Source organism: Hyla sarda, chromosome 2 (assembly GCF_029499605.1).
Source record: "Hyla sarda isolate aHylSar1 chromosome 2, aHylSar1.hap1, whole genome shotgun sequence".
Lineage (NCBI taxonomy): Eukaryota > Metazoa > Chordata > Amphibia > Anura > Hylidae > Hyla > Hyla sarda.
The window spans coordinates 41,267,624-41,555,981 of NC_079190.1; the positions used below are offsets into that span (position 1 = coordinate 41,267,624).

At 43.7% G+C, this 288,358-nt stretch overlaps 4 protein-coding genes across 10 annotated transcripts; 1 reads left to right on the forward strand and 3 right to left on the reverse strand.

Moving 5' to 3' along the window:
• Window positions 1–34,619: 34,619 nt before the first annotated feature.
• MSANTD4 (Myb/SANT DNA binding domain containing 4 with coiled-coils) lies at window positions 34,620–67,665 on the reverse strand. Of its 3 annotated transcripts, none has more exons than XM_056561607.1 (4): window positions 67,421–67,647; window positions 58,570–59,166; window positions 50,639–50,740; window positions 34,621–41,653 (listed from the first exon to the last, which is right to left on the reverse strand). In XM_056561607.1, the coding sequence occupies exons 2-4, from the start codon at window positions 59,047–59,049 to the stop codon at window positions 41,081–41,083; spliced, it is 1,155 nt and encodes a 384-aa protein (XP_056417582.1). In that variant the 5' UTR covers window positions 59,050–59,166; window positions 67,421–67,647; the 3' UTR covers window positions 34,621–41,080. The 3 variants fall into 3 exon arrangements, with proteins under 3 accessions (XP_056417584.1, XP_056417582.1, XP_056417583.1); XM_056561608.1 differs by lacking the exon at window positions 67,421–67,647 and adding an exon at window positions 59,321–59,383; XM_056561609.1 differs by lacking the exon at window positions 50,639–50,740 and having other exon boundaries at window positions 34,620–41,653; window positions 67,421–67,665.
• A 31,158-nt stretch (window positions 67,666–98,823) lies between these two features.
• Window positions 98,824–132,409, reverse strand: KBTBD3 (kelch repeat and BTB domain containing 3). Of its 3 annotated transcripts, none has more exons than XM_056561612.1 (3): window positions 132,294–132,409; window positions 110,219–110,458; window positions 98,824–102,159 (listed from the first exon to the last, which is right to left on the reverse strand). In XM_056561612.1, the coding sequence occupies exons 2-3, from the start codon at window positions 110,428–110,430 to the stop codon at window positions 100,557–100,559; spliced, it is 1,815 nt and encodes a 604-aa protein (XP_056417587.1). In that variant the 5' UTR covers window positions 110,431–110,458; window positions 132,294–132,409; the 3' UTR covers window positions 98,824–100,556. The 3 variants fall into 3 exon arrangements, with proteins under 3 accessions (XP_056417587.1, XP_056417586.1, XP_056417585.1); XM_056561611.1 differs by lacking the exon at window positions 132,294–132,409 and adding an exon at window positions 123,922–124,160; XM_056561610.1 differs by lacking the exon at window positions 132,294–132,409 and adding an exon at window positions 123,883–124,160.
• Window positions 113,118–119,380, reverse strand: LOC130358406 (uncharacterized). The gene is made up of 2 exons (XM_056561613.1): window positions 118,478–119,380; window positions 113,118–114,015 (listed from the first exon to the last, which is right to left on the reverse strand). Exons 1-2 carry the CDS (start codon window positions 119,280–119,282, stop codon window positions 113,339–113,341), a joined length of 1,482 nt encoding a protein of 493 aa, XP_056417588.1. The 5' UTR covers window positions 119,283–119,380; the 3' UTR covers window positions 113,118–113,338.
• Window positions 132,410–132,503: 94 nt separating the features above from the next.
• AASDHPPT (aminoadipate-semialdehyde dehydrogenase-phosphopantetheinyl transferase) lies at window positions 132,504–223,881 on the forward strand. 3 transcript variants are annotated; one of them, XR_008889513.1, is made up of 7 exons: window positions 132,504–132,968; window positions 135,964–136,189; window positions 174,261–174,382; window positions 176,399–176,557; window positions 178,673–178,750; window positions 180,273–183,179; window positions 183,903–184,312. XR_008889513.1 is itself a non-coding variant. In XM_056561614.1 (6 exons), exons 1-6 carry the CDS (start codon window positions 132,792–132,794, stop codon window positions 180,426–180,428), a joined length of 918 nt encoding a protein of 305 aa, XP_056417589.1. In that variant the 5' UTR covers window positions 132,504–132,791; the 3' UTR covers window positions 180,429–184,312. The 3 variants fall into 3 exon arrangements, 2 of the variants coding, with proteins under 2 accessions (XP_056417589.1, XP_056417591.1); XM_056561614.1 differs by having other exon boundaries at window positions 180,273–184,312; XM_056561616.1 differs by lacking the exons at window positions 180,273–183,179; window positions 183,903–184,312 and adding an exon at window positions 223,538–223,881 and having other exon boundaries at window positions 132,776–132,968.
• Window positions 223,882–288,358: the final 64,477 nt, after the last annotated feature.

Genomic DNA, 288,358 nt, shown 5'->3' on the forward strand with positions numbered 1-288,358 from the left:
GGAATATAAGAGATCACGAAAAATTTCATTAACAAAGTCTTGGAAGACGGCAGGGGCGTTGCACAGGCCAAAGGGCATGACCAGATACTCAAAGTGTCCATCTCTAGTGTTAAATGCCGTTTTCCATTCGTCCCCCTCCCTGATGCGGATGAGATTATAAGCACCTCTTAAGTCCAGTTTGGTAAAGATGTGGGCACCTTGGAGGCGATCAAAGAGTTCAGAGATAAGAGGTAGAGGGTAGCGGTTCTTTACCGTGATTTTATTAAGTCCGCGGTAGTCAATGCAAGGACGTAGGGAGCCATCTTTTTTGGACACAAAGAAAAATCCAGCTCCGGCAGGAGAGGAGGATTTGCGGATAAACCCCTTTTTTAAATTTTCCTGGATGTACTCAGACATAGCAAGAGTCTCTGGGGCGGACAGAGGATAAATTCTGCCCCGGGGTGGAGTAGTGCCCGGGAGGAGGTCAATAGGACAGTCATAAGGCCTGTGAGGAGGTAGAGTCTCAGCTTGTTTCTTGCAAAATACGTCAGCATAGTCCATATAGACCTTAGGGAGACCGGTTACAGGGGGAACCACAGGGTCACGGCAGGGAGTACTGGGAACCGGTTTAAGGCAGTCCTTGAAACAAGAGGTACCCCAGCTCTTGATCTCCCCTGTGGACCAATCCAGGGTTGGGGAATGGCGTTGAAGCCACGGTAGTCCAAGGAGAATTTCGGAAGTGCAATTGGGGAGGACCAAAAACTCAATTTTTTCATGATGAGGTCCGATGCACATTAGGAGGGGCTCCGTGCGGTAACGTATGGTACAGTCCAATCTTTCATTGTTAACACAATTGATGTAGAGGGGTCTGGCGTGACTGGTTACCGGGATGTTGAACCTGTTGATGAGAGAGGCCAAAATAAAGTTTCCTGCAGATCCGGAATCCAAGAAGGCCATAGTAGAGAAGGAGAAGGTAGATGCAGATATCCGCACAGGCACAGTAAGACGTGGAGAAGCAGAGTTGACATCAAGGACTGTCTCACCTTTGTGCGGAGTCAGCGTGCGTCTTTCCAGGCGGGGAGGACGGATAGGACAATCCTTCAGGAAGTGTTCGGTACCGGCACAGTACAGGCAGAGATTCTCCATGCGGCGTCGTGTCCTCTCTTGAGGTGTCAGGCGAGACCGGTCAACTTGCATAGCCTCCACGGCGGGAGGCACAGGAACGGATTGCAGAGGACCAGAGGAGAGAGGAGCCGGGGAGAAAAAACGCCTCGTGCGAACAAAGTCCATATCCTGGCGGAGCTCCTGACGCCTTTCGGAAAAACGCATGTCAATGCGAGTGGCAAGATGAATGAGTTCATGTAGATTAGCAGGAATTTCTCGTGCGGCCAGAACATCTTTAATGTTGCTGGATAGGCCTTTTTTAAAGGTCGCGCAGAGGGCCTCATTATTCCAGGATAGTTCAGAAGCAAGAGTACGGAATTGTATGGCGTACTCGCCAACGGAAGAATTACCCTGGACCAGGTTCAGCAGGGCAGTCTCAGCAGAAGAGGCTCGGGCAGGTTCCTCAAAGACTCTACGAATTTCCGAGAAGAAGGAGTGTACAGAGGCAGTGACGGGGTCATTGCAGTCCCAGAGCGGTGTGGCCCATGACAGAGCTTTTCCAGACAGAAGGCTGACTACGAAAGCCACCTTAGACCTTTCAGTAGGAAACTGGTCCGACATCATCTCCAAGTGCAGGGAACATTGTGAAAGAAAGCCACGGCAAAACTTAGAGTCCCCATCAAATTTATCCGGCAAGGATAGTCGTAGGCCTGAAGCGGCCACTCGCTGCGGAGGAGGTGCAGGAGCTGGCGGAGGAGATGATTGCTGAAGCTGTGGTAGTAGCTGCTGTAGCATCACGGTCAGTTGAGACAGCTGGTGGCCTTGTTGCGCTATCTGTTGTGACTGCTGGGCGACCACCGTGGTGAGGTCGGCGACAACTGGCAGAGGTACTTCAGCGGGATCCATGGCCGGATCTACTGTCACGATGCCGGCAGGCAGGAGGTGGATCCTCTGTGCCAGAGAGGGATTGGCGTGGACCGTGCTAGTGGACCGGTTCTAAGTTACTACTGGTGTTCACCAGAGCCCGCCGCAAAGCGGGATGGTCTTGCTGCGGCGGTAGTAACCAGGTCGTATCCACTAGCAACGGCTCAACCTCTCTGACTGCTGAAGATAGGCGCGGTACAAGGGAGTAGACAAAAGCAAGGTCGGACGTAGCAGAAGGTCGGGGCAGGCAGCAAGGGTCGTAGTCAGGGGCAACGGCAGGAGGTCTGGAACACAGGCTAGGAACACACAAGGGAACGCTTTCACTAGGCACAAGGGCAACAAGATCCGGCGAGGGAGTGCAGGGGAAGTGAGGTATACATAGGGAGTGCACAGGTGAAGACACTAATTAAAAAAACCACTGCGCCAATCAGTGGCGCAGTGGCCCTTTAAATCGCAGAGACCCGGCGCGCGCGCGCCCTAGGGAGCGGGGCCGCGCGCGCCGGGACAGGACCGAGGGAGAGCGAGTCAGGTACGGAAGCCGGGGTGCGCATCGCGAGCGGGCGCCACCCGCATCGCGAATCGCATCCCGGCTGGAGGCGGTATCGCAGCGCACCCGGTCAGTGGATCTGACCGGGGCGCTGCTGTAGCGAGGATGTTGCGAGCGCTCCGGGGAGGAGCGGGGACCCGGAGCGCTCGGCGTAACAATGTTATGGATTAAATGCATCAAAAATGTACGTATCAAGAAATCACATGGACATACAATGAAAAACACCTAAATGAACCCAATAAATATGGGTAACCCTAAAAAAATGAAGGGGGCCCAAAAAGTCTGCCCCCCCCAAATGGACACCCACCTAATGGAAAGAATGATAAACTGCCTCCACTGGTTCGAATGTATATATAAGATTATAGTGTCTCCGATGCACGTAAACAAGTAGTATTTTACAATAATAAACAGCGGGTAGTCCCCCACAGAGAGACTATCAATACAAAGAAGCAAATCCTGTCAAGGGTAAAACTGGAAAAAAAAGGTAAGGATAAACAAAGTATTATGAATTATAACAAAGATGAAAAAATAAACAGAGATACTACAGGATAAGCGAAGCACAGTTGGAGAGACAGAAAATGGCAGTCAGAAACTCATCACGGGTGGGTGCCCACTCTGAAGCCCCATGCTTGGGCATGTACAGTTTTTGACCAATTTCTTAGGATGTTGACAAACTTTAGGAGAAAAAATAGTCCGTTTAAGAAGTCCACAAAAAGGACAAGGAGGACAGGAGACATGATGACATGACAGGGTAAGATGAACTGTATTATACCAGTAAAATACCCGGCCGCTCGCTCACTCATTATGACGTCCAACCACAATTTATAACATTGACAAGTCCAATTTAGTGGATTGAATTATCTAGGAGAGCTAGAATCTGCTGAGCTCACACATCAATTCTCAGCTCTGTGGTGGAGAGGGAGGGACGGGGGCAATAAATGTTAGAATAACACTACAATATGGATCCATGAAATATATCCTGTAACTATCTTTAGCCAACGGGTCTCGTATATCAGTCTCTAAATGTCACTCTTTCAAAGCAAGTATAGGAAAGCAACCAAACAGAGGTCATTGGTGTGCCACCGGATACAATGTTACATATTGTGCTCTAATTTATAATTTAAGGAGACATTTAAAGGGGTACTCCGCCCCTAGACATCTTATCCCCTATCCAAAGGATAGGGAATAAGATGTCAGATCGCCGTAGTCCCGCTGCTGGCGACCCCCGGGATCCCCGCTGCGGCACTGCGCTATCATTACTGCATAGAGCGAGTTCGCTCTGTGCGTAATGACGGGCGATACAGGGGATGGAGCAGCGTGATTTAATGGCTCCGCCCCTCGTGACATCACGACCCGTCCCCTTAATGCAAGTCTATGGCAGGGGGCGTGACGACCGCCACGCCCCCTCCCATAGACTTGTATTGAAAGGGGCGGGCCGTGACATCAAGAGGGGCGGAGCCATGATGTAACGATGCTCCGGCCCCTGTACTGCCCGTCATTACGTGCACAGCGAACTCGCTCTGTGCAGTAATGATAACGCGGTGCCGCAGCGGCGATCCCGGGGGTCGCCAGCAGCGGGACCGCGGCGATCTAACATCTTATCCCCTATCCTTTGGATAGGGGATAAGATGTCTAGGGGCGGAGTACCCCTTTAAGAATAATTTTTACCATATCATTCACAGTCACCATCACTACGCATCCATGTGTTTCTTTACTGTACCTGGGTCATGTGAACACCAGTCTGACTCAAAGAAAATCCCAGAGTTTAATGTGTGGGAGGAAGTGGTCAGTCCTGGGTCAGCTGACTTCCTGTGAACTACAGAATGACATCATCACCTATCAGATCCTTTCTTCTAGATCACAGACCCCTCCCCTCCACATTCCACTCCATTCACTTGGATGACAATGACATCTGTTCTCATGACCAGAGGGGGTCCCAGCAGTCAGGCAATATGCACAATCTGTTCCAATGTATTAAGTGGCATATAAATTATCTCTATAGAAACATTGACAGACACCAGAACAGGTGCATAAAGGTAACATGCCACTTTTAAAATATTTTCTCCTCCTTTACCGTGTTGATTTCCTTTATGACCCTTAAAGGGGTTCTCCGCCCCTAGACATCTTATCCCCTATCCAAAGGAAAAGATGTCTTAATGTGGGGCTCCTACTGCTGCCCCCCCCCCCCCCTGATCTGGAACTTTCCTCCATGCCGAATGACTGGTGATGTGGCTAGGAGGCTCATTATGTCCTGGCCATGTCCCCTCAATGCAAGTCTATGGGAGGGGGTGTGATGGCCGTCAAACCCCTCCAATAGCTTTGCATTGAGGGGGCGTGGCCATGATGTCACAAGCCTCCTGTGCTGCACCCAATGCTCTAAACAAACACCAGGTGCAGCAGGGAGATCGCGTGGGCCCCCAGCGGGGGGACCCCCACGATCAGACATCTTATCCCCTTTCCTTTGGATTAAAGTGCCAATATTTAAGAAATAAAAATAGATCCAAATGATGTAAAACCACGTCCAGTCTTTTGTTTAAGCTGCCAGGATATCGGGGTGATAATTTCATAACCAAAATATAGTTTGGTTCAACACTTTCTGCCTGTGATCCCCTCCCCCTGCTCCGCCCACTATCCAGAGAGCAGAAAAATCACTGGTATGTTTGTCCACATAATGTTTATATGGAGGATGTCCAATATATGCTCACGTAGATGGATCTTCAGAGGAGAACTGGTACATCCAAAATATTGTAACTTTTATTCAGCACAGAAGATAAGATTACAGTTCACATATTGTTTAATTGTAAATGTTTCTTCTGTAAAGAATGAAATAAAATTATTAGATATTTGCCTCATCCTTGAACAAGTGCATTTTCTATGGCCACACTTGAATGAACCAGGACCAGTTACCAAAGTAGGTACTCGAGACTGAGTAGAAGAAAACAAGCTGGGAGATTAGTTGGCCTATAATAGGTGATTTTTGGGGACACATCAGTATCCACATTGTAAAGCCTGAGCAGACTGCGTGTAATTTACCCACTTAACCATAACTAGGACTAGGTACCTGCTGAACAAACCACACTACTTTTGTAACTTTAAAGTGGATGTAGAGGTCGGCCACAGCTTTATTTGAAAGTAGCTTTAACATTTCTGTAACATCACAACTTAGCCAACCTCCTTTAGGTTGATGACCAGGGGGAAGGACAATGGCAGCCGCCGGCCTTGACTCAGCCTTCATCCTCGATTCTTCTGTGAAATTCACTCCTGTGACCTAATAAAGGGGAAAAAACTACCAGATACATAATAACCATACACATATCCAAGAACCACTACCACTGACACATCAACAGATGCCCATCCTCTCCTTTTATTGGTGCAAAAACACACACATATATATATATATATATATATATATATATATATTCAAAAACAATGCATCACTACTTCACCATTAGATGCCCGGTGCCAGCGCCCTGACTCGATCAAAGTCCATGTAATAGAAAACAATGGCGCAGCACTCCAAAATTGCAAAAAAGTGTAAAAATTTATTCCTTCATGTCAAAATTCAAAGCGACGTTTCAGCTCCCCACTGGAGCTTTTTTCAAGCATGCTTGAAAAAAGCTCCAGTGGGGAGCTGAAACGTCGCTTTGAATTTTGACATGAAGGAATAAATTTTTACACTTTTTTGCAATTTTGGAGTACTGCGCCATTGTTTTCTATATATATATATATATATATATATATATATATATTTTTTTTTTTTTTATAAAGTTTTTTTTTTCCAAAAGAAAAGACACAGAAAAGATAAGAACAACAGAAGTAAAAGAGGGCGGGAGGGTGGGAAGCTCCTTTACTGGCAGGCTCCACCACAAGGCTCCACCCTTACTAAGGCCACCTCTATTACATCCCCTCTTTCTGACCAATGGCGGGAAACCTGACGCTGGGGACCTAATGTTAACCCCTTCGCTACCCTATTAGCCACTGCTCCTCCTACACCCAGTCCATGAACCCTAATCGGCCCGATGTCACTCAGACTGTGTGTGCCAGAATCTATAGGGTTAAAAGGTTCTGACAGGTTCTTTGTTGTTTTTTGTTGCTGGGTTACGCCCAACTGTCTGACTGGCCAACTGACCTTGATTGGAGCACCTGTTCTGGCTCCATATAAGCTGGCAGTCTTCTCACAATCTATGCTTGCTATAAAGCTCAGTTTGTACTGTAGCTAGCTGTCGTCTGTTTTTGTTATGTCTGGCTTTTTGAACCTTTGGCTCCTCTCTCTGACTATTCCCTCTGGTATTAACGATTTTGTACTGTGACATCTCCTGGCTTCAGACGCGAATAGTTGACATTGGAGTGAGTGTTGGAGTGAGTGTTTAGTCTTTCTTTGTTAGTCTGTCTATTATCCTACTGTCCCCGGACCTAAGTCTGTGTCATTGTAGTTTATGTAGTTTATTATTTTGACAAATACAACCCTCACGTATATAGAAAGGGACTGTCTTCATGGTTGTGGACCTGTTATTTAGGACGACCGGTACCCAAGTAGGCAGGGACAGGGGGAGTGGGGGCGAGAATAGTGTGCACTCTTTCCCTGTCCATTCCTGACATTATAGCAAGCCCATTTACCTGCAATTGCTCTGTTCCTGCATTACGGAAGCATGTCTGCTTTGGTGGAGCAAATGCAGGGCTTGACTCAGTTGGTCCAGGATTTAGCTGAGAAGGTACAGCAGCAAGAGTCGTCTCAATCTCAGTCTAAAATAAAGCAGGACTTGACTGAGAGACTTGAACATCAGGAGCAGCTGAATCAGAGGATATTTTCCAGAATCTTGGAGCTTGAGTCTTCTCAGACTCACTCAGTATTAGTTCAGACCTTGACTCAGAAACTGCAAGATCAGGAGCACTTTGCTCAGAGCTTGCTAGCCAGAATTCGGGAGCTGGAGTCTGCCTGAGCTCAGTTGTCATCTGTTTCTGCTTCCGCTCCTGTGGAGCCACAAGTTAGTCCCCCTGACCGATTTTCTGGTAACCCCAAATGTTTGAAAGCTTTTGTGAGAGCTGCAAATTGTACTTCCGGTTAAGGTCTTACACATCTGGTACTGAGGCCCAAAGAGTGGGTATCATTATGTCTCTTTTGCCAGGGGGTCCCCAGGAATGGGCATTTTCCCTTGGTCCCGATGCTCTGGAGTTGTCCTCAGTGGATGCCTTATTTGCAGGATTGGGTCTTTTGTACGCTGAACCGGACCATGCTGCATACGCTGAGAGTCAATTGCGTACATTAAAGCAAGATTTTAGAAAGTGGTGTGTGGCCTCCAACTGGAATGCTCCATTCTTGATTTGTCAGTTCAGACTAGGGTTATCTGACACCTTAAAGGACATGCATGTTACATATCCCTCTCCTGACACCCTTGACCAAGCCAGGACTCTAGCTGTACATTTGGATACACATTTGTGAGAAAGCAAACGGGAGTGTTCTTCATCCTCTATTTCTTCTGTCCTGCTTGATTCCTTTCCTGTTTCCAAATCTATCCCTGAGGATGAACCTATGCAGATAGGGTCCATTCATACCCCGGAAGAATGCAAGAGGTTTCGTCACATCTATGGCCTGTGTTTCTATTGTGTAGAGGACACTCATTTCATCCCCTCCTGTGTCAAGCGTCAGCATCCAAGTGGCAATCGTGGTGGCCACTTGGGCGAACAGGTATGTCATGCCTCCCAGAGAGCTACGCCTGGCAGAGTTCTTCTGGGGGGCATTGTTCCTACTAATGTATAATCTGATTTTACTTCTAAGAGTATTATGAAGCCTGTTTTGCATCAGCCTCTGGTTAAATCGGCATCTTGTGACATAATTGGCAATAAGAGTCTGAAGAGCACTCCAGTTGATTGTCAGGGGATAGTAATGAGGATCTGGAGGATTACTGTGAGGACCCCAATGAGGGGTGTGATTTGGAGGATGAGGTTACTGATGAGGACATTGATGGTCCATCTGTATCCAAGTCAAGACCTTTTTACTCTCAGGTTGTGAAGGGTCCGGTGTCCCCTCCTAAAAGGGGGGGGGGTACTGGCAGAACCTATAGGGTTAAAAGGTTCTGGTAGGTTCTTTGTCATTTTTTGTTGCTGGGTTAGGCCCGGCTGTCTGACTTGTCAGCTGACCTTGATTGGAGCACCTGTTCTGGCTCCACATAAGTTGTCAGTCTTCTCCCAGTCAATGCTTGCTAGAGAGCTCAGTTTGTACTCTAGCTAGCTGTCATCTGTATTTGTTATAACTGGCTTTTTGAACCTTTGGATCCTTTCTCTGACTATTCTCTTTGGTTGAAATGAACAGAGTCTCTGTGTAGACTGTGTAAAACGCCCAACTGTGGATATTCACCGTCTCCACGTTAAATTCATGTATTAACAAACATGGGCTGTACACTTATTCAAATGAATTCCAGCACTCACGGTTAGATGATTCATATTTTCATATTTATTCGGATCTTTTCTGTAGTTTAAATCAGCTTCACAGATGGGATGTTGACACACATTCAGTCTAGCAGAGGTCTTAACGCTCTAGCTGGGAACAATCAGGGACATGACGTGATGTTTCGGGGGACCTCCCCCTATTCTCTTTGGTAGTAGTGATTTTGTACTGTGACATCTCCTGGCTTCAGACGCGAATAGTTGACATTGGACTTATTGTGTGAGTGTTTAGTCTTTCTTTGTTAGTCTGTCTGTTATCCTACTGTTCCCGGACCTAAGTCTGTGTCATTGTAGTTTATTATTTTGACAAATACACCCCTCACGTATATAGGAAGGGACTGTCTTTGTGGTTGTGGACCTGTTATTTAGGACAGGTACGCAAGTAGGCAGGGCAGGGGGAGTGAGGGAGAATAGTGTGCACTCCTTCCCTGTCCATTCCTGACAGTGTGTAATTTACCCATTTAACCATAACTAGGACTAGGTCCCTGCTGAACAAACCACACTACAACCTTGTAACTTTTAAGTGGACATAGGGGTCGACAACAGCTTTACTTAAAGGCAACTTTAACATTTCTGTAACACCACAACTTAGCCAACCTCCTTTAGGTTAAAGACCAGGGGGAACAAAGGTACGCACTATACAACCGAAATTGACTTCCTTGTAGACCTTGTGCCTAAGGGCAACCAGGTATAGTCTATCCAATTGTAGGTTAGAAGCATGCTGAGGGGAAAACGAAGGAACATAAAGAATGAAAAAACCATATAAAAACCCACAACGCAACTCACCGACCTCCTGTCTATCAGGGTAAAGCTATGCCAAGGCAACATCGCGGCTACGTTTACCGGAGTCTGTTCCTTCATTGGGCGCCCACCTCCTTGGTAGCCGGTTTAGTTGTTCGAGTGCATCGGACCATTGCATGAGAGCCTTCACAGGGGGAACACTCATGCTTTCACTTGCATAATCCCAAAAACTTACACTGACCCCTGGTTACCCAATGAGGAGGCAGTGGCCACAATGGGAAAGGGGTTTGACTTCTGAGCCATCATTAGCCTAAGCCATACATCAGTGGCTTTGGACCCCCAACCCACTTCAAGTTGCAGTGCCAACTGCCTACAGAATTCCTCGTCATATGTCCACAATGCACTTCCCCCATGAGATCTGAACGCATTATAAACAGAATCCATTTATACATAAAGCTACAAACATCACTTGGGGTGCTGCTGGCCCATGATGCAACCCAAAATGGAGAAATGCAGCCAATTACCCACCATTTTTGCCACCCTTGGCTTGCAATCATTAGGTTTTTCCATGTAAGGACAGCGCTCTTTATCAATAGTACTCTGATCGACTGACACCAGGGACCAGATATCAATGTATTGATTCGCCCAAATCTTCGTAGATATGAGCCCCTAGGGGACTGGTGCAGCAGAAAAAGCTGCAGCCTCCTTATGCACCTCGGCCCTAGGCGGAGACGGGACCGTTTGGCAGGGGGAGAAGAAGGAGCATCCACCCCCTTGCAATCCAGGCTCAAGCTGCGCCAGCTAGGCCTTCAATGCCGGTAACAAAATCTTTTGCCTCTCCCACAAACCCCAAGCCCCAGCAAAGTTAAACTCACCACAGATGAAGATGCAGGAGTCACTATGGTAGAAGAAGACAGCACAACAGGAACTAGAGATGGATGCTCAGCAGCTGATGGAGAAGAAGCTATGCTTGGACTAGCAACGTGCCGAACCGACCATGCAGCTGAACGTATCATTTACCACCAAACTCTGGATCAACACTCCTAGCTCTGCTGCCTCGAGTTGCTACTGGAGGAAGACGGTAACCTCCATCTGGATGATCTGGAATGCCGTGAGCGGCTTCGGCATTGAAAGGAACCATGGTGACCCCATCTCCTGCTCACGTTGTAAACGCCCACCTTGCTGCGGCAGTACCGGCCAGAACTCCCAGAGGAAGAATTGGATCTGGAACGCCCACCAAGCCTGGGAGGGCATCAACCACATCAAACAAATCAGCCCCAAGGCCATCATCAACAGCCCGGGGGGGGGGGGCAGTGGAGGGGGGTTGGAGGGACAACACCTCCTCAGAGAGTAGCAGCTGAATTATTGCCAATTACTTGTGTGTGAGCTGGAGAGGAAAGATGCCAGAGGGAAAACTGTAGGCAGCATCTGATGAGGGGAAGCCACGCTGCTCTGAGGCGCGATGAGGATGTGGGAGGGGCAACAGTGTTCCCACTTGCACTGGCAGGTCTACACTAATCGGACCGTTGTCTCTCATAACTGGTGTCAGCAGTTATCATATACCAGTGGATTATGTTACAAATCTGTATGCAGTTGACACTAAAAGGTGTAGAAAAAAATGACAAGGCGATTTTCCTGAGAAGAATTAACTTTTACCTGAGATTTTATCAGGTTATTTCTCCTTTTGTTAGATGCTATAGATTTTGCTCTTTCATTCGACCACTTTAGGTTCCCACTCAGCATGAGTCTATGCTCCACAGACTCTGCTTCTGCTTCAAAGTCAGGAAGTGAGGAGTGCTTTCATATAGGTGGTGCCTGGCAGAGATTGAAGGGGCAGGAGTCAGGGACGTGCACGGATCCTTAACGAAGCAGCCTGTGAATGAATGTGGCCCCATGTAGTCAGCTCTGTCACGGCTTCAGGCAGTCATGTTGCTTCTCTCATATACTCAGGCCATCACATTTTTCGGATTTCCCAATATTATTACTTTTACATTTCCTATAAATTCATGTTGTCACATTTTAAGTAGTCACAATGTCAAAATTGTCACATTTTGCATGATTTTAGGCGTTTTCAGGAGGTCACAATATTTTTACTGTTATACTTCTTGTATACAATACAGGAATTTAGGAGCACTACTGTGGTAGATGTATAAAATGACATTAGCTATCCCTCAACACTGATGTAAAAATTTAGACATTAGAAAGTATATCCTTGTATGAAGGACATACCTGAGCCCGCACACCAACGCCAAGGTTTCTTAAGTGGCACGGGACCTAACACTAACCTACCTTTGCGTGATAACCAAAACCAGAGGCCAGTGGGCAATTATAGCAGCATTAGGCCGACTCGCAGCCTGCTCCCAGTTACCTCCAGTGTGACTGGGCACACATAAAATGGCAGGAGGGAGACAGACTACAAGCCCCACCTAAATTGGCTGATATGTGTGCCGGCCTCACCCAACCTATTCTAACACTAACCTACTGGGGATAGCCCTTAGCAACGGACTACAAGGGCAGGATCTGCTCCCCCAGTATAAATGCACAACTGCATTTGGGGTTGAGCATCTCCTGCCATTTGAGACCATGTCTTTGTTGTTTAAATCTTAAACTTGGAGGTGTATAAACTCCACATTTAATGCGCCTTGATCACTATTAAGGCAGCATTAAGGTTGCACCTGTGAGGCCGGCACACATATCAGCCAACTTAGGTGGGGCTTGTAGCCTGTCTCCCTCCACCCATTGTATGTGTGCCCAGTCACACTGGAGGTAACTGGGAGCAGGCTGCGAGTCGGCCTAATGCTGCTGTAATTGCCCACTGGCCCCTAGTTTTGCTTATCACGCACAGGTAGGTTAGTGTTAGGTCCCGTGCCACTTGAGAAACCTTGGAGTTGGTGTGCAAGCTCAGGTATGTCCTTCATCTAAGGATATACTGGCGAGTGTCTCAATTTTAACATCAGTGTTGAGGGATAGCCAATGTTATTGTATACATCTACCACAGTAGTGCACCTAAATTCCTGTATTGTATTCTAATTGTTACACATCCAGACCGTTTATCTGGTGTAGGATTCTATTGTGGCACTTGTAGTCCGCTGCAGGTATCCTCCATTGTATGCATTTTTATGCTGGGGATCACCCTTAGCAGCGGACTACAAGGGCAGGATCTGCTCCCCCAGCATATATGCACAACTGCATTTGGGGTTGAGCACCTCCTGCCATTTGAGACCACGTCTTTGTTGTTGTTTAAAACTTCTTGTATACTCAGCCTTTCAAGTTTTCAGGAAGTCTCGATATCATCACTGTTACATTTCTTTTTTACTCAGCCCCATCACGTTTTTAGGATGTCACACTATCATTACTATTACATTTCTTATAGTCTAGGCCCATCACGTTTTTAGGGTGTCACTACATCATTAACATTTATTTTCCTATGTGTACAGAACCCGCAAATTCTCTGGTAGTCACTATACCATTACTATTACATTTCTCACATTGAGGCCAGTAGCATCGTCAGGTTGTTACAATATTATTACAGTTACGTTCCTATGTACATGGAACTCCAAGGCGAAATCACCATTATAAGAGGGTCAGTACAACAGACCAGAGCACTTGAGTTGCAACACAAATACCAAAGTCATCAATAGTTGCAGGTAAGATGTCCGTCTAGTAGTGTGAGTATTTTGAATATTACATTCGTTCAAGGGACCCTATGAGATAACGAAAGGTGGAGCATTATATATGGAGTACACCCTTACAGTTAGTGGAGCAACATGTGTGTTATATCATTTCGGTGTCAGGGTTATCATAGGGGTATAATACTGTAGTTCATGTAAGGCCATTATGTGGGATGTTCATTGTAGGTCTCAGTGCATATGTGTATGTTATCTTCACAGTCAAATGAAAATCAAGTGTATTTGATTTTCACATATACATGGTATCTCTCGATGAATTCAGTCCCATCTGGCACGTCTGTTGGGGTACCCAGGGGGCTATCAGATCACACCTGTCATGTTATAGGTGGTTTTTGGCTGTGTTTCACAGTACATGTTGTAGACAGGTTGATTACTTGGGACTTTTGTTTTATGCCTGGCACGCTGAGTCCAGGCCAGTCTTGCAGTCATTGTATCTCACACATAGGTATTTCTAGTACACGTTGTGTTCTTATGCTACATGTTGTGTTTTCAGGTGGGTACCACAATACACATTGTTATTTACTATATTTATTGTGATTCGGGGTTAGACATCTTTGCATTCCTAGTATAGATGTTATGTTTCAGGTTACACATCGCAGCATATCTAGTATAACTGTCATGTCTCCAGGTCAGTTGTCATTGTCAGACTCTTCATACCTTGCATGTCTTTAGGTTGCTCACATTGTTGCATATTTGTGTTACCTGTCGTGTCTTCATATTGGTTAGGTTATTAATATCTACTACTCCTGTCACGTCTTCAGGTTGGGTACATTGGGTGTGTTGCTTGTTTTCTGTTGTAATACCTGTCACGTCTACAGGTTCTAACACCATTTTGAATCTGTCACGTCTTTAGATTGGTGACAACACTATTGTTCACACATATACTTGTTGGATCTGATGGTAATACTTAATGTCTATTTTGCTTATTTTGTGTTTTAAGGCCAGTCACATCTACAGGATCAATTGCAGCTTTAAATATCACATCTGCAGGTTCTGACATCTTGCCAAGTCTTATTATATCTGCAGGCCAAGTCTGAGCTAATCTGTTATGTTAAGGTTTGCATTGCTGATTGAATTATCTTCTGGCACAGTTTTTATATTGAGCCATCACGCTTTCAGGTTAAGTAGCACGACCAAACTATTAAGTTTTCAGGGTCAGTCACATGGAATAAACATGCTATAGCTTCAGGTTTAGGCATTATACCTGGAGTAATCAGGGAAGTTCATATGCTGTCACCATACCAAACAGAAGCAATAACAACGAGTGGATCTCCAAATAAGAACTCTTACCACTGCAATTTTATAGATCCCCTTATATACAATAAAGAATGTTGGAATATTCAAGGGCACCTTTAGCCATTTAACATATCCATATTCCGCCAAACAGACTGAAAAACATCCACACCTAACAATACACCTGTGTCGTAGTGGTAGTGCTTTAAAATTATTAGGGATCTGTATTCGTTATAAATTTCAGGAAACATTTGTTTCGTACCGAATGTGAATATCGCCATGATTCGATCGTGTGAATCACTTTATTAAACTCCATTTAGTGCGGTCCAGGTTCCAGGGGCCGGACATCTAAAATGGCAGATCCACATGTGAAGACATGGGGCAAGGAATCCTGGAAAGGGGGGAACAAGGGTCAGCCAGATGACCCTGAATCACATGCAGCATGCAGCCAATCAGCAGCCAGCCACCCCTGTGAAGTCACAGCCCTATATAATCGGCAGCCATCTTGTGGCCACTCACATCAGCGTTCTATTGCAGAGAGGGACAGAGAACAGTGTGTTGCACAGATAAGCTTTTTTACAGAAGCAATTCACCTCAAGCCCAAATCCAGCCTAGAAGCACATATAGTTAAGGGAGTGAGATTGAGAAAGAAAATGCAATTTTGGCTGTAGTACACAGCGACTGTGCGCTGCAGCACTGGTGTGAAAAGCTAATTGTAGCCAGCCAGTTAGGGTGAGTAGAACACTAAAAGCCTATTGTCCTCTATTAAGTGTAACCTGTGCATACATCTAAGTGTAAGCACACTGTACTCCCCTCATAAGTGCATACCACATACGTACTTCTAAGTGGTGTACCATTTTGTTCCTGTTAAAGTCTTAAGGGCCTAGATACTGTCAAAGGCCAGCCAAAAGTACACATCTGCTGGTGTTGTAGACAAATACTGTGTTAAGCGTAGTGGAGCGTATTGTATTCCCCTCATAAGTGCATACTACATACATACATCTAAGTGGTGTACCATTTTGTTCCTATTAAAGTCTTAAGGGCCTAGATACTGTGAAAGGCCAACCAAAAGTACACACCTGCTGGTGTTGTAGACATATACTGTTTTAAGCGTAGTGGAGTGCATTGTACTCCCCTCATAAGTGCATAAGACATACGTACATCTAAGTGGTGTACCATTTTGTTCCTGTTAAAGTCTTAAAGGGGTACTCTGGTGGAAAACATTTTTGTTTTTTAATCAACTGGTGCGGTGGAATATCTCTCTGCAATGACAGAAAACAGGCTTTCTCATTTCTACGAAACTTGGAAGGAATGGGATGATTATATAGAAGACGATAACCAACACTGAATGGAGGAGAGTCGGAAGAGGTCGCATAGGCATGGACTTATTCTATAGTTCACATCTTGGTCAAACAGGTACTTTATTTTTATTATTTTTATCTTTTATTTATTTTTTCTTTCTTTTCCCTCTTCTTTTCATTTTCTTTATTCCGTTTCTGGAATCTAACCAAAATAATATAGATTGCTATGTTCCTACCCAATACACACTCACGGATTTGAATGTATTGTAGATAATCTATAAATCTACAACTCAATTCCTATAGAAACATGGCAATTGCTTCAAGCTACCTAGTTGTAGGGTTCTTGTTACAATATTGCATATACGCTTTGACAATGAACTCTATTCTTGCTGCTGCAAGATTTTTCTTTCTTTGTTATTTTTATTTTTCTATTTTACTGAATTGAAAATTGTATTGATAAAATGATAAATAAATAGTTAAATAAAAAATAAAAAAAACTGATTTGTAAATCACTTCTATTAAAAAATCTTAATCCTTCCAAATTCTTAATTGGCGGTTGTATACTACAGAGGAAATTATTTTCTTTTTGGAACACAGTGCTCTTTGCTGACACCATGACCACAGTGCTCTCTGCTGACATCTCTGTCCATTTTAAGAACTGTCCAGAGTAGCATATATTTTCTATTGGGATTTTCTCCTACTCCTACTCAGTTCTTAAAAGGACAGAGGTGTCAGCAGAGAGCTCTGTGTTCCAAAAAGAAACGAAATTCCTCTGTAGTATTCAGCAGCTAATAAGTACTGGAAGGATTAAGATTTTTTTTTATAGAAGTAATTTACAAATCTGTTTAACTTTCTGGTACCAGTTGATTAAAAAAAGTTTTCCACCAGAGTACCCCTTTAAGGGCCTACTGTGAAAGGCCAGCCAAAAGTACACACCTGCTGGTGTTGTAGACATATACTGTTATAAGCGTACTGGAGCGCATTGTACTACCCTTATAAGTGCATACCATATACGTACATCTAAGTGGTGTATCATTTTTTCCTATTAAAGTCTTTAGGGCCTAGATACAGTGGCCTGATAAAGGCCAGCCAAAAGTACACACCTGCTGCTGTTCTAGACAAATACTGTTTTAAGCATATTGTGCTCCCCTCATATACACACTAAGTATGTCAGGCAGAGAAGTGCCAGGACATGCACAGAGGAGTGGCAGGGGCATAAATTCATCAGGCACAGGCCGAGGTCACAGCAGACTAGGGGTGAGTGGCAGCAGGTGTCGCAGCGAGAGGCCCGAACTCCTGGTATCAGCTAGCGGTCGTGTCTCGACCAGCAACCCATCTGCTTTCATTGACTGGTTAACTTGGTCATCCACTTCATCACAAGTGACATCTGATACCCCCAGTGAGCAGCCGGTGGGTTCCTCAGACACAACCATCAGTTGGCATGGCCCGGGAGCAGTCCCTGTCCTCCAATTGCCTCTGTTCTATTCTGTTCTCTCCCCCACAGAAGTATCCTATGCTGTGGGTTCAGCTCCACTTTTTAGTCAGGACGATCTACTAGAGGACAGTCAGCAGCTACTGCCCAGCCAAGAAGTGGAGGAGACAAGTAGTGATGAGTGGCAAGGTAGGTGGTGTTGGGAGCGTTCAGGCTCCTGAAGCACACACTGTTGCGAAACCTGATGAGGACATCAGTGACGTGCTGACACAACTCAATGATGATGAAGCCGATCACACTTGGCAGCCAGGTGCAGAAGGGGCTTCATCATCATCAGGAGAAGAGGGTGGCAGGTTGCCCGTGAGGTAGCAGTTTAGCCAGCAAGGTGGTAGCATGCTTGGGAGTCGGCATGGTGGCAGCAGTGGGAAGTCTGGAGCCAAATGTGCCCAGTAGATCACCTGCTTCGCGGAAGCCTACCTGCCTCGGAGGTAGTGGAAAGGGGTCCCTGGAGTTGGCGGCAGTAGCAGTCAGTCAGTGCAGACTGTTGGGGGAAAATCAGCCACTCTGCAGTGTGGCAGTTTTTCATCAAGTATACAGAGGATGTTAACATGGACACATGCAATTTAAAAAAAATATCTTTAATCTTTTCAATTGTGAGGCCCTTTGGTCTGGTTAGGCTGCCGCCACCTCCAAGCTCTGTCATTCTGTCACCATATGGTCTCCTCCTACTGCTGCCACCTCCGGGCATGGTCATTATGCCACATTTTGGTCTCCTCATGCTGGTGCCACCTCCAGGCTGTGTCATTGTGCCGCCATGTGGTCTCCTCTTGCTGCTGGGACATTACCTAAAAAATTTTATGGTAATCTATTTAAAATCTTTAATTTAAATTTGAAAATATGTCTTTAATCTTTTCAATACAAGGCCCTATGGTCCCCTCATGCTGCTGGGAAATTACCTAACATTTTTTATGGCAATCTATTTAAAATATTAAATTGAAATTTGAAAACATATATTTAATCTTTTCAATTGTGAGGCTCTATGGTCTCCTCATGGGATAGTACCTAAAAAATGTTATGGTAATCTATTTAAAATATTCCATTTAAATTTGAAAATATATCTTTAATCCTTTCAATTGTGAGGCAGTTACCACCTCCAGGCTGGGTTGTTCTGCCACTATATGGTCTCCTCTAAAAAAAAATGTTTTATGGTAATCTATTTAAAATATTCAATTCAAATTTGAAAATATTTAATCCTTTCAATCGTCAGGCTGTTGCCACCTCCAGGCTGGGTTTTTCTGCCACTATATGGTCTCCTCTTGCTGCCGCCAATTCCCGACTGTGTCATTCTGCCAGAATATGGTCTCCTCATGCTACTGCCACCTCCAGGTTGTGTCATTGTGCCACCATATGGTCTCCTTATGCTGTTGGCACCTTAAATTAAACTTACATTTTTTTTTATCTATCTAAAATCATCAATTAAAATTTTCAAAAATATCTTTAATCTTTTCTATTGTGAGGCCCTATGGTCTCGATAGGCTGCTGACACCTCTAGGCTCTGTCATTGTGCTGCCATGTGACTCCTTGTTATATTGGCTTTTCTGGTCATACAGTATTAGTTCAAAGTAAACGCTTCGAGCACCCGAGACATTAAACTTGTGGATCTAATCAAAATCTTAAATTTCAATAAAAAAAAAAAATCAATGTAATCTTTTTAAGACTGAGGCCCTATGGTCGTCGACATCATATATTACCTGTGGAATTACCACAAGAATCCAATCAAACAGGTTGGAGCGATACCAATGAGAGGCAGGTGCTGGAACAGGTGGTAGCTCACCTCGCAGGGGACCGCCAGCTTGACGCTCACCAGAATGGGTACTCAAAAATTTTTTATAAATTCAAATTAATAAAAAATTACATTTAAAAAAATCTCTTTAACCTGTTCAGGACGCCGGACGTATGCATACGCCCTGCATCCCGAGTACTTAAGGACGTGGGGCGTATGTATACGCCCTTGGGAATTCCGGTCCCCGCCACTAGACGGTTGGGGACCGGACCAGGATACCTGCTGAAATCATTCAGCAGGCACCCCGACACATCGCCCAGGGGGGTCCTGAGACCCCCCCATGTCAGCGATCACAGAAAATCGCATGTCAATTCAGACATGCAATTTTCTGCTATTCCGGGCTGATCGGGTCTCTGGTGACCCGATCACCCGGAAAATAGGGATGATCAGTGCTGCGATCTCCTCCTATCCCCTGCCATTGGTCAGAACTGATTCTGACCAATGGCAGAGCAGGACAGTGGGACATGGCAACCCCCCATTCTGCCCACCCCTGGATGTCGAGGGGAACATGGACAGTAGATGGAAGCCGCAACCTGCAAAGGAGATGGCTGGGGACCCCCCGATCTTCGCTGGAGACTACTGGATCCTGGCTCAGGTAGGGAAGCAATGTTGGGGGGGGGGGGGGATTGAAAGTGAAAGTAAAGTGATCTTTACTGTGGCAACCACTAGGAAGGCCAAACTGCAACTCCCAGTGTGCCCAGACAGCCTTTGGCTGGGAGTTGTAGTTTTGCAACATCTGGAGGGTCACAGTTTGGAGACCACTGTTACAGTGGTGCCCAAACGGTAGCCCTCCAGATGTTGCCAAACTACAACTCTCAGCATGCCTGGACTGCCAAGCATGCTGGGAGTTGTAGTTCTGTAACATCTGTTCCTTCAGATTTAGCAATTTTCATGACATTTTTGAAAATTGCTGCTCTACTTTGAAGCCCTCTAATTTTTTCAAAAAAGCTAAAATATGTCAATTTTTATGATGCCAACATAAAGTGGACATATTGTATTTGTGAATAAAAATAAAATTTATTGGGAATATCCATTTTCCTTACAAGTACAGAGCTTCAAAGTTAGAAAAATGCTAAATTTTCTAAATTTTCATGAAATTTGGGGATTTTTCACCAAAAAAGGATGCAAGTAACGCCGAAAATTTACCGCCAAAATAAAATATGTCACTAAAAAACAATCTCAGAATCAAAATATTCGGTAAAAGCGTTTTCGTGTTATAAATTCATAAAGCGACAGTGGTCAGAATTCCGAAAAAGGGCTCAGTCCTTAAGGTGAAAAAGGGCTGCGTCCTTCAGGGGTTAATCTCTTCAATTTTGACGCCATATGGTCTCCCTGGTGCCACATTCCGACGCTCTGCGGCAGTGATTCTAATAGCGATGCCTGTAATCTGCATGTGATACTGAATAACAGTATTATTTCACTAACACAGAAAGCTCCCTATGTGTGTTACAACAAGGCAAAGTGTTCTACACTCCTATTGAGGCTCTCTGTAGCCCAGAAATAGCCGTTTTTAATAGCAATTCCCCACGAATAAATTTGGACTACAACAAATTTTATTGGAAAATTCGGCAAATCGGCCAAATCAAATTTTTATAAATTTCGATCATCTCTAACAGTTATATACAAGTAACCCGATGTGTTTGCCCTGATTGATCCAGTGTTTCTCATGGGATACAATGCCAGTCCCTCATGGTAGGGAAAGTGATCATCCATCTGTGCAGAAGAGAACCAAGTAAAAACCCCTGTATTACTGAAGTGTATGCACTGACTTGCTGTCTGGTAGCGCCTCCCTACAGTGCAGGGAGGTAATACATGTTCTGTACTACTTTACCTATGCAAGGGTTAGCTGCTCCTTTGGAAACCAGGTGGGGACGGCTCCATTTTACTTTTTTTGGACACTGGGGCCCTCATTTACTAAAGGATAACCGACGCTTTTTCTCGGTTATTGCGCCTAAAATTTGGTCGCATGCTGCTTGCGACCAAATCTGCGACTTAAATTTAGGCGCACAACCTACATTTTCTTAAATACTCAAGAGATTTTTTTAACCTACAAAATGGGCGTGTTTTACTCGAAAAGGGGCGTGAACCCGAGAAAAACACTCCGAGTGTGAAGAAAACTCACAGGAAAACCTATGAGTTTTGCTTCACAGAAAGCCGACAGCTCAGAGCTGTCGGTAAATTCCTCAAAACGGAGTGAATCCTGCTACACCCAGCATGGAACAGGGTCTGTTCCATGTTGGGGGTAGTAGTAGAGAGGCTGAGGGATTGATCGCACCGGGTCTCAGAAGTGAGACCCGGTGCGATCAATCCCTCAGCCCCTCTACTACTACCCCCAACATGGAACAGACCCTGTTCCATGATGGGGGTAGTAGTACAAGCACTAATGTAGTCAGAATTTGCAGAGACTTTTTTCTGATCCGATCAGATGTTATTAAGCAGGGGAGCGGGCGGCATGTTCCGATCCCCTGCAATGTACAGTAAACTTTCATTTTTAAATTTCCCACCAGAAGCCCTGAATGGCCGGGACTGAGGAGCCAATCAGGGCTCCTGGCAGGGTTTTAATATAGAAGCGCTGTGGTGGGCAAAGATGTATAGAATCGCTGGGGGTATATATCTGTCCCCTCCAGCGTTTCTATATATCTTTCCCCCTGCTGCGCTATATCAAACTTAGTGCCCGCTGTGCTTGAATAAATGTACTGCCCTCCCAGCGCTATTATATATCTATACTGACCCCCGCTGCGCATATACTGACCCCCGCTGCGCATATTTATATATACACTGACCCCCCCAGCTGCGCATATTAATATTCATATTTTCTCCCTCCCCTGGCTGCCAATGAATGAAAACTCTATTAGCAAGGGAGCGGAAGGCTGCTGCCCGCTCACGCTGCTAAGAGTTTGTCATTCATAGTGGGCAGCAGCTGCATATCATGCTGTGGCGGTCACACATATGGATATATGTCTGACCCTCACATCATACATATACAAATGCCGGCTCACCGCTATGAACGACAAGTAAGCTATTAGGAGCAGCAGCGCGATCCTCCCTGCACTGCTTTACTTGTCATTCATAGCAGTGAGCCGGCATTTGTATATGTATGATGTGAGGGTCAGACACATATCCATATGTCTGACCCCCACAGCATGATATGCAGCTGCTGCCCGCTATGAATGTCAAACTCTTAGCAGCGAGAGCGGGCAGCAGCCCTCCGCTCCCCCGCTAATAGAGTTTTCATTCATTGGCAGCCAGGGGAGGGAGAAAATATGAATATTAATATGTGCAGCTGGGGGGGGGGTCAGTTTATATATAAATATGCGCAGCGGGGGTCAGTATAGATATATAATAGCGCTGGGGGGGCAGTACATTTATTGAAGCACAGCGGGCACTAAGTTTGATATAGCGCAGCAGGGGGAAAGATATATAGAAACGCTGGAGGGGACAGATATATACCCCCCCCCCCAGCGATTCTATACATCTTTGCCCACCACAGCGCTTCTATATTAAAACCCTGCCAGGAGCCCTGATTGGCTCCTCTGTCCCGGCCATTCAGGGCTTCTGGTGGGAAATTTAAAAATGAAAGTTTACTGTACATTGCAGGGGATCGGAACATGCCGCCCGCTCCCCTGCTTAATAACATCTGATCGGATCGGTGCGATCAATCCCTCAGCCCCTCCACTACTACCCCCAACATGGAACAGACCCTGTTCCATGCTGGGGGTAGCAGGATTCACTCTGTTTTGAGGAATTTACCGACAGCTCTGAGCTGTCGGCTTTCTGTGAAGCAAAACTCATAGGTTTTCCTGTGAGTTTTCTTCACACTCGGAGTGTTTTTTCTGTTTTTGTCGGGTTCACGCCCCTTTTTGAGTAAAACACGCCCATTTTGTTGGTAAAAAAAAAAATCTTTGAGTGTTTAAGAAAATGTAGGTTGTGCGCCTAAATTTAAGTCGCAGATTTGGTCGCAAGCGGGATGCGACCAAATTTTAGGCGCAATAACCGAGAAAAAGCGTCGGTTATCCTTTAGTAAATGAGGGCCCCAGTGTCCAAAAAAAGTAAAATGGAGCCGTCCCCACCTGGTTTCCAAAGGAGCAGCTAACCCTTGTACAGGTAAAGTAGTACAGAACATGTATTACCTCCCTGCACTGTAGGGAGGCGCTACCAGACAGCGGGTCAGTGCATACACTTCAGTAATACAGGGGTTTGTACTTGGTTCTCTTCTACACAGATGGATGATCACTTTCCCTACCATGAGGGACTGGCATTGTATCCCATGAGAAACACTGGATCAATCAGGTGGGGGTAGTAGTACAAGCACTAATGTAGTCAGAATTTGCAGAGACTTTTTTCTGTCGCACAGAATACATTTTGTGCGACAGAAAATAAACCTGCGACAGAAAGAAAGGGAAATTGGGCAACAGATTAGCACCGTATTTTTCGTCCTATAGGACGCACCGGCGTATAAGACGCACCCAATTTATAGGTGCAAAATCTATAAAATAAAGATTTTGAACCCAATAGTGATCTTCAACCTGCGGACCTCCAGATGTTGCAAAACTACAACTCCCAGCATGCCCGGACAGCCATTGGCTGTCCGGGCATGCTGGGAGTTGTAGTTTTGCAACATCTGGAGGTCCGCAGGTTGAAGACCACTGCATAGGAGGTAATACTCACATGTCCCCGCCGCTCCGGAGCCGTTACCGCTGCCCTGGATGTTGTTCCATCGCTGTCGCCGTGTCCCCGTCGCTCCGGAACGTCTCTGCTGCTGGCCGGGTATCCCTGCTCTCCGTCGCCGCCATCACGTCTTTACGCACGCCGACGCACGTACGCGACGACGTGATGACGAGGAAGGAGAGCGCCGGCCATACAGGGGATCCCTGAACAGAGAAGACACCGAGGAGGCAGGTAAGGTCCCTCCCGGTGTCCTGTAAGCACTAACCCGGCTGTTCAGTCGGGCTGTTCGGGACCGCCGCGGTGAAATCGCGGCGGTCCCGAACAGCCCAACTGAACAGCCGGGTTAGTGTCACTTTCCGCCGCGTCTGAAGGGTTAATACAGAGCATCACCGCGATCGGTGATGTCCTGTATTAGCCGCGGGTCCCGGCCGTTGATGGCCGCAGGGACCGCCGCGATAGGGGTGTATTCACTGTATAAGACGCACCGAGTACACTGAAAAAAAAAACCTAACTGACACTCCAGTCTTTGTAAATGAGGGCCTGTGTGTACTGACCTTAACCCACTAATGAGTCTAATGAGTTCACCTGGGTGAGCTCCAGCACCAGCAGCCTGATTAGGGCTCGTCCACATATGTCCAGTGTCCGTCATCTTTTGCCTCCATTGCTTGCTAAAAAGAGATGGAGGGAAACTGAGGCTAGAACTGAACCCATTACTTAGAATGGGACAGTTCACATTTATCCAGCAACTCAAGTTGGATGCCAGATGGTATCACACGCTGGACAGTATAGATAAACATGCCGTCCAGCATTCAGAAATGATGGATGCCGGATGCTAAACAAATGAAGACAACAGATACACGTTGTCATCCGTTGTAGCATCAGTTGCAGTAAATCTGAGGCTGGGTCCATGCCGAACATATGTGAACCCAGCCTTAGATGACCAGGTGCAATTATAAAACTCCACACCCTCTGTCTACAAAGCCAGTTCATTTATGGGAAATTTAGGCAGCATTAGGAACTAATTTCAAAGATGGAACTGCAGCCAGTAAAATAGGTAGGCACAAAGCAAACATAGCACTATATAAGCAAAAAAAACGAATTCCTGCAGTGCTTCTTTAACCTAACTAAAGGAAAGGTAAAGGTAGACACATCTGTACACTTATAATCCAAAGTAAGAAGGAATATGAATGTCCGGCACCGCTAGTTGGGGAGACCGCAATAGATAAGTGTTGATACGGCAGTCAAAGAATGTACCGAAAATATGGCATGCTGTGAATATCCGAATGGTGATGCAGCAATCCAATAAGTGATAGCGAATGAATACTGTGCGAGCCAGAGGAAGCGCCTACGTGCACAAAACTAGTTGCCACCCCCTGCACGCCCCCTGCCTGTGTCCATCTACAGCTCCCTGTGCACGTTTGTACCCGATGATTTTAGGAACTACACGCTGCAATAAAGAATTGATTCATCCTATCAAGAAAGTGGTGAGTGCGTTTCCCATCCTACTTCCTCGTACAACATCTGTACACTGCATTCTGCTCTGTCTTGTTCTAAGTGGAATCCATCAGGAATGCTGCTTAACCCCTTAAGGACGCAGGGCGTACCTGTACGCCCCTGCTCCCGAGTCCTTAAGGACTGAGGGCGTACCTGTATGCCCTGATCCCACTAACGGGGTTTAAACCGTTCTCACGAGCAGAGAATGGGTTAAACCCTGTGGGTCCTGGTTACTACAGGAAGCCAGGACCCACGGCTAATGCCGGGCACTGCCGATCGGCCGGTACCCAGCATTAACCCTTTAGACGCCGCAATCAAAGTTGATCGCAGCATCTAAACTGAAAGTGAAACTATCCCGGCAGCTCAGCGGGGCTGATTGGGACTATCGCGACAGAATCAGCTTACTGGACAAAGGGAGGGTCCTAACCTGCCTCATCGGCGATCTACTGCTCCATGCCTGCGCAGCAGACTAGAGCAGAAGATCGCTGGTAACACTGATCAATGCTATGCTGTTACATAGCAATAAACAGTGTATGCAATCAAAAGATTGCATGGTATAGCCTCTAACGGGGCTAAAAAATAAGTAAAAAGGGGTAAAATAATAAGAGAATAAATGTGAATAAGCCCCCCCTTAATAAAAAATTTTATCACCCCCCTTGTCCTATTTTTTTAACCTCTTCAGGACACAGGGCGTATGGATACGCCCTGCATTCCGAGTCCTTAAGGACCAAGGGCGTATCCATACGCCCGTGGGAAATCCGGTCCCCACCGCTAGCCGGTTGGGGACCGGAGCCGGATGCCTGCTGAAATCATTCAGCAGGCACCCTGGCACATCGCCCTTTGGGGTCCTGAGACTCCCCCATGTCGGCGATCGGAGAAAATCGCATGTCAATTCAGACATGCGATTTTCTCCAATTCCGGGCTGATCGGGTCTCTGGTGACCCGATCGCAGAAAATAGGGCTGATCGGAGTTGTCAGCAACACCCCCGATCAGAGCTGCGATCTACTCCTATCCCCTGCCATTACTCAGAACGGAGTTCTGGCCAATGGCAGCGCAGGACAGGGGGTTGCCATGGCAACCCCCCGTTCTGCCGCCCCTGGATGTCGAGGGGCTCTGGGAAGAAGATGGAGGCCGTACCTGCAGGAGAAGATGCCTGGGGACCTGGGATCTTTGCTGGAGCCTGCAGGATCCTGATCAGGTAGGGAATCGACAGTGGGACAGTGGGGGGGGATTGAAAGTGAAAGTAAATCGATCTTTACTGTGGCAACCACTAGGGGGGCCAAACTGCAACTCCCAGCATGCCCAGAGAGCCAAAGGCTGTCTGGGCATGCTGGGAGTTGTAGTTTTGCAACATCTGGAGGGTCACAGTTTGGAGACCACTGTTACAGTGGTGCCCAAACAGTAGCCCTCCAGATGTTGCCAAACTACAACTCTCAGCATGCCTCGACTGCCCAGGCATGCTGGGAGTTGTAGTTCTGTAACATCTGTCCCTTCAGATTTAGCAATTTTCATGAAATTTTTGAAAATTGCTGCTCTACTTTGAAGCCCTCTAATTTTTTCAAAAAGCAAAAGTATGTCCATTTTATGATTCCAACATAAAGTGGACATATTGTGTTTGTGAAGAAAAATAACATTTATTTGGAATATCCATTTTCCTTACAATTAGAGAGCTTTAAAGTTAGAAAAATGCTACATTTTCAAAATTTTCATGAAATTTTGGGATTTTGACCAAAAAAGGATGCAATTAACGCCGAAAATTTACCACAAAAATAAAGTAGAATATGTCACGAAAAAATATTCTCAGAATCAGAATATTCGGTAAAAGCGTTTTTGCGTTATTAATTTGTAAAGTGACGGTGGTCGTAATTGCGAAAATGGGCTCAGTCCTTAAGGTGAAAAAGGGCTGCGTCCTTAAGGGGTTAAATAAAATAATGTAATAAAAAAAATTATCATATGTGGTACCGCCGTGTGCATAAATGTCCAAACTATTAAAATATAAGGTTAGCTAAACCGCACGGTTGATGGTGTACACGTAAAAAAAATACCAAAGTCCAAAATTGTGAATTTTTGGTCACTTCATATGCCATAAAAATATTAATAAAAAGCAATCAAAAAGTCCCATCATAATAAAAATTATACCGATAAAAACTACAGACCACGGCGTAAAAAATAAGCCCTCATATAGCCCCATATGTGGAAAAATAAAAAAGTTATAGGGGTCAGAAGATGACAATTTTAAACATACTAATTTTGGTGCATGTAGTTATAATTTTCTTAAAGTAGTAAAATAAATAAAACCTACATAAATTTGGTATCCCTGTAACCGTATGGACCTACAGAATAAAGATAAGGTGTCATGTATACCGAAAAGTGCATTGTGTGGAAACGGAAGCCCTAAAAATATGCAAAATGGCGTTATTTCACTCCACATATACTTTTTTTTTTTCGCCGCAGATTATGTTATAAAATAAGTGATGTCATTACAAAGTACAATTGGTGATGCAAAAAACAAACCCTTACATGGGTCTGTAGGTGCAAATATTGTTTTGAGTCCTTAAGGTGAAAAGAGTCTTCTAGGGGTTAATGTCTCAGTCAATAAAAAAAATTGCACTTAAAGGTGACGATAGCCTTTAATCCCTTAAAGGGGTACTCCACTGGGGAAAAAAAAAAAAAAAATATATATATATATATATATATATATATATATATATATATATTTATTTATTTTTTCTTCAAATCCACTGGTGCCAGAAAGTTAAACAGATTTGTAAATTACTTCTATTAAAAAATATTAATCCTTGCAGTACTTATCAGCTGCTGTATGATCCACAGGAAGTTCTTTTCTTTTTGAATTTTCTTTCTGCCTGACCACAGTGCTCTCTGTTGACACCTCTGTCCATTTTAGGAACTGTCCAGAGTAGGACCAAATCCCCATAGAAAACCTATCCTGCTCTGGACAGTTCCTAAAATGGACAGAGGTGTCAGCAGAAAGCACTGTGATCAGGCAGAAAGGAAATTCAAAAGGAAAAGAAATTCCTGTGGATCATAACAGCAGCTGATAAGTACTGGAAGTATTAAGTACTGGAAGCATTTAAAAATTTTTTTTCCAGTGGCGTACCCTTTAATGTCACAGAACATACAAGTATACCCCTCAGTAGCTGAGCTTGTTTCATATGTGGTGCTATCAGCAGCTGGGGTTCACTGCTAATGCTGGACATCAGCGATCATGCTGATAGCCTGCATTAACCCTTTGGGAACCAATATCAAGCTAAAAATACAGTAACTGGTTAGCTCAAGAGGCTGATTGCGACCTCCTCAGTGCTATCATGGGAACTCGTTCACCTAAGATGGCAGCTGGAGGTCTCACCCTTCTGTGAAGCTCAAAGCCTCTCTGCATTATAGGAATAGAAAAATAGAGGTAGTTTCTTCCAATACCAGCACCACACCTGTCCTCAGGTTGGGATTCATTCACTGAGCTGCAATACCACACACGACCTGAGGACAAGGGACGGTGCTGTTTATTTAAAAGAAATTAGCTCTGTTTTTCTAATCATGAATAACTTGTTTTGGGTCAGAATGGTTTGGTTCTTAATGGGTTACATTTTGGGGGGAAATAGGTTAAACACAGCTGTTTGGATCAAACCATTTAGTAAATTGTATCAATCAATTCCCCAACACACACAAACGAGAACACAACGGGGTCTATGCACAGCGTGCTGACAGCTCCCTCATACATTGCATTTAAATAGCAGAAAATTATTAACATTTTCAGTTTAGTAAAGCAAATAACATGAGATTGTTGTTGTTCAGTAAACAGATTAATGATTTCTATGCTAATCCCTGTAGTAATCGGCCTTTAACAGTCAAAACATTGTTTGGCAAAAAACAAATATATTATTTTCTTGTGTTCCGTCGCCACAATTAATACACAGTAGATGATTAATGAATTGATCGCCGCCATGTATCAGGATGATTAGAATATTGTTATTTTGCCCACTAGCGTATTCGTAGATGTTGTGTATGGCCACATGTAACCCTACATGCCATATGCACTACCTGCAAATCTGGTTGACCGCAAATTCACCTGGTTTACCACATCTTGCTGCAGTTTCACAACCAGTACCTGAAGTGTGGGTTTCCACACATGGTAACCATGGCTCTTCTGTAACATGTACAGGCACAGTTTGGTGTTTAAAGTTGTGAAAGAAAAGTCTATTAACACTACTTGAGATCTGTGATTCTGTGTGAGAGTTAGGTTCATTTCACACAGCATCTGTCGAAAATAAAGCAGAAAAAGTTGCCAATAGAAACACCCAACATATATATCTATAAGGAATGGCACTCAGTGGCATCCAAAAGAGGGAAAGCAACCACAGGACAAGAAGAAGGATATTCTATAAAGAATATAGACCGATAGAAAGAGAGATGAAACCGATACCGGGAAGATGAATAATAACAAAAAAAAAAGTTCTTTAATATAATATGGACAAAGCATTTTGAAGGGGTTAACACCTCTTCATCAGGTCCTAAGGGGGTATTGACCTGATGAAGAAGGGTTAAGCCACTTAGAAACTCGTCATCCATATATCTTTTATTATTTTCGTTTGACTGGTATTGGTTTCACCCCTGTTGCTGTCTGTCAGTGCCATAGACTATCTTTCTTGTGTATCCTGAGGGTGCTCTCCAGTTTATTACAATCTCCCTCGATGCACCACGGTTGGATAAAGACTGTGGCCAAGTTATATGTGATATGGCAGTCTTAGAGTTGTGCCCACAGCACAACCACTTAAGGTGAGTGCATTGTTTACTGGTTTACCCACCTTTATGTAATTAATATTTTTTATAAAACATGGCTGGACCATTGAATATACAAGCAGTTATCAACTTTTGTCTCAACCCCATCCCTCTCGCGAGCAGGGCCCTCATCCCTCTTGAATTACGGTCATATCTAATTTTGTCCTTATTGTAACCTGTCACGTATGCGCAGGGAAGGAGTGCCCGCTAAGCTCACCCACGCCCCTGTCCCTGCCTACTTGTCCGCCTATCCTAAATGATAGGCCGGAAACTGGTCGACAATCCCTTCCTAAATAAGTGAGGGGAGTCAAATGTCAACACAATAAAATACAATCCTGTCAGTTGTCAGGAGCAACAGGGAAATAAGCAACTAACAAAGACAAACTAAACATACACACATAAAGTCAATGTCAGTCAAACCGAGTCTAGCCAGGAGTGTGAAGAGGTGCCGAATCGCTATAACAAAAAACAAGTCAGATAGGAAGCCAGAAGTCAAGTTGCCGGGTATAAAAAGGAATAAGGAAATGCTAGCTACTCAGGTAATGACCAGTTTCACAGGCATCTTCCCAGTGTCTGATGCCTGGTAATATAGGGAGATGCACATGTGGTCATGTGGTCAATCAGTAGCTAGCCACTCAGACAGCAGGGCGTAACCTGGCAACCTTGCAACAACACCTTGTCAGGACCTGTTAACCCTGCTGGTGCTGACAGTACCCCCTCTTTTAAGAGGGGCCACAGGACCCTTAAAACTGGGTCTAGGTTTGTCTGGGTGAGAATCGTGGAATTTCTTAATTAAAGTGGCCGCATGGACAAAAGAGGCCGGAACCCACGATCTCTCCTCCGGACCATAACCTTTCCAATGAACTAAGTACTGGACAGAATTCTGTACCCTTCTGCTATCCAGTATTCTAGCAACCTCATACTCAAGCTCTCCATCAACCTCAACCGGAGGAGGCAGACTCGGGACTGGAGACTGAGTAGGAACAGAACGTTTTAACAAGGAGCAATAGAACACATTATGAATCTTAAAAGAAGATGGTAATTTTAATCTGTAAATCACAGGATTAATAACTTCAATTACCTCATAAGGTCCAATGAACCTAGATGCCAGTTTCTTAGACGGAACCTTGAGACGAAGATTTTTCGTCACCAACTTTAAATGTTATGCCGCAAGTACGTCTCTTGTCGGACAATTTCTTTTGTAGTACTTTGGGCATTTTCCAGGTTCTTCTGAACCTGAGCCCAAACTGTGCACAGTTTACTCATAGTGGTGTTGACCTCAGGGTTATCCCTATCAGTATAGGTACAGGGTCTCTTAGGAATAGATAATGGACAAAGCTCCCCTGCAGGACGAATCCGAGGAGTCTTAGCTCGGGCACACATCACAAGAAGCAACAAAAGCTTTCACATCCCTGTTCAGGGTTGACCACCAAAATCTCTTTTGAAGAAATCTCCTTGTACCATGGATACCAGGATGACCTGCTAACGACGAACAATGAGATTCCTCAATTATACGGAGGGGAAACTGATTAGGTACAAAGATTTTGCCTCTAGGAATCTCTGGAGGAACCAAACCTTGATTACTCAAAATTTCCGATGTTAACTCGGCAGATACTGCAGAGATAACCACACCTTCTGGAAGAATAGTCTCAGGATTAGAGTCTATAGGCTGAGAAGCGCTGAAACTTTGAGACAAGGCATCAGGTAAAAGGTCAATAGCACAGACATAATCTCGGTGTGGGGGAAAGCAGAGGAGGCCTCCTCAGAAAAAATGTCACAAAAATCTGAAATAAATTCGGGTTGAATACTTTTACCCACAACGAGAGTAGCAAGAGTGTCGGTATTGCATTTGTTAGAACACTCAGATCCCCACTTGATAAATTCCCCTGAGGTCCAAACAAAAACAGGGTTATGATTTCTTAACCAGGCTAAACCGAGAATCACATCTACAGACAAATTTTTAAGAACAAAAAAGGTGATTTTTTTCAAAATGCATAGAACCTACCAATAATCCCACTTCGGGAGTAGAAAAACTGACACAACACCCTGACAAGGGTGTATAATCCACTCCAGAAATGGGAATTGGGTCCTCCAACCGTCTCAAAGGTAAATTTAAAGACTTAATAAATTTTAGATCCACAAAATTAGCAGAAGAACCAGAATCAACAAAAGCTTTACCAAATATTTTTCTCTTTTGAAAACATATTTGCACTGGTAACAACATTTTTGAAGATAAATTCAGAGGTACCTGTGCACCTAAATGGCCTCCCTGATTGTCATTTAGGCGCTGGCGTTTGACGCAATTCTGGAACCGATGTCCTTCGTCTCCACAAAAGAAACATGTGCTTTTCTTCCGAATGGATTTTCTCTGCTGAGGGGAAAATTTCCCTATCTGCATAGGTTCCTCGGCAGAGACATGAGGGACAGGAAAAGATGGAAACACGGAGGAAGAGTGAGGAACAGAATTAAATGTCCGCTCTCGATTTCTTTCTTTCATACGTCTGTCAAGTCGTATAGCTAATGTCATGACTTGTTCTAATGAGTCAGGTGATGGATAACTTACAAAAGCATCCTTAATAGCGTCAGACAATCCTAGTCTGAACTGATACCTAAGGGCTGGATCATTCCAACCTGAAGCCGTGCACCACAGTTCTCCTCTGTGCTGTTCTCTTTCCCTGCTTAAGATTGACTAGCTGCGATTCTGCAAAGGCTGCACGGTCTGGCTCATCATAAAGAAGGCCCAAAGCAGAAAAGAAAGCATCCACTGAACTTAATTCAGGAGCTGAGGAAGGTAAGAAGAAAGTCCACTCTTGAGGGTCTCCTTGCAACAAAGACAATAGAAGTCCTACTCTCTGGTCCTCTGTGCTAGTAGACTGTGGTCTCATGCGAAAATATAGCTTACAACTCTCTCTGAAGACAACAAATTTATTTCGGTCACCTGAAAAATGGTCAGGAAGATTAATTTTAGGGTCACTTGAAACAGCTGGAGGACAGACCACTGACTGACCATTAGCTGTCTCCTGAGCCTGAACCCTCTCAGCAAGAGAATGCACTAACTGGGTTAATCCCTGCATTTGCTCTACTAAAGCAGTCATTGCTTCCATCATAGCAGATGCAGGTACTAGTTTGGGCCTGTGAAAATGTCACGTATGGGCAGGGAAGGAGTGCTCGCTAAGCTCACTCGTGCCCCTGTCTACTTGTCCGCCTATCCTAAATGATAGGCCGGCAACTGGTCGACAATCCCTTCCTAAATAAGTGAGTTGTCAAATGTCAACACAATAAAATACAATAATGTCAGTTGTCAGGAGCAACAGGGAAACAAGCAACTAACAAAGACAAACTAAACATACACACATAAAGTCAATGTCAGTCAAACGGAGTCGAGCCAGGAGTGGGAAGAGGTGCAGAATCGCTATAACAAAAGAGAAGTCAGATAGGAAGCCAGAAGTCAAGTTGCCGGGTATACAAGGGAATAAGGAAATGCTAGCTACTCAGGTAATGACCAGTTTCACAGGCATCTTCCCAGTGTCTGATGCCTGGTAATATAGGGAGATGCACATGTGGTCAATCAGTAGCTAGCCACTCAGACAGCAGTACTTAACCCAGCAACCTTGCAATAACACCTTGTCAGCACCTGTTAACCCTGCTGGTGCTGACATAACCCTCATAATTGTAAAGTGTAGCATAATTTGCTGATGTAATATAAAAAATATTATTAGTATTAATATTATTATTATTCACTTCACACCCTGATGATCAGCAGGTGTGTCAGGGATGAGTTGATCAAATGTTCAGTAGTGGTCCTGGTGGGGAAGAGTTGATCAAATGATCAGTAGTGGTCCTGGTGGGGAAGAGTTAATCAATTGATCAGTAGCGATCCTGGAGGGGGTGAGTTGATTAAATGATCAGTAGTGGTCCTGATGAGGAAGAGTTGATCAAATGATCAGTAGTGGTCCTGGTGGGGATGAGTTGATCAAATGATCAGTGGTGGTCCTGTTGGGGATGAGTTGATCAAATGATCAGTAGTGGTCCTGGTGGGGATGAGTTGATCAAATGATCAGCAGTGGTCCTGGTGGGGATAAGTTGATCAAATGATCAGTGGTAGTCCAGGAGGGGAAGAGTTAATCAAATGATCAGCAGTGGTCCTGGTGGGGATAAGTTGATCAAATGATCAGCGTAGTCATGGAGGGGAAGAGTTAATCAAATGATCAGTAGTGGTCCTGATGGGGATCAGTTGATGAAATGATCAGTAGTGGTTGACTCTCGGGGTTAAATTGCTCAAATTATTGGCAGGGGTATTGGTGATGAGATGATCAAGTATTTTACCCTAAGGATGGTCATCAATGTTTTATTTCAGAAAAGCACTTAAACCATAAAGAAATTAAATATACTCCAAGGGTGACACCTTCACAGGAGGTCCACCAGCAGCATGTAAAAATAGATACACACCATGAAGACATAAGAGGATGATACTTTTATTGGTCTTCATTGAAATTCACAGACAGTACTGTTCAGGCATGTGTGATTTTATCCATTATTCCTAAACAGGAAAGTTGCACACTGATACAGGACGTTCCATGTTAGTAAGCTTGTATATGCTTCTCTGCAAGTGATTCTACAGATAAGGATACATTCACAGCTTGGAAAGGTAGAATACCTACAAAATCACAATTTGAAAGGTTCAGTGTTTCTCGTTTACAAATATATATATATTTATACCGTATATATATATATATATATATATATATATATATATATATATATCATTTACCACATGGAATACCGCACCCTAAACAGCTTATTATTACTGAATGCAAAACACAGAACATGACTTTATGTTTTGGCTAAAATGCTGATCTATTGAGCAACATACAATGCATACGGTTTAATATTGTTTTAGCCAGGTAAGTTAGTCACTAATGCAAAAGCTACTCTATCTAGCTTTCAGATTAGTCTCATGTTAATAACAAAAATACTCTAATATAAACTAAAGTTAAATTAAAAGTCAGGCCATCAGTTCGGTGAAGTCGCACACCAATAATATATGTACAGGTACCTGTAAGTTAATATTTCTATAAGAAACCATAATACTAGAACGTGTCTTCACACAAAGGACTTACAAAGGGTTCACTGGCTTAAATGTTTCCAACATGTCCTTTAGACATCTAAGAAAATAATGGTAATAGGAGTCTAGTGCTGGTAATCTCACTAAGGAATTACTCAAAATGTTAGTTTTGCAACATTTGGAAGTCCACAGTTTGGAGACCACTGTCCTAGACAGTACAAGAGAAGGTGCTATAATAACCCCCTTCTGTGACATCACTTTCAGACCTACAGCTATTGGCTGAAGGTGATTGGCTTCACTTATAGCAGTTTCCTTTCCTGGGTCCTAACAAAGGCTCCAAGTACTCAATCATATAAGCAAATGTCAATGTCAAAAGTAAAGAAAATGATAGGCAACTCACTATTAGAAGACAGGAAATGGAGAGGATAGTCTGACCGATGAGTCAAATGGATGAATAGGTGAAAGCCAAAAATAGAACAGAAGACAACAAAGAAAACACTGGAAGGTTCTCAGTATCTTTCCCTATTTTTTCCTCTATCATCCCTAATCTAAACTTATTTAAAAAAAAACTAAGCTTGCTGCCCCTGTAAGATCCCTGCACTAGCCCTAGACTAAACTATGCAAAAGAACCAAGCAGAAGGCACTAAGATAGACCAAAGACCAAATTCAGAATAACATGAACAATAAACTCAAGACAAAGTAATATTACAGGTCATAGGCACTAGGTTCTGGAGGTCAGAAGTTGATAGATGTATTTATTTCGATTGCCAGATTTGGAGTTAGGAAGAAATTTTATCCCTAAAATGAGAAAAATCGGCTTCTATCTCATAAAATTTTCTTGCTTTCCTTTGGATCAGCACTATAGGGCAATATGTATTTTTTCTGCCATACAAACTATGTAACTAAATGGAACCCAATCATCCGGAACTGAGCAAACCATAATTATTCATCTGGAATCAGACTACTGCCTAGTGTTTAAACAAAGGAGAAGGAGAAATAGCTGGAGGATTTCTGCTATACATAACAGTAGTGAAGCTTTAGACAGAAGTAAGAAAAAGGAAACAGTAACTGACTATTGGATGACAGGAACCGGAGATGATAGTCTAAATGATGATAAAAATGGATCAATAGGCAACAGCCTAAAATAGAACAGAAGACAACCAAGAAAACACTGAAAATAGCAGCTGTATGTAACAGCAGTGAAGCCTCAGCCAAAAACCGTAAAGCAGTAATGTCAGAGATGGAGGTGTGTTTATTGCAACTTCTGCTGTACAGATGAGTAATGTGCAGCAGTAGATGTCACTGTCTGTCAGGTTAGGAACCTATAGCTTAGAAGAGACCCTGTGGCCAACCCCCAAAAAAGAATTATTGTCATTAAATGGGCACTCTCATAAAAAGTTGCTATTGCAATCCTTATGGTTAATAAAAAAATCTTTCTAACATACTTAGATTTAAAAAAATGAAGTTTTCTCTGTTTTATTTGTGTTTAAAAAAGCTGCCACTAGGTGTCTCCCTACTTTTGCCAGGCCAGCAGCAGGCCAAAGTCCAAACACAGGAAATGCAGCCTTGAGTGCTGAGGGGTGTGTGTCCAGCCTTATCCAATCATAGCTCCTCTCACACTTAAAGGGGCACTCCGGTGCTTAGACATCTTATCCCCTATCCAAAGGATAGGGGATAAGATGCCTGATCGCGGGAGTCCTGCCGCTGGGGACCCCCGTGATCTTGCACACGACACCCCGTTTATAATCAGTTCCCGGAGCGTGTTCGCTCCGGGTCTGATTACCGGCGACCACAGGGCCGACGGCATGTGACGTCACGCCTCCGCCCCCGTGTGACATCACGCTCCGCCCCTGAATGCAAGCCTGTGGGAGGGGGCGTGACAGCTAGGGGATAAGATGTCTAAGCACCGGAGTACCCCTTTAACTCCCCTGTATGGCTTCAGATCATGTCACGCCTGCTGGGGAACACCCCTTCCCAGTCTGTGAACCTGAACCTGAGGCTGAGCAGAAAATACAGAGCTATATCAAGGCAGAAAACTAAAAAATAACAAAAATAAAGGCAGGGGGTGGTTTATCATGATTGGGGCAGTGAACTGGGAGGATTATAACATTTATCAAGTTAATGAGAGGTGCTCTTTAAATAGCTTAGGGTGCCCTTATCACTTAACTTTTTACAGTTTCTTGATACGCTCTTCCAATCCTGAGATAGGGTTTATAGTTTGTCTGAAAATTCCGGGAATCAGTCAGATGGATGTGAACCTAATTTTAATAATGGGAGTGATGTGGTGATGGGCGGGATTATAAAGTCAGAAGGTCTGAATGTTTTACATTAAGGGGCATGTATGCCTAAAACACACCCTGTACCACTACAGCCCCACCCTCACCTGACTCCTCCCCTTCACTCCTATTATTAAATTCACGCCCATCTGACTCCCTGAATTGTCAGACAAACCAACATATCTCCGGAACAGGAAGGTGTATCAAGAAACTGTAATAAGGTATGTGATCAGGGTGCCCAAAGCTATTTAATAATAATGCAATCTCATTTATTGAGGTTGGCCACAGGTCCTTTTTGAAGAACACATTGAAAACCAGCATTTGAGGAACCCATGTGAATGACTTTAGTTATGTCCATTTATACCATTATACCCCACAATGATGGAACCTTCTCAAGTGTCAAAATGACATGTCATGAAATGTTAAAACCGGAGAACCCCTTTAATGATTGTAATGGGCACAACGTGTGTCACAACAATAAATTAGTCATCAGCTATGGTATAGAATCCAGCACATTTTACATAATATTATAGACAGTAAGTGCTTTAAAATGCTTCTTATCCCATCCAAAATACACGTATCAAAGAAACAGAATTTTAGACAACAGAGCTTATAGTAAGAGCATTTGACAAGATGTCCATTGAGACATCCCTTCTTGAACTGATGGACTCGTGTCTTTTCTCAACCATAGTAACCAATGTATCTTTCCCTTTTACGCTAACCAAGGGTTCAACTATAACAGCTCTGGCTCTAGAACCTAAAGACAACATTATTGATACTGGTACAGGTCTTCTAAGATCATTGGAGGAGGTTGATCCATATGGGCCATTGTGTTTGAAATCCGCGGATCCACAGTGTTTTATTGAATTCACTTTATACAGTTTAAAAATGCTTATGGTAGATCGATTTCCATGTGGAAATTTTCTGCAACCTTGGAAACAGAATAGTAGAACCTCATTCACTTAGATCTGTGGTCTCAAACTGTGGCCCTCTACATGTTAGCAAAACTTCAATTCCCAGCATGCTCAGACAGCCAAGGGCTGTCTGGGCATGCTGGGAGTTGAAGTTTTGCAACATCTAAAGGGCCACAATTTGAGGCCACTGACTTAAATGATACTGTCAGCAGCATTTACGCTACATGTGAAATTAATCTAAAAAGTACAGAGCACAACATAATGCCAAAATAGTGCTGTTGGACCCATCATGGCCCCTGCTGTGGTAGACCCTGGACTTATTTCAGGTCATAGAGTCACCTTTCACCATGTTCTCCAATGGAACTATGTATTTGGCTTTTTGCTTACTTTTTTCTTATTCATAGACTTCGTTCACATGTAGTATTTGGTCAGTATGTTAAATGGGTACTCCGGAGCACAGAGCAATTTCCGCTCCATGCATGAATTACTGACGACCATGGAAAAAACCTGAGGCCAACACTCCCTTCCATGTATCTCTCTGGGAGAGACGATGATACACAAATGCTGTATCTCCATCTCTCTCTCGTAGAGATACATGGAGGGGCATGTCGGCCACAGCTTTGTGCCGTGGTCAACAGTAATCTGTGCACAGAGTGGAGGTCACTCCATGCATGTAGAGAGCTGGGGTGCTGGGCAGGAGATTGTGGGGAGTCCAATCAGACACTTGTCCCCTATCCTTGGCACTGGAGTACCCCTTTAAGCCAAAACCAGGAGTGGAACTGACACAGATAAGACTAAAATGGAAAGATCCCCACTTTTTTCTGTGCCGTGGTTAAAAAAGCTGACCAAAATACTGACCAAATCCTGACCAACATACTTTGTGTGAACCCAGCCTTACATTGTGAAACTGAATCAAAAATAGTATGAGGTTTGAAGATGATTTCCCTTTATAATGTAAAAATTGCCCTAAACTAGTATATCGGGTGTTACAGTACTATCTGCATATGACGATTGTTGATTTGTTCCTAAATGAAACAACTTCCTGAATAGTCTTTATTAAAAAAATTATCATGTAGCTGCTACTCAAAGAAAGAGAAGATAAATCCCTCAGACAGACTTTCTGCTCTAGACTGAACTAAATTATATTTTGGCCTTATGTACATTTGGCTAAATTTACATTTGGTTAAAATTTTGAAGAGTTTATCTGTGTAGGTAACATCTGCTATGCCTCCAATACAAGGCAAGAAGGCGAGATTTTACAAATCTCTTCCACATGCTGTGGACTTTCCCTGTATGAAATATAAATAAGTAGTGGGTTTGTCACAGATTTTAATAGCAGATTTTGCCAATGTCAATGTAGCAGCAAAATCACGGCAAACGTGGCATGGAACACGTGGATTTTGCTGGTTATTTGCCATGGGTTTGAGGTGAAAGTTGCATTAAAAAAATTCTACTGCATTTGGATCTGGTCTTATTCTGATGTTTTTCTTTAAAGTGTACCTGCCATTTGGAAAAAAACCTTTGAAATTTCCTACAGACATGTCAAAAGTGTTGATCAGCAGGAGTCTCAGTGTTCAGACCCCCATTGATCAGGAGAACGAACCGGGAGAAGTCTGTGCTGCCATGCACTCCTCTTTGTCATGTGATCGAGACACTCTCATACACTTACATCGAGAGTTTGTCTCGATCACGTGACACTGAGCTGGAAGAGAGCTTGCTGAGTGCAAACTTCTCTTGGCTTGTTATCTTGATCGTGGATGTCCGAACACTCAGACTCCTGCCGATCAAAACTTTTGACATGTGGCTAGGACATGTAAACAGTTTTTCCAAATGACAGTGCCCATTTGACTAAAAAGCTTAAAATGACACAAGTTTGGAAGCCCAGGAATTATAAAGGACTTAACGCCCTCAATAACACCACCTTATTACACATTTTGGAGGACATAGAACTTTAGTTTGTTTTTTTACGAGGAAAGAGATGGTATGGTTTTTCTGGAAAATTTTGGCTGTTCTCAAAAAGCACCAAAGAACAAAACATTCCTTTTTGTGCAGCCATAAAAATGTGTAATACCAATTAAAAAGTACTGTCCAGAAGAAGACCAGTGTTGTTCATTAATGCCATTTGATGACCCAGTATAGAGCCCAGTCTACACAGTGAATTGTTACTTTCCCCATTGGTGATATCCATAAAAGCTTCTAAGGTGTACCTGTGACAGTTAGATTTCATCCATGGTATGGTAGACAGGGAAGCTATAATGTTCAAGTAAAAAAAAAAAGGATAAGATTAGAAGCAAAACTCTGGTGAGCGTAACAAATACTTGGCTCCTCAAAACTATCTAGCAATTACTGTTCTAGGTCTTGGGTTTTAAAAGCACTAAAAATACTATCATGGGCTTTACTTGTGCACAAAATCTCACATACTTCCATTTATGCAGGCACATCAAATTGTAGAGGTTCACTATTTGGATGCACGCTGACCTATCTGCCGAGAACAGCAGAGGAACATACCTGCATAAGGCCCTGTTGGTGGACAGAACAGAGATCAAAGTCTACAGACAAAGCAACAAAGACAATGCTGGACCAAAGTCACTGGAAAACTAATGTGGGAGTGGTACTATTGCGGTGACATGTTTATTGTAAGTGCCCTTCCCTTTGAATTCGTAGACGTTCTTTCTCAACTTGAAGACGTTCCTTCTCTATGTGAAGCTTCTCAGACTCGAACTTTAAGAGCTGTAGCCTCTCCTTTTCTAGCTGAAGATGTTCCCTTTCCAGTTTTAATTTTTCAGCTTCTATGTCCAAGGGCTGCAAAACAGTCTTTTCCGCCGGCACAAAATCATTCTCCAGATTGGTCTTCTCTGCGTGCATGACTTGTAGCCTGAGCTTCTCTCTTTCAATCTGCAAGCGCTCTTTCTCAAGCTGCAGTCTCTCGTGCTCCATGTCTAGATGTCGCAATCGCTCTCTTTCAATTTGCAGTCTTTCCTTTTCTACTTGTAGTCTCTCGGCTTCGATGCTCAAACGTTGTCTTTCCATCTCCAGCTTCTGCTTCTCTAGGTTAATAAGTAGGTGGGAATCTTTATAGGGAATTCTGGCTATAGAACTTAAGGTGCCAAACTCCTCGATTCTGGGAAACTCCTCAGGAAGGTCGTTTTCTTCTCTAGAGTCAGGCAAAACAGTCGACAACATTTCATCTTCTTCCATTTCAAACTAAGGGAAGAAAGAATAAGAAATACTTATTGATTGATTTTAAGATATTTCATTTTCCAAAGTCTTCTTAAGAGCATCTTGAAGATGACCTGATTTGTGCAGCATATGAAAAAAGTGCTACCCTAATTTGTGTAACTTTTTCCACATTGTGTATGGGACATCATACTCAAAATATGCAAACAATGGAGTACATAGATAGAGCTTTACCATTACTGCTTATAGATTACTATATGTTGCCCTACAGCACTAAAAGTAGGGTTGTTTGATTGTATCTTCTTTCGTAACATAGAGATATTCAGGATGGCACCACCAACTTTCCCAATCAGGTTCACATTGATGCATGGACTGTTGCTTCATAAACTTAAGGTACCGTCACATATAACCAGTCTTACGGAGGTACGAGGAAGTATAAATGAGGATAGGCTTCATTAACTCACAAAAATACTAGATAAAAAGCATCCTGCACTCACCGCTAGGTAATACAGTTGATGCTCCTACATGGAGGACACCGGAGGACCAGATATTAGAACATCCGTGGGCACTCAGGCCTCTGAGCGCCCACGGATGTTCTAATACCTGGTCCTCCAGGTAGGAGCGTCAAGTCTATTACCCAGCGGTGAGTGCAAGATGCTTTATGTTTAGTATTTTTGAGAGTGATTATATCTTCTTTATATTGATGCAGAAGAAAAATCCACATTCAAGATGAAGTGGCTCTATCAAAAATGAAAATAAATCCGTCTTGGGGCTTGAACAGAAATGACTGAAAGGAGGACAAGATGGCAGTGTGACACTCAGTCCAGTTCCCCTTTACTTTGTATTAGAAACATTGAGGTGTCTATTAGAAGAAGCAAAGTGCAGGTTCTCTATCCATTAGAAAAGGGCATGATGCTAAATTGAGCTTGGGGCTTACTTCTTATCATCAGCATAAAGGTGTACTCCGCCCCTAGACATCTTATTCCCTATCCAAAGAATAGGGGATAAGATGTCTGATGGTGGGGCGTCCCGCCGCTGGGGACACCAGCGATCTCCCTGCTGCACCCGGCATTCATTTAGAGCGTTAGGTGCAGCACTGGAGACTCATGACGTCACAACGGCGCCCTGCTTAATGCAAGTCCATGGGAGGGGGCATGACAGCCATCACACCCCCTCCCATAGACTTGCATTGAGGGGGCATCCTCGTGACGTCACGAGCCTCCGCCCTGCATCGCCAGTCATCCTACATGGAGCGAAGTTTCCTTTGTGCACTGGATGTCTGGGGTGCCGCAGCCACCTCTATGACAATTCAATTCTATAATCGACATGGAGAACTCATAAACTTTAGAGCAGATGAAAAGATGTGCACACAGAGCATGTAAGGAACCTCTATATCACTCAATGGGAAAACCATATGGTGCTGTGTGTGTTGGCGCTGTTTGGTGTTTTAAAGGGTTACAGGATACAAGATGACTTGCTCATAGGTGGGGATCTGACCACTAGAACCCCAAACAATCATGAGAATGAGGATTAATTCTCCCACAAATTAATTGAGTGGCAGCACGCATGTGCATCCCCGATCCATTCACCCTCTATGGGACTTGTTGAGTTCGACACTCTGCAATGTTTGGAAGTCCCATAGAGAATAAATGAAGTAGTGGATGTGGCTTAATTCACTCAGGGGACTATTGACCTCCATTCTAATATTGGTGGGTATACCGGCTTTTGGACTACACCAACAAGCTAGCTCAGAGGATAGGGGATAACTTTTAATTTTGGGATAAAACCTTTATAAGGGAATATGTCAACTGTATGTACTGCAGACACAATAAAGGCAAACCTCACCTTTCTTGGAGCTGATGGTGGTTTCCAAACTTATAAAATATCCTTTTTATTTTATTTTTTATTTAGCCAAGTAGACGTGGCGAGCTGCTCAAGTGCCACAGCCTGGCATGACTTCTCGCTCACCCCCACCTCCTAGCACATGATTGACTGACACTCTGGGATCGATTACAATCAAGTAGAGGCTGGAAGGTAAGGGCGAGCGAGGAGGTATGCCAGGCACTTGAGCCGCTTGGCCCCAGCTCTATGTGTTGCACAATGAGGGACGTATATGCCTAATACACACCCTCTGACTGTATCACCTCGCCCATCACCTGATTAATTATTAAAATTGTGTTTACACCCTTTTAACCAATTTCCTGAATAGTCAGATAAACTATAAGGCTTCATATTTTGTGAACAGGAGGGTGTATCAAAAAATGGTTAAAAGGTGTGTGATCAGGGCGCCCTAAGCTAACTTTTTCATGTTGGTCACAGATCCTCTTTAAAGGGGTATTCCAGGATCTTTTTTTATTTGCCTATGCTACAGGGGCTGTAAAGTTAGTGTAGTTGATAATATAGTGTCTGTACCTGTGTGTGACGGTTTTCTCACAATTCTTCTGTGATTATCGCCCCAATATTTATTTTTAACAGCATACAAAATTTCTCATGTCTCCCGTTGCAGTGCGTCAAGACCTGACATCACTATTCAGGTGATGAGAGGGAGCCTGTCCTGCTTCAATATTGCAACAGCTGTAGGCCCCCTGGTTAGAAAACACTGTGTTTCAATGGGCGGGGTGGCTGATGTGTGGGAGGAAGGAAAGTGATCTCAAACTTTCATGCATGGAACTGTGGGATGTGTAGTTTAGAGAACAAAATCCAACAGGAAATACACAGTTCTGGCAGGTGAGTACTAAAATCACCTTATGGTGGATAACCCCTGAAATTTTGCAAAAGCATTAAATTTGGAAATCCAAGCAATCGAATCGCGACCAATCCACATGTGATGATGCATCCTAGCAATTTGCCAGCACTTTTTATTGTAGGACAAGTTCTTTAACAATACCACATTGCATATTCCATTTCTGTACCTTTTATACATTTTTATGCATTTACTTCCATAGAATAATCCTTGCTTGTTATCTTGGAAAACACTCAAAATGGAAAAATGACAAATGAAGGATCACTGCTGTTTCTTACTGACTTTATGGAGAATATTTCATTTGCTTTTCTACTACACACAAAAATCTCCTGCTGGTGCCTTTCAATAGCCTTCTTGTGAGAAATACCGCCTGCCAAGCAGATCAGGAGCAAGAGAGGATACTGATGTTTTTAGAACCGCTCTGTATTTTCATTGTGTTTTACTTGGTGACTATGACGTTATTAAGACACTAACCCTTTATATTTTTTTTTCCTTTTTATTTGTCTCTTATAAAAAAATATGGATGTATAATTTACTAACATAATGTTATGATCTAATTATAATATTATTATTCCCGTTTATGATCACGTCCTATTGTAGGACTAGTCCCAAGTAATCTATGCTCCAGATTAAAGGAGTATTCCACTCACAGACATCTTATCCCCTATCCAAAGGATAGGGGATAAGATGTCTGATGGTGGGGGTCCCGCCGCCGTGACCCCCCACGATCTCTGTGCAGCGCCCGTGACGCACCCATCATTTTAAACAATATGTTTAGAAAGCTGGGTTTGGGTGGCCGGAGACGTGATGTCACACCATGCCCCCCTGTGATGTCACACTATGCCCCCTCCATTCATGTCTATGGTGTGGTGATGTCTCCGGCCGCCCAAACCAAGAATGCCGCCCAAACCAAGCATTCTAAACATATTGTTTAGAATGCCGGGTGCAGCACGAGCACGAGTGCTGCACAGAGATCGCAGGGGATCCCAGCAGCGGGACCCCCGCGATCAGACATCTTATTCCCTAACTGTGGGCGGAGTACCTCTTTAATGTTGACCATGGATCCCATTTGCAGGCTACTCTACATGAATTATCTTTTGTTGCTGTTGTTATACATTCTCTATATATATATTCCAAATTATAAGACCAGGAAGAATATTTGCATTAAAGGGCTAAAGATCTTTAGCCCCAAACCCATGTTAGCAAGGAGGTTAGTAAACACCGGATTCCTTGATGGCACTTATTGTTGGAGTCAGTAGTTAGAAGCATAATAGTTAAACTGTGCAATATTATTTTCCCTTGTTCCAAATTATTATGCAAATTATATTTTCCTCATTTACCTAAATAATTGATGTAAATAACAGTCAGCATAATTCTCATGTTATCAACTATTAAGAATACAATTCAAATTTTATTGAACAAACCTCCTAATAATAACAGTATTTTTTTTAAACATAAAAAACGTACAATGCGCTGTTCCAAATTATTACGCACAGTAAGTTTCAAAACACTTTATAGGTTGTAAAGAACTGAAAATTGTTATTTGTTGTGTTTGCAGCATATTTACTGAAATCAAAAGCTATTTCAAATAAACTTTTAACATTTTAACTTTTTAAACATTTTAACAGGTCACGTTACATTTTAACATAGAACCCCTTTTGATAGTAGCTTCACAAGTCTTGCATCCATTGAACTTGTGAGTTTTTGGACAGTTTTTGCTTGAATTTGTTTGATGTCAGAACAGCCTCCCAGAGCTGCTGTTTGGATGTAAACTTCCTCCCACCCTCATAGATCTTTTGCTTGAGGATGCTCCAAAGGTTCTCAATAGGATTGAGGTCAGGGGAGGTTGGAGGCCTCACCATCACTTTCTCTCCTTTTAACCCCATGGCAGCCAATGATGCAGAGGTATTCTTTGCAGCATGAGATGGTGCATTGTCATGCATAAAGATGACTTTATTATCAAAAGCATAGTTCTTCCTTCTGTACCAGGGAAGAAAGTGGTCAGTCAGAAACCCCACATACTTTGCAGAGGTCACCTTTACACCTTCAGGGACCCTAAAGGGTCCGACCAGCTCTCTCCCCATGACTCTGGCCCAAAACATAACTCCACCACCGCCTTGCTGACGTCGCAGCCTTGTTGGAACAGGGTGAATGTCCACCAACCATCCACTTCTCCATCCATCTGGACCATCCAGGGTTGGACTTCACTCATCAGTGAACAGGACTGTTTGAAAATTAGTCTTCATGTATTTTTCTGTCAAATGCAGCCATTTCTGCTTGTGAGCATTGGTTAGTGGTGGACAAATAGAAGGTTTATGCACAGTTGCAAGACTCTGGAGGACTCTACACCTTGATGTCCGCAGGACTGCAGAGGCACCAGAGGCTTCAAATATATGTTTGCTGCTATGTAATTGTATTTTATCAGCTGCTCTCTTGATCCGATGCATGGATCTGGCAGAAATCTTCCTCAATGTGCCTTTATCTGCACGAACCCACCTGTGCTCTGAATCAGCCACAAATCTCTTAATAGTGCGATGATCATGCTTAAGCTTTCATGAAATATCTAATGTTTTCATACCTCGTCCAAGGCATTGAACTATTTCACTCTTTTTGTCAGCAGAGAGATCCATTTTCTTCCCCATATTGCTTGAGAATGGTGCTCTGCTTAATAATGTGGAACTTCCACCTTTAGTAGTTTTTCCTTAAATTGGGCTCACCTGGCAATCTAATTATCACAGGTGTCCGAGATTGTTTTCAGTGATCAAAAGAGCCCTGAGACACAATGTCATCCATGAGTTAAACTGAAAAACAAAATATTTAATCTTTGTGACACTTTAATAGAATTTGCATAATAATTTGGAACAGGGTGTAAAGTTCTAGGAAAACTATCTGAACCCCTTGGAATCACACAATCTATTTCAAAGTGTACCTATCTATTTAAAAAAAAAATTAACACGTCCTAGAGACAAAAGTTTTGTTTGGTTGTTTGATGGCTAGAATGAGCAGAGAATGAAACTCATGGCTATGGGCTACTCTCCCTATTATCTGTGATGGCAACCAAGCCTGTGCCATAGACTTACATTGTAAGCTAGTATCAGTCATGTGGCATAGAGCCAGGAGAGAATTCTCTCAGTGTTCTTTTTTCTCGGCTTGGTCTGAACACATATCAAAAGTTTTTAAAGGGACAATGGTTTTGTACTGTTCATGTCTTGGATTGAGCAAACTGAGTAAACATCCACAGTGCAGCAAGAAAGGGTCAGTAAATATCTTTGTTAATGGCTTCTCTAAAAGATAATTCAGAAGATCTTAGAAGATATATTATAGAGCCACATGAAGATTTGCCAAAGCCTCTATGTCATGTTTTAGACAAATTATTTACAGAAAATGTAGGATTATTATTTTCCTTTGGAGTCCTCAGGTTGTGTGTGGTAGTACAGATTGGATCTATTCACTTTAATGGCATTGAGCTGCAATACCGCACATAACCTGAGGACAGGTGGGGCTCTATTTTTGGAAGAAATCAGATCTGGTATATATAATCCTGGATAACCCCTTTAACATGATTCCCTCTGTTGGGGAAAATAGTAACAGACCTAGGTTTTCTTCATCTACAGGAGAATGTAAGGTCCATGAGGGAGATTTATCAAGACTAGTCCAGAGAAAAAGTTGCTGAGTTGCCCATAGCAACCAATCAGATTGCTTCTTTCATTTTTGAAAAGGCCTCTGAAAAATGAAAGATCTGATTGGTTGCTATGGGCAACTCAGCAACTTTTCCTCTGGACAGGTTTTGATAAATCTCCCACCATGACCCGATGTTGAATAGACTGTGGGTGCAACAAGATAATGATTAAAATTACACAAGTACATCAATTAAAGAATGGTTGAAAAAGTCCTGAACTTAAACGGGTTATTCAGGATTAGAAGAACATAGCTGCTTTCTTCCAAAAAAAACAGCTCCACACATGTCCTCAGGTTGTGTGTGGTATTACATCTTGGGTCCATTCACTTCAACAGACTTGATCTGCAATACCACATACTGTGCAAACTGTGAGTAGCAAGAGTTTTCGTAAGAAAGGGACTATGTTTTTCTAATCCTGGATAACCCCTTTTAGGTGTTGCATGATCTGTAGAGGGCTGTGTATGCAAGGCATTCCCCGTCCAGAAATATTGTGAAACTAAAGCACATTTACAAGGAAGAATGGTCTGAAATTCCTCTTCAATGTTGTGCATATCTTATCTGAAACTACAGGAAATGTTTGGCAGAGGAGGATCTACAGGTTATCAACTGACAGGTAGGATTGTGTTATTTTTACTCCCTGCACTGTGGAGGTTTACTTAATGTGCTCAGTAAAAGAACAGTAGAACCGTTGGTGTGTTATGTGCTTATATTGATAGTGTTGATCTAGAATAGTGAATTTAAAGGGGTCCTCTGCTGGAAAACAAATGTTTTCAGATCAAATGGTGCCAGAAAGTTATACAGATTTATAAATAACTTATTTAAAAAAAATTATTATTCCTTCCAGCACTGCTGTATGCTCCAGAGGAAGCTGTGAAGTTCTTTCCAGTCTGACCACATTGCTCTCTGCTGCCACCTCTGTCCATGTCAGGAACTGTCCAGAGTAGAAGAAAATCCATTACAATATATTATATACAGGATACAAAAAATATATGTATATTATATATTGTAATACCTTCTAATGTAATAATGTAAATTATATATTGTAATTTAATATATTGTAATACCTTCAACTTGCATAACGTTTTCTCTCTTTCTGCTAGATTCTCTAGCCAATCTGTGTTTTTATCTATGGCTGAATGTTCTCTTTGCATATATATATATCTACACATCTACATATACTACTGCAATTTTCAAGTGTTGCATTTCACCATACAAAAATATCTTTTTTCTTTTTTTGTAATATATATATATGCTCCACAACTATAATGCGTTTGGTCCATTCAGCCATTACACATATCGGTACCTATTTTTCTGTGTATGTTTTTCTTCCTTTTTCCTTTCTTTTTGCATTGTGGATTATATATAACTATTTTTTCTGGTTACTATTGACAACACAGCAATATAAAGGCTTTTACTTGTAAAGAGTTAAAGGGGTAGTCCAGTGGTGAAAAACTTATCCCCTATCCTAAGGATAGGGGATAAGTTTGAGATCGCGGGGGGTCCGACCGCTGGGGCCCCCTGCGATCTCTCTGTACGGGGGCCAGGCTCTCCGGCCAGATAGCGGGTGTCGACCTCCGCACGAAGCGGCGGCCGACACGCCCCCTCAATACATCTCTATGGCAGAGCCGGAGATTGCCGAAGGCAGCGCTTCGGCTCCGCCATAGAGTTGTATTGAGGGGGCGTGTCGGCCGCTGCTTCGTGCAGAGGTCGACACGCCCCCTTCCTGCGGGCTGTCGGGGCCCCATACAGGAGATCGCAGGGGGCCCCAGCGGTCGGACCCCCCGCGATAAGTTGTTCACCACTGGGTCACCACTGGACTACTCCTTTAAGACGTCGGATCGAACTTCATCCGGATCACCTGGATGCGGGCTGACCCCACGCCTCCCTACAGATATATATATATGTGTGATAAACTCACTTTTAATATGTACGACTAAGGGTGCACTATGACACCTGAAATGCGTCACATTGTCCATGTGTGTTCCTGTATGCTGGCTTTTTATTCAATAAAGAAAAACCCTCTCTTTTTGGCACAATATCCTTCCGCTGGACATTTCTTTTTATTGCTGTTCTACTTTGTGTGCCTGTTATAGCACAGTCCGGGCGAAGAAACGATAGCACGGTGAGCTGGATTTCGTGTCTACTATATTTGTAATTTAAAAATCTGTATAACTTTCTGGCACCAGTTGATTTGAAAACATTTTTTTCCGCTTTAACAACAAATCAGATCACATTTTATTAGAAATCAATGCAGAAATCCAGTTAGTTCCAAAGCTTTCACTTACTGTTTCTTTTGGGCACTAGGGTAGTAGTGCCTGAGGGCACGTCTCCTGAGATCAGTTGGTTCTGTATTATGTTCTCCTCAAATAGAGCTTAGTGCCACAATTGATGAGTTGTGGCAAGGTACCCCTGGGCTGGTAAGGGTCTGCCCCTACCCACATACATTAGACTGTTTGGCAGAACCTATTGTTGATTATTACCATCAGATTTAATCATTTACATCATTTTTTTCTTAGAATAATAGGTTCAAGGTTAATGTTTCTTGTTACGGTAGATCGCATTGATCTTTCTAACATTAAGGGTCACATACCTTCTCTTCACTAGGCGTCTGATTATACACAATTCTATTTTGACGGGAGTTGAACTGGATTCCAAAGCAAGGATGTGAAATTCTCTTTTTCCAGCTAGGACCCTGTAATGTCAGAAGAGGTCAATATAATTTTCCTTTCTCTCAGTAGATCTACATATGTAAGTGTCACAGACTTATTTGAATGTATCTTTGATATGTTCTCTGCCCAGTGAGTCCGGACTGTTGTTAACCTTATCCTAAAAAAAACTCACAATCTTGGAGGGGACATCATTCTATTAGTTTAGATAGGGTTATTAAAATATGGATAGTAACAAAGTCCCAGTCCTCAAATAATTCAACCAAAAATTGGATGTACAATGGATATTAGGTGAAAAAAGTATTTAATATTTAACCTGTTGGGGACAGATGGCGTACAGGTACGCCCTCACGTCCTGGTACTTAAGAACAGAGGGCGTACCTGTAGGCCCTACGTATTTCCGATCACCACCGCTCGCTGGTTAGTGATCGGACCATGATGACTGCTGATATCTATCAGCAGGCATCCCGTGGCAATGCCCAGGGGGGTCCTGAGACTCCCCCATGTTGGCAATCACCACAAATCGTCGGTCAATTCAGACTGGCGATTTACGGTAATTCACGGCCAATCGGGTCACTGGTGGCCCGATCGCCCGGAAAATAAGAATGATCGCAACTATCAGAGAAAGCTCCGATCATCCTAAAGGATAGTAGTGAGGTGGCAGGGGTGCCACCTCCTCCTATCCCCTGCCATTGGTCGATCAGGACTGACCGACTAATGGCAGTTGGGGGCGGGGGGTGTTAAAGTTAATTTCCCCTGCTCTGCCCACCGATTGAAGTCCAGGCATTGCGGGGGGAACAAGTGCAGCGAGGGGGGAGCATGGTCAGCTTACCAGGCAGCATCAGAGCGGCGGCAGCCGCAGGGACATCGGGTGATGGCAGGAGGAGGAAGGCCGGAAAGTGCGGCGGTAGAGGAGGCTGCAGTGAAGATCGCTGGTACGTGATCTTCACTGTGGCCTACTAAAAGTTGCAAAACTACAACTCCCAGCATGCCCAAACAGCTAAAGGCTGTCTGGGCATGCTGGGAGTTGTAGTTTTGCAATATCTGGAGGGCCACAGTTTGGAGACCACTGTGTAATGGTCTCCAAACTGTGGTCCTACAGATGTTGCAAAACTACAGCTTTCAGCATGCTCTGACTGTCTGGGTATGCTGGGAGTTGTAGTTTTTCAACATCTGAAGTGGCACAGTTTGGTGACCACTATACGGTGGTCTCCAAACTGTAGCCCTCCAGATGTTACAAAACTACAATTTCCAGCATGCTCAGACAATCAGGGATGCTGGGCTGTGTAGTTCTGGGACAGTCTGTGCATGCTTGGAGTTGTAGTTTTGCAACATGTGAAGGGCTACAGTTTGGAGACCACTACTTAGCGGTCTCCAAACTGTTCTTCCCCAGTTGTTGCATAACTACAACTACTAGCATGCCTTTCGGCTGTCAGTGCATGCTGGGAGTTGTAATTTTGCAGCAGCTGTAGACACACTGGTTGGGAAACACTGAGCTAGAGTCTGTTTCCTAACTCAGTTATTCCAAACCGTGTGCCTCCAGCTGTTGCAAAACTATAACTCCCAGAATGCACTGACAGACCTTACATGCTGGGAGTTATAGTTTTGCAACAGCTGGAGGCACATGGGTTGGAATCACTGAGCTAGAGTCTGTTTCTTAAATCAGTGGTTCCCCACCAGTGTGCCTACAGCTGTTGCAAAACTACAACTCCCAGCATGTACGGTCTGTCAGTGCATTCTGGGAGTTTTGCAACAGCTGAAGGTTTGGGGTGCCCCCCAATGTGAATGTACAAGGTACATTAACACGAGCGGGTTTACAGTGGGTTTCCTCCTACATGTTTGAGCTGCAGGCAAATTTTCCGCCGCAGTTTAAACTCCCAGTGGAAAACTCACTGTGAACTATGCCTGTGTGAATGTACCCTAAAAACACTACGCTAACACAAAATGAAAAGTGAGACACTACATACACACCCTTACACGTCCCCCCCCCCCTATAGAATTGAAAAACATCTCATGCAGCAGTGTTTCCTAAACAGAGCCTCCAGCTGTTGCAAAACAACAATTCGTAGTATTGCCGGACAACCATTGACTGTCCATGCGTGCTGGGAGTTTTGAAACTCTGAAGGCGCCCTGTTGGGGAAACACTGCCGTAGGGTTTTGGTGGAGACAAGCCCCATCCTTGTATCCGGGTCCGCCCCTATTGCAAATTTCTAATTTAGGCCTCAAATGCACATGGCGCTCTCACTTCGGAGCCCTGTCGTATTTCAAGGTAACAGTTTAGGGCCACATATGGGGTATTTCCGTAATCAGGAGAAATTATGTTGCAAATTATGGGGGAATTTTTCTCCTATTACCTCTTATGAAAAGGAAAAGTTAGGGGCTCCACCAGCATGTTAGTAGTGTAAAAAAGTAAAAAAATGTACTCTAACATGCTGATGTTGCCCCATACTTTTCATTTTCACAAGAAATAAAAGGAGAAAAAGAAAAAGACCCCCAAAATTTTTAATGCAATTTCTTCCGAGTACACAAATACCCCATATGTGGGCGTAAAATGCTCTGCGGACGCACAACAAGGCTCAGGAGTGAGAGCGCCATGTACATTTGAGGCCTAAATTGGTGATTTGCACAGAGGTGGCAAATGTGACCCCATTTTGGAAACTACACCCCTCAAGGAACGTAACAAGGGGTATAGTGAGCCTTAACACCCCAAAGGTCTTTGACAAATTTTTGTTAAAGTTGGACTTGGAAAACAAAAATTAGTTTTTTTTCCTGAAATGCTGGTGTTACCCCAAATTTTTCATTTTCACAATGGGTAATAGGAAAAAAGGCTCCCAAAATTTGGATAGGGGATAAAATGTTTTTGCCCGGAATACCCCTTTAACGTTATCTAGGACTGTCTATACAATTTAACCTATTACTCTCCAGCTTACCTTTGCATTACAGTATCCATCTTTTATACCAATAGGATTTATTCATGTTTATTCTTGTTTGGGTCATTTTATCCTTAATGTACATGACTTTTTTTTCATTGATTGTACCACTTGTTATTCAAATGTTTTATAGGTGATTCTTTTATATGTGTTATTAAATATTAAATACTATTTTCACCTAATATCCATTGTACATCCATTTTTGGTTGGAGTATTTGAGGACTGGGACTCTGTTACTATTAATTTCTCACATGTTTACCCAGTTTACCTCGCACTATTTTTGCTGTTGATCTTTTCCATCCTTTTGTTATTTATTATAACATGGGCCTTGTCTTAGATCACTTGGTCTTTGCAGGTTGTATATCATTTAAATTCCTATAGGTGGCACCAGAGTGCAAGATGTCTTCCTCCAGGAGGATAGCTAATTGGCATATTTTTTCCCAGCGGAGCATTGCATGGCCTTCAAGATTCCCAACCCCAATTTGGACAATTACAAATCGTGGACAAATTCCTTCTATTTTACTTTTTTCTCTCTAAGTAGTAACAAAGCCATTTGTCTCTTGTCTGCTTTTCTTACTGAAGCCAGAAGAGATATAGCAGTGGACGTTTGATGTAATGGTTGACGCATAAGGCTTAGTTCTAAGGCCGGGTTCACACTGCGGAATTTCCGAGCGTAATTCTGCCTGGAAATTACAGCCGGAAATTCTGATGCAGCAAAATCCCATTGTTGCAAATGGATATTCTGCACACCTCAGAATATGAGCATCCTAAAATCTGCTGCTGAAAGAGTGATCTCAGTCATTGTTTTTGCAGAATGTGTGTGAAATGCATTGCATCTATAGGAACGGCAAAGTCCACATGATCCAGCCAACTGATTAAGCCGGTCATGAATGATGCCGCCCTCGGAATCTCCGGCTAGAGATTCCGTAGACTGAACCCAGCCGTGCTCCACAAGTAAATTGGAATGGATGGATGATGTCATGGTAAACAGTTTGACAAAAAATATTTTGACATACATTAAAATATATATATATATATATAAAAGGGTTATCTATCTCTCATATAAGGTAGTGATGGCATATTACTAGGAGATCATCTGGAATCCCCACATGACAATAAAGGGGACACTGATATCCTGCTGCAGTTTCTTTCCTACAAAGTGGTGCTACTGCTACTGGCTTCATTCACTTGAATGTCACTGCCATCACCGTATGAAAGAATTAAATTAACACTTGCTAAATGTTTATCAGGGTAACAGTAGAGCAGGTCTATAAACCAGACAACACATCCGCAAATTCAAAGGGCTCAACAAATACAATTTTTCCAAAACCAGCACCACCCCTTCCCTCAGGCTGTGTGTGGTATTACAACTTGGCTTTATTTATTTCAATTATTTTGAGCTGTATAAACCACACACAACCTCCCAACTATGCACTTCAAAGTTTTCTTGTTTGTTTTTAAAGCTGATCACATTCCTCCATTCATCTTCAGATAAGTCAAGTCAAAGGGAAAAGTAAGGAAGGACACATCTGTACTTGCTCATGAATGTTTCTGCTGTTAGCAACCGGCCTTATAGAGCCAAGTGGTGCAAAAAGTTAAAGTGTACTTGTCATCAATAAAAACTTTTGATATAATGTAGATAATACCATTAAATGACTATTTGTAATATACATTGGTTAAAAAAAAATGTATATTTTTGTCCCTGCAGCTATTGCCTGTGTGTCTCTATGAGGAGTGCAAAAACAGGAAGTGAGGGTGGACAAGCAGGGCTCTGTACACTGAGGACAAGCCGGGCTCGGTACACTGAGGACAAGCAGGGCTCTGTACACTGAGGACAAGCAGGGCTCTGTACACTGAGGACAAGCAGGGCTCTGTGCAGTGAGGACAAGCATGGCTCTGTACACTGAGGACAAGCAGGGCTCTGTACACTGAGGACAAGCAGGGCTCTGTGTAGTGAGGACAAGCAGGGCTTTGTACACTGAGGACAAGCAGGTATCTGTACACTGAGGACAAGCAGGGCTCTGTACACTGAGGACAAGCAGGGCTCTGTACACTGAGGACAAGCAGGGCTCTGTACACTGAGGACAAGCAGGGCTCTGTACACTGAGGACAAGCAGGTATCTGTACACTGAGGACAAGCAGGTATCTGTACACTGAGGACAAGTAGGGCTCTGTGCAGTGAGGACAAGCAGGGCTCTGTACACTGAGGACAAGCAGGTATCTGTACACTGAGAACAAGCAGGGCTCTGTGCAGTGAGGACAAGCAGGGCTCTGTACACTGAGGACAAGCAGGGCTCTGTACAGTGAGGACAAGCAGGGCACTGTACACTGAGGACAAGCAGGGCTCTGTACACTGAGGACAAGCAGGGCTTTGTACACTGAGGACAAGCAGGGCTCTGTACACTGAGGACAAGCAGGGCTCTGTACACTGAGGACAAGCAGGGCTCTGTACACTGAGGACAAGCAAGGCTCTGTGCAGTGAGGACAAGCAGGGCTCTGTACACTGAGGACAAGCAGGGCACTGTACACTGAGGACAAGCAGGGCTCTGTGTAGTGAGGACAAGCAGGACTTTGTACACTGAGGACAAGCAGGGCTCTGTACACTGAGGACAAGCAGGGCTCTGTACACTGAGGACAAGCAGGGCTCTGTGTAGTGAGGACAAGCAGGACTTTGTACACTGAGGACAAGCAGGGCTCTGTACACTGAGGACAAACAGGGCTCTGTACACTGAGGACAAGCAGGGCTCTGCACACTGAGGACAAGCAGGGCTCTGTACACTGAGGACAAGCAGGGCTCTGTGCACTGAGGACAAGCAGGGCTCTGTGCACTGAGGACAAGCAGGGATCTGAGCAGTGAGGACAAGCAGGGATCTGAGCAGTGAGGACAAGCAGGGGTGTGAACAAGCATGGCTCTGCCAGTGAGGACAAGCAGGGCTCTGTACACTGAGGACAAGCAGGGCTCTGTACACTGAGGACAAGCAGGGCACTGTACACTGAGGACAAGCAGGGCTCTGTACACTGAGGACAAGCAGGCTCTGTACACTGAGGACAAGCAGGGCTCTGTGTGGTGAGGACAAGCAGGGATCTGTACACTGAGGACAAGCAGGGATCTGTACACTGAGGACAAGCAGGGCTCTGTGCACTGAGGACAAGCAGGGCTCTGTGCACTGAGGACAAGCAGGGCTCTGTACACTGAGGACAAGCAGGGCTCTGTACACTGAGGACAAGCATGGGCTCTGTACAGTGAGGACAAGCAGGGCTCTGTACACCGAGGACAAGCAGGGCTCTGTACACTGAGGATAAGCAGGGCTCTGTGCAGTGAGGACAAGCAGGGATCTGTACACTGAGGACAAGCCGGGCTCTGTACAGTGAGGACAAGCAGGGCTCTGTACACTGAGGACAATCATGGGCTCTGTAAAGTGAGGATAAGCAGGGCTCTGTACACTGAGGACAAGCAGGGCTCTGTACACTGAGGACAAGCAGGGCTCTGTACACTGAGGACAAGCAGGGCTCTGTGCAGTGATGCTCTGTGATATGCTCCCGGCTAACACATGAGGATGATTGACAAGCCAGGAGACTGCACAAAGCCCTGCTTGTCCTGTCCTCACTTCCTGTATTTGGACTCCTCACAGACAATAGCTGCAGGGACAGCACTTTTTCACTCATAAATATGCCATTTTTTTTAACCAATGTATATTACAAATATACATATAATGGTATATTATCTACATTATATAAAAAGTTTTTGTTGACGACAGGTACACTTTAATCTAATCCCTTATTCTATTTTTCTTATACTCCAGTAAATAAGTTATGGTTTACCAGATGCTTATTTGCTTACCTCTATATTCTCTAGACCACAGATCAGACCATAATAACCAGATAGCTAAAGATAATCCCCTTTAAAGAAGCAGTCCAGGAATTTTCTAGAATCGAGCCTCTATTATAAGAAAATAAGGCAGAGGTCCTTGTGTATGCCTTCTGCTTGCCTGTTATAGCTAATGTGGCAGACGTGAGATTTCTGTATTTCTGATTACAAAATGTCTCTGAAATGACTTGATAATGCAGCCTACATGTCCTATAAATTCTCTGATTGTGCAGAGAGAGGGTAGGGTGTTTGATCACTGTACCTGTTATCTAGTGCTGTAGGTCACCCAGGTGAACTCATTAGAGTCATAAGTGGGTTGGTGTCATGCTACATGCAGTTTGGATGCATTATCTTATTCAAAGTGTTTTTAGAGAAATATTGCTATAAGGAGAAAGTAATTTGACCTATAATCACAATCAAGATATCTAAAAAAAAAAAATTTAAAATTATTTAGGCTATGCTGATTTTTAATAGCCTTTTTTGCACAATTTTTGTGCATTTTTTAATTTACCTAAATTGAAACAAAAATCACAATTTTTTACAGTGATTTGTCCAATTGCTATAAAACAGCATTTTGGGGTAAATCATGGCAAAAACTGAAAAAGATGCAGCAAGAGACCCAATGTGTGAGAACAGCCGAAAGAGAGGTGTATAATTACTATATATTCTGATCCCATAGAGATAGGAGCTGGGAGGGATGGGGAGGAATCTGAGAGTTAGTAGGAGGGATTTGGTAGGTGATGATGCCATCTTGTAGTTTACATGAAATCAGAACCCAGAACTGACATCCTTTTCTGACACATTAAGCACTGGAAGGTTTGGAGGGTCATACTGGTGATCACATGACCAAGGTACTGTAATGAGACCTATGGATGTAGCTGCACTGGAAGAAAACAGATGGATCTGTAGGACTAGTTATAGTAAGTGTGCATGAAGTGGGCAAAAAAAAAACCTGGAGTGCTTCTTTAAGTTTCCAGGATACAATTCAAGAAGACTAAGTCTTACACAATGACTGCTTACTCTTCAATCTTATGGAATAAATTCAAAGTATTCTTACTTCAAAATTTTGAGGTTCTTCTTCGTCTTCCACTTTGATTTCGGTCATAGACTCGTTGGCTTCACGGACATCCGGCACATTTTTCCACTCCAAGCTCAAGTCATTGGTTAACCCACTTGGCTTGTCGTCCGAGTCATCAATGATAGAGTCTAGGTCCGACAGGGGTAGGTGCATTCCAGAATTTCCTACTTTAAGATCTGAATTTAGGCTTTTCCTTTTTATGAGGGATCTCCAATCCAGATATCTTCGCTTGACCTCGGTCCCCGTCCTCTGTTCCCCTTCCCCTAGCGCATTCACACATTCTGCTATTTCTTCCCAGGCTTTGCGCTTCATTTCGTTTATTGTAGTGTTGAGCTGCTTGGAAAAAATGACATCTCTTCTCTTTTTTATCTCGGTTAGTAAAGTTTGCGTTTCTTGGACACTGAAATTACTTTTCCGCTTTCTCTTCAGCTGCTTTATCATAGAAGGCTGCAAGGTCATTTTCTTCACATCAGCAGTAACACCGAGATGAGTCCGAGATGGAAAGATCTGCGGCAGCTGCTTCTTTCTGCTGAATTTGGCCAGTTTTAATGATTAGGTAGTTGCCTATAGAGAATTCTGAAAACAAAAATACATTGTTAAGAAATGGACTTATGGGGGTAGTTCTGCAATTAAAAAAAAATTGTTGATAAAAGCCCAATACAAAGTAATCTAACTTTATATTAAGCTTTTATTTCTGAATCAGTATGATTTCATCACTTCTTATACCTACCTATATTGATGGTTGTCCCTGAAATTCAGTGCTTAGTTGCCATTATGTTTCAATGAATCACTGTTTTTAATCCTCATTCTGGTCAGGAGTAGTGTTGAGCGGCATAGGCCATATTCGAATTCGCGAATATTCGCGAATATATGGACGAATATTCGTCATATATTCGCGAATATTCGCATATTCGTTATATTCTCGTTTTATTTTCGCATACGCGAAATTCGCGTATGCGAAAATTAACATATGTGAAAATTAGCATATGCGAAATTAGCATACGCGAAAATTCGCATATGCGAAAATTAGCATATGCGAATTTTCGCGCGCCAGTCTCACACAGTAGTATTAGAACCTTCTTTACACCACACAAGCTGGAAGCAGAGAGGGATGATCACTGTGATGTGTATTGTGAAGAAAAAAAAAAAAAAAAAACGAATATTCGTAATTACGAATATATAGCGCTATATTCGCGAAATTCGCGAATTCGCGAATATGCGATATTCGCGAATAATATTCGAATTGCGAATATTCGCGAGCAACACTAGTCAGGAGGAGGGAAGTCCACCGGGCAGTGACCAAGCATAAGGTGATCAGGGGTGGATATTAGGGAGGTCCACGGGGAGTGACCATGTATGAGGTGATTAGACGTGGGTATTAGGGAGGAGGGAGGTCCACTAGGCAGTGGCTGAAGGTGATTAGGGGTAGGTTTTAGGGAAGAGGGAGGTCCACAGGGGAGTGACCAATTATAAGGTGATTTGGGGTAGGTATTAGAAAGAAGGGCAGTCCACAGGGGAATGACCAAGTATGAGGTGATTAGGGGTGGGTATTAGGAAGTAGGGTAGTCCACAGGAGAGGGACCAAGTATGAGATGATAAGGGTTAGGTATTAGGGAGGAGGACGGTCGACCTGGGAGTGACCAAGTATGCGGTGATTAGGGGTAGGTATTAGGAAGGAGGACGGTCAACAGGAGAGTGATCAAGTATGAGGTGATTAGAATTAGTTATTAGACAGGAGGACGGTACACAAGGGAGTGACCAAGTATGAGGTGATTAGGGGTAGGTATTAGGAAGGAGGGTGGTCAACAGGAGAGTGACCAAGAATGAGGTGATTAGAGGTAGGTATTAGGAAGGAGGGCAGTCCACAGAAAAGTGACCAAGTATGAGGTGATTAGGATTAGGTATTAGGAAGGAGGATGGTCCACAGGGGAGTGACCAAGTAGGAGGTGATTAGGGGTAGGTATTAGGAAGGAGGGTGGTCAACAGGAGAGTGACCAAGTATGAGGTAATTAGGGGTAGGTATTAGGAAGTAGGGCAGTCCACAGGAGAGTGACCAAGTATGAGGTGATAAGGGTTAGGTATTAGGAAGGAGGACGGTCCACCTGGGAGTGACCAAGTATGCGGTGATTAGGGGTGGATATTAGGGAGCAGAGAGGTCCACTGGGCAGTGACCAAGCATGCAAAGTATGGCACTGCCTGATGTGGAAGTATGGTGCCTTCATACAGCGTGACAGAGGGCCTACAGAGCCCCTGCAGGATCTTGAGTTTTAATGCACCATCAGATAACCTCTCTAAGGATAATGATATTGCTAAAATATGTCATCCAATTCTTGGGAATCTGAGTTATGTGACCCTGTTGATTGCTAGAATAAAGTGTCACCAGCTCTAGGAAAGCGCCATATGACTATGTCTTCTGTCAGCTCCACTTAACAGTTTCTAAAAGACTACTTGATCTGCCCATTGTCATCAAGGAACAATTATTGCCAAGTGATGTCAACAGGAAAAAAGAAGCACCAAAATGTTTAGAGCAGATACAGCTTTGTTGTAGCAATAGGGGCTTTGTCTACTGTCAGCTCCACTGTACATTCTTCATAGGCCACATAGGCAGCAAAATGTTGGGTTTCACCTTGTTCTAACAATGGGGGGGGGGGGGGGTCAAAACAGTGTGACCCACAAATCAGACAATGAGGGCAGCATACTGTATAAGTGGGAGGTCCGGTAGTACTGATAAAAGGTTATTAGAATAAACTTCTAAAGTGTTCAAGACTTTGTATCATGAACATGGTAAAAATTTCAGTTTCTTAATGTGGGAGTACGGGGCAATGTTTGCATACCATCTCCGGAGGTGATATCTATCTTATAATTATAATGTGTCTATAACTTTAGGTAACTATTAAGAATATGCTGTTGTATGTATGTACATGAGTAGTACCCCTATTTCTGTCCATTTATTTTTAGTTCTTCCCGAGCTAGTGGGTGGGGCCGAAACTCTATGATATCTCCCATACACTTCACATACATAGAACAGGGGACTCTTCTTTATAGCATGCCCTAAGGAGCAGAAGCTTGGATGACAGTATAGAGCAGTACTGAACAGTGTAATTTTTGAATCCAGCCCTGGGATGAGATCTCATATTCACTATAAGCGTCTTTAGTCTCTTTGCAGTCTTTCTGTCTACTCTATTCTCTGTCTCTCCCGCCACCCCTCTCCTTCTTACACTGCCCCCCCCCCCTTCTTACACTCCCTTTTTTTCCCTCCCCTCTCCATAGACTTCTATGAGCACCATGTAACCTGATCCTTTGGTGAGCTGATACAAGAGATAGGGGAAGGGTTTGGGTAAAAAAGGGGCCTGATGGAGAAAGAGTAATTTTTCTCTGATTTGATATTGTTCTGTTTCTTATATTCACTTGTACTATTGATTTATACAAAGTCTGGTATACTTTTAAATAAATGGGCCACTGATTTAATGAACGGACATTCTGGGTGCATAAGGGGAATCTGTCAGCTCTGTATCATGCTTAAAGCTCAGATGTCAACTAGGTGATGGTGAGCTGCAGCATTCCTGCCTCCTCCCTCCTCCACCCTTGTATGATTGTTCTACAGGGCTCCGTAATGAAAGCCAAGCAGAGAGGAGTGGGAGGAAGTGTGCATGCTGCAGCTCAGCAACACTTCCTTGACACTTGAGCGTAAAAAAAAAAACAGGAAATAAAAAGAGAGAGAGGCGCTATATATTCTTGCATTCCTCAGTACATTATCATACACTTCCACCATCTATTATTAGCCAAATGACTGATACATTCACACTCCATATCCCTCTCACCCAGTGCTGCTTAAAGGACTAGACCACTGTTTCCCAACCAGAGTGCCTCCAGCTGTTGCAAATCTACAACTCCCAGCATGCCCGGACAGCCAAAACCATGCTGGGAGTTGTAGTTTTGCGACAGCTGGAGGCAACCTGGTTGGGAAACACTGGACTAGACTGTCAAGGGTAATAATTATAAAAATGTGGTCAATGTGAAAGTGTAGCTGCAAAATCCTAAAATCATGTTCTGTAGATCCTTAGCAAATGTCAAGAAATTATCCTATTAGGGGCCAAATGTTAATGCAATCTCAGTTTACTTTCATTGCCAGGAAACTTGCACATACAGTACCTTATCCTGGCTCTAAGCTGAGAAGTGGATGTGATTGTATCCAGTCTAGACAATGCTCTGTAAGCTAAATACATCAATGGCGGCTGCACAAATCACTCTACTAGTTTGCTACAATATACCCAGGCTGTTAAGCTCAGAGAGGGTTGTTTAGACTGGATATAGTTGTCTCCACTTCTGTGCTGAGAGTAGGACCAGCTACATTCAATGTATCAGTATAAAGTCTAGGTTGTTTAGCTCACAGGGCATTGTCTAGACTGCATTTTCATCTGCTGCCACACTTTTAGAGAGATGACTACTAACCTCAATGAGAAACAGCCAAACTCAATGGGGGAGACTTATCTTAAAGGAGTACTCCAGGATGGGAAAATTGCCCGTCATACTGCCTGCAGTAAAAAAATAAAGAGGTACATACCTACCATCGCTCCCCCGATGCCTCCGGTAACCTGCTCCGATCTCCACCGCAATCCTCTTCCTGGTTGCCGGTGGTCGGCGAGTCATACTGCACTCAGCCAATCAACGGCCGCAGCGAAGTCCCGCCTCGGCCAGCCATAGGCTGAGCGGCAGTGTGACGTTTTCAGCCCCGACACCTGCTGCCACCGGTAACCCGCACTGCCGCTCAGCCTATTGCCGTCCGAGGCGGGACTTCGCTATGACTCGCCGACCACCGGACACCAGGAAGAGTATCGCGGCGGAGACCGGAGCGGGTTACCGGAGGAGCGACGGAAGGTATGTACTTCTTTGTTTTTTTTACTGCCGGCAGTATGACGGGCAATTTTCCCATCCCGGAGTACTCCTTTAACTTGTGCAGAGGAAGTATTGACCAGTTGCCCATAACAACCAATCAGATCGCTACTTTCATTTTTTTTAAAAGACCTCTGAAAAATGAAAGAAGCGATCTGATTGGTTGCTATGGGCAACTGGTAAACTTTTCCTCTGAGTTTTGATAATATTTTTGCCTCTGACTTTTGATAAATCTCCCCCAATGTGTTCTGCTTTTCCCATAAATCCTATTGAAGCGATCTACTCTGTTTTTGTAAGCCCTATGAAGTTCTGTGGAAGCTACAGCTGTGTTTGGAGAGAAAAGAGTATAAAAGAGGTGTCCCCACTAGGCGCTATCTCCAGACGAATGAATAAAAGATGAGGAAAATCCACTTTTTTCAATAAAAACTTGTTTATTGAATAAAACAAAATAAAATAACAGACTACATCAAAGCAAGACGCGTTTCCGGTGTTGTACCACCCTTCCTCATACGCAACTGAGGAAGGGTGGTACAACACCCGAAACGCGTCTTGCTTTAATGTAGTCTGTTATTTTATTTTATTCAATAAACAAGTTTTTATTGAAGAAAGAGGATTTTCATAATCTTTTATTCCTTCGTCTGGAGATACCCATACCGGTCCCACGTAGTTGGCACCGGTCGAATCCTAGACAGCTTGCAAGTCTCCTAGAGTACCCCAACTACAGGGGAGATATGCATAACCTCAAGGTTACATCCAGGTGAGAGTCCCATCACAGACCCTCACAGACAGACACTTGGACCCACAGAATGATATGAGGCGCTGTCCTCAAATTTTTTTTGTCTCTTTCTCCACAAGGTGTATTTGAAGGCAGCGTGCTACTCTGTTTCCTTCACGCACTATGATATGGGGGTAACGCACCAAGGAAAGTACATAAAGAAGTAGGGACTCCTGTCTATTGTTGGATTCCATGCTCCCATAGCTATAAAACTGACTCACAACACATCCGATGGGCCAATTGGGAGAGCGACTGGCGCTGTAAATGTAGTAAGTGGTGATGCACATAGCACAGTGTACGTATCACCACTGACACATAATTATCTGTATTGCAACCACCCAGCGGCAGCATGACGCTGCAGTCGAGATAGCGGAAAACACTAGAACTTACTGTAGTGAAATTAGCTATTTCTATACTCCAGTGGGACTCACCACATACCTATAAGGGCAGTTTCACACTAGCATAATACAGAAGCATTTTTACATCCGTATTATGGCTCCAAATCCTGGCCTGACGATGGGTCATCAGACCTTTGGCCCAATTGGGACAAAAAATGCATCCGTATTATGGTAATGTAAAACCAGCTTGATAGCACTGTGTCTTAGGGCTCTTTCACATGCACTAGAAGCTATATTCAGGGCTTCATATTAAATCTTATTTCAGAAAAAAATAGCAAAATACATATCATACTGTACTATTTATTCTGGTAAAATGATGTACACCCTTTTGCAAACCTGATGGACCCCATTAAAGTGGTGTGAACCAAGCCTAACACTGTTGCCCGATGCTTTAGAACCACGGGTTAATTTCAACCCATGTGACATCAACACAGGGTTTGCATTTCCCGTAGAAGTGAGCTACTCTGTTTCTGTAACTAACATTCAATCCTATGGAAATTACAAATGAAGCAGCCACCAAACACATCAGTAGTGCGCTGCTCTGTGTTCTTTCAACCCAAAATGCCAAGGGGTGATCAACTAATATCTCTAAAGGACCACTTGGCCCAAAGGGCCACAAACACCCCTTTCTAAAAGTACTCCCTTGGTAAAACTTAAAGGGGTACTCCGCCCCTAGACATCTTATCCCCTATCCAAAAGATATGCATAAGATATCTGATTGCGGGGGCCCGCCGCTGGGTACCCTTGCGATCTTGGCTGTGGCACCCCAGTCATCCGTTCCATGGAGCGAACTTCACTCAGTGCCGAATGACTGGTGATGCGGGCCGGAGGCTCGTGATGTCACGGCCATGCCCCCTCAATGCAAATCTATGGGAGGGGGTGTGACTACCATCACGCCCCCTCCCATAGACTTGCATTGAGGGGGCGTGGCCGTGACATCATGTTGGGCGTGCCAGTGATGTCACAAGTCTCTGGTGCTGCACCCGATGCTCTAAACAAATGGTGGGTGCAGCAGGGAGATCGTGGGGGGCCCAAGCGGTGGGACCATCTGCGATCAGACATCTAATCCTCTATCCTTGGCATAGGGGATAAGATGTCTAGGGGTGGAGTACCCCTTAAAATTTTAATGATACTATCCTTAATATGGATGCAGAGTTGTATACACTCCTAATAAAACACATAACGGCCTAAAAACATAAAAACATTGTACCACACACCAGCTTTAGAACAACCCTTGAATAAGTGCACTAATTTACACACACTCTATTAGTAATTCTAAACAGCAGAATCCAGTATTCTCAGTTTATGGGGAATTAAACCCTATTATGTAAAGCTTTCTCTGATTTTCTATAGATAGAGGGAGCTGCAGACTACCTATTTATCATTGGTGTGTGTCAGCTTATTAAAACATAAAAAACATGTGCCCCACCATGTTTCACTCCACCAGGAGCATCATCAGGGCTTATGGAGAATATGTCCAAGCCCTGATGACACTCCTGGTGGAGTGAAGCATGGGGAAAAGGGTGTTTGTGGCCCTTTGAGCCATGTGGTGCTAAAGCTCTGTTTCTTTAACATTGGTGTAACACGCCAAGGAAAGTACATACAGGAGCAGGGACTCCTGTCTATTGTCGAACTCCCTGCTCCTGTAGCTACAGAACTGTGTACATCACTGCCTACTGTACATTAAGTTCAAGTTCTGGTTGTGACACAGCTGGAAGGAGAATATTGAGAGTGCATCCTTTTGTACAGCACCATAAATCAAGTTAGTGCTATATACAGTAAGTAAAGAATAATAAAACTAAGTAGGTAGAAAAAAGAAGATATTAGATAAACAGGGAAGAACATGAATGGTCTCTAAGCCAAGACAAGCTCGGGACCCTCTATACTCACAATTTCCTAGTGTGTACGTAATGTGAACACAGCCTTACTACAATCGTATCGACAACTGGACAACTATTACTATCGGAGAACATCCCGACGAGAATCATTCTGTCTGTGTTCCCAAAGTGATGGTAGATAAAGATGTAATTCCCAACCTAACTTATAGGTTCTGTATAAGGGAGGGTCGTTGCATGAAATACTGTCTACTAACTAGTAATACATAATATTATAGCAGCGGTATGTGTTACTGGCTCATCATTCATCCTTGCAGACACAAGATGAATAGGAATTCAATGAGCGAAGGCAGAGTACACAGGAGGATCAATGCCCAGCATGAGCTGTGTGTAATATGCGCAACCACCGCAGTCGGATGTGATCGACTAAGAGAAGCACAACAACCCTTTGTAAACGTAATAGTAAATGCAATGTAAATGCGGAGTCACTGTCCATATACTATAGGGGAAGTAGCATTTTAGTTACTATAGGGTGGTGTAGTCTGTACAGGTGAGTGCAGACAGAAGTAGTGAATATGCCATTGTCTCTATGTCCGATTCCCCTACCCCCACACCTGCCATATATGTAGCAGAGCTGAGCTTGTCATTTACTACAGATACCTCCTTCTCTGTTAGTTAGGGCTACAAGCAAACCTATCCCACCATCTCAGCTCAGTGTTAGAGTCAAATGACAAATTCAGCCATGCTACATCTGCACATAGATCACCGCTGTGATCCACTTTACACAGCAGAGCTCTTCATAGCAGACAAGATGGCGATGTGGAGCACAGGGAAAGAGCAAGAAGAGGCCAAGCTGTGAGCAGAGCACTGCAGATCCCCACAGGGAGAGGAAGAGCTCTGCAGGTTGCAGACATGCAAGTTGCTCTTACCTGCAGACGCAGTGCGCTGAGTAGTATGAATCCCCCCGGGCACAGACACAGCAAGGGATGCCCAGCCCCAGATAATAATAGCAGAGGGGGGTTACTGCCAGGCACAGGAGCTGGCGGACACAGGGAGAGAGGAGGGGGGATCCTCAGCCACTGGGAAGAGGGGAGGGAGACAGACTGCAGAGGAGGAGAAGGAGGAGGAAGGGCAAAGCTACTACAAGGAGGATGAGAGAAGGGTGAGGGGATCAGGGAGGCTGAGGATACACCACACACAAAGAGGAAACTACAACAATAATTCTATGGCATCACACCGGCTGCTACCGTATCATTACAGGCTACATACAGGATACTATGTGTCTGTATCATCTGCAGCTGTTGTCCTCTGTGTAAGTCCTGAGAAACAGCTGGCACTGCACTAAACTGCCGAACCGTCTAGACTATAGACATCACATGGGGTCTCTCTCTCCCTCAAAAAAATAAAGGGAACACTAAGATAACACATCCTAGATCTGAATGAATGAACTAATCGTATGAAATACTTTCATCTTAAGGCCCCTTTCATACTATAAAGTTGTTCCGTTAAAAGATCCGTTATAAGCATCCGATAGAAAAGCCTTAAAAGCGGATGCTAAACATCAGTTACAAAATCCCATTCAAGTCTATGTGATTTTTTGATTATCCGTTATGACCCATTATAGCCCGTCATGAATAACAGACATTATTTGTGACGGAAGAAAAAACGGCACATGCACTCATTTTTCTTCCGTCACAAGAAACGGGTAAATTAACGCCTGTTATTTTTAACATTGAAGTCTATGGCAAACGGATGAGCCTTTATGTAATCCGTTTGCACCTGGTTTATAATATCCGTCATTACTTCCGAGCATGCTCAGAAGAGTTGACATCAGCAGACTCCTGCAGTGCTGAGGAACTACTACTACTCCCATCATGGAACAGACTTGTTTCCATGATGGGAGTAGTAGTTCCCTGGCTGCGGGAGTCTGCCGGTGGCTGGGGAGGCTACATTAGTGTTTGTACTACTACCTCCATCATGGAACAGACTCTGTTACATGATGGGGGTTGTAGTAGAGGGGCTGAGGGATTGATTGCACTGGGTCTCACTTCTGAGACCCAATGCGATCAGAAGTTATTAAGCAGGGGAGCCGGCAGTATGGTCCGCAACCCTGCGATGTATCGTGTGTTTTTACTTTCATTTTTAAATCCCCCGCCAGGAGCCCTGAATAGCCTGTACTGAGGAGCCATTCAGGGCTCCCAGCGGGGTTTTTAAAATGAACATTGCGAGTGGCAGCGGGGGCCATTTGTATATTAAAAGCGCTGTGGGGGACAAGATAAATAGCGCTGTAGGGGGGGCAGACATATAGCCTATATATCTAGCCCCCAGCGCATCAGCAGCGCATCAGGCCAGCAGCCAGCCAGCCCGATGATGCTGATGCAATATTTTTCATACATAGCGCTGCAGGGGTATATGTATATAGAAGCGCTGGGGGGGGGCAGACATTTAGCATTACCTGCCCCCCTACAGCACCTCTATATACATATGCCACTGCAGCGCTATTAATGAAAAGTATCATTGGCTGCTGATAGATATATTTTTCACATATAGCGCTGCAGTGGCATAATATGAGAAAAGCGCTGCGGGGGGGGGGGACATTATAAGTGCACTGGTGGGGGGTATATATATATATATATATATATATATATATATAAATGCGCCGGCGGGGGGTCATATCTTTATTAATTACTGCAGGGGGCACATTATAAATGCAACGGTGGGAAGTATATATTTATAAATGCACTGAGGGGGGCATATTATAAATGCGCTGGGGGGCTAGATATGTAGGCTATATGTCTGCCCCCCTTGCAGCGCTACTGTATATATCTTGCCAGCCCAAAGTGCTTTTAATATACATATGGCCCCTGCTGACACTCACAATGTTCATTTTAAAAACCCTGCGAAGAGCCCAGAATGGCTCCTCAGTAGCGGCCATTCAGGGCTCCCGGCGGGGGATGAATATGCCCGTTATTTTGATGGACATTATTCAGCCGTTAGCACCGTTATTTCATCCGTTATTATACATCCGTTTTTACACAGAAAACAAATGTTTAATAACGGATGAATACTCATAGTGTGAAAGGAGCCTTACATAGTTGAATGTGCTGACAACAAAATCACACAAAAATGATCAATGGAAATGAAATTTATCAACCCATGGGGGTCTGGATATGTCCAGTCCATAGCATCAATGCCTTCTTCTTGCAGGAACTGCTGACACACTCCAGCCACATGAGGTCTAGCATTGTCTTGCATTAGGAGGAACCCAGGGCCAACCACACCAGCATTTGGTCTCACAAGGGGTCTGAGGATCTCATCTCGGCACCTAATGGCAGTCAGGCTACCTCTGGCAAGCACATGGAGGGCTGTGCAGCCCCCCAAAGAAATGTCACTCAACACCACTACTGACCCACCGCTAAACCGCTCATGCTGGAGGATGTTGCAGGCAGCAGAACGTTCTCCATGGCGTCTCCAGATTCTGTCACATCTGTCACATGTGCTCAGTGGGACCCTGCTTTCATCTGTGAAGAGCACAGGGCGCCAGTGGCTAATTTGCCAATCTTGGTGTTCTCTGGCAAATGCCAAACATCCTGCACGGTGTTGGGCTGTAAGCACAACCCCCATCTGTGGATGTCGGGCCCTCATACCACCCTCATGGAGTCTGTTTCAGACCATTTGAGTGGACACATGCACATTTGTGGCCTGCTGGAGTTCATTTTGCAGGGCTCTGGCAGTGCTCCTCCTTGCATAAAGGCAGAGGTAGCGGTCCTGCTGCTGGGTTGTTGCCCTCCTACGGCCTCCTCCATGTCTCCTGATGTACTGGCCTGTCTCCTGGTAGCGCCTACAAGCTCTGGACACTACGCTGACAGACACAGAATATCTTCTTGCCTCAGCTCGCATTGATCTGCCATCCTGGATGAGCTGCACTACCTGAGCCACTTGTGTGGGTTGTAGACTCCGTCTCATGCTACCACTAGAGTGAAAGCACCACCAGCATTCAAAAGTGACCAAAACATCAGCCAGGAAGCATAGAGACTGAGAAGTGGTCTGTGGTCAGCACCTGCAGAACCACGCCTTTATTGGGTGTGTGAACCCATACCGAATATCCTGTCCTTAGATCCCGACCTTATATCTCGTCCTCACATTAATATCTCATATCCCCTCCTTATATGTTTTCCTCATATCAGGTTCTCATATTCCGACCTCATATCCTGTCCTAATATCTCATCCACATATTCCAACCTCATATCTCGTCCTTAATATCCCTTCCTCATATCCCGTCCTCATATGCTGACCTGATATATCATCCTTGTATCTCGTCCCTAATATCCCTTCCTTATATCCCGTCCTCATATCTCATCTTCATATTCCAACCTTATATCCCGTCCTCATATCTCATCCTCATATCTTGTCCTCATATTCCAACTTTATATATATATATATATATATCTCGGCCTCATATCCCGATCTCATATCTCATCCTCATTCCAACCTTACTTCTCATCCTCATATCCCGTCCTCATATTCCAACCTTATATCTCGTTCTTATATCCCGACCTCATATCTTGTCCTCATATCCAGTCCTCATATCTCATCCTTATTTAAACCTTACATCTCATCCTCACATCCCGTCCTCATATTCCAACCTTATATCTCGTCCTCATATTCCAACTTTATATCTGGTCCTCCTATACCGACCTTATATCCCATCCTCATATCTCATCCTCATATTCTAACTTTATATCTTGTCCTTATATCCTGTCCTCATATCTCGTCCTCATATCCTGTCCTCATATGTCGTCCTCTTATCCCTTGTAATCTGCAATGGATAAAGGGTAGGAAAATACCCGAAACACGTCTTACCTATGGATGTACATGTAGACTGTCTTTTTCAACAAAGAACGTTTTGCTAACCAAGATACACATCACTGATTTCTCCGGGATAGCGGCATTCTTTGGAGTTTTTTTTTTTCCTATTCTCTTTATTTTCTCCATACTGCATCCGGTGCAACAGTTCCTTTGTAAACTCCTATGGCCTGCAATCCTTTAAATACAGCCGTCACGCCCCCTCCCATAGACTTGCATTGAGGGGGCGGGGCGTGATGTCACACTGGGGCGGAGTCGGGACGTCACGATCTTCCATCCCCCTGGTCGGGAGCCAGACCCTCCAGCGCTTCCGGAGCAGTAACAGGTGGGTGCTGCGTGCTATATTGTGGGGGTCCCTAGCGGCGGGACCCCCGCGATCAGACATCTTATCCCCTATCCTTTGGATAGGGGAAAAGATGTCTAGGGGTGGAGTACCCCTTTAAATCCTGTCCTCTTATCTCATTCTCATATTCCTACTTTATGTCCCTTCCTTATTTCCCCAACTCAACTATTCCCCAAATATTCTGACCTCATATTCTGTCCTCAAATCCCCTCCCCCGCACTAACTTTTCTCTGCACCTGCCTGCCAGGCAGTCTGCAGGATGTTTAAAAGTCCCTGTAATCTTTGCAGTTCGAGAGTAACACGATCAAGAGATGTATGGGAATCCCATAGACTTGCACGGAACTTCACTCACATAAGGGAGTAGATTAGGGTTAAAGGGGTACTCCACTGGCCAGCGTTCGGAACAATTAGGTCCGAACGCTGTGTGCACACTGTGGGTGTCGGCCACTCCCCCTCTGGACGTCACGCCCCCTTAATGCCAATCTATGGGTGGAGGCGAGGCGACCGTCACTGTATATATATATATATATATATATATATATACAGAGTCTCAAATAAGTGAGTCCACCCCTCACACACATATATACAGTATCTCCCATAAGTGAGCCCACCCCTCACATTATATATACAGTATCTCCTATAAGTGAGCCCACCCCTCACATTATATATACAGTATCTCCCATAAGTGAGCCCACCCCTCACATTATATATACAGTATCTCCTATAAGTGAGCCCACCCCTCACATTATATATACAGTATCTCCTATAAGTGAGTCCACCCCTCACATTATATATACAGTATCTCCTATAAGTGAGTCCACCCCTCACATTATATATACATTATCTTCCATAAGTGAGTCCACCCCTCACATTATATACAGTATATCCCATAAGTGAGTCCACCCCTCATATTATATACAGTATCTCCCATAAGTGAGTCCACCCCTCACACACATATATACAGTATCTCCCATAAGTGAGCCCACCCCTCACATTATATATACAGTATCTCCTATAAGTGAGCCCACCCCTCACATTATATATACAGTATCTCCTATAAGTGAGTCCACCCCTCACATTATATATACAGTATCTCCTATAAGTGAGTCCACCCCTCACATTATATATACATTATCTTCCATAAGTGAGTCCACCCCTCACATTATATATACAGTATATCCCATAAGTGAGTCCACCCCTCATATTATATACAGTATCTCCCATAAGTGAGTCCACCCCTCACATTATATATACAGTATCTCCCATAAGTGAGCCCACCCCTCACATTATATATACAGTATCTCCTATAAGTGAGCCCACCCCTCACATTATATATACAGTATCTCCCATAAGTGAGCCCACCCCTCACATTATATATACAGTATCTCCTATAAGTGAGCCCACCCCTCACATTATATATACAGTATCTCCTATAAGTGAGTCCACCCCTCACATTATATATACAGTATCTCCTATAAGTGAGTCCACCCCTCACATTATATATACATTATCTTCCATAAGTGAGTCCACCCCTCACATTATATACAGTATATCCCATAAGTGAGTCCACCCCTCATATTATATACAGTATCTCCCATAAGTGAGTCCACCCCTCACACACATATATACAGTATCTCCCATAAGTGAGCCCACCCCTCACATTATATATACAGTATCTCCTATAAGTGAGCCCACCCCTCACATTATATATACAGTATCTCCTATAAGTGAGTCCACCCCTCACATTATATATACAGTATCTCCTATAAGTGAGTCCACCCCTCACATTATATATACATTATCTTCCATAAGTGAGTCCACCCCTCACATTATATATACAGTATATCCCATAAGTGAGTCCACCCCTCATATTATATACAGTATCTCCCATAAGTGAGTCCACCCCTCACATTATATATACAGTATCTCCCATAAGTGAGCCCACCCCCTCACATTATATACACAGTATATCCCATAAGTGAGTCCACCCCTCACATTATATACAGTATATCCCATAAGTGAGTCCACCCCTCACATTATATACACAGTATCTCCCATAAGTGAGTCCACCCCTCACATTATATATACAGTATCTCCCATAAGTGAGTCCACCCCTCACATTATATATACAGTATCTCCCATAAGTGAATCCACCCCTCACATTATATATACAGTATCTCCCATAAGTGAGTCCACCCCTCACATTATATATAGTATCTCCCATAAGAGAGTCCACCCCTCACATTATATATACAGTATCTCCCATAAGTCAGTCCACCCCTCACATTATATATAGTATCTCCCATAAGTGAATCCACCCCTCACATTATATATACAGTTTCTTCCATAAGTCAGTCCACCCCTCACATTATATATACAGTATCTCCCATAAGTGAGTCCACCCCTCACATTATATATACAGTATATCCCATAAGTGAGTCCACCCCTCACATTATATATATAGTATATCCCATAAGTGAATCCACCCCTCACATTATATATACAGTATCTCCCATAAGCGAGTCCACCCCTCACATTATATACAGTATCACCCATAAGTGAGTCCACCCCTCACATTATATATACAGTATCTCCCATAATTGAGTCCACCCTTCACATTATATACAGTATCTCCCATAAGTGAGTCCACCCCTCACATTATATATAGTATCTCCCATAAGTGAGTCCACCCCTCACATTATATACAGTATCTCCCGTAAGTGAGTCCACCCCTCACATTATAAACACAGTATCTCCCATAAGTGAGTCCACCCCTCACATTATATACAGTATCTCCCATAAGTGAGTCCACCCCTCACATTTGTTACGCCGAGCGCTCCGGGTCCCCGCTCCTCCCCGGAGCGCTCGCGGCGTTCACCTTCTCGCAGCGCCCCGGTCAGACCCGCTGCATTAATGTCACTGTCATTAATGTCACCGGCGCTGCGGGAGCGCTGCATTAATGTCACCGGCGGGGATGCGTAGCGGGACGCACCCGCTCGCGGCTCGCGTCCCAGTCACCTCACCTGTCATGTCCCCCGTCGGCTCAGTCCCGGCAAGCGTGGCCCCGCTCCCTAGGGCGCGCGCGCGCCGGCTCTCTGTGATTTAAAGGGCCAGTGCGCCACTGATTGGCGCCTGGCTCAATCAGTGCTCACACCTGTGCCCTCATTATAAAACCTCACTTCCCCTTTCCAGCATTGCCGGATCTTGTTGCCCTTGTGCCAGTGAAAGCGTTCCTGTGTATATCCCAAGCCAGTGTTCCAGACCCTCTGCCGTTACCCCTGACTACGATCCTTGCTGCCTGCCCTGACCTTCTGCTACGTCCAATCTTGCTCTTGCCTAATCCCTTGTACCGCGCCTATCTCAGCTGTCAGTTGGGGTTGAGTCGCTATCGGGTGGAACGACCTGGGGGTTACCTGCCGCTGCAAGTCCATCCCGCTTTGCGGCGGGCTCTGGTTAAAACCAGTAACCCCTTAGACTCCGTTCCCCTGGTACGGCCCACGTCATCACACCACTGACACAGAGGATCCACCACCAGTATCCTCACAGTATCCGGATCCTGACAACATTATATATACAGTATATCCCATGAGTGAGTCCACCCCTCACATTATATACAGTATCACCCATAAGTGAGTCCACCCCTCACATTATATATACAGTATTTCCCATAGGTGAGTCCACCCCTCACATTATATATACAGTATCTCCCATAAGTGAGTCCACCCCTCACATTATATATACAGTATATCCCATAAGTGAGCCCACCCCTCACATTATATATACAGTATCTCCCATAAGTGAGTCCATCCCTCACATTTTTGTAAATCTTTTATTCTATCTTTTCATAAGACAACACTGAAGAAATGTACTACAATCTGCTACAATGTAAAGTAGTGTGTGCACAACCTGTATAACAGTGTTTAACCTGTTAAGGACGTAGAGCGTACTTGTACGCCCTACGCCCGGTCCCGGTGTTTAAAATGGGGTCACACCGTGACCCCGCATCACACCGGGTCAGTCCCGGCTGCTATTCATAGCCAGGACCCTGGGCTAACAGCCCGTGGCACCGATCGTTGTGCCGCACGCTATTAACCCTTCAGTTGCAGCAATCAAAGTTGACTGCCGCGTCTGAAAGAGAAAGTAAACGCTTCCTGGCAGCTCAGTCGGGCTGATCAGGACATCGCGATAAAATCGCGATGTCCCGATCAGCTAGGACGCAAGCGGAGGTCTCCTTACCTGTCTCCGCGGCGTCCAAATGGCGATTGATTGCTGCAAGCCTGAGCTACAGTCTAGAGCAATCAAGCCCCTAACTCGCTGATCCATGCAAAGCTATGGCTTTTCAGGGATCAGCATAAGAGATCAGTGTTTGCAATGCGATAGCTCCCTATGGGAGCTATAGCACTGCAGAAAAAAAAAAGTAAAAAAAAAAAAAGTTAACAAAGGTCATTTAACCCCTTCCTTAATAAAAGTTTGAATCACCCCCCTTTTCCCATTAAAAAACTGTGTAAATAAAAATAAACATATGTGGTATCGCCGCGTGCGGAAATGTCCGAACTATAAAAATATATTGTTAATTAAATCACAAGGTCAATGGCGTACGCGCAAAAAAATTCCAAACTCCAAAATAGCGTATTTTTGATGACTTTTTATATCATGAAAAAATTAATAAAAAGCGATCAAAAAGTTCGATCAATACAAAAATTGTACACATAAAAACTTCAGAACATGGCGCAAAAAATTTGTCCTCATACTGGCCCGTACGTAGAAAAATAAAAAGTGACAGGGGTTAGAAAATGAGAATTTTTAACATATAAATTTTCCTACATGTAGTTATGATTTTTTTCCGAAGTATGACAATATCCAACCTATATAAGTAGGGGATCATTTTAACCGTATGGACCTACAGAATAAAGATCAGGTGTTATTTTTACCGAAAAAAGTTACATAATTAAATTTTTTCTTCAATTTTGTCGCACAATTAATTTTTTTTCCGTTTTGCCGTGGATTTTTGGGTAAAATGACGGTCAGTGCAAAGTAGAATTGGTGACGCAAAAAATAAGCCATCATATGGAATTCTATGTGCAAAATTGAAAGCGTTATGATTTTTAGAGGGTGATGAGAAAAAAAATGAAAATGCAAAAGCGGAAAAACCCTGCGTCCTTAAGGGGTTAATGTTCTGCCCCCATAAAATAACCAAATTGAGCCCACATTGTTAATATATTGTGTGGCCATCATTATTTTCCAGCACTGCCTTAAGCCTTCTGGACATGGGGTTCACCAGAGCTTTACAGGTGGTCACCGTAGTCCTCTTCCACGACAACATCACGGAGCTGGTGGATTTTAAAGACCTTGAGCTCCCCACCTTCTGATTGAGGGGTCCCCACAGATGCTCAATAGAGTTTAGGTCTGAAGACATATTTAGCAAGTCCATCACTTTTACCCTCAGCTTCGTTAGCAAGGTAGTGATGGTCCTGGAGGTGTTTGAAGTTGTTATCATGTTGGAATACTTTCCTGTGGCCCAGTCTATGATGGGAGGGGATCATGCTCGGCTTTAGTATGTCACAGTACATGTTGGCATTTATGATTCCCCCAATGGTAGCTAGATCGTACTGCAGGACATGGTTCCAGTAATTCACGTCCTTAGTCTACTTGTCTTGAGCAAACTGTTTGTAGTATTTCTTGTGCATCACATTTAGAAGATGCTTCCTTCTGGGATGACAGCCATTCAAACCAATTTGATGCAGTGTATGGCGTATGGTCTGAGCACTGACAGGATAACACCCACCCATTTAACCTTTGCAGGAATACTGGCAGCACTCATACATATATTTCCCAAAGACAACGTCTGCATAAGATGCTGAGCATGTGCACTCAACTGACCTGTGAAACTGCTGTATGGTAATTTCCACTGTGTTCCAGATCAGTTTCAGGGTGTTGGCAATCTTCTTATAGCCTAGGCCATCTTTTTTTTTTTAGCACCAATTCTTTTTTTCAGATCCTCAGAGAGTTCTTTACCATAAGGTGTCATGCTAAACTTTTAGTGACCAGTATTAGAGAGTGTGAGAGCAATAACACCAAATTTAACACACCTGCTCCCCATTCACACCTGAGACCTTGTAATACTAACAAGTCACATGACACTGGGAAAGGAAAATGGCTGATTGGGTCTAATTTGTACATTTTCACTTAGGGGTGTACTTACTTTTCTTGCCCAGGTTTAGACATTAAAGGGGAACTCCGGTGGAGAACTTTTTTTTTTTTTTTTTAAATCAACTGGTAGGAAGAAAGTTAAATATATTTGTAAATTACTTCTATTAAAAAATCTTCCAGTACTTATTAGTTGCTGAATACTACTGAGGAAATTCTTTTCTTTTTGGAACACAGAGCTGAATCACGAGCACAGTGCTCTCTGCTGACATCTCTGTCCATTTTAAGAACTGTCCAGAGTAGGAGAAAATCCCCATAGCAAACATATGCTGCTCTGGACAGTTCCCAAAATGGACAGAGATGTCAGCAGAGAGCACTGTGTTCATGATGTCAGCAGAGAGCACTGTGTTCCAAAAAGAAAATAATTACCTCTGCAGTATTCAGCAGCTAATAAGTACTTGAAGTATTAAGATTTTTTAATAGAAGTAATTTACAAATCTGTTTAACTTTCTGCACCAGTTGATTAAAAAAAGTTTTCCACCGGAGTACCTCTTTAATTCCTGTGTGTTAAATTTTTTTGAGGGGACACAACATTAAAGAGGACACAACATTAAAGTGCTTAACGCACCAGGACGTACATTTACATCCTATGCATAACCGCATGCATCAGAGCGATGCTCGTGTCATGTGCGGCAGGTCCCGGCTGCTGATAGCAGCCAGGGACCCGCCCGTAATGGCGGACATCCACGATCACGCGGATGTCCGCCATTAAACCCTCAGATGCCGTGATCAATACAGATCACGGCATCTGCAGCATCGCGGTACTTTGAATGGATGATCGGATCGCCCGCAGCGCTGCCGCAGCGATCCGATCATCCGGCATGGCGGACGAAGGTCCCCTTACCTTGCTCCGGCCGTCTCCCGGGTTCTTCTGCTCTGGTCTGCGATCAAGCAGACCAGAGCAGAAGATGACCGATGATACTGATCAGTGCTGTGTCCTATGCATAGCACTGAACAGTACTAGCAATCAAATGATTGCTATAAATAGTCCCCTATGGGGACTATTAAAGTGTAAAAATAAAAGTAAAAAAAGCTAAAAATAAAAGTGAAAAAAATTTGAAAAACCCCCTCCCCCAATAAAACGTAAATTGTCCCATTTTCCCTATTTCACCCCCAAAAAGTGTAAAAAAAAAAATGTTATATACATATTTGGTATCGCCATGTGTGTAAATATCCCAACTATTAAAATAAAATGTTAATGATACCGTACGGTGAACGGCGTGAACGTAAAAAAAAAAAAAAAAGTCCAAAATAGCTGCTTTTTTATAACATTTTATTCCCAAATAAAAAAATAAAAAAAAGGATTAAAAGTTTTATATGGTATCAATAAAAAGTGCAGATCATGGCGCAAAAAATTTGCCCTCATGCCGCTGCTTATACGTAAAAATGAAAAAGTTATAGGTCTTCAAATTAGGGGAATTTTAAACGTACTAATTTGGCTAAACAGTTTGCGATTTTTTTTAAGCGCAACAGTAATAGAAAATTATATAATCATGGGTATCATTTTAATCATATTGACCCAAAGAATAAAGAACACGTCATTTTTACCGTAAATTTTACGGCGTGAAAAAGAAACCTGCCAAAATTTGCAAAATTGCGGTTTTCTTTTTAATTTTATGGTTGTGCCATACATTTTATGGTAAAGTGAGTGATGGCATTACAATGGATAGCATAACTGATCATGCAAAAAACAAGCCCTCATACTAGTCTGTGGATGAAAATATAAAAGAGTTATGATTTTTTCAAGGCGAGGAGGAAAAAACGAAAACGTAAACATCCTGAGTCCTTAAAGGGGTACTCCGGTGAAAACCTTTTTTCTTTTAAATCAACTGGTGCCAGAAAGTTAAACATATTTGTAAATTACTTCTATTAAAAAATCGTAATCCTTCCTGTACTTATTAGCTGCTGAATACTACAGAGGAAATTCTTTTCTTTTTGGAATGCTCTCTGATGACATCACACACACAGTGCTCTTTGCTGACGTTATAATAATAATAATAATAATAAGTCTTTATTTATTTATTGTTGTCCTTAGTGGGATTTGAACCCAAGGCCCCAGTGCTAACCACTAAGCCACCATGCTACCCTTAGCATACATATGCTATGCACGGTTGCTAAAATGGACAGAGATGTCAGTAGAGAGCACTGTGCTCGTGATGTCATCAGTGTTCCAAAAAGAAAGGAATTTCCTCTGTAGCATTCAGCAGCTAATAAGTACTGGAAGGATTAAGATTTTTTAATAGAAGTAATTTACAAATATGTTTAACTTTCTGCCACCAGTTGATTTAAAAGAAAAAAGGTTTTCACCGGAGTACCCCTTTAACCCTTTAAGGACCAAGGGTGTACAGGTACGCCTTTGCTCCCTGGTACTTAAGGACCAAGGGCGTACCTGAATTTCGGGTCCGGGCCGGGGTGACTTCTGATATCTATCAGCAGGCACCCCGCGCAAATGCCCTGGGGGGTCATTAGTCCCCCCCATGTCAGCGATCGGCGCAAATCGCAAGTGAATTCACACTTGCGATTTGCGCCGGTTCCGGGTCATTATGGGTCTATGGTGACCCGGAATAGAAAGGGGATCGCGGATGCCCTAGACACCCACGATCCCCCTGTAGCGATAGGAGTGAGGTGGCAGAGGTGCCACCCCTCCTATCTCTGCTATTGGTGGTCTAGACACGACCACCAATAGCAGATCGGGGGCGGAGGGGTTTACTTTCGGTTTCCCCGTTCTGCCCACCCACAATAGGCGGGGCAGGACGGGGAAACCGACAGGGACCGGCGCCGAAGATCCACTTACCCATCTACGACGGCAGTGGCGGCAGTGGGCGACGATCGGCGGAAGAAGGGGACGGCGACGCAGCTTCCTGGATCCGACGGAAGCCGGTGAGTTACTTAGCAACATCTGGAGGGCTACAGTCTGAGACCACTATAGTGGTCTCTAAACTGTTACCCTCCAGATGTTGCAAAGCTACAACTCCCAGCATGCCCAGAGAGCTGTTTAGGCTTGCTGGGAGTTGCAGTTTTGCAACAGCTGGAGGTCTACAGTTTGAGACCACTGCAAAGGGATCTCTATACTGTGCACCTCCAGATCTTGCAAAACTACAACTCCCAGCATGCCCAGACAGCAGTTTGCTGTCTGGGCATGCTGGGAGTTGTAGTTTTGCAACATCTGGAGGTCCACAGTTTGGAGACCATTATGCAGTGGTCTCTAAACTATAGCTCTCCAGATGTTGCAAAACTGCAACTCCCAGCACGCCTAAACAGCAAACAGCTGTCTCTGCATGCTGGAAGTTGTAGTTGCGATCCCTTCAGCTGTTGCATAACTACATCTCCCAGCATGCCTTTCGTCGATCAGTACATGCTGGGAGTTGAAGTTTTGCAACAGCTGGAGACACACTGCTTGGAAAATACTGAGTTAGGTAACAGAACCTAACTGAAGGTTTTCCAACCAGTGTGCCTCCAGCTGTTGCAACATTACAACTCCCAGCATGCACGGTCTGTCAGTACATGCTGGGAGTTGTAGTTTTGAAACAGCTGGAGGTTTCCCCCCCCCATGTGAGCGTACAGGGTACATTCACACTGGCGGGTTTACAGTAAGTTTTCTGCTTCAAGTATGAGCTGCAGCAAATTTTTCGCCGCAGCGCAAACTCCTAGCGGTAAATTCACTGTAAACCTCCGTCAGTGTGAACGTACCCTAAAAAAACTACACTACACTTACACATAATAAAGGGTAAAACACTACATTTACACCCCCTTACACTGTCCCCCCAATAAAAATAAAAAAAGTATTGTACGGCAGCGTTTACAAAACAGAGCCTCCAGCTGTTGCAAAACAACAACTCACAGCATTTCCGGACAGCCACTGACTGTCCAGGCATGCTGGGAGTTTAGCAACAGCTGGAGGCACCCTGTTTGGGAATCACTGGCGTAGAATACCCCTATCTCCACCCCTGTGCAATCCCTAATTTAGTCCTCAAATGCGCATGGCGCTCTCTCACTTCAGAGCCCTGTCATATTTCAAGGAAACAGTTTAGTGCCACATATGGGGTATCTCCGCACTCGGGAGAAATTGCACTACTAATTTTGGGGGCTTTTTTTCCTTTTAACCCTTATGAAAAAGAAAAGTTGAGGTCTACACCAGCCTGTTAGTGTAAAAAAAATTTTTTTTTTACACTATCATGCTGGTGTTGTCCTTTACTTTTTATTTTCACGGGAGGTAAAAGGAAAAAAAGACCCCCAAAATGTGTAACACAATTTCTCCTGAGTATGGAAATACCCCATATGTGTCCGTAAAAAGCTCTGCGGATGCACAACAAAGCTCAGGATTGAGAGCGCACCATGTACATTTGAGGCCTAAATGGGTGATTTGCACAGGGGTGGCTGATTTTACAGCGGTTCTGACATAAACCCCAAAAAATAAATACCCACATGTGACCCCATTTTGGAAACGACACCCCTCACGGAACGTAACAAGGGTTATAGTGAGCCTGAACACCCCACAGGTGTTTGGCAAATTTTCAATAAAGTTGGATGGGAAAATGAAAAAAAAAAATTGTTTCACTAAAATGCTGGTATCACCCTAAATTTTTCATTTTCACAAGGGAAAATAAAAAAAAGCCCCCCAAAATTTGTAACCCAATTTCTTCTGAGTAAGAACATACCCCATATGTGGATGTAAAGTGCTCTATGGGTGCACTACAATGCTCAGAAGAGAAGGAGCGCCATTGGGATTTTGAAGAGAAAATTTGTCCGGAATTGAAGGCCACTTGTGTTTACAAAGCCCCCATGGTACCAGAACAATGGACCCCCCCCCCATATGTGACCCAATTTGGAAACTACACCCCTCATGTAATGTAATAAGGGGTACAGTGAGCATTTATGCCCCACAGGTGTCTGACAGATTTAATTTTCCATTTGCACAGCCCACTGTTCCAAAGATCTGTCAAACGCCAGTGGGGTGTAAATGCTCACTGCACCACTTATTAAATTCTGTGAGGGGTGTAGTTTCCAAAATAGGGTCACATGCTTTGTAAATGCACATGGCCCCTTACTACCATTCCAAACAAATTCTCTTTCCAAAAGCTCAATGGTGCTCCTCCTCTTCAGAGCATCGTAGTTCGTCTGTAGTGCACTTCAGGTCAACTTATGGGGTACCTCCATACTCAGAAGAGATGGGGTTACAATTTTTGGAGGGTATTTTCTGCTATTAACCCTTGCAAAAATGTGAAATTTGGGGGGAAACACACATTTTAGTGAATTTTTTTTTCTTTTTTTTCATATGCAAAAGTTGTGAAACCCCTGTGGGGTATTAAGGCTCACTTTATTCCCTGTTACGTTCCTCAAGGGGTCTAGTTTCCAAAATGGTATGCCATGTGTTTTTTTTTTGCTGTTCTGGCACTATAGGGGCTTCCTAAATGCAACATGCCCCCCGAGCAAAATTTGCTCTCAAAAAGCCAAATATCACTCCTCTTCTGAGCATTGTAGTTCACCCGTAGTGCACTTCAGGCCAACTTATGGGGTACCTTTATACTCAGAAGAGATGGGGTTACAATTTTTGGGGGGTATTTTCTGCTAGTAACCCTTGCAAAAATGGGAAATTTGGGGGGAAACACACATTTTAGTGAAAAAATTTTTTTTTTTACATATGCAAAAGTCGTGAAACACCTGTGGGGTATTAAGGCTCACTTTATTCCTTGTTACGTTCCCCAAGGGGTCTAGTTTCCAAAATGGTATGCCATGTGTTTTTTTTTTTTGCTGTTCTGGCACCATAGGGGCTTCCTAAATGCAACATGCCCCCCAAAAACCATTTCTGAAAAACGTACTCTCCAAAATCCCCTTGTCGCTCCTTCGCTTCTGAGCCCTCTACTGCGCCCGCCGAACAATTTACATAGACATATGGGGTATGTCCTTACTCGAGAGAAATTGGGCTACAAATATAAGTATACATTTTCTCCTTTTACCCCTTGGAAAAATTCAAAAATTGGGTTTACAAGAACATGCGAGTGTAAAAAATGAAGATTGTGAATTTTCTCCTGCACTTTGCTGCTATTCCTGTGAAACACCTAAAGGGTTAAAACACTTACTGATTATCATTTTGAATACTTTGGGGGGTGTAGTTTTTATAATGGGGTCATTTGTGGGGTATTTCTAATATGAAGACCCTTCAAATCCACTTCAAACCTGAACTGGTCCCTGAAAAAAAGCGAGGTTCAAAATTTTGTGAAAAATTGGAAAATTGCTGCTGAACTTTGAAGCCCTCTGGTGTCTTCCAAAAGTAAAAACACATCAATTTTATAATGCAAACATAAAGTAGACATATTGGAAATGTGAATAAAAAAAAAAAATTTTTTTTGAATATCCATTTTCCTTACAAGCAGAAAGCTTCAAAGTTAGAAAAACGCTAAATTTTCAAATTTTTCATCAAATTTTGGGATTTTTCACCAAGAAAGGATGCAAGTTACCACAAAATTTTACCACTATGTTAAAGTAGAATATGTCACAAAAAAAAACAATCTCGGAATCAGAATGATAACTAAAAGCATTCCAGAGTTATTAATGTTTAAAGTAATAGTGGTCAGATGTGCAAAAAAACGCTCTGGTCCTATGGTGTAAAATGGCCTGGTCCTTAAGGGGTTAAGGCTCAAATGGGCTAAGTCCTTAAGGGGTTAAATATACATTTATTTAAAAAAAAATTAAGAAAATGAAAATAGCCACCTCTAGGGGTCATCTATCTTTATGCAGACAGATAACTCTGTATTTTGTTGCATACTGAATACCGTCTACAAAGTGTGTTGGTATCCAGTATATAAGATCACTGCTGCACCACTACAGCCTTTTGCTGTTCCTAAATTACAACTCCCATAATGGGAGTTGTAGTTTCACAACAGCTGGGGATTTTTTTTTTGTAAAACTCTGTGTTAGGGCTGTGTTTTCTCCAGCTGTGTGCCCCAAGCTCTTTAAAAACTACAGACAAAGGATGTGTGGGCATGCTGGGAGTTGTAGTTTTGAAACAGCTAAAGGCAACTCTGCTCTAACACAGTGCTTTATAAACACTGCAGCTCCAGCTGTTGTAAAACTACAACTCCCAGCATACTTGAACAGCCAAAGCTTTCTCTGACTCCTGAATGACAAAGAAGCTGATCAGACATTCAGGAGTCTGTGAAAGCTGAATGACACACATAGTGACAGCTATGTTGATTAGCATCCAGCTTTACTAGGAACAGATAGAAAATGTATGCATAAAGACTACTGTGCTTTTATCACTAAAATCCTTGCACTAATTTAGAAAGATCTAGTTTTATATTTACACATTTTATATTGTTATAAACTCACCATAATGTCTTAGGAATACTGCAGGCAAACTCCAATAATCTTCCTCTCTTTGTGACAAGTACAACATAAAACCAGAGAGGAAAGGGTTATAGAGTGTAGTGTTTTACAGACTGCCAGGCTGCTCCCAGACTCAGAGCAGATGAGTCATCACAGTGAGGGAGAGAGATGGACACACCCTCCACAAGGCAAGAAGACAAAGCAAGTGAGCAACATATAAATGCTATTTGTTAGGGATATATAGGTCGTTGACACAAACAATATATGTACATGATAAGGATTAGGTAGTAAGTAACATGTCACTTTTTTTTTTTTTTTGCAATATGACGGGTATGCTTTAAACACTGTTATACAAGCTGTGCACCCACTACTCTACATTGTGGCTGAGGGTAATTTCTTCAGTATAGTCACATAAAAAAGTATAACATTTACATATTTACAGCATATCTGCAAGGTTTATCCCATTAATCATTTTCATACCACAAACCCTATAATGCTGTTATTGGTTGTTTTAATACAATCTGCTATGTTTCTAGAATAAAAAGAATACCTTTTTCGGGTAGGGTCACATGTAGCACATCTGCTGCATATTTGACACTGCAATAGCGCTACTGCCTGTCCCTAGAGTGTGTCTCCAGCAGTTTTTCCCTGTGTCCTGCTCGCAGCAGCAATCCGCCACTATGAGTAGATGTAGCTCCCTGAGCTATGCTGAGAGTGGCTGCAATGCCTGGAGTACACTGTGCATGCGCACGTGCGACTCACAGCTCCCTGTGTGTCTGCTCAAAGCGGTGGATTGCTGCTGCAACCAGGACACAGGGGGAAAACCGCTGAAGGCACACTCTTGGGATGAGCAGTAGCACATCCGTAGTGTCAAATATGCAGTGGATGCTTTACGTGTGACCATTATCTGTTTCCATTTATCAGTCTTCCCCATGTGGCAGCTGACAATATAGTCCAGTGTTTCCCAACCAGTGTGCCTCTAGCCTTTGGCTGTCCAGGCATGTTGGGAGTTGAAGTTTGGTGATAGCTGGAGGCACCCTGGTTGGGAAACACTAATATAGTCTCTTCACAATATAGTAAGCTACACAGAGGTTCTGCTCCTTCCCTGACAAGCAGGACTGTACGCTATTTCTATTGGCTGCTCTACAATGAAGAGAAGATCACTATGCCGAGACCTGAGTGTGAGGTGAGTGACTGAGCATGTGCGTCCACCAGCGCACATTCATCACTGAACCTTGGGCACCCATGATCCTCTCACTGGTTGTCCTTACTTGCAACTTTTTTAGTAGTTACTAACTACTAGAGGCAAACCCAGAAATGTTATTTATGAGGATGGGTCATTGGTCACAAAAACATGATGTGTGCTTTGTAGTGTATCAGGCTGGTATAGCTTTTACTTTCACACTTAACCATCTTGCAATGTATCTGAGTTGGCTTAGCACATAAAAATACTTGCCGACTTATGAGAAGGAACATAGTGGAGACACTTAGGATAGACTTAGAATGCGGCAGTTTTGCCTAGGGACATATTAAAGGGGTACTCACTGCTCATCGTTTGGAACAAACTGTTCCGAACACTGAAGCCGGTGCTGGGAGGTTCGTAACATCATAGTCCGCTCCCTCATGCCACCACACCATGCCCCGCCCCCTCAATGGAAGTCTATGGGACTTGCATTGAGGGTGAGGGGCGTGACTTCACAAGGGGGTTGGGCTATGAGGTCACGAGCTCCCGACACCGGCTCCAGCGTTTGCTCCAAAAGCTGAGCAGCGGAGTACCCCTTTAAATGTGTCTGGGGTACATGATCATTAACCTATTAGGGCCCATCAACTTCCAAAGCCCTCTATGTGCTATTTACTTCAGGGACATCTTGAATGTCAGGGACTCAAGCCTCAGAGAAGAGGATTACCGCGCAGTTACATCAAGTGACTCACATGTGATGTCTTCTTAGACTGGAGTTGTTCACTTTCCCTTTTCTTCCCCATTCTGACCTCTGACCACCATGATGACTTCTCCCACCCATGACTCATCTCATGAAGAATCTGGTTGCTCAGTTTATCTATCTATTTTGCCTCAAACAGTAATATATGCCCCCGTCAGTGCTCCACACATTAATAGTGCCCCTTTATTTCCCAAACATAGTAAAAGTGCAAACATTAAGTGTCCCTATACACAAAAATTATATCACCCTTTGTGTCCCATATAATTCTAGTTTTCTTTTGTGCATCAAATAGTAGTAGATGGTAGATAGAACCCCCATATTAGCTAGGTAGACCCCTTCATTTGGTAGATACTTAGAACTCTCATATTAATTAGGTGGGCTTTCACTTGGTAGGTAAGCAGAACTCCCATATTAGATACTGTAGAAAAAAACATATCACATATATAGGTAGATAGGTAGGTAGATTCTGTCTATAGTAGATAGGTAAGCCGTGCATTGTTAGGTAGGTAGGCAACAGCCCAGAGGGAGGGAAGTTGGAACCAAGGGAGATCGGTGGGATTGTTGAGGCTTGTAGTCCTCACGTTAGTCATGGTCTGAGTCACAATGGGCAGAGAGCTTCCACAGGAACTCCTCAGTCTTCTTGAGCTGGCACAGTGAAATAAAAGTTGCACTGAAGAAGATGGTACTTGTAGTTCCATAGGCTGATGGTATCTGAGGTACTCTTGGTGGTTTGTGTGCAAGTAGGAAAGCCAAACAAAGGTGTCACTTGTAATTTGTGGAACATTTTACTGATGGTCAGAAGAAGTCACCTAACATGGAGGCACATTACTTGTTCAGAAACATAGGCAGGCTTAAAGTGGTACTCCGCTGCCCCATCGTTCGGAACATTTTAAGTTTAGAATGCTGGGTGTAGGCGGCGTGGGTCGTGATGTCACAACCACGCCCCTCGTGATGTCACACCACACCCCCTCAATGCAAGTCTATGGGAGGGGGCGTGGCACCGCCACGCCCCCTCCCATAGACTTGCATTGAGGGTGGCGTAGCTGTGACGTCACGACCCCCACCGTCGACACCCAGCATTCTAAACGAACGCTGGGTGCTGCACAGAGATTGCGGGGGGTCCCAGCTGCGGGACGCCCACGATCAGACATCTTATCCCCTATCCTTTGGACAGAGGATAAGATGTCTAGGGGCAGAGTACCCCTTTAAATGTAGGTGGAGCAGGATTACACAAGGGTTTACCCAAGGTGTGTGTGTGTCCTGTCCTTAGGTCCCTGGAGCTAGTCCTTCTTTTCTACAAGATCAGAATACTGAGAAAAAGATTAGTTGAAGGAAAGGGTAAATATTAGTAAAATAATTGGAATGTCTCTTACTTATTGGAAATAATAAAATAAAAAAAATCTAACTCATATTCCCATTTTTGTGCGTGACGTAAAGGGGTATTACAGGCCAAAACTTTTTTTTATATATCAACTGGCTTCAAACAGATTTTTAAATTACTTCTATTAAAAAATCTCTAATGACTCACGTCCCGGGAGCTGTGCAGTTCCTATGGGGATATTCTCCCATCATGCACAGCTCCCGGGACGTGACATCATCATTGAGCAGTTAGACAGAAAACTTCAGAAGCTAATAACTATTGGAAGGATTAAGATTTTTTAATAGAAGTAATTTACAAATCTGTTTAACTTTCCAGAGCCAGTTGATTATATATATATATATATATATATATATATATATATATATATATATATATATATATAAAAGGTTTTGCTGGAATACACCTTTAATGTTATAAGGGTGGGGTTTATGTCTCTCCATTCAAACGTAAACCACAAGTCTTATCCACAATTGGCACAAATTGTGTAGGTTCTAGTTGTAAAACAGGGACATAGACCCAGTTCTCTTCTAATATTAACACACAAATTGCTTTATCAAATTGCTGTCATCCCATATATCTCTCCACTTTTTGAGCTGGGGTGTAACCCCATCCCACACAGAGCAGAAAGTTTACCTGACAGATTTATCTTATCTTTTTCTAAGTAACAACTAAATGGTAGAAAATTTATAATAAAGAATATATAAAAAGAAGAGTTCAATGGTGTCCATAGCCTTTTAGCAAATTTACAGAAAAATTCCCCAAATTTAATCTTATCAACCTTCTATGTGGAGATAAGATATACCTAGGTTAACAGCATCCAAAACTTTACTAGGACCCTCTTTAGAACTCACCTCAGAGATGCTGATACTAGGTCATGTGTTTGTCATTGTCGAAATACTAAAATAGGAGTCTCAAAATGATAAGATGCCAAGAGAATCTGACTAGGGGATGAGGGGCTCACATACAGACACAAACGTGTAGGCTCTATGGTGGGTCATAGGCAGGAGTATTCTGAAGTACAAATAGTTGAACCTTAAATGGGCACTGTCAGAATCAAAAACTTTTTACATGTTGCATATCTTGGCCAAAAATTTTCCTTTCTAATATACTTCATAAGAAAATTGTTCTCTTTTTTTTTTTTTTTTAATAGAAATCATGGCTTATAAAAAAGACCACTAGGGGGTCCCCATATCATCCAGAACATAATTCTGTCTGGCTGCAGCATCATCTTTGTCCCAGCTGAAGCACAGGCTGGGACAAAGTCCAATAAAGTGAGGGTGGACTAGCACTCCTCTGAACTCACTCCTGTCCTATCAGACTGCAGGATGACAACAGAGATGAGGGGGTTACAGAGCAGCCTGCAGTGATTGGATAAGGAAACCCAGCACAGCAGACTCAGGGAGGAAGTAAATGCACGGCGAGTGAGGGTGGGCTCAGTGCTTGCTTCGGACACGCCACTTCCTGAGCAGTCGATGTCAGAATTAGTGAGCAGCAGAACTGAGGGATTTGAGAACAAAATACAGAAGCTAGACACATAAAAAAAGACATGTAAAGCATCTGCATAACCTAGTTACATATGGAAGAATTTTTTTTTTCTGTGATATCACAGGAACGCTAATACAGGCAACTACTATACAAAATATAAGGTGGTGGTCAACTTAAAGGGGTACTACACACCCCTAAACATCTTAAAGGGGTACTCTGCTCCAATACAAGTCTATGGGAGGGGACGGGCCGTGATGTCACGATACTCCGGCCCCTGTATCGCCCGTCATCAGGCAAGGAGCGAAGTTCGCTCTGTGCAGCAGATGACAGGGGATAAGATGTCTAGGGGCAGAGTAACCCTTTAAAGCTTCCATTTTAGCCTCAAGTGCTTGTCAACTATTTTTTAAACAGGAAGATATATTTTTGGCTTGATAGAAAGCCATAGACGACACAATGTTATATTCAAGGGCGTACATACTATAGATCAGTATTTCCCAACCATTGTGCTTCCAGCTGTTGCAAAATTTAATTGGGTATGAAACAGTAACGATGATCATGAGTCTTAAAGCACATACAGTGAAACCTCTTAAAGACAACCACGCAAAAGTGCTCAAAAAAGATGATCTCATGGGTAGGTCGTCTCAAATAATGCGCAACACAGAAAATCTGGTCTGGGTAAGGAGATTGGGGGAGATTTATCAAAACCTGTCCAGAGGAAAAGTTGCTGTGTTGCCCATAGCAACCAATCAGATCGCTTCTTTCATTTTTCAGAGGCCTAGTTAAAAATGAAAGAAGCAATCTGATTGGTTGCTGTGGGCAACACAGCAACTTTTCCTTTGGACAGCTATTGATGAATCTCACCCATTGTCTTTTGGAGAGGCTTTACTGTAGTCTATTTCTTCTATCCATGCAGCATTTGCGTAAATGGGAACATTTCTTAGCTGTACCCTTTGCATCTTTAATGCCCTTTATGAGATATCAGTGGAGATAGCAGCAAATATACTAAAAATCAAATACAACCACTACAGAACTATTACCTCTAGATGACTTTATATGGGCATTTTCTGTCTTTGTATAATATCATCCATTGACTTTATTTAGTTATTTTTTAAAAGCAAAATGTAAAGCATATAGTACTTTGAAAGGTGTACTCCACTGGCCAGCGTTCAGACGTAAATGTTCCAAATGCTGTTTTCGCGCTGCGGGGGTCGGCCAGGCCCCTCGTGACATCACGGCCACGCCCCTCAATGCAAGTCTATGGGAGGGGGCGGGACAGCCGTCATTTACTTCCAAACGCTGGCCAGTGGAGTACACCTTTAAAGCATACTGATTAAAAAAGCACACATCATATCAATACATTCCCTAAATGTACACATTCGCTTGACTGAATATAATTCTTCTTGGCTTGTAAACAGTTGATAACCCATGAAAATACCTTGTCATGTACACTATAAGGACAAATGTACTGGGACACCTATACATTATATCTACAGGAGCTTTTATTGCATCCTATTTTAAATCCATAGGTATTAATAAGGTGCAAAAAAGTCCAAAGAGAATGTACATTGGCACTGCCTTTTTTCCTCTACGACACGATCCTATGGATGAGCTCTGACCGGCCAATGCTGAGTAACAATTGATCCTCCCGATGCTCATTGGAATCAGCGTGAGCTGCGAAATAGACATCTCCTCTCCCCCTCCTGACGTTCCTATGTACCTCAAGCGGGAATAAAACATTTTAATTGCATCCAAGTCGAGTGCCATGGTTTTCTTCTAATCAAGGTATTAATAAGGTGTTGGTTCCCATCTGCTATGGAAGACTCTCTACAATATTTTGAAGGTGACTGTGGCAATTTTTTGCCCATTTGATCAGAAGACAATTTGTGAGGTCAAACATGGATGTTGGGTAAGAGGGCCAACATCTCCATTCTAGTTCATCCCAATGATATTGGATGGGGTTGAGGCCAGGGCTCTGTGCGGCCCTCCACACCAGACACCCCCACCTCCCCCCCACCATGAAATTCTATGAGGTCTTTAGAACAACCTGTTCCTTTACCAATGTTTGTAAAGACGGAATGCATGAGTATGTGCTGGATTTGGGACGGAGGGAAATAACTGAATTCAAGGGTTAAATGGTGGGGCCCAATACTTTTGTCCTAATATTCTCATGCACATGAGCCCTGAAAAAGGGTTAAAGGCCATACCTGCTTTGTAAATATATACATATATAAAAGTAAAGGTGAAACAACTAGCAGAAAGCCTTACAAATGTCCAGCTATGTGTTTACAGTTCTCTGTAGTCCTATGTGTCTACATGATTACAGACTACAAACAAACCCTGTGTAGTCTGATCCTGTAGTCATTTATTATTTTGTTTTCATCTGACCCCCCTCCTGTCTGTCACTTCATTCTGCTGTTTTAGGGTGTGTTCACACATTTGCATGCAAACTCGCAGTGTGTTTCCCACTGCGAGTTTAAATGGGGGTGGGCTGTCCATGGCAAATTTTCGGCGGCGGCATTTCCACTGCAGAAAACCCGCCACAGATCCCATTGAAGTCAATAGGGTCTGCGGCAGATTTTCCCAGCGGAAATTCCACTGCTAAAAATTCATTCAAACTCGCAGAGGGAAACACACCCCCAGGAGGTTAGCAAGGAAAGGGGACAGGAGGAGTAACACAAGACTGCAGAACCAGACTGTATTGGCTCTTTTAAAATGTTCTGAACCCTCCTTAAAGGGGTACTCTGGTGGAAAACAATATATTTTTTTAAATCAACTGGTGCCAGAAAGTAAAACAGATATGTAAATTACTACTATTTCAAAATCTTAATCCTTCCAGTACTTATCAGCTGCTGTATACTACAGAGGATCCCCGCTGCGGCACTGCGCTATCATTACAGCGCAGAGCGAGTTCGCTCTGTGCGTAATGACGGGCGATACAGGGGACGGAGCCGCGTGGCTCCGCCCCTCGTGACATCACGGCCCATCCCCTTAATGCAAGTCTATGGCAGGGGGCATGACGACTGCCGCTCCCCCTCCCATAGACATGTATTGAAAGGGGCGGGTCGTGACATCACGAGGGGCGGAGCCGTGACGTAACGATGCTCCGGCCCCTGTATTGCACGTCATTACGTGCAGAGCGAACTCGCTCTGTGCTGTAATGATAGCGCAGTGCTGCAGCAGGGATCCCGAGGCTCCCCAGCAGCGGCACCGCGGCGATCAGACATCTTATCCCTTATCCTTTGGATAGGGGATAAGATGTCTAGGGGCGGAGTACCCCTTTAACAGCTGAACACAAAGAGGGGAGAAGAAGGAAGGGGATCACATTTCTCTGCCCCAGCCTATTTGGGACCCTCATGCTGTGAGAGGGGAGAGGGAGAAGCAAGGAGAGAAAGCTGAATGGATCTGACAACAGCCACCAGGATCTAAGAAGCTCCTGGTAAAAATTGGTAAAACAAAGAATCTACACCCAAAAATTGGAACTGCCAATTCATGGTATTTGAGGGACGAGATTCCCGTATTGAACCCCCAGAATGTCCCCCCCACTCTGGGTGTTAGTGGGAAAATCGTTTGGGGCCTTTTACACCCATTTCTAGATAAAGGTTATCACCTTTACGCAGATAACTTTTACACTAGTATGCCTCTCTTCACATCACTCACTGCCAGATCCACAGTCGCTTGTAGGACAGTCTGGAAGAATCAAAGAGGACTTCCAACCCATCCCCTACACGCTCCTATCCCCCGGCGTGAGTCCGGTGCCTTTTCCCAAGAAAACCTGTTGCTGGTCAAGTATAAGGATAAGAGGGATGTCCTTATCCTGTTCACAATTCATGGGAACAGCAGCACCTTTGTCAATGTGTGAGGTACCGCGGGACCAGTCCTCATGCCCGATTGTATTCTGGACTGCAATCAGTATATGGGGGGAGTTGATCTCTCTGATCAAGTCCTCAAGCAATATAATACCATGCGGAAAACACAGACATGGTACAAAAAAGTTACGGTCTACTTGGTACAGGTTGCCATGTACAACTCTTTTGTACTGTCCCCTAATCTTTGGTGACCGCCAAGGAGCAGGTCAGAGCACCTCTGGAACTGTGGGCCCCCGGATCGTCCCCGGCCAACACTTTCCAGGTGAGGTCCCCCACACTGTAAAGAAGGGACAATCCCAGAAAAAATGCAGTGTGTCACAGAAGGGGATTCGGAAGGACACCACCACTTACACCTACCCCGATGATCTGGGCCTCTGCATTAGAGATTGATTCACACTTCCATGGAACACTAAATGTTTAATTATTTTCCCTAATTTAAATTCCCCTGAAATTCTACTCCAATGTACCAGTCCAGAGTACATTGTCTTCCAAATTTCAAAACCAACCCCCCCCCCCCCCCCTCCAAAAAAAAAAAAAAAAAAAATTCCCAATACCCCTGATAATATCTTTCTTCACCCCCCCCCCCCCCCAAAATAGTTAATGGGACACAGAGCCAACGGCATTGGGGATTTGCAAGTTGCCTCGAATGCGCAGCACTCTCTCTCCCCACTTGAGCGGGGTGCGCAATAGAGACGGCAACACACATCACATTCCCAGAATGATGATTCAGAGCATAGGGTTTGGTGCGGGCATAATTTTTACTTTTGGCTATACTCTGGGTAATCATATCAGGAAAATAATTGGCATATCAGTATTAAAATAGCAATTTTCATTTTCCCCAAACTACACTTCATCCATTCCTGGAAAATAATCACATGTGGGTGTTCCTTTCTTGTATTTTCCTCTGGATGTATGTAACTGTTAGGTCCGTAACGAACATTGGCCTCAAATGCGAAGAGTTCTCGCTCATGAGCTCTGTCGTATTTCCAGGCGACAATTCCGAGTCACATGTTAGTTGTTCACAGAAAGATGAAGCAGAGCATAGGTTGAAAATTGCCATTTTGAAAAGCTACCCTTCATCCATTCCTGGAAAATAAATTTAGGAAACACCTGTGCGTTCAAATGTCCTCTTTAGCCCTATACCCATTCCTCAGGGTGGGAACTTTCTGAAATGGTGTCACATGCGGGTGTTTCATTTTTGTATTTTCCTCTGAATGTATGTAACCATCAGCTACTGATATGCCATAGGCCTCAAATGCAAACAGACCTCTATGACTTCTGAGCCTTGTGCGCCTGCCCAGCACATACCCCCACATGTGGATGTATTTCCATAGTCAGGAGAAAAGCCCTCCAAAATTTGTAACCCAATTTCTCCCATTACCCCTTGTGAAAATGTTAAAAATTGGGTAACCTCAGCATTTTTGTGAAAAAATAAATACATTTTTTCAATTTACGGCCCACTGTTCAAAAAACCTGTGAGGTGTAGTTTCAAAATTGTGGTCACTTGCCGGGTTTTAGTTTAGATTTTATGTCAGATTCTCGGCCTTTGCAGTTCAAATCACCACTTTAGGCCTCAAATCTCATCGGTACTGTCTCTCTCCTAAGCCCTGTTTTGCACCCGCATAGTGCTTCACTGCCATATATGGGGTATATCCTTACTCTGGAGAAATTAGGCTACAAATTTTGTGGAGCTTTTTTCCTCTTACTACTTGTGAAACTAAAAAAATGTTGGTTAATACAAGCAATTCAGTATTAAAAATTAAAATTTTCACTTTTACGGCCCACTGTTCAATAAACATTTGAGGTATAAGTACTCACTATAACCCTTGTTACGTTCCATGAGAGGTTTAGTTACCAAAATGGTGTCACATGTGTGGGGTTTCTGCTGTTCTTGCACAATGGGCGCTTTGTGAACACACATGGCCCCTGACTTCAATTCCAACAAACTTTTCACTCCAAAAGCCCAATGGTGCTCCTTCTATTCTGAGCATTGCAGTGCGTCCGCAGATCACTTTACATACACATATGGGGTATTTTCTTTCTCAGGTGAAATTGTACTACAAATTATGGGGGCCTTTTCCCCTATTACCCTATGTGAAAATGAAACATTTGGGGTAACACTATCAATATAGTGTGAAAAATCACATTTTTCATTTTAACGGCCCACTGTTCAAAAAACCTGTGAGATGTAAGTTTTCACTGTAACCCTTGCTATGTTCCTTGAGGGGTGTAGTTTCCAAAATAGTGTCACATGTGGGGGGTTTCTGCTGTTCTGGCACCATGGGAGGTTTATAATTGCACATGGCCCCCGACTTCAATTCCAGCAAAATTCTCTCTCTAATAGTCCAATGTCACTCCTTCTGTTCTGAGACCTGTAGTGCGCCAGCAGAGCACTTTACGTCCACATATGGGGCGTTTTTTTAATCACGAGAAATTAGACTTCAAATTTTGCGGTCCATTTTTTCCTATTACACCATGTGAAAATGAAAAGTTTGGAGTAACACCATAAGTTTAGTGTTAAAAATCTAAGTTTTCACTTTTACGGTCCACTGTTAAAAATCTTTTCTTTCATTTTCTCATCCAAGTTTAACGCAAACCCGTCAAAAACACCTGTGAAGTGTACCCCTTGTTACGTTCCTTGAGGGGTGTAGTTTCCCAAATAGTGTGCCATGTGTTTTTTTTTACAGTTCTGGCACCCTGGGGACTTGCTAAATGCAACATGCCCCCAAAAAAACATTTCATCAAAAAAGCCAAATTTTGCTCCTTCTCTTCTGAGCATTGTAGTGCGCCAGAAGAACTTTTTTACATCCACATATGGGGTATTTTCATACTCAGAATTAAGGGGGTTTTAAATTTTGCAGTGTATTTTCTCCTATTATCCCTTGTGAAAAAGAAACATTTGGGGTAACACCAGCATTTTAGTGTTAAAAATTTAATTTTCCATTTTCACGTCCAACTTTAACGCAAAGTTGTCAACCCCTGTGAGGTGTTAAGGCTCACTATTCCCCTTGTTATGTTCCTTGAGGGGTATAGTTTCCCAAATAGTGTGCCATGTGTTTTTTTTTTGTTTTGTTTTTTTGCTGTTTTGGCACCATGGGGGCTTCCTAAATGCAACATGGCCCCCAAAAACCATGACAGCAAAATCCGCTCTCCAAAATTCCAAAGCTACTCTTTCCATCTTGAGCCAAATTGTGAGCCCACAGAGCACTTTATGTCAACATATGAGGTATTTCCATACTCGAGAGAAATTGAGCTACAAATTTTGGGGGGCTTTTTCTCCTTATACCACTTTGAAAAATGAAAAAAATTTGTCTACAAGAACATAATGTAAAAAATGCAGATTTTGATTTTTCTCCTCCACTTTGCTGCTATTCCTGTGTAACACCTAACAAACTTTCTGAATGTCATTTTGAATACTTTGAGGGGTGTAGTTTCTATAATGGGGTATTTCTCACACAAAGGCTCCTCAAATCCACTTCAAACTTAACTGGTCCCTGAAGAATTCAGATTTAGAATTTTCGTTGAAATTTTGAAAATTGCTGCTATAATTTGAAGCCATCTAATGTCCTCAAAAAGTTAAAACATGTCAACTTTATGATGCCAACATAAAGTAGACATATTGTATACGTGAATCAATATATAATTTGTTTGGAATATCCATTTTCAAAGCAGAGAGTTTCAAAGTTAGAAAAATGCTAAATTTTCAACATTTTCATGAAATTTTGGGATTTTTCACCAAGAAATGATGCAAGTAACGACAAAAATGTACCACTATGTTAAAGTAGAATATGCCACGAAAAACAATCTCTGAATCAGAATGAAAGGTAAGAGCATCCCAGAATTATTAATGCTTAAAGTGACAGTGGTCAGATTTGCAAAAAAGGGCTGAGTCCATAAGGTGAAAATGTCTTTAAGGGGTTAAACTGTGTCACTGACTCCATTTGTCCATCTCTACTCAGCTAAACTCATACACTATATACACATTAACCATCATTCAGTCTTCTAGTATATGCCTAATGAAGAAACATATGGGTGAATATGTGCAGAGAAAAAAAGATATGGCTTTGTCAACCAACAAAATGTAAGCTTCCATTTTCTAACAACAAAAAAGAACAGTGAAAACAATAATAATAATATATCATTATTGGTCAACATTAGTCTTGTTAAATGCACTGATTTTTGCATATTGTATTGCACATTTTACTCTTGCAGCAGCAGTTTGGGCAAAGTTATAGCCGAGGTTTGTGCCCCATAACTATATTTCTCGTTATGAGCTAAACCAGAAAAAGTATTTTATCATTATTCTTGGGCTGCCGCAACTAGCATAATAAACATTAAACTTACCTCCCGCCACTCCCTCGCTGCCACTAATATCTCTCCCATTCTCTGGCCTCGGTCTTCTTCCTGATTTATGTGCCCGACACGTCACACAGCGCTCAGCTAATGGCCAGCTGCAGCGATGTCCCACCTTGCCCAACAGAAGGGATGGCGACACCTCTGAACGAAGGTCTTCCGACCGAAACACATCTTACTTATATGCAAGCTACAAACATAGGATAGTTAATTTAACCCTAACCTACCTCCATTTGCAAGGGTCTGGATTTTTGTTTAAAGTCCAATGCAAATCTATAGGATATGTATGTTCCAGCATAACTTCCCTACAGCTGGAGATATTTCAAATATACTTGGTACATATATTACTTATATGTCAAATAAAAATATATAATAGTTAAATTATCCCTAACCTACCCCTTTATGTATAGAATGGGATTTTGTTTCAAGTCCCTTGCAAGCATATGGGCAATCTGGTTCCTTACTCCACAAGCTCCGCTCTGCATCTCCTGGTGAATGCATCAGTCTGACTTGCAAGTTACACCCCGCCCCCACATGCCACCCCCATCGGGCAAAGACACGCCCACCCTTTAAGCCACAGCCCTTTTATTTTCTACCCTTTTTGTGTATCAGTCTGGCTTGCAAATCATGCCCACTCCCACAAGGCCACGCCCCCTTCTATGTCGGATTACAATATCTTCATCACAACTCAGCCCCACCTGAGGACAGGATAAGTGGACAGGATATGAAGACGGGATAGAAGGACGGGATATGAGGACGGGATAGGAGGTTGGGATATGAGGACAGGTCATGAAGATTAGATATGAGGTAAGAATATAAGGTTGGGATATGAGGTCAGGATATTAGGACAGGATTAGGGGTCAGGATATGAGGACGTGATATGAGGACAAAAGCTTCCTCCTTTGTTGCCTTTCCTCTACCACAAGGATTAGGTAGGAAAAACTGGGCAATGCCGGGTACTCAGCTAGTTTAACTTATATTAGGCTTTGAACTGCCATCTTTTTCCACTTTGCTTTCTATGTCTTTTACACAATTATGACATCTATTGAAAATCTCGTCCTGAATTTACCACCTTTTTTTACCGATTTTATCCTTTTAAAAAATATTTTTAAACATTGTTGTAATAATATTTATGCTTTTTTCACTGAGTTTCTGTGAGAAGCTCCAGTCTTTATGGGTGATACATGTCGGTGATAGGTTGAACAGCAGTGAGATGTATTGCGCCCGGGTCCGGCTTTCTTCCTGGTGCCCGGGCCCATTACATTACACTTACGATCATCCTATCACTGGCTGAGGTGGGTCATCATGACAGCAGCCCGAATGATGGAGTTATTTAAAGCATCCAGTAAGCTAACTTGTATATACATATACACAGATTATTTCCTGGTCTCTCTTTCTTATTCCAACTCTGTCAAGTTTGTGTGCACAAATCTTGTATGGCAGAAAACAGAGTATCTATACTATATTACACTATACTATACAATGTGCCACCACATGGTACCTCCATATGGAATTAGCGATAATGTTTTCAAGATATCATGCTTATATGGGAGAATAGCTCTGTAATATAGTATCAGATGGACCATGAGATTTTTGGAGGGCGATGGGTGCCATATTGCGGCTCCACGTTACTAAGCTTGTATGGAATGATAGTACAATCATGTACATAAGGGCTTACTGCTATGGTAAGCAGAAATAATTCAGCTGGCACTCCCTGAAGTAGCATGCTGCACATGTCCTGGCCTGCAAAATTCTCCTGATCTTAGTGTTTCTATTCATGTAGCAGTGTACCATGAGGCACACCTTTACAATAAAGTAACAGGAAAGAACCATCTAGTCTCATTGGACTCTTGGTAACCACATACATTTAGCTTTTCTGGTTTGCCGAAAGGCATATGTATTATTACTTTGATGGTATTCATCTTTTCATAAACACCCAATATCTAAGAGACCACAGGGCAACTTATAAAATGCATTTTCGTAGTAGATCTGTGATGTCATTGGTCTCCAATTGGATGGTAGCTTAAATTGTGTTTGGTAGACAAAAATATGCCATAAGGACATGACCTTAAGATTTATAGACATTGACAGTTTAGCAACTCTACATAGTATTAGAATCCAAATAATGTATGCAGAGACAATCCATAGCATATTATTTTAACTTCGAGCCCATTCTTGGTTTGCAGACATCATTCACTGTATGCATTCATCCCTACCATTCGGCTTCATTGCATATCAAATTCAGTTAAGCACCCCATGTGCATCGGATATAGTCGTAATGTCTGTGAAGAAAAGGACTCATAAATGGCTTACACCCCAAGGATCCCTGCACTTATTGAACTGAATGACTTCACAATAAAATTCTGTCAAAGCCCGGGGCATCGGGGAGACTTCCTCCCACTCTGATCGATTACTGTGGTATACTTGTACCTCATCGGTGATTTCATCTGGGGCATAATCTCCACCCAAGATATAAATTTTATCCTCAATACCCACTGCCCCTGCATTAAAACCAGCACACTCAAAAGACCCTTCGCCCTTCCACACGCAGGTCTCAGGGCAGAAGCTGTAAACTTTATATGTAGAAAGGTCGCAGATGTACAAGGTGCTGTTGACTGGCACTGCTTTGATTAAAGTGGCGTGAAAGAATTGGCCAAATTCTGCCACAAGTTGACACCATTGATTTGTGTCTGCATTGTACTTAAAAAAACAGTCAAGGGAAGGGTTAAAAGCATCAGTAATCTCTACTTCAGATCCCAGTACATAAATAAAGGACTTGCACGCACTCGCCTCAGGGTAGTATATCCCTCTTGGCAAGGGACTTACAGATTTCCATTCCTTAGTTAAAGGATTATAAGCTTCAACATCGAGAAGACTCCGTATGTCTTGTGCTCCTTTGGTTTTCCCACCAATCACAAACAAATGGTTAAGGGCCATAACAGATGTATGCATGGTTCTTGGTTTTTTCATGGCTGGTACTGGAAAAGTGTTATTGCTTAAAGGACAGTAGCACCAGGTTTGGTCAGTGGCTTCATGGTGAGATTCGGCAATATGGAGCCTCACTGCACGACAACAACTACCTGTACATCCTCCCGTGAGAAAGATCTTTTCTCCGAAACTGGACAAGCTAGAACCTGGGAGATCAACTATATGTATATGCGGAAGCTCCAACCATTTATCGGTTTTGGTATTATAACAAAACGTGTACCGAGTTTCTCCATCTTCTGCTGTTTTATGGACAAAGATATATTTTTCTGTAGTAGAAATGCGGGCATCTGGGTACAACCCTCCAGAATGTTCAATGCATTGTATGGCATTACTGACCTTCGATAAACAGTCTGTGCTTCTTAACAATTGCTCCTCAGCATAGAGTACATTCTGAAGAGCACATTGTGATAACTGATGTAGTCGGACTTTTCCTATCAGCTGAGGAAAAAACCTCTCTCTCTTTTCTGCACTATGCTTAGTCCAAGCTAGGACGGCCATGAGCACAAACTCTTCATCTGGAACATTCAAGTCATCAGCCTCCAGACATTTTTCCAGCACTCCAACATTCAACTCCGAGAAGTCCAGAGATTGTGTAAGCAACGGGAAATGGCTTAGAGCAAATTGTAAGGCACATTCGAACAGCCGGGTGGAGCCGTAGCTATCAGACAATGACAACAGCTGTAAACAATTGTTTACATCAATGGTCTTAACTAAAAAATCACTACATGCTTTTGCAAGTTGAGGCACCTGGAGAAAGGAGGACATCTGAAACAGCATGTCCACATTTTCTTCTGTAATCTGTGTTTTGCCTGTGTAGGCATAATCCAGGAATCCTTTTACAGCTTTTGGAGACAGATTGCTGATCCTGACACTTCCACCATCTCTTTCTTTCATGTTCACTTCAAACATAGCCCTGAAAAAGCAAAAGGAAATCTGGTCATGCCACTTATCAGGCAAATTATTCCAGATGTATTGTTTTTAGGGCATGTGTACACGGGCAAAAACCTTGATGATGTCCAGCACTGAGCCTCGGCTTACTACGAGCCACAATGCGGGACAGTCCAATACTGAAGTTCACATTGATCTCAATGGGAACTTCAGATAGGGACCACACAACAAGAAGTCACATGTCACTTTTTCTACATTGTTCACTGTCTCCTATTAAACTCAATTGGAGCAGAGCTTTTTTTTTTTTTTTTTTTTTTTCTTTAGTGATACCATGTGGTCTTTGATATGGAAGTCTGAGCCGTTTTTAACATGCAGTTAATGCCCACGTAACATACCCTTTATAGCACCCAACAAAATTTACAGAGCTTACTGAATAAACTCCAATATGTTAAAATGGCAATTTTCCCCTATTAAACGCTCAATCTTGGGCATCAAAATCTGTGGCCAACACCCAGAGCTGCATCCCCTTTAGTTTGGACCCAGGAACAGAGCTGGGCATTTGGTTGTAGCAGTGCCTCTTACTATAGCTTAGTTCCATTTCCTTAAAGTTCCATTTACAATTGGTAGGTGCACCTGGGCTAAAGCTAGGGGTGGGCTTTCAAAACAAACAAAGAATGGATTTTTTTATGTATATCGCCTCATTAAAAAAAAAAAAAAAAAAAAAAAAAAAAAAAAATGATCAGAGGTCACATGTACTCCAGAATGGTACCAATGAAAGCGTCAACTTGTCTCCCAAAATTTTTTTGCACCCCAAGGCCTCTGCGACTTTATATGATGCCAACAAAATATCCTAAACTAAAAGAACGCCCAAAATCCACACAGCACACCTTCATGCCTGAGGTCTGTGTGAGAGACACGTAGCGCACAAAGGCCACATATGGGATATTTCTAAATACATCAGAATTCAGGGAATAAATCTTGAGTTGTATTTCTTTGTTGTGTTACAGAAAATAAATGGATTAAAATGAAAAATCTGCAAAAAAATTAAATTTTAAAATTCAGCCTCCACTTTGCTTTCATTTCTGTGAAATGCCTAAAGGGTAAATACAATTCTTTAATGTCATACTGGCTACTTTAAGGAGTGCAGTTTATAAAATGGGGTGATATATGGGGGTAACATACAGGCCCCTCAATTCCACTTCAGAACTAAACTGGTCCCTGAAAAATCAGATTTTGAAATTTTCTTGAAAATCTGGAAAATCGTTGCTAAATTTATAAATCTTCTAACATTCTAAAGAGTAAAAGAATGTTTATGGGTACATTAAGGTGATGGGTACGTAAAGTAGACATATTGTAGATGTGAATTAATCATTAATTTGGTATAATATGACTATTTATTGTACGAGCAGAAAATGTAGAAACATTTTTTAGAAAAAGTCTAGAAAAATGCTAATTTTAGATATTTTTCGCTGAATTTTTGATTTTTTTTTTACAAAAAACGCTGAATATATCAATCAAAATTTACCACTAATGTAAAGTACAATATGTCACAAAAAACAATCCCAGAATCACTTTCATAAATAAAAGCGTTCCAAAAGTTATTACCAAATAAGTGGAGACATGTCAGATTTTGAAAATTTGTCTTGGTCATTAAGGTCAAAACAGGCTGTTGAGTAAAAGGTTTAATTAATAGTTATAATTAAAGGTGTACTCCATTGCTTTAAAAGTTATCCATTATCTGCAAGACCCTTTGGGATCTCCAAAACAGGGCCCCATCTCTACTTGCGCAGGGAGCAGTATGTCAGCACACGTTCCATGCATTTTACATGGGACCGCTGGAGATACTTGAGCACTGTACTCCTATTCTGCATAAAGGGGTTTATTTTAAAATAATGGAGTACCCTTTTTATTACATAGTCCTGGGGAAAAAAAACATTACAAGGGCACTTTGAGAACAATTGCTACTTAAAGATACTTAGTGCCAGAATCAACTAGTGCCAGAAAATTAAACAGATTTGTAAATTACTTCTATTTAAAAATCTTAATCCTTCTAGTACTTATCAGTACTTTTCTTTTAGAATTTCCTTTCTGTCTGACCACAGTGCTCCCTGCTGTTCAATTTAGGAACTGTCCAGAGCAGGAGCAAATTCCCATAGCAAACCTTTCCTGCTCCAGACAGTTCCTAAAATGGACAGAGGTGTCAGCAGAGAGCACTGTGGTCAGACAGAAAAGAAAATTAAAAAGAAAAAGAACTTCCTGTGGAGCAAATAGAAACTGATAAGTACTAGAAGGATTAAGATTTTTATAAAGAAGTAATTTACAAATCTGTTTAACTTTCTGGCACCAGTTGATTAAAAAAAAAAAAAAAAGTTTTCCATGGGAGTACCCTTTTAATGTTTGACAACATTGATAAATGTCTTGGTTGTCAAATCTTAACTAAAAGGGAGTCTGTCGCATTGAAAATACAGTCCACTCTGCAGACAACATGTGATAGTACAGAAGAAGCTGAGCAGATTGATATATACTGTGTTAAATGGACTCCGTAAATATATATTTCTGTGGAAAAAGTTTCAGGATAACTTGTAATTGGAGATTTTCCTACCCTAGGTGACAGAAAATATGGATTTCATAAAAGACAGGAGGCGAGCATTATGCAGTTCTTTCTTTACTGCAGAAAGTTAGCAGTTAATATTAAAATGTTTTTAACAATAATAAAAAAAATTTAGATACAATAGTGCAATCAAACATGCTATGTTCTGATAACAGCCAATGAGAGCGTCTCCTATATTATAAAAGGAACTGTACCTGAGGTAACTTCATCTTTCTTTACTGCTAAGGATACAGATACGTTTCTTGTTGCTATTGTACTTATTTTCACCTCCATTTCTGTTCATATTCCCTATGAAAATGAATCTAATCAAATTCATTTACTCTACTATATATATATATATATATATATATATATATATATCTTCTCTCCTTTTCTGCTATACATCAACATACTTCTCACCATTTATTTATTTTTTCTTTTCAGCCAGAATCTTTAATCTGTTTATTCACCCCAGCTTACCTATATTTTCTATTCTTCATGCTCACTTGTGGCTCCATTCCTCTTTTCCCTCATATCACGTGGCCCACGGCTCTATTGCGGAGACGCAGCTGAAATCCAGTTCTCGCGAGACGTTGGCAGTTGGTCATCAACTAGCCGTCCGTTTTCCCACCTCTCTCTCAGTCAGCGCTACCCTTCTGACAGAGCGGCGTCACTGTGAACTCTGTCCCTTCTCTCCTGTCACCGACTAAAGAATCTCCATCAACTTACCTCCCAGTGTCCTTTTCAGGACATTTCAACAGTGTATAGTTGATTCATACTCATTATTGCTTTAAAGGGGTACTCCAGACCTGAGACATCTTATTCCCTATCCAAAGGATAGGGGATAAGATGTCTCACTGCGGGGGTCTCGCCGCTGGGGCCCCCCGCAATCTTGTATTCGCCACCCACCTGTTTGAGCTGCACGCCGCGGTGCCAGCTCACAAACAGCCGTGTGGCGACCACAGGGCCGGAGTATCGTGACATCACAACTCCGCCCCGTGTGATGTCACCCCCTGCCCCCACTGTGCATGTCTATGGGAGGGGGCGTGACAGCTGTCACGCCCCCTCCCATATACTTGCATAGGTGGCGAATACAAGATTGCGGGGGTCCCCAGCGGCGGGACCCCCGCGGTGAGGCATCTTATCCCCTATCCTTTGAATAGGGGATAAGATGTCTCAGGGCAAGAGTACCCCTTTAAAGTGTGAAACAGTTACCCTAATACTCTAGTACATTGTGTGTACATACATTAATTATTTATTTCAAGATTATTATACTACTTAATGTTTAGTCTAATATAATATCTACTATAATTCATATGACCATTAATTATTAATACATAAATGTATTCATAAATACTAATACTATTTACATATTAAAGAGACAGTTGAAACATGCCTTCTGAACAACTAAAATCCTCAGACTCTGTATATGTATTGGATGACTTGGTAGACCAGCCAGTATCTAGGTCTGTCACCACCGCTGTTAATAATGCTATGGCCACTATGCATGACTCAGTAACAAAGTCAGTCTCTTTGGAATTATCGCAATTAGAGATGAGCGAACTTTTCAAAAATTCGATTCGGCCGATTCGCCGAATTTTCCAAAAAAGATTGTTTCGATCCGAATTTTTTCGCGGCAAATCTATATTAAAAAAGGCTATTTCTAGCCTACATACAGCCTCTATAGGGGTATAGAACACTTTGCTGTGTCCTAAAACGCATATGGAGTGTGCTGGGGTAGTGAAATAATACTGTTATTCAGAATAGCATGCAGATTACCGGCATCGCTCTTAGAATCACTGCCGCGCAGCAGCACAATGACAGAGCCTGGTGGTGGCATCAGTGTCAGGAGACCATATAGTGGCTGAATGACATAGCGTGGAGATGTTGGCAGCATGAGGAGACCATATAGTGGCTGAATGACACAGCCCAGAGTTGCCAGCAGCATGAGTAGGCACTAGGCCTTCACAATCCCTAAGATTAAAAGATGAATTAAGACATTTAAACCTAAGATTTTGGATAGCGGTGCTACCTATGAAAAAATTTGAAATTCCCAGACCCAGGCCCAGCGGCGCCATCATTTTTTTATTTGAAAATTAAAACAAACTTCGAGTGTCCTGGACCCCATCGTGTGGGTACGAAGGACTAAATCCAACAAGCCCCCACAGCAACATCAGTAAAGCATATATTGCGGGTCATAAGCTCGGGTTCATTAAGTCCCTGCCCTTTGTACACACCGCATGTCTCTACTACCGATTGTATGGTTTAGTGAGGTCCTCGGATTGGCCCCGGCGGGGTAGGAGAAGGCCCTGGCAGAGCGCCGAGAATTTAAAGATCATTGTTGAAATTTGAGGATGAGTCAGGAGCAGGCATTCGCAGTACCCAAGAGGGTTTCATAACCCCATACATTTAAAGATCAATGTTGAAATTTGCATTAAGCATGTATTTAGCTACTGCTAAACATCCAAAAATTAAAGGCCCAAGGCCAGAAGCATCAGTGAGGCAAGTAGTTCCTGAAAGACACAGGATGAGCCAGGAGCAGGCAATCACAGTACCAAAGAGGGTTTCATAACCCTAATTGATAACCAAAAGAGGGTTTCATAACCAACCATAATTGGGAAATGTTGGTGTAGCAGCATGGTCAATCTACTCTGAGGCATCTGGCATTGGTGGCTGGAAATCCTGGCTTATCCATCCCTGATTCATCTTGACAAACGTCAGTCTCTCCACATTTTTAGTGGACAGAAGAGTTCGCCTTGGGTGACTATGGCCCCGGCCGCACTAAACACCCGTTCTGATGGTACAATACTAGCCGGGCAGGACAGCTTTTCAAGGCCAAAGTCTGCTAGTTGCGGCCATAAATCAAGTTTGGCTGCCCAGAAGTCCAGCGGATCTTCAATGGTTGTTGGCATGGCCATGTCAAGGTATGCCACCACCTGCTGGTTCAGGTCCTGCTCCATGTCTACCTGCTGCTGATGAGTTGCTTCACTATGTGGGTGAAGAAAGCTACTCATCAGCAACTGTAGACTCAGGCTGCTGCTGATTGAGCTGGTACTGCTCCTGCCCCCCCCCCCCCCCCGAGTCAGACCTGCGAGTGGATGGACCATCAGCCAACTGACTACGTAGAATCTCTCAGTAGTAGGTCAGTTTGTCCTCCCTCTCAGTGGGTGTAAAAAAGGCCCCCATTTTTGGCCGGTAGCGAGGGTCTAATAAGGTGGAGATCCAGAAGTCATCCCGCTGATGAATTTTGACAATTCGGGGGTCACTACGCAAGCAACTGAGCATGCATCGTGCCATTTGCGCCAGTGACTCAGAGGGACTACCTGCCTCCATCTCTACTGCATACTGCCACGGTGTGTCTGGGTTCTCTGTCTCACCTTCCTCATAACCCTCCAGCTCCTCTGGCTGCTCCTGCTCCTCCTCTCCTGTCCAATGACTTGAAACATTTTTAACGAAAAATGTACTGTTTAGATTTGGAAGCCCCCAAAATTACAAAATGGTGTTTTTTTCTTCAATTTTGTCGCACAATTATTTTTTTTTTCGTTTCGCCGTAGATTTTTGGGTAAAATGAGTAATGTCATTACAAAGTAGAATTGGTGGTGCAAAGAGTAAGCCATCATATGGATTTTTAGGTGCAAAATTGAAAGAATTATGATTTTTTAAAGGTAAGGAGGACAAAACGAAAGTGCAAAAACGGAAAACCCTGAGTCCTTAAAGGGGTACTCCGGTAATATTAATAATAATAGCACTTTATTTATTGTTGTCTTTAGTGGGATTTGAACCCAAGTCCCCCAGCACTCCAAGGCAGCAGTGCTAACCACTGAGCCACCATGCTGCCCTTAGCATACATCTGCTAAAATGGACAGAGATGTCAGCAGAGAGCACTGTGCTCGTGATGTCATCAGTGTTCCAAAAAGAAAGGAATTTCCTCTGTAGCATTCAGCAGCTAATAAGTACTGGAAGGATTAAGATTTTTTAATAGAAGTAATTTACAAATATGTTTAACTTTCTGCCACCAGTTGATTTAAAAGAAAAAAAAAATTCACCGGAGTACCCCTTTAAATATTAACTACTAACTTTCTGCAAAGAAAGAACTGCATGATGTTCGCTTCCTGTCTTTTATATATTTTCCATCATCTAGGGTAGGAAAATCTCCACTTACAAGTTATCCTGAAAAATTATCCACAGAAATATATATTTACGGTGTCCATTTCAGTCATAACTCCATCCCGCGTCAGACGAAACCGCATCCCGCCTACTCCCTCGGACCAATCTCCGTCAGCCGCAACTCCCTCCTCCCTCCGCAACTCCCTAAACTCCCTCATCCAAAACTCTGTCATCCCTCAGACGAAAAACCTTCCTGCTGTGTAGCAGAGCCGAGTCAGTGTCGGTTCTCTGCTCTATGGGTTCTGTTGTAGACGTGATTCAGTGTCAGCTCTGCTATACAGACTCTGTAGAACATGTAGCGTCTGTAGTACACTCGCAAGTTTTACAGTTTCGACTCTGCTATACATGCTGGGCAGAGTCAGCTCTGCTTTGCGGCAGGAAGTTGCGTCTGAGGGAGAATCATGATGGCGTTTTGGACGAGGGAGTTTAGGATGAGGGAGTTGTGGCTGAATGATGACGGCGATTGGTGTGAGGGAGGAGGCGGGACGCTATTTCGCCTGACAGGGGACGGAGTTATGGCTGATTACTGGCGATGTCCTAAAATGGATGCCGTATACATTTATCTGCTCACCCCTCTTGTTCTAGAACATGATCTTGGCAGATTGGACTGTATTTTCAACATAACTGGTTCCCTTCAGGCTGTGTTCACAGGGTCAAGTTTTTAATTGCAGTTATTGTACAAAAATCCAGAAATAGACCTCAAAAAAGGGAGAAGTCTCACGGGGTAATTTGTCATAAGTGGTAGTGCACTTTTGTTGTTTATATTAGATGCAAATTGCGTAAAAAATGTGCGCCTCTTTACATGGTGTACAGTAGCTGTAAGTACTTTTGTTAAAAGTGCTATAGTAGAACTTTTTTTTCAGACGTGGTTTGCAGTGGAAATGTACTTAACTGGACCTTTTTGCGCAAGGCATGACATTTTTACGTAAGTTTACGCCAGCATTTTTTATTCAATAATTGCAACATTAAACCTTAACATGTGAAAACAGCCTTAAAGTGCTACTGTGTACTAAAGTGGTACTCTGCTCCTAGACATCTTATCCCCTATCCAAAGGATAGGGGATAGGATGCCTGATCTTGAGACCCCCCCGCGATCTACGTGCAGCACCCGGCATTCTAAACAGTATGTTTAGAATGCTGGGTTCCCGAGGCAGGAGATGTGACTTCATGCCATGCCCCCTCCATTCATGTCTATGGGAGGGGGCGTGACGGCTGTGGCATGAAGTCAATAGCAGGTAGTCAGTATGAATGGAGGGGGAGTGGCGTGAGGGCACGAGCAGGTAGTCAGTCAGATGCCATGTGTACAAATCTACTAAGAGGGCCCCACCTGAAGAAATCACTGCTGGCTGCCAGGACACAGCGGTGGCATGAGATGGATTCATCTTTCACGATGATGTTAAAGTCAAAGAAAATGTTCTGTTCTCTGAAGCTCTGCAGTACAGTTAATATCTTCTGTCCATGACTTTCCGCCACCAGGGAGACAGATTTTTTTTCGGCAGATAAGAATCCGTTGCACGCCGCTCTCCCAAACGATTCCATATTCGTGGAGCTAGGAAATGTGGCCAAACTGTGGGGAACACATAAGTCAGGTCATTATTTATGGATCATTAGTTGAATGGTCATAAACTAGATTAAATGTAGCGTTAAAAGGAAATCTTTAAAGAACAACTGTGGCCAAGCCCTCTAAAAAAAAAAAAAAAAAAAAAAAAAAAAAAAAAAAAAAATGGTTTATAGTTCATCTGCCAATTTAGGAAATCAGTCAGATGGGCGTGAACTTAATTTTAATAATGGGAGTGATCAGGTGAGGGGCAGGATTATACAGTCAGGGGGTGTGGATGTCGTATGTTGAGGGGAGTGTATGCCTAACACACCCCCTCTGACTGTATAATTACGCCCATCATTTCCATTATTAAAAGTTCACACCCACCTGACTGATTCCCTGAGTTGTCAGAAACTATAAACCATTATATGTCAGGAACGGGAGGGTGTATCGCGGGACTGTAAAAAGATTTGTGATCAGGGCGTCTTAAGATATTTAATAAGAATGCAATTTAATTTGGGGGTTGGCCATAGGTCCTCTTTTACGATAAGGCATTGTTCGGGCCAGGAAGACGCAGTATAATATCCTATTATAAGCCAAAAGAGCAGAAAACTAATAAATGGACATCTTACATCTATACAGTATGTCCCTGGGGCCATGTATTGATTACACAATGTGCTTTTCACTTTTTTTTGGGGGGGGGGGGCAGGGAACCCCCAATAAAACAGCATTTTTACTGCTCAGAAATAATTTTCTTGTTGTGTAATTTTGGCAAAATCGCAGGCTAACACACATCTTTGACACAGAAAAAACTGCATTGTTTGATCAGAGTGCGCACACATACATTTTACAGCCATAATTCTTGGTCTGTGTTCACTTTACAGAATTTCAAAGGAACGTAATTCCGGTGCAGCAACCTCCCATTATCGTAAATGGGATTCTGCTGCCCTGTGCACACAACTGAATTACAAATTTCAGACCAAGAAATTCAAATTTCGGACTCTGACTGAAAGGTTTATCAAGTTAATAATTTTGGTGGAATCTGCTTACATATGCATTGTCAACTACAGCGTGCATACCCGTGCTGACCTAGAGCAAAAAAAGTTTATTTTTGGTCCCCCCCCCCCCCCCCCCCGATGCTTATCAAACTGCTGAAAATAGCAGCTGTAAACGTATACATGGCCTAAGGGATTGTTTTTTGTTGGTGAACTTGCAACCATTGCAGAATGTGTGACACATTTGGACCGTTTCTTGCATCAGTTAAGTTATCCATGACTATTACAGTAATCCTATGATTACAACGTATTCTGAGGTTTATGGCGCGCATATTTAAAACATGGCACCATGTGACAGTTATAGCGGGTGCAGAGGTAGAAGCTGTACTCTGTTGTGAGGAGGCCCAAGCCCCTCTGCTATGTAAGACACCGCCAGTATTATGTACCAGGACTATGGCAGGTGAGGTGAGCACATTTTGTATAAACATGGGTTGTCACGTTGTGGACAAAATGTGAAACATACTAAGGGTGCATTCACACCATGTTTTGAGCCTCTGGTAGTAGGATCTTGCAGGAGAATTTCAAAATCTTCTGTCATCGTACAGACCAGTACCATACTCCATTTAGTTCAATGAGCTAGCTCACTGAATTGAATGGGGTACTGTAGGGGTCAGGCAGCCCTGTTCACAAAGTGCAGTTTTTTTTGTTTCTAAAAAAAAAAAAAAAAAAAAAATTGTAGTAAGTAATTGTTCATTTAAACAAAGCATGCACATGATACAAGCTAGCAGATTTAAGGAGTTGCAGTTTCACTATAGTTCGGGAGCCAAAGGCTGGAGACAATGGGGGGGGGGGGTGAGGAGGGGCTGAGTGAGTTTCCATAGACCAACATTTTACATTTTATGACAGTCTATGGGTACATTCATATGTCACGATGAGAGTTTAATTACCATTCAATTCAGTGGTCTGCATGGTAATGAAAGCCACGATTTTGACAAAAAAAAAATTTAATAGTCAGTGGCTCAACATGCTGCAATTACCAACGATCTGAAAAATGCCCAAAAAAATTAAAAAATTTAATAAAATTTTATAAAAAATAAAAAAAAATAACACCAAAGTGAAAAACGCCAAGTGGAATAAGAATTTTGTGATTTCTCATTGATTTACAGCTAACATCTGGCCGCAGCGTTTTTTGGCAAAAAAAAAAAAAAAACGCCATGCGGCAGAATTGGCCTTTTTCTTGGTGTTTTCACACAAAAAAAAACAAAAAAAAAACACAAGTAGAAACTTAGCCCAAGGCTAGAAACATGGAGAGATTTACATAAACCTGTGTAGATGAAAAGTGGTGCAGTTGTCCATAGCGACCAGTCAGATCACTTTAATTTTGGAGGCTTTTCTAAAAATGAAAGCAGCAATCTGATAGGTTGCTATGGGCAAATGCACAAAAAAAAAATACAACTCATTGCATTTTTTTGGGGGGGGAAATACACGTTGTTGCCAGATGTTAGTTGTGAGTCAATAGGGAAATATAAACCACCACACTTACATAGGTGGAACAAAAGTGAAAAACAAAAACCACTATGGTTATCCCTTTCCCCCTCCCCCTAGGTCTTGACCAATACATTCCCCACATTTTGTAACAGACCAAAATCTTATACTGGACAAAGGACCATGCACTCCCATAAAGGCACAAATCGTGTAATATTTATTAAGCAAACTCTTGTAAATCTACAAGGTCAAAAAAATAAATAGAAAAAATAAATGTATAATTGATCTTATACAATTAAAAAAAAATTGTAAACTAATCCTTATGTAAAGAACTTGCACGACTAGGATAACAAATTTGCACTACTTAAAGTAAATGTTAATGGTCTGGTCCAAGCATGAACCCTGGCTGAGATAGGCACGTCCTGGCTCAAGAGGATATCCTTAAGGAGTGATGCACTTCCCCCGCTCGGTGACTTGCACCATTTCTCCCTCTTATAGAAGTGAAGACCGTGTGACTAGGGATCAGTCGTCTCGGATAGTCCTGGAGCAGAACGTGCTCTGCTTGTTGCTGGTTTGCCAGCTGCTCAACACTTTCAGCAAGCCGGCCAAGTCGGATGTTCATCTGATCCAGTATGTTGTTCCTCTCGCTTTCCACTCTTAGCAGGTTCTCAACTATAGAATTACTTTCATCAATGCACTTGTTGAAGTGTCTGAGATCTGAGTGAAGGACGTCCAGACTATGCATCATGCCATTTCGAAACCTCTTCTGGGAGGCAGAGAGAACCTTAAGAAGATGGGCACCATGATTGGGAGACCCGTTTGGAACACTGTGAGGTGAAGGTTGTTCTATGGTGTATCGAGAGGGACAGAGTTTGATTCTTTTTGTGTCAACCCGTCCAGGTGGCAGGTCTGTGTGGTCCGTGAAGAAGTCCATAGATCTCACATTACTCGTGTCCACAGGGAAGAGTTCTGGGAGCATCGGCCATTGGTCTGGATATATTGGGCTTTCTAGCTCTTCAGGTTCGGTCGTATTAGGCAACTCTGGTGAAATCTTTTTTCTCACCAGGAAGTTGTGACCATTCTGTGGTGTACACCATGAGCGTCCTGTAATAAAAGACAGAGGCAAAAAAGTGACTGGAAATTGTATGCAGAATTGGGTTGCAGAGCAGAATAGATTACTAGTTTACTACTAAAGAATAGGCTCGGCAGTTGATGACTTTTCCTGCATAAATTAGTTCAGCTTTCAGGTGCTTCCGTGGGCTGGAAAAGGTGGATACAGTCCTAGGAGACTCTTTCCTAGGAATGTATCCACCTTTTCCAGCCCACCGGAGCACCTGAAAGCTGAACTAATTGATGCAGGAAAAGTCAGCAATTGCCGAGCCGAGAAGTTCGTGACGAATTGAATTTACTTTAAGTTCGCTCATCTCTACCAAAGAAGAAAGTTTAAGGGAGTGTTGAAAACCTAGCGCATACGCTGCGCAAAATTTGTGGCAGCAGCAGGAAAAACGCCGCATATTCTTCGCTCACTATACACACAGGACTTTCCGGCTGCAGCCCTATGCGTGTAGTGCGTTTTGGAGGCGGGGCCATGTGTCGGCGTGACTGATGCGCAGCTCTGCCTCCAAAACTCACTACACACATAGGGCTGCCGCCGGAAAGTCCTGTGTGTATAGTGAGCGAGGAATACGCAGCGTAGCTGCCACAAATTTTGCGCAGCATGAAATACGCTGCTTTTACGCCAAGTGGGAACGCACCCTTAAAAGTTCTATGAAAAGTATTTAATAGAAAGTTAAACAGATTTGTAAATTATGTTAAAAAAAAGGGGAAATGTGTGCAGCTCACAAATCAAAAATCAGAGGATACGGTTGGTTATATGCCGAAACCCCAACGGCCGGGAATAAAATATAATATATAAAGAATATATACCCAATCCTTCTAAGATTTTACCCCAAAGGGTACACAATGAATTCCAAATTAATAGAGATGCTTCAATTGATATAAATTTATTATATAAAATTACTCTTATTTGTCTCATATCAATTGAAGCATCTCTATATTAATTTGGAATTCATTGTGTTCCCTTTGGGGTAAAATCCTAGAAGGATTGGTTATATATTCTTTATAGATTTGTAAATTACTTCTATTAAAAAATCTTAATCATTCCTGTACTTATAAGCTGCTGAATACTACAGTGGAAATTCTTTTCTGTTTGAAGCACAGTGCTCTCTGCTGACCTCTCTGTCCAATTTAGGAACTGTCCAGGGTAAAAGGAATTCTCCAGAGCAAACATATGCTGTTCTGGACAGTTCCTAAAATGGACAGAGATGTCAGCAGAGAGCACTGTGATCATGATGTCAGCAGACAGCTCTGTGTTTCAAAGAGAAAAGAATTTCCACTGTAGTATTCAGCAGCTTATAAGTACAGGAAGGATTAAGATTTTTTAATAGAAGTAATTTACAAATCTGTTTAACTTTCTGGCACCAGTTGATTTAAAAAAAAAAAAAAATACAAATAAAAAAGTTTTTCTTCACCAGAGTACCCCTTTAAAGACTTTTCATAGAACTCAATTCCAAGAATGTGGCGTCAGACAGTTTAATACCATAGAATGGGCATGAGGAGATTATCACTTCCTGCATTTTTCTTATAAGTCATGTGATCAATCATTGTGACTCATGGGAGAAAAAGGAGTTTCCTTTGGGGGGGGGGGGAACTCCATACTATGAGCATGTGATTTTGAATGTGCAAGTATACTGCGCATGCGTGCGGACCCCCTAGGATAGGTGGTAGATTTTCCTAAGCCGAATCTACCCTAAACCAGTTTGTACATGTTAAGCAGATGAGTCTGGCTATGAATGACATGTGTAGAGATAAGCGAACTTACAGTAAATTCGATTCGTCACAAACTTCTCGGCTCGGCAGTTGATGACTTTTCCTGCATAAATTAGTTCAGCTTTCAGGTGCTCCCGTGGGCTGGAAAAGGTGGATACAGTCCTAGAAGACTCTTTCCTAGGACTGTATCCACCTTTTCCAGCCCACCGGAGCATCTGAAGGCTGAACTAATTTACGCAGGATAAGTCATCAACTGCCGAGCCGAGAAGTTCGTGACGAATCGAATTTACTGTAAGTTCGCTCATCTCTAGACATGTGCAAAGGCACTTTCTCAGTATGCACATTACATACGTGATGCATGTTTACGAACAGTCTAGTGTGGCAGCATGGAGCACGTACGAGTCTGCAGGGGTTATCCTCCTCTGTATACATGGCTTCTGACCTAATCAGAATCTTTTTGGAGGTCAGAGATTCTGTGAGTAAATTCTTTAGTGTTACCAGACTTCTTGTTTGCAATGTAATGGGTAGAGATGAGCGAACTTACAGTAAATTCGATTAGTCACGAACTTCTCAGCTCGGCGGTTGCTGACTTTTGCTGCATAAATTAGTTCAGCTTTCCGGTGCTCCGGTGGGCTGGAAAAGGTGGATACAGTCCTAGGAAAGAGTCTCCTAGGACTGTATCCACCTTTTCCAGCCCATGGGAGCACCTGAAAGCTGAACTAATTTATGCAGGAAAAGTCATCAACTGCCGAGCCGAGAAGTTCGTGACGAATCAAATTTACTGTAAGTTCGCTTATCGCTAGTAATGGGCATAAATCGTGTTGGGTTTTCCACAATAATTAGGTTGGGCATTAGGTTATGGAATAGACAAGGGTTTATTCACACAAGGCAATTAAAGGGGTACTCCACCCCTAGACATCTTATCCCCTATCCAAAGGATAGGGGATAAGATGTCTGATCGTGGGGGTCCCGCTGCTGGGGACCCCCGCAATATAGCACGCAGCACCCACCTGTTACTGCTCCGGAAGCGCTGGAGGGTCTGGCTCCCGACCACGGAAGATCGCGACGTCAATGCTCCGCCCCCATGTGCCGTCACGCCTCACCCCCTCAATGCAAGTCTATGGGAGGGGCCGTGACGGCAGTCACGCCCCCTCCCATAGACTTGCATTGAGGGGGCAGGGAGTGATGTCACACGGGGGCGGATTCGTGATGTCACAATCTTCCATCCCCCGGGAGCCAGACCCGCCAGCGCAGTAACAGGTGGGTGCTGCGTGCTATATTGCAGGGGGTCCCCCCGCGATCAGACATCTTATCCCCTATCCTTTGGATATGGGATAAGATGTCTAGGGGTGGAGTACTCCTTTGTTTTGTTTTAGGCAACGATTTTCACAAGACCACAGTATGTGAACAAGCCTTGAAACAGCTTGAGGTGGTTTGTAGACAATTTGAGCCTTTTTTGGATGTTGCTTGAAAATACATACAGGCCAAAATATATCAGAGATTTGTAATTCAGTAGAGTGCGTGGTGCAGCAGAATCACACTTCGGGTACGTTCACAGCGCGGATTTTTTTTAGCGGGTTTTCCGCTGCGTATTTGAAAGTGGACAGGCTCTTCTCAACTGTCCGCAGCAGATTTTCCGCGGCGGAATTTACGTTGAGGAAAATCCGCTACAGTCCCTACTGACTTCAACGGGGCTCGTGGAAAATCTGCGGACAGCCGAGAAGAGCCCGCCCACTTTCAAATACGCAGCGGAAAACCCGCGCGTGTGAATGTACCCTAAAAAAAATAAAAAAAATAAACCAATAGGAGACTGCTGCACTAGGATTTCTGAGCAGAATTTTTCCACTCGGAAATTCAGTAACGGGAGGGGGTCGGCTGCTCCCGTTAACACTATACAATGAATATAATTTACAGGGGCAGAAAGTGTTCATACCCTCAGTCATGAACAAAAAAAAATAATAATAATAATTTGATTTTGCCGCACTGTTCTGGTTCATGGTTAAATGAGATCTTGTGACTAGAGATGAGTGAATTAACAGTAAATTCGATTCGTCACGAACTTCTCGGCTCGGCAGTTGATGACTTTTCCTGCATAAATTAGTTGAGCTTTCAGGTGCTCCCGTGGGCTGGAAAAGGTGGATACAGTGATTGGAGACTCTTTCCTAGGAATGTATCCACCTTTTCCAGCCCACCGGAGCACCTGCAGGCTGAACTCATTTACGCAGGATAAGTCATCAACTGCCGAGCCGAGAAGTTCGTGACGAATCGAATTTACTGTATGTTCGCTCATCTCTACTTGTGACACTCCACTACAGGCGTAACACGGCGGCAAGTCCCGGCTCTGACCGTAGGTCTAATGACCCAAATTGCGTTGGAGTTTGTTTAGGTTATCCTATCTGTGGTTAGGTCGAGACTTGCTGCCATAATACGCCCATGTAAAGCCAACCTTACTGTAGGTCTAGTCCAGCGGTCTTCAACCTGCGCGACCGCCAGATGTTGCAAAACTACAACTCCCAGCATGCCCGGACAGCCAACGGCTGTCCGGGCATGCTGGGAGTTGTAGTTTTGCAACATCTGGCGGTCGCGCAGGTTGAAGACCACTGGTCTAGTCACACAACTGTTGAGGCGCAGTACAAAAACTGCACGTGGTAATTTATTGAAAGGGTGAATTCACACGTGGCCGATTTGTTGCAGACATTTCCATTACAACGATACGAGAATATAAATTCACACTTACTGGCGTCTTCCCCGGAGCACGGCTCTTGAGGATGATCCGAATCGAAGAATTCTATTCCGTCAATTACTTCAGCAGGTAGAACTTTCTTGAGCTCCTCCTCATACGGGGTGTAGTAGACCTTGTAGGCCGAGGGTCCAACCTGGTCCATCAAAAGACTCTTCTCATGGTTGAGTTTATGCCTCAGCTTCCGCTTCACGTCACTGAATCTCTTCTTACAATGGTGGACAAATCGCTGCTTGTTTCCCACGGAGTTGACGGCATCGCAGATCTCCTGCCACATCTGACACTTCTTCAGAAAGGGGGTCCTGGACTTGGATTTGCCCAGGAGCTGCTCGTACACCGGCACCAGTCTGGAGACAAGGGTCATGTTCTCCACATTGGAGAACCGGATGTTCCTTGGGCGGCTTTTCAGCTTTGAAGGAAGCAGGTTTATTGGAGGGCCGGTGTTGGGTTTGAGACCTTTTCGGATTTTCCAGGTTCTTTGTCTTTTTAACCCCTTCACCTCATCGGTCTCTTGCTTCCTAAAATGCCAATTCATACAGGTCTCCTCCCTTGTTTCCTCTGGATTAAGAAGCTGTCCTGCATTATCAAGAGCTGCACATGTATTTTCTGGTTTGGGAGCATTTTTGGCATTCGAGGCTCTCCCACAGTTTGCACCCCCTCTTCTCCTTCGTCTTTTCATCTTTCTTTTGGCATAGAACTGGAGCAGAAGAGGCTTCTGACATATAAAACCAGTCTCCCTCCTTGAGAACAGGTGTGTCAATGAAACTATATGAGGCACATGTGCAGAATAAATCCCTGTCATCAAGCCGTCTACCAGAATGAGAGGAACACACAGTGGCCCCCATTTATCATTGTAGGTGAAGCATTTTTTACTCCTTTTTTTGTGTGCTGGTAATGTGTAGGAGTAGTGTTGGGCGCGAATATTGGAATTTTGAATTTTTATTGCAAATTTGCGAATATATTCGCTATATATTCAAAATTGCGAATATTAGTTTTTTCCCGCATATTTGCATGTGCGAATATTCGCATATTCCTTCTTTTCAATTGTGGGCCAATTAGAATGAGGCAAATCCACATGTCAGAGTAGAGATGAGCGAACTTACAGTAAATTCGATTCGTCACGAACTTCTCGGCTCGGCAGTTGATGACTTATCCTGCGTAAATTAGTTCAGCCTTCAGGCGCTCCGGTGGGCTGGAAAAGGTGGATACATTCCTAGGAAAGAGTCTCCTAGGACTGTATCCACCTTTTCCAGCCCACCGAAGCACCTGAAAGCTGAACTAATTTATGCAGGATAAGTCATCAACTGCCGAGCCGAGAAGTTCGTGACGAATCGAATTTACTGTAAGTTCGCTCATCTCTAGTCAGAGGTTATCAACAACATCTCTAGCAACCAATAGAAAAGTTGCCCACCCCCCTCACTGTTTTCTTCCGCACATATGCGAATATAACAAATACGCGAAATTCGTCTAAATATTCGTGAAATATCGCAAATTCGAATATGGGCAATGCTGCTCATGACTATGTAGGAGAACCAAATGTATTAAATGGTCACAGAGCATTTGATAAATTTTTGTGCAGGTCACATTTTCTGAAGTTTCTCTCTTCACATGCACCAAAAAGCTAAGTCTGGGCTGGTGTAGTTTTAGAGACTTGTCACTGGCTTTGCGCCTTTTTTGCTCCTTTTCACAAAAAGGCGCAGTTGATAAAAACCCTTCCATATCATGTGTATTGCCAAAATCAGTGGATTGCAACTCAAAATCACCAGAAATTTGTAAACCAAAAGGCGCAAATAAACCCTGCTTGCTCCTTTTTTGCGCCTTTTCTAGACACAAAAAACAGTCTAAAGACAATGATAAATGTGGGCCAGTATGTAAGGCTAAGTTCACACTGTGTTTTCATTTTCCACCACAGGTAGGGTGGGTTCACACTGTGGGTTTGTTTCCCTTGACACATTAAAGGAGTACTTATCCCCTCTCCACAGCATAAGGGATAAGTAGCTGATCGCGGGGAGTCTGACTGTTGGGGGGGCCCCCGCCATCTCCAGGACAGGGCCCCCCCCCCCCGCCATCTCCAGGACAGGACCCAGGCACTCTCAGTAAGGAGCGTGTATCGTCTACCGGTAGAAAGCACGGGCTCAATTCATTTCTATGGGAGCGTTAATGATGCCGGAGAGCTGTACTCAGGTCTTTTTGTCACGCTCCCATAGAAATGAATGTAGCGCGTGGCGGCTGGTCCCATCCCGGTGATCGCGGGGGGCCCCAGCGGTCAGATGGTGGCTGTCCAGGCATGCTGAAAGTTGTAGTTTCTCAACAGCTGGAGGATCACAGTTTGGAGACCACTGCTTTTAACTAACATGCTGCCCATAAAGTATATTCCCATGTAACCCCTGGGGATTACTGTTGTGTTATTATTCTGCAATTGCATGAAGTGTCCAGTAGATGGCAGATGGCACAAGTGAATAAACTTAAAGGGGTACTCTGCTCCTAAATCCAAAGGATAGGGGATAAGATGTCTGATCGTGGGGGTCACACCACTGGGGACCCCCGCGATCTCAGCTTCAGCAGCCCAGACATCTGGTGCACAGAGCGAAATTCACTCTGTGCTGGATGACTGGTGATGCGGGGCAGAGGCTCGTGATGTCACTGTTATGCCCCCTTAGTGTACGTCGGTGGAGTCTCCAGAGGCGGGACCCCTGCGATCAGACATCTTATCCCCTATTATTTGGATAGGGAATAAGATGTCTAGGGGCAGAGTACCCCTTTAATAGTAACTGGAGCTGGTGAAGGAGGAGCCTGGACATGTGCTTGTGGCATCTTGGATTATTGCAGGTCAGCAGAAAGAGGGAGGACACAGAGGAAACAGCCTGTCGGGATCTGCTCCCAAGAGAGAGAGGAATCTATTGACAAGTTGACAAGATCCAGAGCTGGTTGCAGAAAAGCCCTCTGTAAGTAGTGAATTGTATAGCTGGAGTGACCGGAGTTACTGCCTGTGAAAGGGTAAGCCTGACACTCTTCATTCCCAGCTCCACAACAAGGCATCCTCAGCTTACATACAGATAAAAGACTTAAATCTCCATTTTACTGACATTTTGAGAGTTTCAGCCTATTTCAAGTAACACTATGGAGAAGAACTCTGTATGTGCCCCCTCTTTTTATTGTGCACCAAGTGAAGGTACCCAACGGCCACTAGGTGTAAGATTATGGTGGGCCGCAGGTTTTATTGTGAGTGGATAAGACCTATATACACATATGGCATTTGGCTGATTTTTGTTCTGCACCGTGCCTTACTGTTTTCTTATGTTGTGTATGGTGGTTCAGGTTAGCTTTGTGTTAGTCTTAATAATTATTCAGAGATATTCCCAACAGGACTCCACATCCATACATTAGGCCTCTCTGAACTGGGTGCTGCGACACACTAGTGTGTTGGTGGCAATCCCCAGGTGTGTTGCTGCTCAAGTGGCCGCAGTGCCAGCTAACTGTTCAAGATCTGCAGCATGGGTCGCAGCCACTTTAAATCAGTGGGCGGTGGCTGCCGGCACTGACAAGTGACATCCCTGACATGAGGGGAGTCACTAGTCAGTGCAGAACAGAGGATGTCTGTCCCACCGAACCCATGCACCTGAGCTTGCCAGAGTGCATCAGGGGACACAGGACAGATAAGAAATGCACAGTAGGGGGTCAGAGGGAGGATCAGAGGAGGAAATGATGTGGCACAGGGGGTGATAAAGGGGGGTTGAAATGGCACAGGGGGTGGTAACGAGGGGGGATGAAATGGCACAGGGGAGGATCAAGACGTTAATAATGTGGCACGGGTTGACAAAGTGGGGTTAATTATGTGGAACGGGGTGGTCAAGAGGGGCGGGGTAGAAATGGCACAGGGGAGGATCAAGGGGGAATTAAATTGCATATGGGGTGATATAGAGGGGTGATGAAGTGGCAAAGGGTGGGTTCAAGGGGGGGAGGAATGAAGTGGCATTGTAGGGATCAAAATGGGGATATAAAGTGGCATGGGGGGAGTAAATTGCACAGGGGGATGATGGAGGGGATGAAGTGGCAAAGGGGGTGATGAAATGGCATTGGGGAGGGGGGTTTGGGGGTAGCTGTACGGTACGGTGAGGGGTGTGTCACCAAACTATGTATGTCTAAAATGGGTCACCAACATGAAAAGTTTGGAAAGCTCTGCTTTGTGCACAATAAAAGTAGGTTCAAGTTAGCGTTGTTTCAGTTTTCTTAATCACATAGAGATGTTCCCAACGGGACGCAACAACCCTGGATGCTCCATTGGGTGGAGGCATTACCACAGATATGTAACAAAACTCCCAGATAACGGAGGCTCAGGATTGGCCTGCCGAGCGCAGAGAGCTAACAAGGGTAAAGGACAACAGGTGGACATCCTCAAAACCTGTTACACATGTATCTTATACAGCAAAATCTCCGTTAGGGGACACCTCCCAATAGCGGACAGTTTTTAAAGGGGTACTCCCGTGGAAAACTTTTTTTTTTTTTAATCAACTGGTGCCAGAAAGTTAAAAAGATTTGTAAATCACTTCTATTAAAAAATCTTAATCCTTCCATTACTTTTTAGGGGCTGTATACTAAAGAGAAATCCAAAAAAGAAATGCATTTCCTCTGATGTCATGACCACAGTGCTCTCTGCTGACCTGCTGTGCATTTTAGGAACTGTCCAGAGCAGCATATATTTGCTATGGGGATTTTCTCCAGCTTTGGACAGTTCCTAAAATGGACAGCAGAGGTCAGCAGAGAGCACTGTGGTCATGGGGTGGGGGGGGGGGGGGGTATAATTCGGCACAATGCACTGGGAAATAAGTTGGTGCAAGGTATAAAAAGGGGGATAAAATGATACTGGGGGGGGGGGGAATAAAGGGAGATTAAACTGCACTGGGAGATTGTACTGTAACATTGCTTTTCTCACGTTTTATAGGTAATTACACTCTGGAGTGAGGACAGTACAGTATTTGGTTATTTTTTAGCTTTTTTTTTCCAATAGGGGACATCTCTCAATAGTAGACACTAGAGATGAGCGAACTTACAGTAAATTCGATTCGTCACAAACTTCTCGGCTCGGCGGTTGCTGACTTTTCCTGCGTAAATTAGTTCAACCTTCATGTGCTCCGGTGGGCTGCAAAAGGTGGATACATTCCTAGGAAAGAGTCTCCTAGGACTGTATCCACCTTTTCCAGCCCACCGGAGCACTGGAAAGCTGAACTAATTTATGCAGGATAAGTCATCAACTGCCGAGCCGAGAAGTTTGTGACGAATCAAATTTACTGTAAGTTCGCTCATCTCTAGTAGACGCTTTTTTATTCCCTGTGAGTGTCCACTATTGGGAGATTCTACTGTATACTGTTCAAAAGTACATAAATAAACACATATATACGCACTTGATATGTACACTGCAGTGGGGGTGATCCTGGCTGTACCTGTGTGGATGCTGGGTGGGCAGGCAGGCAGGCAGGCAGTCTCAGGGCAGGCAGCGCTCCAGCACACAGCTGCATCTGTCACATTTACATGGCCACACGAATACCTGACAATGTAACATTGTATCAACAGCATCATCACAGGAGGAGCAGCCAGTAAGGGGGTCCGGCACAACGTCTGCCATTGTTATCCGGCCCCTGACTGGTGGTCACTCCGGCTCCTACTATTGGAGGATCATTCATAGGACAGCATTGGATGGAGGGAGCAGCGTACAGCCTCCAGCCCTGCCTGCTGTTCAGTGTACAGGGATAATGGGGGGGGGGGGGGGCTGAATAATTAACCATCGCCTGGCACCGTGCTGGAGGACAAACGTCTCTGACAGCCAATGTGACAATAGACGTGTGTGGATATGACGTGAAATATTCACGCCTCCGTAAAACTGAGACAGTCACGGTTTGTTGGATGGATATGGTGCAATTTGTGGGCAACCTGTTACTGACGCAGTTGAGCTGAGTTAGCCAGAGCAGTAGCAGCACAACGGGTCCTATGTAAAATAGCAGTCCTATGTAAAATCATGCATAATGGCAATCAAAATAGGCCTGTTGGGTTATTCTTAGGACTTATAGGGGTGCATCCATATGTCCAGGAGGAAGCCCCCCCCCCCCATACACGTCATTTGGTCGGCTGACATTAATGTAATGTATATGCGTGCGTCAATTCCATTGACCTTAATGGGAGCTACGCTTTTTATGTAACGCCAATTAAAAAGTGAAAAACGAAAAAAAATTCGTAGAGAAAAAAACTAAAACAAAAAATTGTCGTAGAGAATGCTGAATGTTAAGAACCTGACCCAATGTTTTCCGTACAGGGTGTCTCTTGCTGTTGCAAAACTACAACTCCTAGCATGCCCGGACAGCCGAAGGCTGTCCGAGCATGCTAGGAGTTGTAGTTTGCAACAGCTGGAGACACACCATTTGGAAACCACTGCCCTGACCGATCAAAGATGTGTGCGATTCGAGCGTTCTCTCCCGGCTCTGTATGAAGGGACCAAGACGACTCATATTGTAAGTCTATGGGGCCATCCTGGGTTCATAGACACAGAGAAGGGAAAGAAGCACACAGCAGTGGGCTTCCCTCCCTGCTCGTTCTCATTATCACTCAAGGTCCGAACACCTAAGGGGAGATTTTTCAAAACCTGTGCAGAGGAAAAGTTGCCCAGTTGCCCATAGCAACCAATCAGATCGCTTCTTTCATTTTTAACAAGGCCTCTGCTAAAGGAAAGAAGCGATCTGATTGGTTGCTATGGGCAACTGGGCAACTTTTCCTCTGCACAGGTTTTGATAAATCTCCCCCCTAGACCCCACCCGGAATAAACTTTTGACATGTAGTTAGGACACGTTTTTTTTTTTTTTTTTTTTTTAAATCTCTTATTGACAGGTACAGTTTAAACACTATGAGCCATTTGGCAGGTCCCAGACCTATCAGACATATATGGCGTACACCCTGTGGATATGCCATAGGTGGGAATACCAGTCGGGATTTTCTGTCCCAAGTAGGAGAAAATCCCCATATCAAACATGTACTGCCGTGGACCGTAACTAAAATGAACAGAGATGTCAGCAGAGAGCACTGTGCTCGTGATTCAGCAGAGAGCTCTGTGTTCCAAAAAGTAAAAAATTTCCTCTGTATTATTCAGCAGCTAATAAGTACTGGAGGGATTGAGATTTTTTAATAGAAGTAATTTGCAAATCTGTTTACAGTAACTTTCTGGCACCAGTTGATTTTAAAAAAAAGTTTTCCACCAGATTACCCCTTTAAATTGAATACCAGTCTACCATATATACTCGAGTATAAGCCGAGTTTTTCAGCACGATTTTTCGTGCTGAAAACACCCCCCTCGGCTTATACTCGAGTGAACTCTCCACCCGCAGTGGTCTTCAACCTGCGGACCTCCAGAGGTTTCAAAACTACAACTCCCAGCAAGCCCGGGCAGCCATCGGCTGTCCGGGCTTGCTGGGAGTTGTAGTTTTGAAACCTCCGAAGGTCCGCAGGTTGAAGACCACTGCGGCCTTCGACATCATCCAGCCCCCCTCTCACCCCCCTTTAGTTCTGTACAGTACTCACCTCCGCTCGGCGCTGGTCCGGTGCTGCAGGACTGTCCGGAGAGGAGGTGGTCCGGTGGGATAGTGGTTCCGGGCTGCTATCTTCACCGGGGAGGCCTCTTCTAAGCGCTTCGGGCCCGGCCCCAGAATAGTCACGTTGCCTTGACAACGACGCAGAGGTACGTTCATTGCCAACGTACTTCTGCGTCATTGTCAAGGCAACGCCTCTATTCCGGGCCCGCAGCGCGGAGAAGAGGCGCCCCCAGTGAAGATAGCAGCCCGGAACCGCTATCCCACCGGACGACCTCCTCTCCGGACAGCCCTGCAGCACCGGACCAGCGCCGAGCGGAGGTGAGTACTGTACAGAACTAAAGGGGGGTGAGAGGGGGCTGGATGATGTCGAAGGCCGCAGTGGTCTTCAACCTGCGGACCTCCGGAGGTTTCAAAACTACAACTCCCAGCAAGCCCGGACAGCCGATGGCTGCCCGGGCTTGCTGGGAGTTTTAGTTTTGAAACCTCTGGAGGTCCGCAGGTTGAAGACCACTGAGGGCGGATGATGACAAGAGGATGATGAAGGGGGGGTGTGGGATGATGACAAGAGGATGATGAAGGGGGGTGTGGGATGATGACAAGGGGATGATGAAGGGGGGGGGGGGTGTGGGATGATTACAAGGGGATGATGAAGGGGGTGGGGATGATGACAAGGGGATGATGAAGGGGGGGATGTGCGGGATGATGACAAGGGGATGATGACAGGTGATGATGATGAGGGTCTGGATGATGACAGGCGGTGATGATGATGATGAGGATGTTAATGATGGGTCTGGATGATGACAGGGGGGGATGATGTATTTCCCACCCTAGGCTTATACTCGAGTCAATAACTTTTCCTGGGATTTTGGGTTGAAATTAGGGGTCTCGGCCTATACTCGGGTCGGCTTATACTCAAGTATATACGGTATGTTAAAGGTATTATTCAGGAATAGAAAAACAGAGCTAATTTCTTTCAAATACAGCTCCATGTCTGTCCCCAGGTTGTGTGTGGTATTACAACTTGGCTCCATTCACTTTAATGTAACTGTGCTGCAGAACCCAACATGTAGATAGACAGGGAGCATTTAAAAAAAAAAAGAAATTAGCTATTTTTTTCTATTCCTGGACAACCCCTTTAACTTACATTATGGTTTGCAGGGGATTGTAACGTTTAAAGTGTACCTGTCATAGCTAAAAAAAAAAAAAAAAAAAAAAGTGAAATGATACTCGGTACCTAATCCTGATCATGCACATGTAGTTTTTATGTGTCTAGGACCTATATATCCCAAACAAATAGCATTTATATCTTGCTCACTTGCTTTGTCTTCTTGCCTTCTGGAGGGGGCGTGTCCGTCTCTCTCCCTCACTGTGGATGACTCGTCTGCTCTGAGTCTGGGAGCAGCCTGGCAGTCTGCAAATCACTGCACAGTAGTGTTTATGCATACATTTTTATCTGTTCCTAGTAAAGTTGGATGCTGATCAACATAGCTCTCACTATGTGTGTCATTCGGCTTTCACAGACTCTGATCAGCTTCTTTGTCATTCAGGAGTCAGAGAAAACTTTGGCTGTTCAAACATGCTGGGAGTTGTAGTTTTGCAACAGCTGGAGCTGCTTTGTTTGTAAAGCACTGTGTTAGATCAGTGTTGACTATAGCTGTTGCAAAACTACAACTCCCAGCATGCCCACACATCCTTTGTCTGTAGTTTTGCAGGAGCTGGGGTAGGGTCCCACACAGCGGATACGCAGTGAATTTGACGTTGCGAGAAATCTGCCGGGCAGCCGGAAATACGCTGCGTATGTGCTAGAAGCAGACACACAGGGCTTTCCCCGCTGCAGCCCTGTGTGTGCAGTGAGGTTCGGAGGCGGCCAATGAAGACTCCAGAATGTAGGAATCAGTAGGTGCTGTTGATGTTCTGGGTCTTCAGTCACGTTTTCATCCATGAGCTCTTTAGTGTTATGATCTTGTGCCAGGACAACCTGAAGAAGACACAAAGCACGGACCAGACGTAGTGATCAATGATGGGACTGCATCCGAATCAATCACGTAGTGATCAGTGATGGGACTGCATCCGAATCAAAATGATGACTCGGAAATGAAAGTGTATTTCTTCATCTCCAGCAGCTTATTGACCTTGTATGTGACATTGTAGATCCCTTAGTATTATAAATGGATAGATATGTATTACTTATCTTTCCATAGTCTCCCTGGAGATCATCTAGGTAAATGGATAGCTTTGTGTTAGATCAATCGATCTCTGAACTTACAATTACAGATTAGCGAATTTACAGTAAATTCGATTCGTCACGAACTTCTCGGCTCGGCAGTTGATGACTTTTCCTGCATAAATTAGTTCAGCTTTCATGTGCTCCCGTGGGCTGGAAAAGGTGGACACAGTCCTAGGAGACTCTTTCCTAGGACTGTATCCACCTTTTCCAGCCCACCGGAGCACCTAAAAGCTGAACTAATTTACGCAGGAAAAGACATCAACTGCCGAGCCGAGAAGTTTGTGACGAATCGAATTTACTGTAAATTCGCTCAGCTCTACTTACAACCTGTCTGTCTAGCCTGTAAATTATACTTGCCCACTCTTTTTGTTCCTGTAGTCCTCTTTGCTCTGTGGCTCCACCATCAGGACATCGCCTGTAGCAGCACCAAGTATTTAAAGGGAACCTGTAATCGCTTTCATGCTACCCAAACTATCCGTCATCAGAAAGGTCCCCAGCGGTATAGGGGGGAATCCATTGATTAATTCTGGCGGGGTAGACAGAAGCCACCAGGACTGTCTTGATTACTCATGGTTTAGGCTGCGTGAAATTGATATCCCCATAAGGCCCCTTTAGCACAGCGGAATATTTGAGGAATGTCCGGCCGGGAAAAAAATTCGAGACAGACATTCTGTCCGCCACAGGCACCAACATATCAGTTGCTGCTAGCACCGCTCAGAAATGCTCTGTCTCTATAGTCAGCAATGCATTTCCGGGAGGATTCCGTAGAAAGAATTGACCTGTCAATTCTTTCTGTGGAGGACAGAATTTGAATTTTGGCGGCAGACGTTTCCTCCACGGAAATTATCCTGTGTGAAAACAATGGGAGTCTGCTGCAACAGAATTTCCAAGCAGAATTTTTTTTGGCCAGATTTTGCTCAGAAATTCTGCTGTGTAAATAGGGCCTAGAAGAACTGCAAGCTTCAGGAACATGGAGAGGTTAATATGTGCAGAATCTGCTAGGGGGCTGTATAGGTAAAAGGTCTAGTCTTTACTATTCAATACTTTTCATCTGGGTATCTCCCCCTGATGTAATTTCTCAAAATTTGACAATTCTTATGGGTAATTAGATCTATACATGTGTGATGTGATCATAATACTGCAGCTATCTGAAGCCATGTCTAGCTGCAGTGCCACTTATTCTATTGCTGCCAAGATAAAGTAGGAAAATGTGTGTATGGAGTGAAGGGCTCTGATTTAATATCTGTATCACCTGTGGTCAGGGGGCCGCTTTTCAGCCACAATCTGATTGGTGGGGTGCGGGTTCAAATGGAAAGCTGGTAACTTTGTATATAAGATTGTACAGTTAAGAGTACAGAGGTTAGATCATTTGAAAACATGTACCGTATTTTTCGCCCTATAGGACGCACCGGCATATAAGACGCACCCAATTTTAAAGGTGCAAAATCTAGAAAAAAAAGATTCTGCACCCAACAGTGATCTTCAACCTGCGGACCTCCAGATGTTGCAAAACTCCAACTCACAGCATGCCCGGACAGCCGTTGGCTGTCCGGGCATGCTGGGAGTTGTAGTTTTGCAACATCTGGAGGTCCGCAGGTTGAAGACCGCTGGATAGGAGGTAATACTCACGTGTCCCCGCCGCTCCGGACTCGTCACCGCTGCCCTGGATGTCGCTCCATCGCTGTCGCCGCGTCCCCGACGCTCCGGACGTCTTCATCCCTGGGATCCACGCTCTCCGTCGCCGTCATCACGTCGCTCCGCACGCCGCTCCTATTGGATGACGGGACGGCTGTGCGCGATGACGTCGAAGGAGAGCGCCGCCATGAAGGGGATCCCGGCACGGAGCAGACACCGAGGAGGCAGGTAAGGTCCCTCCCGGTGTCCTGTAAGCTGTTCGGGACACCGCAATTTCACCGCGGCGGTCCCGAACAGCCCGACTGAGCAGCCGGGTTAGTGTCACTTTCGCTTCAGACGCGGCGGTCAGCTTTGATAGCCACGTCTGAAGGGTTAATACAGGGCATCACCGCAATCGGTGATGTCCTTCATTAGCCGCGGGTCCCGGCCGTTGATGGCCACAGGGACTGACCCGATAGGCGTGTATTCGCCGTATAAGACACACCAACTTCCCCCCCCCCCCCAGTTTTGGGGAAGAAAAAGTGCGTCTTATACGGCGAAAAATACGGTACTCGCTTTTCATACTTGAATTGCACTACGAATAGATACCAATGGAATTGCAATAAAAAGTATGAGTGGTTTGACACTAAAGTGCTGGACTACTGGAAAACATTTTTTTCATATCAACTGGCTTCAGAAAGTTATATAGATTCGTAAATTACTTCTATATAAAAATATTAAGCTTACCAGTACTTATCAGCTGCTGTATGCTTCACACAAAGTTGTGTAGTTATTTACAGTCTAACGAGAGTGCTCTCTGCTGCCACCTCTGCGCATGTCAGGAACTGTCCAGAGTAGGAGCAAATCCCCATAGCAAACCTCTCCTGCTCTGGACAGTTCCTGATATGGACAGAGGTGTCAGCAAAGAGTAATTCAAAATGAAAAGAACTTACTCTGTAGTATACAGCAGCTGATAAGTACTGGATTAAGATTTTTCAATAGAAGTAATTTACAAATCTGTATAACTTTCTGGAGCCAGTTGATATGAAAAAAAATAGGATCCCTACCTGCCTCCTGCGTGTCCAATCGCCGAATGACTGCTCTGTGCCTAAGATCCAGACAGGAGCAGTCGAGCGGTGATAACACTGAACAAAGCCCTGTTAATGCATGGCAGTGATCAGTGTAGTAAATCAGGGTGTGCAGTGTTATAGCCTCTTATGGGTGCTATAACATTGCAAAAAAAAAAAAAAGGGACAATAAAGTGTTAATAAATGTGATTTAACCCCTTCCCTAATAAGTCAGAATCGCCCCCCCCCCTTTTCCCATTTAATAAAAAAATATGCAAATAAAAATATAAACATATATGTGATCTCGCCATGTCTGAACAATAAAAATATATTGTTAATTAAACCGCACGGTCAATGGCGTACACGTAAAAAAATTCCAAAGTTAAAAATAGCGTATTTTTGGTAACTTTTTATACCATAAAAAAATGAATAAAAAGCGATCAAAAAGTCAGATCATAACAAAAATGGTACCGATAAAAACTTCAGACCACGGCGCAAAAAATGAGCCCTCATACATCCCCATATTCGGAAGTAGGTAGTTATGATTTTTCCAGAAGTACGACAAAATCAAACCTATACAAGTAGGGTATCATTTTAACCATATGGACCTACAGAATAATGATAAAGTGTCATTTTTACCGAGGTAGGGATCATATGAATTAGCGTCCCCCCGCACTATCCGTCAGTACCTGTGGTTAGTGCGGGAGTGAACATGTCAGTTTTCCTTTAAGGAGATCAGTTTTTCTCAACCGAGTTGCCTTTAGCTGTTGCAAGTCTACAAATCCTAGTATGCTAGGCCAGCCAAAGGCTGTCTGGGCATGCTGGGAGTTGTAGATTTGCAACAGATACAGGCACCCTGGTTGGGTTACACTGGACTAGATTGTGAGCTGAAGCATGTTGTACAACACAGTAAGGCTTTGTTCACACATGGGAATCTACACGAGGAATTCCGCACAACGATTCCACAGCAGCAGAGTCCCATTCATTTTAATGGAGTTCTGCTGTGCTGTTTACATAGAATAATACCTGCCAAAGGTGCACATTTCTTGGTAAATGATAATTTCCCCTTATGTGTTGGTAATATGTGTTCATGGTCTGGCGGTATTATTTGGCTATTATAGTTTTACAATGAATGCTGGACTAGTTGGCATAATGGGTTTTGTTTGATAACAGCACAATGGTAATCTATAGGGTGATATTTAAATGTACGCCCTGCACCAGCTTCGCTCTATGAAGAGCGCTCAGGAGCTAAGCACGCTTTATACCGGATGGTCACCCGGGACCAATGGCTAATTGCCAATCTAAAAGTCTCGAAATTAGCTTGCCAATACCTGTCCGGGAATGCTGGGAATTGTGGATTTACAATAACTGGAAGCACCCTGGTTGGGAAACACTACTGTAGTCACAAGTAGATGTAGCAGTGCTGAGATTGTCACTCAACTCTTTGGGGTTGTATAGTTTGAACAGCAAGATAACTTTATTGCTCGGGCATGCTGGGAGTTGTAGTTTTGCAAAAGCTTGAGGCACCACTGTCATAGATAATGCTCTCTAAAAGCAGGCCTCTATGAGTGTTTATTCTAATACTTGTTCATTGCATCTGGTTTATAAAGTTTGTTGACAAAAAAAACACAAATTCTCTTGCTGCCATACAGCGTCTCCTGCAGAAGCCATTTTATCGGAGACCAAAAACGGCTTCCTAACGATCTTCGACAACATGGCCGCCAACTGTGCGCATTCAGGCTGGAGACACGTTTCTTTCACTTTCGTTTCAGCATAGCTGCCCCCGTGTCCTGTCCTGTGAGTGGGCGGACCACCCGGTGCTCAGTGTTATGTACGCTCAGCCGGTGCGGACGTGCCTGCTCATGGACAGTGTGCGGTGGGCCTTCCCCTGTGCCCGCTGGAGTCCCGGCCGGGATGACTGGTTACGATGTGCCCGCTGTGTGCAGCCCGAGGAGAAGCAGCGCATAGGACAGTTCATGTTCACCCGCGATGCCAAGGCTGCCATGGTATATATGTTATATAGTACAGATGACCTGTATGAGGCTATAGAGAGAAACAGCGCCCACCACGTGATCGAAGAAGGGGAGGAGCTGCTAAGGCTCTGCCCAAAGTGGGTGGAGAGAATGTATGAGCGCGTTCCTGGGCGGAGCTTAATCAATCTGTGCTTGTTCCTGGGCGGAGCTTAATCAATCTGTGCTTGTTCCTGGGCGGAGCTTAATCAATCTGTGCTTGTTCCTGGGCGGAGCTTACTTAACCCCTTAAGGACCGGGGTTTTTTCCTTTTTTGCATTTTCGTTTTTTGCTCCTTGCCTTTAAAAAATCATAACTTTCAATTTTGCACCTAAAAATCCATATTATGGCTTATTTTTTGCGCCACCAATTCTACTTTGTAATGACGTCAGTCATTTTGCCCAAAAATCTACGGTGAAATGGAAAAAAAAATCATTGTGCGACAAAATTGAAAAAAAAACACTGTTTTGTAACTTTTGGGGGCTTCCGTTTCTACGTAGTACATTTTTCGGTAAAAATTACACTTAATCATTATTCTGTAGGTCCTTACGATTAAAATGATACCCAACTTATATAGGTTTGATATTGTCGTACTTCTGGAAAAAATCCTAACTACATGCAGGAAAATGTATACGTTTAAAAATGTCATCTTCTGACCCCTATAACTTTTTTATTTTTCCGTGTACAGGGCGGTATGAGAGCTCATTTTTTGCACCGTGATCTGAATTTTTTAACGGTACCATTTTTGCATTGATAGGACTTAATGCACTATTTTGGACTTTGGAATTTTTTTGCGCGCACGCCATTGACCAAGCGGTTTAATTAATTATATATTTTTATTTATAATTTCCGCACGCGGTGATACCATATATTTTTATTTTTATTTACACTGTGTTTTTTTTTTATTGGAAAAGGGGGGTGATTCAAATTTTTAATAGGGGAGGATGATCTTTATTCACTTTTTTTTTTCACTTTTTTTTTGCAGTGTTATAGGTCCCATAGGGACCTATAACACTGCACACACTGATCATTGTTATCCCATAGGGACCTATAACACTGCACACACTGATCTTCATCATTGATCACTGGTTTCTCATAAGAAACCAGTGATCGATGATTCTGCCGCTTGACTGATCATGCCTGGATCTCAGGCACTGAGCAGTCAATCGGCGATCGGACAGCGAGGAGGCAGGTAGGGACCCTCCCGCTGTCCTGTCAGCTGTTCGGGATGCCGCGATTAGCCGCGGCTATCTCGAACAGCCTGACTGAGCTAGCCGGCAACTTTCACTTTTAGCCGCGCGGCTCAGCTCTGAGCGCGCAGCTAAAGGGTTAATAGCGCGCGGCGCCGTGCGCTATTAGAGGCGGGTCCCGGCTTCACTATGACGCCGGGCCCGCCATGATATGACGCGGGGTTACTGTGTAACCCCGCGTTATATCAGGAGAGCAGGACCAAGGAGAGCAGGACCAAGGACGTACCGGTACGTCCTTGGTCCTTAAGGGGTTAATCTGTGCTTGTTCCTGGGCAGAGCTTAGTAATCATTTGACTGCAATGTGTGCTCTTCCCCAACCTGTGGCTTCTCGGCTGTTACAGAACTACAACTCCCAGTATGACCTGGCAGGAGTTGTAGTTTTGTAATAGCTGGAGAGCCAAGGGGGCGGGGGACGCTGCAATAGATAATATCCAGGATGAGTGAGGGTCTAAAGATTGTGTCCCATTCTTAATTCCACCAGGAGATAAGCGTCACCTCAGGTGTCTGACAGCCACTTATCTCCTCCTTTTTTGCATAAGACAGTGTTTCCCAACCAGGGTGCCTCCAGCTGTTATGCTGGGAGTTGTAGTACTACAACAGCTGGAGGCAGTTCTACAACAGCTGGAGGCATTCTCGTTAAGAACACTGTTTTTTGGTACTGTTACAAACTAGAATTCAAATAGACTTAAAAGGGGTACTCTAACGTTCGGAAATTTATCCCCAAAAGGGGATAGGTGTCTGATCAGGGAGGGATGGCAGACACTCAGAGCAAATCCCCCTAGCAAATATCTCCTGCTCTGGACAGTTCTTGACATGGACAGAGGTGTCAGCAGAGAGCACTGTGGTCAGACTGGAAAAAAACTATATCACTTCCTCTGGAGCATACAGCAGCTAAGTACTTGAAGCATTAAAGGAAATCTGTCATCAGTGTCACCTGTACTAACCTGTCAATACCGGTGCAGGTGACACTGATGACAACGGTGCTCACCTTGCCCCGGTCTGTGGTAATCTCCTCCGTTAGCTCCGCTCCGGGCACCCGGCTTGGGGCACGGGCAGAGATTACTGATGTCACCGCTGCTGTTCTCTCACAGCAGGACCCAGCAGGCAGCAGCAGCGGTGACGTCACTTAGCTCCGCCCATGCCCCAAGCCGCTGCTGCCCTCTGCAGGGTCTCGCAGTAGTGGTGACGTCAGTAAGCTCCGCCCATGCCCCAAGACGGCTGAAGATCCCAGCCACGGAACGGGACAAGGTAAGTACCGACAGGTTAGTGCAGGTGACACTGGTGACATTTCCTTTAAGATTTTTATATAGAAGTAATTAACAAATCTGTATATTTTTCTGGCACCAGTTGCTTTGAAAACAATTTGTTTTCCCTGGAGTACCCCTTTAACTACTTTGAGGTCATGTGACTTTTGTGGTACCCTACAATTCTCGTCTTATGACCATATGTCCCCATGAAGCCATAGCTTATTGCTGGTCCATGTGCTTGTAGTTTTATATTATTCTATCTTGGATCCTCCATCCTGAGAGTTGATATCTTGTATTATCACCCTCTATGTGAGGCTCCACGCACGCTCTCTCCACGCACGCTCTCTCCACGCACGCTCTCTCCACGCACGCTCTCTCCACGCACGCTCTCTCCACGCACGCACGCTCTCCACGCACGCTCTCTCCACGCACGCTCTCTCCACGCACGCTCTCTCCACACACGCTCTTCATACACGCTCTTCTTTTATTCTTCAGGCCGGTCGCCTCCTGATTAGAAAGTTGATAGCAGAGAAGCTTCAGATACCCTGGGATAAGATACAGCTGGACAGGACAGCCAAGGGGAAGCCATTCTTGGTCAGCGGAGCTCCTCCTCAGTTCCCAAACTTCAACTTCAATGTCTCCCATCAGGGGGATTTTGCCGTCCTGGCTGCGGAGCCTGAGCTCCAGGTCGGAGTTGACATAATGAAAACTGACCGGCCCGGTAAGTTATTGTCTTTACTGTTTATACCACAGCACAAATTAAAGGAGATTTGCAGTGTTTAACACTTATCCCCCCGCAGGATCGTGGGGGTCTGAACGCTGGGACCCCCCGTGCTCTCCTGTATAGGGTCGAGGCATTGCCGCGGCTAATGCACGTGTCGTCGACCTAAGTCGCCCACCCATACATCTCTATGGGAGAGGCAGGGATGCACAAACGCTGTATCTCCACCTCTCCCATAGTGATACAGAGCCGCGGCCCCGTACATGAGATTGCGGGGGGGGGGGGGTCCCAGCGTTCGGATAGGGGATAAGTGTTATACAGATCTCCTTTAAAGGCACTTCAATATTCTAGTGCCCCCCACCAATCAGTGAAGGGTTTGTGGTGCTCCAGGCTTAGCTCTGTACATTTTGTGGGGGATTTGCCTGGTACTGCAGCTCTCTGCAATACCAGGCATGGCCACTACCAAATCTATGGAGCTGTGCCTGATAAAGATAACTTTTTTAGGTAGGGTGCCTAAGTACATAGGGTTTGTGCCCTGTAAGGGTCTTGGTACTCTGACAGGGTTTATGTTGGTAACTATTTCCCTGGGACCACTCAGGGATATTTTGTGTATATAAGCAGCATGACAATGCTCTGTATCAGAAACAAATGTGTGAAATTCCATGCCTACCTCCTCAGCTAAAACAAGTAAGCACAAGGCATACACAAGAACCTCTACACTGTTATCTAATTATAGCCTATGCTGTACTATATAACCAAAATAAAATAATTCCTGGAGCGCTTCTTTAATGTTATACTATATAGATCTTTACTGCCTTTAGCAGTTATACTTTAATATCTTTAACATTGTTTCTGTGTGTTCATTATAGTTGCATTGTCTATGACCGCTCTAAACCTCCTATAATGCAGCGTTTAATGAAGACGACCCCGCTGTTCGCACTGTGGAGTGATCTGTTCACCCACTAAGCCAGTGTGGCCCTTTGTGTCCACAGCGCTAAAATGTTCCAGCTCAGAATAAATTGCAGCCATTTATCACAATGACATTTTTTTTTTTTTTATATATAATTTTAGAAATGATTTTGGTCTCTCCTTATGGTGCTGACATTTTCACCATCACAGTGCGGAGGCTCACATCCACTCCAACATGTCGCCTCCACCAATTACAAAACTAAAACTCCCAGTATTGAAATTTGTTTGACCACCAAAATAATGTTTGCAGTTTTTTTTCCATGATGTACAGGATTTTTTTGTTTTTGTTTTTATTCTTAACCCCTTAACGGGGTTATCCAGGGAAAAACTTTTCTTTATATATCAACTGGCTCCAGAAAGTTAAACAGATTTGTAAATTACTTCTATTAAAAAATCTTAATCCTTTCAGTACCTATGAGCTGATGAAGTTGAGTCGTTCTTTTCTATCTAAGTGCTCTCTGATGACACGTGTCTTCGGAACCGCCCAGTTCAGAAGCAAATCCCCATAGCAAACCTCTTCTACTCTGTGCAGTTCCCGAGACAAGCAGAGATGTCAGCAGAGAGCACTGTTGCCAGACAGAAAACAACAACTCAACTTCAGCAGCTGATAATTATTGAAAAGATTAAGATTTTTTAATTGAAGTAATTTACAAATCTGTTTAACTTTCTGGAGCCAGTTGATATATATATAAAAAAAAAAAAAAGTTTTTTCCTGGAATACCCCTTTAACCTCTTAAGGACATAGGACATTCTCTAACGCCCCCGCTACCTGGGCTTTAATGCCCAAGGACGTTAGAGAACGTCCTGTTGTATTTCCGGTCTCTGCCGCTCGCCGGGCAGAGATCAGAAGCGGATGCCTGCTGAAATCCTTCAGCAGGCATCCAGGGCAAACGCCGAGAGGGGCCATGTAGGCCCCCCATGTCGGCAAATCGCAAGGGAAATCGCCCTTGCGATCTGCGGTGATACCGGGCTGATCGGGTCTCTGAAACCCGACCGCCCGGTAATTTTGCATGATCCCGGTTGTCACAGACAGCCAGGACCATGCTAACGTATAGGAGCGAGGTGGCAAGCCGGCCACCTCCTCCTATTCCCTGCGATCCGTCGGTTAGTTATCCGACCAATCGCAGGGGGGTGGGACGGTTACTTCCTCCCGTCCTGCCCGGTCCCTTGAAGTCCGGAGAGGATGGGAGGAAGACCGGAGGACGCAGCGGGGGACGGGGGAGTGCTGGGGCCCGGCCCCGGTACTTACCTCCTCCCTGAAGACCCGGATCCCGGCGATGAAGACGGCGGCTACAGGTGAGTTCCTCTTCAGCCGCGGTCGGGCCCTTTACAGCAATGCACGTCGCCGTAAAGTGACATGCATTGCTGTAATGGGACCCTGTATACTACAACTCCCAGCATGCCCAGAAAGCCCTTGGCGTCTGGGCATGCTGGGAGTTGCAGTTTTGCAACATCTGGAGGTCCACAGTTTGGAGACCACTGTGCCCTTCCACATGTTGCAAAACTACACATCCTCAGCTTGCCCTTACTGTCCAGGCATGCTGGGAGTTGTAGTTCTGTAACATCTTGCAGAACTACAAATCCTAGCATGCCTGGACAGTTTTGGCATACTGGAAGTTGTAGTTTTGCAACATCTGGAAGGGCACAGATTGGGAACCACTGTATTAGTGGTCTGCAAACTGTAGTCCTCCAGATGTTGCAAAACTACAACTCCAAGCATGCTGGGAGTTGTAGTTCGGCAACATCTGTCTCTAAAGATGCTGCCGAACTACTACTTCCAGCATGCCTGAGAATGTTTGGGAGTTGTGGTTTTGCAACAGCTGGAGGCACACTGGTTCGGAAACATTGTCTGTTTCCTAACTCAGTGTTTCCCAACCCGTGTGCCTCCAGCTGTTGCAAAACTATAACTACCAGCATGCACTGATAGACTGTGCATGCTGGGAGTTGTAGTTTTGCAACAGCTTGAGGTCCCCCCCCCCTGTGAATGTACAGGGTACATTCACATGGGCAGGGGGCTTACAGTGAGTATCAGGCTGCAAGTTTGCGATGCAGCAAATTTTGCGCGGCAGCTCAAACTCGCAGTGGGAGACTCGCTGTAATCCCCCGCCCGTGTGACTTTACCCTAAAAACACTACACTACACTAACACAAAATAAAATAAAAAGTACTACATATACACATACCCCTACACAGCCCCCCTCCCCATTAAAAATGAAAAAAGTCTGGTACGCCACTGTTTCCAAAATGGAGCCTCCAGCTGTTGCTAAACAACAACTCCCAGTATTGCCGGACAGCCGTTGACTGTCCAGCATGGAGTTTTGCAACAGCTGGAGGCACCCTGTTTGGGAATCACTGGCGTAGAATACCCCTATGTCCACCCCTATGCAAGTCCCTAATTCAGGCCTCAAAGGCCTCAAATGCGTATTTCAAGGCAACAGTTTAGGGTCACATATGGGGTATCGCCGTACTCGGGAGAAATTGTGTTACAAATTTTGGGGGGCTTTTTCTCCTTTAACCCCTTATGAAAGGTGAAGTTGGGGTCTACAACAGCATGTTAGTGTAAAAAAAAAAAATTTTTTTACACTAACACGCTGGTGTTGCCCTATACTGTTCATTTTGACAAGAGGTAAAAGGGAAAAAGCCCCCCAAAATTTGTAATGCAACTTCTCCCGACTACGGAGATACCACATATGTGGGCGCAAAGTGCTCTGGGGGCGCACAACAAGGCCCAGAAGGGAGAGTGCACCATGTACATTTGAGGTGATTTGCACAGGGGTGGCTGATTGTTACAGCGGTTTTGACAAACGCAAAAAAAAAAAAAAAAAAACGTGACCCCATTTCGGAAACTACACCCCTCGCGGAATGTAATGAGGGGTGCAGTGAGAATTTACACCCCACTGGTGTCTGACAGATCTTTGGAACAGTGGGCTGTGCAAATGAAAAATTTTGTACAGCCCACTGTTCCAAAGATCTGACAGACACCAGTGGGGGGTAAATGCTCACTGTACACCTTGTTACATTCCTCAAGGGGTCTAGTTTCCAAAATGGTATGCCAAGTGTTTTTTTTTTTTTGCTGTTCTGGCACCATAGGGGCTTCCTAAATGCGACATGCCCCCCGAGCAAAATTTGCTCTCAAAAAGCCAAATATGACTCCTTCCTTTCTGAGCATTGTAGTTCGCCCGTAGTGCACTTCAGGTCAACTTATGGGGTACCTCCATACTCAGAAGAGATGGGGGGTTACAAATTTTCGGGGGTATTTTCTGCTATTAACCCTTGCAAAAATGTGACATTTGGGGGGAAACATACATTTTTGTGAAAAAAAAAATATTTTTTTTACATATGCAAAAGTCGTGAAACACCTGCGGGGTATTAAGGTTCACTTTACCCCTTGTTACGTTCCCCAAGGGGTCTAGTTTCCAAAATGGTATGCCATGTGGGGATTTTTAGCTGTTCTGGTACCATAGGGGATTCCTAAATGCAACATGCCCCCCAAAAACCATTTCAGAAAAAGGTACTCTCCAAAATCCCCTTGTCGCTCCTTCGCTTCTGAGCCCTCTACTGCGCCCGCCGAACACTTTACATAGACATATGAGGTATGTGCTTACTCGAGAGAAATTGAGCTACAAATATAAGTATAAATTTTCTCCTTCTACCCCTTGTAAAAATTCAAAAATTGGGTCTACAAGAACATGCGAGTGTAAAAAATGAAGATTGTGAATTTTCTCCTTCACTTTGCTGCTATTCCTGTGAAACACCTAAAGGGTTAACACACTTACTGAATGTCATTTTGAATACTTTGGGGGGTGCAGTTTTTTATAATGGGGTCATTTGTGGGGTATTTCTAATATGAAGACCCTTCAAATCCACTTCAAACCTGAACTGGTCCCTGAAAAATAGCGAGTTTGAAAATTTTGAGAAAAATTGGAAAATTGCTGCGGAACTTTGAAGCCCTCTGGTGTCTTCCAAAAGTAAAATCACGTAAATTTTATGATGCAAACATAAAGTAGACATATTGTATATGTGAATAAAAAAATGTTTTATTTGGAATATCCATTTTCCTTACAAAGATATGTAAAAGCATTCCAGAGTTATTAATGTTTAAAGTGACAGTGGTCAGATGTTCAAAAAACGCTCCGGTCCTAAGTTGTAAAATGGCCTGGTCCTTAAGGGGTTAAGGACCAAGCCCATTTTAACCTTAAGGACCAGGCCAATCTTATTTTAGCGTTTTCGTTTTTCTTCCTCTCCTTCTAAAATCCATAACTTTTATATTTCCATCTAAAGACCCATATAAGGGCTTGTTTTTTGCGTGACCAATTGTACTTTGTAATGAAAACTCTCATTTTACCATAAAATGTACGGCGAACTCAAAATATTATTTTTTTTAGGGTGGAAATTTAAATGAAAACCACAATTTTGCACATTTTGGAGGGTTTCGTTTTCCCACTGTACATTTTACGGTAAAAATTACATGTGTGCTTCTGTACAACACGATTAAAATGATACCCATGACTAGATACTTTTATATTTTTGTACCGCTTAAAAAAATCTAAAACTTTTTGTACGAAATCAGTAATCTAAAATCGCCCTATTTTTGACCACCTATAACTCTTTCATTTTTCCATATATAAGGTGGTAGGAGGGCTAATTTTTGTGCCATCATCTGTTTTTTATCGATACCACATTTGCATATATAAACCTTTTAGACAATAAAAAAAAAAATTATTTGAGAATACAATGTGACTAAAAAGCATAATTTTTTTTTTTTTTACATTTACGCTGTTCACCGTACGGGATCATTAACATTATATTTTGATCAGACATTTATGTATGCAGCGATACCAAATATGTTTATAAAAAATATATATATTTACGCTTTTTGGGGGTAAAATGGGAAAAACTGACAATTTTTATTGGGGGAGGGGATTTATCACAATTTTTTTTTTATTATTTTTTTTTTTTCTTTTATTATTTTTTTACATTTTTCAACTTTTTTTTTTTAATTTCTTTTTATGTCCTCATAGGGGACTATTTATAGCAATCATTTGATTGCTAATACTGTTCAGTGCTATGCATAGGACATAGCACTGATCAGTATTATCGGTGATCTTCTGCTCGATCTCAGACCAGAGCAGAAGACTCCGGGAGACAGATGGAGGCAGGTGAGGGGACCTCCGTCCACCATTACAGATGATCGAATCCCCGCGGCAACGCTGCGAGCGATCCGATCATCTATTTTAACATGCGCATTTCTGCAGATCAGATCAGTACAGATCACGGCATCTGAGGGGTTAATGGCGGAGCGACCTCGGATGTCTGCCATTACCGACGGGTCCCCAGATGCTGCTAGCAGCCGGAACCTGCCATGTATGACGTAAATGTACGTCCTGGTTCGCTAAGTACTGCCGCACCAGGACATACATTTACGTCCGTGGTCATTAAGGGGTTAAGGACCTTTTTGGCCTTTTTTGTTCTCAGAAAATTTTCATTTTTGAGTTTTCATTTTTTCTTCCTGTCCTTTTAAAATCCATAACTCTCTTTTATTGTTTTTTGCGTGACCATTTGTACTTTGTAATGACTTCTTTCATTTTAACATAAAATGTTGCGCAAAACAAAAAAGTTACCGTATTTATCGGTGTATAACACGATAAAGTCTACCTGCGTGTTATACGCCGATAAGCCGCTGTAGTTCAATGATTTAAAGCGGGCGCTTTAAATCATTGAACTGCAGCGGCTATTTCAGGTGCAGAGACCGCCAGCGCTGCCGGCTTCTCTGCCCCTGCCTGTCCTGGGGTCCCTGCTGCCGCTGCCCCTTCTCTCCCCCTGGCTATCGGTGCCGCTGCCCCTTCTCTCCCCCTGGCTATCGGTGCCACTGCCCCTTCTCTCTTCCTGGCTATCGGTGCCGCTGCCCCATTGGCGGCGCCAATAGCCACAGGGATAGAAGTGGTGCCGGCAATCGGGCAGCGGCGCCAACAGACAGGGGGCGAGAAGGGGCAGAGGCACCCATTGCTGCCCCGTTGCCTCCCCCATCCCCGGTTGTATAATTACCTGTTGCTGGGGTCGGGTCCGCACTGCTTCAGGCCTCCGGTGTGCGTCCCCTGCGTCGTTGCTATGCACTGCACGGCGCGGTGCAATGACGAGTGACGTCATAGCAACGACGCAGGGGACGCCACACCGGAGGCCTGAAGCAGTGCGGACCCGACCCCGGCAACAGGTAATTATACAACCGGGGATGGGGGAGGCAACGGGGCAGCGGCACCGGCAATGGGTGCTGCTGCCCCTTCTCGACACCGATAGACAGGGGGAGAGAAGGGGCAGCGGTACCGACAGCCAGGGGGAGAGAAGCGGCGGCAGCCGGGCTCTAGACCCCAGGAAAGGCAGGGGGAGAGAAGTGGGCAGCGACGGCCTCTCTCCCCCTGCCTTTCCTGGGGGCTTCTGCGGGGTCAGAAAAAGTTTTTTACCCAAATATCCTTGGTAAAATGAGGGTGCGTGTTATAGGCCGGTGCGTGGTATATCCCGATAAATACGGTAGTATTTGGAGTTGCAAAAGTGAAATAATCCTATACATTTCCATCCACAGTTTTGGCGGGGGTTTGGTTTTTATGCAGTGCACTTTATGGTAAAAATAATCCATGTTTATTCTGTAGATCATTGCAATTAAAACATTATCCAGTTTTATATAGTTTACTTAATTGGGGATTTTCCTATCCTTGGTGACGGAAAATATACTGTAGATTTTATTAAAGACAGGAGACAAACATTATGTTGTTCTTTCTTTACTGAAATTTATAGCAGCAAACATATGGTTAATATTTAACTAGAAAAAGTTTTTATACAGTCATGGCTGTAAATGAACCCCTGAAATTTTTCTAGAAAATTAAATATTTCTCACAGAAAAGGATTGCAGTAACACATGTTTTGCTATACACATGTTTATTCCCTGTGTGTATTGGAACTAAACCAAAAAAGGAGGAAAAAAAAGCAAATTGGACATAATGTCACCAAACTCCAAAAATGGTCTGGACAAAATTATTTTTACCCCTTTCAAAATTGTGGAAAAATAAGATGGTTTCAAGTATGTGATGTTCCTTTAAACTTACCTGGGGCAAGTAACAAGTGTGGGCAATATAAAGATCACACCTGAAAGCAGATAAAAAGGAGAGAAGTTCACTTAGTCTTTGCATTGTGTGTCTGTGTGTGCCACACAAAGCATGGACAACAGAAAGATGAAAAGAGAACTGTCTGAGGACTTGAGAACCAAAATTGTGGAAAAATATCAACTAACTCAAGGTTACAATTCCATCTCCAGAGATCTAGATTTGCCTTTGTCCACAGTGCGCAACATTATCAAGAAGTTTTCAACCCATGGCACTGTAGCTAATCTCCCTGGGCATGGACGGAAGAGAAAAATTTATGAAAGGTGTCAACGCAGGATAGTCCAGATGGTTCATAAGCAGCCCCTAACAAGTTCCAAAGATAGTTCACACTGGCACTGATGCTCCCCGAGCCTGCAGGACAGCTTGAATATCTGTCAACATTTAAATGAAATGAAACGTTATGGCAAGAGACCCAGGAGGACCCCACTGCTGACACAGAAAAAAAAGCAAGACTACATTTTCCCAAAATGTACATGAGTAAGCCAAAATGCTTCTAGGAAAACATCTTGTGGACAGAGAGAGAGAGATCTTTTTGATAAAGCACATAATTCTACTGTTTACCGAAAACTGAATGAGGCCTCCAAAGAAAAGAACACAGTACCTACAGTGAAATATGGTGGAGGTTAAATGATGTTTTGAATGTGTACAAGGCATCATGAGATCTGAGGATTACCAACGGATTTTGGGTCGCACTGTACAGCCCAGTTTCAGAATGCTTGGTTTGCGTCCGAGATCTTGGGTCTTCCAGTGGGACAATGACCCCAAACATATGCCAAAAAGCCCCCAGAAATGGATGGCAACAAAGCACTGGAGCGCTCTGAAGTGGCAGCAATGAGTCCAGATGTAAATCCCATTGAACACCTGTGGAGAGATCTTAAAATTGCTGTTGGGAAAAAGCACCTTCCAATAAGAGAGACCTGGAGCAGTTTGCAAAGGAAGAGTGGTCCAACATTCCGGCTGAGAGGTGTAAGAAGCTTATTGATGGTCATAGGAAGCGACTGATTTTAGTTATTTTTTCCAAAGGGTGTGCAACCAAATATTAAGTTAAGGGTGCCAATAATTTTGTCCAGCCCATTTTTGGAGTTTGGTGTGACATTATTTCCAATTTGCTTTTTTTCCTCCCTTTTTTGGTTTAGTTCCAATACACACAAAGGGAATAAACATGTGTATAGCAAAACATGTGTTACTGCAATCCTTTTCTGTGAGAAATACTACATTTCCTAGAAAAATGTCAGGGGTGCTAACATTTACAGCCATGACTGTATATCAGCATATAATGAGTAATAATGGTACAGTCCGAATGGATATAATGTCCCATTTGAATAGACTCCTCCTCTTTCTTTGATGAGGTTTAAAATGAAGAACTCCATAAAGTAGAAGTATATATTGTCCATGTTGGAACTGAATAAGCTAGAACAATGAAGGTTGTAGAATGAGGTAACATAGTAACATAGTTCATAAGGTTGAAAAAAGACCAAAGTCCATCAAGTTCAACCTATAACCCTAATGAGTCCCGACTGAGTTGATCCAGAGGAAGGCAAAAAACCCTTATACTAGAGGTAAAAATTCCTTCCCGACTTAAAATATAGCATCAGAATAAATGCTTGGATCAACTTTCTGTCCCTATAGCTCTAGTATACACAACCAGCGATGGTATTATTCTCCCAAAAATGCATCCAGACCCCTTTTTGAACTCTTTTACAGAGTTCACCATGACCTAGGGCTGGGCGGTATGACCAAATATGTGTATCACAGTATTTTTGTACCTTTTGGCAGTTCCACGGTATATAACGGTATTTCCTCCTCCCCCCCCCCCTCAAATTAATTATCAGGCCAGCGCTGCCCCCATCGGGGTAAATACTCACATGTCACCCACAAGCGCTGCCCTCCTCGTGCTGTTTGTTGCGGCCGCCGGCGCTGACACTCTATACCAGTGGTCTTCAACCTGCGGACCTCCAGATGTTGCAAAACTACAACTCTCAGCATGCATGCTGGGAGTTGTAGTTTTGCAACATCTGGGAGGTCCGCAGGTTGAAGACCACTGCTCTATACTGTGCGGTATCCCTATGCCCGGGCTGCAAAAGGTAAACAAAAAAATGAACGCAGGTTCCGACGTCGGGCTTACGCTGGGGATGGGAACATCGGACAGCTGTCAGCCTATCATCGGCTGCAGCGATGTTCCTCCTCGGCCGGTGATAGGCTGTGCCCACTGTCATGTAAGAAGCCGGCCAGAGCTCCTTACATGACAGTGGGCTCAGCCTATCACCGGCCGAGGCGGAACATCGCTGCTGCCGGTGATAGACTGACGGCTGTCCGAAGTTCCCGTCCCCAGGAAGAGCGTAAGGCCGGTACCGGACTAACGGGAGGTAAGATAAAGTTTATTTTGTTTATTTTTTGCAGCCCGGGCATAGGGATACTCCACAGTATAGAGCAGTGGTCTTCAACCTGCGGACCTCCCAGATGTTGCAAAACTACAACTCCCAGCAGGAGGTCCGCAGGTTGAAGACCACTGGTATAGAGTGTCAGCGCCGGCGGCCGCTGAGTATTTACCCCGATGGGGACAGCGCTGGGCTGATAATTTATTGGGGGGCAGAACAGCGCTCGGGGGCAACATCCCCGATGTGGGGACAGCGCAGCGCTGGGCTAATTAATTCATTCCCATGGGGGAGGGGCCAAACCGGTATTGCGGAATGGGTTAAAATTCATATCGTGCAGCACAAAAATGTCGGTATACCGCCCAGCCCTACCATGACCACCTCCTGAAGATAGAGAATTCCACAGTCTCACTGCTCTTACAGTAAAGAAACCCCCTCTGTGCTGGTGTAGAAACCTTCTTTCCTCTAAACATAGAGGATGCCCCCTTGTTATAGATACAGTCCTGGGTATAAATAGATCATAGAGATCTCTGTACGGTCCCCTGATATATTTATACATAGTTATTAGGTCGCCCCTAAGCCTTCTGAACTAAATAACCCCAATTCTGATAATCTTTCTGGGTACTGTAGTCCTCCCATTCCCCAAATTCCCCTGGTTGCCCGTCTTTGAACCCACTCTAGCTCCACTATATCTTTCTTGTACACTGGTGCCCAGTACTGTACACAGTATTCTATGTGTGGTCTGACTAGTGATTTGTACAGCGGTAGAATTATTTCCTTGTCATGGGCATCTATGCCCCTATTGATGCACCTCATGATTTTAATAGCCTTGGCAGCAGCTGCCCGACACTGGTCACTACAGCTAAATTTACTGTTAACTAAGACCCCTAAGTCCTTTTCTACGTCAGTCGTTCAAAGTGTTCTCCTATTTAATACATAATCCCAGCCCGGATTTTTCTTCCCCATGTGCATTACCTTACATTTATCAGTGTTGAACCTCATCTGCCACTTCCCAGCCCAAACCTCCAACCTATCCAGATCCATTTGTAACAGTGCACTGTCCTCTATAGTGTTTACCGCTTTACAGAGTTTAGTATCATCTGCAAAAATTGCTACTTTACTATTCAACCCCTCTACAAGGTCATTAATAAATATATTCAATAGGACAGGGCCCAAGACGGACCCCACTAGTACACCACTAGTAACAGTGACCCAATCAGAATAAGTACCATTTAATAACCATCCTCTGTTTCCTATCACTGAGCCAGTTACTTACCCACTTACACACTCTCCCCCAGCCCAATCCTTCTAATTTTATGCACCAATCTTTCATGTGGCACCATTTCAAATGCTTTGGAAAAATCCAGATATACAACATCCAGCGATTGCCCCTGGTCCAGTCTGGAGCTCACCTCCTCATAAAAGCTGATCAGGTTAGTTTGACAGGATCATAAAGCCATGCTGATATGGAGTCATACATTTATTTTTATCAAGATACTCCAAAATAGCATCTCTTAGAAATCCCTCAAACTATTTACATACAACAGAGGTTAAACTAAAAGGTCTATAATTCCAGAGGTCACCCTTTGACATTTTTAAATATTGGCACCACATTTGCCATGCGCCAGTCCTGGGGAACAGTCCCTGTCACTATAGAGTCCCTGAATATTAAAAATAGGGGTCTGTCTATTACATTGCTTAATTCCTTCACGGGGGTGAATGCCATCCGGACCTGGTGACTTGTCTATTTAGATTTTTTTTTTGTAGGCAGCACTGTACTTCTTCCTGGGTTAGACAGATGACCTGTACTTCTTCCTGGGTTAGACAGGTGACCTGTACTGGGGAGTTTACCTTATCTTGCTGTATTTAACCTGGCATTTCATTTTCCTCGGTGAATACAGTGGAGAATAATTTGTTTAGTATATTTGCTTTTTCCTGATCCCCGTTTTTATAATTTCTTCCTCATAATTTTTTAAAGGGCCTACACTTTCTTTTTTTGACCTTTTTGCTATTTATATAGTTAACCCCTTCCCGCTATATGACGTATGCATACGTCATGAGCGGACTCCCTCCGGTGATGCCCGGTATTAACCCTTCCGACGCGGCGATCAAAGTTGATCGCCACGTCTATAGTGAAAATAAACTTTGCGGGTTAACTCAGTTAACTTTGCGGGTTAACTCGCGGCAGTCCCGAACAGCTTGCTGGACAGCTGGAGGGTCCCTACCTGCCTCCTCGCTGTCCGATTGCCGATTGACTGCTCCATGCCTGAGATCCAGGCAGGAGCAGTCGAGCGGCGATAACACTGATCAATGCCCAGCTATTGCCAGCTTTTGAGGACACTCCACCTACCTCTACTTTGTCATTGGTGCCAATATGTACCATGACTGCTGGGTCCTCTCCAGCCCCACCCAGCAACCTGTCAACCCGATCCGCGATGTGCCGAATTCGAGCTCCAGGAAGACAACACACTGTTCGCGATCCCGGTCTTTGTGACAGATTGCCCTGTCTGTCCCCTAATAATTGAGTCCCCCCACTACCAGTACCTGTCTAGCCTGCCCTGCACTCCTCCCTCCTTACTGGAGCAGACACCCCCCTGGTGGTCAGAGGCAGAGTCCTGCTGCAGTACTGCTAGCTCTAAAATGGCATCCCCCTCATCTGCCAACCAGGCAATCTTGTTTAGGTGTGCCAGATCAGGACTAGCCTCCCTGACACTTTTCCCTCTACCCCGTTTTCTAACTGTAACCCAGCTAACTGCCTGACTGTCCTGCACCTCTGTCCCACTATCCTCCCCCACCTCTACACCAGAGAGTACTTGCTCAGTGAGCAGGAGACTCCTCTCCAAGTTGTCAGTGCGCCTCAGTGTTCCCAGTTGCTCCTCTAGATGCAGGATCTGGGCTTCCAAATGAACAACTCGCACACATCTCGCACAACAATATGCACCCTCAAACCGCTGTTCAAGGATTGCATACACTGTACACTGGATTGCCTTTTCCAACACTGAGGCCATACTAGATTTGGGGATTGTAAAAATTAACAGTAAAAAAAAAAAAAAAATCTAATATTTCAATTTAAACTCCCTTCTATTTAAGTCCCTCTCACTTTTATACTTACACTCACTCGTATACTTCACACTCTTGTATACAGACACACAATCGCTAGGTCAACAATCGCTTAGTGTACTTGCTTTTATATTTACCACAATCCACCTCTCTCTTCCACTGCCTGGAAGTGAATGCAAAAAATGGTATAACTGGACTGGAAACAGACAATCCATATTGGAATCAGGAACTCAAGAAGGTGTGACTTCTGAAGCTGATTATACTGAAAGAAAAAGATGACATTAATAGATGGGGTGGGGCAATATGGGAGGGATAATGTTCGTCTCCTGTCTCTAATAAAATCTATATTTTCTGTCATCAAGGATAGGAAAATCCCCAATTTTATTACAAGACCGGCGACTCACATTATGCTTGTTTAAAGCTTAAATAATGCATCAAGAATATACACATTGGCCCTGATTTATCAAAGAATGTCTACAGTAGAGCTATTTTCCAACGTTTTATTTGGGTGGTGGGTTTGACTAGCGTGCATCTTATTTATCAAGAAGGTGCAGCAGGATGATGAATTTTGTGCAGCTCTGCTGTGGGTGGGAAAAGCTCTACAACATAGACTTTTTCAAGTTGCTTGTGAGGGAGTAGAAAGGCCCGGGGCATGCGCAGTTACACTGCGCAGAGCGCTCTCCGGACACTCGGCACTCACATCATCAGAACGTGAGAGCTGTGTAAAATCTTCATCCCCTTCCACACCACTTTACCCGGGAAAGATAGACTCAGGCCCGGGGCACAGTTACAAAGACCCCTGGAAGGGTCACCGGGACCTTCTGCGCAGCCCTACCCAGGGAAGGCCCACCCTAATAAAAACATCATGAACACATCCTCTTTTTCCCTTGGAAAAAAAAACTGTTGCATGACATTTAAAAATAGTATCGGTAATTGGTATCGGCAAGTATGTAAAAAAAATCTTTACTTGTACTCGGTCTTATAAAAATGGTATTGGGACATCTCTAATAACTAGATTTATTTAGCATGACTATTTACTACTATTAAAAAGTACAAACCTCAGTACACAAAAAAACAACCTCAGAATCGCTTTGCTCAGTAAAAGAATTTCACAGTTATTACCACATAAAGAGACAAATGTCAGATTTGAAAAAATGGGCAGGGTCATAAAGGCATTAAAACAAATTCAACAATACATACCAGCTAATACCTCCTCGGAGTCATCTAATACCTTTGCATCATCAGATGCCTCACTTTCTTCATTAAAACTCGTTTCCTCTACTTTAACCCCTTAAGGACATAGCGTTTTTCCGTTCTTGCACTTTTTTGCGCCACCAATTCTTCTTTATAATGACATCAAATCAAAACCGAATGACCATGGATTCAGGAGTTCGTCCGGCGCAGAGAGGAACCATTGATGGTTCCTCTCTGCGCCGGACGAACTCCTGAATCCATGGTCATTCGGTTTTGATTTTACTTCTACCCAGGAGGGCTGCAGTGGACCTACTTCTATATTTCTTCTGCATTTTACCTTGTTGTGTGTGGGCGCACAACCAACTTTGGTAAGCGGCTTGGGAATTACCGTCCCCCACCCCCACTAACAAGATCTGCTAATCCCGCACATGAGGCGCCTTCCTCCCTCTCTCTAGATTATAATGACATCAGTCATTTTACCCAAAAATCTATGGCGAAGCCAAAAAAGCGCAAAAAACGCAGTAGATTCTTTGGTAAAAATGACCCCTTATCTTTATTCTGTAGGTCCATACGATTAAAATGATATCCTATTTATATAGGTTTGATTTCGTGTTACTTTTGCAAAAAATCATAACTACATGCAGGAAAATGTATACGTTTAAAATCGTCATCTTCTGATATATAATATATACAGTAAACATAACTTTTATTTTTCTGCATACGGGGTGGTATGAGGGCTCACTTCGTGATCTGAAGTTTTTATCGGTACCATTTTTGTTTTGATTTGACTTTTTGATCGCTTTTTATAAAAAAAAAAATTAATGGTATAAAAAGTTACCAAAAATACACTATATTGGACGCTGGAATTTTTTTGTGCGTAGGCCATTGACCGTGCAGTTTAATGAATTATATATTTTTATAGTTAGGACATTTACACATGCGGCGATACCACATATGTTTATTTTTATTTACACTTAAATTTTTTTTTAAATGGGAAATGGGGGGTGATTCAAACTTTTATTAGAGGAAGGGGGTTAAATGATCTTAACTTTTTTTTTTTTCACTTTTTTTTTTTGCAATGTTATAGCCCCTATAGGGGACTATAGCATGCATCATACAGATTGCAGGCCCTTATCAATGCATTGCCATAGCATAGCATTGATCAGTGTTATCACCACTTGACTGGTCCTGCCTGGATCTCCTGCAGTGCTTCAGTGCCGTTTATAAACGGCATTTTGCGGCAAGGGGTTAAACCAGTTTTAACTGACATTCATTTTTAATTAGCAGTAAATGAACAGTAAATTCTAGTTTGTACAAAGGCGTTCCGTAAATATTCTAGTTTGTAATAAGGCATTCAGTAAAAACTGGTGTTTCAACAAAGGCGATCAGTAAAAAACTGGTTTTAACTGGGAAAAAGCAGTCAATTCTAGTTTTCACAAAGGTGTTCAGTCAAAACTAGTATTCACTGGGGAAATGCAGTCAATTCTAGTTTTCACAGAGGCATGCAGTCAAAACTAGTTTTCACTAGGGAAAACCAGTTTTAACTAGAATCTAGTTTTAACTGTAACATATATAATTTCAATCGTGACCAACCATTAGAGGAGGTATATGCTTTTGTCTTCTCTTCCTGGTGTTCTGCAGTCCTGACACATATACCGTATGGTAATGTCCATTGATTCCGTTCAGCCTCCAGCACATTGAGTGACGTGGGAGGATATAAATAGGCTTCTCCTTTATTGCACCAGGGACGTTGTAATATGTTTAATAGATGCAGCTTATGTGGTGAGTACATGGAGGGGATAGATCTCCCGGCTGATTTGTGTTTCCTAAAGCAATGGCTGAGCGTCGGAATGCACAGGTCATGAGCGATGCCATCGATTTTTCTTCTCTGCTGGAATATTATTATGTGCCGCTCACATTATCATATTTGAAATAGTCTGATTCTATCGGCACAAATAGCTCTGGGTAAACAATGTAAGCTGAATAATGGATTGTGTGAGCAAATGTTTCTGCATTACACCGAGCACGATGTGTCCTTGGAATTATGATGTGTTGGGATTTCTTCGTTTTTTTTAAAGTATTAACTTTAGTCCACCACTTGGTGGTGCTATTGCTCCTTGGCTGTAGCAACTTGGTTTATTTCCTGCTGCAAATGAGATTTGCATTGTGGCTTTTTATTTAATTTTTTTTAGCTAATAGGAATAAAAGTGCTTTGTTTTGTTAATGCTGTAATCTGGAAGCATATTAAGAGACTTAAAAGGGGTAACATTGTGTACCGCTAGTATATTATGATATAGTGCAGAACATTTTATGTCCATAGCAGGAACTAAATCCATTTACAGTAGTTAGTGGTGGGAATATGTGGAGTGGTCCATGTCTAGGATGATATAGGTCTATATTTTTTTTATACTTGGTTGAGCACAATAGATCTAATTTACTGGAACTGTGATGGTGTGACTGCTTTATGAGGTGGTAATTTACTGTTTCACTTTGGGCTTTGCTGAAAACTTTACAGGCTTCCTTATATTATAGTAAAGCAAAACAGATCAGACCCGCCATGTATTCATCTTTTTCCATGGTGGTCTAAAAATGTGACAACCACTGTAAATGCTTTGTTGGGGGCTAAAGAGCAGTTGTCACATCCTTACTAAATGCACCATTAGCAATCTTTTTGGTTGTCTGGCCTTATAATGCTCGGATTCAGATAGGCATTAAAATATAAAACCGCAGTAAAATAGGTATATATAAAAAAAAAAGCCGTTAAAAAAAAAAAAAATCTTAAGTGTTCCATTAAAGTCTCTTGAAAAGCAGCCGTCAGTGTGCACATGGTAAAATTCAGAGCTTGACAAGAATTTCATAATAGTGCCCAGGTTTTTGTCAGTCCTGTCCAAAAAAAAAAAAAAAAACCTTTTACTTACCCCGTCTCCATTCCTGCGCTGATCCCCTTTTCTGCACTCTGGTGTTACAGGAGCAACGGGTGACCTCCACAGCCAATCAGTGACCTCGGCGGATAAGCTCCGTACACAATAGTACGGCATCACAGCGAGGCTGCTGATTGGCTGTGGCTGTCACATGGCACTGGCATGCCGACCAGAGATATTCGGTGTTCAGCATGGCAGAATAGGGGATCAGCATAAGAACGGAGACGGAAGTAAGTAAAACATTTTTTTTTTTTTTTTTTTTTTTTTTTTTTTTTACAGAAGAGACTCTTGTGGTGACCTAGTACAGAATCACCTGTTCTTCTGTACTCTTGCCCATCCTGTGTGGCAGATGCTGCTTCAATGTCCATCTTTGTCTCGCTCTCCTTAGGACTCTCTATGATCTACAGTATTATATAAAGCTATGCAATGGTTAATGTATTTGTATTTTCTATGCACTTGTTACTTTAAGAATTCTGTTGCTATGAACCTTGTTGTTAAGGGGAGTATGCAGGGGTGAACCAGGTGACTTTTCCGGCCAGTGGGACCTTTATAAATTCCTCCCATATATAGTGAGGTCAGAGTTCCGCTCTCTCTTGAGCTCTCTTAGTCTAGTGCATGCTGAGGCACAGTTTGGTGAGGAGTGAAGTCTGTGAGGTGGCTCTGAAAGGAGGCCTGTGGCCTAGTCCAGCAACCACGCATCTACTACCAGTTAACCCCACTACCCAGATGAAAGTCAAAGCCTTGCGGTAAGCCTACAGTCTTGAGGATCTTGTACAAGTCTAGTCCAGCAAGTTAGTCAAATCCAAGTAACTCCAGTATAGCGTGAGCTGCATACAAGTCAAGTAAGTCATATACAGCACAATCAACTATAAGTCCCATCAAGCCGATAAGCTTCCCTAAGATACCCCTGCATCTCCTTCACGCTGATCTGAACTGTAACGGATTATACCATCTTTCCAACCTCAGTAAAGCTAGCCAGTTAACCGTGACCTTGCGTTGGAGTGATTATTTGCCCTGTGCCTGGCACAGGTGAAGCTGGCTTACCTCGGGTGATGTATAGGTCAACCACGCCCTGGCTTCACGAAAAGGTTAATTACACACATTACGCCGTCCGACACCGCACTTATACGACTTGTGTACACACAGGAGGGGACAGTAATTAATGTTAAACATGGGGGGGAGATGAGGGGACAGTAATGAGTGTGACACATGAGAGATGAGGGGACACTAATGACTGATCATATAACTTCACATAACGTCCCGTAGTGTGATGTCACATTACTTGACGTGCAGCATCCTTGTCCCTAACTTTCCCAATGTTTCCAATTTATTTGTTTATTTATTTATTGTTACTGCAACATGATGACTGACAGCCGCTTTTCTATAGACTTTAATAGGACTCATTATCACGGGGCTCGACAAATCCCAGATCGCCATGGCAACTGAGAATTTCGTCCTGGCCCCTAGGTTTTTGTCATCCCTTTGCTTACCCATGACATACATTTACATGGGTTGGGTGTAAATGTGAGGGAGCCAGGCCCGCATCAAACCGTGCAGGTACCAGCTGACACCTGCTGGTAATGATGGCAAGCATACCTGGTGATCCAGTGGTCCGATCGATGTAATTGCAGGGTGCCAATTGGTTTTTAGACAAGGCCAAATCCCCTATTAGGACTTGGTACAGGCCGTGAGTCTGCAATTGAAACAGCCTGTCTCAGACAGGCTGTGTAGCAAAAGAGCACTAATTTCATATGAAGTATGAAAATGTCCCAGTTCCCTACATGTTAACGCAACTGGATGTATGAATACTGCAGGAGATCGCCAACAGGACCGGGCTGTCAATTACAGCTGGGGTCCCACCGATTGTGCCGGTCTTGGCAGCATTAACCCCATAGATGCCATGATCAGTCCAAATCACAGAATCTATGGGATTGACAGTGGGAGCCCCCTCCCCCTGCCAATCCCATAGATTATGTGATCAGTATGCGATCGCAGGATCCGGTTGGTTGCTATGGCAGTAGTTTGGCAGCCTGTGGGGTACAGATGTGCTGGAGCATAGTATAACAGGTAAAAAGTGTAAAATATAAAACTAAAATATTTTGCAGTAAATTAACAAAGTGTAATAAAAATAAATGCCCCTTTCCGAATAAAACCCTGTATTATCAAGCCCCCCCACCCCCGGAAAAAAAAAACTATACATAATAGGTATTCCTATGTTCGTAATTACTTAGTTTTTAGTCAGCCACCAATTGTGCATGTTTTCCCACTTAAAAAGATGTGAGAGTCCTGTAATTTTCATAATAGATATACCTCAACTATGACAGACAGAATGGGGGGAAAGAATACAGGGAATCACATTGTTGGATTTCTAATGAATTAATTGGTAAATTCCTCAGTAAAATAAGTTTTTGGTCACCTACAAACAAGTAAGATTTCTGGCTCTCACAGACCTGTAACTTCTTCAAGAGTCTCCTCTGTCCTCCACTCGTTACCTTATATTAATGGCTCCTGTTTGAACTTATCAGTATAAAAGACACCTGTCCCCAACCTCAAACAGTCACACTCCAAACTCCACTAAAGACCAAAGAGCTGTTGAAGTACACCAGAAACAACTGTGGGAGCAATTATTAGAAAATGGAAAACATGGAAGACTATTGATGATCTCCCAATTATAGATTGGGTATTGCCATGATCTTATCGACCCACAGAATAAAAATAACATCATTTTTACAATACAGTGAATGCCATTAAAAATAAAACACCCCAAATTTTCTTTTTTTTTCCCAATATTTTGGATTTTTTTTTTACAAACAATGCTGCATGAATCAACAAATATTTACCACTAATATAAAGTACAATATGTCACGAAAAAACTGTCTCAGAATCGCATCGCTAAGTAAAAGAATGTCAAAGTTATGACCACTTATACAGGAATTGAAAAACAGAGATTTCTTGCTCCGTCTGTCTCCATGTTGGGTGTGGTTCTGCCGTTTAGTTCCATTGAAGTGAATGGAGCCAAGTTGTAATACCACCCACAACCTGGAGACAGACAGGGAGTGCCAGAAGTGCCAGACAGGGAGTTCAAATGATGCCAGAAAGTTAAACAGATTTATGAATTAGACACAAAAGAGAAAATGTGTGCAGCTCACAACTAGAGATGAGCGAACTTACAGTAAATTCAATTCCTCACGAACTTCTCGGCTCGGCAGTTGATGACTTTAGTCTGCATAAATTAGTTCAGCTTTCAGGTGCTCCCGTGGGCTGGAAAAGGTGGATACAGTCCTAGGAGACTCTTTCCTAGGACTGTATCCACCTTTTCCAGCCCACCGGAGCACCTGAAAGCTGAACTAATTTCTGCAGGATAAGTAATCAACTGCCGAGCAGAGAAGTTCGTGACGGTTCGAATTTACTGTAAGTTCGCTCATCTCTACTCACAACCAAAGTATCTGAGGTTAAATGCGGCCATAAGATCGATCCCCACCGATCCAAAATTTACAAATAATATACTCAAAATTGACCACACCTCAAGGGTACTGCCATAGTGGGCACACAATGAAGTAAAAAATTTGAAACAGTTTGTTTGTATTTTTATAAATTTACTAACCTTTTGTTCAAAGGAACTGTTTCCAATTTTTTACTTCATTGTGTGCCCACTAGATTTATGAATTACTTCTATTAAAAAATCTTATTCCATCCAGTACTTATTGGCTGCTGAATACTACAGAGGAAATTCTTTTCTTTTTGGAACACAGAGCTCTCTGCTGACATCATGACCACAGTTCTCTCTGCTGACATCTCTGTCCATTTTTAGAACTGTCCAGAGTAGGAGAAAATCCCCATAGCAAACATATGCTGCTCTGGAAAGTTCCTAAAATGGACAGAGATGTCAGCAGAGAGCACTGTGCTCGTGATGTCAGCAGAGAGCTCTGTGTTCCGAAAAGAAAATAATTTCCTCTGTAGTATTCAGCAGCTAATAAGTACTGGAAGGAATAAGACTTTTTAATAGAAGTCATTTACGAATCTGTTTAACTTTCTGGCACCAGTTGATTTAAAAAAAAAAAAAATTCTCCACTGGTGTGCCCCTTTAAAGGGGTTATCCAGGAATACAATTAACAGAGTTTATTTTTTATTTTTTTTTGAAGAAATCAGCTCAGTTTTTTTTTTTTTTTAAATCCTAGATAACCCCTCTAAAGGGGTTAAAAATACAATTGGTTCTGCAAAAAAACAAAACTTCATATGTCTCTGTATGTAAAAACATAAGTCTTAGAAGATGACAAGTTACAAATGTGCCAAAAATCGTTGATTGGGGAAGAGGTTAAAGGGGTATTTATTGAATATCTGAAGAATGCTTGCCCCACCTCTTGGACCGACACCTGCCTTGAGATTCAGACCCTTCTGGCTCTCTCCAGCTTGCTTGCAGCTGACAAAGGTGATTGGAGCCGAAAAGAGCCAAGTAACTATGGAGTGTAGCTAGGGGTGCTATGCTGGTTATGTAACTCGCATAGATTTCTTTGTTCATCAACAAAATAATAAGGAATGAAAACCATGCTGGCCCCACATCAGTTATCAGGAAGAATACCATGCTGGCCCCACCTCAGTTATCAGGAAGAATACCATGCTGGCCCCACATCAGTTATCAGGAAGAATACCATGCTGGCCCCACCTCAGTTATCAGGAAGAATACCATGCTGGCCCCACCTCAGTTATCAGGAAGAATACCATGCTGGCCCCACCTCAGTTATCAGGAAGAATACCATGCTGGCCCCACCTCAGTTATCAGGAAGAATACCATGCTGGCCCCACCTCAGTTATCAGGAAGAATACCATGCTGGCCCCACCTCAGTTATCAGGAAGAATACCATGCTGGCCCCACCTCAGTTATCAGGAAGAATACCATGCTGGCCCCACCTCAGTTATCAGGAAGAATACCATGCTGGCCCCACATCAGTTATCAGGAAGAATACCATGCTGGCCCCACATCAGTTATCAGGAAGAATACCATGCTGGCCCCACCTCAGTTATCAGGAAGAATACCATGCTGGCCCCACCTCAGTTATCAGGAAGAATACCATGCTGGCCCCACCTCAGTTATCAGGAAGAATACCATGCTGGCCCCACCTCAGTTATCAGGAAAAATACCATGCTGGCCCCACCTCAGTTATCAGGAAGAATACCATGCTGGCCCCACCTCAGTTATCAGGAAGAATACCATGCTGACCCCACCTCAGTTATCAGGAAGAATACCATGCTGACCCCACATCAGTTATCAGGAAGAATACCATGCTGGCCCCACATCAGTTATCAGGAAGAATACCATGCTGGCCCCACATCAGTTATCAGGAAGAATACCATGCTGGCCCCACATCAGTTATCAGGAAGAATACCATGCTGGCCCCACCTCAGTTATCAGGAAGAATACCATGCTGGCCCCACATCAGTTATCAGGAAGAATACCATGCTGGCCCCACATCAGTTATCAGGAAGAATACCATGCTGGCCCCACCTCAGTTATCAGGAAGAATACCATGCTGGCCCCACCTCAGTTATCAGGAAGAATACCATGCTGGCCCCACCTCAGTTATCAGGAAGAATACCATGCTGGCCCCACCTCAGTTATCAGGAAGAATACCATGCTGGCCCCACCTCAGTTATCAGGAAGAATACCATGCTGGCCCCACCTCAGTTATCAGGAAGAATACCATGCTGGCCCCACATCAGTTATCAGGAAGAATACCATTCTGGCCCCACATCAGTTATCAGGAAGAATACCATGCTGGCCCCACCTCAGTTATCAGGAAGAATACCATGCTGGCCCCACCTCAGTTATCAGGAAGAATACCATGCTGGCCCCACCTCAGTTATCAGGAAGAATACCATGCTGGCCCCACCTCAGTTATCAGGAAGAATACCATGCTGGCCCCACCTCAGTTATCAGGAAGAATACCATGCTGGCCCCACATCAGTTATCAGGAAGAATACCATTCTGGCCCCACATCAGTTATCAGGAAGAATACCATGCTGGCCCCACCTCAGTTATCAGGAATGGATACCATACTGGTCCCACCTCAGTTACCAGGAATAATACCATGCTTGTCCCACCTCAGTTATCAGGAATGGCTACCATGCTGGTCCCACCTCAGTTATCAGGAATGGATACCATACTGGCCCCACCTCAGTTACCAGGAATAATACCATGCTGGTCCCACCTCAGTTATCAGGAATGGCTACCATGCTGGTCCCACCTCAGTTATCAGGAATGGCTACCATGCTGGTCCCACCTCAGTTATCAGGAATGGATACCATACTGGCCCCACCTCAGTTATCAGGAATGGATACCATACTGGTCCCACCTCAGTTATCAGGAATGGATACCATACTGGTCCCACCTCAGTTATCAGGAATGGATACCATACTGGTCCCACCTCAGTTATCAGGAATGGATACCATACTGGTCCCACCTCAGTTATCAGGAATGATACCATACTGGTCCCACCTCAGTTATCAGGAATGATACCATACTGGTCCCACATCAGTTATAAGGAATGGATACCATACTGGTCCCACATCAGTTATAAGGAATGGATACCATACTGGTACCATATCAGTTATCGGGAATGATACCATACTGGCCTCATCTCAGTTACCAGAAATAATACCATGCTGGTCCCACATCAGTTATCAGGCATGGATACCATGCAGGTCTTTCCTCAGTTACCAGGAATAATACCATGCTGGTCCCACCTCAGTTATCAGGAATGGCTACCATGCTGGTCCCACCTCAGTTATCAGGAATGGATACCATACTGGCCCCACCTCAGTTATCAGGAATGGATACCATATTGGTCCCACCTCAGTTATCAGGAATGGATACCATACTGGTCCCACCTCAGTTATCAGGAATGGATACCATACTGGTCCCACCTCAGTTATCAGGAATGGATACCATACTGGTCCCACCTCAGTTATCAGGAATGGATACCATACTGGTCCCACCTCGGTTATCGGGAATGGATACCATACTGGTCCCACCTCAGTTATCAGGAATGGATACCATACTGGTCCCACCTCAGTTATCAGGAATGGATACCATACTGGTCCCACCTCAGTTATCAGGAATGGATACCATACTGGTCCCACCTCAGTTATCAGGAATGATACCATACTGGTCCCACATCAGTTATAAGGAATGGATACCATACTGGTACCATATCAGTTATCGGGAATGATACCATACTGGCCTCATCTCAGTTACCAGAAATAATACCATGCTGGTCCCACATCAGTTATCAGGCATGGATACCATGCAGGTCTTTCCTCAGTTATAAGGAATGGATACCATACTGGTACCATATCAGTTATCAGGCATGGATACCATGCAGGTCCCACATCGGTTATCAGGAATGGAAACCATGCTGGTTCCACCTCAGTTATCAGGAATAATACCATGCCGGTCCCACCTCAGTTATCAGGAATAGATGCCATGCTGGTCATTCCTCAGTTATCGGGAATGGATACCACGCTGGTCCCACCTCAGTCAGCTATACTACTGCAGTTTTTGGTGTATTGCTTATCATATTGTTTCTTCTCCCTCTCCACTTTCTTTTCGGTTCTCCTGGATGTGGTGCTTGATCTATGGCTGCCTTATTCTAGGAGTAAAAAAACAAAAAACTTACAATTCAATTCAATGGTTTTTGTAAAACCAAACCTCCTAGTATCCATTATCCTGATGTCCCCGTGAAGTTTTATAGCTATAATCTGAGATCCACTTTATAATCAGAAGAATATAATTACGTTTAGCAGCAGATTTTCTGGAGCCGCATTCAACAATTCAATAATAACAAATCTTTCCAAGTAAAGACGTTTCCATTTTGCTGCCTGTATAAGATTTAACATCAGGGAAGATTATCACCTACTTATGTCTACTGTTTTAAGAAAGGGGAATAAAAAGGAAATTGAGGGCTTACTGTAATGACTGTTCGGTGTTTTTGTCAGGAACAGTTTTACGGCTACAACTACAATACAGTAAATTACTATTCAGTTATATTCCCAATAAAACTCTTCATATACAGAAAAAGGAGAGGGAATGGTCCCTTTTTCTTCCCCCAGACTCTCTAGGTTAATTTCTTGATAATCCTGATTATTACACTTGCTTTTAGTATAGAATTTATTTTGTCTTTTCTATAACTCATCCTGTCACTCACTGCCACCCTGTGCTCTGATCCCTGCTGGACCTTGTGTAAAGGTGGTGGGTGCCACACATCAGTGTCCTCTAATTGTCCACCACTGGCCTCTGCTGTCCTCTTACCGCTGCTATGCTCCTGCCACTTTCAGGGGCAACCCTTAGACATTCTCCTGTAAAGAACCAAGGCAAACACTGCTAATCTGTTCCCCACCATTTATCAAATAGAAAAAATAATAAAATTAATAATCATCTTTGATTTTGCTGCATGTGCAACTGCCCATACTTTAAAAATATAAAATTTTTGATCCTGTACAGTAAACGGCGTAAACAAAAAAAATCCAAATTCATAATTGTTTTTTTTTTTTTTCCGGTCTCATCACATCCTAAAAAAAAATGCAATAAAAGGCAATCAAAAAGGGGATCCGATCTCCGCCAAATTGGACTTTCATAATACGCAATAAGCTCCCCATATAAGGAGGTAGCGGCATTGCTCTTATCAGCATCTAAGCACCTGGCTGCATACAACACATGTTGAGACCAGTGATGAGAAAGGAGAATGCTGGTTTAACTGCTTATTATATCTATGACTCAATTTATGATTAGATAAGGCAGCAGGGGGCCCCTTCTGCTGCCTTATCTAATGAGTCCTAAATCTAGTGATCAATAATACCAGCTCTTCACTTTACATCACTGGTCTTGTTCTGTGCTGACAGGATTTGAGGAGTAGGAGGCACATAGAAGACTGCTTTCAAAACCTTTGACGTGATGTCACACCTTACAAGGGAAAGAGCACAGCTGATGTTGAAGATCTCTGCACTGTGGCTAATAATGTTACATTAGTAAATGTATTTATTATACTTTTAGGACACTATATACAGGTTGTTTCTTTTGATGGAAACCCCCTTTAAATTTGTCAATTTTTTCCAAGCAGGGAAAGAGGTAAGATGTTCAAGACTTGTAACCTGGATTCCATGGGGACAACCAGGGGGTCAAGGTTGAGCTGTCAATATTGAGACAAATGGGCAGTCACCTAGACTTTAAAGATACTTATTCCAGGAAAAAATGTTTTTTAGATATAAACTGGTTCCAGAAAGTTAAACAGATTTGTAAATTACTTCTATTAAAAAATCTTAATCCTTACAAAAATGATCAGCTGCTGAAGTTGAGTTGTTCTTTTCTGTCTGGCAACATTGCTCTCTGCTGACATCTCTGCTTGTCTCGGGAACTGCACAGAGTAGAAGAGGTTTGCTATGGGGATTTGTTTCTACTCTGGCCAGTTCCTGAGACAGGTGTCATCCGAGAGCACTCAGAAAAGAACAACACAACTTCAGCAGCTCAGAAGTATTGAAAGTATTAAGATTTTTTTAATAAAAGTCTTTTACAAATCTGTTTAACTTTCTGGATGCAGTTGATAAATAAATAAAAAAATTATAATCCCTGGATAATCCCTTTAAGTTGGTTAACAGGGAGTAACCCCTGAATATTCCCATAGATACTTTGTATGATAAAACTGCATGCACTTTATGAGAAGTGAGATATTGTAGAATTTGGGAAATATTTATTTTATGTTTTACAGCCAAATAGTCTGTTAGTGTGACCCTTCCTTTACTCGCAAATTGTTACAGTTGGGCGCTTTCATCATCCGCAGTGTCCTCTGTGGTCCTGACATTGGGACATTTGTTGTGATAGTCTTTGTTGTAGAACAGCGAGATTCTGTGTAAAAGTTGTTTCTGCCCTGTTTGCAGTAAGCATTGTGTCTTGATGTGGCAGATGTAATAGGTGTTTATCCCTGATACGGTTACTTAAGGAAAAGATTGGACGGACACTAAAACATTTTTAATGAGGTTTCTCTCGGGCGGCGGCAGGAAGAAATTTTGTTTGTTTGCTGACAGTTCCCGGCCATCCCTTGATGCCTTTTGTATAGTGACTTTATGGAGTTTGAAGATATTTAATCTTTTCAGTCTGGATTTCACTTACCAGCTGACGTCCATCACATAAAATAAAATACCACATGCGACGTTCGTATAGCGGTATCTTTTATTTATACATCTGTAAAGCAAATACTTTGGAATCCAGACTGAATACCCAGACACTACAACACACAAAAAATGTCATGAAGAACTTTTGACAGGATAGGTGATAAATGTAAAATGTTTGAGGGCCCCCACGTTTTTGTTCTCCTTGTAAGCATTTCAGATGTGGGGTCAACAGACAACTGTGTACTTACTCGTAGTGGAATATCCCATTCTATAAGGGTCTTGCCTATTGGATAAATGTTAAAACATTACTATCATGTCAAAAGTTTTGATCATTGAGGATCTCAGTGCTGAGGCCCCCAACGATCCCTAGATAAAGCTGGGAGACATGCGACCTGTTGAAAGCTTTTATTGGTCAGAGTGTTCAGACCCAGAACAAACAGGTAGGAAACTGTGACCTTGCATTTTTCTCCCCGCTCTGTGTCTACGTACGCAGGGCAATCCTATAGACTTACATTAAGTCCGTCCTGATCATGTGACAGTGTCAGGAGAGAATGTGCAGGCTGCTCTTTCTACTGATCATTCAGAGTCTCTATGATATAACCATAGAGACTCTGTATGATCAGAGTACTCAGTCTTGCCATGACATGTTTCACTGCATACATAGCATCCTCAGGGGAATGAGACATGCTACAACGGCCACATGATAGACCATTTTGGTGACAATGAACCTTTGTCAGTGTGGCCTCTACTGCAGCAATTGGTCACACTGGTCTGGAGCCTTCTACACCACAGATCTTGACATCTGTGAATATTAGGAAATATAGGACTCCTGCAGCTGGGTAGCCCTACAATATGTCTCCTTTGTGTATCATGTGAGGCATAGTATACACATACCTGCTTACAGCACATTTTATGAACATCTATCTAACTCCGCGTGTGTGTGTATGTATGTATATATGTGTGTATGTTCCAGCATCACATCCAAACGGCTAAAGATATTAACATGAAACTTGGCACACATGTTACTTATATGTCAACAACAAACATAGGATATGTGATTTAACCCTTACTCACCCCCCATTTGCCAGGGGCGGGGTTTATGTTTAAAGTCCCATACAAGTCAATGGGAATTATATGTTATTGCATAACTTCCAAACGGCTATTTATTGCATAACTTCCAAACGATAATACTTGGTCACATGTTACTTATGTCCACTTTAAATATAATTTAACCCTTAACTACCCCCATTTGTGAGGGTCTGGGTTTTTGTTTTAAAGTCCCATGCAAATCAATGGGAAATGTACGTTCCCACATAACTTCTGTATGGCTGGAGATATTTCAATAACTGGTACACATATTACGGGTCGGGATAGGAGGTCGGGATAGGAGGTCGGGATAGGAGGTCGGGATAGGAGGTCGGGATAGGAGGTCGGGATAGGAGGTCGGGATAGGAGGTCGGGATAGGAGGTCGGGATAGGAGGTCGGGATAGGAGGACGGGATAGGAGGACGGGATAGGAGGACGGGATAGGAGGACGGGATAGGAGGTTGTGATAGGAGGTTGTGATAGGAGGTTGTGATAGGAGGTCGGGATAGGAGGTCGGGATAGATGGACGGGATAGGAGGTCGAGATGAGAACGGGAAAGGAGGTCGGGATATGATGACGGGATAGGAGGTCGGGATATGAGGACGGGATATGAAGTCAAAAGCTTCCTCATTTGTTTATTTTCCTCCCCAACAAGGATTAGGAAGGAAAAACCGGGCAACGCCGGGTACTCAGCTAGTCTATATATATAAAACTCAATGTGTGTGTATGTTCCAGCATCACGTCCAAACGGCTAAAGATATTAACATGAAACTTGGCACACATGTTACTTATATGTCAACAACAAACATAGGATAGGTGATTTAACCCTTACTCACCCCCATTTGCCAAGGTCGGGTTTTTTGTTTAAAGTCCCATACAAGTCTATGGGAAATATGTTACTGCATAACTTCCACACAGCTGGAGATATTTCGATAATACTTGGTCACATGTTACTTATATGTCCACTTAAACTATAGGATAGTTAATTTAACCCTTAACTACCCCCATTTCTGAGGGTCGGGGCTTTTGTTTGAAGTCCCATGCAAATCAATGGGAAATGTTTGTTCCCACATAACTTCCGTACGGCTGGAGATATATAAAAGATGGGTTTTTGTTTCAAGTCCCATGCAAGTATATGGGACTTCCAGTACCTTGCTCCGCTCTGCATCTCCTGGTGAATATATGTGTATGTACATATTTATATATGTGTATGTATGTATGTATGTATGTATATATATATATATATATATATATATATATATATATATATATATATGCAAAGCAGCTCATCACACCACCTTCTCAGGTAGCATGCCCTAGAATCAGCCTTAGCTCCAGTTACGGAGTCTCAAGAGCTGGGTTTTATGCCAAGCCAGAATTCTCCCCAGAACGAAAGAAGACCCATCTGCAGACAGCTGTTTGCCCCTTGTCAGTACAGAGCAGGGTGATCTGGCTTGGCTGGTGAGAGGCCTGTGGCTAGCTAAAAGAATTAAGCATTTCCCTCAGGGGGGACACCGCTTCCGGTGGACAGAGATTAAAAAAATAATAATAAAAAAAAAATATATATATATATATATATATATATATAATATTAGCTGAATACCCGGCGTTGCCCGGTTTTTCCTTCCTCATCCTTGTTGGGGAGGAAAATCAACAGAGGAAGAAGCTTTTGACTTCATATCCCATCTTCATATATTGTTGTCAAATCCCGTCCCCATATCCCATCCCCATATCTCGATCTCGAACTCGTATGCCGTCCTCGTATGCCGTCCTCGTATGTCGTCCTCATATGTCGTCCTCATATGCCGTCCTCCTATCCCGTCCTCATATCTCCACCTCCTATCCTGTCATCCTATCCCGTCATCCTATCCCGACCTCCTCTCTTTGTGAGATGGGTTGTGGCTTGCAAGACGGATTGACACATTCACCAGGAGATGCGGAGCTTGTGGAGTAAGGTTCTGGAAGTCCCATATACTCTCATGGGACTTGAAACAAAAACTCATCTTTTATGTAAGGGTGTAGGTAAGGGTTAATTTAACTATCATATCTTTTTATTTGACATATAAGTAATATGCGTACCAGGTATAATTGAAATATCTCCAGCCGTACGGAAGTTTTGTGGGAACATACATTTACCATTGATTTACATGGGACTTTAAACAAAAACCCTGACCATCACAAATGGGGGTGGTTAAGGGTAAAATTAACTATCCTATATTTTAAGTGGACATATAAGTAACATGTGACCAAGTATTATTGAAATATCTCCAGCTGTTTGGAAGTTATGCAGTAACATATTTTTCCCATAGACTTGTATGGGACTTTAAACAAAAACCCTGACCCTGGCAAATAGGGGTGAGTAAGGGTTAAATCTCCTATCCTATGTTTGTTGTTGACATATAAGTAACATGTGTTCCAAGTTTCATGTTAATATCTTTAGCCGTTTGGACGTGATGCTGGAACATACATACACACATTGAGTTTTATATATATATATAGATTTGTATAGTAGTTAGGAGTAACTGTATTAGTCCAGTGATGCAAAATCATAGGATGTTGCAGAATCTTGTAATACCTTTTTAATTGGACTAACAGTATTTTGTAAAGACAAACTTTCAGGATTCCTCCCTTTATCAAGTCAAAAGCATTTCTGAAGAAAACACACAGGTTCCATCTCACAAAATATGCAGGGGTTAAAACAACATACGGTCAGGTCCTTAAATATTGGGACATCGACACAATTCTTAAATTTTTGGTTCTATAGACCACCACAATGGATTTGAAATTAAACGATATATGAATTGTTAAACAAGATATGCTGTAACTGCAGACTGTCAGCTTTAATTTGAGGGTATTTACATCCAAATCAGGTGGATGGTGTAGGAATTACAACAGTTTGCATATGTGCCTCCTACTTGTTAAGGGACCAAAAGTAATGGGACAGAATAATAATCATAAATCAAACTTTCACTTTTTAAAACTTGGTTGCAAATCCTTTGTAGTGAATTACAGCCTGAAGTCTGGAACGCATAGACATCAGCAGACGTTGCTGGTTTCATCCCTGGTGATGCTCTTCCGCCTCTACGGCAACTGTCTTCAGTTCCTGCTTGTTCCTGGGGCATTTTCCCTTCAGTTTTGTCTTCAGCAAGTGAAATGCTCAATCGGATTCGGGTCATGTGACTGACTTGGCCATTGCATAACATTCCACTTCTTTTACTTAATAAACCCTTTGGTTGCTTTTGCAGTTTTCTTTGGGTCATTGTCTGTCTGCACTGTGAAGCGAAGTCCAATGAGTTCTCAAACATTTTGCTGAATGTGTGAAGATAATATTCCCCCGAAACACTTCAGAATTAATCCCGCTGCTTTTATCAACAGTCACATTATAAATAAAACAAGAGAAGCAGTTCTATTGGCACCATACATGTCCACTATGCCATGACACTACCACCACCATGCTGCACTGATGAGGTGTACGCTTAGGATCATGTTCCTTTCCTTCTCCATACTCTTCTCTTCCCATTACTCTGGTACAAGTTGATCTTGGTCTCATCTGTCCATAGGATGTTGTTTCAGAACTGTGAAAGCTTTTTTAGATGTCGTTTGGTAAACTCTAATCTGGCCTTCCTGTTTTTGAGGCCCCCCAATGTTTTCCATCTTGTGGTGAACCTTCTGTATTCATTTTAGTGACGTCTTCTCTTGATTGTTGACTTTGACACATATACACCTACCTCCTGGAGAGTGTTCTTGATCTGGCCAACTGTTGTGAAGGGGGTTTCTTCACCAGGGAAAGAATTCATCGGTCATCCACAGTTGTTTTCCTTGGTCTTCCGGGTCTTTTGGTGTTGCTGAGCTCACCGGTGCGTTCCTTCTTTTTAAGAATGTTCCAAACTGTTGTTTTAGCCATGCCTAATGTATTGGCTATCTCTCTGATGTATTTTTTTTTCAGCCTAATGATGGCTTGCTTCATGACAGCTCTTTGGATCTCACCTTGAGAGTTGACAGCAACAGATTTCAAATGCAATTAGCACACCTGCAATTTACTCTGGACCTTTTATCTGCTCATTGTAATTAGAATAATGAGGGAATAACACTCATCTGACCATGGAACAGCTGAGAAGCCAATTGTCCCATTACTTTTGGTCCCTTGACAAGTGGGAGGCACATATGCCGCCTGACTTGGATGTAAATATTCTCAAATTAAAGCTGACAGTCTGCAGTTAAAGCACATCTTGTTCTTTTCATTTTCAAATCCATTGTGGTGGTTTATAGAGCCAAAAATGTTAGAATTGTGTTGATGTCCCAATATTTATGGACCTGACTGTATGTGGAGAATTCACACTAAGTTGGGCCATAAATTATACAGCTATAGGACGATAGACTACATAGATAAGGATGAGAGTGGTGATTACACTGGACATGGGGGATGTAGGAGAGAAGACAATCCAGCTACACGACCATAGACTACAGATAAGGATGAGACAGGGGAGGGGGGGGGGCAGAGCAGGGGAGAGAATGGGGATTACGCAGGGGGGATGTAGGAGAGAAGACAATACAGCACAGGTTATAGGAAGTTTCGATAATGGGCTAAGAAGCTCAAATCCACACAGTCCTCTTCTCTTTGAACCATTAAAAAAAATAAAAAACAAACTATAATTGTGGCTTCAAATGTCTTTCTTTCTTGGGTGTTTCTGAAGTTTATTTCAAAATCTTCTATATTTCCCCTGTCCTGCTGTATCCCCATTCCCCCCCCCCCCCCTCCCTCTCATCCTTATCTGTAGTCTATGGCCCTGTAGCTGGATTGTCTTCTCTCCTACATCCCCCAGTGTACTCACCATTCTCACCCCTGCCCCCCACCCTTCTCACCCTTATCTATGTAGTCTATCTTGTGTGCTCAGAAATGCTTTTGACTCGATAAAGGGAGGAATCCTGAAAGCTTGTCTTTACAAAATACTGTTAGTCCAATAAAAAAAAAGGTATTAAAAGATTCTGCAACATCCTATGATTTAGCATTTATATATGAATTTTACCGTATTTTTCGCCGTATAAGACGCACTTTTTCTTCCCCAAAACTTGGGGGGAAAAGTTGGTGCGTCTTATACGGCGAATACCTGCTGCCATCAATGGCTGGAACCCGCCGCTAATAGAGGACATCACTGATCGCAGTGATGCCCTGTATTAACCCTTCAGACGCGGCGATCAAAGCTGACCGCCGCGTCTGAAGCGAAAATAACACTAACCCGGCTGCTCAGTCGGGCTGTTCGGGACCGCCGTGGTGAAATCGCGGCGTCCCGAACAGCTTACAGGACACCGGGAGGGACCTTACCTGCCTCCTCGGTGTCTGCTCTGTGCCGGGATCCCCTGCGCTCTCCTTCTACGTCATCACGTCATCGCGCACGCCGTCATCCAATAGGCCGGAGCGGCGTGATGACGGCGACATGATGATGGCGACGGAGAGCGTGGATCCCGGGGAAGAAGAAGTCCGGAGCGTCGGGGACACCATGGGGGCACGGCGACAGCGATGGAGCGACATCCAGGGCAGCGGTGACGAGCGATGACTGGTCCGGAGCGGCGGGAACAGGTGAGTACTACCTCCTATCCAGTGGTCTTCAACCTGCGGATCTCCAGATGTTGCAAAACTACAACTCCCAGCATGCCCGGAGTTTCCCCTTCAACCATGATAAATATTTTTTTTTCAGGATAAATAAATAAGAATATATATTATGTTTACAATGTTAAAAAGAATAAACATATGTATGTAACAACAAGTGCAGATTATAGAATAGTTACCGGTTATACTCTAGTATAAGCCGATCCGAAGATAAGCCGAGGCCCCTAATTTTACCCAGGAAAAGTTATTGACTCGACTATAAGCCTAGGGTAGGAAATACATCATCCCCCCATGTAATCATCCAGACCCCCGTCATCATCCCCACTCCCCCTTCATCATCACCGCCTGTCAATCCCTTCATCAGTGGTCTTCAACCTGCGGACCTCCAGATGTTGCAAAACTACAACTCCCAGCATGCCCGGACAGCCATCGGCTGTCCGGGCATGCTGGGTGTTGTAGTTTTGAAACCTCTGGAGGTCCGCAGGTTGAAGACCACTGCGGCCTTAGTCTTCATCCAGCCCCCCCCCCCCTTTTGTTTTGTACTCCTCTCCCCTCGGCGGGAAGTTAGGGTGAGCTGGTCTGGGCCATCTATGCTGCAGGGACTGTCCGGTGGGTATGGTTAGTCGTTGCGGGCTGTCCATTTTCACCGGGGGGGGGGGGGGGGGGGGGATGGCAGTCCGGGCATGCTGGGAGTTGTAGTTTTGCAACATCTGGAGGTCTGCAGACTGAAGATCACTGTTGGGTGCAGAATTTTTTTTATTTCTGGGTGCGTCTTATATGCCGATGCGTCCTATAGGATGAAAAATATAGTAATTTTTTTTCATGTGCATTACTCTTCTCAGCCAGGCTGTGAATAAGTCCAGTTGGAGAGTCCAGTTTCCTCTTGAGTTTCATTTAATGCAGAGATGGAGCCTATTAACCTTATATTAGTGCTCAATAAATAAATTAATGATGCGTGTAAGCTGCAGATGTCAGTGTTTTAGGATTTGAAGTTCTCTCACTTCTGACCCCGTAATACAGCCTCTTCTTGGAATTTCTGCAATGCAGCCTATGATATCATATTTTATGCCTGCTCTTCAGTTGTTCATGTTGGGAAATTGTGTATCAACGAGGACTCTCTTTCGCTGATGTCTTAGGCCAGTTCTTCCGAGACGTCTCCAGGAACCAATTAAGAAGCTTGTAATTGAATGGAGAATAAGATGGGGGCGATCTGCATGGATAGTAGATCTAATATCTAGTAGAGGGGCTGCATAAGCTCCTTATAGCAAAGAACAAATTAACCCAGGCAATAGATTTTCTCTTTAATTCATTAACTTCGGCGTTATCTAGGGTATTTCTTTGCAATCCTACTATTACCGTGGTCATCTCAAAACTATCGATTTTCCGTGAAATGGACTATTGATCCCACTAATAGGATAAAGCTGCAGGAAGGCTCCAAAAAATTAAACTTCAAGAAAGTCTTGAACTTTAAAGAAAATATACACACGTGCCTCCTCTTGAAAGAAAAGGTTTATGTATTGGTTAATCTGAGCTAAACTATTGAGGACAGACTGGCTTTTTCCCTTTGGCTCATTCATGGAAAGGTTGTCGATAGATAATTCTAAAATGATCAACCAGACCAGCAGTTCTCAAGCATTACCCTGCTGAAAAATGGCAGTGGGAAGCCCTACCATGAGAGACAACAGATGAAGCCACAGGATGTCCTGGACGGGACTGTTTTCTTAGTCCCGCTCCCGCTGGATTTCTGACCATTCCCGCCCTCTCCTGCAAGGTATGTGTTCCACTCCCATAACATGTGTGCCTGATCCCGTAAACATTTTGTCACAGCTTTTAGAAATAGTACCCCCCCCTTCCATTTCAATTTCATTACCCCCTTGTTCCATTTCATCACCCCCTTGTTCCATTTCATCCACCTCTCTGACATTATTTCAGCCCTCCTGTGGCAATTCAGAGACTTGAGGGACAGCGCAGGGATTTGCGGGACCTGCTGTATGTTCCGTGACCCCCTGCTCCGCCGCAACAACTTCTTTACCACCCACAGTTTTTTTTAAATTAGATTCCAAAGGATCCCAATCCCGATGTGGGGCTCTTCTGCACATCACTGAACTGTTAGTGTCCATCATATCGCTACTAGGGGTGACCGACTGTTGTATGTGATGGTTCTCCACGTCATCACACCAGCAGTTGGGGTTGGTGTGTCGCTCCACTGCAAAGGCCGGATTGAAGCGCTCACACCAAGGCCTCAATACTTTAACCCGACAATCTGAAACCGAACCTGGTTTTGTCACTACAGACAATACAGTTCTAGTCTGTAGCAGTCTAGGTTTTCGTTCACAACACCACTGCAAACAAAGGCGACGCTGGCTAGATGCCAATGGTAGAACACATAATGGGCACCATGACACCAAATTTCCTTCAGCTAAGCATTTGGAAATGGTCTGGCTAGAGATGGATGTGTAATGAAGGTGCCACCTGTGTCTGAATGGGGAACAGGGAAACTGTAGGAGCTGCTCATGCTTGTTGGTGGATCAAAAGACCCTTTCTACTAGTGATCTGGGCTGTCCCAAGCCTGTTTGCCACGTATGTGCGCCCTTACATAACCCATAACCACTGCTCCCAACAACTTCTTACAGCTCGGTCAGAATGGCCTAGACGGAGGCCAGTTTGTTAAAACGACCACCCTGCTCCTCAATGACTTTCACCTGAGGAAACAGAAGCCACAATGCGAATGTGAACAGCTTTATTTATAACTGCATCAAAGCCTAAAAGAAGCGCTCATCCCCAGGAGGCTTTTTGTAAATGTTGCTTGACTGTAGCTGTTTATTGGAATACATTGCAAATCGGGATCAATAGGATTGATGTGGGGCCAAAGAGTTTGCTTTGGGACTTGTGTGAAGATTCATTATAGCGATAGTTAATTATATTACCTCCGCTGGGATTGCTGTATACCCTCTAAAATATCTGTCAGAGAAAAGAGAGAAAGAGGACAGCGTCTCGTGTAATACAGTAGGGGAGGTTTGCCCATTGGAATCCCTCGGTAAAATGGACTCTCACCTTCTAAACCTGTTGGTTTAGAGAAGCTGTAGATGAGCTGCAAGCCACCGGTGCCTGGATTGGTATCCTCAGCAGGAACCCGTAGTATGGAGGGTGGCGAATGGAAAAGGTAGCACTGGTCTCGGCACTACTCACGCAGCGCCAAGACCAGTGCTCCCTTTTCCATTCGCTACAGGTCCTGATAGTTTCCTCCTTGTTTTGGCATGCACGTTACGAGGCTATCTAAGACATTGCATTCTCTTCCATTACAGCACTGATCCCGGCAGGATATCCAGGTGCATTGATCACAGAATGAAGCCTCCACTGCTGCACTATACAGAGTAATTGATATAAATTACATGGCTCAGGCACTGCGGTAAATCTTCAGCTTGATTCTCCCATTTCGAACTGTAGTTTATTAGTACAAGGTCACATTTGCTTGTTATAAGTGAGAAGTATAATATTTAGTCCCAACCATCTGAATTTATGTTTGCCATTTTTTTTTTTCCAGGCAGCGGCTCCACAGAAGAGTTCTTTCGCATCATGCACCGCCAGTTCACGGAAAGAGAGTGGTACTCTATCAAGAGTATGGGAAGTGACGGGGCACAGCTCGACATGTTCTACAGGCACTGGGTAAATTATTGCTGGCAAATACCGTCTGCTTGACAGAAACTGATGACTGCTCAGGCCGTAGACGTTTGCTTTGCGTTTTGCAAGTTACTGATGCAAGTGCGAAGTTTAGAAGACCACTTTCAACACACACTTGTATTGTCTTTTATCAAAATTCCAAGTGCTTATATGATGCCAACATATTACTGGGCATAGGCTTAAACTGGCCATATGCAGTAGATAAACGTTGGCTGAACCTGTTGATTTTGGTGGTTCCGGCAAACTCTCTGATGTGTATTGGAGTATCTGACTCTACCCCAATGGTAGGTGTAGAGCAAAAGTATAAGCATGCTGTAAGGTTCCACTTACGATGGTAAAGATCCATCCTGTGACCTCAAAAGCTTAGAAAAAATATAATGTACAACAAAAACAGAGGCCTGCATCTTTTTACCCCTTCTGTACCCGGCTGCTATTTGCAGCTGACACCTGCCAGTAATGACAGACATGGCAGGCTGTACTAATAGAGCACTGAACTAATAGATCAATATAATGCATATTCATTACATTGATATATATAACCAGTCAATTGACAAAAATTTGTGTGGAATTCTCTGAACTATTAAATTATCACCATCCTGATCCTGCATGGTTAATGGCGTAAACGCCTCACACAGCTCCATAGGTGGAAAAGTAAAAAGGTTAAAGGGGATGCGCAGATATTTTAATTTTTTTTCTTAGTTTTTTTATTTAAAAAAAAATTGTATAGTAAAACTAATCTAAACAAAAATAGTCAATATAGTTTGAATCGCTCTGACCCATAGAATAAATTTTACTGTACAGTCAACTTAGAAACATAAATATTGCTCCATAAAATTGGGCAATTCCATTTTAGTTTTGTGTGTTTTTTTGTTTGTTTTCACAATTTTGCCCTATAAAAGTAATTGCTTTCTGGCTTTGTAATACATTATATGGTAAAAAAAAAAAAAAAAGGGGGGGGGCAGTAAATATGAAAACTTGTCCTATGAATATAAGTCCTTATACAAAATAAAGCCCAAAATAAGAACGTCATGGGTCTTAGATTTGAGGAGAGGGAAAGCATAAGCCAAAAATAACAATTTAAGGTTGTGATCGGATCGAATTAAAGGGGTTTTCGATGAACAGAAAAACTGAGCTAATTTCTTCCCAAAACAGTGCCACCCCTGTCCTCAGGTTGTTTGTGTTATTGCAGCTCAGTTTCATTTAAGTGAATGTAGACAAGTTGTAATACCACACACAACCTGAAGACAGGGGTGGTGCTGTTTTTGGAAAAAATTAGCTCTGGTTTTCTCTTCCTAGACAACCATCGCTGAATGGTTATGCAGAACTTTGGGGATCCCTGGTGATAGGCTCTTGTAGACCATTTTGGCAAGTGCTGATTCTTTACTTATAACGGTGTGGTTAGCATTTCTGCACTTTTACATAGCAACTGAATACAGCAGCTTGAGGTGTGTGCACGCTGAAAGGCCCCACAATAGCCAAGTCTATTTACAGGCATTTGTGTTACATTTTTCACTTCGGTGACAATTTTGAATACAATAGAAGCTGGCTCTGCTCAAAAAAGCATAATAGCTGCAAAACCACAATAACAATTTCTATAAAAACCTACATGCCGCACCATTACATTTTGTGCGTGAAAGATGGGAAATCTGGTTCAGATCAGGGTTAGTTTTCCAAAAGAGGTTAAAATTACGTTCCACATTTGCCGCACTGCTGGTGGTAAGGCGATGTAGTGTTCTAGTTACAAGCATATGTTTCTTACTATAGGGACGAGGGGTTTGTAGCAACGCATTTATACGTCAGATAATTCTCAGTTTCTTTTTTATATTTTGCTGGCTTATGTGAATACATTATTCATGTAAAAAAGTGAAACATTTATAAGGTTGAATGCGCAGACACGGGAGAGATTCTGATATGATGGGAACGATGGTAAATAATGCATTAAAAATTTTGTTACAACTACAAAAATCTATCTTGGCAGCGTGCGTGTGTTTGCGGTTTCAGGCATTAAAGGAAAGCTTTATAAAAGCCATCGGGATCGGCCTCGGCTTTAACCTGCAAAGAATCGAGTTTGAGGTGTCGCCCTTACACATGGAAAGGGGAAAGGTTTACACACAGACCAAAATGTGGCTCGACGATGAAGAGGAAAACTGGTCCTTTGAGGTAAGCGTTCATCTCATTGGAGCAGCATTTGTAATGCATGCCTGAAGTCTGACAAAATACGATTTCTAGCATTGACTTGACAGGCGGTCTCTTCCTGGAATATGCTTGTGAATGAAACTGTGTAGCATAGAAACAGTGAAAGGGCATTGAAATGTAGAAAAGGGATCCATTTGTTGTATCTGCTGCGTCATTGGATGTCAAATTATAATTACATATATAGTATTTACTGTATTGTGCACACAGCTCCTATGCAGATCGATATGCAAATAAAAGGGGTTGTTCAGCTAAACAACCTGTGTATAGTGTCAAAAAGCATAATAAGGCAACTTACTAAGAAAATATTATTAGCCATAGTGCACAGATCTCTTCATATCAGCTGTGATGTCTGTCTTGTAAGCTGTGACATCACATCACAGGCTCCGAATGCAGTAGCTCATGTACCTCCCTCCACTTCTTCTCCTGTCAACATGAGTTGAGAACAGTGATGTAATGGGGGAGCTAGCATAACTGCTCATAGATTTATGACTTATTAGATAAGGTAGCAGGAAGCCCATTCTTAGTGACTGGTTTCCCTCAGATTGGGCTTCCTGCTGCCTTATCTAATGAGTTATAAATCTAATGAGCAGTCACTGGTCTCGTCCCGTGCTTACAGGGAGCATGAGGGACAGAGCAGACTGCTTTAAGAGCCTGTGATGTAAAGTCACAGCTTACAAGGGAAAGAGCACAGGTGTTATGGCACTATGGCCAATAACATTATTTTAGTAAGTTTCTTTATTATACTTTATTAACACCTTACACATGTGTAGCGTGGTCTAGCAACTGTGTATAGTTCCCTTCTTGCTGCTCACTGTATCCACTCATGTATTCACTCAGTAAGGGACTTTAGAAAGCTTTCAGACACTTTCACTTTTTTTTTTTTTTTTTTTACATTTGTTATGTTGTGGCCATTTGCTAAAATAAGAAAATCAAGTTAAGAACATCTCTTTACTTTGCTTCATTCAACTTTCCCTCAACCTTGACCAGTCTACACAGTATGATGCCCCCACAATACTTAACTGTAGGGATGGTATTGGGAGGTGATGGGCAGTGCTCGGTTTCCTCCAGACATGATGCTGCCCCCACCATGATCCCTGTAGGGATGGTATTGGGAGGTGATGGGCAGTGCCTGGTTTCCCCCAGACATGATGCTGCCCCCACCATGATCCCTCTAGGGATGGTATTGGGAGGTGATGGGCAGTGCCTGGTTTCCCCCAGACATGATGCTGCCCCCACCATGATCACTGTAGGGATGGTATTGGGAGGTGATGGGCAGTGCCTGGTTTCCCCCAGACATGATGCTGCCCCCACCATGATCACTGTAGGGATGGTATTGGGCAGGTGATGGGCAGTGCCTGGTTTCCTCCAGACATGATGCTGCTCCCACCATGATCCCTGTAGGGATGGTATTGGGCAGGTGATGGGCAGTGCCTGGTTTCCTCCAGACATGATGCTGCTCCCACCATGATCCCTGTAGGGATGGTATTGGGAGGTGATGGGCAGTGCCTGGTTTCCCCCAGACATGATGCTGCCCCCACCATGATCACTGTAGGGATGGTATTGGGCAGGTGATGGGCAGTGCCTGGTTTCCCCCAGACATGATGCTGCTCCCACCATGATCCCTGTAGGGATGGTATTGGGCAGGTGATGAGCAGTGCCTGGTTTCCTCCAGACATGATGCTGCCCCCACCATGATCACTGTAGGGATGGTATTGGGAGGTGATGGGCAGTGCTCGGTTTCCTCCAGACATGATGCTGCCCCCACCATGATCACTGTAGGGAAGGTATTGGGCTGGTGATGGGCAGTGACTGGTTTCCTCCAGACATGATGCTTAGAATTGAAGCCACAAACTTTGATTTTTGTTTCATCAAACCAGAGAATCTTGTTTCTTACACTCCTTTTAGTCCTTTAGGTGCTTTTGTGGCAAACTCCAGGCAGCTTTCCATGTGTCTTTTACTGAGGGGAAGTTTCTTTCTGCCCAAACTTGTGGTGCAGAGGAACAGCGGAGCAATTGCCCATAGCCACCCATCAAATAGTGTATATTTGTATGAAGTATTTGTTTGGCTCATGTTTTGTAGGAAATGCTCCTGGATGAAAAGCATCATGTGGCTGTTGCTTTGGGAAGCACGGACGCCAATAAACCTCCCAAATCACAGGTACAGTTATAAGTCCTTTTATAGTTAAACATTATGGTGTTAAAGTACAGTTATCGATAGCTTAAAGGGGTTGTCTAGCAAAAAACTATATATATATTTTTTTTAATTTGCCAAGGATGCCTGCCTAAAGGGGTTGTGCAACGAAAACTAACTTCTTCCCTGTCCATATGATAAGTCTGACTGTTGGGACCCCCTACTAACTTCTGCATGGTGCTTCGATCCCCCTTCTGCATGGAGCAGGGGTCGGAACATGTATCTCTGGTTCTTCCACAGAGATGAATTGAGGGCACCTGCACTCCTGTTCCGTGCAGGAGGAGAGCTGGAGCACCGTGCAGGAGATAGCGGGGGTCCGACCGCTATGAATAGGAGATAAATTAGTTTTCTCTTCATAACCCTTTATAAAATAAAAAATAAAGATACTTACGTTTTTGGGCCTTGAAGGAATCTGTGAGTGGAGCCTTCCACTCAGAATACAAGCCTCTTCTACCATTAAAGGGGTAGACATGTTAGGCTGCTGGCTGCTGGGCCAACGCTTTGGCATCCATAAACACGGAAGCCTGGGGCTTTTGTGTTCGTGACGTTACGCCATCCCCCTCCATTCGTGTCCATTGGAGGGGGCATGACGGCTGTGTACTAGATGTCACGCCCCCTCCCATAGACATGAATGGAGGGTGCGTGGCGTGACGTCAAAAACGCAAAATCCCCAGGCTTCCGTGTTCATGAACGCTACAGCGCCGGCTCGGAAATCTCCTTTGGATAGGATATAACCTGTCTAGGGGGCGGAGTTACCCTTTAAGGCCCTGTAGGGCGGAAAGGCATCAGAGGTTGTCTATCTGTGTCATCGTCTCGTGTCCGCACTGATACATCACGTTCATGCTTTTAAATTGGAATAGTGGAACCAAATTGAAGATTTTGAAACCGTAATCGGCGCCGCATTCTCATATTCTTTGTATTGAACAAGGCCTTTTAGATGTATTTGGTGTAGGTGGCACTTATGGAAGCGTATGCCAGATGTAAGCCTCGAATGCAGAGCATAAGCTGCAATTTTGTAGTAGGATTCTGTGACTTTTTTTTTTTTTTTTTTTTGTAAATCTACTGCTCAATTTAGTCCAGTCTCTACTTTCTCCACAATCTCCTATAAACACATTGGTAACTTTTTAGAAGATAATCCCTGGGTTGAAGTCTAATCCCATCACAGGTGTTGATGGATTAGGCAGAAACTGAATGTATTCATTGTTCAGGTCAGTGTTTTCCAACCAGGTGTTCCTCCAGCTGTTGCAAAACTGCAACCCCCAGCATGCCCGGACAGCCTTCGGCTGTCCGGGCATGCTGGTGGTTGTAGTTTTTCAACAGCTGGAGGCACCCCTGGTTGGGAAACACTGGTTTAGATGCTACATTAGATCATCCGAGTTTCTTTTCAGCCCCTATCCCCTACACTTTTATACCAATTTCATCCTATGCCTATATAAGGGTGAAAATTCCTTTCTGTATATATCAATGATCTTGTCTGTTCATCCTCCAGAATGGAACTTTATTCACAATTCTGACCTATGAAGACCTCATGGCGTCTGCCGTTCCGATCACACCCGAGGATCCGGATTACTGGGAAAGTTTTCATTCCAAACAGGAATGTCCGCAACGTCAGAGTTCTAAAGTGGAGGCTAAAATTGTAACCTGAGCCTTCGACCGACCCAAGATGGTGGAATCTCAGATTTGAGATTATTTAAACTTTCCGAGAAGAGCCCAGGGACTTGTATATCAACAACCATCAGACCTGCTGAAGTCTATCCAAATCCTGGTATTCCTTCCTAGAATCACAGAGCAATGGATGGCGTGACCTTGCACCATAGGCTGAGCCAAGTAATTCGGCACAACCAAGACAATAACTGTGCCTGATAGCTGCAACATAGTGTGATATTTGACCATATAGAAAATGCTTCAATATGGTAGTTATAATTTTTTTTTTTTTACTTGAAAAATGAAGATAATGTATGGTGCTAGTCCATCATTTTATTCCTATTCCTCCTTTTACGATTTCTTTAAATTTCCAACTGATAGGGAAATTCAATGATTTCCTTTTAGGCCCCTTTGACACTATAAATTAATCCGTATTGTGGGACAATAAAGTAAAAAATAAAAAAAAAACACAATAAATAATATTAATTAAATGCATTTCCCCTTCAACCATGATAAATATTTTTTTTCAGGATAAATAAATTAGAATATAAATTATGTTTACAAAGTTAAAAAGAATAAACATATGTATGTAACAACAAGTGCAGAATATAGAATAGTTACCATTTATACTCGAGTATAAGCCGATCTGAAGATAAGCCATCGGCTGTCCGGGCATGCTGGGTGTTGTATTTTTGAAACCTCTGGAGGTCCGCTGGTTGAAGACCACTGCGGCCTTAGTCTTCATCCACCCCCCCCCCCCCTTTTGTTTTGTACTCACCACCCCTCGGCAGGAAGTTAGGGTGAGCTGGTCCGGGCCATCTATGCTGCAGGGACCGTCCGCTGGGGATGATTAGTCGTTGCGGGCTGTCCATTTTCACCGGGGGGGGGGGAGGGGGCGATGGCTGTCCAGGCTTGCTGGGAGTTGTAATTTTGCAACATCTGGAGGTCCGCAGATTGAAGACCACTGATGAAGGGATTGACAGACGGAGAGTTCACTCGAGTATAAGCCGAGGGAGGCGTTTTCAGCACGAAAAATCGTGCTGAAAAACTCGGCTTATACTCAATTATATACGGTAACCTTAGCGATCACACAAGTATCACCTATCCTGTGGATAGACAACAAATTATTTTAGTAGGAAAACTCGTTGAACTACTATGGAAAGAATTGTGCTGGACTAGATAAACTGTTTTCTTCCAAAACCAGCGCCGTGAGTCTGATCCCTGCTGATCTAATATTGATGGTCTTTCCATCTCGCTGTTTTCTATTCCCCTGATTTACACACAAAAAAAAACATTTAAAGAAGCACTTTTTTTTAAAGTTTTTTTTGCCCATATCATGCACATTCACTAGTCTTACAGCTGCATCCATACGTTTCATTAGTGTAACTTGGTCATGTGATCACCATAGAAAATTACAGTGCTTAAAGGGGTTTCCATAATTAGAAAAACACTGCTTCTTTTTTTACAAAAACAGCACCATTCCTGTCCACAGGTCGGGTGTAGTACTGTGGCAATATTTCTCTAAAAAACATACTTTGAGGGCATGTTTCAATAGGTAGAAAGATCTGCAGCAAAATACGCACATATAAATGTATCCTAAATAAGAAAATGTGAGGTGACCTCAACCCACTTATGAGTCTACCTGGGTAAACTTCAGCACCAGGAGCCTAATTGGATAACCAGGTGCAGTGATACAACACCACATCCTCAGCCAGAGGAGTCATTGGAAATCTAGGCAGCATTAGGAATCCATATCAGTGATTGTGATAGATATTTATATGTGTGTATACATAAGTTTTATATACTGTATATGTAAAATGCCCATTTAGGATGAAGACTCCACATTTGTTACTTGTCCACTCCTCCCCTATTTGCTCTCCCCCATCTGCACTCTCTCATATCACCCCTCCCATCGTGTGATGACTTTGAACAAAGAAAGCCCGGGAAAGTTACAGGAAGTGGTGTGCCATGAGGACAAGGCACATTCCTCATGATATTTGCACACTCCCTAAATGCTAGAACATCCCCTAGCAGGGGGTGGGAACTTATGTTAATGACAAAGGTGATATAAGCTTGAATGATTTGAAATAAAGCCAGTGAAGGCCAAGAACGATTAATTAACCCAGAACAGATGGCGCCCAATTTAGTGGGGCTTGGACTATAGTCCTCATGTGCAGGTCGCAATACCCAGACCAGACGATTGAACAAAGGCGGACGCAGATGGGATTCAACTCCAGGCGTACGGTAGGACATACTTGTACCTAGCCAAAAACACCCATGTCTCCCCTTTGTTTTGTCATGCTGATCTAGCTGACTCACATGTGACCTAACAGAGAAAGACAGATAAATTCTCGTCCAGCCAATTACCCGTGTATAATGTATCTATCTTACTACCCGAGTGTGTATGAAGTGTGTGTGAGTGAATAAGTGGAATTGGGACTGTTCATTGGGGAGTTGAGTTGCGGAGTACATTGTCATAAATAAGCATTAGGATGTTAAGGCATCATCAGAATGTTTAGGACAGAGTCATAAATAGATAAGTGATCTAGGACGGATAGGTGCTGGTTGCCTGGTATAACGCTAAAGCACAATGGCTCTGTCTGATTTATTTCTCTATGCTTCGGTTTATACATTCTGTATACGGATTTGGCCGGGAGTGAGATAGTTACAAGAACGATGAATTAATCCAGAACATGATAAATTGCATTAAGAATGGCTGCAAAACCCATTCCTTCTAATTCACCTAAAACAGGTAAGCACAAGGCATACACAAGAACCCTTACATTGTTCTCTTATAATAGCCTGTACTTTTAAAGGGGTTCTCCGGTGGAAAACTTATATATATTTTTTTTAAATCAACTGGTGCCAGAAAGTTAAACAGATTTGTAAATGACTTATATTTATAAATCTTAATCCTTCCAGTACTTATCAGCTTCTGTATAATACAGAGAAAGTGCTTTTCTTTTTGAATTCCCTTTTTGTCTGACCACAGTGCTCTCTGCTGACACCTCTGTCAGGAACTGTCCAGAGCAGGAGAGGTTTGCTATGGGGAATTGTTCCTGCTCTGGACAGTTCCTGACATGGACAGAGGTGTCAGGAGAGGACAGACAGAAAATAAATAAAAATAAATAAAAGAACTTGCTCTGTATTATACCGCAGCTGATAAGTACTGGAAGGATAAAAAATAGATAATGTTTAAATAGAAGTAATTTACAAATCTGTTTGACTTTCTGGCACCGGAGTACCCCTTTAAGCAAAGAGATTCATTTACTTTACTTTTAGGTAAACCTTTAGTTTAACTTTCCTGTGGAGTTGCTAAGATGCCCTAATGTCACTTTAATGAGACATTGAAGGCCGTCTGCTACCATTTGGCTATTGGTTGTTATGTGAAATAGTCGCCTTTATTGTGTTCTGTATCTTAGAAACTTTACATTTTCTGTATATGTATGGACTGTATAATGTATTTATCAAACAGACAACAATAGAATAATTAGAAGAGCATTAGCAGCCATGGAAACCTGGAATCTGACAGACTATAGAAACGTTATAAATAATCTCGGGAAGGCCGGTGCCCAGGGTTTGCCATGAAGGAGCCTATTTACTGAAACCTTTCATGGGTAAGAAATCCATAAATATATAATCACTGCATTCTGTTCCGCTGAATTCACCTGTTATTTCCCCTCTAATGACGGCGCTGCTATTAATTTACATTGGCATTGTGAGTGCGGGGAAATGTTTCTACATACAGAAACGCTGTGCATTCAGCTCTGGAGTCCCAATTGAAGCCCAGCAAATAAAGACAATATTCAAAGGCAAATCAATGTTTAATTCCGGATATTTTCTGCTTTGTTAAAACTTAATGAATAAAATCCAGATTTTTCTCGACCATTCTGGTTATTTTCCCTTCTGATTTTCATTTCACAGTACATTTTTTAATACTTTGTTATTGTAGAGGGGAGGGGGAGGGGAGATACTTTACAAAAGATGCATCCAGAACATCAAGCAGATGGAATAAGGGTCTATTCACATGACGGAATTTCCACCTCAAATTAACCCTTTAAGGACCCAGCCAATTTTCACTGTAGGACACGGCCATTTTTTGAACATCTGACCACTGTCACTTTAAACATTAATAACTCTGGAATGCTTTTAGTTATCATTCTGATTCCGAGATTGTTTTTTCGTGACATATTCTACTTTAACATAGTGGTAAAATTTTGTGGTAACTTGCATCATTTCTTGGTGAAAAATCCCCAAATTTGATGAAAAATGTGAAAATTTAGCATTTTTCTAACTTTGAAGCTCTCTGCTTGTAAGGAAAATGGATATTCCAAATAAAAAAAAATTTGATTCACATATACAATATGTCTACTTTATGTTTGCATCATACAATTGACAAGTTTTTACTTTTGGAAGACATCAGAGGGCTTCAAAGTTCAGCAGCAATTTTCCAATTTTTCACAAAATTTTCAAACTCACAATTTTTCAGGGACCAGTTCAGGTTTGAAGTGGATTTGAAGGGTCTTCATATTAGAAATACCCCACAAATGACCCCATTATAAAAACTGCACCCCCCAAAGTATTCAAAATGACATTCAGTAAGTGTTTTAACCCTTTAGGTATTTCACAGGAATAGCAGCAAAGTGAAGGAGAAAATTCACAATCTTCATTTTTTACACTCGCATGTTCTTGTAGACCCATTTTTTTAATTTTTACAAGGGGTAGAAGGAGAAAATGTATACTTATATTTGTAGCCCAATTTCTCTCGAGTAAGCACATACCTCATATGTCTATGTAAATTGTTTGGCGGGTGCACTAGAGGGCTCAGAAGTGAAGGAGCGACAAGGGGATTTTGGAGAGTACGTTTTTCTGAAATGGTTTTGGGGGGCATGTTGCCTTTAGGAAGCCCCTATGGTGCCAGAACAGCAAAAAAAACAAACACATGCCATACCATTTTGGAAACTAGACCCCTTGAGGAACGTAACAAGGAATAAAGTGAGCCTTAATAACCCCACAGGTGTTTCACGACTTTTGCATATGTAAAAAAAAAAAAAAATTTTTTCACTAAAATGTGTGTTTCCCCCCAAATTTCACTTTTTTGCAAGGGTTAATAGCAGAAAAGACCTCCCAAAATTTGTAACCCCATCTCTTCTGAGTATGGAGGTACCATAAGTTGACCTGAAGTGCACTACGGGTGAACTACAATGCTCAGAAGAGGAGGAGTCATATTTGGCTTTTTGAGAGCAAATTTTGCTCGGGGGGGGCATGTCGCATTTAGGAAGCTTGCGGAAATTCAGCAGTGTGAATGGGAGTGCGGAATCCCATAGACTTTAATTTGAGGCGGAAATTCCGCTGTGTGAATAGACCCTTAGGGTGAATCATGATGTACCATATAAGTCATTGGGCATCTGGTGCTAGCTGGTGGTTATTATGGAAATCCAGTGATGGACATATCGCAATTCACTTGCTTGGTAGCGGCAGCCCACTTAGCCAATCATTGTCACGTGGGGGGTGGGGGGGACTGTTGCGGCCAGTGATTGGCTCACCAGGTGGCCACTGCTGAGACAAGTACCTCCCTGAAGGTGAGGGCTGGAGCATTCAATGGGGAGAGTTGGCCGTCTCATAGTTCGACTTCTGGGCCCCTCAGCTCGACTTCTGGGACCCTGGGTAACCTCTTTACGCTCTAATCACAGAGAGCTCCTGAGTTCTGAGCCCCCCTCCCCACACTTTTAAATCGGAGGTAGAATTTGTATAGACCCTGAAAATGACCTGATCGTAATACTAGCTGACTATGTTTGAGCCATTGAAAGTAAGGGACCCATGCCTCTCTGTGCATGGCATCACGGTATACTTTTTTTTTTATGTATCCGTGCCATGGAAGGCATCAGCACTTGCCTAATGGATTGAATTGTCATCAGATCTGATTTTACATTATTAACATGCTTATACTGCGTCTCTTACTTGTTTTTAACAATGTTTTGTTATATTTATCTGATTGTATTTATAGGCATGTTGACGTGTCTTAGTAAGTTGTTTGTTTTGTTTTTGTTTTTTGTTTTTTTATCTTGACACTCCCTTGTGTTATTCAGACCATGATTAAAGGGGTTATCCAGCTAAAACAAACTTATTCCCTATGCACAGGATAGGGAATAAGCATCAGATCGCAGAGGAAGGGGGTCCCCACAGTTGGACCCAGTGCAGTACTCAGGGATCTCCAGCACTCCCATAGACAATGCATATAGCTGGTAGAACCAGGGCCCCTATATGGAGATCATGTCGGGTCGCAGTAGTCAGACTCCCTGCGATTAGCTGCTTATCCTCTATCCTGTGGAAAGGGTATAAGGTTTTTTGGCTGGTTAACTTCTTTAAAGGGGTACTCCGCTGCTCAGCGTTTTGAACAAACTGTTCGGAACGCTGGAGCCGGCGCAAGAAGCTTGTGACGTCATAGCCCAGCCCCCTCATGACATCATGCCCCGCCCCCTCAATGCAACTCTATGGGAGGGGGTGTGACAGCTGTCACGCCCCCTCCCATATACTTGCATTGAAGGGGAGGGGCGTGACTTCATGAGGGGGCAGGGCAATGACATCATGAGCTGCCGACGCCGGCTCTGGGGTTTAGAACAGTTTGTTCCAAACGCTGGGCAGCGGAGTACCCCTTTTAGGGCAGATAGGCCAGAAACATGCCTAGAACTAAAGATTTTCTCCATGGCACAAGCTGTGCTCACACCATTGTCTTGTAAATGTTTTTTTTTAAATAAATCTTTTATTAAAGTTTTGCAGTTTATACAATATTTTGCAGTGCTGCATATTCTATAAATAGATGTTAAAGCCCCAAAAAGGGCTTGTATTTTTTTACACCATTATTTAGATGTCCTAATATAAAGATGTTATGAGTAGGTAACAGACAGAGTCTAAAGGCTTTTGTAAACGATTTTCAATTTAAAGTCAGTTTACTTTTTAGCCATTGCTGGTTAAACCAACTTTTTGATTCAGGTTGGCAAATTTCTACTGTAGACTATAAATTCAGTAATAAGATTAAGTGCAAATCATGTCTTATTTTAACGGGGACACACGCCGGGGCCAAAGTGCATCAGTCATCTTCAGTTCTGTCACATAAAATACAACACAAAAGCCGTAAAAGAATAAAAATACTTAACTTGGGTTCCAAATAGACTCCGGAATTTAGAAGATCTTCAAAATGTCAGATGTCATACTGAAATCCACAGGAGCAGGTTGTATATCTGTACATGCAGGCTGCTAAGGGAAGTTCATTCCACCCTTGTTTATTCTTGAGCCGCCAGAATAAATCTGAAATATGGAGATGGAAAACCCTGGCCTCCGATATTGAAATACTGCAGCATCTGCTTCACAAGGAAAAGATTTATTATTACTTACAAAAAAATCTCAATAGAAAAGCAAATCATGTAAAGTTTGCAGGACATCAGAAGTCTAAGTCCTTGTGGACCAACTCAAGTTTGGTCTTTGTGGCTTCTTTGATTTGCTCTTTGCAGGACCAAAAAATCATATATTAAAAAATGAATTCTGTAAATTTGTCAGTATTTTCTATACTATTTATATCAGTGTATAAATAAAATGCCAAACTTTATTAACCCCTTAAGGACGCAGCTCATTTTCACCTTAAGGACTGAGCCCTTTTTCGCAATTCTGACCACTGTCACTTTATGCATTAATAACTCTAAGATGCTTTTACCGATTATTCTGATTCTGAGATTGTTTATTCGTGACTAGTGTTGCTCGCCAATATTCGCAATGCGAATTTTATTCGCGAATATTGCATATTTGCGAATATTCACGAATATAGCACTATATATTCGCAATTACGAATATTCGTTTTATTTTTTTATTTATTTATTTATTTATTTTTTTCACAGTGATCACCCCTCTCTGCTTCCAGCTTGTGTGGTGTAAAGAAGGCTCTAATACTACTGTGTGAGACTGGCGTACAAATTTTTCGCATATGTGAAAATTTGTATATGCGAATTTTCGTCTATGTTAATTTTTGCATATGCAAATTTTCGCATATGCGAAAATATAACACGAATATTACGAATATGCAAATTTAGCGAATATATGACGAATATTCATCCATATATTCGCGAAATATCGCGAATTCGAATATGGCCTATGCCGCTCAACACTATACATATTCTACTTTATGTTAGTGGTAAATTTTCGTTGTTACTTGCATCCTTTCTTGGTGAAAAATCCCTGCTTGTAAGGAAAATTGATATTCCAAATACATTTTATATTGATTCACAAATACAATATGTCCACTTTATGTTGGCATTATAAAATGGACATATTTGTACTTTTTGAAAAAATTAGAGGGCTTCAAAGTATAGCAGCAATTTTCAAAATGTTCATGAAAATTACAAAATCTGAAGGGACAGATGTTACAGAACTACAACTCCCAGCATGCCTGGGCAGTCTAGGCATGCCGAGAATTTTAGTTTTGCAACATCTGGAGGGCTACCGTTTGGGCACCACTGTAATAGTGGTATCCAAACTGTGACCCTCCAGATGTTGCAAAACTACAACTCCCAGTTTGGCAACCACTAGAAGGGCAGCAGTAAAGATCGCTTTACTGCCACCTTCCTTCCCCCCAAATCCCCCCCACCGACGCTTCCCTACCTGCGCCACTGATCTCCGTTGTCACCACCGATGATCGGCGTGGGCAGAGTGGGGGGTTTCCATGGCAACCCCCTGTCGTGCTCTGCCATTAGTCAGAACTCATTTCTGAATAATGGCAGGGGATAGGAGGAGAACGCAGCACTGCAACCTCGCCCCTATCCCTCAGGATGATCGGGGCTGTCAATGACGGCTCCAATCATCCTTATTTTCCGGGTGATCGGGTCACCAGAGACCCCATCAGCCCGGAATAGGAGAAAATCGCATGTCTGAATTGACATGCGATTTTCTCCGATCGCCGACATGGGGGGGGGGGGGGGTTCTCAGAACCCCCCTCGGCGATGTTCCGGGATGCCTGCTGAATGATTTCAGCAGGCATCCCAGTCCGGTCCCCAACCGGCTAGCGGCGGGGACCGGAATTCCCACGGGCGTATCCATACGCCCTACATCCTTAAGAACTCGGGATGCAGGGCGTATGCATACGCCCTACATCCTGAACAGGTTAAAGGTTCATTGTAATATATATATATATATATATATATATATATATATATATATTATAATTTTTTTTTTTTTTTGTATATGTGCCATAAATGCTGTGTTTGGGTTGGTTGCTCCAATTCCTAACTTAAGCCTACAAAAAAAAAAAAAAAAAATGCCATTAAAGGAATACTGTACTCTAGTGCAAAATAACTTATCCTTTGGATAGGGGATAAGTTATAGATCACGGGGGGTCAGACTACTGGGACCTCCCGCGATCTCCTGTACAGGGTCCCGACAGTCTGTATGAAGGGAGCATTTCGTACCCGCATGATGCGGCAGTTGACGCACCGCCTCCATGTATCTTCGGATAGGGGATAAGATATTTTGCACTACAGTATTCCTTTTAAGGTTTGTTTGTTTTTTTTTCTCTTTATTTTCTTTATTCCTCTCTATATTAGTAAGTCAGGCTTACCAATCACCATGTCTGTTGGTCAGTCTGACTCCTGGTCTTTTCCACTATTTAGCTTCGATCTGACTGCACTTCAGCTCTGTTGTGTTGCTGACCACTTTATTGTTCTCCTGGCGGTGGCAGGATATGGTTAAACTAAAAAGGCCAGTCCTGTAGCCTGAGACTAGTGCCAATACTCATGTGATCAGATGGACTGCCAGACGTCCCATCCTTGAAGTTCTATTGTCAAATATGGGCAGGGAATAAGTGCACTTCTTTACTCACCCAGAACTCGAACTAGAAGACAGTCCCAACACTGACTAAGGGCAGGGACGTTACAGGTCAAAACAACAAACAATATATAATACAGTAAAGGTCAGGGAAAAACAGTCAGGGGACAATGGGTTAACAAGCACAAGATACTAAACTCAGGGGAAGACAAACAAACAGAAATTGAATACTGAAGAGGACAACAAAAGTGCTGAATAATATAGCAAAGGGTTAACCAAGTATCAGAGCCAAAGTCACTGAACCAGAAAACAGAATCAGATGCAAGATAGCTAACTACACAGTAAAACTCTTTTTTACAGGCAAGGTCTGCAAGGAGATTGCTAGCATATATAGCCAGGATCAGTTGGGGTTTGGATGCCAAGGCGACACCCCATAGGCCAGAGAATAACAAGACAGGATTGGCTTTGGCATTGCTATAGCAACTACAAGCTAGCTGCAAACAGGAGAGATCGGGCAGATACACTTCTTACGCCTATAGATCTGAATGGGACTTCTGGGATGGGATATCCGACAGTCACCTGATTGCGGGAGTTTTGGCACTAGTTTCAGGCTACAGAACTGTATCCTACTGTAACGCTTTAACCTTTCCATTTTAGTGAACACCAAAGTTGTATTACGCTTGTGATTTCAAAGGTTCTGACTAGGCTTTTCCTGACCATTCTTTTCACCCATCCTGATCTTCTGTTCCCTGTGAAGACCAAACTCTGCCTGCCATGCCCATTATTCTGTTACCAGTTATGCCTGAAGTCCACCTGTAAGAACTCGAAGGGTTAACCTTCCCTGATCCATTGCTTGGCCTGGTTGCTTGGCTACGCCTTAGCCAATCTGGGCTGTTTAACAGTTACCAGACTGAGCCTGCACCTGTGGGCTTGGCTACTTTAGTTCAGCTCACTCTGTTCCTGTAGATTAGAAAATCTAATTGTGCAGCTCACAGTGATAAATATGCAAGATTATCTGGAATACTGGCGCACCCAGAGAGAGAAAAATAGAGAGTCCAACTTTTTTTCTGAAGAGAATGGACATTCCATCATACATCTATTTTGCAATAGGTGGTATGCTGAGGCCTGAAAAATCTCTTTTTCACTATGTTCCAGGTTGCCAGTGAAAGAACTTAGTCCTGAGTAACCAGCATTTATTGTTATCTGAATATTGATCTTGGCTCGGCTTTTGACTCCTCTTTTGCTCTCCGTTACCTCCTGGCTTTGACTGGGCTTGTTTTGACTTTGACTTTGATTTATTTCTGTTAGTTTTGTGTGCCTCCAGCTGTTTCCCGACACCTACCGTATTATATTTTATTGTTTTGACTTTTTACTGTCCCTACACTTATTATATGAAGGGACCGTCTTCGTGGTTGTGGACCCGTTATTTAGGACGGGTACGCAAGTAGGCAGAGATAAAGGGTGTGGACAATTCTAGGGCTGCACTCTATCCCTGGCCAGCGTGACACCACCAGCCTTGATCGCTGCCTGTATGACTGTCTTCTGCCTAATCCTTCAGTGCTGTCCATGGAAATTCCAGCGTTTGCTTTTAACTGGGGGTAGCGACCAAGGGTTGCACTTTGGGAAAGTCCACACCAATTTACAGGATTAAGGGTGAAGACTTAAAAGATCTTTTAGACTCATAGACACAGTGTGGAAAGAGGAGTACAGGGCCACTTGCTTTTCTCCCAGCTCATTCTTGTGAACACTGAGACCCCGACTGGACATGTCAAACATGTCAAAAGTTTTTATTATTGACAGGCCCTCTTTAAAATTTGGTTTATGTAAAGCATTAGGACAACTTATCTTAACTCCTTTAACATGTAAGGTGGGTCTCTTATTTCTATAGTCCTTTTCTAAGAGTCTCCTGAATACAGTCTGTCTCACTGCCTAAACTCTAGGCAGTCCGTGGTAATCATTGAGGATACTTGGAAGCAAGTGTTCTATTCCCCTGCAGCGCCAACACAGGGGCAATGAAGAATGACATGGTAACCATTAAAAGCAGAGGGATAATGCACATATGTGCTGGGTCCTCTAGAGGGATGGACTGTCTTGTAGCTCCTCTCTGTTCCATCTTATGGTTGGGGGTCTTGATCCCTTTTCATACAACCATTCATCATGTCTATGCAGAACAGCAATTCATCCACCTTTAATAGATGTCCTGTCCCTTTATCTAGTGCAGTTAATAATTGCTCAGATGCCAACAAGGCTTAAAAAATTTCTGCTCAACCCAAATGTCCAAATTTAATTAATCAGCAACAAACATGGCAGAGACTTCTCGGGGGGAGCACGATTAATCACGTAATCTCTTTGCAGCGCTTAAAGGATTTCATTTTAAGTTCTGGAAAGAAGCCGGCTTCATCCTTTCTTCACACTAAATTATGCCCCAGGAGTGATTGTGGAGACGTGAAATATGTCTTTCACAAAGATATTTTATTTCCACTGATGAAAAGATCCACAAGAAGCAATAAGAGACTCAGACGTGGCGGTTCTGTATCCCTATCATGCTTAGACTATCCCTCGCTTCTCTGTGTGAGTCACTGAGCCAAATATAGCATTATCCGGAGTATCATGGACAGAAATAACGTCTTCATCCACTGAGTCAGGCCAGTAATAAATACCATGCACAATCTAGAGATGGAAGATCATGCTTGGGTGACATTCACCACATAACAATTTATACAAATCTTTACTTAGTATTGACATGGCCAAAAAGCTGTCATCGGGTATTACGCTGTGCTCAGTTGTGCATAGAAAGAGATGAAAAAATTATTTTATGGGAAGTATTTTCTTCCATTCCCCTTAAAAAAAAAAATGGCTGCCAATCAAGAAGGATGACTTAAAGGGGTTTTCCAGACTTGAGTGATTTATGGCCTATCCTTATGATAGTTGATCGGTTGTTGTGGCTCTCCCGATCAGCTAACTGGTGGGGTTCTGGATGTTGGCACGACTGCTGTCCTGAGGATCGGCCATCAATAGCTTAAAGGGGTACTCCGCTGGAAAACATCTTGTCCCCTATACAAAGGATAGGGGAGAAGATGTCTAATCGTCGGGATCTTGGCTGCAGCACCCCAGTCATCCGATGCACGGAGCGAACGTCAGCCGCCACCCCCCTCCATTCATGTCTATGGGAGGAGGCTTGACGGCTACGTACTAGTCATCACGCCTCCTCTCATAAACATGAATGAAGGGGGCTCCAAGCTTCCATTTTCCGGACGCCGACTCTGCCGGCCCAGAGATCACAACGTTCCCCAGCGGCAGGACCCCTGTGATCAGACATCTTATCTCCTGTCCTTTGGGTAGGAGATAAGATGTTTTCTGGCGGAGTACCTCTTCAAGCCTAGATAGCCCCTTTGAGGTGGTATTCTGGGAGTTTAAATTGATGGATTATCCATAGAATAAAACATGATTTTATGATTGGTGAAGTCTGACCTCTGGGACCAAGGAACATAGCTATAAGGGGTGCTGTCTTTTACTTAGACCACTGGTTCCTTAAGAGGCCCAAATGCCCCTTTTCCACATAAGAAGATGCCATAATGAGTAATAACACATAGTAACTGGGGGCCCAGAAGTTTCAAGCTACAATCTGCCTTTAACCCCTATTGATCAGAATAATGAAAGGGCTTAAGAACCTGGCACAGCAATGTCCATACAGTTTGGGTTTCTCTGGTACTATGGTCTAGCCTTGTCTAAGATCTGGAAGTCAACAATCATCTCATCTGACAGTATGGTAACAGACAATGGACATCCATGATGGCTCCATCCACCCAGCTTTTCTGTGCAGAGGTTGTCACATGATTCGGGCAATGTACAAATTGTTCTTATCTGATTAAGATCATTTTAATGTGGATGAATTTACAACATTTAGTCTGGCAAATATATCTTGACCAATTTCTATATTGACATTGCAATGTGATTGCTGAGTCCCTTTGGTTGCCTAGTACTGCAGCCTGTGGGGTCCAACCATAGGATTGCACAGGCTGGATGTCAGTGTAATACTGATCGTTATACAGTGCTGCAGTACAGATGTACTGCAGCATAGTATAACAGATGAAAAGGGAAAAATATAAAAATAAAATGTTTCATAAGTTAATAAAGTGTAAACAGATAAAGTTAATATCCCTTTCCCAGTAAAGCCCTGTATATTACCAAACAAAACAAAAACCTATCCACAATAGGTATCACCATGTTCGTAAATAAAATCATAATGTTATTTATCCCACATGATGAACCCATAAAAAAAAAAAAAAAAAGCACAAGAATTGCTAGTAACTGTATAATATCACCATACTGATACTGGATAAAATCACATATACACAGACCAGAATCATCAATAACACCACTATACAAGGGACAAATAATTGCCCCACACCGTGACCACTACCATAAAGTGACTGTATAATATCACCATACTGATACTGGATAAAACCACTATACACAGATCAATAACACCAATAACCCCACTATACAATGGACAAATAATTGCACCACACTGGGACTACACATTCCCACCACATAGTGATTGTATAATACCACCATACTGATACTAAAGAAAAAAAAAACACTGTACACAGACAGTAGTGACCTCAGCTTTACACAGGCTCTGCAGACCATATAAGTGATTACATGCAGTTACGTCAGGTGACTCGCAGGTGACAACTTCTCTAACTGGAGTCGTTCACTTTTCTTTTTCTTCTCCTCCGATCCAGACCGTCAGGACAATCTCTTCCAGGAACAAATGGTCTCCACAGAACCTGTTAAAAAACATTATAGACATTATACTGTATGCACTTTTCCAGGACCTATAGCAGTCGTCTGCACTTTTCCAGGACCGATAGCAGTCCAAACAGTAATAATAACTTCCTTGGTGTCCCACGCTAGACTGGTTAGATAAGTAAGTTGGGGAAGAGTAGGTAGATCCCCCACATTAGTGTGAACTCTCTTCTTGTCTTCTCCTCCAGTTTGCGTCTTGCCACATGATAATGTCACTCATGCAGCAGAGCGCGGAGGAAGGATGCTCGGCATCTTGTGGTTGCTTGCATAATGTGAGCTGTCACAAGAGCATCACTATAGTTAGATGCGCCCCGGACCTGGCACTGCAGAGTGGTGATATCGACACTCTCTGTATATACTTAGGAAGGCGAGTTAGGCAGCTGCAAGGGCCCCTTGAGTGCTAGGCCTTAGGCGGCTGCCTAACTCGCCTAATGGTAGAGCCGCCTCTGCATTTAGGATAGTGGATTGTTATTACTTTTATTAAGAGGTTTGTTTTTTACTAATTCTCAATTAGGAGCTAATATAACAACAATGGATCTTTAGAAAAGAGAAGTCATGACGTCAGTGTGAACAGAACATTAGTTGGGTTACTTGTACAGTTCTGTTTTTGCCGAAAAGACTTCCCAACACCAACTCTAAAATAGAAATAGAGAAGATCTCACAATCTCAAAATAACTAAAGAATCTCTATTGACCTCTGTGAAAATTACCTGAATGTAAAATGTCAGACAACAACAACAACAGCAGTTGTCTGTAGCATTCACAGCAGGATAACTCCCTGGCCCCTGGGACATCTGTCCACCTACAAGACGCTCTCCAGCCCGGAGGCTGTTTTTCTGTCAGGATGGACAATACACATTGTTTTCTTCTATCTATATGTAGCAAAGTGAAATGTAGATTGACATGAAGTCATACGCCCTCCATCACAAAGTTTTCTGACCAGAAAGTTCAATTCAGCTTTACTGGTAAATAACAAGATTGGGTGAAGTTGAAGTCACCCTTTAATATATTTTAGGACAAAAAAATCTCTGTATTTTACCATTGGGTTAGCACTTTCAGAAGTGTTCGTACTTTCCTTTCTGTAGATTTATTATAGACTCCAGTTTGTCACAAAACACAGCATGGTGATAATGGTCACGATGGCTGTGACTCCCATCACAACTGATGGTGGTCATTTATACACAAATACATAATTAATACATAAACATGTAAAAAATTGATCATTTTACATCACTCATCCTGGAATATGAGTGAAGAGAAAAGTTAAAGGGGTACTCCGCTGCTCAGTGTTTGAAATGAACTGTTCCGAACGCTGGAGCCGACATCGGGAGCTGTCACGCCCCCTCCCATAGACTTGCATTGAGGGTGTGGGACATGACATCATGAGGGGTGGGGCTATGAAGTCACAAACTCCCAGCACCGGCTCCAGTGTTCGGAGCAGTTTGTTCCAAGCGCTGAGCAGCGGAGTACCCCTTTAAGGGAGGACAAATTTGTACGTGCCATCAGCAAGAACCCTTTAATGTCCATAACAGGTGTTGAATGTCACATTTTTACTTCACATGGGTTTTAAACAGTCTATGCAAATTAATTTTTAAATGTATCTTTAATTAAAGAGGTGCATAACTCCTATGTATCCTGGTCCCATAGAGATAGCAGATGGAGCTTGGAGGGGTCTGGGAGCTAGTAGGAGGGAATCTGGTAGGTGGTGATGTCATTCTGTAGTCTGACATCCTTTTGAAATAGTTAAGCACAGGATGAATTGTCAGATTGGTGATCACATGACCAAGTTAGAGTAATATAACACATAGATGCAGCTGCTCAGGACCAAGACACATTATCAAGCTTGGGATTATTTTTTTTTTTGGAGAAAAGACGTCAAGTAGGCGATCTGATCACAATGTACAAATATCTGAATGGACAGTACAGAGATTTTTCTAGTGATCTTTTTAGGTAACATGACAAGGGGGCATCCTCTACGTCTAGAGTAAAGAAGGTTTCACCATCATCTGACAGAGATTCTTTACTGTAAGGGCAGTGAGACTATGGAACATTTTCCACAGTGCTGTACAGAGCTTGTCATCACTCACTGTCCTCATTGGGGCTCACACGTTGCCCTTGGATTTGAGCAGAAGACCCCCAACGCTGCAAGGGAAAGTGCTAAACATTGAGCCACCTTCAAAGTACTGTCTGAATGCAGTGTGGGCCCAGCCTTAGCTCCTTCTAGTGGTGAATGCCGGCCACTAAAACTTTACCATTTATCTACATATATGTACAAAAGAGTTAAAGGTCTGTGTGAAGTAGTCTGACCCCATTACACATATATTGTGAACATAGATCAGCACAAAATGATAAGAACATTGATGAAGGGTGGATATTCACTTCAAAGCATACTTGTCATATGACAGCAAAAAGAATGCTTCTATATGGTACTCACTAGGTCATGCAGATGCTTTACATGTCTTTTTTTATGTGTCTAGCTTCTGTATTTGGCTCACAAATCCCTCTGTTCTGCTGCTCACTCATTCTGACATCCACTGCTCAGAAAGCGGCTTGTCCCAGGCAAGCACTGAACCCACCCTCACTGACCATGCATTAACTTCCTCCCTGAGTCTGCTGTGCAGTGCTGGGTCTCTTCAGCTAATCACTGCAGGCTGCTCTGTAACCCCTTCCTCTCTGTTTTTATGCTGCAGTCTGATAGGACAGTAGTGAGCACAGAGGAGTGCTAGTCCCAGCCTCACTTAATGCGTTATGTTATGCACTCTGGCCGCACACGCTGGCCATGAGAACATGGTCCCGTTACCTACTGCTGCCAGCGGGGCTGGGATTCGTATTGTGTGACGCACCCGCATGCGAATACCAGCCTGTCACTCACCTGGTGCTTCTCCTGCCCCCGCCTCTGCCTCTCTGCTCTGGCGCGCGTGTCCCCGTCCCTTGGGGCGCACGTGTGCCAGAGCTTTAAGATTTAAAGGGCCAGTGCGCTCATTAGTGAAGTAACACCTGTGGCTCATTGATAAATTCCTCCACCTCCCACGCTTCCCTGCCAGATCTTTGTTGCCCTACAGCCTAAGAGAAAGCATTCCTGTGATTGTCTTGCCATGTATTGTACCCTTTGCTCCGTGACATGACCTTGCTTCCTTTGCCGCCTGCCTACTGACCATTTGCTACGTTCCTGACTACGCTACTGTGCCGCCTGCCCTGACCTTCTGCAGTCCTGACCATGAGCTGTCTTATTCCTCCTGTGCCTCGAATTCCTCAGCCGCCTGTGTGGTCGAGCCATGCCAGGGGTAGCAACCTGGGTGCCGCCTGCCGCTTAGCGGCGGGCTCTGGTGAAACTGTACCGCTCCCTGGTATGGTCCGAGTCATCTTCCATCCACATCCACCGGTGTTCCTGTCTTCTGAAACGTGAGTGTTACAGTAAGATCCAGCCATGACCCCTGCCTGAAGTCGCGAATCTTCCCTCCGTTGTGGTACATCAGTCTCAGCAATTGGCAAGACAGGCGCAGCAACTTACCCAACTGTTTGCTATGATGCAACAGCTATTGGCCTTGCAGCAACAACAACAGCAGGTACCGCAACCTGGCCCACTCCCACCACCAGTTCCTGAAGTGTCTACTGGTTCCCAGCTAGGTCGGCCTTTATCTTCTAAGTATGATGGCGAATTCAAGTTATGCAGAGGCTTCATCACACAGTGCTCCATGCACTTGGAGCTCATGTCTGAACAGTTTCGGACAGAAAGTGCAAAGGTAGCCTTTGTCATTAGTCTATTGTCTGGAAAAGCCCTGGCTGGGCTACACCCCTTTGGGACCGTGGTGATCCGGTATCCTACAAATTGTCAGCTTTCTTGGCAGTATTTTGCAATGTCTTTGAGGAATCTGCACATGTCTCTTCTGCTGAGACGGCTTTGCTGAACCTCTGTCAAGGGAATTCTTCCGTTGGTGACTACACGGTCCAATTCCGCACTCTAGCCTCATAACTTGCATGAAATGATGAGGTCTTGTGTTACACATAAAAAAAAGGACTGTCAAGCAGGATAAAAGATGCACGTGATCCTCCATCTTCTTTGACTGAACTTATCCACTTGGCCACAAGCATTGATGTGCGTTTTGCTGAGAGACAGGAGGAACTGCGCTTAGAGAGGGAAGCAGCCCAAACACAGAGATATCCTCGCCTGGTAAGTGTCAACGTCCACCTCTTCAGTTTCCTGTGCCTCTTGCCGAAGAGGCTATGCAAGTGGATCGTTCTCGTCTTACGGAACAGGAGAGGTCACAATGATGCAGTGAGAATTTGTGCTTGTATTGTTTTAGCCCGGAGCACTTCCTCAAGGACCGTACAGTTTGTTCCTAGCGTCTGGGAAATGCCAGCACCTAGGGTATGTGGGAGAGGCATCCCTGGATGTGAATACTACCTCTCTATGCTTAACTATTTCTGTACAAGTCTTCGCTTCAGCCAAGTCTTACTTAAGTGCTACAGCATTTTTGGATTCTGGATCCTCTGTTAATGGACAAAATCTGGACTGTATGGTTCACTTCCAAACAGAATTTCTCGTCATGCAAGTGGGTGTATTGCATAAAGAAAAGATAGAATTCTATGTTCTGCCACATTGTACTTCAGAGATTCTTCTTGGTCTTCCTTGGCTGCAACGCCATTCTCCTCAACTGGATTGGATAACTGGAGAAATTATTGTGGGAACAATCCTGTCAAAATCTTTTCTTCCAACCAGTTCAGCCAAAAGTTGTTTCTCGTCTTCCTCCTTTACCTGGCCTGCCGCCACCTTACATTATGAGTCTCTGCCTCCACATTGTCCTTATGACTGCCCTATAGATCTTCTGCCTGGTACCACTCCTCCTCATGGAAGGATGTACCCCCTATCAGTTCCTGAGACCAAAGCTATGGCTGAATATATCCAGGAAAATCTCCAAAAGGGATTTATCCATAAGTCCTCTTCTCCTGCTGGAGCTGGTTTCTTCTTTGTGGGGTAGAAGGATGGCTCACTCTGTCCATGCACTGACTACAGGGGTCTTAACAAAATCACGGTCAAGAACCATTACCCACTACCTCTTACCTCAGAACTTTTTGATCGTTTACGTGGTACCAAGGTTTTCTCTAAGTTGGACTAACGTGGTGCGTATAACCTCATTTGTATCCGCAAGGGAGATGAATGGAAAACGGCCTTCAATACTCGTGATGGACATTTTGAGTATCTTGTAATGCCATTTGGTCTCGGCAGTGCTCCAGCCGTTTTTCAAGAGTACGTCAATTATATTTTTCTTGATCTTCTCTACACCTGGGTTGTCGTATACGTAGATGACATCCTGATCTTCTCTTTTAATTTAGAGGAACATCGTACTCATGTTCGCCTGGTTCTTCAGCGACTACAGAAGCATCATCTCTATGCTAAACTGGAGAAATTATTTTGCAACGTTCCTGACTATGCTACTGAGCCGCCTGCCCTGCCCTTCTGCTATCCTGAACATGAGCTGCCTTATTCCTCCTGTGCCTCAAATTCCTCAGCCGCCTGTGTGGTCGAGCCGTGCAAGGGGTAGCGACCTGGGTGCCGCGTGCCACAGCAAGTCCATCCCGCTTTGCAGTGGGCTCTGGTGGAAACCAGCGGCACCTTAAACTCTGCTCCCTGGTACAGTCCGAGTCATCTGACACACAGGTCCAGTGGATCCACATCCACCGGTGCTTCTGTCTTCTGAAAAGTGAGTGTTACAGTCATCCACCAGTGTTCCTTTCTTCTGAAACGTGACTGTTGCATAATGTTTTCCCAAGATGTACAACAAGTAAAATGTTTTTCATTCTGACAGTGGCCATTTAACGCTGCATTCACACAGCAGTATTTATATATTTTTCATTCAGGACTGTTATATGAAGTTATATGCAGATCATACACAGAGCAGAAATACAGCCGAGTGAATAGAATGAGGCCAGGGGCAGACATGTTGCCTGTGCAGCCAGTTCAGCTGCACAGGGGTCCAGTGTGTGAGGAGGCCCATCGCCCTGGCCAGCCCCCTCACACGACACACACATGAGCAGCGGACCTGCTGCTCACTGCTCTAAAGCAGCCTACCAGCTGACCCGGATCTCATGAGGGAAATTGCGCAAGTAACAAACCTCTGCAGACCCACGCAGGAGGACATCAGTGCCATCACTCCTCAGGCCACCGCCGGGGAGGAGAAATGCTGCACAGGCCAGGTAAGTGTGTCTATGTGTGTGTGTCTGTGTGTGTGTCTCTGTGTGTCGGGGGGGGGGGGGGGGTAGCTATACTACCCAATATGGGGAAACTATGTTACCTAATGTGTGGAACTATGCTACCTGATGTGGGGAAACTATGCTACCTAATGTGGGGAAACTGCTACCTAATTTGGGGAATCTATGTTACCAAATGTAGCAAAACTATACTACCTAATGTGGGGAATCTATGTACCTAATATGGGGAATCTATGCTACCTTATGTGGGGAAACTGCTACCTAATGTGGGGAATCTATGCTACCTAATGTGGGGAATCTATGTTACCTAATGTGTGGAACTATGCTACCTAATATGGGGAAACTATGCTACCTAATGTGGGGAAACTATGCTACCTGATGTGGGGAAACTATGCTACCTGATTTGGGGAAACTGCACTTCCGATTGTGGGGAAACTATGCTACCTAATGCGGGGAATCTATGCTTCCTAATGTGGGGAAACTATGCTACATGATGTGGGGAATCTATGCTACCTAATGTGGGGAAACTGCTACCTAATGTGGGGAATCTATGCTACTGTTACGCCGAGCGTTCCGGGTCCCTGCTCCTTCCCGGAGCGCTCACAGCGTTCTCCTCTCTGAAGCGCCCCGGTCAGACCCGCTGACCGGGAGCGCTGCACTGTCACTGTCGGCGGGGATGCGATGCGCATAGCGGGACGCGCCCGCTCGCAGGTCGCATCCCAATCTACTCACCTGTCCCGTTCCCCGGCTGTCACGTCCTGGCGCGCGCGGCTCCGCTCTCTAGGGCATGCGCGCGCCGGCTCTCTAAGATTTAAAGGGCCAGTGCACCGCTAATTGGTGCCTGGCCCAATCAGTGTATTAGCTCCCATCTGCTCAGGCTTATTTTAACCCACTTCCCCTTCCTGTCCTTGCCGGATCTTGTTGCCTCAGTGCCTAGTGAAAGCGTTGCCCTTACCAGTGTTACCAGACCTTCTGCCGTTGCCCTTGACTACGAACCTTGCCGCCTGCCCTGACCTTCTGCTACATCTGACCTAGCCTCTGTCTAGTCATCCTGTCCCACACCACTCTCAGCAGTCAGTGAGGTTGAGCCATTACCGGTGGACACGACCTGGTTGCTACCGCCGCAGCAAGACCATCCCGCTTTGCGGCGGGCTCTGGTGAAAACCAGTAGCAACTTAGAACCGGTCCACCGGTACGGTCCATGCCAATCCCTCTCTGACACAGAGGATCCACCTCCAGCCTGCCGAATCCTGACAGCTACCTAATGTAGCGAAACTATACTACCTAATGTGGGGAATCTATGCTACCTAATATGGGGAATCTATGCTACCTTATGTGGGGAAACTGCTACCTAATGTGGGGCATCTATGCTACCTAATGTAGGGAAACTATGCTACCTAATGTGGGGAATCTATTCTACCTAATGTCGGATAACTGCTACCTAATGTGAGGGGCCTTAATAAGCTGTGGCATATGGGTGGGGCCTTAATAAATAATTAACAACTGATATTAGGGGGGTCCTCCTGAGCAACTAATATAGGTGGGGGCCCCGCTGAGCAAGTGACATATGGGGGTCCACCTGAGGAAGTGACATATGAAGAGGGGGGGGGGGGTCCTGAACAATTAACATATGGGGGGGCAGTTACATTCTTTTCACAGGGGCCCTCTGCCTTCTGTGTCCGCCCCTGGAAGAGGCAGCTGGGAAGCAGCCATGAGGCAGTGAAATGATAAAAAATACATAGCAGTGCAATAATGCGTGAATTAGAAAACAAACATTTATTCAGTTAGATGAACATTTATAATGAATTATCCATAGAAGCAATACTGCTACAAACTGGAGATTTTATGGGTGAATGCAGATCTTGCTGGAGTGGAAGACAATAGAGGGATTTAGAAAAGCTAGCACAAGCAAAATAAGATGTTACCCAGAATTCTCTGTTTTCTGAAGTTTATCAGATGACATTTGTTACTGTAGACAACTCCTACACTTTCATGACTTTGTATGATCTTTTGACTTGTTCACAAGCTGTTGTTTTATGGACTTTCAATAAAGTTGATGGTTGAAGTATCACACAGTATCACATTAAGAGCCACAAGTTAGTCTGACATCTCCATCTTCAAGGTTATCCAGTCTTCCAAAATTGATGGCCTACCCTCTTCTTAGTGAAAGTTCACATTGCTGTTGTGCTCCAGTAAATAGAACTCCATCAGCCAGTTCATTGGATGGATGGAAGTTGAGCAGATAAAATTCTGCATGTCCTATTTTTTTCCTCTGCTCAATTCTTGTAAATTTACACCAGATAGAGCCCATTCAAGTCAATGGGATCCATTGGGAACCGGCGGTGTCAGTTGTTCTCCGACTCATTCTGGGTCTGTTTGGCACAAAAGCAAAGAGCCAAGCGGACCCAGACGGAGCACAATGGCAGTGTGAACTTACACATCCTCTCCTACAGTGGCACAATGAGCTTGATGGATACAGTATTTAATTGAGGCACAAAATCACAACGGTACATCACACAGATCTAAAGCTGCTGCTTATTGTTTCAGAACACACATTTCAAACAAAGTACAACACATAATTATAGGCACATGATCAGGATTAGATACTGAGTAACATATAACTTTTTTGTGGTATATGACAGATACTTATACTGTTATTTTCGTAGGTAGCATGTCTTGGTTAATAGGTTTGAATTGATTTTGTTACCTAGGTAACATTATTTGTATGCCACAGGAAAGGTGTAGGATTTACCGTTTTCATAGGCCAACTGTATCCCCAAATTTGCACCATTTGCCTTCTCTTCAATTGACGCCTAACGCTTACTTTTTATAACCTTTCACTCGCTCCTTCCAGCAGTGTGGTAGCGCAGTGCCTCAGTATCATCAAGCACATACATTATATTCAAGCTGCTTAGCCAATGACCTCCATTCCAAAGACTGGACTTGTCATAGGTGAAGTGGTGACAGGGACTCTTTACAATAAAACAATATTTACATTACAGAGATGGGTCGGATACAATTACGCCTGAACACATTAGCTCCATCCAAATCATGGTGATGTCGTGGTTGACAGAATTCATTCTGCAGCTAATAAATAACTAATTTTCAATAAAGAGTGAATTGTAGCCGCTTATAATATGAAACTCAAGGGCATTCAAAGTTATAAGTGTGAAAATGACAAAAAGATGATTGGGAAGACATTACATGATTATTATTATTACTATTACTATTGCAGTTGGGTTCTTTCCCTACAAATACAATTTCTTCAGAGTGTGCGCTACACAGTTCTCACATTTATCAGGTGTTAAATAGGCTTTCTTGTAAGTATTGTTTCTGTAATGTGTTTTTAGCTTCATTAGTTTGTCACCTTTATGTTAATGGTTTTCTGCTTTCCAATTATAGATGTCTCTTCAATCAATCTATTCCACCAGCTCTATGCTCATTTATATTCTCTTTGAATTTTAATGAAAGATTTGGGGAATAGACACAAAGGTAGAAGCAAAAATGAATTGGGAATTTTTTTTTTTCTTCCCTAACCTCAGGGGCTAAAATGTTCTGGAATAGTTAAAGGGGTACTCCACTGCCCCAGCGTTCGGAACATTTTGTTCCAAACGCTGGGTGTGGGCGGAGGGGTCATGACGTCACACCTTCTCAATGCAAGTCTATGGGAGGGGCGTGGCGGCCGCCACGTCCCTCCCATAGACTTGCATTGAGGGACTTGCATTGGGGGGGGGGCATGATGTGACATCACAAGGGGCATGGTCGTGACTAGAGATGAGAAAAATTTGATTAGGCTGAAGAGCCAAATTTTCCCCCCAAAATTTGTTTTGGTCCAAATTTATTTGCGGCAAATCGCTATTAAAAACGGCAATTTCTGGCCTACAGAGAGCCTCAATAGGGGTGTAGAACACTTTTCTTGCTGTAACACACATAGGGTGTGTGCTGGGTTAGTGAAATAATACTGTTATTCAGTATGACATGCAGATCAGAGGCGTCGCTATTAGAATCACTGTCGCAGAGCAGATGACAGAGCACAATGACAGAGCCTGGAGGTGGCATCAGTATGAGGAGACCATATAGTGGCTGAATGACACAGCATGGAGGTGGTGGATGCATGAGGAGACCATACAGTGGCTGAATGACACGGCGTGGAGGTGGCAGCAGAATGAGGAGAACATATAGTGGCTGAATGAAACAGCCTGGAGGTGGCAGAAGCATGAAGAGACCATATAGTGGATCAATGACACAGCCTGGAGGTGGCGGAAGCATAAGGAGACCATATAGTGGCTGAATGATATAGCATGGAGGTGGCGGCAGCATGAGGAGAACATATTGTGGCTGAATGACACAGCCTGGAGGTGGCAGAAGCATGAGGAGACCACATAATGGCTGAATTAAACAGCCTGGAGGTGGCAGCAACAGCATCAGGAGTCCTGAAAGTGACCCGGTGACAGAGTGGTGCGGTGGCTGGCAATACCAGTACCCGGGGACGAAGGTGGGTAAAAAAAGGAGAACTTGGCAGATGTGTGGCATCAGGCTGGTGGCAGGATCAGAATATTAGCTGCGGCAGGTGGGCAGACGAAAACGGTCTCTTATGTAAAAGTATTAGTGTGCACAAGTGAGTATTGAGGATATGTATTACGTAAAACTTAACTTTTAATTATTGTTAGGATAAAATATATGGACCTCAAATTTTTTTCTAATCAAACAAAAGTAAAGGTGTGCAAAAAGCACCATGTGCCACCTACACCACCAAGTATTAATGTGATGCAAAGACCTCTAAAAGGTGGAAGGTAACAACATATGGTCCATTGTAACCTGTGGGGGTAAAAACTTCCCCTGTAAGGCCCTACTCTCGCATTATTAATTCCCTTCTTGGCAAGTGTAACGCGCCCTAAAAAGGCGGCCCCACACAGGAACCTCTCCCTATTTCCACCTACAAACACTGCAATTTTCCAGGGTTTTTAGATGTAAATAGGGATTGGCCACTGTGTGGGGTTGCCATTTTTAAGACGAGTAACACTTTTCTTGAAAATGTAGAAGGGAACAACATATTGTCCATTGTAACCGGTGGGGTAAAAACTTCTCCTGTAAGGCCCTACTCTCACCCTATTAATTCCCTTTCTTGGCAATTGTTACTCACCTTAATAAGGGCAGACCCACACAGGAAACTCTCTATTGCCAGTTCGTAGGAATGAATGAATCGGCACTTGCCCAGCTGAAGAAGATTAAGTTCACTACTAAACACCGACCATAGAAGACCTTGCCTGATCCTGGAATACGGGGGTGCATACTCATGTTCACATTGCATTTTATTGTTCACATTACAATAAAAGACATACAAAGACATACCATCCAGTGATCAATAATTTACTTGAGTCCGTAAGGTATAATACAGTACATGTGAAGCAGGTGAAGAAGAGCCGGAGACAGAGGTGATAGCGGGACAGAACTGTTTTACACGCTAAGCGTGCTTTCACTAGCCGACACTAACCGATGCTAGGCTCTTCTTCATCTGCTTCACATGTACTGTATTATACCTTACGGACTCAAGTAAATTATTAACCTCTTCAGGACACAGGGCGTATGGATACGCCCTGCATTCCGAGTCCTTAAGGACCGAGGGCGTACCGCTAGCCGGTTGGGGACCGGAGCCGGATGCCTGCTGAAATCATTCAGCAGGCACCCTGGCACATCGCCCAGGGGGGTCCTGAGACCCCCCCCATGTCGGCGATCGGAGAAAATCGCATGTCAATTCAGACATGCGATTTTCTCCAATTCCGGGCTGATCGGGTCTCTGGTGACCCGATCACCCGGAAAATAGGGCTGATCGGAGTTGTCAGCAACAACCCCGATCAGCCTAAAGGATTGGAGTGAGATCGCAAAGCTGCGATCTACTCCTATCCCCTGCCATTACTCAGAACGGAGTTCTGACCAATGGGAGCGCAGGACAAGGGGTTGCCATGGCAACCCCCCGTTCTGCCCGCCCCTGGATGTCGAGGGGCTCTGGGAAGAAGATGGAGGCCGTACCTGCAGGAGAAGATGCCTGGGGACCTGGGATCTTCGCTGGAGCCTGCAGGATCCTGATCAGGTAGGGAATCGACAGTGGGGGGGGGGGGGGGAATTGAAAGTGAAAGTAAATCGATCTCTACTGTGGCAACCACTAGGGGGGCCAAACTGCAACTCCCAGCATGCCCAGACAGCCAAAGGCTGTCTGGGCATGCTGGGAGTTGTAGTTTTGCAACATCTGGAGGGTCACAGTTTGGAGACCACTGTTACAGTGGTGCCCAAACAGTAACCCTCCAGATGTTGCCAAACTACAACTCTCAGCATGCCTTGACTGCCCAGGTATCCTGGGAGTTGTAGTTCTGTAACATCTGTCCCTTCAGATTTAGCAATTTATTTGGAATATCCATTTTCCTTACAATTAGAGAGCTTCAAAGTTAGAAAAATGCTAAATTTTCAAAATTTTCATGAAATTTTGGGATTTTTCACCAAAAAAGGATGCAATTAACGCCGAAAATTTACCACTAAAATAAAGTAGAATATGTCACGAAAAAACAATCTCAGAATCAGAATATTCGGTAAAAGCGTTTTCGCGTTATTAACCCCTTAAGGACACAGCCCATTTTCACCTCTAGGACGCAGCCCTTTTTTGCACATCTGACCACTGTCACTTTAAACATTAATAATTCTGGAATGCTTTTACTTATCAATCTGATTCCGAGATTGTTTTTTCGTGACATATTCTACTTTAACATAGTGGTAAATTTTTGTGGTAACTTGCATCCTTTCTTGGTGAAAAATCCCAAAATTTGATGAAAAAATTGAAAATTTAGCATTTTTCTAGCTTTGAAGCTCTCTGTTTGTAAGGAAAATGGATATTCCAAATATTATTTTTTTTGGATTCACATATACAATATGTCTACTTTATATTTTCATCATAAAATTGACATGTTTTTACTTTTGGAAGACACCAGAGGGCTTCAAAGTTCAGCAGCAATTTTAAAATTTTTCACAAAATTTTCAAACTCGCTATTTTTCATGGACCAGTTCAGGTTTGAAGTGGATTTGAAGGGTCTTCATATTAGAAATACCCCATAAATGACCCCATTACAAAAACTGCACCCCCCAAAGTATTCAAAATGACATTCAGTAAGTGTTTTAACCCTTTAGGTGTTTCACAGGAAAAGCAGCAAAGTGAAGGAGAAAATTCAAAATCTTCATTTTTTACACTTGCATGTTCTTGTAGACCCAATTTTTGAATTTTTACAAGGGGTAAAAGGATAAAATTTATACTTGAATTTGTAGCCCAATTTCTCTCGAGTAAGCACATACCTCATATGTCTATGTAAATTGTTCGGCGGGCTCAGAAGCGAAGGAGCAACAAGGGGATTTTGGAGAGTACGTTTTTCTGAAATGTTTTTTTGGGGGCATGTTGCATTTAGGAAGCCCCTATGGTGCCAAAACAGCAAATAAAAAAAACATGGCATACCATTTTGGAAACTAGACCCCTTGAGGAAAGTAAAAAGGAATTAAGTGAGCCTTAATACCCCACAGGTGTTTCATGACTTTTGCATATGTAAAAAAAAAAAAAAAAAATTTTCACTAAAATGTGTGTTTCCCCCCAAATTTCACATTTTTGCAAGGGTTAATAGCAGAAAATACCCCCCAAAATTTGTAACCCCATCTCTTCTGAGTATGGAGGTACCCCATAAGTTGACCTGAAGTGCATTACGGGCGAACTACAATGCTCAGAAGAGAAGGAGTCATATTTGGCTTTTTGAGAGCAAATTTTGCTCCGGGGGCATGTCGCATTTAGGAAGCCCCTATGGTGCCAGGACAACAAAAAAAAACGACATGGCATGCCATTTTGGAAACTAGACTCCTTGAGGAAAGTAACAAGGGATAAAGTGAACCTTAATACCCCACAGGTGTTTCACGACTTTTGCATATGTAAAAAAAATAATTTTTTTTTTACCAAAAATGCTTGGTTTAGCAAAAATTTAACATTTTAAAAAAAGGTAATAGCAGAAAATACCCCCCAACATTTGAAGCCCAATTTCTCCCGATTCAGAAGACACCCAATATGGGGATGAAAAGTGCTCTGCTGGCGCACTACAGGTCTCAGAAGAGAAGGAGTCACATTTGGCTTTTTGGAAGCAAATTTTGCTCTGGGGGCATGCCGCATTTAGGAAGCACCTATGGTGCCAGGACAGAAAAATAAAAACACATGGCATACCATTTTGGAAACTAGACCCCTTGGGGAACGTAACAAGGGGTAAAGTGAACCTTAATACCCCACAGGTGTTTCACGACTTTTGCATATGTAAAAAAAAAAAATATTTTTTTTACACTAAAATGCTTGTTTTCCCCCAAATTTTACATTTTTACAAGGGATAATAGCAGAAAATACCCCCCAAAATTTGTAACCCCATCTCTTCTGAATATGGAAATACCCAATAAGTGGACGTGAAGTGCACTGGGGGCAAACTACAATGCTCAGAAGAGAAGGAGCATCATTGAGCTTTTGGAGAGAGAATTTGGCCATGTGCATTTCCAAAGCCACCCGTGGTGCCAGAACAGTGGACCCCCCACATGTGACCCCATTTTTAAAACTACACCCCTCACGGAAGGTAATAAGGGGTGCAGGGAGAATTTACACCCCACTGGCATTTGACGGATCTTTGGAACAGTGGGCTGTGTAAATTAAAAATTGTATTTTTCATTTTCACAGACCCCTGTTTCAAAGATCTGTCAGACACCTGTGGGGCGTAAATGCTCACTGTACCCCTTGTTACATTCCGTGAGGGGTGTAGTTTCCAAAATGGGGTCATATGTGGGTATTTATTGTTTTGCACTTATGTCAGAACCGCTGTAAAATCAGCCACCCCTGTGGAAATCACCAATTTAGACCTCAAATTTACATGGTACACTCTCCCTTCTGAGCCTTGTTGTGCGCCCCGGGGCACTTTGCGCCCACATATGGGGTATCTCCGTCCTCAGGAGAAATTGCGTTACAAATTTTGGAGGCTTTTTTTCTTTTACCGCTTGTGAAATTTGAAAGTATGGGGCAACACCAGTATGTTAGTGTACAAAAATGTTTTTTTTTTACACTAACATGCTGGTGTAGACCCCAACTTTACCTTTTCATAAAAGGTAAAAGGAGAAAAAGCCCCCCAAAATTTGTTAGGCAATTTCTCCCGAGTACGGCGATACCCCATATGTGGCCCTAAACTGTTGCCTTGAAATACGCCAGGGCTCCAAAGTGAGAGCGCCATGCGCATTTGAGGCCTAAATTAGGGATTTGCATAGGGGTGGACATAGGGGTATTTTACACCAGTGATTCTCAAACAGGGTGCCTCCAGCTGTTGCTAAACTCCCAGCATGCTTGGACAGTCAATGGCTGTCCGGAAATGCTGGGAGTTTTTGTTTTGCAACAGCTGGAGGCTCCGTTTTGGAAACACTGCTGTAGGATACGTTTTTCATTTTTATTGGGGGGGAAGGGGTGGTGGTGGGGGGGGGGGGGGGGGCAGTGTACGTGTGTATATGTAGTGTTTTACTCTTTATTTTGTGTTAGCGTAGTGTAGTGTTTTTAGGTTACATTCACACTGACGGCGGATTACACTGAGTCTCCCGCTAGGAGTTTGAGCTGCGGCTGCTGCAGCTCAAACCTGAAGCAGGGAATTCACTGTAATCCGCCGCCAGTGTGAATGTAACCTGTACATTCACATGGGAGGGGGGGGGGGGGGGGCAAAACTACAACTCCCAGAATGCACTGACAGAACGTGCATGCTGGGAGTTGTAGTTTTGCAACAGCTGGAGGCACACTGGTTGGAAAATACTGAGTTAGGTAATAGAACCTATTACCTAACTCGGTATTTCCCAACCAGTGTGCCTCCAGCTGTTGCAGAACTACAACTCTCAGCATGTACTGATTGCCAAAGAGAATGCTGGGAGATGTAGTTATGCAACAGCTGGATGCACGCAAGTACAACTCCCAGCATGCCGAGACAGCCATTTGCTGTTCCTGAATGCTGGGAGTTGTAGTTTTGCAAGATTTAGAGGGGTTCAGGCTGGAGATCACTGACAGTGGTCTCTAAACTGTGGCCCTCCAGATGTTGCAAAACTACAAACCTCAGCATGCTAAGACAGCAAACTGCTGTCTGAGCATGCTGGGAGTTGTAGTTTTGTAATATCTGGAGGGCTACAGTTTAGAGACCACTGTCAGTGATCTCTAGCCTGAACCCCTCTAAATCTTGCAAAACTACAACTCCCAGCATGCCAACACAGCAAACAGCTGTCAAGGCATGGTGGGAGTTGTAGTTTTGCAACATCTGGAGGGCGACAGTTTAGAGACCACTCTCTAAACTGTCGCCCTGCAGATGTTGCTAGGCAACAGACTCTGGACACGCGGCGTCATACTTACCTCCACCGCCGCCGTGATCACAGCCGCCGCCGCCGCCGGGTAAGTGATCGCCGCCGCCGCTACTACACGGTTCCCCCCGCTGTGCCCGGACACCGATGGGCGGGCATAGCGCGGGGAACCGAACTTTAACCCCCCCGCCCCCAGTCTGCTATTGGTCGGCCGCTCCGCCGATCAATAGCAGGGATAGGAGGGGTGGCAATCCTGCCACCTCACTCCTATCTCTTCAAGGGGGATCGAGGGTGTCTTGGACACCCCCGATCCCCCTTATTTTATCGCGGCGCCGCGATTGATGGGCAGGGGGAGAGCGCTCCCCCTGCAAACACCATAGATGCCGTGATCAGACTGATCACGGCATCTATGGGGTTAATGCTGCCGGGACCGGCGCGATCGCGGCCCCGGCAGCTGCGGTGGGACTCCGGCTGTGATTGACAGCTGAGTCCCACCCGCGATCTCCTGCGCTGCCCGCGGCAGAGCAGGAGATCGCTAGGACGTATGCATACGTCCATTTGCGCGAACGTGTAATTCGCCTGGACGTATGCATACGTCCAATAGCGGGAAGGGGTTAATTTGTAAAGTGACGGTGTTCATAATTGCGAAAAAGGGCTCAGTCCTTAAGGTGAAAAAGGGCTGCGTCCTTAAGGGGTTAAAGGGGTACTCCATTGATTTTTATTTTTTTCTGTGCCCAACTGTGTTTCCAATTGTCAGCTTACCTTCCCCTTTACTTTAGTTCTGTGCTGTCCTTGCAGCACGCTTTGTCCTCCGTTCATTTCAGCTTGTTTGTGTAGTTCAGCGTGACTTCCTGTGTTCGGGGTTGTTGTGTACCACATTTTCCAGTAGTGCTTTCGACTACAGCGTCATTCTTGCTTCTTTTTTTTTCTTAGGTCAAGATCGGCCCTCTTTTCCACATAATCCTCCTTTTTTTTTTGTTTAGCTTATTTGCCTAATCTTGCCTCCTCAGCTCCTTATTATGTGTCTGCTCCGCCACCCCCCCCCCTTTTTTTTTTTTTTCTCAGTGGTGCCTTGCGGCTGATCAGTGTCAGCCTAACTTGCTAGAAGTGACGTATGCTCTTTGTCCAATAAGCACGCATTGCTTCTGTGTGTGACGTATGCGCTTTGTCCAATCAGCACGCATTGCGTATGTGTGTGTATTCTGCATCGTGAGTACACAGACCAGCACCTCAGGAAATCAAGCCGGCAAAGACTGTACACGGAGTATATAAAGAAGTTTTGCGCATGCGCATTCAAAACAAATCTAAGCAGCATCTCCTTTTTTTCTTATGTCTTTTTTTTTTTTTTACTCTATTTCCACCTAAAAACCCTGGGAAATGGTAGTGTTTGTAGGGAGAAATAGGGAGAGGTTCCTGTGTGGGGCCACCTTTTTTGGGGTGAGTAACACTTGCTAAGGAAGGAAATTAATAATGGGAGAGTAAGGCCTTACAGGGGAAGTTTTTACCCCCTCCGGTTATAATGGACCATACGTTGTTCCCTTCCACTTTTTAGAAGTCTTTGCATCACATCAATTCTTGGTGGTGTAGGTGGCACATGGTGTGTTTTGCACACCTTTCCTTTTGTTTAATTAAAAAAAAAATTTTGGGTACATATATTTTATCCTAAGAATATTATTAAAAGTTAAGTTTTACGTAATGCATATCCTCAATACTTACATGTGGTCTGATGTGGAGGAATGTCTGTAACTGGGGAGCAGCGCCTTAAATATGTTTAGCACTATCCATATTTGTGAGGTGTTGGTGTGGCACCATGGTCAATCTACTCTGATGCATCAGGCATTGGTGGGTGGAAATCCTGGCTGATCCTTGCCTGATTCATCTTCACAAAGGTCAGTCTCTCCACATTCTTCGTGGACAGACAAGTTCTCCTTGGGATTACAATGGCCCCTACAGCACTAAACACCCGCTCTGATGGCACACTACTGACCAGGCAGGACAGCTTTTCCCGGGCAAACTCAGCTAGTTGCAGCCAAAAATCAAGTTTGGCTGCCCAGAAGTCCAGCGGCTCTTTGAGGTGTGTTGGCATGGTCATGTCAGGGTATGCCACCACCTACTGGTTCAGGTAATGCTCAAGGTCTACCTGCTGCTGATGAGTTGCTTCACTATTCGGGTGAAGAAAGCTACTCATCAGCGACTGTAGACTCAGGCTGCTGCTGATGGAGCTGGTACTGCTCCAGCCACCCCACCCCTCCCCAGCAGCCATGGCAGTGGAAGGTAAGTGCAGAGAGCCCCCACGAGTCAGACCTGCAAGAGAATGGACGATGGCACAGATAGGCATTGGCCAACTGACTACGTAGTATGTCTCTGTAGTAGGGGAGTTTGTCATCCCTCTCAGTGGATGTAAAAAAGGCCCCCATTTTGTGCCGGTAGTGAGGGTCCAATAAGGTGGAGAGCCAGAAGTCATCCCACTGCCCAAGTGAGCATGCATCATGCCATTTGTGCAAGTGACTCGGAGGGACTCCCTGCCTCCATCTCCACTGCATACTGCCACGGTGTGTCTGGGTCCTCTGTCTCGCCTTCCTCATAACCCTCTCCTATCAGATGACTAGAAAAAACACCCATCTCATGAAACCTAAACTGTGCTCCACTGTGCCCCTTCCCCTCCTCCTCCAGTTCAGCCCCCACAGGGCTCATGTGGCCATGAGATGTAGCTCATTTCTCCAGAGCCCTGAACAGCCATTGTTTCCAAAATGTGTTGTAGTAGATGAAGCAATGGAATGATGTTGTTCATCCTGTAATCCTGGCGACTGACTAATAATGTGGCTTCCTCAAAGGGCCTGAGCAAACAGCAGGTGTAACGTATGAGCTGCCACTGGTTGACATTGAAGTTACACAGGGGAGTCCCCCTATCCGCTTGGATCATCAAGAAATCGGTGATGGCTTTTCTCTGTTCGTACAGTCAATCCAACATATGGAGGGTGGAATTCCAACGTGTGGAAACGTCACAGGACCAACTGCCTGAGAGCGTGGAGGCGGAAGCGGCGTGACCTGTCCAAGTTGCTGTTGTGTTGTGGCTGTGCAGGAACCACATTCACCCGTTAGGCCGTAAAGGACATGTATTGTCCCTGACCGTAGTTACAGCTCCACACGTCGGCGCTGCCGGGCACTTTGGTACACACTGACAGGCTCAAGGACTGACCCACCTTCTGTTCCACAAAATTGTGCAGGGCTGGTACTGCCTTCTTCGCAAATAAATGACGGCTTGGCACTCTCCACCTCGATTCGGCACAAGCCATCAGTTCTCTTAAAGATGCAGAGTCCACTACTTGAAAAGGCAGGGACTGCAGCACCAGCAACTTGGACAGGAGCACATTCAGCTTCTGCGCCATTGGATGAGTGAGCGCATACTGTTGTCTCTTGGACATGGCTTCGCCGATGGATTGCTGGCGAATTGGCTGAATCAAAGTAGGAGGAGCAGGAGCATCTGGAGTGACAGAAGATAGATATGACACACAGCTCCCTTCGGCTGAGGTGGTGGAGCCTTGGCTGGCTGAAACAGGGAGTGGCGTGCCACTGGATGATGCAGCTGGCCGGACCACCTCATCGGAGCCACGGTTCTCCCAGGCCACTGTATGGTGACGCTGCATATGTTGACTCAGGGGCGTGGTGCCAACATTGGGACCCTGGACATGCTTCACCTTCTGCCGACACAGCTTGCATGTGGCCATGTTAACCTCCTCCGGATGCTTGATGAAAACTGCATCGCCGCCGAGTAGCTGATTCTTCCACCAACAGTCCGCACTGATTGACTGCTACTGCTGCTGACTCAAGGAACCCCTGTTTTACTACCTCCCAGGAAGGTAGGCTGCCGTGAAGCAGGTGGTCTACCCTGAACACGTTTGACTCCAGACTTTCCACTTCTGCCATCATGCTGACTGCCAACCATGCTACCACCTTGCTGGCTCAGCTGCTGTCTCACAGGCAACCTGCAACCCTCTTCTGATGATGAGGAAGCCCCTTCTGTACCCGGCTCCCAAGTGCGATCGGCTTCCTCATCATCGAGTTGTGTCTGCACCTTACTGATGTCCTCCTCAGGTTCCTCAGCAGTGTCTGCTTCAGGAGCCTGAACTCTCGCAACACCACCTCCCACGCCACTCTCCTCATCACTACTTTCCCGCCTAGCGGAGGAATCAGGGGATGTCTATTCCACTTCTTGGCTGGGCAGTAGCTGCTGACTGTCCTCTAGATTGTCCTCACTAAATAGTGGAGCTGAACACATAGCATAAGATACTTCTGTGGTGGAGGGAACAGCATAGGACAGAGGCAATGGGAGGACAGGGACTGCTCCCGGGCCATGCCAACTGAGGAACTTACCGACTGTTGACTGGGGGTGTCAAATGTCTCTTGTGATGAAGTGGATGACCGTGTTAACCAGTCAGTGACAGCAGATGGGTTGCTGGTCGAGACACGACTGCTAGCTAATACCGGGAGCTCAGGCCTCTCACTGCGACTCCTGCTGCCACTTGCCTCTAGTCTGCCGTGACCTCAGCCTGATGAATTTAGACCTCTGCCACTCCTCTGTGCACATCCTGGCACTACTTAGTGCATATATGAGGGGAGTAACAATACGCTCCACTACAATTAAAACAGTATTTGTGTACAACACCAGCCGGTATGTACTTTTGGCTGGCCTTTCACAGTATCTAGGCCCTTAAGACTTTAACAGGAACAAAATAGTGCACCACTTATACCACAGATGTACGTATGTGGTATGCACTTATGAGGGGAGGACAACGCGCTCCAGTACGCTTAAAACAGTATTTGTGTACAACACCAGCAGTACACATCAGTGCTGCAGCACACGGTCGCTGTGTACTACACCCAAAATTGCACTTTCTCTCTCATTCTCACTCCCTTCCCTATCAGTGCTTCTAGGCAGGATTTGGGCTTAAGGTGAATCGCTGCTGTTTTGTGCAACACACTGTGCAATACACTACTCTCTGTCCCTTTCTGTAAAAGAACGCTGTAGTGACTGGGAGGTGAATCGCTGCTGGAAAAATGCTTTTCTGTGCAACACACACTACTCTCTGTCCCTCTCTCTGTGCAACAGAATGCTAATGTCATGTCTGTCCTGTTCTGTGTTCACACACAGCTATTGGATTTGCTGTGTATGAACAGTTTTATGTTCTCTGGTCAGGGAATAGTTAATGTCTCTGGCTTTTTCAGCCTCAGCCTATGTTGTCCAATAGCCTTTAGGGTGTGTCTATTTAAAGTCAGCCCAGCCTAGTCTCAGTGCTGATGATTGACTTCATTTCATCCTGACTTGCGAACATGCTGGATATGCTGCTGGGAGCTCTTGGTGATACTTCATTACATCTTGCTTCGGCCATGCTGCTAATGGAGGCTTTGGGTGAAATTCTTCTTATTTGAGCTTTTAATCTACTATCTCTGTTTTAGCATGCACTTTGTATTTTCTGGTTTTAGCCATGTTAGGTGGCATGCTCTTAGTGGATTTTAAGCTGTGTTTGTATAGTCGGTTTTAGAATTAGTTTTTTTTTTTCTGTTATGTGTCTGTTCACCCTGTGTTTTCTCTTGTATCCGTTCTTTTGAAGTTCTGTGTTTTATATTTCTGTTTTCCTACTGGGTCAGCTTCTGACCACACTGGTGAGTGTGCCGCTGGCCAGTAGTCTACTTAGATTTATTATTAATGGCCAGTCCTATAGTGGAGTGGAGTGTCCAGTTTCTGTGTCCAGTGTGAACAGTGTCCTATGCTTGCATCCCTGTTACCGTTCCATGGCGACTCCTTGTCTACTGGAGATGTTCTTGGGATTGCTTTTCCTGTCTTGTGTTCTGTGTGAACAGTGTTCTATAAATATATCCAGTGTATGTAGGCATCCCTATTACCTGTCCATGGGGACTTCGTGTCTACTGGAGGTTTGCATAGGGAATGCGAATATTCCTGTTTAGCGATAGATCCCGTTTACCTGTCCATGGGGACTCAGAGGGTATTGTTATTCCTGTGTCTACCGGAGGTTTTTCTAGGGGATTCAGCTTATTCCTGGTTTGTTTCTGGAGTATGTTCAGACTCATCCATTTTCCTGTCTGGTGTTTTGAACTCTATATGTTTATTAGTTCTATTCAGATCTTTGGAGTTCTGTACATGACTACTGATCTACAGTGTCCTCTGTTCATGACCACGGATCTATAGTGTCCTCTGTTCATGACCGCTGATCCAGTGTCCCCTGTGCTGCTCACTGATCTGTGTCCTTTGAACATTATCTGTTATAGAGTTCCTGTTATTTTTCTGATTTGTGACCGACTATTTATTAGTATGTGTTTTTATTAGGCCCCCACACTTTAGTTCTGAAAGGGACCAGTGCCCAGTTGTCGATCCACCGATTAGGGTGGATGGGCAAGTAGACAGGGAGAGCAGATTTAGGGTCAGTTTAGGGCTCACTCTCCCTGTCCCCTGATCGGTCCCTGACAGCTGATGTGACTGGGAGGTGAATCACTGCTGGAAAAATGTTTTTCTGTGCAACACACAATGCTGTCTGTCCCTCTCTATCTCTCTGCAATAAAAGGCTGAAGTGACTGGCTGCAAGATGGCTGCCGATTATATAGGGCTGTGACATCACAGGGGTGGCTGGCTGCTGATATGCTGCATGTGATTCAGGGTCAACCCACCTACTCTTGTTCCCGCCTTCCCAAGATTCCTTGCCCTCCTCACATGTGGATCTGCCATTTTAGATGCCCTGGAGCCTGGACCACACTAAATGGAGTTTAATTAAGCTATTTGTGTGATCGAATCGCGGCGATATTCGCATTCGAGGCAAATCTAATTTTTCCTGAAATTCGCAATGAATTCGGATTCTTCAGATTCGATTAGCTCATCCCTAGTCATGACGTCCCAACTCCGCGGCCCGCACCCAGCGTTCAGAACAAAATGTTGGGGCAGTGGTGTACCCTTTAAAGGGGTATTCCTATCTCGTAAAGTGAGAATGAAGAAGGCACAAAAAAAGCTTTTGTAAGACATCCTGGAAAGTCTGAAAGTCAGGGCCTGGTGAATGGACGCAAAACCTCTATCTACTGTCTTTACTGCTACACGTCCTGTAATACACACAGCACTGTAAAGCACTTTGACTGCGCATGCGCGATGGAACTACCTGCAGCTGTCCAGTGGTAGACATAGCATGCACTATCTTAGTACATTACAGCATAATGCATATTACAGGACGAGAAACCATGAAGTAATTGTGAGAGGCATTGTGGCCAGGCCCTTCTTCGACTGCCAGGATGCCTTACAAAAGCCTTTTTCAATCATACAAAGTTACAGACTTGCTTTTTTTTCCAACTTCACTCCACAAATACTAAATGAAGGGTATAGTTGATCCCATAAAAAACAAACCCTCATGGGCTCTGTAGAGATAGTTATGGCACTTAGTAGAAAAGAATGAAAATGCTAATAATACAATTGGTTGGGTTATTAAGGGGTACAGTATGTAATTTTTCAATATCAAATATTGATCAAGGTTACAAGAGTACATAAGACAAGCCACGTGTTCAATATATATATATATATTTCATAGTTTCACATTTGCATCTATTACACCATAGCTGTATAGCTCTCCATGTTTTAACTGCATATTCATGTTTCACCTATATCTTTGTGCTGGCAGTGTGCTGCTGCATTCTTCTGTTGCTGCATATCTAGCCTAGTAGCGTGCACCTGTAGGCCAGGTCCATATAATAGTTTGGTATCAACTAAAGTGCTGGCTGACTTATTCTTTGTCTGTATTGCACATACGGGGGAGTGGCTACCTCCATGTTGGCCTTGCACCCCACCCACCTCTATCAGGTGTATATAAGGTGTCTTGGATGTTCCAGACCCTGCCATGCTTACTGAACTGTTCACACAGAGGCATATTCACAGTGTAATGTCCATCCCAATGAGGCCACCTTATCGCGGTGGGACGTTCCAAGCTATTTGACCACCGGCGGAGACAAATTTGCGAGCTAAGTGCCTCACTATTTCATAGTTTCACATTTGCATCTATTACACCATAGCTGTATAGCTCTCCATGTTTTATCTGCATATTCATGTTTCACCTATATCCTTGTGCTGGCAGTGTGCTGCTGCATTCTTCTGTTGCTATATATAGATATATATATATATATATAATATATATATATATGTGTGTGTGTGTAAGTAGCAAGGTTACCAGTTGTCACAAGGACATCACGCTACTGTACATATAAATAGATATAAAATCAATGACATATAGCTATACTATTCTAGTACACACGGGGGATAATGGTTGCAGAATGAAACAATAAATGGACATGGTGTATCCAATCAGAAGAAGCATACACCCACAAGTTAATGAATATTCAGCCAACCCATAAGGGAGGAGACATATACTCTTAATAAACCTTATATGTATATTTATGGACACTCAGTGATTGTAGACATATCCTCAATAAGGATAAACACACCCTTATTTATAAAGGACATAAATTCTATCATTATTGACACACCCATAATATAAGCATATGAGGCATTGAGGAAATAGAGGAAAGGGTCTCCTAAATGGGGGTCTCCTTTGCAGGGGTCTCCAATACAGGAGTCCAGTACAGATGCCTTCAGGATACGGATGCATGGAAGAAGGAGGAGAATGACGGCTGGAAGAAGTGGCCATCTTAAAGAACATTTCATGATGAATCCACCATGCTGGATGAAGTACCTAGTCCATATATTTGGTAGAAATCCAAGCTGGCAAGATAAGACTTGAGGGCACAAGCCTATGTAACCCTTCTAAATTATTAACTTATGCTAAGAACTGCCATTATATGAAGATTTATTGTTTTATTGTACTGTCTGCCATGATGTTGAGAAGATTACAATAAACGTATGTTGTTTTTTTTATACAAAGTGGTCCGGATATCCCTCCATGTTGGTCAGGCCAGAATATGGCTATGTACTCTGTTTCCGGTACTACTTTTTTATTTTTAAAGGAGTACTGTAGTGGAATATAACTTATCCCCTATCCGAAGGTTAGGGGATAAGTTATAGATTGCCGGGGTCCAACTGCTGGGACCCCCCACGAAATCTCCTGTAAGGGGCCATGGCAGTCCGCAGGATCTCTATGGGATACATGGAGGGGCGTGTTGGCCTAAGTTATATTCCACTACAGTATTCCTTTAACAAAGTAGCAGTAAAGGATAGCCACTGTCAACCATTAATACCTTAGTGGCCCAACATCAAGCTCTACTTCTATTTTCCCACCACTGTTCTTTTCACACTCAGGGTTTTATGTGTGATTGAGCTACCTGGAGAAATAGCCGATGAACAGCAGTACAACTGGTGAATGACCACAAGACTGCATGAGACTTTACTTTCCTATATAAAAATTGTGAATTTATATGGTGGTTGCTCATCTTACTGTGATTCACATGATGCTGTGAGGCCCCCGCCTTATAATTAATAATAACTCAATAACTTATGTTAACACTAGTTAGTCACTGGCTGCTCTCATGTGATCTTCGCTCCCAGCATCCGTCTTCTATAACTGATCATCGCTCCCTGTCGCTGAAGGGAAGTGCAGATTGATAGAGAGTCTTTAGTCACTGGCAGCTTTGTCATTTAGGTCTTCCCCTTAGCAACATGGAAATGCTGATTTACAGTATATACATAATAGAAATGAACTGTGCCTATGACTTAGAGCAGTGCTGAGGTGATACACACTTTGGAAAAAACTTGACCAAAATTAGGGTGTGACCTCACCCTTAAGACGCATGGTGGTATTATAGCTTAGTTTTGCACTTTGCCATTATACTCATATTTTCTTAAAGGTACATAGGACCCCTGCTGTACCGCACTACACAGGTTTTTTTTTCAGTCAGATTCTGTTCAAATGCAGGAATGGGTGCAAAGCACAAAAAAAGGTGCATGTCTTTCCACTATCTATTATCTGTTATCTGTGTTTGGTAACAATACGGACCAAAATTGGTTTCATATACTGTGTGTGTACCTAACCCAAATACACCAGTCTTAATACATCTGTCCTATAGAATATAGATTAAAGGGGTTATCCAACATTTCTTCAAATAAAAAACTCCAACTTATAGACAGAGAGACATGCTCTTACTATGCAGTCCCAATGGCATTTTTTATGTTTTCGGACGCCCATTGACCCACTTTCACTCTTGCAAATTTCTGTTACTTCCTGGTTTGGACAACAAGAGGTGTGCTGCCCAGAACTACATATCCCATCAGGCACTGCACTTATTTGCCTATGACTGGAAAAGGGGAGTGAGGTGTGCTTAGCCAACCATGGTTCAGTGCGCCCACGTTACATACATACACTGCTCAAAAAAATAAAGGGAACACTTAAACAACACAATGCAACTCCAAGTCAATCACATATCTGTGAAATCACACTGTCCACTCAGGAAGCAACAATGATTGACAATCAATTTCACATGCTGTTGTGCAAATGGAACAGACAACAGGTGGAAATTATAGGCAATTAGCAAGACACCCCCAATAAAGCAGTGGTTCTGCTGGTGGTAACTACAGACCACTTCTCAGTTCCTATGCTTCCTGGCTGATGTTTTGGTCACTTTTGAATGCTGGCGGTGCTTTCACTCAATGGAGTCTACAACCCACACAAGTGGCTCAGGTAGTGCAGCTCATCCAGGATGGCAGATCAATACAAGCTGTGGCAAGGTTTGCTGTGTCTGTCAGCATAGTGCCCAGAGCATGGAGGCGCTACCAGGAGACAGGCCAGTACATCAGGAGATGTGGAGGAGGCCGTAGGAGGGCAACAACCCAGCAGCAGGACCGCTAACTCCGCCTTTGTGCAAGGGGGAGCAGGAGGAGGACTGCCAGAGCCCTGTAAAATGACCTCCAGCAGGCCTCAAATGTGCATGTGTCCACTCAAACGGTCAGAAACAGACTTCATGAGGGTGGTATGAGGGCCCGACATCCACAGGTGGGGGTTGTGCTTAAAGCCCAACACCGTGCAGGACGTTTGCCATTTGCCAGAGAACACCAAATTCGCCACTGGTGCCCTGTGCTCTTCACAGATGAAAACAGGTTCACACTGAACACATGTGACAGACATGACAGAGTCTGGGGACACCATAGAGAACGTTCTGCTGCCTGCAACATCCTCTAGCATGAAGGGTTGGCGGTGGGTCAGTAATGGTGTGGGGTAGCATTTTTTGGGAGGCCGCACAGCCCTCCATGTGCTTGCCAGAGGTAACCTGACTGCCATTAGGTACCAAGATTAGATCCTCAGACCCCTTGTGAGACCATATGCTGGTGCGGTTGGCCCTGGGTTCCTCCTAATGCAAAAGACAATGCTAGACCTCATGTGGCTGGAGTGTGTCACCAGTTCCTGCAAGAGGAAGGCATTGATGCTATGGACTGGCCTGCCCATTCCCCAGACCTGAATCTGATTGAGCACATCTGGGACATCATGTCCCGCTCCACTAATTCCACGTTGCACCACAGATTGTCCAGGAGTTGGCGGATGCTTTAGTCCAGGTCTGGGTGGACATCCCTCAGGAGACCATCCACCACCTCGTCAGGAGCATGCCCAGGCGTTGTAGGGAGGTCATAGGGGCACGTGGAGGCCACACACACTGAGCTTCATTTTGACTTGTTTTAAGGACATTACATAAAGTTGGATCAGCCTGTAGTGTGGTTTTCCACTTTGATTTTGAGTGTGACTCCATATCCAGACCTCCATGGGTTGATAAATTTGATTTCCATTGATCATTTTTGTGTGATTTTGTTGTCAGCACATTCAACTATGTAAAGACGAAAGTATTTCATACGATTAGTTAATTCCTTCAGATCTAGGATGTGTTATCTTAGTGTTCCCTTTATTTTTTTTAGCAGTGTATTTACAAGGTGGGACGGGCTGGTTCCAGGCATGGGAGGACAAAGTTCTCAGTATCTCATGGAATTATGGCACATTGACCCAAAAAAGGCCACTGATAATTGAAGAACTAGGGTCGACGGTCAAACAGAAGGTTGTGGACTACATTACTTTACTTTAGGTGGGCAGCCAAGACTTTGGAATCGATGATGCAAGTATTTCACAATGTTATATAACTTGATAATGTTTTTGAATCTCTTCAACTTTTTTTTAACTGGAGCACCCCTTTAAGTCTTTATTCTTTTAGTGAGCCCTAACACCTCTATAATTCGATGAACCTGCCCTCTTAAAACAATATGCCAAATTCCCAATCTCGTTTTAAAAGCTGTTGTTACTTCAATAAACTTTCTGCCGAACGACAGGAAAAGCAATTTAAAGGTTCTCCTTCATCACATTCAATTCCGGAGTGTAAATATGACTGCCGCCTATAATAACGCTTCAAACGCTAATTAAAAGTAAAGAAAGTGAAAATGAGAAGCACAAAACCCGCACTGAGCCTTTCTGATCAGGATTAGTTTTATCTAATTGTTTTTGTCTATTTCTTTTTATGTAGTGCATTTCCCATTTACAAAAAACTTTTTCTATTGACAGACACTGAGGACCTCATGTACTATTGGAGTTCTGAGTAAATGTTGGTAAAAATGGATCAGAAATGGCTTTCACTCTATTTATTAACAGCATGGTCCAAACACACGCCAAGGTTTACTTATCTTTCCGGTCAATCTTTCACTTTCCGTAAATTATAAAAAAAAAAATCAAATTACAATTCACTTTGGCTCACTTTGGTGCATTGCCGATGCACCAAAGTTTCCTACCATGTAAAAACACCATTCATGCATATTAGAGAAAAATGAAAATAAAAATTCACTGTGAAAACAGGGGAAAAGTGGGAATAATAGCAGCCAAAATTAACTTATCCCCTATCCCCGATCTCCGGAATGGGATCCGAGTTTGAGTGAGGAGCTCATTTCAATAGGAGCTACGATGATTGACGAGTGCTGTACATAGGTCTCTTTGGAGCTTCCATAAAAAACAATGCTCCTCACACACTCCTTATTCAGTCAGGTCCTGCTCCGGAGATTGTGGGGGGTCCCAGCAGTTGGACCCCATGCGATCAGCTACTTATCCCCTATCCTGTGGATAGGGGATAAGTTAATTTTGACTACAGTGCCCCTTTAAATTCAATAGATTTTTTTAATTTGTATATAGCCAAAGAGTCACAGACATTATGAAGTCACTTATTAACTTATTACTAAGCTCCAATACGTCAGTAATAAAATGGATTTTTCATACTAAGACTTGGTTCGGAGTAATCTCTGACCGGAAATATTCAGTCCGGAGATTCCGAGGGCAGCCGGTACAGACTGTGCGGACAATGCCATTCCCAATAGACAGCAGTGTATTGGAGATTACTCAGTCCGTACCAAGCCTTAGTTTAAAAAATCCATTTTATTACTGACATATTGAAGCTTAGTAATACGTTAATCAGTTACTTCATAATAAGTCTTTGACTTTTTGGCTATATACAACTTTAAAAAATCTGTTGAAATTAAAGGGGTACTGCAGCCAAAATTAATTTATCCCCTATCCACAGGATAGGGGATAAGTAGCTGATTGTGTGGGGTCCGACCACTTGGACCCTCCACAATCTCCAGAGCACAGCATGGCCATGACGTCACAAGCGGGGCGTGGCTGTGATGTCATGAGCCTCCGGCCCACATCGCCGGTCATCAGTCATGGAGCAAAGTTTGCTCTGTGCTCCAGATGTCTGGGGTGCTGCAGTCGAGTTCGTGGTGGGACCCCCGTGAACAGATATTTTATCCCCTATCCTTTGGATAGGAGATAAGATGCCTAGGGGCGGAGTACCCCTTTAAAGAAGACCAAGGTCAATGAAGTCCCTTTATTGACTTTATTATACAGCATGAGACTGTACAATATTTATGTTCATTGATTTTATGTTTACTTGTCCATAATGATGAACTACTTGACTTTGCCACGAACACCTTTTCTCTCACATTCCTCATACAGAGCGTTCTTCAGCCCAGCATCCTCCAGCTGTTAAAATCTGCCGTACTCAGGAACAAACTAATCCCTTATGACCACCGCTCGGCTGTTCTGAAATCTGCTCTCTGTACAAGTAGAGATGGGTTAGATCATAGAGGACACATTTCGACATCAGTTCAGATACCCAGCCTATTGCCGATTTGCATTTATCGGTAAAAATAACCTACAAGAATAATTTTTTGGTTTTGGGCCAACGATGCCAAGAACTATATGTAATAAATAACAGGCTTATCTGCACTGAGTTCTGGCATCTTTTCTCTTCCTTTAGCTTTTTGTTTCCCACATGTTGGACTCTCGGCAGGAAACTTGTTTTCTCGTATCTTCCCGTCAAGGTCAAACTCTATGAGGCTAGCTGAACTAACAGTGTGTGATCAGCGGCATGCAGATCATTGACTGCAGCCTTGCTGGGCTCTCTACCTAATGACTGTCAATGAGTCAATGCAAGGAATCTAATTTTATCCATCTACTTACTTAGATAACGGTTGATTATACGTCAAATAGATGTTCCGAGTCCTTCACAGCAATTCCAATATATGAATTCCATACATTACTCCTTAAATACACTTTTTATCGCTGCTATTATTGTTAGAAAAATTACAATATTACTATAAAATGTTCTCTGATTGCAAAGTATGGTGGTGAATGGCTTTTTTTTGTATAGGAAATCAAGCTTGCTTAGTTGCTATTGGTAATCTACCACTTGGGAACACAATTTAGGAGTATTCTTCTAAGTTACTTTTTTTGCAAAAGGAAAAAAAAAAATAAAAAAAAAACCCACCTGTGGTGACCAGCTTTGATTGTGGCACAAAATGGGTTTCAGCAAGGGTACGGCAACATATTAGGTTCGTTATAGTAAGTAAAGGTGCTCAAAGTTTTTTAGGCTTTTGATCTACTATAACTTTAAGGGTTGGGTCACACATGCCATATTTTACTGCGTATTTGCTGCTGCGTATTTTCCTACCCATTGACGTCAATGGGTAGGAAAATATGCAGCAGCAAATATGCAGCAAAATATGGCATGTGTGACCCTACCCTTAAGAAGTATTCAGGGATTTTTGGTTCTTTTGATGTAAGACAGGGTCAGCAAAGTTAGTCTAGTTAACAATATACTTAATTTACCTGTGTTTGGTGGCTTTTTCTGTCCTTCTTTCCCCCGGAAGTTCATTTTCTGCAGCCTACAAAATGAGTGTTGTCTCGGACATTTCCCAACTCGCTGTGTGGCCCGAGACAATACATCACAAGTCAGGTGCAGAAAGGGGGCTTGGCTGCTTTGCCGGTTGTGTGTGAAGCCAGCCCCCCAATGACATTACCGGCGCACATGCGTGTGCATTCATCATCTCATAGATCCACAGCTTGTGTGTAAGGTGATGTCAGGCAAGTCATGTGATCAAAGGGAGCATAGTTGTGTTGGGGGGAACGATGTGTGGGAGGGAAATACGTCACTTCCCACTTGAAACTAAGGATCCTGTCGATTGTAGTCTGGAGGAGGCTACAGAAACAGAAAGCAAGGCTGCATTCACACCACATTTTTGCAATACAGTTTCCGTATCAGGTTTTTGATGAAAAATGGATTCCTCAAAACCTGACTAAACTGTATCAAAACGTGTGTACAGATTTTAACCCATAATAAACCCAAAGAAAAAAGGAGCTACTCAAAAATTATAAGTCAAATATAAAATATAAACTTTATTTCATAATATTAAAAACATAGTGCAATATGTTAAAGGAGGAATACGGCACAGACAGGCGGCGTACCTGGGACAATGGCAATAAATGTGCAAATACTGCTAAATCTCATTAAATTTGTGTGTACAATTACTGAGGCAAGGAGGTACAGTAGGTGCATATGCTGGCAATTCCAGTTAAAGTGCAAGTGCAAACAGGATAAGGCCTAAGCATTGATCATATGGTAACAAATAAGTAACATATACATACCACAGTAATATAGAGAAAGTACCGCAAGTGGCGGCATCCTGGGACTTGCAGTACTTTCTCTATATTACTGTGGTATGTATATGTTACTTATTTGTTACCATATGATCAATGCTTAGGCCTTATCCTGTTTGCATTTGCGCTTTAACTGGAATTGCCAGCATATGCACCTACTGTACCTCCTTGCCTCAGTAATTGTACACACAAATTTAATTAGATTTAGCAGTGTTTGCACATTTATTGCCATTGTCCCAGGTATGCCGCCTGTCTGTGCCGTATTCCTCCTTTAACATATTGCACTATGTTTTTAATATTATGAAATAAAGTTTATATTTTATATTTGACTTATAATTTTTGAGTAGCTCCTTTTTTCTTTGGGTTTATTATTACTTGGAGTCTAATAAAGAGGCTGTTTTGCCTACGTGGCTAGGGGTTGAGTTGTATATATACATTTATAATTTTTTACATGAATACCCAACTTTGGGCAATCCCATACATTTCTAATACTTATTGATTTGTTATACCCCACACAGTAGTGCTCTTTTTCATGTTTTTGTTGACAGATTTTAACCCATATACGGTTGAAAAAAACATGCGGTTTGAAAAATGATGTCTGGTTGCATCTGTTTTTTAAGAAAAAAGTATTCGTTTTTAACTTTTCACTCCATTATGAATAAAGTTTCACTTGTTTGATTGAAATTCCAAGAAAAAACACTGTGTAAAGTCAAAAACCGTATGCTGAAAACCAGATGGAACCGTATGCACATATGGTTCTATACGGTTTCCATTGACTCCCATGTAAAAAAAAACATATACGGTTTAATACGATTTTTTAACCGGACCAAAAAACGTGGTAAGCTACGGTTTTGGGTACGGGCAAAAAAACGGACAAAACTGTACAAGACGCAAAACAGATGCAACCGGATGCATCATTTGGCATATGGTTTTCTATACGGTTCCGTACAGTTTTCACATTGAAAACGTATATGGGAACTGTATAGCAAAAACATGGTGTGAATGCACCCTAACCAGTTCCCAAAAACAAGCCAGCAGCTTGATGGGAGACACAGGACAGGGCCATTTACCACCAACACAAGTACGGATCCTTGGTATCATTCACAGCAGAGAAAGAACACAACAGCAATATATCGAATCATATAATAAATAAGATAGAATACATATAAAACAAGCACAGCACAAGAATACCAACCTCTAGTGCCAAGATAATTTTAAATAAACACACACAAGTAAAAAAATTATGTTCCTTAAAAAATCCCATTATTACATATAATGAGAGCGGCGGATTCTCCACGTAATGACAATACAAATGACTAATCTAAACTCTGCGAGGAACTCACTGCAAGAAGTGGATGGAAACACTTTATATTCGCAGGTGGGTGTTTAGAATACCTAATCCCGACATTCAGATTAACAATTATTGTCTCGAAAAGTCAACGCGTGACACATTTGATATTTTACATTTACCTCATTGTCAAAACTGTCATATTAGTAATAAATTACACTTTTCTCAGAAAATGTACTTTCCAATGAAATACGCACTTAAAAAGGGATAGCGTTTCTCAACTCTTTCGTTGCCATTAAAGTTTCGTTGCTAGTAAAGGGGCACTGTGGATAGGTGATAAGACGTTAAAGGGGTATTCCGCCCCTAGACATATAAAATGTATGATCGCAGGGGTCCTGCCACTGGGGATCCCCACGATCTTGGCTATGGCACCCCAGACATCCGGTGCACGGAGTGAACTTCGCTCTGTGCCAGATGACAGGCGATGCGAGGTGGAGGCTCGTGATGTCACGGTCACTCCCCGCTCGTGCCATAATGGCCATTCCCCCTCAATACAAGTCTATGGGAGGGGGCATAATGACCGCCACGCCCCCTCTCATAGACTTGCATTGAGGGGGCGTGGCCGTGAAGTCACGAGCCTCCAGCGCTGCACCTGATGCTCTAAATGAACACATGGTGCAGCAGGTAGATGGTGGGGGTCCCCAGCAGCATGACCCCCGCAATCAGACATTTTATCCCATCAGACATTTTATCCCATCAGACATCTTATCTGCATCACTGCTTTTGAAGGAACTTATATGTCCAAATAACTTAGTATAGTTTTTATTAACCTTATGAGTTTGAGAAATGATAGAGCAATACACTGGGGGGAAATTCAACAGACTTGAGTGATATTAAGTTTTACATCATATTTGGCTACGATGTCAGAGGTGTAACTTGTAGCTTGACACAGCGTGGAGGTGTTGGCAGCATGAGGAGACCATATAGTGGCTGAATGACACAGCCTGGAGTTGGCTGAAGCATGAGGAGACCATACAGTGTCTGAATGGCACAGCCCGAGCTGGCAGCAGCATGAGTGGACACTAGGGCTTCACAATCCCTAAGATTAAAAGATTAATTTTAAAATCAAATTCAAGTTTTTGGGTAGCTAGTGCTACCATAACAAAATTTTTAGGCCCAGACCCAGGCCCAGCAGCATCAATAAACCATATATTGGCTGAATGGCATAGCCTGGAGTTGGCTGAAGCATGAGGAGACCATATAGTGTCTGAATGGCACAGCCTGGAGTTGACAGCAGCATGAGTAGACACTAGCGATTCACAATCCCTAAGATTAAAAGATGAATTTTGAAATTTAAATTCAAGATTTTGGGTAGCTAGTGCTACCATAAAAAACTTTTTAGAGTCAAACCAACTCCCAGCAGCATCAGTAAACCATATATTGGCTGAATTGGACAGCCTGGAGTTGGCAGCAGCATGAGTAGACACTAGGGCTTCACAATCCCTAAGAATAAAAGATGAATTTTGAATTTTAAATTCAAGATTTAGCTTAGCTAGTGCTACCTTAACAACAATTTTAGGGACAAACCCAAGCCCAGCAGCATCAGTAAACCATATATTGGCTGAATGGCATAGCCTGGAGTTGGCTGAAGCATGAGGAGACCATATAGTGTCTGAATGACACAGCCTGAAGTTGTCAGAAGCATGAGGAGACCATTGAAATTTAACCTCTTCAGGACACAGGGCGTACGGATACGTCCTGCATTCCGAGTCCTTAAGGACCGAGGGCATATCCATAGCCGGTTGGGGACCGGAGCCGGATGGCTGCTGAAATCATTCAGCAGGCACCCTGGCACATCGCCCAGGGGGGTCCTGAGACCCCCCCATGTTGGCGATCGGAGAAAATCGCATGTCAATTCAGACATGCGATTTTCTCCAATTCTGGGCTGATCGGGTCTCTGGTGACCCGATCACCCGGAAAATAGGGCTGATCGGAGCTGTCAGCAACAGCCCCGATCAGCCTAAAGGATAGGAGTGAGGTCGCAAAGCTGCGATCTCCTCCTATCCCCTGGCATTAGTCAGAACGGTGTTCTGACCAATGGCAGTGCAGGACAGGGGGTTGCCATGGCAACCCCCCGTTTTGCCTGCCCCTGGATGTCGAGGGGCTCTAGGAAGAAGATGCCTGGGGACCTGGAATCTTCGCTGGAGCCTGCTGGATCTTTGCTCAGGTAGGGAATCAACAGTGGGGGGGGGGGGGGGGAATTGAAAGTGAAAGTAAACCGATCTTTACTGTGGCAACCACTAGGGGGGCAGCCAAAGGCTGTCTGGGCATGCTGGGAGTTGTAGTTTGGCAACATCTGGAGGGCTACTGTTTGGGCACCACTGTAACAGTGGTCTCCAAACTACAACTCTCAGTATGCCTCGACTGCCCAGGCATACTGGGAGTTGTAGTTCTGTAACATCTGTCCCTTCAGATTTCGCAATTTTCATGACATTTTTGAAAATTGCTGCTCTACTTTGAAGCCCTCTGATTTTTTCAAAAAGCAAAAGTATGTCCATTTTATGATGCCAACATAAAGTAGACATATTGTATTTGTGAAGAAAAATAAAATTTATTTGAAATATCCATTTTCCTTACAATTAGAGAGCTTCAAAGTTAGAAAAATGCAAAATTTTCTAAATTTTCATGAAATTTGGGGATTTTTCACCAAAAAAGGATGCAATTAATGCCGAAAATTTATCACCAAAATAAAGTAGAATATGTCACGAAAAAACAATCTCAGAATCAGAATATTCGGTAAAAGCGTTTTTGCGTTATTAATTTGTAAAGTGACGGTGGTCATAATTGCGAAAAAGGGCTCAGTCCTTAAGGTGAAAAAGGGCTGCGTCCTTAAGGGGTTAAGAATTGTAAATAGAAATTTAAGATTTTTAAATTTAAATTGAGGATTTTTAAATTGAACTTTTAATTCCCAAGTTTTAGTGTCCCGAGCCCCGGCGTGTGGGTTCACAGGACCAAATCTAACAAGGAGTCACATGTCACATGGCAGCACAATGACAGAGCCTGGAGGTGGCATCAGTAGGAGGAGACCATATAGTTGCTGAATAAGACAGCCTGGAGGTGGCATCAGTATAAGGAGACCATATTGTGGCTGAATGACTGCCTGGAGTTTGTGGCAGCATTGGGAGACCATATAGTGTCTGAATGGCACAATCTAGATTTGGCTGAAGCATGAGGAGACCATATAGTGGCTGAATGGCACAGCCTGGAGGTGGCTGAAGCATGAGGAGACCATATAGTGGCCGAATGGCACAGCCTGGAGTTAGTGGCAGCATGAAGAGACCATATAGTGGCTGAATGGCACAGCCTAGAGGTGGCTGACGCATGAAGAGACCTAATAGTGGCTGAATGGCACAGCTTGGAGTTGGCTGAAGCATGAGGAGACAATATAGTGACTGAATGGCACAGCCTGGAGTTGTCTGAAGCATGAGAAGAGACCATATAGTGGCTGAATGGCACAGCCTGGAGGTGGCAGCAGCAGCATCAGGAGTCCTGAAAGTGACCCGGTGACAGAGTGGTTTGGTGGGTGGTAATACCAGTACCCGGTGATGAAGGTGGGCGAAAAAAGATCTGATGCGGAGCTATGTTTGTAACTGGGGAGCAGCGCCTTAAATCTGTTTGGCACTATCCATATTTGTGAAGTGTTGGTGTGGCACCATGGTCAATCTACTGTAATGCATCAGGCATTGGTGGTTGGAAATCCTGGTTGATCCATGCCTGATTCATCTTCAAAAAGGTCAGTCTCTCCACAATTTTTGTGGACAGACGAGTTCTCCTTGGCATGAGTATGGCCCCCGCCACACTTAACACCCGCTCTGATGGCACACTACTGGCCGGGCAGGACAGCTTTTCCAGGGTAAACTCTGCTAGTTGCGGCCACAAATCAAGTTTGGCTGCCCAAAAGTCCAGTGGATCTTCAAGGTGTGTTGGCATGGGCATGTCAAGGTATGCCCCCACCTGCTGGTTCAGATCCTGCTCCAGGTGTACCTGTTGCTGATGAGTTTCTTCACTATGCGGGTGAAGAAAGCCACCCATCAGCGACTGTAGATTCAGGCTGCTGCTGATGGAGCTGGTACTGCTCCTGCCACCCCACCGGAGGGTGGCATCCATGGCAGTGGAAGGTGAGCGCAGGGGGTCCCCCGATTCAGACCTGCGAAAGGATGGACGATGGCGCCAATAGGCATCGGCCAACTGACTACATAGGATGCCCCTGTAGTAGGTCAGTTTGTCTTCCCTCTCAGTGGGTGTAAAAAAGGCCCCTATTTTGTGGCGGTAGCAAGGGTCCAGTAAGGTGGAGATCCAGAAGTCATCCTGCTGCCGAATGGTGACAATTCAACTGTCACTACGCAAGCAGGTGAGCATGCATCGTGCCATTTGTGCAAGTGACTCGGAGGGACTCCCTGCCCCCATCTCCACTGCATACTGCCACAGTGTGTCTGGGTCCTCTGTCTCACCTTCCTCATAACCCTCTAGCTCCACTGGCTGTTCCTGCTCCTCCTCTAATGTCAGATTAATAGAAAAACCGCCCATTTGGCGAAACCTAAACTGTGCTCCACTGTGCCGCCCCCCCCCCCCTCCTCCTGCAGTTCATCCCCCACAGGGCTTATGTGGACATGAGATATATGCACCATGTCTCCAGTACCCTGACCAGCCATAATTTCCAACACGTATTATAGGAAATGAAGCAGTGGAATGACGTAGTTCATCCCGTACTCCTGGCGATGTGGCTTCCTCAAGTGGCCTTCCCAGTCGAAGCGCATGCAAGATGTTCTTCCTGTTGTCAGTCACCATGGTTCCCATTTCCAGTTTTTGTGGAGTAAGCCATGCTCCGATTTCTTTACGAATTACTTTTAGCAGTTCCTCTCCTGTGTGACTCCGTTCGCCAAGGCACACCATGTGAAGAACAGCGTGACACCGTCGTGCCCTGCACATATGGTATGCTGAAGGGCAACTGAGACTTGCCTGGGCAATGGATGCAGAGAACATGGTAGAGGATGAGAAGGCGGAGTTGCACACTGTCACAGGACCAACAGCCTGAGAGCTTGGCGGAGGAAGCGGCGTCACCTGTTCAAGTTGGTGTTGTGGCTGTGCAGGAACCACATTCAACCAGTGAACAGTAAAGGACATGTATTGTCCCTGATCATAGTTACAGCTCAAGACGTCGGCGCTGCTGTGCACTTTGGTACACACCAACAGGCTAAAGGACTGGCCCACCTTCTCTTCCACAAAATTGTGCAGGGCTGGTACTGCCTTCTTTGCAAAGAAATGACGGCTTGGCACTCTCCACCTCGGCACAAGCCATAAGTTCTCTGAAGGTGCAGAGTCCACCACTTGAAAAGGGAGGGACTGCAGCACAGCAACTTGGATAGGAGCACATTCAGCTTCTGCGCCGTTGGATGAGTGGGCGCATACTGTTGTCTCTTGGACATGGCTTCGCCGATGGATTGTTTGCGGAATGGCTGACTAAAAGTAGGAGGAGCAGGAGCATCTGGAGCAACAGAAGGAGGGTTTGACACACAGCTCTCTTCGGCTGAGGTGGTGGAGCCTTGGCTGGCTGAAAGAAGGAGCGGCGTACCACTGGGTGATCCAGCAGGCTGGACCTCTACATCGGAGCCACGGTTCTCCCATGCCGCTTTATGGTGGCGAAGCATATGTTGACGCAGGGCTGTGGTGCCAATATTGAGACCATGGCCACGCCTCACCTTCTGCCGACATATCTTGCTTGTGGCTATGTGAACCTCCTCCAGATGCTTGTTGAAAAACTGCAACACCACCGAGTAGCTGATTTTCCCACCTACAGTCCGCACTAATTGACTGCTACTGCTGCCGTCTCCAGGAACCCCTGTTCCACTACCTCCCAGGAAAGTATGCTGCCATGAAACAGGTGGTCTCCCCTGGGCACGTTTAGCTCCATAATTTCCACTTCTGCCACCATGCTGACTGCCAACCATGCTACCACCTTGCTGGCTCAGCTGCTGCCTCACGGGCAACCTGCAACTCTCTTCTCCTGATGATGATAAAGCCCCTTCTGCACGTGTCTGCATGTCACTGATGTCCTCCTCAGCTTCCTCAACAGTGTCTGCTCCAGGACCCTGAACCCTGGCAACACCACCTCCCACGTCACTCTCCTTATCACTACTTGCCCGCCTAGCGGATGAAGCTACGGATGTCTCCTCCACTTGTTGGATGGCCAGTAGCTGCTGCCTGTCCTCTATTTGTTCGTCCTCAGTGAATAGTGGAGCTGAACCCACAGCATAAGACAGGGGCGTAGCTAGAAATCACAGGGCCCTGATGCGAAAAGTTGTCCTGGGCCCCCCTACCCCTCGACGACACGCTTCCCAATCCCTGACAAACTCCTTACCCAGCCTCGACCACACAAATATAATAATGAATGACAGGCAGGGCCGTACTGGGGCAAAAAATAAGCCCAGGCATTTTAAAATAAGCAGCCCATTTTTATGGTGGGGGTCCGACTGCTTAGACCCCCACCAATCACCTTGGTTCAAGTGGCTCTCCAGCTGTAATAAAGCTACAATTCCCATCGTGTCTGGAGATCCTCAGGCTTTATAGAAGTTGTTGTTTTGCAACAGCTGGAGAGCCACAGATTGGATCAGACAAAACACACAGTGATATCAGTGACCTGAGTGACATCTTCTCTGTTGTCTTCTCTTTCTCATTGTCAGGAACCGGACTGGTATGCAGGTAGTGGATCCTCTGTGCTAGTGAGGCGATGACGTGGGCCGTACCAGGGGACCGGTTCTAAGAAGTTACTGGTTTTCACCAGAGCCCGCCGCAAAGCGGGATGGACTTGCTGCGGCGGTAACTCCCAGGTCGTATCCCCCGATAGCGACTCAACCTCACTAACAGCTGAGATAGGCGTAGTACACAAGAACAAGACAGAGGCAAGGTCGGACGTAGCAAGAGGTCAAGGCAGGCGGCAAAGGTTCGTAGTCAAGTGCAACGGCAAGGGTCTGGATACACAGGCTAGGGATACACAAAACGCTTTCTCAGGGCACTAGGGCAACAAGATCCGGCAAGGACAGGAAGGGGAAGTGGGTTTTTATATGTTTTGAACTGATTGGACCAAGCACCAATTAGTGGTGCACTGGCCCTTTAAATTTCATAGAGCCGGCACGCGCGCACATCCTAGAGAGCGGGGCCGCGCGCGCCGGGAGGGCAGTGAAGGAGGACGTGGTGGGTAAGAGACCACGGACGCGGTCCGTGAGCGGGCACATCCCATCCCACGGATCATGTTCCCACCAGTGGGAGTGGAGCAGCGCCCGCGGTCAGCGGCGCTGACCGGAGCGCTGGAAGCAGGGAGACGCCGTGAGCGCTCCGGGGATACAGCGGGACCCGGATCGCTCGGCGTTACACTCATCTTGTCCGGGCACCAGGTCTTCATCATTGATTCCTCAGCTTGTCAGCAGATCCTCATTCTCTATATAAAGACATTAATCATTATAACCCTGCCAAATACTGGGTCCCCTGAATATAATACTGCCACCCACTGTACCTTTTAAATATATTATTGCTGCACACTGTACCCCCTGAATATAATACTGCCACCACTGTACCCTCTAAATATATTATTGCTACACAGTGTACCCCCTGAATATAATACTGCCACCACTGTACCCTCTAAATATATTATTGCTACACACTCTACCCCCTGAATATAATACTGCCACCACTGTTCCCATAATAATACTGTCACACAGTGTTTCTTCTTAGTCCGGCTGAATCCCCCACCTGCACTATCCTCCTCCAGGCTTCTCAGCCCCCTAAGTCTTTACCTAAGTCATTACCGCATACACCGCCACCCACGACCCCCCCCCTTACACCATCCTCAGTCTCCTCATCACCTCATACACCACCACCCAGCCCCCCGTTCCCCATCCTCAGTCTCCTCATCACCACCACCCAGCCCCTCCCATTCCCCATCCTCAGTCTCCTCATCACCTCATACACCACCACCCAGCCCACCCCATATCCCATCCTCAGTCTCCTCATCACCTCATACACCACCACCCAGGCCCCCTCCCGTACGCCATCCTCAGTCTCCTCATCACCTCATACAACACCACCCAGCCCCCGTACCCCATCCTTAGTCTCCTCATCACCTCATACACCACCACCCAGGCCTCTCCTGCACCCTATACTCAGTCTCCTCATCACCTCATACACCACCACCCAGCCCCCCCCCCCGTACCCCATCCTTAGTCTCCTCATCACCTCATACACCACCACCCAGGCCTCTCCTGCACCCCATCTTCAGTCTCCTCATCAACTCATACACCACCACCCAGCCCCCCCGTACCCCATCCTCAGTCTCCTCATCACCTCATACACCACCACCCAGGCCCCTCCTGCACCCCATCCCCAGTCTCCTCATCACCTCACACACCACCACCCAGCCTTCCCCCCATACCCCATCCTCAGTCTCCTCATCACCTCATACACCACCATCCAGGCCCCTCCTGCACCCCATCCTCAGTCTCCTCATCACCTCATACACCACCACCCAGCCCCCCCAGTACCCCATCCTCAGTCTCCTCATCACCTCATACACTGCCACCCAGTCCAACCCCCCCCCCAACACTCCATCCTCAGTCAATCCCCCCAGCACCCCATCCTCAGTCTCCTCATTGTTAGGTACCCCCTGCCATCCATGGTCTCCTCATCAACCCCCCCCCCCAATATCATCAATGAATAACCCCCACACCCTCAGTCTCCTCATCAGTCAATCAGGCCCCCCCATCCTCAGTCTCCTCATCACCTCATACACTACCACCCAGCCCCCCCCGCACCCCTTCCTCAGTCTCCTCATCACCTCATACACCACCACCCAGCCCCCCCCATACCCCATCCTCAGTCTCCTCATCACCTCATACACCACCACCCAGGCCCCTCCTGCACCCCATCCCCAGTCTCCTCATCACCTCATACACTGTCACCCAGTCCAACCCCCCCCCAGCACCCCATCCTCAGTCAATCCCCCCAGCACCCCATCTTCAGTCTCCTCATTGTTAGGTACCCCCACCATCAATTGTCTCCTGATCAACCCCCCCCCAACATCATCAATGAATAACCCCCACACCCTCAGTCTCCTCATCAGTCAATCAATCAGGCCCCCTCCATCCTCAGTCTCCTCATCACCTCATACACCACCACCCAGCCCCCCCCCCCCCGGACCCCATCCTCAGTCTCCTCATCACCTCATACACAACTACCCAGGCCACTCCTGCACCCCATCCTCAGTCACCTCATACACCACCACCCAGCCCCCCCCTGTACCCCATCCTCCTCATCACCTCATACACCACCACCCAGGCCCCTCCTGCACCCCATCCTCAGTCTCCTCATCACCTCATACACCACCACCCAGCCCCCCCAGTACCCCACCCTCAGTCTCCTCATCACCTCATACACTGCCACCCAGTCCAACCCCCCCCCCCCCAGCACCCCATCCTCAGTCAATCCCCCCAGCACCCCATCCTCAGTCTCCTCATTGTTAGGTACCCCCACCATCCATGGTATCCTCATCAACCCCCTCCCAACATCATCAATGAATAACCCCCCCCCATGAATTTATTACCCCCAGCACCCCCCTCCGGCAGCCCGTCCCATGTCTCCTCACCTTCTCACTGCAGCGATGTGGGGCGGGCGGGGCGAGCGGCTTCACCTGTCTCTGCCTGGTATCGATAACACAGGGTCAGAGGCAGGAATGCGTCAGGGGCTTTGAGCTGACGTGCATGCGTGCCTGCGTGGAGCACGTCTTCTCCCATCAGCCCCTGGACTCCCATCATGCCCCTGACCCTGTGCTGAGTTTTAAAGGGCCGGCGCTCAGGTAATTAAAAAAAAATAAAATAAAGATTGCTGGCCCCCCAGGCTATGGGCCCGGTCGCGATTGCGGCCCCTGTGACTACTATAGCTACGCCACTAGCATAAGATACTTCTATGGGGGAGGGAACAGCATAGGACAGAGGCAATGGGAGGACAGGGACTGCTCCCTGGCCATGCCAACTGAAGGTTGTGTCTGAGGAACCCACCGACTGTTGACTGGGGGTATCAGAAGTCACTTGAAGTGGATGACAGTGTTAACCAATCGATGATGGCAGATAGGTTGCTGGTCGAGACACGACCGCTAGCTGATACTGGGAGCTCAGGCCTCTCTCTGCAACTCCTGCTGCCACTCGCCCCTAGTCTACTGTGACCTCTGCCTGATGAATTTAGGCCTCTGCCACTCCTCTGTGAACGTCCTGGCACTTCTCTGCCTGACAAACTTAGTGCCTACATGAGGAGAGTACAATACGCTTCACTACGCTTAAAACAGTATTTGTCTAGAACAGCAGCAGGTGTGTACTTTTGCCTGGACTTTCAAAGTATCTAGACCCTTTACAGATGAACTGGTTTAAAATAGTACACTGCTTAGATGTAGGTATGTGGTATGCACTTATGAGGGCAGAAAAATGCGCTACAGTACACTTAAAAAAGTATGTGAGTACAACACCAGCCGGTGAGTACTTTTGCCTGGATTTTCACAGTATCTAGGCCCTTGACAGATTAACAGATACAAAATAGTACACTACTTAGATGTAGGTATGTGGTATGCACTTATGAGGGCAGAAAAATGCATTACTGTACGCTTAATAAACGTATTGGAGTAAAACGCCAACCGGCGGATACTTTTGGCGGTCCTTTCACAGTATCTAGGCCCTTGACAGCTTAATAGGTACAAAATAGTACACCACTTAGATGTACGTATGTGGTATGCACTTATGAGGGCAAAAAAATGTGGTACAGTACGCTTAAGAAAAACGTATTTTAGTAATACACCAGCTGGTGATTACTTTGGCCTAAACTTTCACAATATATAGGCCCTTGACAGATTAACAGGTTTAAAATAGTACACTACTTAGATGTAGGTATGTGGTATGCACTTATGAGGGCAGAAAATGTGTTACAGTACACTTAAAAAAGTATATGAGTACAACACCAGCCGGTGAGTACTTTTGCCTGGACTTTCACAGTATCTAGGCCCTTGACAGATTAACAGGTAAAAAATAGTACACTACTTATATGTACGTATGTGATATGCACTTAAGAGGGCAGAAAAATGCACTTCTGTACACTTAAAAAACGTCAAAGACTATTAAGAGTGGACTGCTGGGTATTATACCGTCTACAGACTAGTATAACCAGCAGATGAGTTGCTGTGTAACAAAGACACAGAATTGCGATGACAAATTCTTCCTCCTCTGCTAAGGTTTATGAAGTTGAGGCAGCTTGTTGAAATGTATGAGGCAACACACAGCTATCTGCCCCTTTCTATAATACAATGCTGAATAAAGTAACTGGGAGGTTAATGGCTGTAGTAAAAATCTTTTTCAGTGAAAAAAAAACACTGCTCTCTGTCCACCAGAATGCTGAAATGACTAGGATGTGAAACGCTGCTGGAATGAGCTTTTCTGTGTAACACACACACAGCAATGTCCGTCCTATCTGTATGCAGTGTAATGAATGATATGACTAGCCGCAAAATGGCTGCCGATTATATAGGGCTGTGACATCCCAGGGGTGACTGGCTGCTGATAGGCTGTATCCTGCATGTGATTCATGGTCATCCCGACTATTTCCCTTGCCGCCTTGCCTTCCCGCCTTCCCAGCGTTCTTTGCCCCATGTACTGACATGTGGATCTGCCATTTTAGATGCCCTGGAGTCTGGACCTCAGGAAATCGAGTTTAATGAAGCAATGATATTCGCATTCATTGCAAATTGAATATTTCATGAAATTCGTAATGAATTTGGGTTTGTCAGCTTTGATTCGCTCATCTCTAATTACTACCTTGCAAAAGTAGTCTGATGGAGAACAACCGGTGAACGAGGGACAAGATCATTGGCACCCTAGGCTCATTAATGCACCTAGGGAGTGAAGGATAGCTTTTCTTGTCCGATATCATAAAAGGGTTAAAGCAAATTGCTGATAAAAGTTCTGCTGGCTATGATAGTAAGGTTTTTGAACACACAGGGCATTACAGATTACTAGACTGGTTAGAGTACTTATCCTGACCCCTGGCCATCAGTGAAATCACCTATCAGATCTGTAACATGGAGCAATGGAAGAAGGTGGTCTGGTTGGATAAATTACGTTCTCTTTACATCACAAGGATGACTGGAGCATGTGCATAACTTGCCTAGAGAGGAGATGGCACCCGGATGCTCTGTGAGAGGAAGACAAGCTGGTGGAGACAGTGTGATGTTCTGCTAGAAAACTGTGGATTCTGGCATTTATGTGGAACTTGATATGACATGTACCACCTACCTGAGCACTGTTTCAGGCAAGTCTGCCCATAAATAACAACAAGTGTTACCAAATGTCAATGGTCTTTTTCAGTAAGATAGTGCCCCAGACACACTGCAAAAAATGTTCAATAATGGTTTGAGGAATATGAGATAGAGATTGAGAATCTGTTGGATGTGCTGGTAAAACTGATCCAACACATGGAGGCTGCAGAGAATCTGCTGCTGACAGATACCACAAAACACCCTCACTGATCTTGTGCAGTCCATCCCTCAATGAGTCCAACACATGGAGGCTGCAGAGAATCTGGTGCTGACAGATACCACCAAACACCTTCACTGATCTTGTGCAGTCCATCCCTCAATGAGTCCAACACATGGAGGCTGCAGAGAAGACAGATACCACAAAACACATCAAAACCAGCTTGCATTGGAAATAGGAAAAAAAAAAAAAAAAAGACACAAGGGGCACAAGAACAAGTATGGAAAACAAAATATGTAGGCTCTAGGTCTCCAAACTGTGGCATTTCAGATGCTGCAAATGTATTTTAATAATGTGTTTTTCAACATTTGTTAGGTAGTACTACTACTCCCATCATGGAACAAACTGTTCCATGATGGGAGTAGTAGTACCTGTGCTAATAGACAGATCACCCCAGGTGTCACTCCTGTATAATGTATAGATGAGGGTGGCTTTCTTGTATCTAGATAGGACAATCGCATTGGGTGTCAGGAATGACACCTGCTGTGATCTGTCCTCAACTGCATGTACTACTGCTTCCAACATGGAGCACACTCTGCTCCATGCTGGGTGCTAGGTGAGGCAAAAATAGATACAACTAGACTTATATTAATCCCACTATTCCAGCTGCTCTCATATCTGGTATACAGACAAGCCGGGTGTTTATACTCACAAAATGATAAATTGATGATCCTATAGGTTGGTGATAAAAAGAGAATATAATGTAAAGGTAATAATAAAGTGTATGTTATGAGTATTAAATAAAAAACTATTGGTATTAATTATTGGTTCTAATGTTTTGGGGTTAATGTAACCCCGGGATATAGAGATCACAGGGTATCCTTATGATGGGGTTGAGGGGGCAGTACGCCCCATGACTTCTGTAAACCCTCAGCCTCCTCCCCTTAGATCCTGTGCTGTATATCTGTGCTACTGTCCTGTACTTCTCTGTTCCCCAGTAAACCCTGAGGTGGCACCCCCTGTACACCAGACTATGGTAACACTTTATTCTAGTCTTGTCCGATTCTTGCCATTATCGCTGGGTAGTAGGAGTCCCGGTGATCACTGACTGTTCCTCTAAAGATCTCAGTATAGCGTTTGGGGAGAATTCATTCTACGATCCATTCTCTCCTGTAATATAAGAGGGAAACTCACAATCTGTATCACACTATACATGTCCACGATTATCAGACTCAGCTTAATAACTATACATATCATCCACCACAGTCTGCTCCGTGTGAATCCAGCATCACTGCAACAAGAGAGTACAGACAAGACAGAGTACGGACATGTACAGGGAGAGGCGCCGGCAGGTGCTTGTTAATATGGTCTACACAGACTAATAGGGGCAGATTTGGAGCTAATGGTATCGTCTATTATTGTGTGGTGTGATCGGCGCTGTGATCTGTTGGCTGCAGTGTGTGTACAGTCCTCAGTGTTATATAGGATCAGTCCCCGCCAGTGCTCACTGAACAACCAGGAGGGACTGATCATGACGAGTGTGGTGAAAGGGGAGAACGCTGGCATTAATTAGTTAACATTGACCTATTGAGATTTGAACAGATTTAATGCTGCCTATGAGCGGAGAAATACCCCTGATACTGTGGTGTCCTCCCTGCTGTGTATTGTGGGGCGCGGGTCCTTTGTAATTTAATCTCATTATTGTAGTGCACATTACCGCTTAAGGGTTAACAATCTGATCCCGTGGGTACTCAAATAGGATGAGGGTCTCGTTCCTTCAACCCAGGTAAGATATGCTGCGGGTACAGTTGTGTGAAGCATATAGATGCACTAAAAAGAAAGAAAAAATTAAGATATTTACACATGAGGTGATAGATTATATGAATTTAGAGGGGGTAGGAGGTTACATTTTGTATATAGATTACTCTTGAAAACTGTGCCTGTCAAGTTCCAAGAAAATAAAAAGAGGAGATGGGAGTCCGTCCTTGGTCCAATCACAAAGGAAGCATGGGATGACATTCTCAGGAACGTCAAAAAATCCATTAATAAAAGGCCAATATAAAAAAAAGAGACATACTCTGGGAACTGCGGCAATGTTCACTTTTATCTCACTTATTCACAAAGTCATTACAACAGAGAAATGAACATATTCACCCGGTGCAAGAGCGGTGTCTTAAGAGCGGTTCATCCTTAGCTTGCTGTTGCAGGACGATTCACTCCTGGCCACATGGAGACGCTGATCCCGAGGGCATGGAAGAGCTCACTGGCGTGCGAGCAGCTGGAGGAACGTTTCAGGAGTCCCCTCCCTTTCTCAACCGGTTGAGAAAGGGAGGGGACTCCTGAAACGTTCCTCCAGCTGCTCGCACGCCAGCGAGCTCTTGCATTAATAAAAGGCACCAGATTATGCAATTAAGAATAATTCCCCATTTGTATTACTCACCGGTACAATTAAAAAAGATAGGATGTTGGAAGAAGTCAGACTGCCCTAAGTATGGTACATCAGATACAGATTTGATTTATTTATTGTGGACATGACCAATAGTGAGAGAATTCTGGGCGAAGATATTTCATTTTTTTTTTCTCCTTCTGACAGGGAGGGTGGGAGGGAAGGGTTGTATAAATGATGTGTCATACTGATATTTTGTTTATGATATTTTGTATGTGGAAATTGTAATAAAATTTATATTAAAAAAAATTTAAATAAAATGATATGCTGCGGGATCGGCGGTACCCATGGACAGTTTGCAAACATACCGTAGATTGTGCACTGTTTGCAAACTGACTGTCGGTGGGTCCCATAGCATATCTCAAATACTGTTGCAGGACCCAGCATATCGAGTATATGTACCATATGGATAATATGTAATAATATATACTGTAGATATATATATATATATATATATATATATATATATGTATATATATATAGTAACATAGTTCATAAGGTTGAAAAAAGACAAGAGTCCACAAAGTCACAAAGTTCAACATTTAACCCTAATAAGTCCCTACTGAGTTGATTCAGGGGAAGGCAAAAAAGCCTTCCCGACTCCAAATATGGCATCAGAATAAATCCCTGGATGAACCTTCTGTCCCTATAAATCTAGTATACATAACCAGTAATGTAATTACTCTCCAAAAATGCATCCAGACCCCTTTTGAACTCTTTTACCGAGTTGACCATGACCACCTCCTCAGGCAGAGAGTTCCATAGACTCACTGCTCTTACAGTAAAGAACCCCCGTCTGTGCTGGTGTAGAAACCTTCTTTCCTCTAGACATAGAGGATGCCCCCTTGTTATAGATACAGTACTGGGTATAAATAGATCATGGAGAGATCTCTGTATTGTCCCCTGATATATTTATACATAGTCATTAGGTCTCCCCTAAGCCTTCTTTTTTCTAAACTAAATAATCCTAATTCTGATAATCTTTCTGGGTACTGTAGTCCTCCCATTCCCCGTATTACTCTGGTTGCCCGTCTTTGAACCCTCTCTAGCTCCACTATATCTTTCTTGTACTCTGGTACCCAGTACTGTACACAGTATTCTGTGTGATCTGACTAGTGATTTGTACAGCGGTAGAATTATTTCCTTGTCATGGGCATCTATGCCCCTATTGATGCACCACATGATTCTATTTGCCTTGGCAGCAGCTGCCCGGCACTGTTCCCTACAGCTAAATTTACTGTTAACTTAGACTCCTAAATCCTTTTCTATGTCAGTTATCCCAAGTGTTCTCCCATTTAATACATAATCCCAGCCCGGATTTTTCTTCCTCATATGCATTACCTTACATTTATCAGTGTTGAACCTCATCTGCCACTTCCCAGCCCAACGCTCCAACCTATCCATTTGTAACAGTGCACTGTCCTCTATAGTGTTTACTGCTTTACAGAGTTTAGTATCATCTGAAAAGATTGCTACTTTACTATTCAACCCCTCTACAAGGTCGTTAACCTCTTAAGGACCAAGGACGTACCAGTACCAGTACCAGTCCTTTCCCTTTCTATAACGTGGGGCCATTGCGTGGCCCCACATCATACTGGGTTGGGCCCGGCCTCTAACAACGTCCGGGACCCGTGGCTAATAGCGTGCAGCACTGATCGCGGTGCCGCGTGCCATTAACCCTTGAGACGCGGCGTTCAAAGTTGAACGCCACGTCTAAAGTGAAAGTAAAACAATGCCGGTTAGCTCAGGGAGCTGTTCGGGATCGCCGTGGCGAAATCGCGGCATTCCGAACAGCTTACAAGACAACCGGAGGATCCCTACCTGCCTCCATGCTGTCCGATCGCCGAATGACTGCTCAGTGCCTGAGATCCAGGCATGAGCAGTCAGGCGGCAGAATCATTGATCACTGGTTTCCTATGAGAAACCAGTGATTAATGTAAAAGATCAGTGTGTGCAGTGTTATAGGTCCCTATGGGAGCTATAACATTGCAAAAAAAAGGGGGGGAAAAAAGTGAATAAAGATCATTTAACCCCTCCCCTAATAAAAGTTTGAATCACCCCCCTTTTCCCATTTAAAAAAAAACAGTGTAACTAAAAATAAACATATGTGGTATTGCCGCGTGCGGAAATGTCATAATTATAAACAAAAAAATATATCATTAATTAAACCGCACGGTCAATGGCGTAAGCACAAAAAAATTTCAAAGTCCAAAATAGTGTATTTTTGGTCACTTTTTATATCATGAATAAATTTATAAAAAAACGATCAATACAAAAATGGTACCGCTAAAAACTTCAGATCATGGCGCAAAAAAATTAGCCCTCATACCGCCCCATACGCAGAAAAATAAAAAAGTTATAGGGGTCAGAAGATGACTATTTTAAACATATACATTTTCCTGCATGTAGTTATGATTTTTTTCAGAAGTACGACAAAATCAAACCTATATAAGTAGGGTATAATTTTAATCGTATGGACCTACAGAATACAGAGAATGTGTTGTTTTTACCGAAAAATATACGGCGTAGAAACAGAAGCCCCAAAAGTCAATTTTGTCTCACAATGATTTTTATTTCTGTTTCGCAGTAGATTTTTGGGTAAAATGACTGATGTTATTACAAATTAGAATTGGTGGCGCAAAAAATAAGCCATTATATGGATATCTAGGTGCAAAATTGAAAGGGTTATGATTTTTTAAAGGTAAGGATGAAAAAATGAAAGTGCAAAAATGGAAAAAACCCTGGTCCTTAAGGGGTTAATAAATATTTTAAATAGAATAGGACCCAAGACTGACCCCTGTGGTACCCCACTAGTAACAGTCACCCAATCAGAATAAGTACCATTAACCACCCTCTGTTTCCTATCATTGAGCCAGTTACTTACCCACTTACACACATTCTCCCCCAGCCCAATCCTTCTCATTTTATGCACCAACCTTTTATGTGGAACCGTATCAAATGCTTTGGAAAAATCCAGAAATACGACATCCAGCGATTGCCCATGGTCCAGTCTGGAGTAGTGTTGCTCGCGAATATTCGCAATTCGAATATTATTCGCGAATATCGCATATTCGTGAATTCGCGAATTTCGCGAATATAGCGCTATATATTCGTAATTACGAATATTCGTTTTTTTTTTTTTTGTTTTTTTTTTTCTTCACAGTACACATCACAGTGATCACCCCTCTCTGCTTCCAGCTTGTGTGGTGTAAAGAAGGCTCTAATACTACTGTGTGAGACTGGCGTGCGAAAATTTGCATATGCGAAAATTAGCACATGCTAATTTTCGCATATGCGAATTTTCACACGTTAATTTTCGTATACGTGTATTTTCGCATACGCGAAAATAAAACGAGAATATAACGAATATTTGCGAATATATGACGAATATTCGTCCATATATTCGCGAATATTCGCGAATTCGAATATGGCCTATGCCGCTCAACACCAGTCTGGAGCTCTCCTCCTCATAAAAGCTGATCAGGTTAGTTTGACAGGACCGATCCCTCATAAATCCATGCTGATATGGGGGTCATTCATTTATTTTTATCAAGATACTCCAAAATAGCATCCTTTAGTTTAACCTCCATTGTATGTAAATTGTTTGAGGATTTTCTAACAGGTCTATAATTCCCGGGGTCACCTTTTGACCCCTTTTTAAATATTGGCAACACATTTGCTATGCGCCAGTCCTGGAGAACCTTCACTGTGACTATGGAGTCCTTGAATATTAAAAATAGGGGTCTGTCTATTACATTACTTAATTCCTTTAGAACTTGGGGGTGAATGCCATCTGGGCCTGGTGATTTGTCTATTTTGATTTTTTTTGTAAGCGGCACTGTACTTCTTCCTGGGTTAGACAGGTGACCTGTACTTCTTCCTGGGTTAGACAGGTGACCTGTACTGGGGAGTTTACCTTATCTCACTGCATTTCACCTGGCATTTTATTTTCCTGCACCTCCGCCCCACTATCCTCCCCCACCTCTACCCCAGAGAGAAAAAGATATATATATAGGGGTCTGGATGCATTTTTGGAGAGTAATAACATTACAGGTTATGGATTCTAGATCTATATCAACTCAGTAGGGACTCATTTGGATTATAGGTTGAACTTGATGGACTCTGGTCTTTTTTTGACCTTATGAACCATGTTAGGCTGGGTTCAAACCACGTTTTGTTAAATACGGTTCCCATATACGGCTGGGAGGAGGGGGGGCGGGTCTTAATTGCGGCGCCTGCACTCACCCACATTCGGGAACCGTATTTAATGTATGTCTATGAGCCGACCGGAGTGAACCGCAGCCTCCGGTCGGCTTCATTTTCGTCCGTATGCGGTTTCCCGACCACAGGCAAAAACGTGGTTGACCGCGTTTTTGCCTACAGTCGGGAAACCGCATACGGACGAAAACGAAGCCGACCGAAGGCTGCGGTTCACTCCGGTCGGCTCATAGGCATACATTAAATACGGTTCCCGTATATGGCTGAGTGCGGGTGCCGCGATTAAGCCCCGCCCCCTCCTCCCAGCCGTATACGGGAACCGTATTTAACAAAACGTGGTGTGAACCCAGCCTTACTTAGTTACTTGTGTTACTTAATGTGTTTTTATGTGTTACATAAATGTGTAAATGATCCTCCAGATGTTGCCAAACTTCAACTCCCAGCATGCCCGTACAGCCAACGGCTGTCCGGGCATGCTGCGAGTTGAAGTTTGGCAACATCGGGAGGGCCACAGTTTGAGACCACTAGTGTAGATGCTGCATGATTGCTGCAGATCCTCAGTGTAGAGTCTGCACCAATTTACAGTCCAGTTTACATGTCATATCCACTGCAAAATATCTGCAACATAACCCATAAATAACAATTGACTTGTGGTACAATCCACAATGAACCAATACACTGCATTACTACAGAAATGATGCAATAGGTTCCATGCAACAAATGGATTTATAGTAGGGGGGAAAAAAAAGGCGGCGTTGAAATTAAGCTACTCCGCTACAGTTGTTAGGTCAATTTAAAACTGTGTGATTGCCATGGAAACGCAGTCTGCGACACAGTTCGCAGAACATTTATCCTACAGATTTTCTATACATGACTTCAGAGCACCATCTGCATGCTGATTCGCTTGGCAATTCCTTCCCATTCATGTAGCGTCGCTGTTCAGAGAATCTGACCGACAAGGACAAAGACGTTACCTGCCTGTTTATTCATTTAGTCACACAATGTGTAGTGTAAATGGGACAGGTATGTGTTCATTGGTTTCTTTGCAGTTAAAGGGGTACTCCACTGGAAAAAAACATTTTTTTTTCAAATCAACTGGTGCCAGAAAGTTAAACAGATTTGTAAATTACTTCTTTATAAAAGTATGAATCCTTCCTGTACTTATCAGCTGCTGTATGCTACACAGGAAGTTCTTTTCTTTTTTGAATTTCCTTTCTGTCTGACTACAATGCTCTCTGCTGACACCTCTGTCCATTTTAGGAACTGTCCAGAGTAGGAGCCAATCCCCACAGAAAACCTATCCTGCTCCGGACAGTTCCTGACATGGACAAAGGTGTCAGCAGAGAGCCCTGTGGTCAGATAGAGAGGAAATTCAAAAAGAGAAAGCACTTTCTGTGGAGCATATAGCAGCTGATAAGTACTGGAAGGATATTAGGATATTTAATTAGAAGTAATTTACAAATCTGTTTAACTTTCTGGCACCAGTTGATTTGAAAAAAAAATACAATAAAGGGGAACTCCAGCACTTAAAAGTTAAAACTTATCCCCTATCCCCCTATCCAAAGGATAAAGGATAAGTGTCTGATCGCAGGGGGCCCTGGCTCTACCCGCTTCATGAAGCGGTGTGTCCACATGAGCGTCGTGCATTGTCTATGTAATCGCTGGAGATACCTGAGTACTGCATGGAGTGCATACCGACCTACCACTCCATGCATCAGGAAGAGCCTGGGCCCGTTTTGGAGATCTAATGGGTCCTAGTAGTCAGATAACAACTCAGACATAAGGTATCCTGTGGATAGTGGATCAGTGCTTGTCCATGGCACTATTATAGCACATTTAGGGTATGGTCACATCAGCATTGTGGAGCTCCATTAAAACTGCTGATTACGTGGCTGTAATGGAGGTTGTGACACTGGATACCAACGGTGACGCTGGACACCAATTAGGGAACAGAGCTTTGAACACTAATAGAAACATAGCCTGAGAAGGTACTTTTAAAGGAGAACTCCAGCCAAATGACATTACCTTTATATAGCTGCACATGTTAAAGCTATATAACTTTGTAAAGTGTATTCTTTGCTGAGCACATACCCTGCTTCTCTCAGTTTTTCCTCCAGGCAGGAAGTCCAGTAGTTCTTATCACACATGATAACGGTCAGGCCCCAGTATGCTTGGTTCGGCAGCCATTTTGGGCCTGACACGTCATTTTGCAACCTCAAACTCCCTTATCCTCAGCTCAGAAAGCGAGCAGTGTGTGATTGTCCCTGATTGGCTGAGGCACACATACCTTCCTCATCTATATTCACTGCTTCTCTAACCATGTGACCTGCTCAGCTCTCTCAAGGCAGCTGCTATCACTGCTTACACAGGAAACATCTGCAGGGGTTGATGGTCTGTATAGTCTTTTGCAGGTCTCAGCAGGATTTTTCAAAGGCTGATTATGGGGAGCTATGTGAGTCGGATTTTAATTTTTACCACTTTTGGACAGATATCTCTTTTAAGTATGAAACAAAGGGACAAACACATGTATATTTTTCTAGAAAAATCTGTTGCTTTGTGGGGGTCAGTCTCCAAGGTAACCTACCCCTGGTCTACTGCTACAGTAACCAGTTGGGCTCCAGATTAAGGCTCGTTTGTGTTGTCACATTCTACGTAAATGATGAGTAAGACCTGGAAGTGGTTTCTGCTGATTGTAATTGCTGATGCAATGTGTTGGAATATGCAGGAAGCCTCATTGTTCTATGGGAGAAAAAAGATCAATGACGGGAAAAGTTCTATTATGTTCCGTGATTAGAATCTCAGTGGGTTTGCTCGTCTCGCACAAAAGTCTCTTTTTGTGTGTTTTTCTTCGTACTTTCAATACTGCTGCTGAGAACATTCCTAAAATAAAGATCTTTAAAAACATGACAAATACGAGAATAGTAGCAGCAACAGCGGGGTGCGCACATACAGAGGCGTCATCGTGGACTCAGCTGAACATTGATCACGGGGCTTCTGTGTCTGAATCGATTGGAAGTCATTTAACTGTTTGATTGAGGAGATGGTCATGGGGATTCCATTAATGATGCATGAAGTTTGAAGATGAATATAAGCCGAGTCATTCATGTGTTACTTCGGGCTGGATGCCTTCTGAGGAATGGAAAAGGAGAACATTGAAGGGAGACATTGGCCCTGATTCTCTATTGTAAACCTGACATGTTTTGTTGGGTTTTGTGCCAGATTCTGAGGCATTGCGCCAGGATATTGTCTGCGCCGGAATATGCGCCAGAATTCTGTCTGTGCCAGAAATGAAAAACCCAACCAACTCTCCATTTTACCGAGAAAACCAGAAAAAAGGGGCATGTCTGTCAAGGAAAAGGGGGCATGGTCACCGAAAAGAGGCGTGTTAAAGACATTTTCACAAAAAAACAACATATTTACGAAGGTTTCCACAGAAAATGTGGTGGATTTGAGCTGAGCAAAACCAGATAGATCAGAGCATGTGTAAAAAAAGCAAAATGTAGGGAAAAGTGCAAAATGTAGGGAAAGCTTAGTAAATATGGTGAGAAAAAATTGTAGGGAATTAAAACCCACAAAGAATCCTACACAACACTCTTAGTAAATCAGGGCCATAATGTGCAAAAATGTATTTATCAGGTCAGAAAGAGAAATAGAGAAGTGATGAGTCACAGAGAAATCATTGGTGGTCAAACCAAAAGATTTCAAGGCCTACTATGTTATGTGGTCCTTAAAGGGGCATTCCAACGTATAAAAAAGTGTTGATATGTTGATGGGGGGGGGGGGGGGTGTTGTAAAAATAAAAAAACTACTAAAACGTCCTACCTCTATCGCTCATAGTTCCCGTTTCAGGGACTTCTGGTCACCTGCTTCTTGTCTCTTCTCCCAGCTTCAAGGATGAGTTGGAGCAGGACCAGCCTGCTCAGCCAATCACTGGTAGTAATGTCCCTCCTCAGGCAGGTCCTGCTCTAACTCATCCTGGAAGCTAGGAGAAGAGACAATAAGCAGGTGACCATGAGTAACTGGAAAAGGAGCTGTGGGGGATGGGGTTTTTTACAACATGCCCAGCAACATTTTTTTTTTATTATGCCGGAGTACCCTTTTAATTCCATCAGAGGACCACACACTACATGTAAATTCCTTTTTTTCCCCATTGCCAGCGGACAGGTGGTCACTTATGTGCCATTACAGTCCATTACAGTAAATAGGTAATATGGGAATAGTTGACCGCAGGCCTCAAGTACACACTTGGATCCTGTATTGTGAGCTGCTTTCATTGCCGCCTTAAGAGTACAAGCTACAAAATATAAGCATTTTATACAGTGACGACTACCTGTGCCTATATACTATGATAGCTACAAATCTTTTAGAATAAGGGCTGGCCACATGCTGCACCGACTGTAAACAGTTCATTTGATAGAATGCAGCTACATGCTTTTATACAAAGTGCAGCCAAATCTACATGTCCCTCTTACTCAATTTGAATACTCACCTTTTCTCCCCAACTCTCCTCCTTAGCATGCCACTGGTTACCCAAAACTATTCTGTTGACAGTTTTTTCATCCAAAATTTTTCTGTAGGCCCATTGCAACCTTTCAATGTTTGCACAGCTCAGGACTTTTGATACAAAGTATGTAGGGCTTAGCAGCAGGGGATTTTCCAAAATTTTACTGTGATTATCAAAAATTGTGGTAAAACTTTTCTGTAAAAAACCTGCCTGGTTGTGCAACAGTACCACTAATATAACACCATGTGTGAAAACAGCCTAAATGTGTGTATATATGTATATACATATATATATATATATATATATATATATATATATATATACATACATACAGTGGGGATCAGAAGTTTGGGCACCCCCGGTAAAAATTTGTATTAATTTGCATAAAGAAGCCAAGGAAAGATGGAAAAATCTCCAAAAGGCATCAAATTACAGATTATACATTCTTATAATATGTCAACAAAAGTTAGATTTTATTTCCATCATTTACACTTTCAAAATAACAGAAAACAAAAAAATGGCGTCTGCAAAAGTTTGGGCACCCTGCAGAATTTATAGCATGCACTGCCCCTTTGCAAAGCTGAGACCTGCCAGTGTCATGGATTGTTCTCAACCATCATCTGGGAAGACCAGGTGATGTCAATCTCAAAGGTTTTAAATGCCCAGACTCATCTGACCTTGCCCCAACAATCAGCACCATGGGTTCTTCTAAGCAGTTGTCTAGAAATCTGAAACTGAAAATAGTTGACGCTCACAAAGCTGGAGAAGGCTATAAGAAGATAGCAAAACGTTTTCAGATGTCAATATCCTCTGTTCGGAATGTAATTAAGAAATGGCAGTCATCAGGAACAGTGGAAGTTAAAGCAAGATCTGGAAGACCAAGAAAAATATCAGACAGAACAGCTCGAAGGATTGTGAGAAAAACAATTCAAAACCCACGTTTGACTGCACAATCCCTCCAGAAAGATCTGGCAGACACTGGAGTTGTGGTACACTATTCCACTATAAAGAGATACTTGTACAAATATGGTCTTCATGGAAGAGTCATCAGAAGAAAACCTCTTCTACGTCCTCACCACAAAAATCAGCGTTTGAACTTTGCAAATGAACATATAGACAAGCCTGATGCATTTTGGAAACAAGTTCTGTGGACCGATGAAGTTAAAATTGAACTTTTTGGACGGAATGAGCAAAGGTACGTTTGGAGAAGAACGGGAACAGAATTTAACGAAAAGAACCTCTGTCCAACTATTAAGCATGGTGGTGGATCAATCATGCTTTGGGGTTGTATTGCAGCAAGTGGCACAGGGAGCATTTCACGAATAGAAGGAAAAATGGATTCAATAAAATTTCAGCAAATTTTGGATGCTAACTTCATGGCATCTGTGAAAAAGCTGAAGTTAAAGAGAGGATGGCTTCTACAAATGGATAATGATCCTAAACACACCTCGAAATCCACAGGGGATTACATCAAGAGGCATAAACTTAAGGTTTTGCCATGGCCTTCACAGTCTCCTGACCTCAACATAATTGAAAATCTATGGATAGACCTTAAAAGAGCAGTGCGTGACAGACAGCCCAGAATTCTCAAAGAACTGGAAGACTTTTGTAAGGAAGAATGGGCAAAGATACCTCAAACAAGAATTGAAAGACTTTTGGTTGGCTACAAAAAGCGTTTACAAGCTGTGATACTTGCCAAAGGGGGCAGTACAAGATATTAAAGGGGTACTCCGCCCCTGGCATCTTATCCCCTATCCAAAGAATAGGGGATAAGATGTCAGATCGCCGCGGTCCCGCTGCTGGGGACCCCGGGGATCGCCGCTGCAGCACCCCACTATCATTACTGCGCAGAGCGAGTTCGCTCTGTGCATAATGACGGGCGATACAGGGGACGTAGCAGCATGACGTCACGTCCCATCCCCTTAATGCAAGTCTATGGCAGGGGGCGTGACGACCGCCACACCCCCTCCCATAGACTTGTATTGACGGGGGTGGGCCGTGACGTCACAAGGGGCGGAGCCGTGATGTAACGATTCTCCGGCCCCTGTATTGCCCATCATTACGTGCAGAGCGATCTCGCTCTGCGCAGTAGTGATAGCGGGGTGCTGCAGCGGCGATCCCCGGGGTCCCCAGCAGCGGGACACCGGCGATCTGACATCTTATCTCCTATCCTTTAATGCTACAGGGTGCCCAACCTTTTGCAGACACCATTTTTTTCTGTCATTTTGAAAGTGTAAATGATGGAAATAAAATCTAACTTTTGTTGACATATTATAAGAATGTCTAATCTGTAATTTGATGCCTTTTGGAGATTTTTCCATCTTTCCTTGGCTTATTTATGCACATTAATACAAATTTTTACCTGGGGTGCCCAAACTTTTGATCCCCACTGTATAGATATCTTTTATATTTTTAACATGAAGAAGGTCAGAGGTGGTGCAATCACTCAGTGGGCGGCGGAGCTTCAGCTCAGAAACAAGATCCAGCCAAGTCACCTGAGACAGCAGAGGATGGTGTGTTGTCTTTGGGGGGGAGAGGGGCTTGTAGGGTTAGGGGTAGGGGCGTGGCTGGTGACAACACCTCATTTAACATGAAGAAACTACTCTTAGAGGTGAATCTCGCAAAATCATGCTAAAGCCAGTACAACAATATAGACAGACAGATAACACTATATGAGTAAGCTATAGATCTTGGGGTGATACAACTTTCTGAAACTGAAATAACCCTTTAAAATCATCCTGCTCTCGCTTGTATTAGGAGAATTGTCTCAGAGATAACTTTCAGGAAGTCGCTGCCATGATGGTCAGTTGATGGTGCCAGGGAGGCAGCAGTCAACCAAGCATTTCCACCACAGTGGCCACTGCAGGGTGAAAATAGTATTACATAGCAGCCATCTAGATGGGTATCTATTTTATCAAAGGGATATTCCAGGAAAAAAACTTTTTTTTATATATCAACTGGCTCCAGAAAGTTAAACAGATTTGTAAATTACTTCTATTGAAAAATCTTAATCCTTCCAATAATTATCAGCTGCTGAAGTTGACTTGTTCTTTTCTGTCTGGCCATAGTGCTCTCTGCTGACATCTCTGCTTGTCTCGGGAACTGCACAGAGTAGAAGAGGTTTGCTATGGGGATTTGCTTCTACTCTGGACAGTTCCCTTTATATATATATATATATATATATATATATATATATATATATATATATATATATCAACTGGCTCCAGAAAGTTAAACAGAGACACGTGTCATCAGAGAGCCACTTAGACAGAAAAGAACAACTCAACTTCAGCAGCTAAAAAGTACTGAAAGGATTAAGATTTTTTAATAGAAGTAATTTACAAATCTGTTTAACTTTATATATATATATATATATATATATATATATATATATATATATATAAAGTTTTTTCCTGGATAATCCCTTTAAGCAATTCTCTCTTCTGGCTTAAAAAAGGGGGATCCCTCCTCTATAATGTTCATATACTCTACTATAAATAGGCAACACATAAATAGGGTATATACCCATGAGACAACCCCTTTTATGATAATGAGGCCAATGGTTAGCACATGTAAGAAAAATGCCTGTGTATTATCTTGCAATACTGATGATTTATATTCAGAGATACGATATGGTGACTGGAAGGGATGCTGACACCTCTGTAATGTATATTCTTACATTTTGTGGCAGAAGCTTCTAGAAATAGCTGTTACTCATCTGTACCCCCTAAAAAATATTCATGTTATCTATAATAAAAACTAGACATGTATATTTCATAATAGAAAAAGGAATATATAAGACAATGTCAGTCACCTTATAGACATACCTCATGTAAGTTGCACAGAATTTGTCATCCTTGTCATAATATAGAAAAAATTGGAAAAGTTCAGATTAATTTAAGGAATATCATAATATGGCAGAGTAGTACAGCCGTAACCACAGAACGGATCATCCTTTTATCTATATATATAAAACTCCACGTGTGTGTGTGTATGTGTATGTATATATGTATGTATGTGTGTATGTATGTATGTATGTATGTATGTGTGTATATATGTATGTATGTATGTATGTGTGTGTGTATGTGTGTATGTATGTATGTATGTATGTATGTGTGTGTGTATGTGTGTATGTATGTGTGTATGTATATATGTATGTATGTGTGTATGTATGTGTGTATGTATGTGTGTATGTTCCACAAAAACTTTCAAACGGCTAAAGATATTAACATGAAACTTGGCACACATGTTACTTCTATGTCAACAACAAACATAGGATATGTGATTTAACCCTTACTCACCCCCATTTGCCAGGGGCGGGGCTTATACAAGTCAATGGGAAATATATGTTACTGCATAACTTCCAAACAGCTGGAGATTTTTCCATAATACTTGGTCACATGTTACTTATATGTCCACTTAAAATATAGGATAGTTAATTTAACCCTTAACTACCCCCATTTGTGAGGGTCAGGGTTTTTGTTTAAAGTCCCATGCAAATCAATGGGAAATGTATGTTCCCATATAATTTCTGAATGGCTGGAGATATTTCAATACCTGGTCACATATTACGAGTCAGGATATGAGGACGGGATGGGAGGTCGGAATAGGAGGTCGGAATAGGAGGTCGGGATAGGAGGTCGGGATAGGAGGACGGGATAGGAGGTCGGGATAGGAGGTCTGGATAGGAGGTCTGGATAGGAGGATGGGATAGGAGGTCGAGATAGGAGGTCGAGATATGAGGATGGGAAAGGAGGTCGGGATAGGAGGACGGGATAGAAGGTTGAGATAGGAGGTTGAGATAGGAGGACGGGATAGGAGGTAGGGATTGGAGGACGGGATAGGAGGACGGGATAGGAGGACAGGATAGGAGGTCGGGATAGGAGGTCGGGATAGGAGGACGGGATAGGAGGACGGGACAGGAGGTTGAGATAGGAGGACGGGATAGGAGGTCGGGATGTTGGGTTGGGATATGACAACAATATATGAGGACTGCATATGAAGTCAAAAGCTTCCTCCTTTGTTTATTTTCCTTCCCAAAAAGGATTTGGAAGGAAAAACCGGGCAATGCCGGGTACTCAGCTAGTTATACATATAGAAAGAGAGAATAAGTCAAAGCAACAGGACTTCTCTGTTGATGAAATTACTGACTATAGACAAAATAATTTGAACTATACACCTGTTCCCCCCCAAAAAATTTAACATTTGAAAGTTTTTATAGTAGCAGTATATAACCCCCTAGGATTATTGTTGTGTATTATACAGTAATTACATGAAAAGTCCTGTAGATGGCGGACTGCACAAGCAAATGAACTAAGCAGTGACTAAACATGCGGAAGGAGGTGTTTTTTGGACAAGTGCTTGTGGCTATCTTGGATTTTTCACTTCCACCAGAGTTCAGTAAAAGAGAAGAAAGAGGGCACAGAGGAACAGCCTGTCTTGGACTTTGTTTAAAGAGTGCTGCAGCTTCCCAGAGCTTCCTGATCTCCATCCCAACACATAGCAAATACAACAGAGATTGAGTTTTGTAAGGGTCCTTTCCACCTACCAAAACAGCTCCCCGCTTTAAAAAAATCAAGATCAAATGTGGAAAGTGCTTAAAATGTTACTTTTAATAGTAATATAAATAAAATCACTTTTCTCAAAAAGTAAGCAAATAAGAAGTACTGTAGTAACCCTTGGGTCAATTTATGATCCAGGATTGACAGATCAGTCGGTATGTATCGCCTAGCTGTTAAAAACAATATAACATCAATATATGTGTCAGAAGAGGGTCTATATTGTCCTCCAATGTGGGGATGGTGGCAGACAAACACCCCAATATGTGCAGGACTCAAGAAACCAGATTTCTCCTACTGCACTCCCAACGCTTTTCTATCTTTGAGTATATGTGCCTTCATCAAGGAAGATACAGCAGTATGGCATATGATGTTATTCAGGGGCGGACACAGACAGCATAGGGCCCCTGTGCAAAGAATGTGCCTGCCCCCCCCCCCCCCCCCCCCCCATACATCAATTGTTCAAGTAGGAGATAAATATGAGATATGAGATAGAAAAAACTATAATGATCCAAAGGATGTAGGTCTCCCAACTCGTATAAATATATCAAAAATGAAAAAAATAGGGAACCTTTAAAATGTTAATATTTATTGTATCCATTAAAATATGAAAAAAACTTTTTGGAAAAAATCACACCACGTGAAAAAACTAAGAATGTATTGCCACCGCCATATGTTGGTATCTTTCTTGGTGCTCACCTCTCCACATTAATTCATACAGATGAGAGCCCCAACATTGTATTCTTATATTCTTATATTAACGCCACAGTCTTTTGATCACTGTTCACACTTCTAGTAATGACACAGTCTTTTGATCACTATTCACACTTGGTTTTTAGAGCCAAAAGAAAATAATCATGCAAATTTTGCAATTGGAATCCATAAAACTGTTAGTAATTTACTGCATCCAGTGCCATATATATTAGATCACTGTTCACACTTCTAGTAACGCCACAGTCTTTTGATCACTGTTCACACTTGGTTTGTAGAGCCAAGAGAAAATATTCATGCAAATTCCGCACTTTGAATCCAAAAAACTGTTAGTAATTTACTGCATCCAGTGCTATATATTTTAGATCACTGATCACACTTCTAGTAACGACACAGTCTTTTAGTAACGACACAGTCTTTTGATCACTGTTCACACTTGGTTAGAGCCAAGAGAAAATAATCATGCAAATTCCGCAATTTGAATCCGTAAAGCTGTTAGTGATTTACTGCATCCAGTGCCATATGTTTGAAATGGATGATTTACTACATGCACTGTTCCTTTTGATGTTATGGGAACACGCTTCAGTGATTGTCCGTAATATTTATTATATATGAATGTCTGCGTTTTTACAGATATTTAGCACCAAGCTCAATCATCCACACACAACAAATTGGTACAGACTGGAATGTCTAATATAGATGTTGCACCAGACTATTCATCCATAAAAATCGCATCAATGTGAACAAGGTGAAGGCGTTTTATATAACTTTTTGTGCAAAAAGCTTCCTTGTCCCATGGGTGTTTGTACAAAGTCCAATAGGTCCACTATCTGCATGTGTATCAGCGCCTCATTGGATATTGCACAGTTCCTCTTAAATGAACTTCACTTAATCCCAGATATATTTAAACCAGTATTTTTACATTTGCAAACGTGTTACTAGTTTAGTTATTTTTGTTAATAGACATGTTTAAGCTTCATATATTATTGCACTATCCCTTTAGAATACTAAGATGATTTCATTTCATATATTCACACACATGGTGGCAAATTGATAGAGGACGTGAGAAAAAAACCTGATGTCTTCTCCTTGTGTTCGTTCACACTGCTCCTCTGTAAGATTTCGGTTCAACGCGTTTCCTTCAGCCTTTAATTCATCAGGAAGCTGAGATAGATAGATATATATGAGATAGATAGATAGATAGATAGATATGAGATAGATAGGAGATAGATAGATAGATAAATATGAGATAGATAGATATGAGATAGATAGATAGATATGAGATAGATAGATAGATATAGATAGATATGAGATAGATAGATAGATAGATAGATATGAGATAGATAAATAGATAGATAGATATGAGATAGATAGATATGAGATAGATAGATAGATATGAGATAGATAGATAGATATAGATAGATATGAGATAGATAGATAGATAGATAGATATGAGATAGATAAATAGATAGATAGATATGAGATAGATAGATATAGATAGATATGAGATAGATAGATAGATAGATATGAGATAGATAGATATGAGATAGATAGATATGAGATAGATAGATAGATAGATATGAGATAGATAGATAGATAGATATGAGATAGATAGATAGATATGAGATATATAGATAGATAGATAGATAGATAGATATATAGATATGAGATAGATAGATAGATAGATGATAGATAGGACATGAATATCTTTTTACCAACCAGGGTGAATCAAGATGTTGCAAAACTAAAAAAAAAACTACAACTCCTGGGCCTTTGGCTGTCCGGACATGCTGGGAGTTGTAGTTTTGCAACAGCTGGAGGCACCCTGTGGGATGGATAGATCGATAGGTAGATAGTCAATTTCAAAAAATTCTGCAGCACACCAAAAATAGATGCAAAAGTGGTGGATTTATTAGCCTGATGGCATAGCTCCACCACTTTTGCATCTATTTTTGGTGTGCTGCGGAATTTTTGAAATTGACTATCTACCTTTGACCCGTCACCTGGGACAACAGACTGCTGGCACCCATCACCTGTTTCACCTTTTTTCTAGTTGTGCTGCCCGACAGTTACATTTAGATCGATAGGTAGATAGTGTTTTCCAACCAGGGTGTCTCCAGCTGTTGCAAAACTACAACTCCCAGCATGCCTGGACTGTAGTTTTGCAACAGCTGGAGGCACCATGGTAGGAAAACACTGATCTATGCCCAGTCAATCTATCTATCTCAGTGTTTACCAACCAGTGTGCCTCCAGCTGTTGCAAAACTACAACTCCCAGCATGCCCTGACAGTGTTTAGCTGTCCGGAAGTTGTAGTTTTGCAACAGCTGGAGGCTCCTTGGTTGGGGAACACTGCCTTAATGGATTAATGATAAATAAACAAGCAGTGTGTCCACATGTTGTGGCCCCAGTGGGGTCACTTTCCCTCCTCCGGGGTCCACAGGTCACCTACAGGTCACATTACAAGAACAATTTTTTTAAAAATCGTGGCAAAAATTGCGCAGTTTTACCGCTATTTCGAAAAATCGCGTAAAAACGCAACATTTTTGCCTCGATTTTTCCCAAAAATTGTTCTTGTAATGTGACCTGTAGGTGACCTGTGGACCCCGGAGCAGGGAAAGTGACCCCACTGGGCTGTTACCCCCCCCCCCCAGTTATATTGCTAGTGAGAAGAGAGGCAGGACAGGGGACATCACTTCCCCTCACAGCCGCTGTGCTCCTGGGAGGCCGGTCAGCTCTCGGCCTCCGTCCTCTTCCTGTGCTGGGGGCGGAGCCATGAATCAGATACCTTCATCCCTGCACTACTGCCTGTCTCCCTAATGATACCGGAGCAGGAGCAGCGCAGGGATTGTGTAAAAAAAAAATAGCGCTTGTCTGAGTGGGGATCGGGACAACTGTCCTGGATCCTCACCAGCTGCACCTCTCTCTCAAGGGGGCCCTTGGCCAGTGCCTGAGGGCCCATGTGTAGTGGTGGGCCCCCGTACATGCTGCACATGTGATTTGTCCGCCCCTGATGTCATTTATGAATTCAATATATCATCTCTGCCACAAGTGAAAATAAAAAGCAAAACATTATTTAAAAAGAAAAAGGGCAGTGTGTAGATATAGATATATTTCTCCTATGAACATGTTTACAAGTTAAAACATGGTGACCTTAGTGCAGTGTTTTCCAAACCAGTGTGCCTCCAGCAACTACAACTCCCAGCATGTTCGGAAATGTTAGCTTGAAGTCAATATGGATTTACAAATTGCTAAACCCACTATTGAAATTATCAAATAACTATTGAAAGAATCAAATAACTTGTCATGTAAAAAATGCTGGGAAAAGAGAAAAAAATAAAAAAGCCAAAATTAAAAGAGCCAAGACTAAAATCCAATATTTTTTTGAAAAATCGTCACAAAAACTGCATTTCGGAAACACGGCCTCAAGCTTATCCTTACGCAGCAGGAATTAGGATAAAATCCTCCAAATCTCTAACGCACAAGTGATGAGAATGAATAACCATATTGTGGTGTATGGAGCCGTGTGCGTAAGAATCTGCCTCGTGGTCACTTCTAGCACAATGGAGCAGGATTACATTACATTGTAGAGATAACAACAATAAAATGGAGCTCGCATGGAGCGCACTATGTTAAGCGCTTCTCATCGCAGGGCCATCATGTAGATAAGGATGGTAAGGTAGGTAGTCTTCTATGTTTTGCATTGGTGGGTTTAGGTGTAAAGGCCAAAGAAAAGGAAAAGATAGAAGACCTATTGTAAGACCCTGAAAGCGTCAGACGAGTAGTACTCTAACCAGGGCCTCCAAACATTATGTTCAGAATGCTGTGTTCGGGCAGTCGTGGTGATGTCATGCCACACCCCCTGGGGCGTGACCCATGAATGGAGGGGGCGTGACGTCATGATCACAGCCCCCCGAACCCACTGTTCTGAACATAATGTTCAGAACGCCGGGTGTCTGCACGGAGATCCAGCAGCCAGATCCCGGTGATCAGACATCTTATCCCCTAGCCTTTGGATAGGAGATAAGATGTCTAGTAACAGAGTACTCCTTTAAGGTAAAAATGATACATTATCTTTATTCTGTAGGTCCATAGGATTACATTGATACCCAATTTATTTTGGTTTTGTTTTACTTTACTGTTTTTGAAAACGTGTAACTTTTTTTCTTTTTTTTTTAAAGAAAATGAGTACAGTTAAAAATGTCTTCGTTATTTTTTCATTTTTTTTACCGATACCAATTTTTTTTTAGCAGACTTTATATTTACGTTTTTTTCTCGTATAAGTAGTGACTGAAAATCTATTTATTATGTTTCTATTACTATGTTACTATTTATTGCCATTCACTCTGCAGGATAATATGATATTTTAATAGTTCAGACATATCCACACACATGTCAATAGCAATCTCCCCTAAATGGTGACGTTAAAAACTGTAGCTCACTTCACAAAAAACAGCTACTTCACAAAAAACAGCCTTATAGATTGACAAAGGAAAATGTTATAGAAGATGACAAGGCAAAGCTATATATATTTTTTTTATGTTTTTACTTTAGTTTAGTTTCGTATCATTGCAATTGTAGTGACCCATAAACCAAAGTTCACTTATGGCACGGTGAATGACGTGATAACAAAACACCTCAAGTCTTTCAGAATTGTGTTTTGAGTTTTTTTTTTGTTTGTTTGTTTTAATTTTCCCCAACAAATAAATATATATATATATTTGTTGGGGAAAATTAATATATATATATATATATATATATATATATATATATATTTTATTTATTTTTTTGGTAAAAGCATGATATTTTATGGAGTGGAGGCTATTAGTCCTGCAAAAACAAGCCCCATGTGGCTCTGTTAATGGAAAATATAGAGGAGTTCATGGCACTTAGAAGGTGTAGAGCAAAAAATCGAAGTGAAAAAAGGAAAAAAAAATTGATTGTGTTCTTAAAGCTTACCTATCAGATCCCACAAAAAAATCCTGACCATATACATCTATTTTTAATGCCTCTATCACATTAGTGTGTGGTGGGACGGGTGGGACCCTCCCTTGTGGTGGTGGGAGGTGATTGGTGTGTCTGCTCATGCACTCTTGTCCATCAGTTATCTCTTATCTATGATTCATGGACAAGCCTGATGCTGCTGCAGGACTCGTTAGTGTCCCAGTAGGTATGGGGACCCCTGGAGGTGGGATTTTCCGGAGCCGTTTACTTTATTAAATATTTACGTTTTTTTTACAACCATATCACAAAAGGTCTTTAATTTTCATCAGTAACAACATATAAAACATTTTTGGATGAGATAAAAGAGCCTATTTAAGGGGTAACCCATTGACGACCCAGGACTCTACCTCTCCCCATAGCTCATAGCGCACGGCACTGATCGTGGTGCCACATGCTATAGTGAGAGCTTATCAGTGCCGGTTAGGTCAGTGGGATGTACAGCTGGAGGACACCAGGAGGATCCCTATCTGCCTCCTGTGTGTCCAATTGCCGAATGACTGCTCAGTGCCTGAGATCCAGGCATGAGCAGTCAAACGGCAGAATCATTGATCAATGTTATCCTATGGGATAACAATGATCAACGTAAAAGATCAGTGTGTGCATCGGGGCTATAACATTGCAAAAAAAAATCATGCGCAAATAAATTCCAAAGTCCAAAATAGCGTATGTTTGGTCACTTTTTATATCATGAAAAAATGAATAAAAAGCGATCAAAAAGTCCAATCAATACAAAAATGGTACCATGGTAAACTTCAGCTTACGGCGCAAAAAATGAGCCCTCATACTGCCCCATATGCAGAAAAATAAAAAAAGTTATAGGAGTCAGAAGATGACAATTTTAAATGTATAAATTATCCTGCATGCAGTTATGATTTTTTCCTGAAGTCCGACAAAATCAAACCTATATAAGTAGGGCATCATTTTAATTGTATGGACCTATAGAATAAAGAGAAGATGTTATTTTTACCGAAAAATGTACTGCATAGAAACGGAAGCCCCCAAAAATTACAAAATTGGGGTCTCCTTCAATTTTGTAGCACAATTATTAATTTTTTTCCATTTTGCCGTAGGTTTTTGGGTAAAATGACTGATGTCATTACAAAGTAGAATTGGTGGCGAAAACAATAAGCCATTATATGGATTTTTAGGTGCAAAATTGAAAGAGTTATGATTTTTTAAAGGTAAGGAGGAAAAAAACGAAAGTACAAAAATGGAAAAAACATATTTGATATTAATGTATCATTATTATTGGTCTAATTCACATGAATACACTCTTCTAGTATTAGAGATGAATTTTTAATCTGCGTCGTCACTTAGCTGCTTGAGTGAGAGCAGGATTGTGTCATTCTTTTCATCTGGCTAATAAACCCTCACAGCTTATTCAGCGTGTCACAAATGGAGTCATTTCTATGTATGACATCTTTATAGGCCACTAAAAGGGTTATCGCAATGACCTGCTGAGCTGACGCTGAGCCTTGGTAATCTTCACAGCAGAGAAGGCTGTATGAGTTATCTGTATGACCAATGTATAACTACTGGGGAGATTTATTAAAACCTGTGCAGAGGAAAAGTTGCTGAGTTGCCCATAGCAACCAATCAGATCACTTCTTCAATCTTTCAGAGGCCTTTTAAAAATGAAAGAAGCGATCTGATTGGTTGCTATGGGCAACTCAGCAACTTTTCCTCCAGACAGGTTTTGATAAATCTTCCCAATGTTTACTTTTCCAGAAAAACTGTTACCCCAGTTTTTCCCAACCTTTATTTGGCTTGGGGGAACCCCTCCAAAAAGAAAATACGGATGACAGAGGGGTGTAGAAGAGTGTACATTAGTGACAGAGGAGTGTAGAGGAGTGTACATGGGTAACAGAGGGGTGTAGAGGGGTGTACATGGGTAGCAGAGGGGTGTAGAGGAGTGTACATGGGTAACAGATAGGTGTAGAGGGGTGTACATGGGTGACAGAGGGGCATAGGGGTGTACAAATGGGTGTACATGGGTAACAGATGGGTGTAGAAGAGTGTACATGGGTGGCAGAGGGGTGTAGAGGAGTGTACATGGGTAACAGAGGGGTGTAGAGGGGTGTACATGGGTGGCAGAGGGGTGTACAAGGGTGGCAGAGGGGTGTAGAGGGGTGTACATGGGTGGTAGAGGAGTGTACATGGGTGACAGGGGAGTAGGGGGTGACAGAGGGGTGTAGAGGAGTGTACATGGGTGGCAGAGGGGTGTAGAGGAGCGTACATGGATCATAGAGGGGTGTAGAGGAGTGTACATGGGTGGCAGAGGGGTATAGAAGAGTGTACATGGGTGGCAGAGGGGTGTAAAGGAGTGTACATGGGTGACAGAGGGGCGTAGGGGGTTCAAAGGTGTGTACATGGGTGACAGATGGGTATAGAAGAGTGTACATGGGTGGCAGAGGGGTGTAGAAGAGTGTGCATGGGTGACAGAGGGGTGTACATAGGTGTAGAAGAGTGTACATGGGTGACAGAAGGGTGTAGAAGAGTGTACATGGGACAAACAAGGGTGACAGAGGGGTGACAGAGGGACAAACAAGGGTGACAGAGGGGTGTAGCAGAGTGTACATGGGAGACAGAGGGGTGCAGAGGAGTGTACATGGGTGGCAGAGGGGCATAGGGGGTGACAAAGGGGTGTAGAAGAGTGTACATGGGTGGCAGAGGGGTGCAGAGGAGTGTACATGGGTGACAGAGGGGCGTAGGGGGTGGCAAAGGGGTGTACATGGGTGACAGATGCGTGTAGAAGAGTGTACATGGGTGGCAGAGGGGTGTAGAGGAGTGTGCATGGGTGACAGAGGGGCATAGGGGGTAACAGAGGGGTGTACATGGGTGTAGAACAGTGTACATGGGTGACAGAGGGGTGTAGAAGAGTGTACATTGGTGACAGAGGGGTGTAGGGGGTAACAGAGGTGTAGAAGAGGGTACATGGGTGACAGAGGGGTGTAGAGGAGTGTACATGGGTGACAGAGGGGTGTAGAGGAGTGTACATGGGTGACAGAGGGGTGTACATGGGTGTAGAAGAGTGTACATGGGTGACAGTGGCGTAGGGGGTGACAGAGGGGTGTAGAGGAGTGTACATGGGTGGCAGAGGGGTGTAGAGGAGCATACATGGATCATAGAGGGGTGTAGAGGAGCGTACATGGGTAACAGAGGGGTGTAGAGAAGTGTACATGGGTGATAGATGGGTGTAGAGGAGTGTACATGGGTGGTAGAGGGGTGTTGAAGAGTGTACATGGGTGGTAGAGGGGTGTTGAAGAGTGTACATGGGTGACAGGGGGCGTAGGGGGTGGTAGAGGTGTGTACATGGGTGGCAGAGGGGTGTACATGGTTGACAGAGGGGTGTAGAGGAGTGTCCATGGGTGATAGAGGGGTGTAGAAGAGTGTACATGGGTGACAGAGGGGTAGGGAGGAGGGTGCATGGGTGACAGAGCGTTGTACATGGGTATAGAAGAGTGTACATGGGTGACAGAGGGGTGTAGAAGAGTGTACATGGGTGACAGAGGGGCATACATGGGTGACAGAGGGGTGTAGAAGAGTATACATGGGAGATAGAGGGTGTAGAGGAGTGTACATGGATGGCAGAGGGGTGTAGGGGATAACAGAGGGGTGTAGAAGAGGGTACATGGGTGACAGAGGGGTGTAGAGGAGTGTACATGGGTGACAGAGGGGTGTAGAGGAGTGTACATGGGTGACAGAGGGGTGTAGAGGAGTGTACATGGGTGACAGAGGGGTGTACATGGGCATAGAAGAGTGTACATGGGTGACAGGGGGCATAGGGGGTGACAGATGGGTGTAGAGGAGTGTACATGGGTGGCACAGGGGTGTAGAGGAGCGTACATTGGTGACAGGGGGCATAGGGGGTGACAGAGGGGTGTACATGGGTGACAGAGGGGTGTAGAGCAGTGTACATGGGTGACAGAGGGGTGTAGAGGAGTGTACAAGGGTGATAGAGGGGTGTAGAGGAGTGTACATGGGTGGTAGAGGGGTGTTGAAGAGTGTACATGGGTGACAGGGGGCTTAGGGGGTGGCAGAGGTGTGTACATGGGTGGCAGAGGGGTGTACATGGGTGTAGAGGAGTGTACATGGGTGACAGAGGGGTGTAGAGGAGGGTACATGGGTGATAGAGGGATGTAGAGGAGTGTACATGGGTGGTAAAGGGGTGTAGAGGAGTGTACATGGGTGACAGAAGGGTGTACGGGGTGACAGAGGGGTGTCGAGAGGTGTAGATGGGTGTAGAAGAGTGAACATGGGTGACGGGGGGCGTAGGGGGTGACAGAGGGGTGGACAGGCGTGACAAGGTGGTAACAGATAGGTGGACAGGGGTGACAAAGGGACAGAGGGGTGAATAGGGGATGAACATGAGTGACAAGGATGTGGTCAGGGGTGGACAATGGAGAGTGAACATGGTTGACAGGGGGATGGACAGGGGTGACAGAGAGGTGGATAGGGGGGTTGCCAAGGTGGACATGGATGACAGGAGGGTGACAAGGGGGTAAAAGAGGAGTGGACAGGAGTGACAGAGGGGTGGACTGGGGTGACAAAGGGACAGAGGGGTGAATAGGGAGTGGACATGGGTGACATGGGGTAGACTGGGGGGTGCACAGGGGCATGAACATGGGTGACAGGGGGTGGACAAGGTAGACAGAGGGCGTGAACAGGGGGTAAGAGGGGTGAATAGGGGGTGGACATGGTTGACAGAGGGGTAGACTGGGGACGGGGGTGGTCAGAGGGTTGACCGGGGGGGGGGGGGGCTGGGTGACATGGATGACAGGGGTGATGGACATGGATGACAGGGGGATGGACATGGGAGACAGGGGGGGGGTGGACAAGGATGACTAGGGGGCTAAAAGGGGTGACAGGGGTGAACAAGGGGTGAATAGGGGTGTGGACATGGGTGACAGGGGGTAGATTGGGGGGTAGACTGGGGGGTGAACATGGGAGACAGGGGGTGGACATGGGAGACAGGGGGTGAACATGGGAGACAAGGGGTGAACATGGGAGACAGGGGGGTGAACAGGGGTGAAAGGGGGGTGAACAGGGGGTCAGAGGGGTGGATGGGGGGGGTGAACATGGGTGACAGAGGGGTGGCCAAGGTGGACATGGATGACAGGGGTGATGGACATGGATGACAGGGGGATGCACATGGCAGACAGGGGGGTGGACAAGGATGACTAGGGGGCTAAAAGGGGTGACAGGGGTGATCAAGGGGTGAATAGGGGTGTGGACATGGGTGACAGGGGGTAGATTGGGGGGTAGACTGGGGGGTGAACATGGGAGACAGGGGGTGGACATGGGAGACAGGGGGTGAACATGGGAGACAGGGGGTGAACATGGGAGACAGGGGGGTGAACAGCAGGTCAGAGGGGTGGATGGGGGGGTGAACATGGGTGACAGAGTTGTGGCCAAGGTGGACATGGATGACAGGGGGGGTGGACATGGGAGACAGGGGGGTTGACAAGGATTACAAGGGGTGTAAAAGGGGTGACAGAGTGGTGAATAGGGGGGTGGACATGGGTGACAGGGTAGACTGGGGGGTGGACAGGGGAGGTGAACATGAGTGACTGGGATGGACAGATGGGTGGAAAAGATGGATATGGATGACAGGAGGGTGGACATGAATGACGGGGGGAATGGGTGACGGGGAAATGGGAGACGGGGGGGGGGTGGACATTGGTGACGGGGGGTAACAGAGGGGTGGAAAGGGTACAGTACCTTAAGCAAGCCGGCACGGGGCGCAGCTTACAGTTCCACGGGATTTTCCCCTCTTCGGTGTAGCAGGGCACCACTTTTGACTTACTGTGCCGCAGGGGTGTGGGGAAGGAGGGGGATGCAGGGGGACGCAGCAAGGAGGGGCACACAGGGGGGAGGGGACGCAGGGGGGAGGGGGATTCAGTGGGATGCCGAGAGACGCTGTGTGCGCAGTACGCACACAGGTTTCCCTTCCCCCCTGCGGCGCCGTCAGTCACAGGCGTGCAGGCTGGGGTGGGAAATAAAAAATAAATGTAAACATTCACGGCAAAATCCTGCGGCACCCTGTACTGTGACGGGGCACCCCGGTTGGGGATCACTGAGTTACCCTATTCTTTTGCATTCAATACTCTCGGTCATGCTAAGTGCCAAGTATATGGGCCGAGGAATAATACACTTTATCATTTGTCACCTGCTAGGAAAGATTTTGCATTAAGAATATGGAAAATGTACTAAATGCATTACATAGTTGACCATACAAAGTGAGGCCTACTGTTTGACTGTATGTTCTGTGATATCTTGAAAACATCGTGATAGATTTGTCTCCAATTTTACATAATAACCTGTTATTGGTATGAAACCCTGTTAAATGTAATAAAAAGAACATTTTGAAAAAACAAATCAACTGTTCAACTGATGCCAGAAAGTTAAAAAGATTTGTAAATTAAGAAAGTCAATATAGAAAAGGCAGAAAGCCTGGCACCAGTAGTATAGGGCTCAATGGGTATGTATATGTTCCTTGGGATCAGCATAGGAAGTAATACGCCTGCTAAGGGTGGTGCTCACGCAATGCGGTATAGTCCATATAATGTGGATAAAAGAAGAGGAATAAATGGGAGCAACTCACCCAAGACCCAAGAGGAGGTGGCAAAGTCTTTACTTTATTGCATATCGTGCAGACATAGGTGCAAACCACGGGGGGCAGATGTCACGGTGGGGGAGTAGCAGACAACGGCGGGCCACGGTCCGTATCTTGCTTTCAAAGCACTTCGTCAGGCCCCTTAGCATGTTCGCGTTCGCATCGCCGGGCGAACATATGTGAACTTCGATTCACCCCCTATACTTTAACATTGCAGTAAACTTTGACCCTGTGAGTCAGAGTCAGCAGACACATTACAGCCAATCAGCAGCCGTCCCTCCATTCCAGACCCTCCTACCTCTTGCACGGACGCCATTTTACCCTCATTCAGCATGCTGCAGGCTTAGGAAGTGGAGGGACAGAGAAGCTGCTCCTGCTGTATAGGGAAAGAGATAGCTGGGTTGCTGCTAGGTGGTGTATTCAGGGTCCAGTTTACTCCTAAAGCACTAGTGTAACATCTGCTTTAAGGACAGCACCAAAAAAAAGCCCTTTTTAGGGCTCAAATATCAGTCCGTGTGTCTTGCAACAGCTGGAGGCACCCTGGTTGGGAGGGAACTGCTGGTTAAAAGGGGTACTCCAGTATAAAACTTAAGTTCCTTCAAGCAACTAATTACAGTATAAAAAGGGCTATAAGTTCAGTCCGTGTGTCTTGCAACAGCTGGAGGCACCCTGGTTGGGAGGGGACCGCTGGTTAAAAGGGGTACTCCAGTGTAAAACTTAAGTTCCTTCAAGCAACTAACTACAGTATTAAAAGGGCTATAAATTCAGTCCGTGTGTCTTGCAACTGCTGGAGGCACCCTGGTTGGGGACCTCTGCTTAAAAGGGGAACTCTGCTGGCAACCTTTTTTGCTCATTGTCCCATTAGTGCAAATCACATTTGGTGTGACAGTTCAAAAAAAACAAAAACTTTTTGGGCTGTGAAATAAAACCAGTGTTGCCTAAAGGGGGCTCTAACTATGTGCTGCCTAATATGGGGGAATCTATGTGTTGCCTAAAGGGGGGCTCTATGTGCTGCCTAAAGGGGGGATCTAACTATGTGCTGCCTAATATGGGGGAATCTAAATATGTGCTGCCTAAAGGGGGCTCTATGTGCTGCCTAAAGGGGGGATCTAACTATGTGCTGCCTAATATGGGGAAATCTATGTGCTGTCTAAATGGGGGATCTAACTATGTGATGCCTAATATGGGGGAATCTATGTGCTGTCTAAAGGGGGGATCTAACTATGTGATGCCTAAAGGGAGGCTCTAACTATGTGCTGCCTAATATGGGGAAATCTATGTGCTGTCTAATATAGGGGAATCTATGTGCTGTCTAAAGGGGGGATCAAACTATGTGATGCCTAAATGGAGGCTCTACCTATGTGCTGCCTAAAGGGGGGCTCTAACTATGTGCTGCCTAATATGAGGGGCTCTATGTGCTGCCTAAAGGGGGGATCTAACTATGTGATGCCTAAGGGGGGCTCTATGTGCTTCCTAAAGGGGGCTAAAGCACGTTATTCCAAACCATTTAGGAATAATAGGTGATTTATGCCCTTTATGGATTAAAACCAGACTCTGCATCAACTATGTAATTTTCCATGGGAGTTTTGCCATGGATCCCCCTCCGGCACGCCACAGTCCAGGTGTTAGTCCCCTTGAAACAACTTTTAAATTACTATTGTGGCCAGAAAGAGTCCCTGTGGGTTTTAAAATTCGCCTGCCCATTAAAGTCAATGGCGGTTCACCCGGTTCGCCGGTTTGCGAACATTTGCAGAAGTTTTACGTTCGCGACATCACTTATGGTCAATATTGTTGAGCGGCATAGGCCATATTCAAATTCGCCATATTTAGCGAATATATGGGTGAATATTCATCATATATTCGCTAAATTTGCATATTCGTAATATTCATGGTTTTTTTCACATGTGCGAAAATTTGCATATGTGAAAATGTATTAACTTTTTAGCAGGTATACCAGTGTAACTTGATAGAAGCAGTAGAAGTACAAGCCATACAAGTATCATCTATCAACATGGTTCACAGCCAATTTGCGAGGAAGGAAGAAAGAATCATCATCAGTGTAAGTATTTTCGCATTACTTTTGTAATTGTATCTTGTGAATTTATTTTTGATATATTCGCAAATGAGAAAAACTTGCAAAACTACAATTCCCAGCATGCCCAGACAGAAAACAGCTGTATGGGCATGCTGGGAGTTGTAGTTTTGCAACATCTGGAGGTCAACAGTTTGGAGACCACTGTGCAGTGGTCTCTAAACTGTAGCCCTCCAGCTGTTGCAAAACTGCAAATCCCAGCATGCCCAAACAGTAAACAGCTGTCTCGGCATGCTGGGAGTTGTAGTTGCGTACCTCCAGCTGTTGCATAACTACATCTCCCAGTACATGCTAGGAGTTGTAGTTTTGCAACAGCTGGAGGCACACTGGTTGGAAAATACTGAGTCAGGTAACAGAACCTAACTGAAGGTTTTCCAACCAGTGTGCCTCCAGCTGTTGCAAAACTACAACTCCCAGAATGCACTGACAGACCATACATGCTGGGAGTTGTAGTTTTGCAACAGCTGTAGGCACATTGGTGGTGAACCACTGAGTTAGGAAACAGACTCTAGCTCATTGATTCCAACCCATTTGCCTCCAGCTGTTGCAATACTACAACTTTCAGCATGCACTGACTGCCTGGGCATGCTGGGAATTGTAGTTGTGCAACATCTGGAGGGCTACAGTTTGGAGACCACTATTTTAGTTGCGGTTGGAAAAGCGCATACGCGGCAAAAATGAGCCGATCGGAGCGAACGTTTCACTTCGGTCGGCTCATTAAAATGAATTACCATACGGCGCATACGGCCGGGATACCGGGCGTACGGTTTTAGCTCCCCCCAGCCGGATGCGCTCCCGTATGGGTAAAAACGTGGTGTGAACCCACCCATGGCGAAGACGGTGGGATACTTTCCTATTGGTTGCTGGGTATGTTGCTAATCTCCGACAACTGTATTTGCATCATTCTCATTGGCCCACAAGCTAAAAGAAGGGAGGGATCAATATTCGCGAATATTGGCATATGCGAATATTCGCCCGGCAGTCTCACACAGTAGTATTAGAGCCTTCTTTACACCACACAAGCTGGAAGCAGAGAGGGATGATCACTGTGATGTGGACTGTGAAAAAAATAAAGCAAATATTCGTAATTTCGAATATAAAGTGCTATATTCGCGAATTTGCGAATATGCGATATTCGTGAATAAAATTCAAATTGCGAATATTCACGAGCAACACTAATGGTCAGTTCCTGACATGGACAGAGAGCACTGTGGTCAGACTGGAAAAAGATTTTTACATAGAAGTAACTTACAAATCTGTTTAACTTTCTGGCACCACCTGACTTGAAATGCTTTCGAATCAACTGATGCCAGAAAGTTATACAGATTTGTAAATTACTTCCATTTAAAAATCTTAATCCTTCTGGTACTTAGCTGCTGTATGCTCCACAGGGAGTTGTGTAGTTCTTTCCAGTCTGACCACAGTGCTCTCTGCTGACACCTCTGTCTGTGTCAGGAATTGTCCAGAGCAGGAGAAAATCTCTATAGCAAACCTCTCCTGCTCCAGATAGTTCCTGCCATGGACGGAGGTGTCAGCAGAGAGCACTGTGGTCAGACTGGAAAGAACTACACAACTTCCTCTGAAACATTCAGCAGCTGATAAGTACTGGAAGGATTAAGATTTTTAAATAGAAGTAATTTACAAATTTGTATAATTTTCTGGCACAGTTCATTTTTATAAAAAAATAAAAATAATCCCCACCAGAGTACCTCTTTAATGACCATTTGGAAATAGAACCGTGAATGTAAATGGATGGGTAGCTTTAGTGGCTCTTCTTGAGAACGCCAGAACATTCCTTTGTGGGATGAATAGAATGTGGCGTCCTGGTGTCTGCGGCACTTCTCTCCGGCTCTCAGTGCAGTCTCTATAATGACAGTCACTAATTAGCAGGATCTTTGTAGCTGGTATTGTCATATTAAACAGAATGAGACTTTGTCACAATACCTTGAGATGAGAACAACCTCGCTTTGTATGCAAAGAAGAAAAACCCAGATAACTCATACATGAATGACAGAGGCTGCTGAGCTTTGTCTGCTTATTAATCCAGCATTCTACAGAAGACTAGATAACTAGGGGAGGGGGCGCACAATTAGGGAACGTATCGCAGTGAGAGAACGCAAAGAACATCTGTCATTCTGGAGGACCCAACGTGTCCATGTGTTCCATATACAGTCCATTCATTCCAGGACGCATACAGTTAATCCGGATTCACACTTAGCATCTCCCGCCAGAAAAAGATTCTGTCCGGAGGTTCCGAATGCGGCCACCGCCACCTGATTTCGATAGAACGCAATGTCTGCTACACAGATTCCGACAGAACACTGAGCAGGTTCAATATCCCTGTGGAATTTTTAGATCAGAATTTTCAGACAGAAATTCCACAAAGAAAATTCTGCAGTGTCAATGGGTTAACGAAAAACCCATTCCCCTGCATTTTACCTACAGGCATCAAAATTTCCTACCGAAATTCAGAAGCAGAATTCTGGTCAGAAATTCCGTAGCGTGAACCCAGCCTTAGGTTCGACACTTATTCCACATGGTGCACGAAGGCAATGTAGAAATAGAAACGTAAGGTTATGTTCACCTGGCGGAAATTCTGCTATCACTCTCAAATTTCATTCTGCAAACCTTGCTGCAAAATTTTTGCAGCAAGAAGATTTGTGGAATTTAAGCAGAATTTCGATGACATTTCTGTGTGCTCCAGCCCCGTGTAGTTCAATGGAATTCTGCTGCAGAATTTCCCAAAATGAAAGACAGGTCGTAAATTTTTGTGGAATTTGGAATGCGGAATTTCCGCTGCAGAAAGTCTTCCGTGTGAACAGGACAGCGGAGTCCCCATTGAACTTAATGGCCCTGATTTACATGTTTTTTTTTTTAATATTAGAATATTTTTATTTTGAATAAGCAAAGAACAAAATCAGAGGCATGCAAATGTGACATACAAAGTGCAATATCAGTCAAGATAAAACAGGCAATAACAGCTTGCAGTCAGAGACAATAAGTCTGGCATTACTAAAGTATAAGCATACCTCGGGGGGAGCGGGGGTCAAAAAGGGGAAGGAGGAAGGGAGGGAGGGGAAACCAGTTAACAGGAGGGGGGGGGAGTAAGGGTAAGGAAAGGAAAGGAAGGGTAGGGAGGTGAAGGAAAGAGGAATCAGAGAAGGAAAAAAAATCCCAAGAAGGGAAAGGGGGGAGCTAAGAAGAAGGAGAAGAAGAAGAAAAGGCAATGTCATTGGACAAGCGCAGCGGAGAACAAGAAAACTTACCACATAGGATGATCACATCACCGAGCTCTCCAGTTCAGGGCAACAGAAGGGGGGAAATGGTGTCAAGGAGCGGGGTGAGGTGTGGAGATCCCTAAAATCTGGAGAAAACAGTAAGCCTTACCAAGGGGACCAGGTAGCTGTGTGCCTAACTAGTCTGTGATGAGATTCCGCAAGTAATTCCTCCATTCTATGTAGGTGGGCCACCTCTGGAGCCAGGAAGAAAGGGTCGGGGGAGTGGAGGTTCTCCAATGACGAGGTATGATCATCGTTGCCACTAGGAGGAGAAAATGTAAAAGGGACTTAGTAAATCAGTCTCCCTGTCTCCACCCCTAGAGGGACTATGTTAACCCGACCTTCTTTGTCGGGTTTTGTGCCAAAATGTGGCAAAGTGGGCCACAATTTGGCACATTGTGCCACAAATTGTGTCTGCCCCAGATTTTATGGGGCATTGCACCAAAATAAACTTACGAATCAGAAAAACCCGAAAAAGGGGCATGGTGGCCCGGAAAAGAGGTGTGGTTTCACAGCCTGATCTTTTTTACTATTGAATTCACAGAAAATCCTGTAAATAAAGGACTGGAAATTTCCACCAAGAAAAAGTTGATCAGAAAACCCCACAAATGTATTAAGGCTCCCACATAAAATATGGTGGATTTAAGCTCTGGAAAAGCCAACAGCTCAGAGCATGTGTAAAAAAATAAAATAAAGCAAAACAAAGGGAAAAGCAAAATACACTCAGCAGACATTGCGCTGTGTGAACATAGCCTAAGGAATCTCGGCACTCACAATTAGTTTTTTTTTGCCTCAATCAATTCTTGTGTTTTATTCGCACAACATCAAATATGCAACATGCAGGACGTTGCATATTTGATGTTGTGTAAATAAAACACAGAGAATTGATTGAGGAAAAACAAAAAAATAATGTGAGTGCCGAGATTCCTTATGGCACCATGTACAGTTGCTGAACTTGTCAAGTCTTACCGAGTGTTACCGATAACAGGTGGTCAGGTGTGTCAGGTAGAGTTCACCTGGACTTTGAGTTATTTTGTCCAACCCCTGTAATGCTACATCTCACCTGTGGTGGTGCTGCAGGGACACTGAACGCTTGCTCCTAGCACAGAATACAGCTGATCGACAAGCTTCCCTTCAAGAGAACAAGTTTACCAAAAATGATTTGTCCAAAGCTAAAACTCTCTCTGTTCATAGATTATTTCTATTTAATAAGCAAACTCAACTACTATGTCCTACTCCAATTGTGTATTATGTTAAAAAAAAAACATTAAAAAATTTATTAAAAGGAAGACGGTCCCTTATGACTTAGCCTAGTGTGTATTCACTGTCCATGGTGCTGAAATAAAGTCATTTAAAAGAATTATCCAACATTAGAAAAACAGAGCTGATTTCTTCGACAAATGGCACCACATTTGTCTGCAGGTTGGCTGTGGTTTTGCAGCTCAGTTCCATTTGAAGAGAATGGAACCAAGTTGTAATACCTCACACAACCTGTGAATAGTTGTGGTGCTGTTTTTTGGAAAAACAATTCGCTCTGTTTTTCTATTTCTGGATAACCTCTGTAACCCATTAAATTTTACAGTCACAGTTTTACATTGGAGCCAGAAGCTCTCAGGTGACAAGAGAAGTGTACTTTCCATCAACCCTGATTATGGAGGGGTATAACTGGGATGAAAAAAATGGCAGGATTTGTATAAAATGTTGGCATTTCTGGGTGTTGCTGAAGCATTGCCGGTTGCTGAGTGGGGAGATACATACATTGGACAATTGGACTGCATGGGAAGGAACACTGTGTCCACTGTTAAAGGATCTACCACATTAAGTACAAAGCATGGTATATCCAAATCAAAGCGCATCATGGTGGTTCAGTGGTTAACACTGTTATACTGGAGTCCTGGATTCAAATCCCACCAAGGACAACATCTGCAAAGAGTTTGTTTGTTCTCCCCATGTTATCTTGGGTTTCTTCCAAAAACATACTGATTGGTGAATTTAGATTGTGAGCACCAATAGGGACATGGAGCATTGCAGAGTTTATAAAGAATTATTATTAAGTCAAAGTGGTCCTTTGTGAGCACAGATGTTTTATCTCAATCTCCAAGGTTATACGGGGACATTTATCATCGTTGCTTTGGTAAGCAAGTTCTGTAGTCATTTTTTTCTTGCAATTTTTTTTGCTTATGTATGACATATTTATCATACTATCACAGGGGGTTGATAAATTTGGCTTACATAAGCAAAAACCAAGAAAACACTTTTAAATACCATTTTTTTTTAGCACACACAAGCAAAAACCAAATAATGACTACAGAACACCACTTTGCAGCTTTGAAAAAAAAATTGCATATATATATATATATATATATATATGTGTGTGTGTGTGTGTGTGTGTGTGTGTGTGTGTGTGTGTGTGTGTGTGTGTGTGTTTATTACATTTTTTAACACTGTTTTTCTCCCTAAATGTACTTTTTTGTTATTTCTTCTACAGATCCGTGTATCCTGTGGACTCCTTCGGATTCGGTGGACTACTTCGACGACCAGCGTTTTTCTTTGCTTGATGTTAATAAAATGGTTAACGAGGGCTTGTGGGGGAGTGTTTTTTTGTAATTAATTTTTTTTTTGATAAACCTGTTGTGTTTTTTTTTTTTTTTTTTTTTACTTACTGGACAGGCTTATTAGTGGAAGCTGTCTTACAGACGGAGTCCACTAAAGAAAATCCATTTTGAAAAATTAACTACATAAGCAAGTTTGAATTTTCTTTGCTTTTCTTGTTCTTCACGCAAATTGTTGCACAAAAACACACGTAGTCGCAGTTGCGACAATTTTGCAACAATTATAGTAAAGAAAACCTGACTTAACCCCTTGATAAATGTCCCCCATAGTCCTTATGTGGAAAGTAATGGATATGATCCAGGAAAACCAAATTGGAATTACTATGTGGCACTTCTCCTCCTAGGACAGATGTAGGCACTAGTCCATGTGTAGATGAATAGGTTCTTTATTATGCAACTTCAAGTTTCGAGCTCGACAGCCTACATCTGTCCTAGGAGGAGAAGCGCCACATGGTAATTCCTGTTTTCCTGGATCATATCCATTACTTTCTGCTACCCATCCAGTTACCGAGAGGAACCTGGAAAGGAAACCAGGGCTGCTGACCTCCATTTCATCCTGAGAGTTTTGATGCCTGCTGAGGTGTTGTGCTCTTAGCACAACACGTTCCGATAAGCCTCCTAATTTGGCGCACATTGAAGCACACTACCACGATTGTCTACACTAGGAGCGCACCTCTTTTTTTGTGTTTTTTCATATATAGTCCTTATGTGGGCAGGGTCTATAAGGCTTTGTTTTTACTGTCTACTAGTGTTGAGCGGCATAGGCCATATTCAAATTCGCGAATATTCGCGAATTTATGGATGAATATTCGTCATATATTCGCGAATATTCGCATATTCGTAATATTCTCGTTTTATTTTCGCATATGCGAAAATTCGCACCCCAGTCTCACACAGTAGTATTAGATAGAGCCTGCTTTACACCACACAAGCTGGAAGCAGAGAGGGGTGATCACTGTGATGTGTACTGTGAAAAAAAATAAAAAAAATATTCGTCATTACGAATATAAAGTGCTATATTCGCGTATATTCGATATTCGCGAATAAAATTTGCATTGCGAATATTCGCGAGCAACACTACTGTCTACAAGTATTAAAAATGACAAAGTCAGTACTGTAGAAAGATCTCTTGAAGACGGAACAGTTGCAAGTTGGAACTGAAAGTTTGCAAGGCTATTTCTTGACAGCGGAGGCATACGCCTGACTTACAGGCTCCATAAAGCCAGTGTTATGATTTAGCACACTTCTAAAACTGTGTACTGCCGAGCGGATGAATAATTCATCTGTCACTCATGCTGCCTGTCTCCACATTTTGCATTTTGCTTACACATAACACATTTAATTCTGTACCAGTAGAATATAAAGCCATTTGCGATGCTGTTCCATAAAATGAAGTGTTTTTATCTTAATAACCATCCCCTCTTAAAATGGGGATTAATCAAGCATGACCACGAATGCACAGCAAAATAGGTGCGGAAACCCACCTGCTGATATTCCTGTTGGCTATTAAAATATATAGTGAATTAGCCGCTTTTTGGTGTCATAAAGGAGCAAACATCCGAACATCCGAGGGTGGTAGAAGCAGTGGAAAATTTTGTTGAAGACTTCAAGGAATCCCTCAGAACATGTATGAAATGTATGAGATGGCATGAACCAGCAAATAAAACAAACATTATGGGGCTGATATGGGAAAATAGTAAAATATTTATTTGAAATAAGGCATTTGAGAGGTCCTCCTCTCTTCCTCAGGCCCTGATTTATTTGGACAACGCGTTTTGAGAGGTCCTTTTTTCTTCATCAGGTCCCAACAATGAGAGGAGGACCTCTGGATATGTGTTGTCCAAATAAATATTTTAAGATTTTGTTATATTAGCCCAGTAACGTTTGGTTCATTCGTTGATTACCACCATTTCATACATCCGTGTTCCACATGCTCACTCTGTGCTCACTCCTGTCCTATCAGACTGCGGTATGAAAACAGGGGTTACAGAGCAGCCTGCAGTGATTGGATGAAGAGACCCAGCACAGCAGACTCAGGGAGGAAGTGAATTGGGAGTTAGAGGGACTCAGTACTCGGACATGCCCCTTCCTGAGCAGTGGATGTCAGAATGTGGGAGCAGCAGAAGCAGAGAGATTTGTTAACCCTATACAGAAGCATGTAATGCATCTGTATGACCTAGTGAGTAACAGGAAGAAGCATTAGTTTTTTTCTTTGATATAACAGGTACACTTTAATAAACACTAAAAATGCATTATTATCTGAAAAAGAAAATAAGCAAAACATTTTAGCACATCTTTACATGGTTCAGTCTAAGTTTGTACCATCTATTAATAGTCTTACTTTGTTGCCACAAACATACTCCCAAATTTGCCCCATTTTGGCACTTTTAAAGGGGTACTCCACCCCTAGACATCTTATCCCTAGACACTCCGCCCCCATGTAACGTCATGCCCCGTCCCCTCAATGCAAGTCTATGGGAGGGGGCGTGACGTCACACAGGGGCGGAGTCGTGATGTCACGGACTTCCGTTCCGGCGGTCGGGACCCAGACCCTCCAGCGCTTCCGGAGCATAAACAGGTGGGTGCCGCATGCTATATTGCGGGGGGCCCCAGTAGCGGGACCTCTGCGATCAGACATCTTATCCCCTATCCTTTGGATAGGGGATAAGATGTCTAGGGGTGGAGTACCCCTTTAAGCCAAGTCTGCTTCCTGTAAGCCAACTCACTTTTTGAGCAACGTGCAAAAGTATCAGATATTAGAAACCATTCCAAAATAGTGAAGAATGGAAGACGGCACTCCAGTATTGGTGTCCAAGTTCAAGAAAGGTGGTTTACTGATCCCAATACATACAAAATGATGCAACGTTTCGACCTTACAATAAGGTCTTTATCAAGCACTATGTGCTTGATAAAGACCTTATTGTAATGTCAAAACGTTGCATCATTTTGTATGTATTGGGATCAATAAACCACCTTTCTTGAACTTGGACACCAATACTGGAGTGCCGTCTTCGATTTTTCACTATTTTGGAATGTTTTTGCTAGACTTGTGCACTAGAAAAATTTTCGTTTAATTTCGTTTCGTTTTTTCGTTTTGGGAAAAAATTTCGGTTCGGCAATATTTTCGGTTTAGATTTTTCGGATACATTCGGTATTCGGGTATTCGTGTTGTTTTTTCGGATACATTCGGTATTCGGGTACATTCGGTAAATCTTTAGTCTTTTTTTGGACTTTAGCGACCCTAATAAATAATGGAGATACCTTTTTTATTAAAATTTCGCAGGGTATCATAAAAAAATCATAATAAAAAAGATACAGTGGTGATGAAAAAAATTGTATCTAACGAAATGTATCTTTTTTATTATGAAATGTTTATTCATTTTTAAACAGGGATCAATTTATGTGAGCGGGTAAAGCACTAAAAATGTAGCCGACAATAATAAAAATGTAGTGTGTGCGTGTTTTTCACTTTTTTTTAAAACATTTTTTAGGTAGTACTACTACTCCCAGCATGGAACACACTCTTCCATGATGGGAGTAGTAGTTACCTGTACTAATTGACAGATTGCAGGGGTCCCTTGCGATCATCTTGTATAATGTATAGATGCGCCGGCTGCTCTTCTATGGTCCCCTGCACTCACGTATATGTACACATATTCATATTTCCCGCAGAGCTGTGATTGGCCAGATGGTTCCAGCCAATCACAGCTCTCTGTGAGAAATAGGAATATGTGTATATATACGGCCGTGCAGGGGACCATATGAGAGCGGCCGCCGCATTCATACATTATACTGGAGGATCGCAGCGGGTGTCAGGAGTGATACCCGCAGTGATCTGTCCCTTTACTACAAGTACTACCACTCCCAACATGGAGTACACTCTGCTCCATGCTGGGAACTGTAGTATCTGTATTAATAGACAGATCGCAGCGGGTGTCAGAAGTTACACTGGCTGCCATATGTCTATTAATGCAGGTACTACAGCTCCCAGCATGGAGCAGAGTGTGCTCCATGTTGGGAGTATTAGTACCTGCAGTAAGGGACAGATCCCAGGGATGTCACTCCTCCTGACACCCGCTGCGATCCTCCTGATGTGAATGTCCGGATCAGCTGTTCTCAGGGCTACAGAGCCAGGAGAACAGCTGACGCTGAGCCGTAGGTATACATCGTATATCTACTGCCCAGCAAGAACTTACAGTGAGCCTGCAATGTGTATACAGTATACACATTGCTGGCTCACTTAACCCCTTGCTGAGCTGTGCGCTATGCGCAAGCCCAGCAAGGGAAGAGTTAACTTACACTGCTGGACAGTGTAGGTTAACCCTTTGGGTGGTATACACTTTATACAGCTATCTATAGATAGCTGTATACAGTGTATACAGAAGACGAAGTCCAGCTTACTTCCCTCAAGTCCCGGGCCGGGTTTGTGTAGCTCCGCCCCCTAGTGATGACGTCATTAGGGGGCGGAGCTACAGAAGGGAACAAGGCTAGTTTATCTGAAGCTCTGTTCACATTGTACGTTTTGTATAATGTGAACAGACCCTTCTGGCAGTGTCTACCCAGACAGGGAGACTCCAGCTGTTGCTAAACTACAACTCCCAGCATGCCCAGACAGCCAAAGGCTGTCTGGGCATGCTGGGAGTTGTAGTTTTGCACCAATTGGTGGCTCCCTGTTTGGGTAGACATTGCATCATGGGTGCTCTCCCCAGCGGACAGCGCCAAAAATGTCATAAACAATTTTTTGTGTTTTTTTATCTTCTCGTTTCAGATCCGTGTATGCAGAGGATTACTGCGGATTCGATGGATTACGGCGGATTATTTTTTTTCCCTTTAATAAAATGGTTAACGAGGGCTGTGGGGGAGTGTTTTTTTAAATAAAATAATTTTTCCAATGTGTTGTGTTTTTTTTTTATTTTTATTGAATTTTCAGGGTTAGTAGCGGAAGCTGTCTTATTGACGGAATCCATTACTAGGCCAGGGCTTAGTGCTAGCCCCAAAAGCAGCTAGCGCTAACCCCCAATTATTACCCCGGTACCCACCGCCACAGGGGTGCCGGGAAGAGCCGGTACCAACAGGCCCGGAGCGTCAAAAATGGCGCTCCTGGACCTAGGCGGTAACAGGCTGGCGTTATTTAGGCTGGGGAGGGCCAGTAACAATGGTCCTCACCCACCCTGGTAACGTCAGGCTGTTGCTGTTTGGTTGGTATTGTGCTGAGAATGAAAATACGGGGAACCCTATGCGTTTTTTTTTTTAAATTTAAATAAATAAATAAATAAAAAAAACGCATAGGGTTCCCCGTATTTTCATTCTCAGCACAATACCAACCAAACAGCAACAGCCTGACGTTACCAGGGTGGGCGAGGACCATTGTTACTGGCCCTCCCCAGCCTAAATAACGCCAGCCTGTTACCGCCTAGGCCCAGGAGCGCCATTTTGACGCTCCGGGCCTGTTGGTACCGGCTCTTCCCGGCACCCCTGTGGCGGTGGGTACCGGGGTAATAATTGGGGGTTAGCGCTAGCTGTTTTTGGGGCTAGCACTAAGCCCTGGCCTAGTAATGGATTCCGTCAATAAGACAGCGTCCACTACTAACCTTGAAAATTCAATAAAAAAAAAAAACACAACACATTGGAAAAATTATTTTATTTAAAAAAACACTCCCCCACATCCCTCGTTAACCATTTTATTAAAGGAAAAAATAAATAATCCGCCGTAATCCATCGAATCCGCAGTAATCCTCTGCATACACGGATCTGAAACAAGAAGAAAAAAACACTAAAAATTGGTTATGACATTTTTGGCGCAGTCCGCTGGGGAGAGCACCCATGATGCAATGTCTACCCAAACAGGGAGCCACCAATTGGTGCAAAACTATAACTCCCAGCATGCCCAGACAGCCTTTGGCTGTCTGGGCATGCTGGGAGTTGTAGTTTAGCAACAGCTGGAGTCTCCCTGTCTGGGTAGACACTGCCAGAAGGGTCTGTTCACATTATACAAAACGTACAATGTGAACAGAGCTTCAGATTAATTAGCCTTGTTCCCTTCTGTAGCTCCGCCCCCTAATGACGTCATCACTAGGGGGCGGAGCTACACGAACCCCGCCCGGGACTCGAGGGAAGTAAGCTGGACTTCGTCTTCTGTATACACTGTATACAGCTATCTATAGATAGCTGTATATAGTGTATACCGCACAAAGGGTTAACCTACACTGTCCAGCAGTGTAAGTTAACTCTTCCCTTGCTGGGCTTGCGCATAGCGCACAGCTCAGCAAGGGGTTAAGTGAGCCAGCAATGTGTATACTGTATACACATTGCAAGCTCACTGTAAGTTCTTGCTGGGCAGTAGATATACGATGTATACCTACGGCTCAGCGTCAGCTGTTCTCCTGGCTCTGAAGCCCTGAGAACAGCTGATCCCGACATTCACATCAGGAGGATCTCAGCGGGTGTCAGGAGGAGTGACATCCCTGGGATCTGTCCCTTACTGCAGGTACTAATACTCCCAACATGGAGCACACTCTGCTCCATGCTGGGAGCTGTAGTACCTGCATTAATAGACATATGGCAGCGAGTGTAACCGCTGCGATCTGTCTATTAATACAGGTACTACAGTTCCCAGCATGGAGCAGAGTGTGCTCCATGTTGGGAGTGGTAGTACTTGTAGTAAAGGAAAGATCACTGTGGGTATCACTCCTGACACCCGCTGCGATCCTCCAGTATAATGTATGAATGCGGCGGCCGCTCTCATATGGACCCCTGCACTGCCGTATATATACACATATTCCTATTTCTCACAGAGAGCTGTGATTGGCTGGAACCATCTGGCCAATCACAGCTCTGCGGGAAATATGAATATGTGTATATATACGTGAGTGCAGGGGACCATAGGAGAGCGGCCGCTGCATCTATACATTATACAAGATGATCGCAAGGGACCCCTGCAATCTGTCAATTAGTACAGGTAACTACTACTCCCATCATGGAAGAGTGTGTTCCATGCTGGGAGTAGTAGTACTACCTAAAAAATGTTTTTAAAAAAAGTGAAAAACACGCACACAATACATTTTCATTATTGTCGGCTACATTTTTAGTGCTTTACCCGCTCACATAAATTGATCCCTGTTTAAAAATGAATAAACATTTCATAATAAAAAAGATACATTTCGTTAGATACAATTTTTTCCATCACCACTGTATCTTTTTTATTATGATTTTTTTATGATACCCTGCGAAATTTTAATAAAAAAGGTATCTCCATTATTTATTAGGATCGCTAAAGTCCAAAAAAAGACTAAAGATTTACCGAATGTACCGAATACCGAATGTATCCGAAAAAACAACACGAATACCCGAATACCGAATGTATCCGAAAAATCTAAACCGAAAATATTGCCGAACCGAAATTTTTTCCCAAAACGAAAAAACGAAACGAAATTAAACGAAAATTTTTCTAGTGCATAAGTCTACTTTTTATTATATTTGTTATCAGAATGAATTCTTCACGTTCGTTTACAGATAACGAATGCATTCGTTATTTACATCATTATGGTCGGGAAATAACGAATGTATTCGTTACTTTGCTATTCGTATTATCGTGGCTATTCGGGAATGTTCAAAATATGTTTTCGTGCATTCGGTTCGGTCCGAATGCACGAAAATGGTAAAATTCGTTAATTTAGACATTCGTGCCGAACCGAATTGCACATGTCTAGTTTTTGCCTTTGTCAAGCTTGAGGTCTGGCACCCACCTACCCTTGTAAGGGTTTTAACACTGTGCATCTCCCATTTCTTGCATTAAATATTAGAAACCAGATGTTTGGCGCTGGCGGTGTTATTTATTGCTTCAATATAGTAATTTTGGACTATAGTAATTTGGGAAAAAGTGGACAAACTTATTTTTTTGCACACCAAGTAAGGTCTGGCTGAGCATTATTCAGTATAAGGAACTGTGAACAATCTGTTAGCAGAATATTTCTCTCAAGACAAAAACCGGTAATGTGTATCCAATGGATTACGTGTGAGGAAAAGGCAGCACTTCAGTGCTATTACACCATAATGAAGCTGGATGGTACTCAGGCATCATATGGCACCCTTAAGGTAGAAGACATATGCCATGGAAAAGAAAATATGTGCAAAATATATAAACACTCTGTATTACTGCAACATTACAGTGAAGTATGAATTCTGGTATACTTCATGGTAATAGGTATGTGCTCTGAATCATGAGTAGGTAATAGTGTGCAGTGCTCTCTTCCAGATATCTCTTATTATTCGTGTTATATCCAATAATTTTCACATAAAATGTAATATTAGACAACCTGAGTAAACATATAAAGTCATGCTCAACGTCTAAGCTGTGCACATTATGAATGTATCCATAGGCTCCCATCTCCCTGACATATGGTTTTCGTTACAGAACTGTTTCAAGAATCCCTTCCCTCGCGTTTTTTTTGTCTTATCTGTGACATGGCTTTCTTAAGCGCCCCCAGAAAGGAAATCCCCAGACATTAGTCTGTCACTGACTAGGTGCCAGGTCTGTAGAAATATAGCACCTAGTCCTTATTTTGAAAAAAATGTTGATGTCACGCCTCTGCCCCCTGTGTGACGTCACGCTCCGCCCCTCAATGCAAGCCTATGGGAGGGGGCGTGACAGCTGTCATGCCCCCTCCCATAGGCTTGCATTGAGGGGCGGAGCGTGATGTCACACGGGGCGGAGGCGTGACGTCACACGCCGTCGGCCCTGTGGTCGCCGGTAATCAGACCCGGAGCGAACACGCTCCAGGGACTTATTATAAATGGGGTGCCGCGTGCAAGATCACGGGGGTCCCCAGCAGCAGGAAAGAGAAACAGTAATGAAAGTTTTAGGCAAACTCCCTCTGAAGGTGAGAGAGCTGCAGTACAGGTGTTTTCACCTCTCTGGCCAGGTTCAGACTCTGACTAAACATGCGCCCTTTGGATTCTCCCCCAATCCCTGAGATTAGGGTGTGATGGACAGACCTTACCACTGATTGGCTGAGGGGTTGACATGTGACAGATAACAGATGCTTTTACAGTGAAAATAGACTTTTTGGGTAGAAATTGTTAACCCCTTATAATCTATGTGAGGCTCAGTGTAAGCATGGAAAGTGTTGAAACAGAGAAAAGTTTTTGTAATGTAATACAGAGAAATTAAAGAGAAAGGCTTTAGCCTTTAGAGATATACTTCAAACAGAGCAGTAACCTTTGTGACTATAGCCACCAGAACAGACTTCAGAGAAGCAACAGGTGACTCTACTCTGGGAAACCACAAACTCCCCCTCTTAAAGGGGTACTTCACCCCTAGACATCTTATCCCCTATCCAAAGGATATGGGATAAGATGTCAGATCGCCGGGGTCCTGCTGCTGGGGACCCCCAAGATCTCTGCTGCGGCACCCCGCTATCATTACTGCACAGAGCACACTCGCTCAGTGCGTAATGACGGGCGATACAGGGACCGGATCATCATGACATCACGGCTCCGCCCCTCATTATGTCATGGCCCGCCCCCTAATGCAGGTCTATGGGAGGGGGCGTGATGGCCTCCATGCCCCCTACCATAGACCGGTATTGAGGGGGCGGGCAGTGACATCATGAGAGGCGGAGCCATGATGTAATGATACTCCGGCCCCTGTCATTACACACAGTGAGTGTGCTCTGTGCAGTAATGATAGCGGGGTGCAGCAGCGGAGATTCCGGTGATCTGACATCTCATCCCCTATCCTTTGGATAGGGGATAAGATGCTAGGGGCAGAGTACCCCTTTAAGGAAAGCCGTCCTTAGGCTAAGTTTCCACTTGTTTTTTTTTCTGGCAGTTTTTGGAAAACTGCCACTGCAGTTTTTGAGCCAAAGTCAGAAGTGGATCCA

What these genes read in the sequence shown, in the direction of transcription:
- MSANTD4 (XM_056561607.1), bottom strand. Translation starts at nt 59,049, where the DNA reads ATGACCTTGCAGCCTTCTATGATAAAGCAGCTGAAGAGAAAGCGGAAA. An exon ending in AAGAACCTCAAAATTTTGAA is followed by an intron (nt 50,741 to 58,569) that starts GTAAGAATACTT and finishes CTGACATTACAG; the next exon opens with GGTCCTAGCTGGAAAAAGAG. An exon ending in AGACGCCTAGTGAAGAGAAG is followed by an intron (nt 41,654 to 50,638) that starts GTATGTGACCCT and finishes TTCTTCCCTTAG; the next exon opens with TTTGAAATGGAAGAAGATGA.
- AASDHPPT (XM_056561614.1), top strand. Translation starts at nt 132,792, where the DNA reads ATGTACGCTCAGCCGGTGCGGACGTGCCTGCTCATGGACAGTGTGCGG. An exon ending in GCGATGCCAAGGCTGCCATG is followed by an intron (nt 132,969 to 135,963) that starts GTATATATGTTA and finishes TTTATTCTTCAG; the next exon opens with GCCGGTCGCCTCCTGATTAG. An exon ending in AATGAAAACTGACCGGCCCG is followed by an intron (nt 136,190 to 174,260) that starts GTAAGTTATTGT and finishes TTTTTTTTCCAG; the next exon opens with GCAGCGGCTCCACAGAAGAG.
- KBTBD3 (XM_056561612.1), bottom strand. Translation starts at nt 110,430, where the DNA reads ATGGAATCGTTTGGGAGAGCGGCGTGCAACGGATTCTTATCTGCCGAA. An exon ending in GCCAGCAGTGATTTCTTCAG is followed by an intron (nt 102,160 to 110,218) that starts GTGGGGCCCTCT and finishes TTGCTTTTTCAG; the next exon opens with GGCTATGTTTGAAGTGAACA.
- LOC130358406 (XM_056561613.1), bottom strand. Translation starts at nt 119,282, where the DNA reads ATGACAGGGATTTATTCTGCACATGTGCCTCATATAGTTTCATTGACA. An exon ending in GTGCTCCGGGGAAGACGCCA is followed by an intron (nt 114,016 to 118,477) that starts GTAAGTGTGAAT and finishes CTTTTATTACAG; the next exon opens with GACGCTCATGGTGTACACCA.